Consider the following 269,812-nt stretch of genomic DNA (forward strand, 5'->3'; position numbering starts at 1 on the left):
GATCAGGGCTGACTGAAAAATTCACCCCAAACTGATTAGCTCAGTAAATAGCAGGTGGAGAAGTCCTGTGCTGAGCCTTGTATTGTCAGAGATACACCAGAGCTGGATTTAGATAATTAAATCTCTCATGGATAAATCTGTCTGTTATACCTGTTACCAGGGGAAAAAAAAAAAATAAAAAAAATCTTATGCTTTCTGAACCCGCTGTTTGAGCAAGCAGAGGAGGATATTTTAATAGCTGACAGTCACCCCCTGCTTGGCCCTTCCCTCCCCTGTGATTGCTCTTGGTATCTCTTTCTAGTTCCACGACCTGCAGTCACAGAAGTTTCTCACTCTCTCAGTGAATGCATGGTTGCTTTTCCTTGGGAGCTCCAGCAAGCCAGTGGGTGCCTCTTTGGGATATGTGTTCTTTGGTGTGTGTGTTCCTCTCTACATCACTGCAGTTGGTGCAAGTACTGAAAAGAGGTGTAAATCACTCACCTAGAAGTCATTGTTTTTCACTGGTGGAATGCACAGGCAGAGTATTTTGGAGGAGCACTTCTAAAATTTATTGTGGCTAAATGATCCAGAGGAGTTGGACTTGCTAGTTTAGGTTTCGCAGTTTGCTGGTTTTTAACCTTACACTGAATTATGAAGATTGCTTTGGGTGTAAAGATGCTGGGCTATGAATGGCAGTCATGAGAAATGAGGCAGGAGTCCTCTACTTCTTTCCAATCACTGGGAGGAGAAGACTGCTGCCACTTGCTGGTATGTCCAGCTGAGGGGGTGTTCAGTTGAAGAGGCAGGGATATACTAACAAGACATTGACAGTTTCTGCTAAAAAGCCAGGAACAAGCAAGAAAAAGACAGATGAGGAACTAGAAAAATTCAACAGCCTATAAAATAACTAAATCCCAGTTGATTTTCAGAGTCAGCAACATAGCCACTATCCTTTCTTTTAAAGGAATCATTTGATTGATTCAAAAGTATTTCATCAATTAATGTCAGGACAAAGAAAATGAAAGATGTTCTTGTGTACTAGGTACACAAGATTTGTGTTAGCTGTGCCTGAATGATTGTGGAAATGATTATTGTAATACCTTAGGTAATTGCTTTGTATTATTGCAATAGTAGCTTGCACTTCAGTAAGATGATATCTACAGATTGTTATCTTTGTAATGAAATAGTTCAGTTACACAGGCTATGGATAACAAAAAAAAGGGTGGCAATCACTGCAAAGTCACTGTTTCTGGTGCTTCCCACGGGCTCTCTCAGGATCCGGCAGCCAGTGCTCATCCCACTGCCCCAGACATTGGGCACTCCTGTTTGGCCAATATCCTGCCAAAACTATTTAACTCATATTTTGAAGCATATTACCTGCTTCTAAAAGCTGCATACCTAAAGGGCAGAAGCTCAGATATCATACCTCAGTCAAGTTTTCTCGGTTTGGGTTATCTGAAGTTGGTACAACTCTGGTCCTTCAGCATTCGTGTCAAGGTGTTTTGGCCAGTCTTTTCAAGGTACAAAGCTAAACACAATGATGCTATTAGAGACTATTCATCCTTATTGGAATGAAGGTATTGAAAAATCTGTGGTGTTTAGGAAAGAATGATAAAATGTTGGTCAACATTTAACAACTATCTGTTTAGATATGGAAGTTAAAATGACAGGAGATACTATGGATTGAAAAAACATCTAAGTGCCAAAAGCACTTACTTAAAGAAATTATAAGAATTTTATATTCTGGAATAGCACCAGGAATCTGCTATATGCTCCTGGGATAAGGTTTTATTATGGACAGAAACCTTTATAATGTTACAAAGGAAAACAAATGCCATCAGCAACAACATTCTCAGGTGGCGTTTCCAGTTCCAGAGAGACGCTGCAAAATAAATGTTGCTAATAATGGTAAGGCAGATATTCCTGTATGATGATAAATTGATCTAAGCACCAAGCGTCAATAGCTTGAGAGGCTTTTGGAAAATTTTCTATCCATATCAAGGAGACAGTGGTCTTGTGCTTCGTTCTTCAGGTGTGAGTCCAGACACTCAAGCTGTTGCTGGGTTATGAAGCAGGCTAGTTGGAGTATAATGGACAATAGCACATCTTCCTAAAGTGTTTTTTTTTTAAATAAAAATATATTCGGAAATCTGAACTCAAGTTTGAAAGCAAACTCCAGAAGACAACACACATGCTCACAGTCTCTGTTGTCCAACAATTGTTTTGCTATATTTATCTAAGATTATACTCATATGAAAGAGATGGATCGTGATGCTGTGGAATTTGACTTGTGCCCCCAGCTACAGGACACTGTAGTTCTCAAAACTTCAGTGGGCAGTCTGGAAAGGTTTTTGTTCTCTCATGTTGGGTTCTAAATTAAGTTTTCCCATTCAGAAAAACAAACTGATCTCCAGCACTTTGTAGGTCCAATTAGGAGAAGACAGAACTAATATTTCCTAATGGTGTGTTTCCCAAGACCAATGTGACTAAATACATGTGGATACAGAGTGCTGCAGGGATTCTGAGGCTTTCAGAGCTCCAAGTGATTTAAAATATGTACTTGGGTATTCAAATAGGAGTTAAGTGATTTGAAATTAGCTGTGGATATTATCTCATAATAAAGCTAAAACTGAAACTAAAAGTGTGTAAATTTGAGGGACAAAAACCAAAATATTTTGCTGTTACACTGTATCTCCATTTTATTTACAGAATTAACAGATGCAGCACAGAATTTGAAAACTGTATTGAACTTCATGGTGCCATTATGCCTGGAAAAACACTGAAAATGTTGTTCAGATGTTTATCTCCAACGTGTGAGCTATACAGATTGTCTTGCAATTAAAGCAGAGAAATGTGATGTTTAATTGTTTTCATTTCTCTACATCTCCCTGAATTCTTAAAAAGCAATTTGCCTGTCGTTAAGACTTTTACAATGTCTTGCAAATGACCTATGGGGAAGGAGTGGATCAGGATTTATAATGAAATCCAGGAGTCTGTCCACTGAGGTCCCATCTACTCTAACTAAAAAAAAACATTATAGCCCAGAACCTATAGTTCAGTGGCACTGCCACTGGCACAGTATATTCTGGGGGAAGAAAAGCTTATATTAGTGTTCCTGTTTTTCATTCTGTCTGTTTCAGATTTGGCCAGTTTCCTGAGCCACAATACAGTTTCTGTGACTGCACAACTTTTTACTGGCCATAATTCCTGTCCTCATTAGCAAAAACCAAAAGCCCATACATTTGGTGCACCTGAGCAGCTCCTGGTGTGGGAGGTGAGGAGGCTTCTGAACTTTACTGCATGTTGGAGCATCAGGCAGGAGGCAGTGGCTCCCCAGGGAACAAGAAGCTAGTGGGGACAATGAAGGGATTTGGTGTAGAATGAAGGCAGTGAGGTGAAGAAGATACTGAGGAACTATTGTAGACAAAAGCCTGGGATCCTCTAGCCCTGTCCAGACCTTTTTCTGGTACTTACACTCACAAAGGGGACAGTGTTAGCAGAGCTGGAGGATCTGGCAAGTTCTCAGCTGTGGTGTGTGGCAAGTGTGAAGGGAAGCTATTGCAGAACTGAAAGGGTCAATATTTCTGTCAGTGCAAATGCACAAAATAAAATGCACTAATCACTTTTATTGAAAGCTAAATTTACAGTGCAGAGGAAAATTGTGTTTTCAATGAAGTCACGCTGCATTCCACTACTACATCTCAGATGACAGAACTTGTTCTGGTGTGATATTCAGCCACACTGATTACTCATTTTTCTGCCAGAATGCTGTGGCCAAAATGAAAGAAGACAAGCCCATTTAATTATTGCTAGAGGTAGTACTATTTAATTTAGAAACAAAAAATTGTATTTTAGAGCTGCATTGTTTATATCTACTTAAATGCCTTATGAGGTCATGTTCTTAATTTAGTGTTTTATCTTAAAGATGATGATTAAAAAGTACATTGTCAACAGAACAATGAAAATACGTATCTATTGAAATGTAGCTCATATGACTAGAGAGTCTTGATAGATTGTCATTAAGCTGAAATGTTTATATTACATGTACTGTGGCTTGGCATTAAAAAAAAGATACCAATAAAATGTTGATATTCTTGTACCATAGCAAAGGCCAATACAGGGATTGGTCTTTCCTAGTTTCTTGCTCATGACACAATATTTTTTTCCTCTCCTCCTAAATCTGATTTAACCAAGGAAAAAAATCCTAGAAATAATTTGAAAGTGGAATGCTGAATTTACTGAGGATATTTTAAAGGGAGAACTCTGTATTTCCTTTAGTTTGAAGCTGCTGTCATGGTGTCTTTGCACAGAGATAGTACAGGGTATCGGTATCTGTCTCTGTCTCTCTCCCTCTTCGATGCTATATTTATAGCATCCCCCTGGCCATAAAAGGTCTGGACTGGGGCTCTGACATTCCACTGACTGCAGGCATTATTTTTGTTCTGGACCTTGAAGTCCAGTCCTTACCCCTCGTCCTAACTACCTCTTTCTTTGCTGGCTTCATTGCTGCTGTATTTTTGTGCTATTCATCCACTTGGGAGCTCTTCCATTTGCTGCCATTCATTTGGATCCTGGTAAGTGGTTTTTTTATGCCGGAAGGTTTTATGTGTTCAGTTATTTTTAATCTGAATCTGTAATGCCAAGTTGATAGTAGCTCCCTTTATTCTTCTTAGCTCAGCAGTTGAGGGATTTGGGACGTGAATTGAAGACATCTGAAGATTCAGCTGTGAAAATAGAAGAAAGTAGTGCAGGGGCTCTTTTATTTTCACTCAGGTATCTTTGCATTTTGTCACAGTATTCTCAAATAAAACATGGGTTACTGAGATACAGGAAGAGTTTGTCATGTAATCTGTGGGCTTAGAGAATGTTTAAATAACATAAATAGCTTCTTGTTGCATAGGATGTTATATTTTCTCTGCTTACAAGAGTTTCAATTTCTTAAATCTATTTCACTATATTCATTGATTGATGGAGTAGATCTTTAAAGAATTACACAGACTGATAAACTACACAAGAGGTGATACCAGCAGAATCACTTCCTTTAATGAACTATGGACAAGCACAGAACTGTTTGTCTGCTCAGCAGTAATTTTAAATACTCAGTTCAACAGCTGCTAAAATATAGCTCTAAAAACGGTGAATTCATCTAACTATGGCCACTAATAGTTTTAGGCCAAGTTCAGAAGTGCTACACTGATCTTGAGAGGGAGCGTTGCCCTCACACTGAAGGGGGTTGGTTAGTGCACACAGACTAAGTGGGTGCAGGTGTCATAGATAAAACGTAAGAGATGGGAGCTAATGTGATAATCAGGCAGTGCTCCAGGTAGGAGCAAAGTCCTTGGAAGTTTCTGAGCTACTTGACATCTCTGATAGCATCACACTACTGTATCTGATCAGACTGATGTCACCAACTTATCCTGGCCTGTGAGCAATCCGTGATTTTTCAGAGGAAATACAAAACATGACTCATAGTGTGATTAAGTACCTATGAAAGGGGTTTCCTTTTACATTGTGTGAGTCAGTGGTGGTTTTGATTTGAACCATGAGAGCTGACTTTGTGCTCAGTGCCTGCCTTGCTATCATAGTCCTTACTCCTATCACAGACTTTTACTTCTGAGGACGGTGAGATCCAGACCTTCTGTGTTTGGAAGAAAAATGTTTCCTTTATACATTTTAACTAGTTCTTTTAGTCTGATAAAATGTAAATGAAATGCCTCAAATTTAAGTTCTTAATGGACAACACATGCAGTGATTCATACTTGTGGATCACCTTCCATACTTTGAAGCCTGGAAGGTTGTGGGAATGCCTGAGCTGAATGCCTGTTAGCATTGTGGCTGTTTGAATGATGAAGCCAGCCAACATTTCAAATAAAGCTGGTGAAGACAAACCATAGTAGTCTGCAGAAGGAAAACAGGATGTTCTCACATTCCTTCCCTTTCAGTATGCGAGACAATATTCTTCTGTATGCCTTAACCTTCCTAGGCTGGGATCACGATGATTCAAAAGTCCTAAACCCAGCTCCACAGAGCTGGAAGAGAAAGGCAATGAAGAAATAGGAAGAAAAAAAATCTTCTGAAACTAGGGAAATTAAGAGGAGCTACATACTACCGCTAGCTAACAAAGTGAAATAAGTTACAACACGAAATACTGACAGGTATTAGGATGCTAGACAGAATAATTGCATTCTTTCAGACGGACATTAAACAAATAGCCAGTACCGGGAATAAGAGAGTTAAAAAGGAGCATCAGTTTTTGCCATAGAGAGCAATGGGTTAACATTCTTTCCCATTTCTCCTTCCTCAGATAAAAAATAAAGTAAATGCATTATCTCATGCATTTGAAATCACAGTTTCACTGTGGTCAGGATATCAGCAATTTCTTTCACATAAAATGTTTCTGAAAAAGTTTCTTCCTTGCTGACTTCCTGCAACTAAATGATCAATTCAGTTATCCTACAAAGAACATCCGTTTGTGAGATCCCTAAAATATAAGGGAGTTTTCCTCTTTGTTTTTGGTTTTTGATGCATTTGGGTTTGGTTTGCTGTTTTTTTTTGGAGGGTTTCATAATTTGCCTTGGCTAGGGTGAATACCTCAGCAGTTATCAAAGAGAATAGTTTGAAATTTGTTGACTTGCTATCAGAACCAAATTCTAAAGGAAAAGCCAAGGACTAAAAACTAGGGAGTATAAACACCAGGGAAAAAAATCACAGAAATACAGAATATTCTGAGATGGAAGGGACCCACAAGGATAATCAAAGACCAGCTCCTGACCCTGTGCAGGACAACCCACTTTGGATGTCTAGACTTCCATGAAGTCATGATTGCCCTCCAGTTCTGCAAGTGTATTTTATGTTCAAACATTAAGTAGTTTTTCATTAGTATGAAGAAAACATGAAGCAGAACAATTTTCCTACTCTTGTGATTGATACTAAAAAAACCCCAAAACAATAATAAACACCACTCACCCTTATTTTTGGATCTTCTTTAAATCCTTGTTAACATTTTCTTGCTGTAGCTCATATCTATTATTAATCAGGGACCTTTTCAGGGACAATCCCAGTAGCCATCTGAGCCTAGAAGAAAGAGAAAGAAAGGTTATCATATGGATTACTTGAGGCAAGCTTGCATGTGAAAGTAGAAAAAGTCAGTTTTAACAACAGTGAAATAAAAAAGCAGAATAATGACTGCACTTCTGGTTTTAAAACAAACAAACAAAAAAGGGAAATTCATTCTGCATTTAACTTTCATCCCGTTTTGAGAGGGGAACTACGTCTTACCTGATCAAAATTTGCACTACAAGTGACTACAAGACAATGAACCGATGATGTGCAAACTAAATCTTAAATGGGCCTATCATCTGGAGGAAGGGCCTTGGCAATCTTGAACATGATATTTTAGGTTAAAAGAAAAGGATTTGGATTGAGGAGCATGATATTATTTTACCCATTGCATAGAGAGTGGATCCCTGATTAAACTGTAAAAGTATAATGCACAATAAGCCCTTTTAAATTGAACACTGGTATCACAAAACAATCGCTGTAATGTGCATTTAGAGAAAAATGGATATCCTTCTCAACCATAGTGCTTTCATTCACTGTTGTAATAATAAATGGAACATTAAATTCAATCTGAAAATTGGATTAAAAAGAGAAATGAAATGTTCATATATTTTTGTTTCAGCTTTTATAGCCTTGTTGGATTTGCTCATGCCTTTAAAAATAATTTATTACTTTATCATCTCTATTGTAATTGAACAAAATTATTTGTACTACCTCTGAAGAAGCCAGGCACACAGAGTTTCATTAGTTATAGTTTGCAGTAGCAGGGAGCCAACTACAAATGAATATACACAACAGTGCAAAGGTTTCTGGTCGTGATAGGTGACATGTGAGCATCTTGAAACCTGAATATGAACCTGTCTGAAAGTCTAAATGCCATCATAAAAAGATAACTCTAAATTCATTGCAGTTGATTTTTCAAGTTCAGTGTTTGTTTGTTGGGTGTTATTTGTATGCTAACTCAGTAATTTCCTTGACTGTAGTCCTTATGTTTGGCCTGCTCTTTTTCAGACATCACCCTGTTTATTTACACTCAGAAGAGTGCAGTGAAGCCCAAAATTTGAAGGCACCCATGATGTCTTTACCGTTCTACCAAAGACACCACGAGCACTATGACCGTGCGTACCGCCACAAAGCGCTGTCCTCCACTGTGAGCCAGTACCAAAAGGAGACAAAGAGCAAATCTGCCCTCTACGCCCAAGGATCTGCAGCTTACGCCAGGGGCTCCTCAGCCTATCGCCACTCGTCTGCAGCAGGCTTCAGCCTTGACTCCTCAGCAGCTTACAGCCATGGCTCTTCAGCCTACGACCTCGAGTCGGCAGCCTACAGCTACGGGTCCGCAGCCTACGACCACTCTGCCGCGCAGAGCAAGAGATCTGCTGCCTACAGCCTCGACTCTGAGGCCCTCAGCACCAGCTCAGCTGCCTACAGCCATGCCTCTGAATCCATCAACAAGCTGGCTGCAGCCTACAGGCTGGGATCTGAAGCCTACAGTTTGGGGTAAGTAAGCTCCTCTTCGAAATTGCAGTCTGGTTAGAAAAATGTCCAACCACTTTCCATTGAAAATAATGGCAAAACACTCGTCCTCCCCCACATAAAGTTTCTCTATAACTTGGTGTTAATGTATTTTCCTGGTCTGGTGTTTTCCCTTGTCTTTAGCAATGGGAAGGACTCTGGTCAGCTTAGTTTGTTGGGCTAGTTCATGTGTGAAGGTTGGACTGTCATAAGAATAGCACTGGCTATGCTGGTGTGGCTGAATGGTGACATTATTCACACTCCAAACTGCTTAGGCATGAGCTACCCCTCCTTCCGAGTAGTTTAGCCATATAAATACAGCTGAATTTAATATGAAGAATTGAGATAGCTTTTGGATTGTGGCTGTTTCTTATCTGGCCAGGTTGAAGCAGTAAAAGAACTCAAAGCTCTTCATGCAAATTTGAGTTGATATGTCCATATGTGATTCATTCTTCTTTGGCCTAATAGTTTCACTTTTGTGCTCAGTGATTCAAGAAACTGAAATGTTCACACTGTATATTGGTTGAGGCATACTATTTCCAAAGTAGAAATAACTTGAAGTGTCCATCTTACATGAGAAGAGTAGCTATGCTTAGCTCTCACAGGGATATTTTTTTAAATTTAAGATAATAAATACTGCTCAAGAAATTGCATTAGCAGAATTTTTTTTATAAAATAGCCTCATATTATTTGTATGTATACATCTCAAGAGATTTATAGAAATTAGGGAAGTATTAATGTAAGATTAGAGCAGCTGTTATCAATAGAGGAAATTATCAACAAATTATAGCTCAAAACATCCGCTTGCTGTTACATTTATGTAAAATTAAGAGTAGCATTAGCAGAACTGATCAAAACTTGTCCACCAGAAAATTAAAATTTTGAAAACTGAATATCCTCCCAGGATTGTGAATAATGGTGAAATCTTGGCCAAAACCAATGAGATAAAGACTGCATGTACCACAGTAAACAATACTTTGTGATTTCAGCCTTCACTTGGCTTTCAGGAAGCTCAGGGTCCAATCTGTATTTGCCAGAGCTTGTCCAGGAATTTGAACCTCAGCCTGTTACAGCCCAGGTGAATGGCTTTATTTAACTCCTTACTACAAGAAAGACATTGAGTTGCTGGAACATGTCCAAAGAGGGGCAGCAGAGCTGATGAAGGTTCTGGAGCACAAGTCTTGTGAGGAGCAGCTGAGGGAAATACAGTTATTTAGCCTGGAGAAAGGGACACTCAGGGGAGACCTTACCACTCTTTTCAACTGTCTGAGTGGAACCAGGCAGGGTTTGGTCTCATCTCCCAGGTAATGAGACAGGATGAGAGGAAATGGCCTCAAGCTGCAGTAGGGGAGGTTTAGACTGGATATTAGGAAACATTTCTTCACTGAAAGGATGGTCAAGTATTGGAATAGGCTAACCAGGGAAATGGTGGAATCATCATTCTTGGAAGTGTTCAAAAATGTGTGGCACTTAAGGACATGGTTTAAGGGTGGATGTGGCACTGCTGGGTTACTGGTGATCTTAGAGGTTGTAATGATTTGATGATTCTATAGCTGATTGTCTTAAGTGGGTCATATCCAGGCTTTGCTGTTGAAACAATTTTACTTGTGCAGATAATTTACCACTGAGAAAGCAGTGAGAATCTCATTTATATTCTGCTGGGGAAGGGAAGAAAACTGCAGGTGCTGGGATTGAGGGTTATATTTCCAAAGGGAGCTGGGTAAGTGAAGATATCCTAGATTTCTGCATCAATGCAGCTGTGCCTGCACTCTGTTGCTGACCCTAACCCAAAACTTGCTCCTTCTTAAATAAAATGTTCTCATAAAAAATAGGACTTCAAGCTGTAAAAAATGATTATTAAAAACCCTGTTTCTGAATCCCAGTTACAAGCACTTCAGCTGCCATATCATTTTCTTCTGAAACCTGTATGTTCTCATTAAGAACCCTAATGTCAGCAGTGCAATATTGAAGAAAATGAAATTCCTTGAGAGAGAACTTAAAACATTTCCAGGTTTCCTGAGGTTTTGCTTGAGACAAAAGATTTTGGTTTAAAATAGCATATTTGCATATATAATACTCTGTAGTGCAACACTTGCCAGTAGATTGTTCAGAGATAAGAATGTGTCAGCTGCAACTTCTTTATTTCTGTGATCCTGTCATTGTATTGGAGGTTTGAGAAATTCAGTACTGCGAACTAAAACAAGGACTCTGGAGATTAGATACATGTGATTCCAATCTGTCGTACACAAAACTTAATTAACACAGGAGACAATATTTCTGAATAAAAATCTCAGTAGTTGTCTTGGGTTTATGGTTAATATAGGCTCTATGTTGGTACTTATTTATTTTTTGCAACCCTTATTTCTGTAATTTTCAAGAGGTAAAGTGGAAAAAATGCAATTCTACAGTTAAGTGTAGTTCAAATTTGAAGGAATTCTTGCCAAATTTGTGCTATCTTTCCCAGATAATCCAAAACATTTTAAGGGGTTATGTGGAGACAAAAAGCATTGCTCAAAAAAAATAGAAAGATCAAAGACTTTCTGTTTCAAAGACTTTCACCCATATAAAAAGAATGGTGTAGAAAAAAAAAATCTTCAATTTCTTCCAAGTTTCTAGCAGAAAAGGCTTTGAATTGAAGTGCTGTATGTAAATGACCTCAACAGTAGTGTTTGCTTGAAACCAGAATCCAAATCCAGACAAAATTTTTCAGCTAACAAACGATGATTGCATATCAGTGAATATTACCATCAAATATAGATTTATGCATAATGGATATAGTTTTGCAGATAAACATCATTAAGCCCAACAGGAAAACTCAAACACTAAGTTTTTATTCAGGTCACTTCTTTTTTTAAATAGAAAGTAGCTTTTGTTTAATTTATTGTTCTTGCAAAATTTAAGTCTCATCTTTTTCTGTAGTCACAGTACAGGACAGTGTTCATGAAGCACTGGTGTTGGCATGCAGTTAGTGCTATGTGAGGAATTTATCATGGGGAAAGCAGTGGAGAAGGACTAGGAACTAGGTAACCTGCAAGACCTTGACCTGAACCCAGTTCTGTGACACTGAAGCCTCTCCTGAGCAGAAAACATTCCCAGAGTGTGAACACAGGCAGTTTGAAGAAGCCATGGCTTCATTTCTCAGGAGGACGAAAAATTTTCCATGTGCTAATGGCCTGTCCCTCACACTTCAAGTCTTCTTCACAGCTTGAGGAAGTACAAGGACAGAAATGAAAACTGGCAAAATCAAGAGCAAGTATGGAAGCTTGCAGCTCTGCTGGTTGCAGCTGGCCAGAGGTGCAAACCTCTGGGCTCCCAAAAGAAAGGGCATCTCACCATGGAGAGGTTACCTCTTCTCACCCAGCCCTCCCCACCAGCTCGTGGGGCTGTCTCTAGCCAAACACTTCTACTTTGGCTTCATGAGAGGCAGGAAAAGTGACACATGCTGCTTCCCTTGAGGCTCTGTACAGGTGAGGGATGCACGTCTCCCACAAGCCAATGTTGTGGCCACCAATCTTCTTCCCCATCCAATCCTTGGGGGCTGCCAGCCTGGAAAACCTTCCACAGCAGCACTCACTCCATCCTCTCTGTGCTTCTGAGCAGCTTTGGGTCAGATCTGCCAAAGCTGCTTACAGCACTACAGGGCTGTCGAACAGGACTGCTGGATTAAACTAGTTTAACTCTTTTTGGTTGAAGCTCAGTGATTTCCCTTTGCTCAAACTTTCACTGCTTTTCCATGTGTTATTCTCCTGTCTAGCAGCATCAGATAATCCCATTGTGTCACAGACAGATAATCTGCCACCAGAAGGGCCAGACACCTGTTTAGAGGGAAAACAGAAGTTACTCAGGTAACTGAGGTGTGGCTCAGGCATTTATTTGCATGTATTTTGCAGGTCAGGCAAAACAGCAAAGAAGACAGTGACAAAATTCAGGTGTACCAAGCAAAAAGAGGAGAGAAGCCTTTCTAGTTTGCAATTAATTAGGCTGCTAATGCAGAGCCAATGCTCCTGTAACCAGGATCAGGACAAGGCTGAGTAAATAATGCGCTTCCAGAAACATGAGAAGACCATGATCTTGGCGCTTCTCATCCTTTGGTTTATTATAGGTGAGGGTTAAGAAGGTGGCTTCCAGATGTCCTACCCAAGTGTGGAAATTGTTTTAATAAGACCTGCTCTGTGGAAACAATTCCCCTTCAAATAAAATTGTTGTGGAAGCTGTGTTAGGGAATATTGCCAGCAATGTTGCCTGGGCTTGTGACAAACCTGTCAGCAACTTAAAATTAATATAGTCACCAGAGAGCATTTCTCATTTTTAGAGGCTGAATTTAAAGAGTCCTTTGCTGAAAATAATTTCTTTTCCTCTCCTGTAACTGGGTTTGCCAAGCCACTATCTCTTATTTACAGTAAGTTAAAATATTGCAAATTAGGAAAGAAACAGCTACTGAAAAGAGAGCCTGGGCAAGGCCTTGTGGCTGACAGAGCTTCTCCAGCAGGTACAGCTGTATGGTGTATACCATCATCTCTTTCTGCTTAGGACAAGATACATGATTTTGTAGCGGCGTAACAGAGCTCATATGTGCCTTTTCATACAGGCATGAAATAACTAAACACTAGGATGTTGTGGCCTGCTTCCAGAGCCCATTTCTACATCCACTGGGTGCAGACTCTGTTTAGGCAGTGTGGGAAACCTGTCCCTTCAGGCACAGAAACAGGGGCAGTGCCAACATATCCTCCGTCTGAGAATAAGGCATCAGAACAGAACAAAGCATCTGTTTGGGAGTTGCAGACATCCAGCACAGTGGTTTTTTAGTTCCTTTGTTAGGCTAGAGGGAAAAGTTAGCAGCATCTGGTTTTTACATCTCTGCAGAGCAATGCCTGTGCTTTTTACAACTCAGTGGCTCTAATGAAAAACTAGAAAAATGCTGGCACTGATATTTTAACATGCCGAAAACCACTCTGAGGTAAGGACAGTAGGCTTAGGTCACCAACCTTGATAAGCCAGTACAGATAATATCTGACCTGGAAAAAAAATATACATGTGCTAGCTGGGCATATCAAATGAGGCTGAAAGATGTTAAAAGGTCATGGTACTGTTCCTGCCTATGAAACTAGAGAGCACTGATACCCTGTTCTTGCTCCTCCAGGGAGATTCTGTTCCACATATCAGGTAGAAGGTTGGAACGTTTTAATATAAAAGGGCAAGATTTTAGAATCTGGTTCAAGAAAAAGAGTCCTCCTTTGGGCCACCTAAATAATGGTTTTAGGCAGGATTTTGTTTTTGTGTTGCCCAGGAAGAAATAGTAAGAACACAGGAAAACAAGGAAATAAATCTTGTGATAGAATGGTGTTTAACTTGTTTTCTCAAGCAAAGAGCTCCATTTGAATATGTGTTTCTACTAGCCTTCATTAGCTCTGCCAGAATAGAAGCAAGTGTTAGAATTTAAAAAGGAGAAACATTTTCTGCTGCTTCAAATTTATTCATCTGATCTCTTGGTTTATGCAGTGCAATTCTAAAGAGTATTTTGGAGCAGCTCTAGGTATCCCTCTGAAAACACCAGCTATGTGCTCTGGTATGGTCAGATACTCAAATTCAAACACTTGGAGTGTTTGAGTGAAAAAACAGCCTCCAAACAAACAGAAGATATAGCAATTTATTCTTACCTTTTCAAATAATTTTAGAGAGATATAAATGAAAGATAGGAAAGCCCCACTACCACACAGGATAGATATCAACAAAATGCCTAGCAGGGAGTGATGGGACCTGCTATATATGCTTCCCATTAATTTCCCTGCATGAGTGTGTAATCTGGACCTTAAATCAAAACCAAACTGACTGCAAGGCCAAACTTTCCTTTAGAATTAAGGTGTTGATCTGGATTTAACAGTGCTATAAATGCCTGAGCTGAAATGTTCACTACGTTTCAACTACATTTATGAAAATAGAACCTTCTAGACATTTTAACTTAAGTTCAATTGGTGCTTTGATCCTTCTTGATCTAGAAACAGCCAGGAATCAGATGGCCTCCTAAAAAGTTCAGCCTAAAGCTCTGAGGAAATCTAATGGCTGTCAGAGTCAAAATTCCAGGTTTGACCCATTTTAAAATAGGACAGGAATAAAAGTCACCTGCTAAGTAAAGACCTACAGCTCCTTACAGACTCTAGTTCAATTAAGAAAAATAATGAAAATAGCTTGCCTTTGATATTTCTTATCACTTATTTGTTAAGTTCTCCCAGTGCATTAGCAGCTTGCCATAGTGATTGCTCCACATCATTGTCCAACCCAGGAGTAAGGCCATTGCACACCTGTTTCAATGTGTCTCTTTATTTCACTCTGCCTGGACTGTTCCCGAGTGTTTTCTGCTTGGATTTCTGTCCCTAAAGCTGGATCTGCCTCTCTTGTCCCAGGCTGTCCTGAGCAGTGCCTGGTATCAAAACCCAGAGCCCACAGCATCTCTCTCCTGTAGCTGTGGGGTGTGTCTTGGCTGACCCTGTGGTGCCTGACATGGAAAACCCTCGGCCCCAGCCCTGCAGTGTGTGCCACAGACCCTCACTGGCTGTGCCTTCTTTTGCATGGAAACCAGCTTACAGGGAGAGGAGGAAGGAAGGAGAAGCAGAGCACAGCTGCCGTTACCCCCATACTGAGCATCTCTCGGCAGCAGTGCTGGAGGCTTGGCGATGGTGGCACCTGGGGAGCACAGAGGAATTGCATTACGAAAGACAGCAAGAGAGACAGGAACTGAATGGGGAGAGAATGCAGCCTGGGTGAAGGGATAGACGCGAAGAAATGAAGGAAGCAAAGGTGGGAGAAGGAAAATGCACCTGTGTCATCTCACACACAGTCTCAGTGGATAGATTACTAGTATATATTTTGGAAACTAAGCACTCTTTGTGTGTTGGTGGTGGTACTTTTGCAGGGATACAGCCTAAGGAAAACATTAGTGCAAGGATATGATATTATATTACATTATGCCTGTGTAACATTCCCAGGGGCCCAGTGTTAGCATGGGTTTTGATATATGTATACAGCGTGCTGTGTGGAGACACCAGTGTAAGCTATCCTGGGTGTGGGAAGCAGGTTATCCCTGACAGAGGCACATGTCAGGGCTAACAAGCCTTGCTGAGAAACCATCATCCTGCTCCTGTATCTGCACATGTAAGCAGGGAGCTCATACTGTGTAGACAAAACCCCAGACCAGAAGCAGACTCACCTGTGGTTTTCTGTGGTGATGTTGCAGGACAGGTGAATAGACACTTTGGAGATTTGTAAAAGGCTGACAGATAATTAGCATATTCCATAGATATGGAAATTAGAGATGTGTTGCTTTGGCAAAGGAGGACCAGGTGTTCCGAGCTTTGCTTACCCAATTTGTAAAAATTTTAAAAATTAACCTAAAGTGATTGCCTCAAATATGCTTCATGCTCTTCAGAATCCCTCCCAGGCTGGTGAGGATGGGGGGAAGCTCTTTTTCCTTTTCAGTCATCCTCCATTTATCTGTGCTATGTTAAATGGTGATATTTCACTCAACTCTTCCAATGGATTGGAGTGGTATGGGAGAGCAGTGGGAATGGCAACACTGGTTTCTGAGCAGTGCAGTGTCCTACAATTTCTGTAGAGAGACTTAAATGATCTTCCCAAGTCCCAAACTAAAAGCTATTAAAAGTACATTGCTACCAGGTGTATTGTTTATCTATTTAGATTTAATATCAAGGGGCATAAATGGTATGCTTGTAATGATGAGATTGTCAAAAGCACACATAGTTATGCGTTTAATAACTCTGAAACTATGGCTATTAAAAATTAAAAATTCTTGATTACAAAACAAGACAGCAAAAAATTTTAGTACTTTAATTGTATTTTGAGTGCTTCTTAACAGCTTTCCCCCTGATTTTAACAATATAATTTTTATTTCAGACTGAAAAATTCCAACTTAATGATAGAAGATCAGTCCTATAAGATGAGTCCCAAAGCAAAGAGAGCAAAACAGAGTTTGATATCAGAGGACAAAGAGAACGAAGCCTTAGACTACTCAGTGCCCATATTCACAGGACGGTATGTTCATTTTCATTTTGTTTGGTATCTTATTTCTGACATTTAATTAACAAATTATAAAATAACAAATCCATTAATCTGCCTTTACCCTTGTGGATCTTATGGTGATAGTTTGCACTTCACATGAGTAATAAAAAGATGAAGAGAAGTCAACTGACTGCCAGAAAATTGGACATTGTTCACCTAGAGCCAGGACAAATGAACTGGACGTTGTTTTGAACATATTGTCAGCACCACTCCCTATGAAATGAAAATATAATTAGAACTCTGCCTATTGGGAACCTGACAAGCATGTTGTCTACATTATTTAGCTTATTCTTTTGGTTTGAAGACTTGTTCTGTAATCAAATATCTCTTACCAAGCATTAAACATAGAAACAATAAAACAACGTGCTAATGTCTTGTCCTGGCGCAGAGAAAACCTGGAATACAACCAAATGCTTTCTCAAATCCATTGTATAATGATTCATACTGATCTCACCTATTGGTGGTATTTATTGCATGGTTACTACTGATGTAATACATCTTACTGCAGCAGTGCTCTCAGTAGAGCTGAATGTGAACTTTATGTGGAAGCCAGAACCAACATCAGCAAAGAGGCTCCCCTGCCCTTTTTGGGGTATGGCATAGTGGTTTTAGTAGGAGTCTCCAGCAGTGCCAGCATAGTCAGTTGTTCAGATTAATATATACTGGGGTGTAGTGTGGAACGCTGGTTCCTGGTTAGAGGCCAGGAAAAACTTTTCTTGCCCACCTCCAGTTGAACAGAAGCCTTCCTTCTACTTGTTTTCCCTCTGCAACACAGCATTTTTCAAAGGACACGTCCAAGTTGTTTCTGGGAACCAGTGCTTTTCTTAATCAACACCCAATGACACTTCTGCTTTGTATCTAAACTTGTGGTTTCACGTGAACTGAGTTCCAGCTTGTCAGTGGAGGATGTTACTGCTCTGGCCTTTTGAGCATTTGTGATGCTTTTGTGATGACAACAGTAGTTTTGTTTTTTGTTAACTGCCTCCCACTGTCTCAGAGTACTTTTTCCCATCCCTTGTACATTCCTGTGTTGGTTTCACTGCTCTTTGATCCAACCAACATTAAAAACCACTCCTGCCTTTTTAAAAAATTGCTTTGGAGTTTCATCTGTACCTTCTGCAATAGAAACACATAAAAATGTGACAATCTCATGCAAAACTAAAGATAACATATTTTCAAGGCTTCTCACTACTTTTTGCATCTCAGCCAGTGTTTATACTTATGTAGCAGATTTGCAGCTCACCATCCTCTGTTTCCCATGGTCTCAAGCACAAATATCCTCCCTTTTTATTGGGTCTTGAGTCTGCACAAGTAAAATTTATAGTATTGGGCAATAGTTGAAAAACATGACTGTTGATTAGTACTTAGCTTTTTTACAGGCCTCTGTGATCTTAGCACATCATGTTAACAAATATGAAGAAATAAAAATAATTTCATTTATTTTATTTTTTAATGCATACAGTAATATCTAACTCAATGTGATGGTGTGTAGATTCATTTATTTGTGTATGCAATATATTTTGGGGTCCTATTTGGGAACCTACATTAAAAGGTAGTGTCAGATTCTTACATTGTTTTTTTGTTTTTTTTTGTTTTTTGGGTTTTGGGGGTTTTTTGTTTGTTTGTTTTCTGGGGTTTTTTGGGGTTTTGGGTTTTTTGTCAATCTTACTTTTTGCTTATGGCAATTCAGAAATCTGTGTGGGCTTTTCTGCCACTGAAATGATCCAAAAAGTTTAAATTTTGTTTTGGGATTTAAAAAAAATTTTTTTAATTAGTTAAAAAGAGCATATGATGGCTGTTGAATGTTCAACTTAACATGGCATGAAATGGTATCTGGTTTAGGCTTTTCACTGTTGGCATCATGCTCATGACCATATGCCAAGCCTGGAAGTTGCATGCCACATTCCTCTCAGATATTTATTTTTGTTTGAAAGATAACAGCTGAAGCCCATTGAGGCATGTGCATGCTACATGTCACTCCCAAATTCCCCAGTGAAATTGATGTGTTGGTTCCCATGGGCAGAGAGCTGTTAAAAGGAATAGTTATTTATAAAGGTCATCTCTCTGTGTGTTTGTTGGAGCTGGGTGACCTTCAGCGATGTGTCAACATTTCCATTATTTAGTTCTACTTCAGAACCCTCAGGTTCTGCTGTAGAAAAAATACTCAGATTATTCACCTTGCAGCTGATCCTTTTAAACACCTGGACTAATCCTTGCAAGAGAAGATTGTGCACAGCCAGACAGTATTTTAGACAGTAAAACACCCAGAGGTTGATGTAATGCCATAAGTGCTGAAGTTGCTGAATGTGGCTCACGGAACTATTTGCAATCACTAATGAGCCTATGCCAAAGGACTGTAGATGGCAGATACCCTTAAAATTATATTTAGCCTGTGCCATTTGGGATTGGATCTGGTTGTATCTGTTTGAAAATGATTTTCTACTGAAACCCTAGGAGACCTGTCTGTAAAATCAACTCTTAAATGGTATGGTTTGCTGGTTTAGTGCATTTGTCATTTCGGGGAACATGATTCTCTTTGATCTGGGAAGATTATAACAGGGAGAAATTATTAGAAAATCTAAATATTTAATACTGTTGATCAAAAGCATCTGGGGATTACAACTGCAAATTACTAGGATGAGTTCTATTTTAGTCAGAGGATATTCATCAGCTCCCAAAAGATGCTTAATGCCTTGAGAAACCAGTCCATACTGTGATGTTGCTGAAATTTTAACTGCTGTGGTTAAGGAGGAAATAATATCAGTTTGCCTTTGAAGAAAAATGCCATGAATTCATTTAAAATGAATATAGATTGCTATATTCATATTAATTATAATGATTTTTAAAAATCTCTTCCATATATCTTCAGCTTCAGGTGATATTTGTGGGGGCAGCTGATGTGCCTAAGTGGAGGGAATCCATCGTTCCACTGATTTCTTAAGGATCATCCTCTTAAAGCAGACTGAAACACAGGAAGTTGAATTTGAGGGTGGTCAAAGCTCTATGCTGTTAAGTAAGATTTTTAGTCTTGGCAGTTGTTAAATGTAATTAGGTTGACAGCATATTCCACTGCTTGACTGCCTTGCATCTCACCGAATTGACTTCATAGATAAGGGGCTGGACACTTAATTCTGAGCTTAAATTCAAATCTTTTAAGTATTTACATGTGCCATCAAATGCATAATATTGGCAATCTTAAAGAAAACATTCTTCCTTCTATTTTTTGCTTTGTAGAAGTAGTAGTAAGTTTTTTATGATAAAAGAGAGGCTGTGCTTGAGTGCACTCTAGAAACAGAGGTGATGTTTCTATAGTGCTTAATGAGAACTCAAACAGAATGTGTTTCCACATTCTGTGCTAACTAATGTTCCCTTAAAGTAACTAAATTCAGCAGGAGGATATTAATGCTTCTTCTTAAGGAACTCTCACTGTGTTTGCACCACTACAGCAGCTGTAATGTGCTGACAGTGCCAAAACAGTGTGGTTTTAATGGCAGATCCACATGTGAGTGTGGAAACAGGATTGCACCCATTGAGAGCTCTTTGTGTCTCACCTCTGTATAAAGTCTGAAGAGGAGGCTTCAAGAAAATCCATAGTTATCTTCCTGAAAGCAATATAGGATGGAATTTTCTATGAATGAACTTTTAGTTATCTACATTTTATGGGGAGGGATTATTTATAAATCATGAATGAGGACATTGTTATACAGCTACAATTATCTCTTGCCCCTTTGGCAGTGTTGTTACAAACACTGCAGCTCTAAGTTAATACCTGGAGATCTGTGGTTATGCCTTACACTCATCTTTATAGTTATGGAGGTAAAAAGCCACAGAAGGATAATGTTAAAACTGAAAATGTGTGTGGTACATTTAGAGGGAGAGGCCATGAAAATGGCTGTGACTTTGAACAGTGAAATACTCAGTCTTTCTGCAGAATCCCTTCCATGTTTCTGCTTTAAATACATATGAGAGTGCAGTAGCAGAAGAGTGTTGGCCACTGTAGTGGCTAATTTGGTAGCAAGTAGAAATGGAACATGTTCTCAGCATTTTACAATGGGATTCTGCTTTTTAAAAATTCTTTCAGAGAAGTGAATCTCAGTGGTATCACAGACACTGAAGAAGAGAGAATTAAAGAAAGTGCTGCCTATGTTGCCAAGAGGAACCTTTTTGCCATGGGGGAAGGAGTTAGTGTCAAAAAGGTGGCCAAGAAAACTTCTGAAGAGGAACATCATGAAAAAAAATCAAGGAAAGTGGCAATCCGGGAATCTGCTGAACATGTAGCCATGAAGAAAACGGTAAAAGATTAGAAATTGACACTTAAGCTGGAAAAGAAAATTAGTCTTTTTTTGTTTGGTGTTTGTAAAGTGTCCAGCACACCGGGGGCCTGATTTACTCCATGGGCAATCACAATAATGGTCATAATAAAGCTAAATATTTTCAATGGAAATCTCTTGAATTACTTAAAGGTCTTGTTATCCAGATATGAAATGGAAAAAGAGAAAAGGACAGAGTAGGGCACCAGGGAAGGCTCTTTGGTCATGCCCACACCTGTTTAAATGGCACAGCATCCTTCACCCGGAGGATGAGGCAGCTGCTGGACAGAGAATAAAGGTTGCTATATATATATCTTGCTCATAGGTTGGTGAATGGGTAATTTCTGGACTTTTATGGCCTGAGAACAAGCTTTTTCAAAGTGTTCACCCCAGAGTTTTAATCACTGGGTGTAAATTAGGACAGAATTAGGTGTAAATTAGGGAAGAACATCTGGAACTGATACTCTAATTGTGTGCATTATTGTCCAGCTTTTCAAAAACTAATACTCAGAACAAATAGTTACAAATATGTTGTGACTAGACTGGCAGGGCATGTAAGTGCAAATATGTTTCATTTAGCAAATATATTACTTTATTTCTATTGCTATACTACCTATACTATTACTATTACTATTACTATATTTTATTATTTACTGTTTTGAGAAGAAGAATTGGCAATATGCTTAAAAAATATCCATATGACATAAGGTTGGAAAGGGTGTAAACACCTTCAAGGATGAGGTAAAAAGGTGAAAATCATCTCAAAAATTGAGAAACAGTGAGGGTGAAATTTGATAACCAATGGAAATTACTACACACAGAAGGAAAAGAACAAGTAAATGACAAATGCCTGGCTAAGTAGAATACCTCAGGATCTGAGAGTTATAAAAGTTCACAAATTTAATGTAAGTCAATTTAATGACAGTCATATAAAAACAAACACCAATCTAGAGTATTATCACTGACAGTAAGGGGCAGTTATTTAATTGTGTTGGAGTCTGGCCTATGATAATGAGCAGTCCCTCTTTGATGAATGTTGAGGACAAATAGAATCTGTCCAGGACTGAGAAATTAAGGAAAACTGGTATTGCCCAGTTTATAAAAGTCCTTTTTTAACAATCAGAATACAGGGACCTGTAATTCTCCATATATGTGAAATTTAGGGCAGGAAATAAATAGTTTAGTTTGCAGAAAGCCAGATTTATACCATATTAGGAGTTTTTTCCAGCTCTGTGGATAGTCAAGCAGTTGAACGTGTAACTTTGGGAGGATGAAAGAACCCACCAGGAGGAAAGGTTTGAAAGTAGTTCTGTCAGAGATGATCTAGGCATAGAGAGCCTGGCATTACAGCACAAGTACAGGAGACATCTGAGTTTCAGACCTATTTCACCTTCCACTTTGTATTTAAAATAATATATAAGTAATTAAATGTGGAAAATTATTTACTTAGAATAGTTTTGAGGGGAATAGCCCTGTAAAATCAAATCTAGTGTTTTTGGAAGGAGAACTTCTGGGAAATGAAAACTTTGTTTTCTGTGTCCAGGTGAGATAAATACATTAGGTGTGTATGTCTGGATGTTTCAATGAAAATTGCAGGGGGTTTGCCTTTATTTATTTATTTCTTTATTTTTAAATTTATTTATTTTTTTGTCTTAATTTGCACTGCTAACTGCTGCTATAATTAAGTGTATAATAAAATGTTTCTTTTCCAGCTAGAAGAGACTCAGGCATTCCATAAAAAGTTGAATAAAGATAAACTCTTACATGCTCCTGAGTTCGTCATTGAGCCTCGTTCCCACACTATCTGGGAAAAGGAAAATGTTAGATTTAATTGTTCTGTGGCTGGCTGGCCGGAACCCCGTGTTACATGGTAAGTTTGTATCCCTGGCACTGAAAGTCACCACTTAATCAGAATCTGAAGTCACCTCAGCAAATATAGTCATTTTTCTGGAAAGATATTACTTAATTTTTTTTTCTTAATTATTTAATTTTAAATTATTATTTAAAAGTGCTGATGGCAGGCCTTTCAAACATCTTTCAAGTAACATTGTGCAGAAAAAGAGCAAAATATTAAAATGAAGTAATAATAATAGCAACATAAATAATTATATAATTATTATAGTAAATTAATTAATGTAATAATATTTAAAATATTTGTATAACAGCACTAGGAATATGTAGACTTTTGTTTTTTATTTGGTAGAGACATCACATATATTCCTTCTGTAGATTATTAAGGAAAAATGGCAGTTTGGTCTATCATGCTCTCTTTGATAGTGCTTTCTAAATAGTTGAATTTAGTTCTACAAATGACACTAATGTCCCTGAAGCATTAAAGCAGGCTTTGGTCAAGAGCAAACTTTTTGGCAGCTGAGAAGTTACAGTGCAAAATCTCCATGAAATAGCAATCCATTGATGATGCTGTGAAATCTCATAGCAGACACATCATCAGTGTTTGAAGTCAGTGACTTCAGGTACATCTGGAACCAACCAAATAAGATGAAAGCTTTGGAATTATTGTAAAATTTTACAGACTCACAGAATATGCTGACTTGGAAGGGAAACATCTACTGTATTGTAATGTGCTGTAATAATCATATATTGCAAGTTGCTACTTGAATTGCTTAAGGGACTCTGCATTTATTTATGTCCTAAAAACCTTAATCTCAGGGCTTGTCAAAAATTGCTCTCAAGAGGTATATTAATAGGCCAGAGCTGAGTCCACAAAGTCACTGATCTCTCTCCTGGGACTCTGCATGGACACAGTTTTCCTGTCCTGTAAGGGTTACAAGTGCCCTGTGTTCACATTCCACCTGGAGAGGATTCCAGACAAACCCTTTAGATCTGCTCTCAGCTTGAGATAATCAATGGTCAGCTATGCTCATGGCTGCAATCCAGCTCTGTAACCTGAATCCTACCCAAGAATTCAAGAGCTGGGTCATTTTCACTTCGGTTGAGATTCACCTCATCCCCAGAACCTGACATGGTTAAACTGAGCCTTCAGCTGTCTGTCTTTGCTCTCACTGTGAACCAGCCTTTCATCTAAGTGCTAAATGTGGATGGTGGAAATTAATACATCATTTTACTGTACATCTGAGTTCCAAAGGGATTTCAGTTTGCCACAGGCTACTAATGGGGAAAAAAAAAAAAGAGATCACATCATTTTGAGCAGGTGTCTTTGCTCTAAGATATAGAACAGTGCTGACCTGGATCTGTCAGCTTTCATTCAGCCTTTCTAACAAAATGTCAGTAGAGTATTGCAGTTCTTTGTATAAGCAATTAAGACCTTTTAATGCTGTGCCTGAAAAACTATAAAGCTTTATGAACTTTCTCTAAAGAAAACCTGCCTGAAGCAGCTGTTCTGTCTCCCCTGGAAAAAAAAGCATATGGAAAACCCAGGACATTTGAAACCAGTAGCAGAAAGCATAAACTATCAGTGGCTAATGACAGTGGGAGGTTGCAGTCCCACATTAGCTAATGACTTGGCTGCTCTGGAATTTGCATTTCCAGAAATAACAAGTGGTCCTTCTACCACAAGTCCTATTCTTTCTGTAGATTAATATAAATAAGCAAAAATGGAATAAATTACTTTTTACTAGCCTGATAATGAAGACAAGAGAAGTGAAAGTCTTCTTGCTGCTGGCATGACCCAGTAAAAGCTTGTTTCTGCACAGTACCCAAACATCTTTGCTGCCATAGGATGTAAAGAATGCTGCCATCCAATGTAAAGAGGCTATGGATTTAAGTCCTATTTACAGGATTTCATGTTCCCTGAAAAATATTAAGAATGGATGGCATTATTCTATTTTCTAAAATATTTGACACATTAGATGTAATATAAAGATGCCCTGATGTTCCCAGGCAGTTCAGTCTGGGGAGCACCACCCCATAGATGAGGTGAAGAGTGGTGGTGAATGAATTACTCTTGCTGGGCTCATGTATTACTCTTTGCCTAAGCCAGGATAATAGAATAATGAGGTCAGGCATCTCTGCAAATAATTGATGTGCACATAGAGAGTACTGCCCTGCACTGAGTCCCTTTTCATAGACATTTTGCTGTGAGGGAGATGAGGATAAAAAGCGTTAGGTTTTATAGTCCTTACTGAATTAAAGGCTTGGAAAACTCTCAGTGTATTACTATGCCCAAATATCTGTAGTCAGGGAATTATTCTTTATTGTACAACACTGATGGTGCTGAATACAGTTTTCAGATTTATTGTGGATCTAGCTTCATCTTGACATATATTCAATGGATAATATTCTTGGTGAAAATAAAATCATTAATTACTGATTTGTTTGGTGAAGTGGGGCAAGCCATTGACACCAGACCAGTTCCTTTTCCTTACTGAAAATTATGAAAGGTTTGAAATATAAAATCTGAAATGAAGAAGCAAACTTCTTTTTCTGGTTGCCTGTTGTGAGAAGAAAGATTTATTTAAGCAACATCAGAGTAAAAGATGAAGGTACTTTTATGTGTCATCTTTTATCATTTTACTTTCTTTATATGTATATACCTTATGAAGAACAGGGAAAGCTAGGTAAAATAGGACATTCTCTTAGGAAATATTTTATCTTTATGGACCTCAAATCCATTCCAAATGTACTGAATACAACTCAGAGTGCAATTCATTTATTAGACTTCTACTGCCAGTCTTTTCCGTATTTCCAATGCCTGCTTAAGACAGGATTCAGTCAAACTTTACTTGGTTACACCACGTATTGTCCAGAATGAGCAACATTTTATGCAACAATTGAAGAGGAAGAATTTATCATGTACCACAGTTCTTCCACTATGAGAGTCCCAAGCTGTTTGTATAAAATAAATTAGCAGTACCAGCTCACCACTGATCAGCACTGGTTCATTCATTCCTTCAAACTGGGACAACTGGGAATTTTGAACAGTAAACCTTTCCTACCTGAAGATACACCTGTGCCAGAAAACCCTCACAGTGTATTCCAGATTAACCATGTTAAGTTGCAAGAAAACAAAAAAAGTTAACCTTCTACCTGGCATTTTTTGTGTATATAAAGGTTTTAAAAGTAGGTCAAATATGTAAACCAAACAAAATGTTTATGATAGCTAGCACGTAAGATGTCTACAAGATTTTTATTTGCCATTTACAAAACTCTGAGATGTTGCTCAAGCAAGCCCTCCTTTCTTTTACAAATAGCAACATGAAGTTCGTGGTATTATGAACTGATTTTCATCCCACTCAAGACTATTTTCTTCTTTTAATTTAAGAATAAAATCTACCTGGGCAGGTCAAAGAGAAAAAGAGAAAGGTTACACTTCCAAAAATATGTAATGTCTTCCCAGGGAGTTAGACTACAGTTTATCTAGGAGAAACATGCAGAAGCTGATGTTCTACTTCAAATATCAAGCACTTGACCTTTTAAAGTACAGAATGACTTCTCTTTGTGACATACTGCTTCTTTGCTTTTCCATAGGTACAAGAATAATGTGCCCATTGATGTACAGGCTCACCCTGGCAAGTATATCATTCAAAGTCGATATGGGCTGCACTCTCTGGAGATTACCGAGTAAGGAAGTGTTAAATAATTTAACAAACAGCTTAAGCTGAAATGTTGCTATAGAATGAGACCTGCAAAATGTGAACATACCTCTTGGGGATGTAAGACATATCAAGTCAGGTGATATCAACTGTGGTAAATGCTGTCTACTAAATGTTGAAGCAGTTCTGGTTTACCTCAGTAGAGGACATGCAATTTACCTGAGTTATTTATCTGGATTATTTATCTGAATATTCTATTTATGGCTAAGTCAGAAATGTGGGACATCTATGATTACTTTTTCCATCTGTCTGCTTGATGAGAACAGTTAAAAATGTAAAACTATGTGAGTTAACTGTTTTTCAAATATAGCAAAGTTCACAATTCTTACTGAAATGAGGAACACAACTGAGATGTCCTCACCTTATATACAAGAAAGATCTTCAACAGGACTCATTTTCCAAGTGGAAAATTTTTGCACTCACTTTGCATTAAAAACATTGAAAGCATGAGACCTAATCAACAACAATCTGGATCTGACAATTTTTTTACTGGCAGGTGCCCTCTGAAAATATTTTATGAAACCTACCATTCCTACAAGTTCCATGTTAGGCATCTCTTCATAGAAGACAGTAAATTAGTGATGAATATTATCAGTAGTTTTTGCTACTTGTGCTGTATTCCCAATTTCAAATCTGTAAGTGATATTTGAAAACAGACATTTATTTCAAACTTTGGGGTTTAACACTGAGAAACATTTAATAGCTGCAATCAGTCCAGTGTCCAGTGTGTCTCTCTCCCAGGCATTTACTTTATAGATTTTACCCAGATTTCTGAGGGTCTCCTTAATCTAAAACACCAGAGGAGTTTTAGATTATTAGTATTTAGATTATGGCTATGCCAAGGAGTAAATGGGTGCTCTGCCTAATGATTTCTATAATTTCAGATGTGAATTCGATGACACTGCCCAGTATCATGCCTCTGCCATGAATGTTAAAGGAGAAGTTTCGGTTTATGCTTCCCTCGTGGTAAAGAGTAGGTTGCAAAATATTTCCTTGAAGGATTTTTTTTTTTTTTTTCTTAAGATGCACATTACCAGCCTTTACTTTTTGGAGATAATGACCAGTTTTGTCTTTTTCTGTGTAGGGTACAAAGGAGAAATCGATGCAAGTCTTTTGCATGCTAGAAATCTTTCCCTCTCTCCATGTAAGTTGCAATGTATTTCTTTGACACTTCCATTTGTACTTGTGACATCATGGCACATGACTGAACAGAATATTTAGTAACATTATTTTAAAAAGAAGCAGGTCTGATTTACAAGGGTGTGGATCTCCACAATTCTGGATGGTGTTAGCCTCAATAGTGGGGGGAAATGGCATTGCCTTCTTGGTCTGTTGGCTTATATAAGAAACATCCTGTTAATATTGCATTTCACTATGAAATAGAATCTGTCAAAGAGAGAACCACTTCCTCTTTTGCAATATGTAAAACATGGCATGGGAAGCATATGCCTGCATAGAGTAGGTGACTTAATTGTTGTCTGCTGCTTATGTGGTTTCATAAGCTGTGAAAATGCACAGAAAAGATTCAATATCCAGAACACAATTAGATTATTTTGGGATATATCAAGCTAGAAATTGTGGTTTCTTTTATCTGAGAACCTCACATTTTAACACTATGGCATCCATGCTTCCATGATAATAAGGCAATCTACCCACATATGCCATTTGGGTGAAGGTGCCCTAGGAACCCCATGAAAAGTTTGACAGATAAGACTTCCATGTATTTCCAATAAAATTTGGGATCTATCAGTTTTTTATGGAAAAGAAAGATCACGATTTGCATATATTCATTGATCACAAGAAGAGGGAAAGTTACCTGTGTAGGCTAGTTGAGTAAAAGTAAAATGACCTTAGTTTTTATCAGCTGAGCTGTTTTCAAAACAAACATGGAAGCTCCTCTGCCATATATGTACAGTAAAAGTGAAAGGCACTTAGGATATTCTGTCTGGAAAACCACACCACCTGGGACACACAGCATTCAAAAAGATAAATTCAGGAACAAGACTAGAAACAGGCTACCTGAATGCCTGGAGGATTGGAGAGCCCCTTTTATATTAATAGCAGCCCCCAAAAAGGCTTACTAGGTTACAAAAACAAAGGTTGAGTGGACACATGACTGCTGTGAGATAGAGCAGGGAGTCAAAATGGGGAAAGACAAGAACAATATAAGCTAAAGATACACTTGACCTGAACAAATAATTAATCACAAATAGAAGTCTTTTTAAGTTATAAAACAAACCTTATGATAAAACACGGGATTAGAAATTTTGAAAATTCTGAAATTAAATTCTGCAGAAGCCTCTCCCTGCTAAAATGAACTAGCTGTAAAACTAGAGTTGTATGAATGAAGAAATAGTTGATTCTCACTTGGATTATCCAGCACTGCAATTACCTCTGAAGATGATGACTTAACGTACATATTGTTCCTATTTATACCTTGAACTTTACCTGGGACTGTATTTGTAATCACTGAGTACTTTTTCTTCCTACTCTTGTCACAGAAGGGAAGAAAAACAGATTTTTTTTTTCTCTTTTACAGTTGCTGTTACCCCTCATGGCTATGCTTCCAGGTTTGAAATCAGCTTTGTTGACAAGTTTGATGTGGCCTTTGGGAGAGAAGGCGAGACAATGAGTCTGGGCTGCACAGTTGTCATCAATCCTGATATCAAGCGCTTCAAACCAGACATTGAGTGGTACAGAAATGGTGAGAATGTTCGACAAGAACAAATATAACTTCTTCCATGTAAATCTTTACTTACTTCAGTTTATGTCAACGTTATGATTTGATCATCACTTTCTCAGGTTTTCCAATGAAAATATTTTCTCTTTTTCAACTAGAATTGCTTCATAATTTAGCATTTTGACGTGAAACCACAGAAAACTGACAAAGCACTGTGAAAATGTCTTCTAGGGATTTTTTATTTCTTAAAAAAAATTAAATTAGAAACATTTTTATCAGAGCCAACACCTATGTGGCCCATTTATAGAGCTCATTTACTATTTATTTATTTATTTATACACCAGGATATGTTTTAAGTAGTTGCACAGTGTTCTGTAACAGCTGATAAAGAACTATTGCTTTCTGAAGTAATGCTTTGAAATCAAAGTTGTCATGAGAGTAGAATTAGATGTTATTTATGACTATCTTCAAAGACAGAATGTTGTCAATAAGAGTGGTCTCTCTTGTACTTCTAATCTATCCCAATATATTGTCTGTATTCAGAACCTGTTCCTCAGTAGATCCTGCTGGTTGTCATCATGAACTTCTGTAATTCCTAGGTGTTCTTATTACGCCATCCAAATGGGTCCAGATGCAGTGGAGTGGGGAGAGAGCTTCTTTAACCCTGACTCATGCAAACAAGGAAGATGAAGGTCTGTACACGCTCCGAGTGGCGATGGGAGAGTACTATGAAGAGTACAGTGGTTATGTCTTTGTTCGAGGTAGGATATTGTCTTGTGCACAAAACTCACTAGAGAGCTGAGGAAAATGTGGTGGCAAAATCAGTCCCAGATATTTGAGGTGCTTCCCCGCCTGCCCCACCCCCATAACAATAAAATAATAATTTTGTATTAATAGAATCTAGAAATGTACATTTCAGTTGTTATCTCTGGAAATAATCCATGCATGTGTCAGGCTTTGGTGTCATGAGCCTGAAGACTTCTAAACTCCACTGACATTCTGAGGAGGAAATTTAGGGTATTATAGAGCGCTGAACATCAGTCATAAGGAGGAAAAATCCACATAATAAGTTACAAATGCTTTTTTGTAACCATCCCACTGCTAGCTAAACTGCACTGTTTTTATCAAGATTTTCTGTGCAGTTTGAGGGGTTCTACCACACACTGAAGGAAAAAATACAGTGGACAGAAACACAAAGATCTGTACCTGGAGAAGGATAATCTCCTGCAGCAGAATAGACTGGTGTCTGTCTGGAGAGCTGCTTTTCAGGAAGGATCCTGGTGGACCAGGGTAAACATGTGCCCTTGTCAAAAAGACAGTGGCATCCCAGGCTGCATTAGGAAAAGCACTGCCAGCAGGCTGAGGTGATCCTTGACACCTACTCAGCACTGGTCAGGCTCATCTAGAATGCTAGATCCAGTTCTGGGATCCCACATAAAAAAGAGACACAGGCTCACTGAAGTGAGGCCACTGAAGGGATGTGAAGGTGGCTTACAGCTTGGAGCATCGTTCATATGAGGAAAGGCGGAGAAAGCTGGGACTGTTCAGCCTGGAAAAGAGAGATCATGGGAGGAGTTTATCCATTTGTACCTGATGGAGGGGAGGAATGGAATAGACTGTGGAGTCCTAATCCTTGGAGACACCCAAAACCTGATTTGACATGGCCCTGGGCAACCAGCTCTCACAGACTCTGCTTTGAGCCAAGGGCTAAACTAGGCAATATTTGGAGCTGTCTGCCAATCTCAGCCACCATGTGAATTTTCTGAAGTAATGCAGCGAAGAATAGAATTAAAATGCGTTTTTGTGAGGGTTGTTTGCTTGTACCATCAAAAACTTCATTGAATATCCACTGAGAATTATTTCTTTAAAAGGAGCCATGGCTACCATGTTGTGGGCTGGTTCTATATCTCTCCCAGCTGCTAAAAACAGCTGAAGTGTGTAATCCCAATTCAAAAGGCTCTGGAAATTCTTGGCTCTGAGACCGTGCCCAGAATGGCTCCTTGTTGCCAAGTCCAGCAGAACTGTGTAAGGTAACAACCTGCCGAGAAAATACAGCTGAAGCAGTTTTTATCACCTGAAGAAACAGCCTATTTAAATGATGTGACAAGAAATAGGACTTGTCTTTCTTTATTTTCATTTTTACTTTATTTTCATTTTATTATGCTGCCATATATGTAAGTCATCACCCTCAACCCTATTACATCTTCTGCAACACAGGTGTGACCTGACTGAACCCACCACCCCTAGTATCTTCCTAGTCAATGAGTGTGTTCATCAAATTCTATCTGCATTAATTATATTCTATATTCCTATTTAAATGGTCCCCCACAATCTTGGTTGGCTACTGTATTCCTCATTACTCCTCCTAAACTGTAGCCAAATTTGCTTTAAATGACAGCTCTGGTATTTAAGCTGGAGCAGTTGTCTTTTTGTGAGCAGTTGTCTTTTTGTGTCACACACAGAAATCAGTGTATCAATGTAAGGGAGGCTCATAATGTTACATGTTCAGATGGGTTTGGAGAGCATGCGTGACTCCTCTGCCACGGTTACAGGTCATCATTTGCCAGCAAGCCATCAGGGATGAAATCCTAGCCTCCTGGAGGCTGATCAGCCTCTTTTTTTTTTTTTTTTTTTTTTTTTTTTGGAAAACTACTGTTTTACTTAATGAAACATATTAAATACTCTAATAAGGCATTTTTTCATGAAAGTCAAAATCATGAGAAATTTGGATTACTGTATATTGTAAAACAAAAATCCATAATGCCTCAAAACATTAAACCTTTCTGAGAACTCAGGTTTATATGGAATGTCTGAAGAGTATCTATTAGCAGGTTTTTTTTAATTCGGGTATATACGTCTTAGGTCTTCTTTTGAAGTAGCTCACAATAACATATTGATGTTATTCTTCAGAGAAACAACATTTCTTATTTTAAAGTCTTTCACAGAATCCTCCTGCAAAGGTTATTTTTCTCTACATGAAAATTGCACCATCTCACAAGTCAGACTCTTTGTAAACAATCAAAATTCCCCAGTGCCCAGCACTGTGCTCTATTTTTCAAGGATTTAGATAAGACATGTCCAGAAGCTGATGCAGGAGTCAAGGCCCTTTCACACCAGCATTTGTGGTAAACACTTGAAAGGAACAATACACTTATCTTTATGAAGTTTCTATTCCACAGTGATAATGTATGTGTGGTATAACTAAACTTCAAAAGGTTTTGGTACCTTTGCAGGTCACAGCCAGCCAAAATTAAACCATGAAGGACTGTGAGTGGAGATGAGATATTTATTTTAGTATTATATCCAGTGGGTGAATACTTTTGATTCAACTATTGCCTGGCTTCCCAGTTTTCAGTTCAACAATGTCTCTTGCAGCTCCCTAACCAGAATGTATGGTACTAATTCTGTTTAAAATGTCTAGGTGAATTGCATTTACAGTATGCTGCAACATATGAAACATTTGTAAATGTTGCAAAGAAAAGTCAAAACCTAGAAAAACACTAGCAATATAAAATCAAATACTTTTTTGAAGCTGGTAGGAGCACAATTTTGTCCTTAAAGATTAATAATTGTGAAAGAACTGTGGCTCACATTTGCAAACACATTTCACCATCCTCATAGATGCTGATGCTGAAATCCCTGGAGCCCCTGGTGCACCACTGGATGTGCAGTGCTTAGATGCCAACAAAGATTATGTCATTGTCTCCTGGAAGCAACCTGCTGTCGATGGAGGAAACCCCATCCTTGGGTATTTTATTGACAGGTCAGTGAGTGTTCTGGACTGGAGAATTCGCTTTGCTGCTCATTCCAACTCAAAACACTAAAGGCACATTAATGAGATAAAACAGTAGTTTGTTATTTTTATTTTCACTTTTGTTGCTGGCCAGAAGAAAATTAATTTTTGGTTTTTTTGGTGGGTTTTTTTTTGTTGGGTTTTCGGGGATTTTTTGGGGTTTTTTTTCTTTTTTATTTTTTCTTTGTTTGGATTGGCTTGGCCTGATCTAACTTTCATGGAAATAATCACATCTTGCTTCATTTAATTGCATAGAAAGGATTCTGTGAGATCTGCACAGCTCAGCCCTTGCTTCTTCCTCTAAGGCTTGAGAGCCCTCAGGATTTTGTAAGCTTGGTAGTTCTTGCAGCTGTGGCTCCTTCAGTACCAGGGCTCTCTTGCCTCTCTCCTAATAGTTACTATGTAATTGGATTTCTTTCCCAAATGCTGTTATTCCAGCTCTTACATTCACAAGCTTCAAGGAAAAAAAATTTAAAAATATGAAAACTTTATGTGTTACACACAGTGGCAGGATCCTAGAAGCCTGTGATTTAAGAAATTAAGTCAGTGTTTTGAGACTTGCAGTGATTTTCAGTGCTGGTAATATTTGTTTGATTTCAGTAATAGAATTCATCATATGAGGTTCCTCTGGCCATATTCAAATGCACGTAAAAAACACCCAAACATATATATATATGCCATTATATTATGCCTTTGAATATACATAAAGTATATATCAGTAAAAAAAGGGTATTGATTTGTGAAATAAATCTAACATTCAAATATAACTTTACTGTTTTGATAGCTTTTGAAGACCAGTCACTGCTGTAACTATGTTCTGTTAGTTCTAAGCTATGGCTCTTTAGCATTAACTTAAAAATTCTATACAAAAACAGGACTAGACTCTGAACAATAATATCTCATTTTAAAACTAGGTTATGGAGGTATGTTAGCACTGAGAGTAACTGCATGAGAAATGGCTTTTTGCTTTATCTGTTGTGTTCACCTTGTTTATTCTTCATTTGCTCCCAAAATCAAAGCTGTGTTACTGCTCTCCAGTGTTGGATCCCACCAAAGGTATTTAGGGACCCAAATATTCAGCCAGGCTATCCCCAACTGCCTTGTGGAGTCGAGGGGGTGGCTTGAGCAGGACTGGTCTGTGCTAATGGTAGAAGCAAAGCTTGGGCATCCTTTACCCCAAGCAGACACAAGAACCACAAAACCACCCTGAGTGGGATGGTAACATTTCTCAGGAGAGGTTCTTGCATGGACCAAGAAATCTGGGTAGGAACTGTAACCTTCTCTTTGGCAGACATCTCACCAGATAGTCTCTTCCAAGCTGAAATGCCATGTTGCTGGATACAGGAAAGCCATCACCACAAGCTTCTCTGGCCTCCCTGAGCTGTGGCTGCTGGTCATATCTTCCTTGTGCCATAAACCAGCCTCCTGATATGTGTGAGGCTTCACTGCTGTGGGACCAGCAGCACCACACTGGCTCCTGTCACTGTAGGGACTGCAGCCAGCACACCACAGGCTCCCCTGGGAGGGGTCTGGTCTCTGAAGCAGGGCCTGACTGAGTGCCTGACTTTGACCCCATTCACAGCTCAGAACTCACTGTGGGGGTCCCAGAACCCGCTGTGGGGTCTCTGCACCCCATGAAGCCCAGCATTTTGTGGGATGTCCATTGTGCAGGAACGATGAAGTAGTGTCCTGTCCCTCTGGCGACTGAAAGGGATGGATATTTCCTGTCCCTTCAAGTAAGCTGACACTCCCCAAGCATACTTCGGAGGGTTTAAACAGTGAAGTGAGTCTGCTCTTATCCCTTTTTCAGTTCTGGAAAGAAGGGGTGCAGCTGTGAGGGATTTAGTGCATGCCCAGCTGGTACTTCAGCCTTGGTGCAGCTGCTTTGATGTCACCAGTGCACAATTCTGCCGGGGAAACTGGTGCGGACCAGCCAATGAGCACGGACAGATGGTGAAGCTGCAAAGGCGTGCAGGGGCCCTGAGTTCATGTTTTTCCCTTCCCAGCATTGCTCTTGCTGTTTGTGTTTTTCAGGTGTGAGGTTGGCACCTCCCACTGGACCCAGTGCAATGAGAATCCCGTGAAGTTTGCTCGTTTTCCTGTCACTGGTCTGATTGAAGGCCGTTCCTATATTTTCCGAGTCCGAGCTGTGAACAAAGCTGGTGTCAGCCTGCCATCCCGAGTGTCAGAGCCTGTGGCTGCTCTGGATCCTGCTGACAGAGCCAGGCTTAGAAGTAAGATGTGCTTTTTACAAGGTTGCATGAGAGGTTTAAGAAGTCACAACTCACTTTAAAAAAAAATTTATGACCATCAACTCATAAGCCTTCAAAATCCCACTAGAGGGAGCAATGCAAAACCAAAATATTTTTTGGAGACAGCTTTGCCAAGAAGAAATCATCTCAGTGCTCTTTGCACTAAGTGTTCTATCTGCTGAAATGGCTTTGGCTGACTACAGTGTTATGCTCCAAACTTGCAGGAAGTGGGGAAAAAGGCACAAGAGAGTTTAATTGCCTGGAGAGACTTGCTTTTGTTCAGGCAACAAAACAGCTGAACAGATCCTGTGAATAGTCTCTCTCTGAGCCACAGACAAGGGTGGCTGACTCTGTGCTCATGTGACAATCCAAGCCTTGCAATAACCTCAGAACAGCTCCAGGACAGCCCAACAGATCCCAAGCTCTCTGCTTTAGGGCTAGCATTTTACAAGTCACGGGCGTTTCTGCTGTGGTCTCACAATGGCTCAGACATTTTGCTTCCAAACCCACCTCTCTATGCATATGGCATAATCATATGCATAAAATAAATTTCTACTTCTATTCAAAATCTGTTTCTACATGTTTCTGAAGTTTTACAGTTTGAAGTGGTCCAATGTGAAGGGGTATTGTACTCAAAGCTGCAGTGCTCCCACGGTCCCAGATCGTATGAGCTACTGGGTATAGTGCTGCAGCCAGATGATCTAGGTTTCCATTCAAGATAAAACAAAAGGCTGGAGGAAGGAGATTTGGCACTGCCAAGAAACATTACACTCAGTCAGACATGTGAAATCCTAAGCCTGGGGTCTTCTCAATGGCCAGCATGGGAGCTGTCACAGGACGAGAAGTCTGGGTTTGGTGGCCTATTCCTGGTATGTCTTCCTCCTATCCCTCATAATCTTTTCTTCCCACGTGCTCCCTCTCTTCCTTCTATCATCTGCAAAACAGGTCAGCCAATGTAAGGTGAACAACCTGGAGATGAACACAAAAAATTGTGTCTGAAAGTGCACTGACCTGGTTGAAAGCTTCATAACTCCAATAGTGTGATAACATATTGGTTACTCAGAGAGACACTCAAATTTATCAAGTGGACATGCTGACTCAGGCTGAGCTGTTACTGTTTGTGACTGTGACCCATGATTTAGAAGCTGGTAATATGAGAGAAAGTGGTTAAAAAGAGACAAGATGCAGCCTGCAGGAATTCAGCTGTTCCTTTAATAAGTGAGCTGTTAAACCAAAGGAATAGAGGATGGAAAATAAAGCTGAAACTAATTCTCTGAAAATGATGAGCTGAGTGAACCAAATACCTCTGCTTGTCACCTAGGAGACTTCAGTGACATTTCATGAAGGAATAGATGATTCAGTGGATTAAGTTTTCTAGCTGTGTTAAATGCTGAGCTGCTCTCGATAGTCAAGCTGGTAAGCTTACAACTAGCTTGGGTAACTAGCTTGCTACATGAGCAACAGCCACAACATTAACCAAAAGTGGAGCTCGTGGGGATCTTGCAATTGTTAGTTTTGAGCCATGAAAGAGTCGGTTTTCTCATTGTTCTCATTGTGCTATCTCTGGCATTTGTTTCAGGTCACCCTTCTGCTCCTTGGACTGGACAGATTATTGTGACTGAGGAAGAACCTGCAGGTAAACACAGCCCTTTTGCCTACAAATGTCTAATGTGAAGCTGGTTGAGTAATTAGGAAAACTCTGAGTGAGTTCAGTGGACTTTGGCACACACCCAAAGTTTGTTCTGAGAGTCACTTGACCGTGAATAACTCAACAACTTTTTGAGGAGAAGTTTCATTATTCAGGACCTAATGAAATCTTGCTTAGAATTAAAAGAAGGAAATTAAACCACATTATTTAGAAGACTTTTAATGCTACATTTAAAAAATGAAAAATTATGTGCTGAGGTATATTGATACTTTTATTTTTTAATTGTGATGCTAATTCTGATACAAAAAGGAAGAATTAAATCCAAGTTGCCTTTCCTATTCTTCCCTGTCCTTCAGAGGGTGTTGTTCCTGGTCCTCCCACAGACCTCCAGGTTATTGAGGCCACCAAGAACTATGTTGTGCTTAGCTGGAAACCTCCTGGACAGCGGGGTCATGAGGGTATCATGTACTTTGTGGAAAAGGTAAAATTGGACAACATCAGAATCATGCTGTGGCAATATTTTACATTTGTTTTGTCATCTCTTCTGGACCTCTGGTTACCTTCATTTCTGTCTGAGACTTGCAAATTAGGGCAAGGACTAGAATTTCATCAAGATAACTGATAAACTGGGAATAAAAGAAAAATGGGAAATAGGAAAGTAGATGAAGAATGTGTCATACACAGTAATATTCTTCTTGAATTGTGTCACTGACCTACCCAGAGTAGACAGAACAAAACTCCTTCTATAATGTTAAAGCACAGAGCAGTCACATGCTTACATATATGCATATATATATGATACATGTTTATTTTTATGTATATGCATCTCATATATATAAAAAATATACATATATTTTTATATATATATAGATATGCCATTACATATATATATAATTTGTATAAATGGAGCTTGTCTGGCAGGAGAGATTGTTAATATTTTGGATGGAAGAATTTTGCAAGAGTTTCTTGTCAACAGCACTTTATATTCCAGCTGCCTTTTCATGTTTATCCTCTGCATTAACTTTCTGTTTGCTCTACCAACTCAACAAAGATCACAAAATTTATTTTCTGATCTCCTAGAACAGAATCAGTTTTAATTTCAGTGTTCTGCTTTCCTGAGGTGTTTTTGCATGGCTGCTAGCCTAGAAAATTCTTCACACCATCACTCTTTCTACTTGCATCTCTTGGCTCATAAACTTTCTTATCAATGTTTTTTCCTATCAGTCTACAGGTGTCATCAAAGGAGACATAAATGTCTTCCCATTATGTTTTTTCCATCTCTTATACAAAATCTCATCTAAATAAATGAGTTTCACTTAGCAACAGCCTTAGAGAGGATGAATACATGAATTTTGAGTTTCCATATAAGAAAGCTTTTAAATAACCAATTGCATGCTGAGTACTCAGCACTAATGTCACATAGTAAGATGAGAATTTGAATCCCTCAGAAACAAGAGCCATTTCTTGAAATTATACTTAATGTAAATCAAAGCAAAAAATTAATCACTAGTATTAGTAGTATAAGTGATCATGGTATGTAGAATTTCTAGCCACAGAAGTAAAAACAATTCACAACTTAATTGCAAATGCTATTTTTTTTCTGGAAAATGAGGGTCAAATTCTGAAAGTCATCCTAAAAACACGGAGTGGCACATGAGCATGTAGGAGCAAAGTGGTAATGTTAGGCTTTTGCTCATAGCATAATGCTGAATATCTACAAAACTCATTTTGAAAGTGGTACAGACTGGGTGCAGTTAATAAGGTCACTTCCTTGCAGTGGAGAGGGTTTAGCTCTGTTATATTAAAATCAGTAAACTTTTATGTATGTTCTCTGGAGTAAGTGAACATCTGGCAGATTCATAAGCTTTGAAATAGCTTACTCTGTGGAAGGGTCCAAAGAAGGGATGTGTCTCCCCATCCTCCACAGCAGACATGAATTCAGTGGTCCAGGGAGAAAGCCTTGCTGAGTGGGACCCTCAGCCTTCAGGTTCTTCTGTTCTAAATGTGGTTTTGGGTTTGACTGCAGTGTGTTGCTGGCACAGAGGACTGGCAAAGGGTGAACACCGAGATCCCTGTGAAGTCTCCTCGCTTTGCAGTTTTTGATTTGTCTGAAGGCAAATCCTACTGCTTCCGAGTTCGCTGCTGCAATTCAGCTGGAATTGGTGAACCCTCAGAAGCAACTGAAGCCACTGTAGTGGATGACAAACTTGGTAAGCATGTGGTCCTGTCTGTTAAATTACCTCCACGGTAACTTCTCACTTTGTGATGTAATTGTTTTGTCTGCATGCAGGTAGCTGCCAAAAAAATAATTTAACTATGAAAAGCAGTCAGCAATTTATTCCCTTTAACTAAAATAGTTTTTGTTTGGGTTGTTCAGCCTTTAATGTAGTCAAGTGACAGATGCAAACCAAGGAAATTAAGCTGCAAATAACAATGCCAAGAACTGCAAAGACTGCAAATAGCAAAAGAAAATGAAAACTCAAGGAAGTACAAAAATGTTTTGTTTTACTTAGAGTCTTTATTGAAAATAAGCCCAGACATCAGCAGAGTCTAACCTTCCTTGTTTGCCAAATTAAACAAAAGTGAAGAATATAATACTTACATGGAAGCAGAGACTATTTTCACTGGAAGAGAAGCCAAGATATTCAATACAGTAAGTCGTCAGTAGCTACGCCTACATTACCAATTTGTTTCCAAAGACCAATGCAGATTTCAATCCAATTCCCAAATGATCTCTGTTCACTTCATATTGACTTCTCAGATCATTTGGATGTGCATGAAATACATTTTTTAAGAAGTGTAAAATGTCTCTTCTTCAAAAACCTGGTACTTAACAGAAGCCTTGGTTTCTCGCTTATCCTGTGGACTACACAAGATCTTCAATGTGCACCTAGTGCATTTTCTCTTTTAGAAAGCTCCAAATCACATCTCTGGTGCAAATATTCAGCACGATGGGATAAACTAAATATGATTTTAAAGAAATACACTGAATCTGAGGCAATATAGAAGTGAAGAACCTCACCACCAAAGGCTTGAGCCTACTGATCCTGTCCTGTCCTGACAGATCACTTAATTTAAATCAGAGTAGTTTTTTTAAGTTTAAATCTGTACAAGTCACTCTAGTACAATCAAGAATAGAATTTAATGCTTATTTTATTTGTAAGTTTTAACTGGCAGGCCACTAATTTATTTCTGCTTCTCTCCCATAGATATTCCCAAAGCTCCTGGCCGTATTATGCCAACTAGGAATACAGATACCTCAGTTGTTGTCACTTGGACAGAGCCCCCAGATGCCAAGGAGCTGGTTGGGTACTACATTGAGTCAAGTGTGGAAGGATCTGGTCGTTGGGAACCGTGCAACAACAATCCAGTGAAAGGCACAAGGTGATTAATCTCCAACCATGGCAATTATGGTCACCAATGTCGGATATATTGGATATATGTGCTTTCCAGCCAGTGGTAGTAGTAGAGCTAATCTCTCTGTGCCAGCCAGCAGGCTGGAATCCCTCTTGCATGTGAAGCTCATAAGAAGTTGTAAAAACATATTTCCAACTGTGAGTTATGTCCAAAGAGAAATTATAATCAACATTATATTAGAAACAATTAGTCAGGGGGAAGAAACAGGGACATTGCTAATGAAGAAAAGAGAAGCAGCTTGCTACTTCTAGCTCTTGTACAGCCTATCAGTTTGATGAAAAACAGGGCATTGAGGAATGACTGAAGTTACAAATGTGGAAAATTAAATGGTATAATGTTTGGAAGCAAAGAGCTTTGGTTTGGAAGACTGCTCTAAACATTTCTGAACTGTGTATCTGAACTGTCAGGAGGACATGTGGACTATATCCCACTAAAAATATTACTTTCTGACTGCATATTGTATTGTTTTCTGACCGTAATTATTAAGAAATTAATGAACACTCTTAAATATTGGGTACAAACCCACATTTCTTACCAATATGAAGCTTGGTCTCCAATCAGAAAAAATAATCAAGATTTAAAACTTCCTGAGATAAATCAGATTTAGTTTCATTTGAATAAGTATGTAATCTTCAGAGTCTAAAGGAGAAAGTTCAGAACTTTTTCCTCAAGTGGAATGATGTCAATACAGAAGTAGTCCTCGCTTGTTTTGACTGATTCTGCTTGTTTGTACTTGCTATCTGTGACAGCTCTTACTACAATAATTTAGACTCTGCTAAATACTCCTGGACCAGCTTTGCTGTTTAGAAGGGCATTGTGAATGTTTAGTATATCAGAAGTACCTAAAACCTCACTTGGTTGAACACAGACACAACAATTTCCTTTATGTATTCTCTTGTGCATTTATATTGCATTTATATTTGTGTGTGCCATTATTACATCCTTTTATATCTATTTCTATGAGTTATATTGTAGCTACATTGAAAGTAGGTGAACTTTCATGCTCTTTGCATGTTTTAAAATATGAAATGTGATGTTTCATCACCATAGAAATAAAAATATAGTTCTGAGTTACTATCTGTTGTGATATAAGTACACTGCACAGGTGTTTCTTTCCCTGCATTTTCAGTCAGTGTGATATAATGTATGATGCAGTCAGGCACAGGCAGTGAAGTACAAAAATAATTTAGCTCCTGTACAATACCCTGTAATTTTTCCAAATTTGCAATTTTTCATTTATGATTGGAAGGGATTTATGGGAACCTGTGTTACATGTGTCTTTTACTTGTGTTGTAAAAATATCCCACAAGAAGCAAATATAGACCTTACCTGTGCAGATTGTCACATTTCTCTGTTAGGAAGTATGGATTTTACATACTGGCAGAAGTGAGGTAGACCCTGTGGTAACACAGAAACTTGTGTAGTCTCAAGAAGAAAAGAGTGTTGAAATAGGGCATCTTAAAAGAGATGAGTTTAGACATTTTTGTGTGAATGAGGTGCCCAGATTCTGCATTCTCTGACCTTCATATAAGTAACTGGGGTCATGCTTTGTTGTGTTTTAGAAACCAGAATAAATATCATGGAAGAAATGCTTTCTTTTCCCCCTTAAAACTTTTCTTTTCTCCATAATACTTTCTAAATATTCTTTGACTGGTTTGTTTTAGATTCATTTGCCATGGGCTCAGCAATGGTGAGAAGTACATTTTCAGAGTCAGAGCTGTGAATGCAGCGGGACTCAGTGAATTTTCACAGGAATCAGAGCCTATAGAGGTGAAAGCAGCCATTGGTAAGATATTTTCCATTGCCCCTTTCAATGGTAATTAATTAGGCAAATATGTTCTCAGCAATTATTAGTAATTAATTAATTGTTTTGTTTCACAATGTTGTCTGCAAATAATAGTTTATACATAGATTCTATAGCCTCACAGACACAGTTTCACACTCACTGCACTCTTGCAGACTGTTCACCTTCACCATCCAGTTTTCTTCATGTATTTCTTGTGAACCACTGTATGAGAGCACTGCCAAGTTCACTCAATAGGTATCCTGGAAAATGGGAATGTCATTCTGATTCTATAATCTGGTATATCACCTGTAATGCACACCATCCTATATACAGTCACTTCCTAAGAAATTTGTTTCCATGGCTAAACCTAATAGTGCAATGTGTCATGTGTAAACCTTCTATACCCTGTGTGCTCTCCCTTTGCTGATGGATTGTTTCTGTTTGCCACTGCCTGAACTAATCCATAAAGATTAATGAGATCACTGGACTAGAATAAATTGTATACCTGCACCACCCTCACTCTATTTGTATTGAAGCTGTGTACCTCTCAACCTTAGAGCAGAGATGTGGCCTTGGGCAATTTTGTGAGATTGAATTGACAGGATCAGAAATGTGACCTGGAAGATCTAATACTAAAATAGTTGTAGCAAAGTAAGAATGCTATTAAATTTACATCTTTTGTTTGCTGCTCTGAATACTAGACATTGTTTTTTAAGAAGCATTATTTGTGAGCAGGATGAGAGGTACTCTATGCACTTCAAATTCTCTTGAATTCAAGCTTAACATTTTGTACGTAAACAGTGATTTGTCATACTTCGGCTGTATTGTTCAGTGCATGCATTTCTTAACTCTGTTGCCTAAATGAAGAAAAAAGAATGTGTTCTAAATCCAAATGTCTTTGCTGTTTTCTGGCAATTATAGGGGGAGGATTGCTTCCCGGTGTGTGTCCTGAACTGAGTGGTAAAGCTGCTGGACTAACAGACCGCACTACCAGCTGGGAAGGCATGCATGAGTCCTCCCAGCCTATCTTTGACACTGATGCTTTGCTAAATTGCAATGCTAAATTTAATAGAGAGACACTGCCCAGTAGCTGTGGCAAACTGGGGAGTACAGGAGACAGTAACACGAGAGAAATGGTTAAGGACGCTGTCACATCTGCACCACAAAAAGTTGCTGCTAAGCAGGCAAGTAAGTCTCGACCCAAGGATCTCTTGACAGTGGAAAAAGTTACAAAGAATAAAGATACAGGTGAGAATTAATGAAATAAATAGATTTTGCTGCTTTGGTAGGTCCACTTCAGACTGCTGTACTTCTGTCCAACTGTGCCACAAGTGGACGTGCTCTACAGTGATGCATCTTCTATCAAACCCATTAATTATGTGCTCAACTCTCCATTAAGATCATTATGCATGTAATGGTATTTAGAGATCACTTACAAACTTAGTGGTTAATGAAAGTGAAACATATTAATATGGTTAGTAATTTAATGGCTTGTTTGACTGCATATTAATATATCCAAGGTGATATATAATTTCTAAAACACTTTAGTAATTTATTAGGAATCTGGTTACCTGTTCTCTGGGTTATATGTATGTGTGGGAAGGAAACAAAATCTGATTATGATGGTAAGCATGAAAATCTGTTAGGAAATACAAAGATCCTTTGTGGATTTTAGCCTAAGCTACATCTTACCTGCTGACACACTGTGCTAATGAATGTTGTCTATCTCTGACTAATAGTGATACGTAAGGAAGAAAACCTATCAAGTTACAAGCAAATGCACAAAATCATGTTTTAAATTTCAGTGCCTAAACACCCATTTTGCCTAAGAAATGTTGGCTTGAATTTCATTTAAGTCCTGGTACCTGGCCAGAGAGCTAGGTACCTCTGAAGTGAGACACAAAATGTTGAACAGAAACAAATTAGGAGCATCTGGGCCTAGCTGACACCAATATAAAACATTACACACAAAAGGAAACATATATGATGTGGAATTTCCATCAGGGGCACAAGTAAGGCTTTTCACTGGTATGTTACATATTGGATGTGGGCAAGCATTTTCCTACTAGATACAGAAGAAATATAAGAAAGTGGGTTGGGATGAAGTGCATGATTTCTGTATTGTTTAAAAAAAAATAATCTAAGAAGGAGGATTATGCCACATATTTTTAAATGTAAGTTCCAGTAGCAGACATATTCCATTTCTGGTCATACTGCAGTGCCTATGATCACTCTACCTTCCATTAAGGTAAGATCACATGATGGGTGCAATGATAGAATTTGCACAGTGTATAAATTTAAAAGAAAAAAAGAAACAGATAAAGGCAATTCTTGGGAGGAAAGAATGTGAGACTAATTTTTTTTTTTAAAGTAAACTGCAATGAACATTGTGAAAAGGGGTTTGCTTTCTGCAAAAAAAAAACCAAAAAAACAAAAAACAAAAACTAAATCATTGCATCTCTAATTTTTTTCCTTTTCCTGCAATGTAAGTCTTAGTTCCTCATTTTTCACAGAGTAGAGTGAGTCCTGATCACTTGCATCAGAGCTGCAATTGCAACACATTCTTTTGCTATGTATCAGCCTGCTTTTCAAAAACAGGGGATCCTGAAACTAATTCCTATGTTGTTTGGACTTTGCATTTGGTTTGTGGAAGCTTTTATCCTGCATTTCTTATTCCAGTTCCAGAAACTTCCCTTGAGCACATAAATATTGTCCTAACTAGGAAGCACAGGGTAGGAGCCGCCAGGATACGGTAAGTGAAAGCAAGCCTGAAATCTTGCCTCCTACTTACGTGTTATTCACACTGAAACAGCTGCTCCATCTCCACCTTACGACATCGTGGTGCTCGAGAGTGTTCGTGACTCCATGGTGCTGGGATGGAAACAACCTGAAGCCATTGGTGGAACTGAAATTACCGGCTACTACGTGAACTATAGGGAAGTGATTGATGGAGTTCCTGGGAAGTGGAAGGAGGCCAACATTAAGGCTGTTACTGAGAGGGCATACAGGGTAAGAGGCTAACTCCAGTTATTGCTGGGGGAGCAGGCAGTATTTTCAAATCAAATCTCAAAGATGGGTTGGGATGAGTTATGATTCAGTGTACAGATAACTGTTCAGAGGGTTTTAATTCCATGAGGGTAAATTTAAACTTATTAAACTTCTATTAAACTTCTCTGCAAAATTGTTTGTACACTCATTTGTTAGTCTGGCACTGACTGTCATCTGTAAGTTCATTGACATAGTCTTATATTTTGTAATTTAGGCCCTCACAATAAATGGAATTCCTACTGGCTTGGTGGACATATCCCAGTGCTTGCTGGTGCTGAAACTAGCTCTGTGACAACTGCTTCTTGTGATCAGTTCTTGACCCAATTCAGAGACAGTGCTAGCCACAGCCTTGTTGAGCTGCTTTAGAAATGAAAAGCAATGCCAAGACTGAGTTTCACCCCACTGTGAGGACAACTCTTGCCTTAAGTGAACTTGCTCCGTACCACGAGACAGACTAAGATGATTGTTAAGCAATCCCCTGTTTCCTCCCTGGCTACTAAAGTGTCTATCAATAGGAAAAGGGGGTTGCAATTTGAGCGTGCTAAGACCACTCACATGTGCTCCATCAATGATCAGAGAAAAAGCCAAAATAATTATCACGTTAAGATGCCAATAATGCTTCCCTCTTCAGGCACACTTCAGGCTCATGTTTTCAACAATTGTCATTGTGACTTTCTTCTGAAGTCCTAATCCAAAGTTAACAGGTACCATCTTATTGATCCTGCAGATCCAAGACCTGAAGGAAAACATGGTGTACCAGTTCCAGGTGGCTGCTGCTAACCTGGCAGGGGTTGGAGCACCCTCTAAACCCAGCAAGCCCTTCAAGTGTGAAGAGTGGACCATTGCTGTGCCTGGTAGGATCCTGAGTGGGACACAGCCCAGGGGTGCTCTGGGACTGATTATCTAATGCAGGAATTTTGCAGGGGAGTCAACAGGACACTGAAGTTCATGGCCAGGCTTGAATCATCAGCACTTTGATTTAGTACCATTGCAATGATGCCTTACATAATCCCTGTTTAAGTGAACATTTTACAAGCAGCTTCTTTAGTTTTCTTTATCTTTCCTTCTATGTTTCTCTACAGCGTCTGGCACTTTGCTTTCTAGTTTAAGTGCTAGACATAAATACCTGTCTAAGGTACAAGGCAGAGAAGAATGGGGTCCTGTATCCCTTGTCTAAATCTATCACTACAAGGCCAGATACTTGACCTTTTAACGTTCATTGAAATGAAAGAAAACAACCTCCGCTGACTTCAGTGGACTTTAGACTAGTCCTTGAAGCAGCACATTAGCTTAATAATTAACTTATTTCCCCGAATTTGGGGGTCATCTGTGCATTTAGTAAGCTCATGAATATTTGATCAAGATACCAATCTCAACCAATTAGATTGTGTTTTGGGTTAGTCTTTTTAATTGGCATGGGTTGTGTTTACACTGGGTTTAGGTATGATAGAGAGGATCTAAATGTTACATGAATTCGGTGTACAGTTCTGGGTTCTGTCTGGTTTTGGTTCTGGAGTCTTATGCATTGGTCCGTTTGGGATTTATTTTGACACCACAATCCCAACTTTTACATTTCAGGGCCACCCCATGATGTCAAATGCACAGAAGTTAGGAAGGACTCTCTGGTGTTACTGTGGAAGGAACCAGTTTATTCTGGTCGTAGTCCCATAGTTGGTTATTACGTTGATATGAAGGAAACTGAAGCAAAGGAAGAACACTGGAGAAGTGTCAATGAGAAACCCCTTCAGAAGAAATACTTGAAGGTAAATAATTGAAGATTCAAATACTGGCATAGCAGCAAAACCTTGGGGAAGTCAGACTTTGATAGCATCATCCTGTGCTGATCATGACTCCAGTTAAAGGAACACTCAGTAGGCCATATGATACATAATTTCATGGAATGGATTCTAAATAAGTGATCAGCAGTATCTCAGTTCTGGAGATAAGTCTGAAGTAGGTTGGCTATTTTTATGCTTTTCAGAATATTTGAAAGACAACTCATTTGAAAGTGTGATCCTTTCATATATGCTTTAAAAAGAATATCCCCAGGTGATATAATGTCAGTATAATTCCTCAAATCACTGCAATTAAATCTGTGATATTAAATTCCCTCTTGGTTTCTAAATAGGTGTGGCTGGCACTTATTACCCTGATAATTTAATTTTTTCAAGCCAGCATTTATCTGCAGTAAAAGACTATGATGTTTCAGAGGTCAATGTACACGGGTTAAAAACATCCTGTTCCAAAAACAGTGCTCCTTTTGCTAAGAAATCAATGACAGCAGTGACTCTCCCTGAACATTAACTATGCACACGAGGAAGGAGCAAATCACACAGGTCATGTCATGTCACTCTGGAATTGAATAAAAAAAATAAAAAAAAGAGAACTGGAAAAGAAACAAAACAAGAAATTAAATAGAATTGTCAAATATCCAGACTGATCTTAGTAAGTGTGAAATTAAAATCATTGTTTTGCAACACATCACTACATACATATATTTGGTTCCTCCAGATAGGTGGCCTGACACAAGGTGTGAGCTACGTGTTTCGTGTGCGGGCAACAAACCAGGCTGGCGTTGGGAAACCATCAGATGTCACAGATGCTGTCATAGCAGAAACACGACCAGGTTCGTTAGAAACACTTCCTCTTTGTCGTCATATTTACACAGGTTCTTGTTTGTGCTGTGACCTTACCTGCAGGCAACATGCCAAGAATCTGATCCTTCTCAAGTCAAGCTTTTTTATGAAGCAAGATATGAGTTGAGGGCCATATCTTAATTTCATTGTCTGGTATATTTTAAGGTCAGAACAGATTTTCTTATCATAACTACAGATTCAGGAATATAAAGAAACAATAAAATTGTAAGGTGTGTATGTCTCTACAGGTAGGTGCATAAGTAGAGGACCAGATAAGATCAGCTCAATGAAACAATGTTACAGATGTAAATTTTGTTTTTCCTGTATTAACCAATTGTTAATGAACCAATTGTTCATGCTTTATCATTCTCCTTTTCTTATATAACATGCCTCAGGAAAAGATAAAAGAAACAACATTTTTTCTCTTGGTCTTTAAAAGAAAGGCTTTAAAACCACAGCAAAGTAATTTTGGAGACCACTTTCAGCAGGAATTCAAGTGCAACTCTTTGTTGGAGTCATCCTTGAAGGCTGGCTCCAGTGTATCTGTAGGACCAGCAAGAAACACAGGAACCAGTGCAGAGGCAGCATCTCCATACCTGGAAATTTGGAACTTCACAAAACCCCTGGGGTTTATTTAGCTGTACAAGTAAAATAGGTGACTGCTCAGAGACAGATAACACCTTTTTGTCACCAAGCCCCCAACAGAAAACACAAGCATGGACTTGTGGCTTCCTCATCTACAGACTGTTTTAGAAGTGCAGAGTCCTACAAGGTGCAAAAATGAAATCCCAGATATTTTTTAAAAATTTAGTATAAGGTTAGTATGATGTAAGAAAGTACAGGGGTTCAACTCAACCTTGATCCATCATACATCCTCTTCTCCTCTGACATTTCCTTCCTACACCTGCAAACTTCACTCCCCTGGGATCCTTTCCCAGTTTCTGACCCCCAGGTTCATTTCTACATCCTCCTGTTCAGCTCTCGCAGATGCCCAATTGTTATGACCAGGGCAGCAAAAATTCTAACAAGTATTGAGTTAGACCTCAAGTGAGGCTGTAAGTCAAGAAAGCCTGAAAAAGGAGATCTTAAGCTGGGGGTGTAAGAGAACTGGAAAACTCAGAGTAGGGAGACTGGGGTGACTGCTATTAAGCTGGGATGGGAAAAAGGAACTGGAAGGAGTAGTTGGTCAGTTGAAAGCATGAAAGATTGGGATACAAGGACAAAAAGAAGGTAAGTAATTGTGTGAGTAAGAAGTGTTTGAAACAGGATCTTCGAAAAATACAGGAAACATGATTTCAGAGCTATAAGCTGCTGATGCATCAGGGCTATTTCTATCACCTGCAAGCAGAGTAAGGCAAACCTTAAAAATGTATTCCTGAAAACAGCTATATATAGCAGTCACTTCTAAAAAGATAATTAAGCCACTATTAATACTAAACTTTTGGCTTTGTTAATCTGTTTTAATTGAGGGTTAATATCTGTGTGTCATACTTCTGATAATATGTGACAATAACACTCTTCAGGTGTCCTAAATAAAGGATTGGCCATGTTTCTACAATTGAAGAAAAAAAATATGAACAAACTCTTGTGAAGATGACCAACATGACCAAAACAAATTGTACACTATTTTCAAAACAAATTGTACACTATTTTCAGTGTTCCTTCAAAGGAGGTGAACTTGAGCAGAACATTTGTTTTATGGACCTCATCATTAGAGAAGGGAGGTCCATAGGTATGACGTCTGAGGGATCACCAGAAAGTGAGGATTTAGCCCAGTGAACACTCAGGGAAACTGAAAATTACTTACGTGGACAAATCTACTTGACCCATATTTTGAGCTGAGATCTGCTGATACAGAATCCACCAAACTAAGCTTCTTAAAGGTATTAAGAAAAGACAAAAACTTACTAAAAACAATTCTTTCATAAAACAGCCTCTTGAGCAGGCTTCCACCTTTCTCACTCTAACCACAAAAATGTCAAGAACAATCACCTAGTTTTTAAAAAATTACCACAGATATTTTGGTGCTGCCCAATAAATCATGCCTCCATTACCATCTTGGATAGAGACAAAATATTGTCAGGACTCTCTAGATAGTTCTTGCTGGAATGATACTTTTGATGAATGTGTAAAATTGCAAGACAACGGAGATTTCTGATCAAAGAAAATAAGCAAAATAATATCCTGGATGAAAATACCTGCTTTCATACAGCGGGTACCAGTTGTGTTTATCTAAACAAATGTGTAAATATAATGATTCAATACTTTGTATCCACTTTGTTTTCTTTGAAAACCGTGTTTAATTTGTACAGTTATCTTCCAAAATTAAATGAAAAATCCCAACCATGAAAACAAATACTAATCCAGGCTACTTTTGATCTGTAGCTTTGGCTTTTGACAAAAGCACTTCAGTTTATGTGGATCTTGCAAGAAACAAGAGAAATCTAAGAGCAGACTGCAACTCTTCCACATTGCTGCCCTTAGTCCTTGTTTGTCTTGATACAAAACAAAATTAGATTATGGGCTTGCACCAGCCACTTGAGAAGGGCCTGAACCTCAGAAATTGAGGAAACTCTGTCCCATTCTACTTTTCTGATTGGCTGTATTCAAAATTATGCCATTACTTCTAGTGTGTAGAAGATGTCTGCTTTATGTTCTTTCTTTCAATGCAAAAAAATGCTCAGATAAATGGAGATGTGCTATGGCATCTAAGTATTTTATTTCTTACTGTGACTCTAAGAGAAGCTCTGGATGATATGTTGAAACTACCAAGCTGCCTAGAGGAAGAAAATTAAGACTGCTAGTACTATAGCAGCCTCTTTGGTTCCACTTTGCAGGATAGGTGGAGTGAGGTCTTCAAATGTGGTTGGTAAATAATTTTTTTTTTAAACAATTTTTTTTTACTCATATAAATATTAGAGGTAAATTCCATCATTACTTCTGGAAATAAATGCTATACATCGTTACCATAATGAGAATGCTTTAAAAATGTAAAAGATTCTATTGTTCAAATCACCCTTACAGCTGTAATTCTTTCCATGTCACATAAAGTGCCATCAAAAGATTAATGGACTAATGACCTAGAGGAAACTAAACACTAATGAAATTTCAAGTGATGAATTTTGCATATAATAAATTAAATTATAACAAAAAAATTGCAAATACACTGTTGCCTAGTAAAATATTTGTAGGTCTCAGATTTCATTTATCACATATTGGTAATTAATGTGCTTCTCTTCTGCAAGGGCTGGTACATAACAGTACCAAAATGGGAATATTAATCTCATCTTTCATTAAACGCTTGTGGCAAAGTGTGAAGACTAAGAAAGCTGTGTGTACACAGATTGTCATGACAGGAGCTGCCTGCAGTGCTGGAAAAGACGTGTATAGTATTAGGATGATGAAACACAGAAATCTTCTACTATGCTTGAGAGTCACTAAGAAATATGCTGAAAATAAAACATTTAATCTTAGTGTCAGGAATAAGGCTCTTGTCTTTAAATACAATACTTTGTGGAGCAAGTGTGTCATTAGTATTCTGGGCAGCCCAGAATTGTCTTAGGCCAAGTAATAGGACATGAGTGCCCTATTCAGATGCGAGATCCAGCTCAAAGCAGTTCAGAAAAGAAGGCTGGATGTTCTCCAGCACCTCTCAGTGCACATGCTCTCCCTGACATTCTCAGACAAGTTGTTGAAATGAGCATTAATGCCACAGATGACTAGGTTGCTCAAATCCCAGATGAAATTCCCTCAGCTCCACTGGGGTGTGAGGGAGCAGAACAGAGGCACCTTCATGTTGCTGACCCAGGATTCACCCCCAAGGCCTTTTAAAGGACAAACTGGGTCACCCTATCCAGCTCAACGACTGAAGGTACTGGCAAGACTGGGTGGGTGACTTAAGCAGCTAATTGCAAATATTCACTCCCTTTGTGGGACCAGGATTAATGGTGCAGACGGCAGCAGGGCTGGATGCCAAGCACAGCAATTAAACCAACCTCCCTGAGCAAAGCCAGTGTCACCAAAAATGTGTCTCAGTCACAAATGTGGGCTGCTGGGGCAACCCGACTGTTTCCTCTTCTTCACCTCTTCAAATGCTCACATTTGCATGTTATTCCCTGTATAGCACTTACCCTATTAGAGAATAGGAAATCCATGCTGTATAATGAAAGCTCTAACTACTCCTTACCATTGAAAATATTGCTATTCAATAGCTCAGACATTTAGTGGATTTAGAGTCTCGCTTTTGTTCCTCCTTCAGGCTTTTTCATAGCAAATATTGCAACTCTCATGCATGCTTTGATGCTTAGATTCACACATAAATCAGTTGATTTATGATGTGCTTTAACCTGTGGATTAGAAAAAGAACTGTTCTTGTGAATCAAAGACCAGGGATATCAGTGAGTGCAGCAGTTTATGTTCTAGCTGAGAAAATGGCAAGGATCTGCTTAATCCCCTCTCTGAATGATATCCATAGAAAATTGTTTGCTGACTTCTCTGAGAAACTGAAAATGCCTTGTTCTTGCTCTTTAAGGAACCAAGGAAGTGGTGGTTGATGTAGATGACAATGGAGTAATTTCCTTGAACTTTGAATGTGATCAGATGTCTCCAGATTCTAAGTTCGTTTGGTCCAAGAATTATGAACCAATTCAGGACGATCCTCGACTGAACATTGATACCAAAGGCGGAAAGTAAGACCCTCAGGGGTAGCAATAGTCTCGTGTTTGAGAGATCTAGACTGTCACAGAAATCCATCCTTTTAATGTGTGACCTCAGGAAGAGTTATAACTGCCTTTGTTACTTGATGGTTTCTTCCTGAGAATGCTGTTCTCCAGTAAATCCATACTCAGACCATTTGGAAATTGTAGCTTACACAGAATGAGTCAAACCTCCTCTGTAGGCACTTTAGTGATGTTTAGGCATGGGGAGATAAAATCTGTGCTCTATCACCTTATAACCTGACAAGGCAAATTATTATTGCTATTATTATTATTATTATTATTATTCCTATTCCCATTCCTATTATTTTGGATCTCCAAATAATAAAATGATCTTGCAAAATGCTTTTGCCCCGTTACACAGCTGTAATCTTTGGAACTGCTGCAGTAAGCAAGGTTTTCTCATGACAGCGTCACCATGGCCTGATTTAGTAACTTATATAATGTTTCCAAGCCTACTGTGTTTCTTCAGGCTTTCCCCAGAGGAAGACAAGGTGAATGCACAGGTTCAGCCCATGAAAGGCCTGTGTGCTGTCCTAGTGATAGAAGCCATATAGAAAGAAACAGTGGCCCACCACACTCATGGTGCTGCCAGGGTCATCAAAGACCTGACAACATACCCCTTTCCTTTTGGTGCCATTACCATTTGTACCACACATGGTAGGACTTACTCTGATTTTATAGGTGACAGTTCAGTCAGAACAAAACCTAACACAAGGGTATTTGTATCTGGTATTATAGACAGAAAGGAGGAGTTTGGTTCAGATGGATTTCACCTTTTCATCACAATGCTTTTTTTAATCTTACAGGTCCAAACTTTCCTTTAAGGATCTTGGAGAAGATGATTTGGGAATTTACTCTTGTATTGTTACAGACACCGATGGAGTTTCATCAAGCTACACAATTGATGAGGAAGGTAGACACAATGCCTGCTAAGCATGCCTAGTTTGCTTTCACATCTGTTTTTCCCTGCTGCTGTGTCTCTTAGATCCAAAAGGCATGCACACACCTCATATTACTTCTTTTATGTCTTTTGCAGAAATGAAACGCCTGCTTGCTCTGAGCCATGAACGCCAATTCCCAAGTAAGTGAATCAATCATGTCTGTAGGGGAAAGCTTTGCATGCAGCAGGGTATCACAAGCCTGATCTAGTTGAAGGTGTCCCTGCCTATAGCAGGGGGCTTGGACTAGATGGCCTTTGAAGGTCCCTTGCAACCCAAACCATCCTATGTATTTATGATCACAGAGACCAGGTAAGGAGGTCGCTATAGTAATTTCAAGTGAAAGTGGGTTTGGAATGAAAAATAAAGATCCTTTTTGTTTTCTCTCCCTCTTTCAGTACATTTGTATATTACTGTTGTTCTTCCCAAACTATTGCAGGCTACTGCAATAAGTCTGTGTAACAGCTGGAAAATAAACATCATATTGGCTTTGCTTCTTCTGCAGAACAGGCTTTAATACTTATTCAGCATGCTTGACCTGATTTGAAAATCAGAATTGGAAATTTTTCTCCAACAGAAGTTAACATAAGTTAAATTTAAGGTTAACAAATTTGGCAAGTGTAGTAAATTCAGCTCTAATGATCTATATGTACAGAATTTTCCTGCTGAAATTAATTCTCTCCCTCTTTCTTGGAACATTTGACAAAATTTGAACATGCTTTCTGCTCTTGGGATGATATTTTTGTCAATTCCACAGACATTTATGATGTCATGGTAGTAGCACGATTTGGTTTTTTTTTTTTTTTTTTAATATTACTTGAATAAATGGGGGGAAAATAATATTGGACTACATAATGAATCTTAATGCACACAATGAGACCTAAACCTGGCCTCATCTTCTCCCACTATATTCCCTTCTTTTTCATTCCAGGCACTAAAACTCTTGCCCGCATTCTAAAATCTTCATCTTAGTGCGTGCACTGCTGGCACCTCTTCCAACTCAGCCCACATCACACCTCTCAGCCCAGCCAATCCTTGGCTACAGAAATGGCCTCTCTTTTTGCCTACATCATCTCTCTCATTTCCTTCATTGTCTTTTTCTCATCCACTCTTCTCAACATACTGTGTCACCTCTTGATAGCTTAATGACAGCCCAAATAAGCCCTTGTTTACTCCTGCTCCTCCCAATTATCTCCTCCTAATTATATTTTCACACTAGAAGTCAGTCATCACAAAACCTTGCTGCTGTTGCATGACCTCACTTGCCCTGACCCTTCCATGCTTTGTGTTCACTACCAGCTTCATAAAACAAGCTCCTCAGGACACAGATCATACCAACTTTTTTGCACTGTATTAGGTAAAAGCACACACATAGCTGTGCATGAGCTTCGAGAAGGCACAGGCAGAAAACGGAGATCACTGCAGAAAGTATCCTTAGGGAGGAAACTGTCTCTCATGCTTTGGCCACTCTGGGCCCTTGTGTACGCTTCAAGAAAAATGAATATTACAACTAGGGGTTGATATTCAGCTGTTTGTGCTTCTGAGCCGCAATTAATGGAACTTCTGCTTAGAAACACATGCAGCCAGTAACTCCATGGGCAAACGGATTGCTTGAGTAAGAGCCTTTCAGAACACAACCACCTGTGGGTATACAACAGTGTGTTGGTATGAGGTAAAAAGAAACTCTTCCAACTGCTCAATTTAGCAACTGCCCGAGGACTGCCTGTCAAGTGCTGCCAGTAATTTGTGATGCTATACATACAGGATGTAAAACCACTGGAAAATGCCTAAAATAGCAATTGGTGCTTATGGAACTATTTTAAATAAGACTTTTGCTCATGGCAGACTGTAAGGCAAATTTGTCCAGTTCCTTTAGGCTGAGAAGTGATCAGGCTTTTCTCTAAAAAAGAATCTTCTTGCATCCTTTCAGCCATTTATTTAGCAGCTGCTGAAATACTTTCTTCTCTTCCATGTTAGACTAAGATATTCTTAGTTAATAACAGGCAAGCCAAGTGGGGGTTTAAAATTGCTGTAGAGCTGACAGTGAGACAAAAGCAGTGCAGCCTGATGTCTATTCACACTCCCACTTGCTTCCTGTAGCATTTCAGTTGCTTTGTTTTAAGAAATTATGCAAGCCCTGAGATTCCTTCTGTTTCTTACACCCAAAGTGATGTGCTGGGTGAGGAAGGCTCACATGGACCATTCTCACAGCAGGGACACACTTCCATGTGTCTTTGCCCCACATCCTCATGGCAACGCTGCTCTTCCAGGCTCCAGGCATTTCCCTCTCTGGTTAAGCATGTGCCTTTTCCATAACTCTCTTTGTTTCCCTGTGGCTGTTGCCTCACCTCCCAGGAGCTTTTGTCAGAGGCAGACTCTGTGCCACTCGGTCACTAAAAGCACCCATGTGGGTGTGGGGTGTGGGAGGAAGGATGAGCATGGCAAAAGAAGAGCTGAGGAGTCCTCACCCCCCAGCTCTGTTTGGCAGTGGGGTGGGATGGCAGCTGTGCTCCAGAAGGCACCCCAGTCATTTGGAACAGTGCAAACAGAAAGATGAGAGAAATCAGACACCATGGTCCCAGTTGTCTCCTGCTGCGGCTGAGCTCTGCAGACACCGAGCTAAAGAAGCCAGCCTGCCCTGGGAGGTGTGTCTTTACCACCAGACTATATCATCATGTGTTTTGCAACGTGTTTGTGCACTGTCCTCAGCCATTCCATGCTACACCCTAGCAGGGCAGAGCAGTGCAGACTTTACACTACTGAGAAAGTAGAGCCTGGGGGAGAGTTCACACACAGCAGCACATGTAATGAGAGCATGATTTTCGCTGGGAATCTGCACATCCAATAAGAGATAACATGACAGAAGTCAATGAGATGAGCAATACACCCCAATATCAGAGTCTAACTACTCATGCTTAATGCTGCTGCTTATGGTGTCTTAAAGAAAAGTTGAAGTGAAAGCAAGCTTAGGACTGTTACTAACAGGAACTAATTTAAAAAGAGCTGTATTTAAAAGAGTTATACTATACCTATGGTATAGCACACAATTTTTACAGTCTTTCTTCCCCTGTTGACACATTGAATTGTTTTACATGTGAGGGTTTAGGTTATTTATAGGAAAACAAAATGTACTGGGAAGATTGAGGATATGTTGGGATATTTGGTGAATTCTTGAGATGGAGGTTCCACTCAGCAGAGGATCAGAATATTTTCAAAAATCTCCAAACCTACAGCTCAGCAGCTGACTTTCTGATCTGGATTTGTGCTTGGAGGTTTTTTTTTGTTTGTTTGTTTGTTTTGTTTTGTTTTTTCCCCTCTGAGTCAGTTCACTGTCTTAGAGTAATATTATTAGACAACTAATTAAACATGGGTCTGCAGTATACAGACTCATGTAATGCTGCACAGATACTTGCAGCTTGCATTTGAAATAGCCTTGGTTTAGAACACAGCATAACTCAAATCTTGAACTCTTTCAGTTTGGACAGACCCTGTGATTTAAGGATTAAAAGACTAAATCTCATCTGTCATTCTGTGTATATGTGGGTGGAGAAGCATTCTGTCTGTATGAAAAGCAGTTATGAGCTAGTTACCTTGCATACAGCATTTGAGTATGGAAGGATTAAGTGGCTTTCTGGTTGTAGCAGACCATAGTTGTTGGGGCACAGGCAAAATACATGCATCATTCCTTTCTTTCTTCTTTGTAGCTGTCCCACTTATTTCTGAGTTGGCAGTGGAAATCTTGGAAAAAGGAGAAGTGAGATTCTGGCTGCAAGCTGAAAAACTGTCTGGCAATGCAAAGGCCAACTTTGTATTTAATGATAAGGAGATTTTCAATGGAGAGGTAAGGCTTTTCACTGCTTACATGTGTTTGCATTTTCATGAGTATCAATGAGGATTAGTGTCTCTATCTTCAGTATACTTCCAACCAGTGTTCCACTCTGATGCATTTTCATGAGAAATAGCAAATGTCACAGAAAGCATGATTAGAAAGATTTTATCCATAGTTCTGAGCTCCACATGGATTCTACTGGATGCATTTTATAAAGGGAAGTTATATGCCTTCCTGCCACTTTTGTGAATACCATGTGTTCTATTAACTGTGGTCTTCAAGGAATCACTGCTCCTACTTCCTTCATCCAAAGCCCTAGAATAGCCTTGTTCTCACCTCTCTTTGTGGTTTGAATGAATTTATTACATCACAGAAAAATTCCCAAGTGATTGTTTCCAGCTGCAGAACTTGTTACCCCCAAAGATGGGACATGGTAGGATTTTGTTGCAACACTGGTATCAGATAGAAGGCAGAGCTGGAGCGTTCTAAACACAACCTTGTAAAATATAATCACCCTCAAAGAAAGTATTATTCTGAAGAGATGGAAATCTAAACCTTACTAATGAAAAAGAACATAGTACTCACTGTGCAGCAGGCATGTCATGTGCTTACACAGCATCAGTAAATAAACAGATTTATTTGTTTGGTTGCACATTTGAAGCTGAAGCTAGTGAGTTTAGAATAGGATAGAGATCTGAACAAATGGGAACCTGAAGAAGAAGGAATCCAAATAAAGAAAACAAAATTCTCCTAAAGAGACCATTACAACACTTCACAAATATTTTGTCTCTGACATGCAGTAATTGTTGCTTTACTTTCCACTCCTGCAGAAATATAAAATGAAGGTGGACAAGAATACTGGCCTTGTTGAAATGATTATGGATAAACTTGAGGAAAAGGATGAAGGCACTTACACGTTCCAGCTGCAGGATGGAAAAGCAACCAATCAATCTAGTCTTGTCCTCATTGGTGATGGTAGGCTAATCTATACTATGCAGTGGGCTGAAAAAATTATACCAAGGTTACCTCAGTTGTCATCTTCACTTTTCACTGTTTTCAACACCAATAGACATTCCATGTTTTTTTATGTCACAGTTTTGCCTGCCTCCTACAGACAGGGCATGTGTGTGAACTGAAATTTTTAAAGTGATGGGAGGAAGGGGAATTGTTACAGAAACATCAAATGCTGTAGCATGGTTTGCTTTCCTATGGGTGGAATGAACATTTCCCATATAAAAAGCCCATTCAGCTGGGAACAAGTAGCTGCACCTGTTAGAGCTCAAGCAGCTGCTGACTCTGCTGCCTCCCATTTGCCTTCCTACCAGGAGCTGTATGACTGGGGGTTGCAGATCATCAGACAGGACACATTAAACTCCTGATGACTGCAAGCAGCCCAGAAAGTTGAGTTAGCCATAACCAGCTTCTGACACTCTTGAATATCCGTGAAAACCTGATCCCATGGCCAGATTCTCACTGACATCCAAGGGGCAGAATTAGACCAAACTGTTACAGTGACATTCAGCATTGTACAAATGGTACATGAAGTTTGACCTTGTATTTCTTACTGGTTTTATTTCCTAGTGTTCAAGAAGCTACGGGATGAAGCAGAGTTCCAGAGAAAAGAGTGGCAAAGGAAACAAGGTGATAATATGAATACTTATAAGGATGACATATATGTTGGTCTGTTAAAAGTTGGTTTATATTTTTATATATTAATTTGAAATACATGGGGTTTGTTATGTTACGTGGTTACTTCTGAAGCAGAAACAGGAAAAATAAAACCACATTAAAATATAACAGTATTCCTGTCAAGTAAAACACATCTATCTTTCATTTTGCATCATGAATGCCATTGATGTGACCTTTAAAAATATACCTGTAATTTCAACCAGGTCCTCATTTTGTGGATAAACTGGGATGGGAAGTTACCGATGAGTGTAATGTGCTGTTGAAATGTAAGGTAAGGGGCAAGGAAAACCCTGAGTACAATATTCAGAGTGCACCACACTGGTCTACCACTACCAAGATGGTTGGGAAGGGACTAAAGACCTACCCTTTGCTTGTGTTCTCCCAGCTGCATGTTGGACAGTGACAGAGCCTCTGAAGGTTAATCCTGCTGAGGTGACAGCTCATTGCATGTAACAAAACATGTTGGAAAATAGCTTGGATTTCTTTCTTCTGGCCTGTCAGCCACCCACTCAGAGAAAGGCACCTGAAAAGAAATGGCAAGTCTTTGTAAATCCTGAGGTTTACTGATTTATGGCCTGTTTATGCATGCAGAAATTCCCTGGGCAGGATCAAGTCATTCCCTGGTCGCCTTTTCTCTCTCTTTGCACCCCCTTGTTTTCCCTCTTGCCTCCCTCATTATAAGATGGAGGCGTGCAGTAACTCGCTGCAATCAGGTTGCAAACTTGCTGTTCTTCTGTGAGAGACCTGCACATGCTAACCCATGGAACAAGCTAACCCAAGCTACAACACTGAGTTCCCCTGCTCAGACAAAGTGAATAATTGCCATGTGGTTTTCTTCCATTTTAGGTGGCTAATATTAAGAAGGAAACACACATTGTGTGGTACAAAGATGACAGGGAGATTATGGTAGATGAAGAACATGACTTCAAGGATGGTGTGTGTACTCTGCTGATATCAGAGGTGAGTGACTGTCTTCATTAGCCCTTAGTTGAAATTAGTGTTCAGATGAATTATATGATCTAATCTGGTACTCCAGCAGAACAATTGAAAAAGGAAGTGGGTTTTAAAAATGGAAAAGCTCACAAGGCGTCTGTGTTTTCACTGAAGCAAATGTCTGTCTGTAACTGCTTGTTCAGATTTTCAGGAAATGATGACAGAAGAGATAATAAGCTTGTCACTTCCTTTGCATGTCAATTTAGCAACAGATTGAGACCACATTTCCATTCCGAATAGCATTTGGAAAGTGCTTGTAACTCAGACCTTCAGAGTAACCAGAAGGGTCTGGTTCATACCCAGCCCAGCCTTGCAGCAGATTTGGGGTAGGACAAGGTCCTGCACATCAGGACCTCCTGCCAAAGCCCATCCCAGCAGCCCAGCCAGGAGCAGGGCAGCTGGGGGGCACAGGGGCAGCCCCAGACAGTGGGTACCTGCCTGGGGACGGGGACGGGGTATCAGCTGGGTTCACAAGTAAAATCTAGATTTTTCTACAGTACCTGCTCTGAAAACTGGTTTTATTGTTACAATATTGCAGTTTTCTAAGAAAGATGCTGGCACTTATGAAGTCATACTGAAGGACGACAGAGGAAAGGACACCAGTGAACTAAAGCTCAAGGACACAGGTCAGAGTCTGGCTGTGGTCAGCCACACCAGCAGATACCCTGACTGAAGTGGGTTCAGTCAGTGCACATGTTGCCTTCCTGTGGCTTTGTTCCTCATGCATGCAAGATTATCTGATTAGAAAAACCGAGATTTTATGGTTCAAATACCATTTCTATACAGCTTATTGCATGTGGATACTGTATCATTTTGGGAGCATACATTGATTAACACTAAGCAAAATCATAACAGGTTTCCTCAGGGGGCCATCAATAAGCCTACCAGTACGGAAAAAAATTACAGAACTACATAATTTTAAAATATTTTTATTATGTTTTGCCAATTACTTAGAGGCCTTCCCACTTACTGTGATTACTATATTCTTAACATTTCACTCCTATCCATTAGAATGCATATAGATGGATTAGCATTCCAGCTGAATACTGTCATTTACAAAAAAAAATGTAATATAACATCGTCTTGCCCAGCTGCAGCAGTATTCATTGAGACTGTACTTAAATAAAGTCTGGAGACTGTAAAATGACAGGCTACATTTCTGCACTACTCAGATTTCTAATATGCTTGAAAAGGTAGCTTTTTTCAAAGACTGGTTTTTCAAACCTTCGGGGGAGAATATTTCAGAGCCAGTGCTTGTCCTGCTGTTAACTGTGCTTGAACTGCAGACACAGAGTCTTAGTCTCTGGGTTTTATTTCCACAGCTTTTGCAGATCTGATGAATGAAGTATGCAGAAAGATTGGTAAGTACTTAATTCTTTTTTCGAATGAATGACTCATTGTGGCACTCAATGAATGGCTGTATGGCTGCATAAAACCATGTGCTCTTCTTTCAGCTTTATCTGCAACAGACCTGAAAATCCAGAGCACAGCTGAGGGTATCAGACTGTACTCCTATGTTACTTATTATGTGGAAGATTTGAGAGTAGGCTGGGTGCACAAGTAAGTACACAAGAGCTTTGCAAAACTCAGTTCAATTCTGGTTCCATAGATTCAGAAAGAACCTGGATATGAAAGAAAGATGAGCCCCAGGTTTCCTCTCCTGTTTCACAAGTCCTTATCCCATTTGAGTTGTTTCAGTCAATTAAATTCACAGGAAACCAGCGCAAGAGTCAGATGTGGTGGTTCCAGGCCCTCCTGTTGTTTCTCTCATGAAAGACAGTCCCATGCCACAGGATGCCAGCAGGACTCTGCTGCTTCAGAGCACTTCCCACCTCCCCAGTGGGAGCTGCATCTTTCCCTGACTCACGTTTAAGAAATGATGCAAATGTAACCCGAGAGACCGTCAGGCTTCAAAAGAGGCCAGCACCACGGGGTCAGAGATACCTGCCCTGGAGCTCTGCTTGTCTAGAAGCCACAATTCGGTGGAACTGGGACATATCTCTTAATGCATGGCTTCATTTTTAGGAGGCAAAGCAAATTCCAGCATATGCCCAAGGCAGTAAAATCCAGACAGCCCCTGCTGCAAGCCCTACAAACCTAACCAAGACAGACAGAATAACTGAGATTTAAAAAAGAATTTGAATGCCCAGCTTCCCATAAAATTAATGGGAGTTGCACATCTTAATCTATGAGACAGCTTTGAGTTCTCAGCCAGCACAAACAGCTTGCCCTGGAAAAACCAGAGAAGTAAACAAGAGAAGTTAACAACATAGATGAACTCAAATCCATTAATACTATTCTTGCTGTTTCGCTTCCTGTGGACATGGTAATAAGTCTGTATGATGGAATCTGAATTACTGATCTCTCAATAAGACTCATGTAAATGAGGCACAGAGTACCCAGGATGTGCTGTACCAGGCTTGTTGTAATTATTGACACTGATGTTAACCAGCACCCTGTCAGAGAAATGAAAGTGATTTGAGGCCTTCTTGTTTCTTGGCACCCATTTTGACCCAGTATCATCAAAAGTCCCAAGTATCTCAAATAAGTTCAAGAGAAGATGAAGTATTCTGTGTTTTCTGTGTTTTTTCCCCCTCTCTCTTTCCTTCTTCTCTCCATTTCATTTTTAGAAACTTGTTTCATCTTGAAACATGTCAAATTAATATAGGAAAAAAAAATATTTTTCCCTCCCATGCATTCAAAGTTATCAGTTTAAAGATAGCATGGAAATGTGTAGCTTATTTATTGAGAGAAATATCTTTTGCCTCATCCAGAGAAATTAACTACTTAGCTAGGAAGCTAAGAAATTTATTTTGGGGGGTGGGGGAGGGGAGTGTTGGGTTTTTGGGTTTTTGGTTTTGCTTTCTGTTTTTTTAATGGAAGAGGATATGCTTATGTCAAAATGTGTTTAAAATCCAAACATAGCAGAGGTCAGAAATCATTCAACTGGGCAAACACCATTTCTGACAAAAGTGGGTTTTTTTTGTAGATACAGCCCTGTAAATAGCTCTGTATAGTAAAATAGCCCTGTATACGTTTGTATTACCCAAGCAGAAATAAACCTATGCTAAAAAGAGAACAGCAACATTTGTGGATGCCTGAGCTACCCTTCAGACATCTGGCTTTTAGACTTGTACAGCTTTTTTATGGCTCAGGTTGTAGACTGAGGTGCACAGTTTTTCTGCAAGCTCTGAGGATAACTGGACCTTCCACAGGCAGAGGCTGTCACACCAACTGTGCCCAGCTGGCTCACAGCTCTAGCAGGGATTTGACTTCAAAGATTTCAGAATATGGTGGCATACCATAAATAACTCCAGATGTGCTCAGTGACTCAACATGAGTAAAATCTTTTTAGACGCCAGTAAAAAAAAATGGAACATTGTTTTGTACTTTTCAGTGATAGCCAGATTAAGTTCACAGACCGAATGAGGACTGGTGTCACCGGGGAGCAGATCTGGTTGCAGATCAATGAGCCGACTCCACAGGACAAGGGCAGATACGTAATGGAACTCTTTGATGGCAACACAACACACAAAAAGGCAGTGGATCTTTCTGGGCAAGGTAGGCATTCCCTCTGCTAACATCATCACTATGTGGGCAGTGTGCTGTGGCAGCATCCACAGCAGGATCTTGCTACAGACCTGTCACCCTTTGGGGTCTGTGTGTGCACCCACCAGCCTGGCATTTTTTGTAGGGACTGTGCCAACCAAGCCTGACAGAGTTAAGAAGCATTTTTGGACAATACTGTCAGGCACACAGTGTAACTCTTGAGAATGGTGATGTGCAGGATTGGGAGTTGGACTTGGTGATCCTTATGGGTTCCTTCCAACTCAGCTTACTCTGTGATTCTGTGATCTGTTCTCCCCAACCCATGCCATTTATTTTCCTCAACCTGTGCTCTCAAGTAATAAAATACAAAGTACTTTTTCCTATTCTAAGTATCCACTTACAGTTTGCCTACTGAGATGCCAGCCCAGTTTCTGAGCTATTTTACAAAACCCCTTGTGTTGCTGGCATTGATTGGCAGTTTTAAATATGAGTTGCAGCACTGAATGCCTTCTGTGTGTCTCTCTTCCAAGAAATATTTGGAAGGAGGAAGTGAGGGATGAGTTTGTTCCAATATTTTCCTACTATATTTCTTTGATGAGTGTAATAAAACTCCTTCTTCAGAGATGCCAAGACCTCTCATCAGCATGGAGGAAGGACTGTTAGGGGAACAATTTGGATTGACCAAACTTTGGAAGCTTTTACTCTGAGAAACCTCTCAGGTCCTAGAGAACAGATTAACTCCTTCCAAACTGCTCTTTCCATTCCCAGCTGTTCCCATCCCTAAAGTTTCAGTTTTTGTTTGAAAACTCTGTGGACGGGTGATAACATTTTAATCATTTCCACACTGCAACTTCCGTGGTCTATCTCCGTTTTCTAGGAAAAGACTTTTTTTCTTCCCTTTCAAAGCAGGAGAGGCTGACCTCCCCCATGATGGCAGCTTAGCCTGAATTTACAAAGGAGACAACAATTTTTTGTTCACTTTGCTCGTAGCCATCAGTGTGATGCTTCAAGCAGATGTGAAAAATCCTTGGAAAATCATATCTCTTGTATTCCACAAACCAGTGGTCTCTGAAGTGGGTGTGTGCAAGATGACCCAGTGTGCTTCACTGGGACAGCAGGAAGAATATACCAGAACTTCACTTGAATACATCTACATAAGCTGCAAATAAATATAAATATAGGGAGTGCATGCTCAAAATAATTTTAGACAGGGATGTATAACGTAAAAAGTTTGGAAGGTCACTGTCATAATCTCTCATTTAGGTGATGTATTTTGGATTTCTTCCTCTCTTTTGTGAAATTACTTCAGCTTACTACTTTCTTGCCCTCTATCTTAAAGCCTGACTTCTACAAGAAAAAAGTGTGTTTATGCATTCATGTGTGTATATAATAGCTGTCACATACCAGATGGCTTTTATCAGTTGAACCATTCAGCATTTTAGAGTTTGTACAATGCACATGCATGCATTTTAAATTTTACATTTTAAATTTGTTACATCTACATGTTAAATTTATTTATTAGTTTTAGATTTATTAATTTTAAATTTAAACTTGTGGGATGATTTATCTCTAAACCTACTTTTTTCCTCTTTACAAAGCGTTTGATGAAGCCTTTGCTGAGTTCCAGAGACTAAAGTAAGTATTATGCCATCTAAATACAGTAATAGCAGCCATAAAATAATAACAGTATTTGTTTGTTTTGTGCTGGAGATAAAGTTATCTTATGAAACAAGTCCTAGTCTTACAGAAGCCCGTAGGAGTTTTGCATGTGACTTCTCTGGTGCAACTCTTATATAACAGTCAGGTAGCAAAGAAAAAGCTGTATTGCCAAGCAATGAGAGAGACTTTCCTTAACAGATTAAAGACAGTTAAAAAGATAATCTATTTTTCAATCACTCTAAGTAAACCTTAACTGAAATTGGACTTTCCCTTTGTTTCTTTCAACTCCAGGCAAGCTGCAATTGCAGAGAAAAGTAAGTAGGCCTTCTTTGACAATGGTTGTAATAAAGTGTTGATGAAGCTTTTCTTCCTCTCCAGGAAGGTCGTGGGTTGGGAAAGAGAGGGCATGTAGGCATGTATATATGCATGTGCTCATTCTAAAACTAGTTTGTCCTTACAGCAAGGAGAAGTAAGTGACCCTTTGTTGATTTAACATTGGTGCACTTTGCAGCTAATCATATTATACTTATAGGTTACGTTGATTTTTTTCTCATCTAAACTCCTGTTCTCAATGTCAGTTAGCCTTCTCTAAAACTTAACTTTATTGCTGGGATCTTTCCTGCATGTTCTCTACAAAAACGTCTCTTGGTTTTCAAAGATGGAGAAAATAATTTTGCTACTTTTGAATGCTCTAAAATGTCAAATGGCTCTGCATTACTTACAGAAATCGGTAAGAAAGCTTTTGAATTGCTTAGAATCTCCTCACACTTTTGCCTGTATGTCAATTCCAACAGAGCAACTAAAACAGAAGTATGTATTAACTATTTAAGGAGGAAGTTATTAGACTTCAACTTGAATTATTAAACTCATTCTCCTCCCTACTTACAGAAGCAGCCATGGAAAAACGAATTGTTCCACTGCAAATGACTTTCAGACCTGCATAAAAATGAGGGCAGAACTGGCAGTTGAAAAGCTATTTGTGAAAAATGCTTAGAGACACAGAGCAGGGCTTGGATGTGAACAGTACTCCCCACAGGTCCCAGCTGAGACAGTGCCAGGGGGGTCAGTGATTGCCCTGACCTTTAACTGCTGACCCTGGACTATCTGTAAGGCGCTGGCATGTGAACTGTCATAGCACAGTCCCTTTCCTGCTCTCTGAGGCTGTTATCTCTGTGCTCCAGAGCACGTCTTCTACGGAGCGCACTAGAGGGGAACATTCTGTACAGTCATTTCCTTCCGCTGCCAGGCTCCACCCAGACATGCAATGAACAAAATCCATACTCCAGGATAAGTGCACTAAAGCCTGCATGTGATTGGCTTATTTGAATTTGTCTAAGATTTCTTTGGGACTCTTGAGTTTAAAACTAGATCCATCTCATTTACACACAGATACACACAAGTGGTGGAACTTCACTGTTGCCACTGAGACTGAAGTCTGTCTTTGTATCTAGATTAAAAGCCAATCTCCAGCACTTTACCAGGTGTCACTCATTTCCCTTTGGTCACCCAAAGGTTTAAGTTTACTACAGTAAAAGTTTTGAGTACTAGATCTCAAAAATGTATATATATTTTGTGAACCCAGAATTAAAACTGAATTGATCTCAAAGTCTGCAGGACATGGCAGGTGTACTTTAATTCCTCTTTGTAAGTGATTGACACCAACTATTAACACATCTTTTGCTGTGAATTCAACATTTTTTAAAGTCCAAATGGTGTGCTAAAAATGCTGGATATGCTAGCACACAGACAAGTTGTACATAAATAAGACAAAAGGAAAGAACTAGAAGAGAAACAGAATCCAGCACACAGTTGATTTTTGAGACAATAAAGAAAATTGTTCTTTATTTCCAGATCGTGCACGGGTACTTGGAGGTTTGCCCGATGTTGTCACCATCCAGGAGGGCAAGGTACAGTAAATTAGCTGAAGCTTTACACAGCACCCCAACAGATTGAATGCCTTTTAATGATGGGAAAATATTCACCTTTTTTTTTTTTTTTTTAAGATGCCATCTTTAAAATCTGCTACATTATTTATTCATCCCCTGCCTTCTGTACATAATTCAATGGACTTGCACAGATGGGTTTATGTATTCAGGGCAGTGTCTTTTCTTAAGAATTAGATAAAAGTGAGATGACAATGTGAGTTGGGACTAAAACTCCTTATATAACCAGCTCTTTAAAAATTCATGCACAGGTTTCACAGTTAGATTTTTTTTTTTTTTTTATAACAGGGCATCAGGAAAGTTTAACTCCTTTTTTCACATGGGAGCCAGTCATTCTATGCCTTCTGCAGTTAACTTCCTTGCAATGTGGCATGGTAATCACACCTGTAGAGGCTGGCTTTTAACTGGTGTAAAAAGAGTAAACCACAATAACTCAATTCTCTTCCAGCCAAAAGGAGGAAAAATTCTCTATTTTATCAGGGTGAAGGAGAAAGAAGTCAAAATAAGTAACTGGTGTTATACTGGATTATATTAGGAGAGTCCAGCTGAAAGATTATGGTAAGGCACTCCCAGAGGAACATCGATGCTTGAGCACAGAACAGATGACCCAGAAAGTGAGCTCTCAATCTCACAACATTTTCCCAGCACACTGCTTCTACAATTTGCTGTTTAATAGTACTGAGACCAGGAAGGGCCTGCCCTTCACCTCCTGCTGCTCTGCCACAAGCCAGTTCCCCTTCTCAGTGGTGCAAACAGTGAAATAGGGCATGTGAATGTCATTGAAAACCTGTGATGTGACAGCTACAGTAAGGCAGCTTCCTGGTATTTCTGGCTTTATCTGTCAGTAGGTCAGCTGGGTTAAAAGAATTTGATTACAAGCTCAGCAGAAGTGTTAAGAATCTAAAATCTTATTCTGAAATGCTTAACAACCATGAGATATAGCCAACAAGACAGTAGACTGCAGCAGTTCTGGGAAAATCAAGAATGTTGACATTAAAAAATAAAATTCTTTAACAGATTTGTCAGTTTGAGAAATGCTGTAAAGTAGGAAGCACTCGTGTGAGCATTGCAACAGTAGATGTAAGACATAAAGGAACAGAAAGAATTAGCAGATTCTCAGCTAAGCAGTGCTTGGAGGTGTGATTCTCATAATGCTTTGGCAGGGTGTAAACTTGGGTGTAAACTATTACCTGTTTTAAGCTTTCAGCCAAAAGACAGTTGATATGAACTTGTGTATGAGTTCACTGAAGCAAAATGTGTAGTGTTTATAAAACAAGTTTGTAAAAAATGAGTTGCAAAATCTTACCCAGACACATTGTCTTTGACAGCAAGGACATTTGTAACGTTTGAATACATGGCTGAAATACTCCCAGAACTCGAGACAAATATCCTTGACCTTATGTTTCTTGATTCAGTAGAGGATCGTTTTGAGTAGGACAGAGAGTGATCAGGGAAAACAGAGCTGGTTTGGGTGGTGCTGGCTCATCTGTCTGCTGTTTGCATATATGCTGGAGAGAAGAGAATGCAATTCTCTGTTGTGTAACTCACACAAATTGCACAATCATTGAGGATTTTGTAAAACAGCAAATGAGGTAGTAGAGGTCTGGCAAACTTTGATTGTGAATTCTAGTGCCACCATAACCACAAACTTATATGAACAGATTGGTATTCCGAGACTGAACTTCCAAGCCATATCTCAAATTTAAACTGAACAGTGTGGCTGTGATGCTATTTATTAGCTTTTTACATGTGAGCTGAAGGGTATGGGTGAGAACAAATGAACCTGTGTTTACTGACTGTTAATCAAATAGCATTCCAGATGGCCTAAGAGGCTTCCACTGATAAACATAAATGCTCCTCAGCAGTGTGGTATAATTGGAAAAGGCTAAGTGTCAGTTCACATTAGGGAGGAATCTGACCTGACAGAGAATGCTAGCCTAAGTTTTGTGTCCAGACGACCAACTTAACCTAGGTGGCTGTTTTAATGGAAGTCTGTAAATGAGTGAAGAGGCTTAGGATTCTGACAGGTACTTTCAGACAGAGAAGAAACATGTAACATCCTTCTTCCCACCAACTCACTATTCTACCATTCTGCCAGGGGTGTAGATCCTCACAGATAGGCTGGAGGAAGGGAGCAGATTTCCTTGACAGAGCTGCTTCAATCCACTCACCAAACCATCCACTGTGACTTTGTGTTAATATGAAAGAAGAATGGCAATACTTGAAACAAAATGACACATTTCTCTCTGCCATCTGTACTACCCTACTCATGGTAACCTACAATAAAAAGCAGAAGAGGTAGTGAGGGGCACATGAGGTCTGGACTTGCAGCTGCTGCTTGCTTCAAGTGGACATGCCTCAATGCCCTGGGCCCAGGAGTATAGGGCACACTTTTTTTACCATGATGGTATCAAGTTGAACACATTATATTATTATTATATTCATCATATTATTATTATAATCAAGGATTTCAGTGAGTAATAAATATATACACAAGCAAAGACAATCTCTTGCCCAAAGAACAGAAATCCAAAGCAGATAGGTGCAGTCACAGTGAACAATCATTTCTTCTTGGCTATGGAATTACCTTCCAGAAAACCAAAGATCTCACCATCTACATAGTGAATTATAGAGCACATTTCTGCACATTAGTAGCTGGAAAATAAATAGAAAGAGTTGGGGACATCAAGAGAATCACTCATATCAAACAGGAGCTAGTGATGCAAGGTTAAGGAAAATGTAGCTATTTTAAGGAATGATTTAGAAGAAAAGAATCATCACTGCTGCTTGAATCTCTTTGAATTATGGAGCATGACACCACTTCCAACACCCCATCTTCGAATGACACACCCTACTAATGGAGCTATGTGGACATGGACATCAGCTCATTAGCACTGTGGTGGAGTGGCAGCTGGAGCCACTTGGTGCTGAGCTCTTGCTTGCTAGAGAATCAGAAGACAATAATGAAATGTTGAGCACCTGAAGGGGTCCATACACATTGCTCGGCTAAGGATGAGGGCATGTTTGTATCCAGAGTGAGAAGGAAGAGGGGGGAATGTAAAACCTCTGGTTTCCCACTTGTTTTTCAAAAAGATGAACTGATTTGGCAATTGAAACCACATTCATACCAGTGGGCTACGAGAGAAGGGAGTCAACAGCTCCACGTGGTCGCCAGCTGTAGGTGCTGCAGGAAATCAGACAGAGGCCATTTCCACCATGCCATAACCACCTCTAAATTGCAATCTGCCCTCCTTCAGTACCGAGAATTACGCGTTGCTGATAGAGGAAAGACTTCCTCTTCCCTTTTGCTCTCCTTTTGGTCCTTGGGTTGGGCACGTGGGGATTTTTACTTTGTTCTCAGAGATATCAACACCTTTCACTTTTATAGACATATCAGTTTTTCTGTCCACTCATTTCAACAGCCTTCCAGGCATCCCCCATCTGTTCCATCTTCCACTATCACACTAGCAGATAAGAAGCAGTGAGTTGGAGAGAGGCTTGGAAGAGATACTTGATTCCAGTCAAGTCAAATCTCATCTACTCCTAATTTGTCATTTAGTCCATTCCTAATGAAGCACTGAAGACCACTTTCTTTGCAGTAAAAGTTCTTCAATTTCTAGTGCAGTTAGATTCCCCTTTAAATGGCATTTTAAATTTAAACCAGTGTACTATCCAATATTTACATATAAATAAATTCCTTCCTAAATAAAGCTCCAAAAAAAGGCCTATGTACCACTGAATTGTCATACGAACTTTTTTCACATTTGACTCTCTATGTGATACTCACTTTTGCAAATATTTTTGAGAAGACTGCCATAGCACGGTGGAGGGGATCTTTACATGTATCATTTCATCCCAACATTTAATTTCTTAGCTGGCAAGAAAAAAGAAGGCTTGTACAAAGTGTGCCCAAGAGATTTACCAGCCTGCTGAAGGTAGAAGTTGCCAGTGACCTCTCCAACAATATGATTCTCTAACAGTGAAGATACTTTCTACAGGCTGATGGGACTGAATTCAGTCCTTAGAAGCAGTGCTAACATCAAAGGGAAATACTTACATGAGCACCAAAGAATGAGTAAAGCCTGTATTGATTTCAGTTAAAAATAGTTTTACAGAAGTGTATAAAACTCTTCAAGTCTGTTAGAAGAGCTGTCAGGGCATAGTTTAAAAGGATCCCAAAAGTTATCTAAAAAAGCAAGCACACTTTCTTTCCTTATGGGATATATATATATAAACATATATATATATAGTGAGCTTAATGTGAACAAAACCATCTGACAGTTCATTAAAATCTCATTTCAGGTCTAACACACAAATGCAGGTAATATCTAATTTTATATTAAAAAATACATATTTTTTAGAGGAGAAACCTCTACTAATGATCATGAGAGTAGAGAAGGAGGTCCATAAAATATTGAAAGGTTTTAATGGCATTTTTTAATTGAATTCCTTCTTTTCCTTTATGATAGAGAAGAGTAACATGAATTATTGATTACTGATTATCATCCCTTTACTAAAAGCAGGAAGCTAAATGGGAAGCTGGAATATTTGGAGAGGCAGGCATCAAAAAACACAGCAAATATTTATGGATTCAATATTCCTTTCTGCTTTTTCTACAGGCGCTTAATCTTTCTTGCACTGTCTGGGGAGATCCCACCCCAGAGGTCTCATGGCTGAAGAATGAAAAATCATTTGTATCAGATGCCAATTGCATCCTGAAGTATGAATCTGGAAAAAATGTCAGCTTTTCCATTTCTACTGTGTCCACACAAGACTCTGGGAAATACAGCATTGTGGTGAAGAACAAGTATGGCACAGAGACCAGCGACGTCACTGTAAGTGTGTACATACCTGAGGAAGAGCGAGAGGTTGAGCAAGAGAAAAAGAAGTAGGATAAAATGAAAGCGTGAATTTAAGTCTAGAAGACAGAAATACAGAGATTTTGGATGTTAGGCTGATATAATCCATGTGTGTAAATGGCTTTCTGCTTTAGCAGTCAGCCTTGGATTTTTCCATTCACTTCACATTTGCTTCTAATACATTTATTTATGCCAGGGAAAACAGGGCCTTTCCTAAATGTTTTCTTACTGCTAACTCCACGGAAACTAATTGTAGCATTTTAAGCAAGGCCAAGTACATGCTGTCTGTAAACACATTGCCCACCATTTGACACTCTTCCTGGAGCATCTAGAAGGAAATGGTCAAGAATTGTTTTTAGTGGAAGCAACTAATGAGGTAGATGGAAAGATCAAAAATGATCGGGGCGTATTTAAGCAGCAGTTATGATTTGTTCCAGCTTTGGTAAAGCAGCATAAATGGAATGTGTTAGATCACAGAGAAATAATTGCTGGTTTTTGTCTGTGTTAAGGCCCCTTTGTATTGCTGTGTTAATTTAGTGAGGCCTGAATATGGGTGTCATTTGCAGCCCTAAATATTGTTTAATCAGCCCAAAGAGGGTAACAGTACTGTAACATAAATGAAAATAAGGCTTAGGAGGCCAGGATAATAATATATGTGTGTGTGTCTGTAAAAGTGTATGAACTCTGCTCTATGTTCACAAATAAACCGAATTCACTTCTTTCCTTCCATCACAAGCTTGTTTCACTGTGTCTTGTTTTATTAGTCACAGCTCGTGTAGTTGTGCACAGTATCTTAGTGTCTTAATGCTTTCACCACTGTAATTACCTCCAGCTTCCCTTTAGATCCCTGTTAATCTTCACTTTGCTGTTTACAAGGAAACCACAATGGCATCTCTTCACACGTCTCTATGCAGAACTTCACTGCTTCACATCTTAAGTCAACAAGGTATTTTTGTAAATTCTGTCACGGGAGTAATCCCATGCTTTTCAATGCACCTGGGTATGAATTGTGATATGTAAGTATTTTGTTAGATAGAAAATAACACTGGAGATTCAGAAATAACATATTTTATAAAGACCTCTTAAAGGTACAAGAAGAATATTCACTGTAATACCAAAAAAAAAAAAAAAAAACAAGTGGGTGGGGTTTTTTTGTTACACAAAAATGTTTCAGAGAAAAAAAAAACATTTATCCAGATCTTTGAATGCACTTAACACAGATTAAAAACTCCATGTCTGCTATTTTACAATGCTGCTGATTACACCAGCTGAGGAAAAGGAACAGAACCTGCTGGACATATGTATGATATGTACCTGTGATACTATTTGTATAGGCTAGGATTAGAAGCACTTGTCAGCACAGTTGCTACTTACGAGAGCAATGTCCCATGTCAATAAATGTTTTCATGACTAGTCTCACAACAGCACAATTCTTCACATCAAAATCTAAAGAACTAACATATATATTTTCAGTCTAATTATGATCTGTGTGCACCTTTCACACACTCTCCCTTGTCTTTTCTAGCTCCTGTGACTGCAGAAATAGTGCTGCAGTCCCAGGCACTCACTTTGGTGCAGTACTGGCATTTCTGTGAGGATTCCCCCACTAAGTCTTGCACAGTTAACACTCACTTAAACCCTTCCCACGTGAGGTTTACTGTCAGCTAATGTTAAAGAAGTGGAAGCATGAAGGAATTCTTAATGGTTCAGATAAAAATAGACTCAACATAGTTACCAATGGCAAAAATGCCGATTTTAGCAATTTCTTTTTTTAAAAAATCAGTTTTTATAAAGGGCTAATGATTATTATCTTAATCTTATAAAAATAATCCATATTTAGTTATATTTTATATATATTTAGTCATATCAGTTTAATGAACTACCAAAACACATTGGCACATGCCTAACTTTAGTGTATGTGCTTGCCCTAATAGTATCACTAGTTTCAAGGAACATGTTAAGTTTATCTGGTATAAATCTCTTTTTCTTCCTGAACAGATTTCACATCACAGGGAATTTAAAAATGAAATTATGCAAAAATGATGTGGGTTTGGTGTTTCACATAAACATTATATGTTCACATAGCCTTATCTCCTAAAATATTTAACACTCAAGCATCTAAATTGATGACATTATTGCATTTTTAAGGTGTGTGTAATTATGTCCTTTAATGAATCAACATCTGTCACCGAAAAAAGTTCAGATTATCTAGTCACAGCAACTGAGTAAAATAGACAAAGTAACAAGGCTTAATTTTTAAATTTCAAAATATGATCATGAGAAGATCCATAATTTGAGATAGAGCAAGTTTCCCGAGTTTAAAGGACTAATGCTAAATTATTTTATAATTTTGCTTAGTAGGACGTGAAGCCAATTCACAGATGAGGTGCAGGTCACTCCATCTTTGTCCCGTGACATAAAACATACAGATAACAGAGTCACAGCTCTTCCATCCTCCAGAGCCCAAACAAGACTATGACTTGCTCTTTGCAATAACTGATGTTTATTAATCAGTATTGTTTTTAAAAATGGTTGCATTTTGGCAACAGTTTATTTCTACTACTTTATTTTCCAAAATCTGTCCTCCTGCCTGCCTCCTCTTGGCAGAACAGCCAGGGAATACAATGGGTCACCTCCCAGGTAACAGGCTGGATTCTACTTTGCTTTGCTTTGGCAGATGTACGAGTCCCTGAAAGTTAGAGTAAGAAGTTGTTTCAAAAGGTGTTGCTTGCAGGGATTCAGGTATGGTGATTTCAGGCTGAATTTGTGATGCATCCACATGTCTCGCTTGTGCACATTTTGTTCTTGCTTTGCTTCAGGTGATTGTGATGCCTGTGTCAGGGCAGACTGACACAGCCCAAGGACACAATCAAAATAACAAAACTGTATCTAAAAAGAAAAAAGCAACGACAACAAGCAAACAGAAGGAAGGGGGAAAGAAAGGTAAGAGCATTTTCACTGTTAGAGTCTTCTATTCCAATCAAAAACTGGTTAAATTGTTATGGAGTTAATTGTCTGTGCCAATCAATATTTAATAGGTCCCAATAAATCAAGTTTTACCGTACATATGCTCTTAATCAACAACAGATGCAAAGTATGAATTACAGGTTAGGCCTAAGTGAAAGAGACTTAAATCAATATTTTTAAACCTCCTTTTCTACTTCCACTGTGAGTTGTCACCTTGACTAATCTGGCTGGTGGAAGCTTTTAAAGTCCTAATAAACACTTCTAAATTTCTGAATGAGGAAAGACTTTGTAAGCATGTATACATACATAGATGATGTTATTTTCCAAAGTGAGACTCATTTCAGCAGCTAGATGTTGGATATTTCACCAAAAATAAGGCCTTGCTGAGTCAGGGTCCCTAAATGCCTAAGTCTTTTAGAAAACTCTGACTGTTTAGCCACTTGAGATGAATCAATTATTCTCTCCTAGTTTTGTGTCCATATTGAATGGTAAAGTTGGAGTTATAAGTGACCATTTTTGTCTCATTTACAGGAAGTGCAGAAAAATAAAAATATTACTTGTATATTATTTTAGATTGTTATTTTAAACTCTTACTATAGAATTGCTATTTGGACAATGATTTATTCTTCACAATTACATCTCTCCCATACAGAGCATTTTAGCTCCAAATCGGTCTTAAATTCTGACAATATCAGAACACCTGTTTTACATATTTTTTGTCTAAGTATTTTTTCTTTGTATACAGGATGTAGACATGTAATATAATTTCTGACAGAACATTTTATACTTTGAATTCCCACCCACCCCACCCCCCACTTCTTTTTGCTCCTAAGGCAAGAACAAATATTTTATAGCATTTCCTTCCTCTCTTGCCTTACTGGTATGCTAGACTTTTCTGAGCAATCCTGTAAATTAGGTGACTTTACCTCTTAACCATTTAAATTAGAGACCATAAAGACTTGGGCTTGGCTGTTCCGTAGGAAGTAGTAATGCTATGTGTGAATCTCTTTATATGGGTAGGGAAAGAGGAAAAGAACATGATAAGGTCATAACCAATGTGAAATGTTGCTGAGCACAGTAAATATTGCTACTGAGGATTACTCAGAAATTTTATTACTTCTCCTAAATCAGATTTTATTAAGCCCCACATAGAAGAAATTACTGCTACAGAAGAGACACCTGATCCAAATGAAATACCCCCTGTGGAAACAGAAAAGGGTATAAAAAGCAACCAGCAAGCAGCAAAGAAGACTGCTGGAAAAGCAGGAGCAGCAGAAAAGGTTCCTCAACCCACGGAAAGCTTGGATAGGCAGGCAAAGAAACCACCAGAAAAAGCAGCCTTGGATAAACCCCACTGAACTTCAATGAAGAATGTGGTCCTGTCACAAACAGGATAATAAATTCAACTTGAGATTTCATGAGTGGTATCTTAACCATAATATTTTAACACAGAATTTTATTAATAGGAGGTTTTTTTGTGATATTTATAATATTTCCTAACTTTAAATGCATAGTACATGGGCACTTAAGTCTCAGCACCAGATAACTGCACTACAGGAATTTCTAAGCATCTGAATAATGATACATGTACTGTCAATGTGAATTTAATTACTAAAAAATGTCCATTATAAGCAGAGTTCATTGGAGCAAATCCTGTCCAGAACTGACATATTCACTGCAGTGTAAAGGAATGTCGGTATCAGTTACATGGATGTGTTAATCAATATTTATAGGCCATCACAGCTTGAGGCAGATGCTGCTTACTTTTTCAATTAAATTATATATACAGTCCTCTTCATGCCATGTGGGCTCTACTTTTCCCCATGACCAGTTTGGCCACAGTGGAAGAGCTCTGGAAATAGAACCGTCTCCTATGGATGTGGGAAGGGGGGCATAAGTAGTTTCCATTTGATACAAGTTTCTGTCATGCAAACCTGCTTCATCAGGTGGATCAGGATTGCATCTGGCCATTTCTTATCACCAAGACTCACATGACTGCTTTCCAGTCCTCTCCACTTCATTAATTCCCTTAAAGCCTTTATGAGTTACTGTGGATACAGCATTAACCCATGAAGTATCACCTGCCCCACATCCTGATTTTCCTCCACAATTTTGCCACAGCACTCAGATTTCTGATAAAGCCACTGCTCTTCTTCCTCAGAGGCTCAGCCCAAGACTATCCCTTCTTCCACTCATTATCATCATATCCACTGGTTTCTTATAAGAGTGTAGCTTCATGGCTGTGTAAGTAAGGAATAAATGCAAGGCAAGCATCTCTGCATTAAATCACTGCTCTGCTCATTCACGTTCATTACTGGGTTCATTCACATGTTTATGTACTGAAGATATAGGAAAATATTACTCATTTGCAAATGCTTAGATACCATTGGAAGAAGCAGAGTTCAAGCTGAAAAACAAACCAATAAAAATAAAGGTCAGAATTTATTTTGTTGCTATGCAAACTGAGTTCAACTTTAAAGTGACCAGAAGCTATAAACCATAAGAAATTAAAATAAGATGTTTTAATTACGAGGAGAATATTCATATTGTTTTCAACTCTAAGAAGGCTCAATCACATGGTATTGTCTTTTTCCAGATGGATTATTGATGAAAAGTCACTGAATTTCACTGGTATTTCTAGGTGCTAGATCTATGACTAATGTAGAAATACTGTAAACACAAGGAATACCAGTTTCTAATCCATCCTTATAGAACTGTTAGCATAAGAAAGCAAAGCATCTCAATAGCATGTAAATGTATAGAAGTTAAGATGATGATATCCCAGAGGAGAAGAAATTACAGTACAGTAATTTTACGACCATAAGGTGCACTGGACTATAAGGCGCACCCCCCGGGAGTCGGCAAAATTTGTAACTTTGTAGATCAGATAAGGCGCACTGGACTATAAGGCGCACTTTTTTTTTTGCAGCGAGGCTCCACCCCCAGCTCCCCCCACGCGGTTGCTGGCTGAGGCCCCACCCCAACCCGGCAGCCATGGGCCCCTGGACCCGCCTGTATCCGCCAATTCGTGCAGCGTTCCCAGGGCCGGGGCATGCCTGCCGCCACTCCGTGCGGCATCCTCGGGGCCGGGGAATGCCCACTGCCGCTCCGTGAGGTGTTCCCGGGGCCCTGCTGCTCTGGGAGTTCCCTGGCGCTCCGGGTGCCCCGATGCCAGTGGGCTCGCCCCGCACCACCACTGCCCCGATTCCGGTGGCTTTTCCCACCCCGCGCAGCGGCCGCCCCGATGCCGGCGGGCCCGCCCCATGGAGCCCCTCTCCCCTCACATCCTGACGCTGCTGCGGGGCCATTCCCCACTCACAGCCAGGCAGAGCCCCGCTGCCATTCCCCCCTCACAGGCCAGCCCAGCCCTGCTGTGGGGCCACTCCCCCTTGCGGCTCACACTTCCGGGTTGGCAAATTTTGCCACTTTGTCCATCATACAAGGCGCACCGGACTATAATGTGCACTTCCAGTTTCGGGGGGAAATTTTAGTCAAAAGGGTGCGCCTTACAGCCACACCATTTTGACTAAAATTTTGGTCCGAACCCAGAAGTGTGGCTTATAATCAGGTGCAGTCAATATATTGATGAGGTTTAGAAATTTGCCAACCCGGAAGTGCAAGCCCGCATGGCTCCGAGCCAAACCGGAGCCCACCCTGCCCTGGCGGGGGTGCGGCAGGGCCAATCCGAGTCCACACGGCCCTGGAAGGGGAAAAGCGGGGCCGATCCAAGCCCACCCAGCCCCGATCCGAGCCCACACGGCTCCGGCGGGGGGGTGGTGGGGCCAATGCAAGCCTGCAGGGCCCCAGCAGGGGAAAAGCAGGGCCAATCCGAGCCGCATAGCCCCAAGTTGAGCCAGTAAACTCTGCAATCCCGCAATTCTGTTACTAATTGGCAACTTTGTGAAAGTTGTGCAAGCATCCTCGCTGCGAACGAAAGTGAGGCTTATAATCAGGTGCGGCTTATAATTGTGAAATTACTGTAATTTCCTTCTAGTAGAATTCCAACAGGATTCTATTCAACTCTTTTTAAAACCAACAGAAATTTTCTGGCTGGATGAAATACTGGATAGAACACTTATATGTAGGCAAGTAGAGTAATAATGTTTCTGCAAACAGTGTAAAGGGTTTAAACAACTTGGATAGTCCATAGTGAGTGACAGAAGGATGTAGGATGAAACAGAGGAAAAATTGTAGAAATCAAAATACTGACTTCTACACAAAATGTGTAGGGAGAAACTTAAATGCAGACTGAGCCACAACTAAAATCATCCAACTACACTTACGTACTGTTTGACATCGAGCTTGACTCAGTTCTCCACCACATCTTTTTCTAAATCTATGTATTACAGCCCAGCAGCGAAGGACATAAACAGTAAGGAGCATTTCCATTTGCATGTAATTTCTCATCCAATTATTACAGAAAATGACAAATACCTAGAGATGTGCAATTCTGTCACTCTGTCAGAGTTACAGAGAGTGGCCCCTCAAAAGCAGTGCAAAGCTGCAGGCTGTTTCACACACCTCTCCCTTGCCATGACAATTATTTCAAGCTGCCTTACATCTGTAAAGATGCATCACCTCTCACAGCTCCTTCGGGCTGGGAGTCTGTCTGCCACGAACACCAACGGCAGTGAGTAAGATATTTATAGAACAGACTGTACCACTGAGAGCCTGATCCAATTCCTGCAAAATGCCGTGGGGGTCTTTTCATTAGCTTTAATAGAAATCAAGCTAGATCTCAGAAGAATGTTCTAAAAATACCCCAAATCTCAGATTGCAAAGCCCATTTTTCTCACCCTGAAGCCAACAGCAGATCTCTCTTTCGTGTCATTGTAGCAGAATCAGCTTTTAGCTTTTTGCTGCAAGAAAAAGCACTATTTTCCTGATATTTCAATTAAAACCTACTGGAAATAGCTTTAAATTTTTAAACTAAAATGCACTAGAGTTTGGAGATTTTTTTGTTAAATTTGAATGGTTCCTCATAAAGCTGGAAATGGAGTCAAATCATTCTACAGGAATACATTTGCTATCCAGAAGAATAATGTCATTATGCACAGTAACGAGATACACATATCAAAGATTACCCTCCCTTTTTTGATTACTGAAGCTTTGGTGTTTAACAGACATGTAACAAAACATTCAAAGTTAATATTAAGAGAATTGTTGAGTATACTAAAGCTTATCTATTACTGTGGTTGAATAATTTCTTTCTTGCATTTTAAATATATTAATTATATTCTATTCTCCATTATATGTATGAAAAATTGTTTCAATTTCTGTGCATTACATAACGATAGAATGCAAATTATTTCTGTAGCAACAGGATCTCCTATCAAACACACAATCATTTGACTACATTTAAACTCAGGCACTGGATGCAATGTTTATCTGAAGTGCACTTCTCTTTATTTTCTAATTTCTCACCTACATGTTTCCTTTCAGCACAATTCAAATTTATAACTCTTCTAGAAATTCACGTTCTTGTGGTTTAATAACTGTACTTAACAACAAGGGAAAGTGTTGCAATAAGCTATATCATCCAGTCACCTTCTAAAACCACAAAGGATGATTTTTGAAGATGAAAAAGGATGAGAAAAATAGGCTTTGACTTCCACTGCAGTAAAGGCACTGTGATTCCAGCTGTCCTTGAATTCTTCTGGATTTGTTAGCCAATGATTAAGGAAGATCTGTTTGTGCTCTGAGACTGACAGACATAATTTGGTAATATATTAAGCTATAATCTTTGAAGTAGCTAGTTGCAAACTGAGATCATCCTTCAACTAGCATAGAGCACTTCTGCTCTTTGCCCTTGAACAACAACTATAAGGTAAACGCATAAATGACATCCCATTTAATCTGCACTTATACAGGAGAGACACCTACAACAAGTTCTTCCCCACCATTTTTTGTTTGTTTGTTTGTGTGTTTTTTCTTGCTAAAAGGACATTGAGTTTTAAGAATTGAACCAAAATGTTTTCCAGGGAAAAGTGCCACAAAAGCTGTAAAGAGAAAAACGTTAGAAACAGCTCTGTTTCACAAGGGCTTCTAGAGATAAAGGTACTGTGAGAGAGAGAATAAGGGGCTGATGGAGAGGAAGGAAGGCCCCAGATTTGGATGCAATCTTCTGCTGACTTTTGCCCTTGTGTCACTTCCCATTTCATTATGTGAGAGCTCTTTCCTGCAATCTTCTTCTGCAAATTTTCCAAAGAAACACCTTTCCTTCCTTCTTTCCCAATCTTGCATCTTCTATCATCCAGTTTAGCACAGTTATTTCCATTTGCCATTTCATCACTTGTCCTAACAGGACAAGAATAAAACCTCCTGCTTAATTAGGCCGTGATTTTGGCAATGATAAGGAACTTCTTAACAGGAGGCCTGAAATCCAGTCATATCTATTATCAGAAAATTGTTTGTGAAACACCTGCTAATGGTTGACAAAGAATGGAGAAAAATTGCTGATATGAGACTTGATCTGAGTCCATTGGCTTAACCAAATATGTTAACTCTACACACAAGTCCATCAATTTTTGGGACTATTGGTGTGTTTAAAAATTTTGGTGGATCAGGTTACAGTTCCTTATAGCCCTGAATTCTTGAATTCTTGCTATTAACTTCTTTTCTTTTTCCTTCTTTTTTTTTCTTTTTTTTTTTTTTTTTACTCTTAAATGGAATTAAAAAGATAAACTAAACTTAACCAAATCATCATGTCCTGTCATAATGTCATTTTGATCTGAGAGACATTATGGAAAATGCTTCTGAGGGACATATGTTGGTCAAGACTAAGAGGCAGAGATAAGGAGTCTCATAGGTTTGCAGGGTAAGATACAATCCTGTCTGCTGGAGTATAAACAGGGGTGATGGCGTGTATAATAATAAATAATAAATGACTGCTCCAGACAGCGGGTTTTTTCCAAGTGTCGTATGTGTACAAACAGGCAAAATGACATAACAATATCTCATCAATAATGTCAGCTCTTTTTCTGCCTTATGTGCAGGTAGCCCTAAGCAGGCTCTCTCACACTGCTGCTGCCAGACATGATCCTTAGTTGAAGAGCCACTGATTTACATATGGCACTGGGTAACACTTTCAAATTCACCAAAATAACCACACCAGTAAGCAGCTGCTCTCATCACACCCTCCCCTCACCCTGATGGGGGAAACAATAGTGACATTTGTGGTGAAAAGGCAAAATTAACATAGAGGAGGTAGCAGGTTACCTGTGCCCTGGAGGCCCTGGATTAACCAACAGTGAGTAGTGGTTCAACAAGGACCTCAAATGGTGCATCGATGTAGAGAGCTCCTGGCTACACCACTCCACACACTCACAACAGAAACCAATCCCACCTGATAGATACAGCTGTGGAAAATGCAAGCCATTTTACAGCTTGCCTGGAAACTTCTATGTGTAAGTGCAAAAGAGTAAAGAATATGAAAGGAGAATAATGAGGGATGTCTACTTCAGTAGTCCTGATCATGTAGAGGTGGTAATTTTGGAATGGTAAATGTTACCTAAAGGGAAGACACTGTGTTTTCAAATAAATGCTCTTTACTCAGAAGCACCTATTCCAGGTTTGAAACAGAAAAGTACGATCTACCAATTTGTTAGTGCTTTTCAAGTAAGGATTTTTCTGGCTTATTTTTATAATAGGATTTAGCTTAATGTCAATATTTGAGGACATATGACAGATTTAGCCCCTGCCTCTTATCTCCCTGTGAACAGGGCTGGCTGGTGTTGAAAAGGAGAATCCCCTCCACTAAAAAAATTTCTCATTGCAACCAGCAAGGATAAGATCACAGAAACACAAATGAAGATACTCTGTTCGAGCAATTGCTGAATAGGTTACCCGCACAAACTGTGAGACTAAGATGCCAAATAAGGAACTCGGCAAAGCAGGGAAATGATCTGCAGACTGTGTGTTTGTGACAGATGTTATGCTAATGTGGCTAGGTAATTATTATTGCAACACTATACTCAAACAGGAGGCCTCTTCAGAAAACTGCTGCAGCTGAAAAATGGTTGCGCTGAAGGGTGGCAAATTGTTCCATTACTCTTTGTTGCTTCCATGTATCCTGAGTCCTGGAAAGTGTTCCAAGATTGACTCAGAATTCCTGACATGACAATAACATCATCACAATGGACAGCCGTGAAATCTGACCTTCCTTTTTACAAATGCATAATACAGTCACCCTACCCATGTAATTCTGTGTTTGTGCCTTCTTCCATTAACCACTTTCCTTGAAAACCCAGCCTGCATGTTATGCAGGAATAAGATTTGTTTTAGTTCCATGTTCAAATGGATTTAAATATATTATCTGCAAATAAGCAAACTCACTGGCTATAATCTTTTAGGCAGCTTGTCCCAGGAGGTACAGATGAATAAACAGATCTTATCTCTTTGTAGGACTGGTAGAAAAAAGATTGACAAGCATCTTTGAAGAGATACATGGACTATCACAATAAATTTTGTCTATATATTATTTTGCATGCTAGCATGTCTTTTTGTCAGTTTCCCTGAATACTCTGCTGACCAGCCTGATTTCTCATTATGTGACAACCACATGACTACTATGTGAAAAACTAAAATGGGTCTAACACCAAGTGGAGTAAAGCCAGCTGTTAACACAACTTTTGTCAACAGATTGGTGGATGAAAAAGTAGTTGGTAGACAAATAGAAGTACAATAAAATAAAGAAGCAACATGGGTAGTGATTAAACAATTCACATTTGTGAAACCCGAATTGTATTTCGTTATGCCGCTTCCCCTCTACTTTTCCGTATTTTATGGTGCAAATCGTTTGAAGGGAGAATACTACCGTGGTTTAGTACATATCATGTCACAGTATCATCTGGGGCCTGTGGGCAATAGTGTGACTCAGGTAAATAATAACACATCACCAAACCACCTTCAGCAAGCAGGGGTGTGAATCATAACAGCAATGGGCAAATGAAGCTGCTGTCCTGAAATGCAGACACAGCCTGCTGGACACGTTCTGATTTGGCAATTCTACACTTTCATGACAAAATAGATATATATATATATATATAAATAAGAATGACTGAATTAATTATGTTGGAAAAGACGTCCAAGATCATCAAGTACAACCTATGGCCAAACATCATCGTGTCAACCAGAGCATGGGTGGAACTGAGTGCCACTGCTCAACACCTCCAGGGAGGGTGACTCCACCTCCTCCTTGGGCATCCCATTTCAATGTCTAATCACCCTTTCTGTGAAAAAATCCCTCTAACGTCCAGCTGAAACCTCCCCTGGCAGCTTGAGACTATGGAACATAGATACAGAAAGACTACGGCACTTATATAACATGTATATCTATGTACGTATGCAGATGTGTATCAATAAAAGGTATTTCCCCCCTCCTGTGGGTGCGCCGGTAACTTTCAGAAGCAGGATGCAGTGACAGACGTAGGAAGTGGCGAGCGCCGCGAAGGCAGCCGGCGCGAGGGGCTACTGCCGAGCCCCGGCTCAGATCACGGCTGTGACCGGCTGCTCCCAGGGCCGGCTGGGCCCCGAGGGCCGCGCGGGCTCCCGGCGGGAGGCTCCGGGAAGCGGTACGTGCCGCCGGGGCCGCGCCCGCCGCTCCCGCGCCGCGCGCACGCGCGCCGGCTTCCCTTCCCCCTCCTCGCCGGCGCCGCTCCAAGGTCACGTGGCGCCCCGGGCCAGGCGCGCCCCCGCCGCCAGCGGGAGCGCGCGCGGGCGTGCACGCGCTGCAGCAACGGCCGCCGCTTGGCGCAGTTCGCACCCGCCCGGGCGCGGCTCCCCCGGCTCCCCGCTCCCGTCCCTCCATCCCTCCCTACAGCCACCGTCCGTCCCGCCTCGGCTGGCGCCGGCTCCCGCCGGGCCCCGCTCGAGGTAAGCGGGAAGGGGCCGCTGTCGCCGGCTCGGCTCGGCTCGGCGCGAGGTGTCCCTGCCTGCGTGCGGGGGGCGAGCCCGGGCGACCACCGGGCAGGGAGGGAAGGGGAGCGAGCGGGAGGAAGGCAGGGCGGCGCAGAGAGCCGTGAGAACCTCCCCGGAACCGCCGCTGCGAAGCGGGGCCGCGCTGCCGGCGCCCCGGACGCTGCCCGCGGCTCCCCGCAGCCCAGGCCGGCGGAGCGAAGGGGAAGCTGCCCTGCCGTGCCCCGGCTCCGCGCTGTGCGGCGGGGCAGAGCGGCGCTGGGGGCGGCGGCCGGCGCTGCCGCCACACGGGGCTGGCGGGAGCGGCGGTGCTGCCGGCGCGCTCGGTGCCGCTCGGGCACTCCGCGGTATTCGGCTCGGCTCGGCTCGGCTCGCCCTACTGCCCGCGCCTTGCCCTCCAACTCGGGCACTGAACTCCGGCGGGGCGCTCCGCCTCTGCCTGCCGTGTTTGTCCCTCTGCCCTGTCTGAGGACTCTGAGGTGGAGCTGCGCTGCCCGAGGTTTTTTGTGTGCATCTCGTTGGGGTCTTGGCGAGCGTGCGTCTGGTCTAATTTGTGTGAGCTACGTTTTTCTTCTCCTGGAGTGGTTACTGAGTACATACAGGAGGCATCAGGGCAGTGTAAACGTGTGCAGTTCCGTCCAGAAAAATGATGTCATAAATATACCTGTGTTGTGGCTGCACTCTGTACGTGCCTATCATCTGGTTACCTTTTTGCCCTCCCCAAACGAAATTCCACTGTTGTTCCAAGAAAGTGTTTGTTAGCCGTATACCATAGTGGTATGTGGTATTATTTAGGGCGCTGTCAGAGAAGATGACACACAATCTTATAAAATTTACACCTTAGAGTCATAGAATAACCCAGGTTGTAAGGAATCCTCAAACATCACAGAAATACTTGGGGTCTATTCTGGTTTTCTTTGGTTTCAGTTGGGGTTTTTTGTACTTCACAAGCATTTCTGGGGACAGTTTTGCGTATTGACCACTTAATGCTTGCAAAATAGGAAAAATTGTAACATTGTGTACATTTTAAGAATGTACAGGTATTCATTAGTTGTAATGAAAAGTCATGAAATGCCTTCTCGGTTTTTTTTTTTAAAGTGTGGGTATGTCTGTCACTTTGTGAATACATAACCAATTTTTTTTTGTATACATACTAGGCAGCTAGCTCCAGCCAGGGCCAAAAGTTGTGCCTTCTCTCCTAACCCCTGCTCTAGTTCCTTTGCATCCCAGAACATACAAGAATGTAGAGTTTTACCATCCCTTATAAAAATCAAGGAAGATCTCTTTACTTGAGTGGTGTAAAGTGAGGTGCTTTGTAAAACTATGTTACTGTTATATAATGGACTATTAAACTGATACGCTAAAGTCAAAAGGTTTCTCAGTGATCCCAGGATGTCAGGAACTTTGACTGAAATGCCGTATTATCTGTTATTTTTCTTAGTTGCAGTAGGAATAACCAGGACAGTGTTGAATGACTCTCGTCAGCAATATTGATTTTTAAGCTTGTATCATAACTTTTCAGTTAAGCATATCAGAAAGTTTGACTTTTTTTTTTTAGTGACCTGTAAAAGAGATGGTGTTTGAACTTGGTATGTAATATTTCTTCTTGGAACTTAATGTTTTCGGTTGTTGCAAAAGTAAGTGTAATTCTTTGTTATTGTTTACTTGAAAGACCTCCACATAAAGTGTTTCAGTGTAGTGAACTTCATACCCCTTCTCTCTACTCTAGCATTTCCTTCCACTGGTGTAAAGCCTTGATCAGTTAAGGGGAGATCCAAACTGCACTTAGGGCACTTGACACCTCCTTATGTACCTTGAGGCCCCGAGCAGCCCTTTTTTGCATTGCATGCTTTATGACTTGGTCTCTGCCTCCGAGAATTTGCAACCTAGATCAGATAGAGGTGAAAGGATTTTGATCAAAGCCACTTTGGGAACCTTTGTCAAAACCAGAGGTTAAATTAGTTGCAGTTATTGCTTCTCTTCCTGGGAAATGGTCACTGGGGTTACTAGTCTAGATCACAATTTTTTATTTTCCATATGCATTTAAGGCGGGATCACAGCATACAGGAAAACAGTTTCTCACAGTCTGTGTGAACACAGAATCTGCGCTTAAGTTAGAATTTCTACCAAATTGGATTTTTTTTAATAGCTTTGGATTATATATGAAATAATTTTGAATCATTGGTTATATAATGATTTAGCAATATGTTCTATGTAACTGAAAAGGGATGAAAGGACACTTTTTGTTCTGAGATTCGGTGCTGTATCTTACAGATATCCACAGTGAAGAAGTTTTCAGACTTACACGGAACAGTGTGTGATATGTTTGTGATCAAATACAAGTCTAAAGTGTGTGTATTAGATGTCTTCATCCCCTACTGGGCACATTCTGAGAAAATAGCATAGGAGTGAACTATATCCCAGTGATTTTTGTATCTGGAGAATGTTCTTTAGGATCTTGTTGAAGTTACAGTTTAAGGTTCTGCAGTAATACAAAGATGTCCTCTCTGGACAGATCTTGTTACATAGGTAAGCAGAGGGTTGGGTTTTTTTAAAAATTATAAATGGAATTATCCACTTCAAGCATAGTAAAAAATGTTGCTGCTTTTGCAGAGAATATGGCACTTAAAAATTAATTTAATCTGCCTAGCTGTTCTCTCATCTTACTTGTTACTTTAGTGCTTGCATTTCAGTTCGGGCAGGCAGACTGATTTAATATGAAACTGTCATATTAAGTCAAATCAGATTGTCTTTCTGCTTGAGGACAAAGCTTAAGCACACTTTTTGGAGTTTTTTTTTTTTCTTCTTCTATTTACGTTTCAAGAGAATTCTCAAAGAAAGGATGCTATCTTCCCTTTCCTAGCTAGATCAGTTTATTTCAGATTTGCACTAACATAATTTGACATTAGTTGTCAGAAGTTGTCCTGAGTCACTCATTTTCCCAAGACTAAGGGACACTTCCTCATTGCTTCTGTATGCACTGAGTGAACAGATGAGATTTTTAGCTGGTGAATGGGCCCATTTCTTTATCCAAACTGCTGAAGTTCAATACCAGAAACATAAATATGCTAAGTAATAATAGAAAACTCTGCAGTGTGCTGGGTGACATATTTCTGTTAGTGTATGTGGCTGAAGCCAGCTAAGCTGGTCTTAGGCTGTGTCTCTAGGTTTACTTGTCTTTTTTTAGACTGCATAACTGTCTCCTCAGGAAATACACTTCTTCTGAATTGATGGTTATGAAAAGCCTTTTAAAGGAAACGTGTAAAGGATTCTTTTCAAAATTCTTTCAAATAAGTGCTTCGGATAATGAATTGAAGCTGCAATTCCATTAGAAATGGAAGTAATTGACTCTCCCTCGGCTAACTAGAATTTAGTTTGTGATGTGAACTGAAATACAGTGATTGAAAGAAGAAAAGTACTTAGTGGTGACTTAAAACCATTCATTCCCTGAAGGAAAAAGTATGCCTGTTGACAGAAACAAGAAATCTGTGAGGCCAGTTCAGAGGTGTGTTGTGTCCTGTGTAGACGGTGCAGACACGCTGCTGTGTGCCAGGGGCAAGCAGATCCCTCAGCCAGATGTGACCCTGTGGTCATTACAACTCAGTAATGCTGTGGATTGGCTTTGCTGAAAGAGTAAGCATATGCCACTTTGCTCAGCTCTATCTAATTTTTCTCTTCCCAGCATCTCATGTAAATACCTCTGTGTGGGAATTCTGTAAGACTAACATTTTAATGCAACTTGTTGGTAATATAGCCAAGCCTTATATGCAAATTAAATTCAGGGATATTGCTTTGTTTGGTATATGTTCGTGGGTTTAGCAATGTGGAAAATCTTATCAAGTATCTTATCAAGTGGGAAAAAAGGTATCTTATTTATATACGCAGTATTTAGAGCTCTTTAAGTATTTCATGTATGTATTTTTCAGAATAAGTATTATTGCTGCTCTTGTCATCCTGAAGGTTTGTACTAGTCTCAAATCTTTGTGTATCCATTCTAAATGTAGCCAAATTATTTACCACTGATAGATTAGATATAGATAGATTGCATGTGTGCACACATGACTCTGTTTTTTCTGCTTAGACTTCTTGGGAGGTTGCAAGAAAATTTAAATACACCTGGGGCAAAACAGCGCCTGGAAAGAAACATTTTTAAAAGGAGAAAACAAAGATAAGGGATTGCTGGATTGCTTATTAAGGAAATGCTTAGTGCTTTCTAGAAACATACAGGAAAAACTTCATCTGCTTTCTCTCACCTCATCCAAAAATGAGATGGATAGAATTTCTGTTCAGAAACATTGGTTTCTGTGTTATGTGTCTGGAAATAAGTTCAGCCAAGGATGATGTGGCCTTACAAGAGTCTGTGTTGCTGGAAATATGTTCAGTGTGGCAGGAGGTGTGGTGTGGGATATGCCCATGCAGATTCCAAAGGGCTGCACTCTTGGATTAGCCAGTTACTTTTTCCAGTACCTTGAAAGAAGTTAAGGTCTTCATGTGCATAAGAACATTTTGAATATGTGTAACCTAAATGTTTGATTGAACTGTTCATTTTGTCAGTAAAACTCAATTTATGAACTCTTAAAGTATTGTTTATCCTCACTGACATTCCTTTGTAAACAGAAAAAAAAGGATAACTTAAAAAAAAATAAACCTCAAATTAATACAAGAACAGATACTGTAACACTGAAATGAGATGATTCATAGCAGATCATACAGATAAAACTGTTGACACAATTATGAAAGCACTAATTCCAAATAGACTGTGGATTTCCTTTCTTACTATTTTTTTTCACCAGTGGTAAAAAAGTAGTTAAGTTGTGCTGCAAAATGTTTTGATTTGAATGGCTCTTGATTCCGCCTGACAGGAGATCTTGAAGGCATGGAATTTACCATGTTGCATCATAGGTGCAAAACTAATTTGGCTTTAATGTTTAACCACCAGTTTAGTGGGCAATACATTACTTTTGTATCATAGTGTTTCTCTAACTTCTATTAATTGCTTGAATTTTTGTACTTGGTGTTATTGTGATAGAGATTTTGTATTTTTTTTTTTTGGACAGCTGGAAATTGCAGGTAAAAACAGGTAGTACTGCCTAGTAGAATTTTTCAACATTGTTGAATAGAAGTTCCTTTTTAGTTGCATGTAATTTGCTAAAATGGAAAATTTTAATTCCGTGTTATATTTTAGGTACTTTCAGCTTTTGTGTGGAAAATCCTAGCAAGTATATCATTTTTTTTTAAATAAGAAGTGGCACTCGATGATATTTTTCCACTCTGCTAGAGGAAAAACTCTAGCTATTTTCTTTTAGAAAATTTGGATGTCCCTTTCAGGAGGCATCTGAGGCAGATAATCGTCATTCAGTGTGTTTTCTGTTAGTCCTGTCAAAGTTTATTTTATTTTAGCGAAGTTAATAACCTTAGAATTAAGTTTAAACATTCATATAGAGAGTAGATAGACTTTTACACTTAGTGTCAGAGATATTCTGCTGAATGTGTTTCAGCACAATCTGGAATGAGCAGAGCTGTATTTCCAGTCTCAGTAAGCAGATGCTTCAGGCCAGGGCTGGGACCAAGAACTTGGGCACAAGAGAGTGTTTTCAGCCTCAGTCTGATTTTTGTGATCTGTGTAGGACAACTGGCAACTCCTCCACTTTTTTTTTGCACCTAATAAGCAAAGTGTGAAAGTGTGTGAAAATCGAGAAGTGTTGGAGTTTTGAAACTGGAGTTGAGCCTTGTGGAGAAAGGACCTTTTCCAGTGTCAGGATAGCGTGCCACACCCCATCCTGACGTTGAGAACTCTAGTGTTTCAATCTTGGTTGATAGTAAGTAAAATTACGTGTGACAAGGAGGGGTGAAAGAGATAATTGGAACATGAACAAAGGTTGTCTTGTACTTGCTGTATCTATTAGGGTATGTTAATTGGAGAAGGATTTGGTCCATTCATTTGTCTTGGCGTATTTATTCTGATCTCTGAGTGAATTGGGACTGTATGCTGATAGAAGCTATAGGATTTTTGCTTCCTTCCTTCCAGAACTCATAATGGTATGCACTGATGAAAGTTGGGGAAATGTCCCGTAGCTGTTTTCTGGTGGCTTTTGTTCTACAGTTCCTATAGAGTACAATCAAATAATCACTTAAATGTCATTTTCACAGGCAGTCAGACTTTTACATATCCCAGATGGTCATTAAAAGGCAATCTGATTTGCAGCTGCAAATGTAGCTTGTTGAGGCTATGTGCGAAGAGGTAAAAGAAAGAGGGAAAATCTGAAAAATCAAGTTCTAAATATGCTAAACCCCTCTGCACGTTTAATTCCTAATCTATCCTGGATTTTTCCAGGTGAAAAAAATACTGCATCTCTGAGATGCGGTTAAACTAAATGAAATACTATCAAGTATGTTATGACAATTGCTGCAGAAAACTAGGTATTAAAAATGGAATCATACTTCCCATCAGGGATTTTGCCTAATGAGGAACAGAATAAAATGTGTGGACCCACAAAGAGCAGGTCAGCGAAAGAACACAGGATGGTGAATGATCTTTGTCAGCATTATTAACTTGAGTGAGTCTAGGGAAAAAACTCCTAAGTCCTTTTTGAGACTACACCACAGGAAAACCTACCTACACCCAAGATCTTCATTAAGGTTGCATGTAAAACATTGCTTCTAAGACTTCCAAATTTGAGGTACCTGCTTTTCTAAGCAAAAGCTAATTTTCCTACACAACTTGCAAGTACATAACATTGTGCTTAAACTTACTGAGCAGGAATTGTGTTTTTTACTTATTAATATTGAGAGATAAAAGACAGGAGGGCTAACAAAATGTACAAAGCTTATTGTCTGCCTAAATCTTACCTAACTGCAGTGACACAGTTTTATCTGTATTCTAGAAATGCTGTCGTCTAAAACACTTTTATAAGCTTTGAAGAAAATCATGTCCCTCTGAAATAGTAAATGATACTGAAATAGTATAGATATCACAGAAAAAAAACCAGCATAAAATGAAGACAGTAGTGTCTGAAAAGAGCCACTGGCTTAAGAATTTTGCTTCCATTTTGCTCATAACTATATGTTTTATTCTGTATTTTAATGGAATGTACAGGATAAAGGAATGATGAAAGAAGAAATTGAGTGTGTCTAGTAATTCTTAATATTCTGTGAAAATACTTGCCATGTTTGCTAAAAACCCATTAGTTTTTCCTGTAAGAGCCAGATGAAATATGAACTTATTCAATGTATAGAAAAGGGCTCAGAGATAGCAGCAGTTTATTGCAACCTTACTGCAGACATAGCAATCCCAACACTCAAGTTAGGATTTTGTCATGGACACTTACACAGTTTTGGACTTGAGTGTAGTTCATTAATTATTTTGGAAACCTACAGGCTATTTGGCTGCATCCTATAATGTGGTTCACTGTTCTTGCATCAAAGTCTTTGGCATGTATTTACAAAGCTTAGAGGAGCAATAGTAGTATGGTCCTGGATAAACTTTTTTTTTTAGGATTGTAATTCAAGAAGCAATCCTTCATGGTCTTCTGAGCAGACACACAGTAACCCCGTGAGGTTGGGAAGGCGGTGCATGGGTTTGGGGTAGTGAGAACTTGTCTTCACTGAGGGAATATTGATGGTCCTCAGACAGTTTCTCTCGCATTTTGGGACATAATTTTGGTTCCTTATACTACATCTCTTCTTCAAGTTATTTTACCTATCCATTATTTTATTTAGATAAGGAATGACATTTCAGAATTCCTCAGATGAAAAATCAATTCTTATTCTGAGTCATTGAGCTAGTTATTTTAAAAGTTTGTATCCTTTGTCCACACACTCACGTTATACTGCATTATAATTATGTTTGAAGAAAACAAGAAAATTTCCACAGGAAAACAAATGTTCACCTAGTTGTGCGTTGGTTTTGTATGGTTTGATATAAACTTGACCCCAGGTCAGTTGTCTCTTTACTATTATTATGTAATTTAAATTTCAAGAAAGAGGGAGGAGAGTTTGCAAATAGCAGACCCTGAAATGTTGTGAAATTTGCTGTATCAAACATGCCTGGCTGCCCCAGTGACGCCATCGGCAGAGGGAGCAGCACATGGAGTGTCAACAGGCAGTCTTGACATGGGCTGAGCCAGGACTTTGAGTGCTGCTGCCAGTGGTGGAGTTGCAACAGTGGGTGAAAAGTCTCCAAGTGAGCTAATGTAGACTTTGGTTAAGAATCATTAACTAAATCCCTGTTTTCGTGGGAGCTTCAGCTGCGGTCACGTGACGTGATGCAAACCAAGATCATCACCTATCAGTGCAAACATATGGCAAAGTCAGCCCATGTTGTTACTTATCTGGGAGAGTGCAAGGGGGCTGGGACATCTCAAGCAAAGCCTATTGGTGAGGGAGTTTCTGTGTGAGCTTTCTTAAAGAAGCACTTCCTTTTTACTCATAATTCTGCGTGGGAATGTATACCAAGCAGTTTCCTCTAAGAGACCAGATGGTTTACATACTACTTCTACTTCCATGAGAAGAGAAGAAATGCTGCTACAACATCTTCTTATGGCTGTAATATTTTCATTTACCTGTGTTGTGGAAAGTTAGATTTCTGTTTTCTGAGATGCGTAACTCAGAAAAGGATGTTGTTGAAGATGACTCAAGTAGAAGTAATGTTGCTGCCCATGAAAAGGTTCCTTCTGGAATCTTGGTGAGTTTGACAGATTTATTGCTAAATATGGGTATATAATTTCCTATAACACAGTTAAAATGTATAAAAATCGACTGCCTGTATTTAATAGTATGTGAAAGACTTTAATTAGGCATTCATCTCTTACTTTGTTTCCCGTTTTTGTTCCAGAACTGCTCTGTACAGTACTAGCAGCAGTCCTAAACCCCCAGTTGAAATCTTTACTTGGGAACAAAGATGTTTTGTTGAGTAGATCTGGTGCTGCAGTGGTCCTGTTTTACACGGTCATTTTTCCCCCCCAATTTTTCCAGGGTACAAAATAGAAACTAGTAAAACACTTGCTAAAGATTTTTCCCTGCTTAAGGAAAGCTTCTGCCTCATAAATTTATATGTATGCAAATACAGGGAAAATGAGATAAACTGAGGTAAACCACTGCTCTGCATGTTTTTTATTTTGTTCTATCTAATCTCTTGAAACAAATACATCTTTGCTGTTTACATCATGTGGTATTAGATGTATTTTAACCCTCTAAATCTCTTTCAAAATAAATGGAATGTATGAATATCTACTCTCCTGGAAGCTAAGATCTGCTTCTGAGTAACTTTTTTTTACAGTGAAAGCTAATATTCATGCCCTCTAAAGTTGTAGCTCTCTAGAGCAATCTGATATCTTACCTTTGAGCAACTTGCACTCTTCTTTTTCTCTTGTTGAACTAGGCATTTGCATAAAAGGTGATGGCTTTAAGAACCAAAAAAAATGCAGTTTTACTATTAGTAAAGCTGTTCTCCATATTTACAGGAAACACCTATTGTGGACAGACTTTTGATTATATCCTGCACCTCTATATGGCTATTACTCAATAACACTAAAAAAAAAAAAGCTAAATAAAACATACTGGTCTAGTGGCAGCTAAAATAGCATCTTTGTTAATGGTAGAGAGATATAATTCCTGCCCACAAAACCTCCTGCTCAGGTTATGCTAATATAAGCATTTCCTGGTAATGAGTTTTGAAAATTTGTCTTGTCTGTTGTGTCAAGTATATCAGATACTCTGAGGTGGAGTACTGTTTATTTATTATTTCTGAGAGCCATTGCTGTAACATGAGGAAGTCAAACAGCATTTTCAGGGTTAATTTTAGTTGTACTGATTTGAGTATTTTATAAGTGGAGGCGCAGCATTTTATTTATTGACCTTCTGAGGTAGACATTTTTTCTTATTTTGTATTTACTTTTGTGCTCTGTGAGAAAAAGTTAAAAAACCAAAGCAGTTTCAGTTTCTGCTTTTGGTAGTGCAATGGCTTCTTGCCAGAAAAATATTATTTTCATGATATGACATAGAGATTCTTTCCCCTATTCCAAATTCAGTTGCACTTAGCTTAGTGGTATTAATATTATTCAGCTGTAAGAATTTTTGCAATAGGTAGTATTGCATAAATATTCAAAAATCAGTCTCTGGAGTCTCAGAAGTCAAAAATGTTTCTGCTTTGATACCTCAGGTATTCATAGCCTTTTAATTTTCTGTCTGAGGAGAGTAAGTAGTACTGAGCTGCATTAAACTCAGTTTTTACGCAGAGTTCTGGAATTCACTGCATCGGGCAATGTATAGATTCTGGATATCAAAAGAAATACAACTTAAAAGCTAAACAGTACTGTGAAGTAATACTGCCTTGCCTTTCTTAGTTGGTCTTTTCCATCAAGTTTTTATCCTGAATTTCCAAACAGGCAATCAGCATGCTTTTTAGGCTCTTATAGGAGGACAGGAAGGGGTACTGCTCTCTGCTTTCGAGGCAATGACATTTAAGAAATGTTTACTAAGCATGAAATAGAGAGTATTATTGAGGAAATACTTTGTCTCACTGGTTATGCCATGATCGGGATATTTCTATTGCATTTGCAAAAATTAACACAATAATATTTTATACTGTTCCTTTTTCACCGTGTTCTGAATCTATACTGTTCACCACAAGTTTTCCAACAATATACAATAACATTTAAGGAAAACAAACAAACCCAAACAAAACTGTAACCAAATCCTAAACCCCAACATTTAAAATCTCCCAGCTGGGCTTTTACCTGACATTTGAGGTAAAATGACCTGTTTCTCAGGTATGTAGTGACACTGCATTTCTATTTGATCATTTTCTTGCTTCAGTTTGAACCTTCTTATATAATGTGTTTATCTTGCAAAGTGCACCATTATGTTAAAAGCTGAATTGCAGTCTGGTAAGCAATAATGTGCATTAGTTTATTACCTTTATCTAGTTTGGTTTACTTGCAATGCAGGAAACAACGTTTGCATAAAGATTTGGATCGTAAAAAGCTGCTGTCCTTACAAGCAATGTTTTTAATACTCAGTAGGTACAAAAGTTCATAACTCTTTCATGTGAAAGAGTGAACCAGCAATGAACTTCAAAATATTAAAGAGGTCGATTGGTGTATGTTTGTTCATAAAAGTGGCTGTGCTGTGAGCTACAGAAATGAAACTGATACCTGTAGGAGAGATTACATTGCTACAGGATATTGCTGCTACAGAAAAGCAAGAATGTATGTAAAATAGGTGAATGCTTTGGTCTTGTGTGGGTTGTGTGGTGAATGTCTATGGTTAAGTTAGCATGTGAGAAAAACTAGGTATTTATCATCTGAACTCAGTACTTAGCAGAAGGTGTGAAATTTTGGTCTTTTAAGAAGTCACTGCTTAAATCGTAGAAAATTTCTTGCTAATGCCCAATTCTCAAATCCTGTTCACTGAAATGAAGTATATGGGATGGAGACCCTATTAAAGACTTTTATTCCTGATCGTGTCAAACATTTCTTTTAACAAATGCAGTCTCCTTGGTGACACAAAATCAACTTTTCTTTCTAAGCTGATACTGTGGGCAGCTCTTGGAAGTGGCCAAGGTTGAGCCATGAATGGGGATGATTATGCAGTAAAGATTTTTTTTTTCATGAGATTGAGTTTAAACATGGCTGTTATATTAGGTATATTACTGTATCCTCTCTGTCTTGAGTTACAGTGCCGTGAGATGAAGCAAATATCTCACTTGTCAAAGAGATCTTCAGTTCCCTGCCTCTTTTTATTTTTTTTTCCGCCTAGCTCTCTGTTGCTGCTCAGCACCTCCTGACTCAGGTGTTTGTCATGTTCTGCTTAATGAGCTAATCCAACTTACTAACAACCCACTGAAACAAACAACAACAACAAAAAGGTAGACTTTTGCCAGCTGTGTCAGGGAGCTAAATCAGCTCCTTAAGAGGGTCAGATGAGGAAAGGTTGGAGTGAGACCTTCCCTCTTTAGCAGGAATGAGTTATTACTTCAGTATCAAGCAATCAGTTTTATAGTTGTATGTGAAACTACTTACAGATGAAATTGAATTAATGACTAATGTTGATAGAGAGTCCATCCTCCTAATCTCATTACTCACTCAATGACAGTCTGTTCTTTTTGTCTTCATCAACAGGCTACAGGAAGAAAATTCTCTAGCATATTACCTAGCATAGTAATTCTGTGGATAATTTCAAGACAGTTTTAAATCAGTGTAGGAAACCCTCCACCTTCTTTTGTAAGTCTTGTGAAGAAGAAGGAATTATTTTTAAAAAATGTAAATATGATTTGGTACTGTATGAGAAGCCTGAGATGGAGAAAAATGTTTCCATAGCTGCTATAAATGTGAAAGTAGTTTTAGATTTCTTGCCTGTTTACAATTATATCAGTATATAGATGCCACAAAAGTGGTCACTTTTGGGTGAGTGTGAGATACCCTCTGTTACTGTAAGGAGGACTTTTGAGGCTCAAAAGAGAAATAACTGATTAATTGTGCAGACAATAAAGCAGTATCAGTAGGAAGAACTGTTGTAATGCAGTACAGTTTTATTTAGAGGTATTAAGAAAAATCCTAAACCTTGATCAATGACTAATACAAATAGAAATGCAAATAGAAAAATTGTGGATTTTTGTCTAGAAATAATATCCCAAAATAGATTTTAAAAAAAATAATTTAGGCTCTCTTATGTGATCAGTGTTGTGGGTTCTGCTTGTTGGCAGTGGTTCTTTGTTCTCCTAGATATCCTTAACTTCAGTGACTGCAATTTCTTGGGTGCTTTTGAAATGAACTTGTAGCAGGCTTTTGGGTGGGAGGCAGGAGATGGTAGAATGAGGAAAGATTGCTCTTAGGTTTGTATCAGAACATATTCACAGTTTTCCCTCCTTTTTCTGTCAAAGTTCAGATGTTCTGAGAAATCCTTGGACTTTCATTTCTTATTGGCAGTCATAGTTCAAATTGTGTTTTTAGTCTGAAAGACTTGCAGTCATTCAGAATTCATTCACTTACCAAAGTATTTTTGATGGATTAGGCAGAATTTCCAAAAACTGATTCTGTGCTCTTTATCCTGTTTGACAATAGCATAATCTTCTTAATGCGTGTATCTTTTTTCTCCCATTACATACTTTGATAATTTCTCTGAGATGACTCAGCCATTTTTGAAGTACAGAGCTGTAAAGGAAGAGTTACATGCAGTATGTTTTACATGCAATTTCCCAACTTGAAAGACTATTTTTTTTTTTTTGCATCCTTATGTACAATTATCTCCTTTTTCAATATAGGATCGGTTGTATTAAATAGGCAGTCCTCAGGAGAATGAATTTTTCTTTCTAGCTTATCTGAGTTATTAAGCATCACTTAAGTTAGGCTTTGAGATCTAAAAATTATATTCTTCACGATTTTCTTTGAAGCATTTAATTAGTCATAGATTCAAGTTGATAAAGCATTAGGAATAGGTTTTATAACTCAGGGTACTTTCAGTAATACAAGGATTGCCTCAAAGTTCTGTTGATTCTTGAAAGCATTTGTGTAAAACTTGTTACAGTAGAGTAATTGACAAATGACATGGCACATCTATTTAAATGTTTTTTAAAAATTAGTTTCAAAAAATTTATTGTTTTTTAAATTTACTTAGAAGTTTTTTTTTGTCTTTCTTTCTCTCCCTTAGTTTCAGACTATGAACTACGTGGGGCAACTTGCAGGACAAGTCCTGGTTACTGTGAAGGAGCTGTATAAAGGCATTAATCAGGCAACCCTTTCGGGATGCATCGATGTCATTGTGGTCCGGCAGCAGGATGGGACGTACCAGTGTTCTCCTTTCCATGTCCGATTTGGGAAGCTTGGTGTATTGCGCTCTAAAGAAAAAGTGGTGAGTTCAGAAAGTGGGTCCAAGCAATGTTTTGAGTACTAGTGCATTCCTTTTTTCCTTTTTCCTTCCCTTCTCTTCCTCAGCTCCCCACATTCCCAGTTAGCAGACCGGTTTAGTCCAGAGCAGTTGCTCATAAATGCTGTACACGGTGGTAGTTGTGGAATGCAAAGCAGAACTTCTTGTGGTAATCTAAGGACTCTGTAAAAATGCTGTAAAAGAAAAACTCTGACAGCTCTGGGCCTATGCAAAAAGACAAATGTTAATGTACAGGCTTCACACTTTGAAAATGTTTACGTGGGGCTATTTATTTACTTATCCAAGAATGCTGAGAAAGAAATGCTTAATGCTATTTAACATCTCTGGTGTAAGCGACTCTTTTTGGAATGTCTGAAGGACAAACAGAGCACGTGTTGAGTGTTGGTGACCTATTATAAATATTGTTCCTTGTTAGCTATGTATCCACAAGCAATTGAAAACTGAGACTGAAGCTTCATTCCTGTGTGGGCGTGTTTGAAAGAGAACCTGGTACAATTTCCTGTGCAGCCATTCTGAGAAGGTGGTGCTACCCAAGCAGATTGTCCTTCCATCCCCTTCCCATAGGCTTTGTTAATCATGCCAAGAGAGTGAGTTGGATTGAGCTGGCTGGAAAATTGAGCTATTGTAGGGGGACTTCACTGTCCGTAAAGTATAGCATGTGGGTGTGCTACCAAAATACAAATTGATTTAAACAGGACATAAACCCCCAGGATTATATTCTGCTTTTTTAAGAAGTAAATGGTTATTGCAGGAAGCTACTCCTGTCTTTTTATATTTTGGTTGTAAAAAGAGAGTAAAGTGAAACTGAAGGAGCAGTTAGGTCAGGGCATGTTTTTGTTAAATGTCAGTTGTTAGAGTTACATGCATTAAAGTTGTATGTTTGTCATGGTAAGACAGGTGAGTAGCAGGTTTTTTGTTTATTTTTTAGTTTCTCATTTGTTGGTGTTTATTTTAGCAAGCTTGCTGATAACAAAGAATTTATTCACCTTAACGATTTTGTAACAGATTGCATTACAGTTTTCAACAGGGTGCAAAAGAGGAGGTATAGCTGTACTTTTTCTGATATCTAGGCAAGCGAGATATGCTTACAACAGAAATGGTCTGAAATTCGAATTTGTTGAATGTCTTTACACACTTCTGAGTAGCTAAACCAAATTTGAGAGGTTTTCAGCTTCTGGGTATCTCTAAAAAGCTGTTGAATAGTAGAAGCATCTACTCTTGTAGTACCTGTTGTACTAGACTGTCAGTATAATTCTCAACTTTTGCTTGTGTAGATTACTGCTGCTTCTTGTTTCCTGCTTCCTGGGAGTTACTGTTCACACAGTTGTCTCAATTGTCAGTGTTTGTTACTGCATTGTGGGTGCATTTTTCTCTGGCATGTTATGAGGCCAACATCAATTTGTAGTACCAAGATGTGTGGGAACACAAAGTATGTGTATCTGTGCTTCAACTTTGGGTACATGAAGAGGTCTCCAGAAACCAATGTGAGATATAGGTACTAAATTTAGAGATATTTGTATGTCTAAACCAACATAAAAAAAAGGTGAGGTTTTTTTAAACTCATGTTGCTGAATTGGAATACAAGAATATATTTTAAAAATAAACAGTAGTGAAATATATATGATTTTCAGATCATATATCAAATCAGTTTGTTATTGTCGGGAAGAAGAAAAGTGGTTATCTTAAGGATTTGGATATAGTTCTTATGCATGTTTGGTTATTTACCTAATTTTTCATCTCTTGTGACTGGGTTTTCTTGGCTAAAAAGTACCTTTTTAGCACAATAAAAGCATTTTTCTCTGACAAAAACACTGTCGTTTCAGAAGGGTTGTGGTCCTGTGTCATACCCCCATGAACTCATGAGCAGGAAAATCTGAAACACTAACTTGAGTTGCAGAAATAATTGTAGCAAATCTCTTATCACTTTCAGACAAAGCCTGCCTCCAGGAGGCTTCCAGGTGGAACTTCTGGTGTTCAGAATTCGGATTCATACCAGGCCCCAATTCAGATTGAGATTTAAGTGTCTCAACAGTCTCAGTCATTCATCCATGAAATAAAGACAACATCAATAATTGTTTGAACAAGATCCAGTCTTTATAGAAAGGTTTTTTTTTTCTTGTTATGGGCGTTAGGCTTTCTGCCAAGAGCATGATGTGTTTTGCAGGTGAACAAACTAAAGACCATTATGCCAGACTTGTGTCAGAAAGAGAGGAGAAAGGGACACAATTATACGTTGAAACAAAATTTAACTCTCAGAGCTAAGTGGGCAATGAGGTCAGCACTTTCCCCATGGTGAATTATTTACCATTAATTGTCTCTTTCCACAGATTGATATAGAAATTAATGGTGATGCTGTTGATCTTCATATGAAATTGGGTGACAATGGAGAAGCTTTCTTTGTGCAAGAAACCGAGGAGGAAAATGTAAGGACTTTGTGCTTTTTGATGGATGCAATGTAGTAATGACACAGTAGTGGGTTAGAAGTGCTTCATACAGTGTTGTCAATATACTCACCTCTGTGAAAGCGAGATTTTCTGTAATTGAACCTTAACATCTCTTTCATGTGCTGCCAAGATGCTTGATGCTTTGTACAATTTTGCTGCTGGTAATAATAAAGTAACTAATTATTTTCATTAATTAGAGCATTATTTGGAAGATGTGCTGAAGTATTTGTTCATTTAATTAATTCCTTTTGACTGCAGTTATACTAAGATTGCAGTCTTACAATAGTTTTTGCTATAAGTTATTACAGCTCTACTAATAAAGTTAGTCTATTTTTTGGGCATTTTTTCATTTGCCTTACAAATTTTAGTTTTTCACAATTTTATTTATGCAACTTTTACCACATAACAGTAACTTCTTTGACTTGAGAATATATTTCCCAAGAATCTTTTGCAACTGGAAGCTAGTGAGCCTCTGAAGAACAGGAATAATTACTCATTTTTGCCCTGATTTTCTAAGGATGTGGGAGCTATGTGATCATGCTGTTAGTCAGTCCTGAACATTGTTTTTGATTGCTTTTGAGTCTGTGGGCATATTTCAGCAAGTCTGAAGGAAAGAAGTTCTAAATACAAGGGTCCAGAAGGTTTAATGAAAAACAGTCAGAAGAGGGAGGAAAAAAAATTGTCAGAGAAGTAAAAGATAGTGTTAATTTCTTCTTGTTATTACAATCAGTCTTTCAAGGAAATGAGACTGATCCAGTTTTTAGTTTAGGGTGCTGCTTCTTTCCTGTGAGGGATCAGAGGAAGCTGTCTTGTTGAAAGGAGTTAAATACAATCTAAAGTGGAAGGAGAAAAAAAGCATTAAGACCCCAAAGGACAGCTTGGGATTCATAACACCTAAGCAAAAGGAAGGTTGGGTTCTGTGTTTTAATACACTGTGATTAAAATAAAAACTGAAAGCAGCTTCTTACAGATCTAGGCTGTGTCAGACATTGATGGGAACTGATCAGTCTCATGACTTTCAGAAAGCAAGGGTGTTAACCACTGCCTTTGTCTCCAGTACAGTGTTTTAAAAGAGCTATTGCACTTGCATAGTACATTTTGATTTACAACAAGAGTGCCTTATCTGTGTGTAATGTGTTCTTGAAAACTGGTAGTTCATGCTGAGTATATAGATCAAGTTTGCTACAAATCAAAACTGAGTTATTTTTACTACTTTTAGGCATTTTTTTCCCTACAACTGGTCAACATCTTTGTTGGCCTCTTAAAGCTATGCTTAAGGGATAAATCATAAACCTGTCATTGATTTTTTTTTTTTAAATTTCTTTTCCTTTGGAGGCGATTCAGAAAGGTACTTTAAGGGCTCAGTCTTTATATTTTTCACATCTTGACATTCAGAAGTAACATCACTCACCTCAATCGCTGTAAATCAGGACAATTTTCCAGCCAGTTTTCTTTTTGCTTTTCCTGGGTATTTAATTTATTTATTTTGTTATTCTTGATTGTTTATCGCTGATTGTGGAGAATATTTAGTTTAGGTGCTAACGTTTTATTTCAAGGTTTTTCACAGTGCAAAATCTGTGTGTCGTCGGAGTTGTATAAAGCTGTATTTTGTTCTCCTTTCTCTACTTCACTCTACAGCCAGTGGAACAAAGTTTGTTCTGTAATTCTTAATTCAATGAAAATTTGAATTTAGTATTAAGTAGCAGACAAGACTTTGAGCACAACAAAAGTAGTATCAGTGCTCTGCCTGTATCTCATCAGTGTTCCTGACTAACCTTCTGCACAAGAGTCCAGTAAAATAACAGATATCTTGTAACTACTTCTCTTCGCTACCATGAAATTGAGTTCCATAACTTTTTCTCTTTGCAATAAAAATTCCATTCTCTTCTGCTTTTCTTCCACCTTGTCTTTGTCCCTTCACAGTGTGTTTCTTTGACTAGGTGTCCATGTCATTTCAGGTTGTTACAATGTAAATAAACCTCAGGCAGTCCATAGGGAAAGCTTTTTCATCAAAGAGCAGTGGTAGTTGAGGGTTGGTTGGTTGTAAGTTGGTGATAAGGTGAACAAATTATAGTTGACTTTTTTCTTTTTGAAAGATACTGTACATAAATAATGTCTGACATGTATGACATGACTGAAGGCACCGTCACCAATTGTGTGGGTGACACTGAACTGAGAGAAGTAGACAGGTCAGAGAAAGAGCCACCACAAAGATCCAGCTTGGCAGGTCGGGAGACTGGACCAACAAGATTCGCACTGAGGTTTAACCAAGATGCATGGACAGTCTCACATAAGGGTTGGAAGTGCAGGCTGGCACGCACGGCAGGGATCTGAGTGGATGAAGTGCAGCCCTGCATCACCTGACCAGCAGCGTGCCCTGGCTGCACTGAAGGCAAATGTGTCCCAGGTAGCATCAGCAATAGCACAGCAGCTGGTGAAGGGATGTGGGGTTGTTCTGCTCAGCCTAGTGTATGTTAGATTAAACCTGGAACACAGTTCTGATGAGACATGGAAAATTGGAGAGAGCCCAGTGGAGGGCTGGAGAAATTGAAATGGAAAAAAAGTTGCTGGGACTTGTTCTGTTGAGCCTAGAGAGGATTCAGGGGAGTCTAACCACTGTCTTGCAGTACCTACAAGATAGTTACAGAACAGACAGAGACACTTTCTTCACAAGGCTGTCTAGTCATAAGGTGGGGCAAAAGGCACAGGGAAAATACTGTCTAGATAAAAGGAAAATCCTTCTGTACAAAAGCAGTATAACACAGGAACAGGCTGCTTAGAGAAGTGATAGACTCCCTCTGTCACTGGAAATGCTCAACCTTTGGCTTGACAAGGCCCTGGATAACCTAACCTGAGACCCTGCTTGTGACAGAAGATTGGACCAGATGGTGTCCAGATGTCCCTTTCAACCTATACCTTCCCATGAATCTGTTTAAAAATAAACAGTGGTGGATTTTATTAGCCTTTTTTAAATTAACACATTTAACAAGCATGGAACTGGCATGCTCAGGGCAGACAACTTCAAAAACATTCCACTGACTATTTGCTTTGCTGACAAAATCAGTTGTTTCTGTCTGAAAACTGTAAAAATACTAACATGCATTTTTCTGAACTTCTTGTAATCACTCTTGGGTGAACTTGGTTCCTTTCTAGATATCAGCTTCATACCATTGGGCATCTGTGTCTAAATATAGGTACAAGGATTAATCTGTAGCTGACAACTACCCTGTCTGGACAAAACAAAGTGGAAAAAAATACCTTTTTTTTTTTCCCCTAGGAAAAAGTTCCTGCTTATTTGGCAACATCTCCAATACCCACTGAAGATCAGTTTTTTAAAGACACTGACAATCATTTGAAATCAGGTGAAAATGAGAGGACATGTGCAAACTCAGAAATTCCGCACTCTGGAGAAACAGAGACTGTATTCACCCCAGGTTCTGTGAAAAAGAAAAAAAGAAGAAGGAAGAAATATAAACAAGATAGCAGGAAAGAAGATCAGATCTCTTCTGCTGGGACTGAAGACATTTTTGAAATGGAAATAAGCTCAGATGATGAAAAAAGTGTACAGCCCCTAAGGTAAACTCTTAGATGGTTGCTGTTTCCACGGTTATCACTGAACATTTAAAACGTGACTTTTTCATTTCCTCCATGCAACTATTGCACAAGTTTTGGTAGGCTCTGCCTAGGCCTTTCCTCAAACAAACTAACAAAACTCCAAGCAGGTATCTTCCAAATCTTCACAGATTCACCTTAAAGTTGGGCCATTTTTTAATGAGTATGATATGCAGTTAAGCCCATTCTGGTGGAGAAGTGTTATGATCTGCTGTGTGATTGATGAGAAAGTTTCAGTAATTTCTCTGAGACAGTGATCTTCTGGTGTGTTTGGTAGCCTCTAGATAGACTGCAGTGTGGAATGCCTATAGCACACCACATCTGAATTTGGCTTCTCTACAACCTGGAATTTGGCAACTGAAGTGTATAGAAATGAATGTCCCTTCATGTTAGTATAGAGAATTCTTTATACATGTGTGAAGGTGGGGGTGGGGGGGGAAGGCAGGGGAAAAAAATCAATCTTGTATTTTGAAGTGGATAAACTCTTAGTAAAGTGGAGCTTGTGCTAAAGTGGCAGCACATGCTAATAAACTGAAGAGGTCTATAGGCAGCAGGGAAGATTAAGGTTATAGGTGAAAGCTATCAAGCATATAAATGCTTCAAATCCAGGAAAAGCCTAATAATAGGACTTGGCTTTCAAAGAAAGCTAGGTGTTTTTCACCTAGCATTGTTGTTAAATGTCATACTGACTGAATAAATTCAAGGTCAGGTCTGGGAATTGCAAGAATGTTTTGGTGTAAGAGAATAAAATATAACTGAAAAAACTCCTTCAGTATGCATTTTCAAAGGAGTCTCAAATTTAGTAAGTACCGGATAAAAAGGTTAGTGCAACAGAAAAACAGGAATCTGTTATTACACCTATGACTAGTAAAACACAGCAAACAAAATCGGAATTTTAAAGTCTTTTATTAGACTGTGGCTTTTTTAGTTAATTTGCCTTATTTTATTAGTGTCATATTTATGTCACTGAATTGTTATTTCACTGCTCCGTATAAGTCTATAAGTCATGGCATTTTGTTTGGTTTGAAATTTTTATCCTTTTTTTTTAGTTTGACAAAAGACCTTTGCTCAGTCTTTAGCATGGAGTTATTAAGACATCAAACTTGTCATAGTAAAACCATAAAAAATAAAAATAACTGTCAAGTACAGGAAGAGAGGAAAAATAAGCCAATAATTGCTTATTCTTTATTTAATGTGCCATTACAAATAAATGAAGTATTTAGGAGTGTCATGTTAATAATGGCTGTTTTTATCCAGTGTTTATGATTCAAATTGCTATTCTAGCAATTATCTTACTTTGACTAGAGATGAATAAAAATTGGTGTGTTTGATCAGAATGTTGACTGTTTAGTCATAGCTGAACAGACCATGGTGTTTTCATCAAGTTTACTCTGGTTTTGTTTTTTTGTCCCCTTTAGAATGAAATTTTGGCAAGGCTTTTTATTTCTAAACTTGTTTTTAAACGTGTGTAAGCAAAAACAGCAGTAGAAATACATTATCAGACAGGGTGTTATAAAGTGAAAAAGATGATTTTATAAAAGAATGGTGTTTTCTTGTGAAGAGCAAGTAAATGCAGGACTGAAACAAAAAAGCATTGTAATGGTGAAGGCCCAAACACAACAGGTTTGTGGCTCTATGTCAGTTTTTAGTCAAGTTTATATACACACATTTCAGTGGGCTACCAGGGTAGGAAATAAAATGCCTTGCAATAGGCATGCAGTAGGCATTGTTTTCTTCCCAGCTAAAAATACAGTTGTGAAAAAGCATTTGCAAGTTTTCTTTTCAAACCCTCTGGGGAATGTAAGGTGGAATCAGTAGATTTGTGTTTGAGAATGTGGTGTTTTGCTTGCTTGCTTTCTTTCTGGTTTTTTTGTTGGTTTTTTTTTGAGTTACAGATGTGTGACTCTGAAAAGAAAGAAAGATAAGAAATGAGAAACTTGACTGTTGTTAGGTATAGCTTCAGATTTCAAAGTGAAACTAGGAAAAGAAAAGGGAGTCTGATGTTTTAACAGGAAGGTCAAAAATTCAGTCACAGGTGCCAGTATGTAATATCTTATCTCTTTGGTTTTTTATAAAGCAGAAAACAAGATGTTTCCTCTTTCTTGGGAAAGTCTGAGTGTTTATCAACTTTTTTCAAAATATGTCCTTTGTCTTCTCCAACTATGATTTAGGTATGCTAGTGGTGCTAGATTTACATAAAGTAATACCAGGAAGACTGAGATTACGGTATGTGCAACTCAGAAATAGAGGGTGTTATTTCTCCAGTGCTAAGGGTGTTAAAGGGTTAAAGTGGTTATCTGTCTCTGAAATATTTTATATTTAGTATTTAGACTATATGTGAAGTGGACAAGAATGACACAAAGTGGCAGTGCTACTTATAAACGTTGCAAATAGTTAGAGTAGATACTGCAGCTTTCCCCCTTGTATTTTCAGTAATCTTAGACTTGTTTGGATTTTTAACTTTTGTGTTCATCCACTTATCAGTTAAATCTAACTTTTTGCATCCTTTGTATGAACCCTTTTTGTTGCTAATTTCCAATTACTCAGTATCACCCATGTGTCATCCTGCCTCCCTCCCCACTGAAGATACTGAGGACCTCTTCAATATTTTTCTTGTGTTTACTTAGTTGTTCAATCATACTTTTTTCCTCCACCAGAGATACTTAGTACTTCAGCAATGATAGTATGAAACATATTTTAGTCACACTTAGCTTAGTTTGTGAATACAAAGGATGTACAGTCTCAGTAGTTCTCAAGTCAGGCATCATCATCAGGTTTCGTAAGAATACAACTGCAGAATAGAAGTGGAGTTGAAAAGACATTTTTAGATTTCAGCATTTACCATAACCTAGACTGTCTTCTGAATGAAAGGCTTGTGCAAATGAGGTAGATGACTGTAACTGCTTAGTGTCTACTTGAGTAGGCATGCAAATTCTAAATGTTTACACATTTGATAATAGCAAAATATTTTCTTTCCTCCATCCATAAGAGAAATGAGCATTAGCATTCCAAAACAAATCCAGTGCAACTGTGCACTGGAATAAAAATAGTTTTTTCTTTCATAATAATGGCTTGAAATAATTTCTATTGCTTTTTGCACTGAGATTCCTGACATGTCTTCCTTGTATTCTTATCTGCTGTACAGGCATGATGCCCTTGATCTAACCTCAAACGAGTTATTTTTATCCTGAGAATAGATATTTATTCGGTTAAATTCAAAAAGCTGTAAAAAGATCTGAAGTACTTTATGATTGTAATATTTCAAGGGGACTTCTGTGTAAAATAGGGTGTATGCCTGTTCAGTGGGTCTTACTGTTTGCAAAACAAACCCCACTGCTGAGTAAAGTGCATTATTTTATCTCCTTTTTGTAGCTGATGTTAATCTGTAAGCTCTTGGGTAAATCGTGATGCTGGTACCTACCTCTGGTTTCTTATTATTTTAGTTGTCAAATGTATATGGCCAAAATTACCTTCCTAGCTCAACTTGTCCAGTGATTGTAGAATTCATGTAGTAATTTTTACTGTGTAAAAATTTATGTTAATCTTTGTGTTTTGTTAATATTATGTATTATGTGTAGAGTAAATGCACTAACTGTTACTCACGTAGAGTAGTATCATTGTGCTGTTGTGATTTCTTCAGTATTAACTGCCAGGAGTGTAGATTTTCAAATTTGCAGTATTTTCAAGTATTAATAATAGTTTTTAAATACTTTTAAAGTTACATGAGGGTATCTTGCAAACAACCAATCCTTTAAGCTATACACTGCTTACTTTTGCTCTTAGATTTTTTTGATAACATCTGTGTAATTTCTTTTGCTGAATTAGTAACACTGATTTCTTATAGCTGACTTAATGTCTTGTGTGCCTCCACAGAGGATCCTCAAATTCATCACCAAAGGGTGAAGAACAAAAAGAATCTTTGATTTATCATTCGAAGGACCATTACCCCTTATCTGATGGAGACTGGTCTCCTCTGGAGAAGTAAGTCACTTTGTAATGTCATCATTTGTGTAATGATGAGTAATAACAAAAAGTTACCTTTTTATTCATTTTTCCCCTGATCTGTAAAATTGTCAGACTTGCCCAGCTTCTGTGATATCAAATGCAACACTTGATACTAATTTGAAACGTTGGGAATTTTACAAAACATATTATTTCACTGTTAAAGAGAGGAAATACAGTTAATAATATTCCCTCAAGCTGAGAAGGGTGTGGAAAACTAGTATGTTCCCTATGATTCACCCTAGCAGAAGTAATACTTGATCTACCAGAACGCAAAAGTGATGAGCATGTTCAGGTACATTTTATTGTGTGAAGTAATCCAAATTGTTCAAGGTAAAGCTAGATCATAAAGATGAATCATATTCCACTTCAGAACAGGAGATTTGCTGGAGTTCTGGTATCTTTCTTTGTCCAAAGATAACGAAATCATCATCAGTTGACTCTGGATTGTTAAAAATGGCATGATACAACTTGCCAGTCAGTTTTCAGTGACCAGGGAACTTCTGTATGTGCATTCAAATACGTTTTTCAATTTCTGATGTTCATACTATTCCTCTTGCTTTCACTTGGTAGATTTTCTTGAAGGCTCACACTTTGGATTTCACTGCTAATTTAACCTTGATCTCTATATGCATAAGAAAGCATTTTGTGCATGCGTGGTAGTATTTGAGGTAAATTTGGTAATTTCTCTGAACCTTGGACATACAGGAGAGGACATATATGTCTCATATAGCATATTAAGTAGTATCTTGATTCATCTGAACTCTTTGGCAAGTGTCTAGTTCTACTGCTTTTCAGTTTGATGGAGAAATCTGCCTCATGGCAGGTACATTCACAAGGTCAGTGAGGATTACTGATCAGTCTTCCACGATGGCCATTGTTACTTGTTACCTGCTCAGTACACAGGTACCTCTTCTTCTGCATCAGTAGGTAATGCAGAAGGGAAGAGTTCAACCTTCAGCCAATATTTTTTGAAGCATGTGATAACCTCTCTGCTTCAGGTGTTTGCAGGGCTGTGGCCCCAGTGGAGTCAGAATGCACCCACACCATGCTTGGTGCCTGCTAATTCCTCCAGTGCATAGCTTGTTAATGAACAGAAGCAGTTGGACAGGAAATCCCATTATCATTCCTTTTTATGTTTTGGGCTCACAACCACATCCTCAGTTGCACATAATGAGGTGTAGTCTTCAAATGTTCCCCAAAGGTTTGTGGTTTGTGACTGAAAAGCAGTCACAGTGTTTGACTCTAAGGACTGACACGTTGCTGTATGGATTGTATCACCTAGATGACTGTAGCATGGAGGTTGATACTCATTTTCGCTTTTATAAAACTCTGAGCTAACATAGACTAGCAGGTTATATCTGGGAGAGATAATTCATGTATCTCTTCTCATTTATGTATTATGAGGCCTGTCTGCTGTAATAACTTTGTTCCTCATGTGAGGTACCTAGACTTTTCACAGTTCTGGGGTTGTTTTTTAACAAAAAGCTACCCAGATTGCAGTTCAACAGAGAAATTGGCAATTTTTCTTTTTGTCTTTGGGGAGGACATACGGTCAGGGATTCTCTGACATGTGGGAGAAGAGAAATTTTGCTTTAAATTACTTCTCCTAAGTCATCAAAGAAAGATTTTATCATGTAGCTATTGTACAGAGGAAGAGAAATGGGAGGTTTTATTAACCTGCTTTTTGGAGATCTGAACATGCTGACTAACTTGTACTTCAGTTGGTTGTCTTGCTCTTCAGAACCCTTGCAGGGAGCTCAGGGAAGAAAATAGCACAAATCCTTTTCATGAGGACACTTCTGTTTGTCCTACTCAGTATAACAAGATGGAAAGCATAACCATGAACTATTTAATACCTGATGCCATCAGTATTCTTCCTGTTGTAACAGGTGATGTTGGCATAACTAGGTCACTATTACAAGCAGGGGCCTTTTGGCTAAACGCTTCTGCCTGAGAGTGATAGTAAAAAACATACCTTGAGGGAGATAGACTTAGGGTCCCAAAGCCCTGAAATATTCAGTCTTTTGCAGGAACTACTGAGTATTAAGAATTAGACTTAGAAACAGGTTAATATTGTGTATGGCTTCCAGCTGACTTGTGGTCTAAGTGGAATAAATTATTTGACATAAAGGGAAAGTTAGTTCATATTCTTCCTGAAAAACAAAGGTGTACGTTTATTTTCATCAGTGTGTCACTTCAAACAAGCCGTTCCTACAGTAGAGAAAATGTCATTTCTGTATGATATTGTTAATGGAGAACTGAGGGGGAAAATACCAGTTTTCTTTTTGTGTCCATGGGTGATGAAGGCTGAAAGTCAACTGAGATGACAACTCACCATTGTAGAGATGTTTAAATGTACTGATATTTTGGATTTTTGAGGTGTCCTCTCAAAGCAAAGGGAGGGATTCTTAACATCTGGATTGTGATCTGTGTGATGTCTGTTTTTGCAGTCTGAATTGTGATCACAGTTTAGTCCTGTATGATATTACAAAACCTGAAATTCTCAAACCTTCAGAAAGTTTAATATATGGTACTGAATTAGGTAACTAATCTTTGCAGGAATTTTGTACGGAAAAAAAAAATCCATACATTAAATACCTGTAGAGAGTTTAAAATTTTCAGTACTAAATCATTGAACAGCCCAAATTGGAAGTGACCTCAAAAGTTCATCTGGCCCAACCTTTTATGGGAGAGGGAGCCTCAAAGAGATTGTCTAGCACCTGGACCACTCACAAATAGCAAGTGCAACACAAGTGTGCAATCCTGTACTAGGAAGACACAACCAAAAAGCCCAGCACAAACTGGGATCTGTGTGGTTGGGAGCAGCCTTGCTGACCTGGGGGACAACAAGCTGAGCATGAGTCAGCAGAACACGGCTGCAGCAGCAAAGGCAGACTGGAGCCTGGGCTGCAGCCACAGGGCATTAGTGGCAGAGACAGAGATGAGATTATCCCTCTCCTCTTAGTGCTGGTCAGGCCACACGTGGAGGGCTGTGTCCGGTTCTGGTCCCTGTAGTTTAAATTCAAATACTGAGGATTGTTTATATAAACCCAAACCATAATAAGTTATGAGTGTCAAAGTGTAAAAAGGGCAGCATTTCTGTAATATGTAATATAATTACTCTATTCAAGGAAGGGTAGACAAAACTTTGTGTTTCCTTTCATCTCTAAGATCCTAAGTGCAAAATAATTTTGAAATCGCTCCTTTCTAGCATTTTGTAGGGTGTTTTTCTGGATTAAAAATAATCTTGACTGAAGTAAATTTCAGAAGTCAGTTTCTGATTTATGGATAAAACCACTGTAGGAAAAATAGGATGGATTTTAAAGGTCATGTAGTCCAAACACATCTGAAGGAAGTTTTCAAGTAGTCTTCTTTTCCTCTCCTAAATTATCTTCTGAATGTTTTTTTCCCTGCATTGGGGACTGAGGTTGTTTTTTGTATTTGTGATTTATGTTTGCAAGACTTTTATTACTCAAGTTTCTGCATAGCAATGCAATGAAATGCTGCATTTTTACAGAGGTAAGGATCTTAGAACTATTTTCTGTCTTACTTTTCGTGAAACTTCTTAGGTTTGTTCTTGTTTTGCTTGAAAAATGGAACATGGGCCAAGGGGAGAGCTATTCCTGCACTGCAGATGCAGTGAAGGAATCTGTTCAGTGTGATCACTATGTAAGTCCTTTAATGTGATTTTGGTTTTAACCTAATTTCTCACCGTTTGAAAACCCTGCTGGGCTTCTTGCCATGTTGCCAAATAATTGAAGCTCTGTTAAGCTGTTGAAAACTCTACCAACAGTTGCTGCACAACAAATGCATTAATGCATTTTAAACACTGGCTTTTTTTTTTTCTTATTGATTTGGTAGCCCTTTCTCTGAGCAAGTCTGCCCTAAAAGCGATTCAGAACTAGAAGTTAAGCCTGCTGAGAGCTTGCTCAGATCTGAATCTCACATGGAATGGACATGGGGAGGATTCCCAGAATCTACCAAGGTAAACATCTTTTTTGTCTCTAACTTTGTAACTGAGTTTTGGCGTATTTAAGACTGTCCTAGGAGAGGATTGGAAATCTGCTGCTGTTGTTCAGATACAGCTGAAATGGGGAAGTAGCAGCCCCTTGTGGCAGGCAGAGAGAGTCAGCTTTGTAAAGTTCAGGAGCTGCTCAGCAAAGTAATCCCAGAAAACCTCGCAGTGAAAGTCTGAAATTTTTGAGTTTTTAGTTAGAACCTGAAGGAAACAACTTAAGATTCTTTGTTGTAGAGTAAGTTATATTGCAAAGGAGCTAACTGTAGCCTTGATAAGAGTAAATTTGGTATGTAACAGAGGCCCTGATAAATACACTTTTTCCTTGCTGTGTTTTGTCAAGTCAGTACTTCCTCTATGCCAGTTTCTTTACTGAACTTGTAAATAAGCTTCTATGAATATACTTTTGCAGGGAACTTAACTAATATGGTGAGACATGTTGTATATTGCTACAATTATTGTTATTTTCTGGTTTCCTCGTGTTATAAGAATTTGTACCATGAGTACAAATTTAATGTTTAGAACAGAATAAAATGAACAGGTGAGGTGAAAGAATTGACTAGACTTCTGTTTTTCAGATAAGTAAGAAAGAAAAACTGGAACACTGCAGAACAGCCACCATTACTCCATCAGAGAAGACTCATTTTAGGGTCATCCTCAGCTCTGATGAAGTTGAAGACGATGATGATGTGAAAGATTCTGTCTGTACAGTACTGAAACCTGAGCCAAGAACTCATCCTCTCCTTAAGCAGATGGATGTTAAAGACTCTGTTGCTTCTGCAGTTGTAGAACCACAAGTTCCATTGCCATTGGATGGTGATCATCATTCTAGAATATTGATGGATCCTTTACCAGAAACAAAACCAACAGCAAAAACTGACTCTCCTTCCAAAAAGAAAGGTGTGGAATAAAGCTCTTGATTCTTACCCTCAAGAGTGATCTACCCAACTTGAGATTGTAGTGGAAAAAATATAAATGTGCCTTTGCAGTTTTTCCTATTTAAAATTTTGTCTGACTAAAATTATAATTAAACTCTGGAACTTAAAAATAATGCAAATAAGTCTGACTCTTCCATGATTATGTTTGTATTTAACATGTCTGGGTAGCTTCATCTTAGTAATATGAATTGTTAAAATTAACAGGGGTGCACAAGCGAAGTCATCATCAAGGCCCTGATGATATTTACTTGGATGACCTAAAGGCTTTGGAACCTGAAGTTGCAGCGCTCTACTTTCCCAAAAGGTAATTTTGAAGTAAAATGCTGTAAATCTTGGGTAATTGTAGTTTCATTACCTGAGTCATTACTTGTATTATTTATGTGCCAGTTCTGATAAAAAGGGTTGGACTTTAGGTTTTTAGGCTTTTGTGAAGTATTTGGTACTTATCTCCTTGTGAAAATTCTAATTTGACCAGAAGTGCATTCAAAGATCACATGGGAGGTGGCTACTGGGAGTTCCCCCCTTTGTGGAACCTATATGTTCTGCAGACATAGAGTGGAATAAGTTTAAATTGCTTTTGTACCAGTGCTCTTGTTCAGCTATATTGTAAACTTTTCAGTGGATCAAACTAGTGACTCCAACCTTAAATGACAATGTGATTTTTAATGTCATTTTTCTTTTCTATTGTACTTTTTGCAACAGTGTTGTAAAAACACTAAAAGCAGTGCCCTGTTTTCCTTTTTCTTACTTTACAACTTTCTGGTAAAGATTGAGAAGCACAGTATCATTCTGCAGAAGTAGAACATAGAGGATTTGAATTTTTAAAAATATTTAAATCCATTTTAGGCCAGAAATGCAATTACAGTAATTTCATGATTATAAGCTGCACTTTTGACTAAAATTTTGGTCCGAACCCGAAGAGTGGCTTATAATCAGGTGCGGCCAATATATGGATGAAGTTCAGAAATTTGCTAACCGGGAAGTACGAGCCTGCATGGTCCTGAGCCAATCCAAGCCCGCACAACCTCAGCAGGGGAAAAGCAGGGCCGATCCGAGCCCGCGCGGCCCCGAGCCAAGCCAGTAAACCCCGTGATCACGCGATTCTGTTACTATTTGGCAACTTTGTGAAAGTTGCACGCGGATCCTCACTGCGAATGAAAGTGCGGCGTATAATCCGGTGTGGCTTATTTATGGAGGAAAAACGAAACGTTGCTGACAGCCCGGAAGTGCGGCTTATAATCGGTGTGGCTTGTAATCGTGAAATTACTGTATTTCCTAATTTAGGGGAATGTTACAAGAACTGGAAACAGTGTGCCATTATTATGAAGGGTTGGTGTGTGTGTCTGGGTTTTTTGTTAGGTTGGTTTTAAATTTATGTTGTGAAATGATATAAAAATGTAAAAGCAAGGGTTTTTTAGGTGGAGTAATCATGTAGTGTGTTCTGTAACCTAAGATCTGTAAATTTTTTTTTCAAGTAAAATACTTTTCACTTTCCTTTAGTGATTCTGATCCTGGCTTCAGGCAGTGGACAGAGTCAGATACCCTTTCTGGTTCCCAGTCACCCCAGTCAGTGGGAAGTGCTGCTGCTGATAGTGGTACAGAGTGCATGTCTGATTCTGCTATGGACTTGCCTGATGTTACACTTTCACTTTGTGGAGGTCTCAATGAAAATGGAGAGATTTCTAAAGGTATGTGTAAGACAAAAGCATAAACAGGAATAGAGCTCAGGCAGCTAAACAAATAAAGTGGCTTGAGTGCTCTAATTTCCTCCTTACAAAACTTTGGCTTATTACTATGCTCCCATTGAGAAAATGGGATAGAAAATCTTTTGTTTTTCTAAAATTCTCAAGCATTTGGTAAGCAGAGATAGCAGAATTGAACCTTATATTAATCAAGAACACTTGATGTCTTGAAACCTTCTGTCTCCTTTTTTGTCCTATAGATTATTTATCTGACCAACTACATCGATTTCTGGTTGCCAGTCCTTGCTTAGTCCTATGAAAATGTTAACAATTCATCTTTCCAATTACCTGATAATTTTTATTCTTTTTTCTTTTTTTTTTTCAAATGATAAAAAATCCCTTTGTGTTGGACTGTGTTTTCTGTTCTACTTCTGTCCTAAATGATTGTTCATTTCTAGATTTTTACTAGCTGATTTTTCTCTTAATGCTTTAGTCTATTTACTGTTGAGGTTGTATGTATTTTTGGAGGAGCTTTTAGGAGCATAAAATCTTCATGGACATGTACTGCAGTATTTTAATAATACTTTTAAAAATGGTCATCCAACCTATAATAGATTAAGTGAAATTTAGGTGCTTATTAATAAAGACTCAGGACTGTTCTTTTGGTAGCATGGTAGTAGTACTGGATTTGATGGGAAAAAAGGATGTCTTGATTGCAGGGGTCTTACTCTAAATCATGGATTTCTGCAAACATACGTAGAAACTAGTTGTGAAAATGCTAGTTAGTGATAGTAGTAGTTTTTCAAACCTGAAAAGCTTTTATCATGCTTCCCCCTCTTCTTCTAGTGCAGTATGTAGGCCCCGTCCCCACCATCATAATTTTTGAAAAAACCTTGCCTAGACAGGCATGGCTTTCTTATTCCAGCCTTTGAACTGATTTACTTCCTCCTTATCCTTCCTGTTCTAATTTCTTAATGCTCTTTACTGTGACTGTTGAAGTGGTCCAAGGCTTTTTCTGTAACGGTGGAGGCAGTCACAGGAACCTTGACAGGTAAGTCTCAATTAGCACATCTTCAGTGATGCTGCAAGGTCAGCAGAGACTCTGAAATGACAGAAAGAGTTTCCTTAGATGTAAACTAATCAGACATCTTGGGATTTTATATTACTACTTTCTAATTAGTATCTCTTTCTATTGCAGAAAAATTCATGGAACATATTATTACTTATCATGAATTTGCTGAAAACCCTGGACTCATAGACAATCCTAATTTAGTAATACGGATTTATAACAGGTAAATTCTTTGTATCATGTAATTAAGTAATAGAAAATCTCATTTCAAATCTACTCTCTGAAGTGAGCATACTTCTCAGCTTCCATTGCAGTTTGTGTGTGAATCTGTTTGAAACCAAGATTTGCATTAAATTTAACTTTAGCTTAAGTGAGATTATTTCCTGTAATTTTCACTGATGTTGAATTGTGTATAATAAAATGATTCTGCTTGCAGAAGGTATTAGTGTTAGTTGTTGGCAGCAAATATGTATTTTCATCAACACAAGGGCAAGTTTTCTATTCTGATACTTACTGATCTGTAGACAGATTATGTAATATTCTTACCAATAACATGTTTTAAAACAGGTATTATAACTGGGCATTGGCTGCTCCTATGATTCTGAGTTTGCAGGTGTTTCAGAAGAGTTTGCCTAAGGTAAAGAGATAAATGCATACTTTCTTTGAAAATGTTGCATGTAGTAACACCTGATTATCTCTGTTTTTCTATACTAATTAAAAACTACCTAATTTTTCAGGCTACTGTTGAGTCTTGGGTCAAAGAAAAGATGCCAAAGAAGTCTGGAAGGTGGTGGTTCTGGCGCAAGAAAGAAAGCATGACTAAGCAGGTGTCTGAGACCTCTTGTGATTTTTTTTTTTCTATTAGGTGTTAAAAGATAAAAAATTCTTATTTATCAGAAGTACCTCAAAACACTGCTCATATAGCTCTGTGTCACTGATGGCAGGCTGATGGTAGCATCTGTTTATTTAGCCTTGAATACTGCATAATTAGTTAGTGCTATTAGTTGCATCAGCAAAATTTTTTGTATCTACCTTAAAATTCTTCTGATCCATAAGTAGTTACCAGAGCTATTCTTCAGTCACTGCAGTATGTTTTACGAATATACAGTAGTTTCACGAATACAAGCCGCACGGATTATAAGCCGCACCCCCGGTGCCTCGACAATGTTGCTGTCTTTGTCAATAGATAAGCCGCACCCCGAATATTAGCCGCACTTTCGTTCGTCGCGAGAATCCGTGCGCAGCTTTCACAAATTGGCCAATTAGTAACAGGATCGCGGCATAGCGGGCTTTACTGGCTCGGGGCGGGGCCAGGAAGGCTTGGCCCGCTCATGGTTGCCGACGGGGCCGGGTGGCCCAGCTCAGCGCCACGGCTCGGCGGGGCTGGCCGGGTGGTGCTGCCGCCGCCGCTGGGCTCGCTGGCCCCCCTCTCCCGTCAGCACCGCCCCGCTGCCGCGTTCGCTCGCCCGGCTGGCAGGGCTGCCGCCGCCGGGCTCGCCACCCGCCCCGCTGCCGCTTTCGCTCGCCCCGCTGCCGCTTTCGCTCGCCCCGCTGCCGCTTTCGCTCGCCCCGCTGCCGCTTTCGCTCGCCCCGCTGCCGCTTTCGCTCGCCCCGCTGCTGCTTTCGCTCGCCCTGCGCCGCGCCCGCGCCGCGCCCGCGCCGCGCCCGCGCCGCGCCCGCCCCGCCCCGCTTTCGCGAGCGCCGCTTTCGCGAGCGCCGCTTTCGCGAGCGCCGCTTTCGCTCGCCCCGCCGGCAGGGCTGCCGCCGCCGCCACCAGGCTCGCCGGCCGCCCCCTCCCGTCTGCACCGCCGCCGCGTTTCCTCGCCCTGGCCGGCACTGCAGGCCCCCGCACCGCCGGGCTCCCCCACGCTGCTGGCCCCGATTATGCTGGGCTTCCCCCGCTGCCAGGCAGCCCCACCCGCCGGCCTTCCTGCTTCTGCCATGCTCCCCTGCACTGCTAGCCCCAGTTCTCCCGGGCTCCCCCGCCCTGCTGGCTCAGGCTCTGCCGCCCTGCCTGCCCCGCCCTGCTGGCTCAGGCTCTGCCGCCCGCCCCCCACACTGCTGGCCCCGCCTCTGCCAGGCTTTCCCACCTCTGCCGGGGCCGGCCGGGCTCCAGCTTGGCTTGGGGCTGCCGCGGGCTCTCACTTCCGTGTTGGCAGCTTTTAGAATTTTGTTAATAGATTAGCCGCCCCGGAATATTAGCCGCACTTCCGGGTTTCCACCAAAATTTTGGTCAAATTGGTGCGGCTTGTATTCGTGAAATTACTGTACACACAAATGAATTAAGGAGGTGCTGCACTGCATAATAGTTAAGCTGAGACACCTCATTTTAGACTAAATTAAGCTTTCTAAACCTTGGGCCCTAAACTTACTTCCCCACAAAAAAGTGATTTATAAGCTTAAAGGTTGACAGCTCTTTTTAATGCTAAAATAATCATGTTCCCAGTTTCTGACACACACAGTTTTGCTTCCTGAAATAAGAAAAAGCTTTAATATGAAATTTCTTCATAAGCATCCCTTTGTTAAATAATTTTTAGAAATTATTATGTTGAATGGTGATTCTGAGACTTAATATAGTTTATTTTATGTACTACTTTGGTAACTGTTTTTAACTTTGATTTGTTTAAATTGTTTAAAATGCCTAAAATGTCAATATGTTCTTTATCATCATGTTGCTTTAGATCCCAGAGGCAAAAGAGGGGAAAACTGAGACGCAAAGTGCAAATGAACTGCCAGCAACTATAAAAGAGCAAGTTAATAGTAGGTGTGTTCCTGTCTGAAGACTTATCTGTGGACTGGATAGTGCCTTTTTTCCTTTTTTTCCCCATTTTTCTTATGAAGAATTCAGTAGTAATGTACTGTGGGAAGAAATATTTTCCTGTAAAATACTGCAGAGGGACCAGATGTGTATAGCAAACGATTCAACAAAATAATGTGGCAGCAAACATTGTAGGAACTACAAATATACTACAGTTATTTCCTAAATGCTGTAGTGTTTATTTCCTAAATCATAACAGAACTGACAGAACAAACACATACATGGTATCCTTTATCAATAGGCCACTGCTCTGTAAATATAGTGATACTGTTTGATACACTTTGTAATACTTTTTTTTTCTTTTGTGAAGGCCTAATATTGTATTAATAATTTAAACCATGTGGAATCTTTTGTAACATTAAATAATTGAAACAATAAAGTAGTGTTAATCACAGTGCACATGTTGCCCAAGTTGTGGTAGACAGCTATCAGTGCTTAGCACAAAACTCTCCCATTATAGGGTGTTCATTATGCATATGCATATTCTTGCATGATTTTGCAAAAGTACTTGTAAATGTTGGTGTCTTAAAGATTTAAAGAACTAAATATATTGTGATTTAATACTTCAGAGAAACTAAATGCTGCTTTTAATCTTGAAATCTCTAATGAGCAGGAAAGTAAGTCTGTGAATAACCTTAAAAGGTGAGCTACTGCACTTATACCCACAGTTTAAATGCCATAGTAACTGAGGCAGCTTTTTTAAAAACAAAGCACAGCTTTGTGTGTCATTCAGTGTCCCTTTTCATCTGCAGTTTACCTTATTCATCAACACAGTATTAGTGACCACCTGACACTGTCTTTACTAAACCCATTATGTGTAGAACCAGCTGGGAATAGTCATATTTAGAGCTCCACCAGTACTGACATTCCAAGTCTTAGTTGCTTACTGGCATGTACTGGCTTTGTCTGGGCATTCACTCGACCGTGGGCTTCCTTAATCTGTGCTATCAGGTAGCAGCAAATCCTCAGCATAAGCAGAAATTACTCTGGCATAAGCCTCTTACTCGGTTAAAGAAGTGTTTTATGTAGCTTACGTTTATTCTGGTTGATGTCGTGTTAGGCCTCCAGAGGATGATTCTTCTAGTGATGAAGCATCGCAGGAGGTAAAGGAATCCCTGAAAATGGATTCTGCCCCAGCAGAGCATCCACCCCATGGGAACGTTACATCTTATAAGAAGTCACTTAGATTGTCTTCGGACCAAATAGTAAGTGACATGCCTGTCTTGTGTCTAGGATGCTTCATAATCCTAAAAAAAATTCTTTAAAAAGAAATTTAATGTGTATTCCTGTGCAAGGGTAGGCAGCTGCAGGGAGTTTCTGATAAATTTTTTCTCTGTTGTGTTTTTTTTAAAAATCTGTTTGGATTAAGAAACAGTAATTTTCTATGACGTTCCATAATCAAACTTCTGTATTAAGAGGTTACCAGAAAAGTGGCATTGTTTGCTTCTGCAGTTTGGATATCCTGGGATCTTCACATCTGTGTAACAGCATACATTTAAATTGGTGTGCAGTTTATTCACTGTGGTCCAATTTACAAGTTAGTTCTGCTACTGTCTAAATATATGATTTTCATCAGGGAAGAATTTTGAGGAAGGCATCCATTAAGTAGAAAATGCTGTTGTATCCAAACTGGGAGTTCAGTTTGATAGTGCTGGGAGTAGCAAGGATTAAAGTGGCACAGAGTGAAATATCTGCTACTGTAGGAGATGCGGACATACACATGTACCCAGGCTGCAACAGACTTGCACAGCAAAACCATTGTGCTGGTGTTAAACCATGGCTCACTTTTGGATGAGTTAATTGAAATAAACAAGGAAGGCATATGAGCCATTTTGTGCAGCTTGTTTATGATTCTAGAACATGAAAATTTTAGAGGGAGGGCAACTTAACATTTTTCAATTATTTGTATTCTACAGGCAAAGTTGAAGCTCAGAGATGGCCCCAATGATGTTGTGTTTAGTATTACAACCCAGTATCAAGGGACTTGCCGTTGTGCAGGAACAATATACCTCTGGAACTGGAATGATAAAATCATAATATCAGACATTGATGGAACAATAACCAAGTAAATATCTTGGGGATTTTCCTTTGTTTTTTGTTTTTTTGGGTTTTTTTAAAATCTTGTTTTATTGATTCTATCCTGCTTTTCAAAACAAGGTAAAGAAACTTTATTTAAGACAACTATCAAAGGATGTTCATTAATAATGTTGCTTTGGTTTTAATTTGTACTTGCCTTTGAAGCAAACTAGAAAATGTATTTTAAAAGAATAATGCCAAGATGATAGCATTTACCATGTAATTGTTCCCTCTTCAGGGAACTTCTCCAGGTTTTGCAGCCACAAGTTAACTTGGAAATTGACTTGTATTGTATGACCCCACTAATTGTTCTGTTTGGAATACTTGGTAATTCTCTTTTTAAATAGTTAGGACCTTCTGCAGAAAGATTTCTGTAAATATTCTTTGCGAATTATATTTTCATTAGTGGTTGTCTTTTACAAAACTCATATACCACGTGTCAGGTACCTTTGATTCTTCTTTTAGGTCTGATGCTTTGGGACATATCCTCCCTCAGTTTGGCAAGGACTGGACTCATCAAGGCATTGCAAAACTCTATCATTCCATAAATGAGTGAGTAGGCAATCTATGAAACAATTAGGATTTTCTGGAATATGGGAATTAATGTATAGGTAATTGGGTAGTTGTTAAAAATTGCGCAGTTCATTAAAATGTACTGGTCACAATGCTGGGAAATGAGCAAGTTTTGTCATGCACAAATGAAACCAAGTTCTTTCCACAGGTGTATACTTTTACAGGAATGCAAGCCACCAGTTTTACTAGTTCCCTTCTCAGACATTTTGTTCTGCATTTTAGCTTTTAAAAACTTTTGTCATATTTTCATGAACACAAAAGAAAGCAATGATAGAAATAATTTCTCAGACATGCATGTCTGTTTTCCACCAACTCAGGTTTGTCACTAAGCCTTTCAGATATATCATTTTGCATAAATTTTGGACTAAATGGTGTCCTTCTAATGCATAAGTGTTTTCTGGTTTAATGGGTTTGCTTCCAAAGCCAGGCACATGCTCCATAGATTTGGTTTTATGTTCTGGAACAACATTTTTCAAAAACACAGTGATGCCAGAAATAAAACTTGCTAACTGAGGATGATCAACAGTTAGAAACTTCAAAATTAAAATAATCAACTTTTATCTTTTCTTTTTTAGTAGTCTTTCTTTCCATAAAATTATTTGGGGTCTTAGAATCTATTGTTGGCCTTCACGTGGCCCCTTGTGATTCATGGGAGATGACATGAATGTTGCTGTTTAGTTGGGTTTTGTTTGGGTGGCTTGGGGTAGGTTTTTTTGTTTATTCAGTGCATAACAGAAGAGCAGGTTTGGAATTATTTGCCAAATTGAATCAAGTCTTTGAAAATGCACATAAACACTCAAGCCTTTTGTGCATGCAGTAACTGTATACAAATCTGTGTAACAGATGATCATACAAAGTCTGCAGGAAGAATTTAGGGGCTTAATGAATGCTTGTTGTTCGTTACCCATCGTTCCCTCTGCACTGCAAATTCTGCCAACAACCTGGAAAAGACAGATCTGGCACCCATTATTTTGTGATGCAGATAATTTAAATAATTGCTGTCATCCTACAGCTGGGCTGAAAGAAGCTGAATAAAACCAATGTGGCACTTATTTAAACACAGTCTAGTTCATCTAATTGTGTCCTCCGAGTTTATCATCCCTATTCTGTTTGCACTTCCTGTTTCTCAGTTTGATTGTCATGTATTTAAACTACTACATGCCTTGCAGATTCTTCTTACAATAGAAAAGTCTTTTCCTTGTGTGTGTGCAGAGCTCTGCAGCAGTTCAGTACTAAACTGGTGACTCTGGACATTGCTATAACTGTGTACTTACCTTTCCAAAGAAACTTCAGCAGGAATATGAACTAAGTTGGTAATTTATTTTCTAGAAATGGCTACAAGTTCCTGTACTGTTCCGCCCGTGCCATTGGGATGGCAGATATCACCAGAGGATACCTGCACTGGGTGAATGACAAAGGAACAATTCTGCCCAGGGGCCCTCTCATGTTGTCCCCCAGCAGTTTGTTTTCTGCCTTTCATAGGTAAGCATGTGGGATTTCTTGTATCAGTTCCCTCCCCATTTCAGAGAAAGAGTAGATTAAAAATACTTGGCATTGCAACTGTAATGAAACGTTCCACTCTGGACTATATTTGCTGCTAAGACTTGATGTCCCTCTAGTGATCATTTAAAATCTATTTTGTCTGTTTCTATTTTGCATACTTCTGTTCCTGTGAGCATGTTAGAAGTGGCTACAAAACACAAGAATTCAGTCCAAGAGGAACTCATTTTCCGTTCTCTTTAGTCATCTAGTCCATGACTGATGACTCTTAGGGTCTGTTTATATCAGTACGGTTTTGTATTTTTCAAGCATATCTTCAGGGTTTGCAGTGCAGTACTATTGCTCAAGGTAGAGAGAAAAGAAAAAAAAAACCTGGCAAGTATAGACTGTCATGTGAAATGATCTTGTGGTGTTGGGATTGCTTCATATACAGCTACTTAAAAGAAAGTATGGAGTTTAGGTATGGTTCAACTCAACTGATCTTTTGGACCAACCGTAGTCTACCTGTTCTTCATGGGAGAAGCTAATAATGGAGAAGTGTTTGGGGTGGGTTGGTTGATTGCTTGTGGGGTTTTTTTTTAATGTTTGTTAGGGCTTTTTTTTGTTTTGTCACAGATGGAATTGACAGCAACTTCAGTTAGTCATAGGCCTTAGGCACTTTTGTCAGAGACAGGAGCTGTAACAAGCACACTTAAGTGTACTTGATGAGATCTTCTGATTCAGATAGTCAGCTACAAAAAAGCGGTTCACAGCTGGGTCTTCCATTCACATTTATACTTAGCCTGTGCACAGTATTCTCTTGGTTTTTTTTACTGTAGGTGTTGAAAAAGAGGGAATGTTTGATTATTTCTTGTATTGTTCTTGGAGAACTACTTAGTGCTGTCTATTAAATTACCAGTGCTAGCAACAGGAAGCAATAAGACTATAAATACCAGATAAATGGGGAAAGGAGAATACCTTCTATCAAATCATAATTTAGAATTTGACTGTTGAAATTTTATTTTAGGGAAGTCATCGAAAAGAAGCCTGAGAAGTTTAAAATTGAATGTTTGAATGATATCAAGAATTTGTTTGCTCCCAGTAAACAACCTTTCTATGCTGCTTTTGGAAACAGACCCAATGTAAGTGCCCCTTTCTAACTGAAGGGTTAAAATGCATCTACTTGAGAAGCAAAGCAAAAAGACTTCTTTTTTGTGTTTATGAAAATTTGAGTATGGAAATGGGACACTGCTACTTTTATGGTTTTGATCAGAAAAGCTACATTCAGATACTTTGAATAAAAATTGCTAAAACTGCTTATATGAGAAAGGTTGCAAAGATGCATTAGTATTCTCAGAATTTTATTAAATATGTGCTACCTTTCCAAATTGTTTTAAAGTATTGTTGAGTGCTTTGTGACCTAAGGGCATTAATTCAGTGCTTTACAGTCTTGAATCCCTTTTCTGGGTGTACGGTTCCTGTATTTTCTCTGCAACTCAGTGCTTCTGTAACTGAATGAGAGAAAGGGGGAGTACTGTAAGAATATTGTCACAGGGGGTGGTGTTGTGTGATGTGCACTTTGTGTTTGTGGTCCTAGGCTTGGGCACAGGCATTAAGTGTTCAGGGGCAGGGGTGTGCATGTGTATGTTTTGGGGATGGGTTTTTTTACTGTTGTTCAGGGACTTTTTTTTTTAATGGGCAGTTTTACTGTAACCTTTTGGATCAGCTTTTCTCATTCTTTTGATAAATTGCTTGTTATCACATTAAGGAAATACTGAAGCATGTACTTATGTTGGTGCTTTTGCAGGATGTATATGCCTACATGCAAGTGGGAGTTCCAGACTGCAGAATATTTACTGTAAATCCAAAGGGTGAACTGATTCAAGAACAGACTAAGGGAAACAAATCTTCGTAAGACCATTTTTGTTATTTCAGCTAAAGAAAGTGTTTAGAAATGGGTTTATAAAATAATTGTATTTGTGACTGTGATCTCCTTTTACATATGACTTGGGCAAAACCTTATTTGCCGGGCACTTACAGCTTTCTATACTTGACTGAAACTTTTCAGAATGAAAATTGGCAAAATAAAATTGAAAATTGCTGCTGTGCTAGTGGGCCTTTTTGTTTGACTAGAACTTTCTGGACTAGACTTCTAAAGCTGCTTTTGGCTACAACTGAACAGTAGACTGTTAAATAATTCTTTCTTCTTCTTTAATTACAGGTATTACAGACTAAGTGAGCTTGTGGAATATGTGTTCCCATTGATTAATAAAGAACAGAATTCTGCATTTCCGTGCCCAGAGTTCAGTTCTTTTTGCTACTGGAGAGAGCCTCTTCCTGACCTTAACATGGATGACCTGGCGTGAAAAGGACTTTTCACCAGGAGATGGAATTTCATATTGAGCTACTCAACTTCAGTTTAAATGTGAAGAACTTTCTTAATGAGGATGCTAATTTATATATTGGTACCGTAAGTCTTACTAAAGAAATCACTTTAATTTCATTGGTTCAAAACAAAGAAAATGCAAAGCTACTGTCTGGTTTTTTTTGTGGGAGGGTGTGCAGATTTTTGTGTTTGTTTGTTTATTGCTTGTTATTATATACCTGTTCTAAGGCACTTGAGATTGGCCTGTCATTGATGGTCATGGTACCCAAGTGCTTCAGGGCAACTAAATGCTGAGGTAAAATATGACTTTGCATTTTCATCAATACAAACCTTATTGTAACCATAGATTATTCTTTTTAAGTTGTCTTAAAGATATTTTCTAAAACTAAGCCAAAAAGTGTATGGAAACTGCCAAATAGAATGTCAGATCTATCAGTGAAGAGCATGGTTTAATGTTCAGATGGGCATTTAGGCCATTTTTGAAAGGAGCCAGAGTGTAAGACCACTGTGCTCTTTCTCAGCTAGAATACAGAAAATGTACAGACCTTACTAGCCTGACAGATTCTGAAGACATAAAATTACTCTCTAAATGTAAATATGCCTTTTGTTACATATATAAGACTGGGCTTGTACAAATCACGCTCAAACTAACTCTGCTTATTACTTTTTTTTTTTTTTACAACAATGTTTAAACAATTTCATGAGCTTGTTAAAATGAAAGTTGTCTTCAGACACTTGTATGGCTTTTGTTGTTTTCAGGCTGTGCTGTGTCATTGTAAATTTTCATCAAGAAAAATCTTGGAACATTTCTGTAAGATTTGGGGAACTGGCATTTTTATTTCCTTTTTCAGCACAGAGATAATGTGTATGTGTGTGTATGCTGTGTAGGCCAGTAAAATGTATGTATAGATTATATTCAGGGAATTGTAATACTAAAAAAAATTATGTATTTAATTTTTTAATGTCTACTGCAGGTCTTTCTGGAGTTCTGTATTGCAGGTTTTCAGTAGCTGGAAGAAAATGCAACTCAGTAGTGAGGTTCCAGCTGTGAGAATGGTTAAATGCTGCAGAGCAGAATAAAACCTTTTTTTTCCTTTTTTTTCTTTTTTTTTTTTTTTTTTCTTTTTTTTTAAGTTTTGGATTATTCACAAACATCATGCTGGTCATTCCTCATTCCTTAGGCTCCAGTCAGTTAGAGCCTGAACAAATTACATTCCAGTTCTGGTGTTTATCAGCTATAAAAGCAGCTAATTGTTCTTTCTCCAAAAGTACTTGAAGGCAAAGGTGGCTGCTTTTTAAATTGAATTAGTGCGTTTAACTTCTTTTGGACAAAACTATGGTGAGACTGTATCATTACACCAGCCCAAAGGGCTTAAAGACTACAGTCATTTAAACATCATTTAAACACCAGATCACTCGGTTTTCCTACCTGCAAAAGCATACATTCAGAGGGTTTTTTACCCCTCCAGGAGTATTTTTTCTCCATTGTCAGACTGTCTTTACCCACAGTTCTGATGTAACACCAGCTAACTCTGGACAATTGGTGAACTGCTTCTGGGGGAGCATTTTTAAATCACTATACAAAAAAAATCACTTTTTTCCCCCATTATAAAATTCTAGTGTATTCCTATATTTATAAAACACTGGATAAAGAGTGGAGGCAAGCAAAATCAACCTGGAATCTCTTTCAGAGCAGGAGAAGGAGAGTGGGATAAAAAGAAGATACTTAGCTGTCACGGTGTGTTATGCATGTCAGTGAATTGAAAGGCATCCTCATTTTTTGTACTGTGAGAAGAATAATTTCTGTGGTTCTTGGTCACCAATCTACTCAGTTTAAGTAGATTTCAGAAGATTCAACTCAAAGGATATTTTACTGCTTTTTTTCTTGCTTTTTGTTTTAATGTTGAAAGCTTGCTAACATCATTCCTTGTATTTTTTTTCCTTATTTTTATCTTTTATCCCATAGATTTAATTAGAAACTTAAATTTTCATGATCACCAAGTGCTTTGAATATCAATGTGATTTGAGCTTTTAAGTCACTTAAATACTTTAAAATTAATAAGTAAGAATCCAACATAATGAAATATTTTAATTACAAGATTAAATATTCTATCTAAATACTCTATTTTGCATAAAGAGAGTGAAGCAGCCTTTCCTAAAACAGTCTTTTTTTGGGATGTCAAAATTTGTTTTACCATGCTTAAGTCTACTCTCGGTAGCCCTGGTATTACACAGCTTTTCTAGAAATAAAAGCACTTCAAGAAACCATGATGAGTTCCCAAATGGGACAGATTGTTACCATGGTTTGGCTATGTCTTATATGGTTAATACTCTTCTTTTGCTTGTTTGTTTGTTTGTTTTCCTTCAATTCCCTTCAATTTTTCAGTCTGTCATAGAGATAAGCTGTGGATTTCAAGGTGGGGACTTGAGTAAATGAGAAGCATGGAAAAATAGTATCAGGTATATCTCCAAATACACGTACTTTCAGCTGGTATGAAAATGGGTGTTGTGTGAGTTGTGTTGAGAGCTCCTCATTCTGCTAACAAGTCACTTTGCAATGTAGGAGTGTCCAAAAGGTTGCTTAATTTAAAAATTTGATATGTTTTTTCCTCTGTGACAGCTACAGCTTGATATTTGTTTTTTGATAAAAGTAAATGTTGTTGAGCCTTTCTGATATGAGTAGGGCAGGGGGTTTGGTTTTTCTAATTCTGGCTTGTATTTGAAGCTTTTCAGATTGTTTGTTAACCCTGTTTAGGGACAGAATATGGGGCCTGTCGTTGCATACCTGTGTTCTTGGGGCTGCTGGGCACTTTACTGACTCTAGAGCAGACATCTCGTTGCTATCAAACTGTGGGCTTGTGCTGCAATATCCAAGTGGTGGGGGGTAAATGAGAATTATGCATTAGCCTGTCCTTTGTTACCTTAGTGGAGAGAAGTGGCCTGAAACTAACGTTCGAGAACAAGTTGTGCTATATACTGGTGTAAAATTAGCGCAAGCTACATCATTCTTTCTGTGAAAGAGGAACTTATGTGTGCCTGGATGTGGGCACACACACACCCCTGTTAAGACTGTGTTGTTGAAGATGCAGATCCTCTTAGCGTTGGAACCCCTCAAAGGCTGAGTCAATGACACCTGTCTGGGAGTAAATAAGGAGCATTGCAATTCAAAACTTGTTAGTGACTTGGACATTACCCATTTCTATAATGATTTAAAGGGTGTGCATTTCTGGATTTAATTTTTTTTATTTTTTATTTACTGTACCAAGCATGTTTGTACTTCAAAAGATTGGGCTTTCATTCCCAACAGTATACAAGTGCATGTGGAATCCTGGCTCATGTCTTCTTAACTTTGTCATCAGTATATGCCTTCCAAAACCCATTTTTTTTTCTTTTCAACTGGAAAATTTTAACACTTGTGTCAACTCCATTATGGAACTTCTGAAGCAAACTCTGAATCCATTTATGGTAAACACAAAAGAGATGAGATTTCATGTTAATATTTCATGCAAGTCTTCTAGAAAATGCTGTCATATGAATGAGTTGTTTCAATGACTGTAATGCAAATTCCTAATGAAGCATCACAGAGAATTTGAGATGCCTTTAAAGTGTCACTTTTGCCTGAAGAAATTGTAGTTTCCAGAGTTAAAATTTGCTAAATAAAAAGGAATTGTTTGGGACTTTTTTACAGTGTTAATTACTTCCAGGTGAAAGTTAAAATGTTGGTTTAATTTGAGGGTGAGAAAACTCTCTTCAGTCATTTGTTTAATTTTTAACTTGAAGATGTGGAATACTTGATTGTTAAGCAACACAATCACTAATAAGATAGTATGTTTAAAATGTCAAATCTGTGATCATACCAATACTGTGGTTTTTGTTAAGACTGTCTTGGGTACAGCAACCCACACTTCAGTGCAATGTTTATTGGTGTTTGGAACAATGTTATCACAATAAAAACAGACTTAAAGTGAAATTTCTCTTTACTTTGTGTTTGGTAATTCCTTTATTGTACTGCTGAATGACTAAACGTGAAGCTATTAAAATTGTGTTCATGTTTAACATAGAATTCAAGTTGGTCTTTTCAGGACTACATTACATTTGCTTTCCTTCATGCTTGATTTACTTTTTTTCAGTATATTTATACAGCTGATAAAAAATTGCTGTCATCAAGCTTAACTTCTGTGCCAGTACCAATACTGGGTTAGAGCTATAATGAAAAGCAAATATGCATTTGGTATTATAAAATATCAGGTAACAGAGGCATGACTTGGAAATGTACAAGCTACCTTGGAGAAAATGTTGTAACTGCATTTTGAGCTCTTGTAAATCTGCCCTAATTTGGAGTTTTATCCTATTTCCATCAAAGTTAACTTCCCTTTCAGGGCAAAGAGTATTGTCTTCCACAGCAGTTGCTACATGGTTTGAGGCAAATATTGTGAGGCTGGCTTGGAAAAGGGGCCTCAAGCTTTTAGGAGGAATTGATTTTCCTGGTCTCCTGCTGCTCTTGGTAAATGCAGCCACCTAGCAGCCATAGAAAACCTGACTGTTCAATCAATTATGATGGATCTGCATTAAAAGGTCAGTGATGCTGTGCCTTTTGGTCCTTCTGTGGTGGCACTGGTGTTACTGCTGGCATTTTATCACCTCCTGTGTTCCTGCCAGATTTCCCCCATGACTGCTGCCATGCTGCAGTCATTCCTCACACCACAGTCTGCTCACTGCCCATCTTTCACGCCTGGGTCCCACTGCATCCTTGGTGCTGCAGTGAGTGATTCTGCCGGTGCAAGCAATAAAGGGTGGTGTGTCCTATGTATGCCACATGTTTGGATCTGTTGCAAAAACTTTCCTGAGGTGGCATTGTTTCTTCTGTGTCCATCTTACTCTAATGCACTCGTACTAGGGTGGTCTTGTTCTTGGTGGATGGATTTTTGTCTTGGAGTGACTGGCTTCAGTCAGTGATTCAGAACAGAATCACTGTTTCCAGGAACAGACACGTTCTTTGTGCAGGACATTGTGCCTGAAGTTATGTCATGGAGTTGGTGCACTGAGGTCCTGCAGCCCTGCACCATTGTGATGGGAGGTATGTGTATGCTCCCACTTGAGAGCTGAGCTCAGCTGGGTTTTCTGGGCAGATGTCCCAGGTGCTGTGTGCACTCAGAGCTTCAGAGGTTTCACTGTTGGGCACAGCAAGGGTTTGTCAGGATCTTTTGCCTGGTAGGGGTGGCCACTTCTCTGCAATCTGTTTCCTAAGCAGTCCCTTGCTGCTTTTCCTCCTTTCCCTTGCTTTAAATGAATCAATTAATTTACAGGCACACAGAACTAGAGATCACAGGCTGAGATACGAACAATTTACTAGAAACAGCAGTGAAATAAGGAGCAGTAACAACAGCGCTAGGAATGGCAGAGAGTACAATTCACATCCAATTGTCTCCACTGCTGCAAAAGTTAACCCTGTGCCAGCCAGAACCAGGACAAATACAAAGGTCAGTGATTGGTAAAAATTAACAAAGAAACAAAAATCCAGACAACTACCAACCACCCCAAATCCCCAAACACAGTGTTTATGGAATCTCTTGTGTGTAAGGCAGCCAAGTGCACTCCCCATGTGGATCGGACATTTCCCTGGAAGCCACTGTGGATTCCCCATGCTCTTGCACTTCAAGCTGCTTTGATACACCACAAGGAAGAGTGTCTTGCCAGGGCCATGGGAATGGCTGACTGCCCGCTCTCAGTCACTGGGATACGCTCCTCGTGCAGCAGGATGGGTGGAGGGGAATGCAGCCCGGAGTGATCCGTGCAGCTGCTCAGCACCCCCGGGCATGGACAGCCCTTGCTCCATCTGCTTGTGGAGCAGGCATGGACTCGCTGATGCCAGATCCTGGCTCTGCCCCTGCTGTGCTGTGGGAGTGGGGGGGGGACCATCTCAGGATCCCCAAGCCTGCCAGTGTTTAAGAGACATTTGGACAATGCCCTTGACAATACACTTTAGCTTTGGTCCAGCCCTGAACTGGTCAGGCGCTTGGAGTAAGTGATTGTTGTAGCTCCCTTGCAGCTGAAATACCACCTTTGCCAGGAATCAGGGCAGTGATTGAGCAACTAAGATGGACAAGAGCTGTGTTGGCAGAACTTCTGTGTACTACAGAGCCTATGTAACAGTGCTTGACACTGAATAATCATTTCAAATATACATGCAAGCTTGACTGAGAAGCCAGAAACTGCAGTTCTAAAGGCAGTAGAGAAGAGAGCAAAGATTTTGGCTTACAGCACTGCTGTATTCCCTGGAAAGCAAAAAAGCATCGAGGCATTACACAAGAGGTAGGCTTTATTTGGACATATCTGCAGTTGTTTTCTGTCACACGGTTTCTTCACGTTCCAGGATATTTCTCTCCCCCTTTTAGATTATTTTTATATATGCATGAATATATGTATAGACATGCACACCTAAAGCATACTTTGAAATGCACAGTTCTTTTTGCTGAAAAATGTTAGTAATGTTCTTTTTTCCACAATCAGGACAGCAAAATAAATGCCAAAACCTGCCTATGCAGTAACATGTTACAAGGTGTTGTTTGAAGTCTCCCATATACAAAAAGTTGGCAGAACTGCCATTCACCATCCCAAGTCTGCAGGGTACATTGCAAAAAGGTTGTGTTGGCTGGAGCACGAGTCTGTCTCGTGATGACAGGAGACTGCCCCCAGGTATTCCTGGTAGCTGGATGATTTGAACACTGTGCCATTATCCAGAAGCAAGCAGCAGCTGACCTGTACCTGCTGAGAAAGTCTCAGTGGAGTTGCCTATTCCTCCCATCTCCAAGCTGAGCCCATAAATGTGTTTCTAGTTTCAGTGAAAGAGACCCATAACCACTACTGGGCTGCAATACAAGGACTTAGCTAACCAGCAATCACTTCCAAATGCATGCTGTATTCTCAGGAAAGAGTTCAATCCTGGTTTGAATGTCATTATTGCAATTGAGGAGCCCTTTACCTTGCAGTCTCAGCACATTTTAAAGCTGCATAGGGTGGTGATGGGCATGGTGTGTCAAATTGCTTTCTTTCTACAGCTTGCTTGATGATTTGTAATTTTTCTTATGGGGCCAGTTGGCTCCATCAAACCAACTAGAGTCTCAGTGACACTGCACAAAGTTGCTGCAACTAACCTGGGGTACACTGAAAGGAAATGTGATAGAGTGCCACAGGAAGTCCTCAATGCTTTAAGTGTTCTCCAAGTGTAAAGACAGTAGACAAATGTCTTCGCTGTCTCCAGAAATCTTAATAGCAAATTAAAATAATGAGGTAGAATTTTTTTACACTTTTTGCAGTGAAAATTGGCATTCCTGCTTTGCTGCAGTCTTTCCTGGGGATATGACTGATTTATGTCACATTGGGGTTTTAGGATATGCTTGCCACGTTTGGCCAGAGCCAAATCTCTGGCTGTCATCATGCTGGCTTAGCTTCAGATGTTTTGCTGCTAAAGCCCTGCCTCTGGGAACTCACCTGTCTCACAAGTGATGCTGCCCTGGGGACTCATCTGGTTTGGATATTTTCAGTGCAGGCCTTTCCATGTGCTGCTGATAATTCTCACCAAAGATGTAAATGCTCTGTCAGCAGCATCAAGGTATTCTGGAGCAGGGCTCTTGCTCCTTCCTTTGAAGCTGGACTGCTCTGTGTGGAGCCAACCCTTGTCAGGTGTCAGGCCTATGAATGCATTTGTGCCTGAGTCTCTTCCAGCTGTTACATTATTAATATTTAATCCAAGCACTGACTGGAGCAGAGACAAACTCAGGTTCCATCCTCCCTTTCCCTACTGATGGGCTACATCCCTGTGGTCATCCCAGGTGGGTGAATATTCCACCTTGTAAACTCCAGGAAAATAAACTAATCAGGAGGAACTGTGACACCCATCCTGATTACAGCAATTACCAAGGAAGTGCAAATTAAGGGTCAAGTCCCCTTCAACAAAGGCAGGAATCTTAGAGGTCATGGCTTTACCCACCCACACAGCGAGAGATGAATGAGAAGCTGTCCCTGCAAGGTCTAAAGGAGTCCTCAAAATAAGGGATTGCACCCTGCTGTGACACAGTTTAGGGAATGCTCTACAGCAGCGTACAAATACCAGCTATGCTGCATTATGAGGGATTAAACCATCCCAGCACAGGCAGCAGCAGATCCTAAAGGGAAACTTTCTGGTAGAAGACAGCACTGTCCCATTAGCAGAACTGGGCTTGTGAAGATTTGTGGGTTGGATTTAGGAATCTCCTGGAGCAGTTAGGTAATAATTAAATAATTGATTTGCAACTCTTAGCACTAAACTTGCACTGCTGATTCTTAAAAATTTCTCACTTGGAGGGAGGTGGAACAAAAAGGTTGTGTTTGCCAGCTAGGTCTCCCTAAGCTCTCAGCTCATTTTGTTTGTTTCTATGAGTCATTTTTAGAACAGGCAACAATAATCTTGAGTCACACATAGTCTGGAGCCAGCTTCTTAGAGAACACAGTTTTCTTGAGGAGAGTGAAAAATATCCTGAAAGGAAAAGTGCTTCTCTGGCTTTTGTAACAAGAAACTATGTTTTTAAAACAAACAAAAAAAAAAAAGTATGATATGCTTGGCTTTTGAAAACACAGAAAACAACCCTTCCTGTCTGTCCCTATCATTCTGAGACCTAGAAAGGCATGGGACAGAAAGGACAAAAGGAAGTTCAGCCCCCCTTGAACAAGTGTGAGGTTGCTGACTGCATGATAATGCTCAGGTCCAGCAACACATGCAGTGCAATTCACTGTACATCTTTGGCTACTAACAGCTGCTCTGTCAGAAGCAGCCTTCCTCCTATGAACACAGCCAGCCCTACCTCTGCATATCTCCAGCACCATCATTTCTGGAAATCAGGTGCCAAGAGATCTTCCCAAATCAGGTGCTTTAAAACTCCACTCAGAGTTTCCTCCCTGTGCTCACAACTCCCCCAGTGCAACCCTAGCTGCACTAGGGCTGACTCAGAGGTCCTCTGTGGACAGAAAGGGTTTTTTTGCCTGCATTTCTCAAAGCAATTCAGCTTCCAGGATGTGATAGTTTGTTATGGGAAGGCCCCATCTCATTGCCTGGAAACACAGTTATTAGGGAGTATCTGTTCCAAAACTAAAAGTAACAAAAGCACAAGTCTTCATCTGATCTCCTCAGAGGGCAAGGGCTTCAGCTAAATATAATGCGCTGCTTTACAGCGCTGGGAGTTCTTCCCTCACCTAAAAAAATTGTTTGTTCTGAGGCTACAAACAGCTGTTCTGCATTTGTAATAAGTAAAATACACTGCACAAACCACTATGATAAATACAGCTCTATGTGGCATGGACAGACTACTAAAAAGGTCACTTGATATAAAAAATGTACAGGTGACAAATGTATGTACATGTGAAAAATGAATATACAGTCCTGCTCTCAGTTAAACATGGCTAGATTTCTTTTCAGCCACAAAAGTGATCAAAATGCTAAGTCCTAAGAGCCAAAACATTGTTTTTATTACCGCCACTGAGAAGTGGCTAGTGTGCAAAATAAAATATTTCTGCCTCAAATGTGTTTATCTGTTTAAGCTAAGAAAGCTGCTTTATCCATATAAACAGATGCTGCGTGTTAAAACAAACCTCACTCAAAAGCCCCAATGCAGGAGGCTGTAACAACTGTGCCAGAAGGTTGGTTTGTCCATTGACAATATTGACTAATAACACTGCTTTCCTTTATCAACCATTTTTTCTCTGATTTGTCTTCTACAATGCACCAAAGACAAAAACTTCCCTTCTAACACAAATACTGCTGGACTGCCAGAAACAAACCCTGTAATTTTTTTAAACTTTTCAAAATCACTGTTTTTCTAACTAAGCAATGTTGATTGTGATTTTTCTGACCTGTTTTAGTAATTTCCAGCAGTAATCTTTAATCTCAAGAGCATTGTGAATAACCAATCATTTTTTTACTCCATAAATAAACAATAACCATTCTAAATCTTTCAGGAGTAGCAACTGCACCTTGTGTTCACATCTGCCCAGTGGAAAGCTGAGGCAAGTTTCTCCCTGTGCTGCTGCTCCCACCTGAGTCACTCACCTTGTTTCCTAGCACTGTGTTTGGCCCTTAAAAAGAAAACTGATGCAGGTGAATATCATTTTGGTTTGCACCACCACAGTTTGCAATTGCACTGAACAAATTGATTATGCCAACACACATCACTAAATAATACAAGGAGTAAAAAGTCATCAACCATATCCACTGCAATTTCACTTTCTTGGCTCTGCTTTACTGAAAACATGAAAATAGCTGACCACAACTGTAAACTTAAGCGAAGATGTAAACTTTGATACACAAGGGACAATTTGAAAAACTAGGGAAAAGATTCCAAAGGCAATTGAATAGGGAATAATAACAGGAGCACAGTGGAGAAGCATCTATTGAGAACACACTTGTTGTTTAAACAGTTGTTCTGCTTGTACAGGTAACCAAGGGCTTGGGAAGGAGCTCATTTAGCTACAGTTCATTTAGTCTTTTGTAGCTACCTCTGGAAACAAGGGACAAGGAAAACGTTTCCGTATAGACTATATATAAACCCATCACTGAAATCAAATATATAAACTGAATATATTAAAGCTTTGAATTTTATTACACTTAATTTCTTCTGAATATCTTCCCCTTCTCCCCTGTTCAAGGTAAACCTAAACATGAGAAATGGAAGGATAAAGGAGAACTCCACTAAACGTGGAGTACATTTCATCAGAGTCTGTGTAGGCCAGTTTGCCTCCCGTTACAACAACGTTTACTTCGTCTCCAGCTTTGAGGTGAAGAACGAGGTGGAACGTCCCAGGCCCACCACAGGTCTGTTTCCCCGAGTAGGGTTTGTGGTACTCCAGCAGTTCCCTCCTGTAGCCAGCAGTGTGGAGCTGGGCCACGCTGGCGTTGGAGACGGACAGCACCGCTTCCACGTACTCATCCCGCTCCGGGGCCAGCACGGCCGTGATCAGGTAGCGCCCTTCGTACGGCGATGTGAAAATGCCTGCAAGAGAGAGACAGGCTGGGCTGGCCACAGCCACGCACACGGGGACACCTGACTGCCCTAAGCACCACAAACATAAACCCACATGGGCCACCCACTGCTTCATACAGGTGAGTGCAACACGGTCAGCCTGGGCAGGTGACCAGCGATGGAAATCATCAAGGCAAAGGCATTCCTAACGCCTCAGTGTTTGAGAAGGAGGCAGCCCCCAGCCAGGGCCCTTGGGGAGGCAATATGAGAACTCTCCTCTCCCTCTCCCTCTCCCTTCCCCCAGCTCATGTGGGCTGAGGAGCACAAGCAGCTGTGCTGGCAGGGCAGATGTACAGGTGAGCTGGGCAGTCATGGAAAACCAGCCATGAACCAGTGTGCCTGTCCACACCCACAGGAAGCTTCTACCCCCATGTGTCTGGTTTACATGGACTTAATTTGTTCAAGGTACCAGCAAGACCTGAGGTAACATGGAACACTGGTAACCCATGCTCCTGCCTGTCTAGCCTGTCTGTGGGTGCATTCCTTGGCTGTTACCTGTATTGGGGTTATAATAGTCCCCATCATTCACAAGCACTTTATTGAAGTGAACCACGCCGACATCACTGGAGAAAGGCTTCTGTGTAAGCCCAGCAGAAAATGACACCAGAGAGGGCACAGCAGCAGAGGCAGGTCCTGAAATGGATAACAACATGAGTCAGTCACATCAGGATGACAACACAACCTTTTCCTTATGATGCTTTATAATCCACTGCCTCTGTTCCTGCACATACTCCAACTGGATTAATCCTGCCAGCTGCAGGATGCCAGAATTAGCAGAATACTAGTTAGTGTTGCTGGCCCAGGCCCCAGGTGTCTCACCATAAAATTTACTGAGCACCATAAAGTTCCTGCCTTGGCCACAGGTGGTTTTGGGTTTTTTTTTCCCCTTCTATAGAAACAGTATATGGTTTGTAAATGCTGGCAGTGGAAATCTTACCACCCTTCAACTCAACAATGCTTCTGCCAAAGACCTTCCTCAAGACAGAGGCTGCCTTTCAGTATCTGCACTCTCCATCACTATCACAATGGCCATAGGAATGCTAAAGATTATAGCTCGTGTCAGCTTTCCTTGTCATGTTGAGAAGCTGTGCACAGCTTGGATCTCCCACTTCCTCTGCCAAAGTGTAGTGAAAATGGCTACAAGAATATGTAACACTTCAGTATTAATGCAAAGAGAACCTTTTGTCTCCCTCCAGCACTTCTCTTTTGGGGGACTTCTCACTTTACAATTTTTCATTTTTTTCTCAGCAGATCAAACACACACTTAGGTATTTTATAGTGGCATCTGGCTACTAGATGAACACTGTTGTTAGACTGAGTTGAATGAAATATAATTTGGACAATTAAGATGAATTTTTACTTTTAACAGACTGACTTAATAGCAAGTATTCAGTGCTCAGGCACTTATTAGTCCTATTCCAGTTACCTTCCCTTTAAACATTTCCCTTAAGGCAGTACATGCTCCTAGAAATAGTCAATTCTTGCTGCTTTGTCTGGGCAAGTAACTAAACAATAAATGCCCTTAAGCTGTCCACAGCTGCTGTTTCACCCTGCTCCTTCTGCCTTCCTTAAAATTAATGTTTGGCTTCTCCCTCTCAATCAGAGATGCCCATCAGCAACAAATATTAAATTAATCAAGTCCTGAATTGAAAGGGACCCACAAGGACCATCAAAGTCCAACTCCTGGCCCTGCACAGGACTCCCCAACAATCACACCGTGTGCCTGAGAGCACTCTCCAAACACTTCTTGAACTCTGTCAAGTTTGGTGCTGTGACCACGTCCCTGGGGAGCCTGTTCCAGTGCCCAGCCACCCTCTGGGTAAAAACACTTCTCCTAAAATGGAATCTAATTCAGATGATGTTGCCTCAAAATTGAAGTTTAAAAAGTCACATAACTTAATCTAAAATGTGGGTACACAAATGTTCTGCTCTCCACTGTTTTTCTGAATAACTCAGCCTGTGGAGGGGGATGGGGAGGAGAAGACAAAGGGGAAGACATGCCTGCAACTTCAAAACTGGCAGATAACTACGCTGATTTCCCTCAGGGGCTGGTAACCAGCTGCCTCACGTATCTTTGGAAATCTTCTATTCAGCATTTTGTCTCAAGCTCAGAAGATAGACAGAAGCTCTTTTTCATCACTCCTACCTGCCAGTGTGCCTGCAGGTGCTCCTGCAAGCAAAGATAAGGTTATTTGAAAGGATCAAAATTAATTGCAAGAAGTCTACTTCAACACCTTCTGTAAAAGCTCCATCACCTTAACACTAGTGACACAAAAAGCTACTCTCAGCTTACCTTGAGACTCACACTAACTGAAAACACACCTCAGACTGTCGGCTCACTCAAAAGGTTTCTATCCCCTGCAGTCACACTGCACAAAGGGAACAAACCATGTGTTGCCTGCCCAGAAGCACTGCCAGCTTTGGAGCAGCTACAGTCCTGTTTGGGTTGGTGTCATCTGAATAAAGGAGTCACTCCTGCCCTGGTTCTCCACAGCTTCCTTCAAGATTTTCCTTCACTAATTGCTAGAACAGTTATTAGAATTAACTACTTGTTGCTATGCTGACTAAATTGCTTCAGATCTGCAGCCTAGTTTAGCACATCATATGTATCTATTCAAAGAAGAAATCTTAAACCTGTCTAAACATCCTGTAGATCAGTTCAGGGGTTGATGTAAGGAGACACAGTAAAGATATAGTGTGTCTGCACTCTCTTCCCCTCTTCCCACCTTCTAGATGGAGTTGTGCCTGAAGTTTTCACAATTCCTACCTACAGCTCAGCAGTGCTTTTGGAGAACTTTACAGAGAGCTGCACCACTTTTTCCCCCATGTCCCCTCTTGCAAACACTTTTTTTCATGCAAAGATCAAAGTTCAGCTTCTCGAAGGAAGGTCCAGACTTGGACTCTACTTTTATTTAAGCAGTCAATATTATGGAAGTATAAACACTAGGAAAAAAAAATTAAAGCATTTTAAAGCTGTGAACCATAGGCACAGCTCTGATGAAGAAACTGCTAGGCAAACAAAACGTTTTATATTATATATACAGGTAAGTAGGGGCAGGTAAGTCTGTTCTTGACAATCTACACTACTGTAATGCCTTCTGGACAGGCAAAAAACCACAAAAGATGCATGGGTGGCCCTTGTTAGGTTACATCTACTTCCACCCACATTCTAGTTGTGTTTCTGGTTCTCCACCTCTCTTTTTACTTACAAGCTGAGTTTGTGCCTCCCACAAAGCCCAAGGGCCAGAAGGAAAGAAAAGAAAAAATTAAGCAAAACAAAACAGCACACAGCATAGGCATTTGCTATCAAGACGAAAGTGTGATAGTGCTGCTGACAACTGCTCAGCAACTGGAATGACGATTCTTCAAGAACTGACACAGAAGAGAGACTGTAAGTATGTACAGTAATTTCATGACTATAAGGACACCCTTTTGACTAACATTTTCCCCCGAACCTGGAAGTGCGCCTTATAGTCTGGTGCGCCTTATCTGATGGACAAAGTTCGGAAATTTGCGAACCCAGAAGTGCGAGCTGTGAGCTCAGCTGGGACCCGTGGGAGCTGCGGCCGTGCGGGGGGAGTCAAGAACCGCGGAAGCGGCGGACGCCGGCCGGAGGAAACCGGGAATTGGCGCGGCCGCCAGCCAGAGAGAAGCGGGGGGAAGAGGCGCAGCTGCGGGGAAGCGCCAAGAAGCGGCGAGAAAGCATCCCGGGAAAGCGCTGAAAAGCGGCGAAAAAGTGCCACGGAAAACGGTGAAAAAGCGGCGAAAAAGAGCCACAGGAAAGCACTGAAAAGTGGTGAAAAAGTGCTGTGGAAAAATGGTGAAAACATGCCATGGGACAGCGCCAAAAAGCAGTGAAAAAGCATCGTGAACCGTGCCTGCCGGCGCCGGGGGAGGGCGGGAATGCCGGGGCCCGCTGCACGGGCAGGGCGCCTGAAGCTGTGTTTAAAGGCTACACCAATCTTTGAAAAATGTTTGCAAATTGAGCACCTGCCAGTAATTCGTTACTTTGTTGCACACGGCGTGGCTCCTCGCTGCAAAAAAATAGTGTGCCTTATAGTCTGGTGCGCCTTATGGTCATGAAATTACTGTAATTCATATGTCAGTAGGCACTTACAGTAATTTCATGACTATAAGGCGCATCCTTTTGACTAAAATTTTTCCCCAAACCCAGAAGGGTACCTTATAGTCCGGTGCGCCTTATATGATCTACAAAGTTGCGACATTTGCCACCCCAGAAGTGAGAGCCGCGAGGGGGGGTGGCGCCACGGGAGCACCGAGTAGCAATGTGGGGGCAGCCGCGGGCAGCCCCAGGCACAGGGAGCAGCGCAGGCAGGAAGGCGTTACTACTTCATTACTTCGTTGTGCACAGCGGCCTGAGCCGAGGGGCCACAGCCGATAGGGGCCAGTGGGGCCATGGTGCTGGGGGCAGTGAGGCCACAGCTGATAGGGGCAGGCGCAGCCAGCGGGGCTGCGGCCAGCATGGGCCAGCGGGGCCACAGCTGATAGGGAGAGGCGGGGTCACGATACACCAAGCTGAGCAAGGGACGGGCGGCAGGGCTGCTCCGCGGAGCCGCGAGGGGGAACAGAATGGCAGCACAACGGAGCCGCAAGGGGGAACGGCATGGCAGGAGCACCGAGTCGAGCGAGGGATGGGCGGCATGACGGCGGTGCCAAGCCCAATGAGGGACAGGCAGCACGGCAGGAGCGCCGAGCCGAGCGAGGGAACGGCACAGTGGCTCCGCGGAGCCGCAAGGGGGAACAGCACCGTGGCAGAACGGAGCCGCAAGGGGGAGGTAGCTCCGCGGCTGCGCCGAGCCGCACCAGTCAGCACCGGGGGTGGGTGGGAGTGCCAGGGCCCACTGCATGGGGAGGGCACCTGGGGCTGCCTTTGAAAGCCTACACCAATCTGTGAAAAATGTTTCCAAATTGAGCCCCTGCCAGTAAACGCCACGATTGCGGGTTTCTGTTACTAATTCATTACTTTGTTGCGCGCAGCATGGATCTTCACAGCAAAAAAAAAGTGCGCCTTATATGATCTACAAAGTTGCGAAGTTTGCTGACTCCCAGGGGTGAGCCTTATAGTCCAGTGCACCTTATGGTCGTGAAATTACTGTATGATTCCCTTGGATACAGCAGGAATAAGGAGGATTTGTCAAGACTTCCTCTCACAAATGGTCAATACTCCTAAATCTAAATGAGGGCAAAGTGTGTATTTTCAGTCCGAGCAAATGGGACAAAAATGCAAGCAATTTATCACTTCCCCGCCTTTTTTTTTTTTTTTAACTCTCCAATTTGACCTTAGCATCTCATTTTCAGAAACATTCCTCCTGCCTATGGGTTGTCCATGCAGCACCAGCACTGATGTGAACACTGATTCCCACGAGTCAGTGCTCAAGGAAGCTGCTCTGCTAAGTCACAGTGATTCTGAAGTGGATGATATCTTAGTGTATTATGAACACACACACACACACACACTTTCCTCCTGAGTCTGTTAGTAACATCTGTCTGCTCTTGTAACTCCATCCTTCCACACTGCAGCAAGAGAATATTGCTCTAGCACTTACCTACTGTTCCTTATACAAATATCCTACTCTTCCTGTATAAAAAGGCTTAGTGGATGAGCTCAGGTCCTGACACTTAACTCATCTTTGTTGTAAACTCCTTGCCTATATGAGCTACTATGTAATATTATATCTTGTACTCTCATTAATACACGTAAAGTTCTTTAAGATCTTTGCCTACAACTTTATATTGTAGGAGACATCCAGATAGCTAAGGAAAACAAAAATCAAGAAATGCTCTGGTACTGAAAATATGCAAATCATGCCTCAGCATTCAAGAAAAGCATGGAAGTGGGCTACTTTAGTCCCAGGAGACAGAAATGGAGCCCTCAACTTCTTCCTGAGCAGTGCTTTTATGTAACAGAAGCTATTCAGAAACAGAAATGAAAGAGAGCAGTCAGAAGAGCATTTCAATAGTACAAGCTTGTTATATTAGGTATTATAGTACAAGAAGGTCTGGTCATCTTTCAAATTTGAATTTGAGTACCACAAAATGTACTGGGTAAAGACTGACAAAGACATCATAAATGGTTGTCTAGAATTAATTAGACAGTAAGGATTCCTTGATGCCTTATTCACACAATAAGTCCCTCCTCCGATATGCCATAAATTTTCTCTTCCTCAGTTATTAATTTCCACAGCAGTGTTAACTGCTGAATTCTGTCCCAGAATGCTCCCTTCATCAGACACTGACAATTAGAATCATAGAATCACAGACTCAGTTTGACTGGAAAAGACCTCTGAGATCATCAAGTCTACCCTATGACCAAACCACCACCATGTCAACCAGGGCACTGAGTGCCACATTCAGTCTTTCCTTAAACACCTCCAGGGATGGTGAGTCCACCACTCCCTGGGCAGTGTATTCCAGTGTCTAATCACCCTTTCTCTGAAGAAACTCTTCCTAATGTCCAATCTAAACCTCCCCCAGCACAGCTTAAGGCCGTGCCCTCTGGTCCTGTTGCTTGTTGCCTGGGAGAAGAGGCCGAGCCCCAGCTGTCTGCAGCCTCCTCTCAGGAGGTTCCAGAGGGATAAGGTTACCCCTGAGCCTCCTTTTCTCCAGGCTAAACAACCCTAATTCACACAGCTGTTCCTCACAGGACTTTTCTCCAGACCCTTCCCGAGCTCTGTTGCCCTTCTCTGGACACACTCCAGCCCCTCAATGTCCTTCCTGAACTGAGGGGCCCAGAACAGAACACAGCATTTGAGGTGCCAAGTACAGGGGAAGAAACACTTCCCTGCTCCTGCTGGCCACACAACTTGTGAGAGAGGCCAGGATGCCACTGGCGTTCTTGGCCACCTGGGCACACACTGCCTCCTGTTCAGCCGCTGTTGACCCCAAGGTCCTTTTCCTCTGGGCACTCTGCCCCCAGCCTGACACACTGCAGCAGCTTATTGTGGCCAAAGTGCAGCACCTTGGTCCTGTTGAACCTCATCCAACTGTCCTCAGCCCATAAATCCAACCCATCCAGATTAGGGACAGCGGATGTAAATGCTCCAACTCCACAGAAGTATTAACAGCTTTTGGTACCATCCTTCTCCATTTCCTATCTGACATTGAGGCCTGCAAAGCACACTGTGGGAATTTTAAGGACAGATCAACGGGAATATCTTGTATTTAGATAGGCATTCAGTGGCAAGGATCAGGAAAATGAACTCGTTGGTCAAGCCCACCTCCCTCTGGATCCCAGGGTGGTTACTGTTCCACCAACAAATTCCACCAAGCAGCGGATGGGCGCAATCCTGCCTTACCCTGCCTTCTCAACACTTCTAACATCCACCTACGGTTTCACACAGTTTTACATAAACTTATTAAAATACTGCTATCTATAAATTGCAACGGGAAGAAAACCCCCAGGAAATCCATTTATCACAATAATCTAGACACCTATATTGGCTTTGCTGGCATCAAGATAAATGAATGTTTCTTTATTTCTTATCCTCTTCCAGAAACCTCATCTATCGCTGCCTGTTCTTACTACCACAATCCTCAAATGCAAAAAGATTGCTTTTAGGCTATGATGGAATTTTAATTAGCAGGTATAAATATCACAATGAGAGCATGAACTCTTTACAATTCTTTTTTTGTCAGTCCCCAGACCATTCTACATGAAGTCTACTTGTGATTTTGTTATGGCCATCAAACTAAGTCCTGGGGCAATAGGTTTTTGGATTCCATAAAGCCCTAATGCTTTACTTCCATCTATCGCCCATATTTCCTCAAACACATTTAGATGAAATAACTTTTTTTGTAAGAGGATGTGGAAATACTTTGATCAAGGATACCGTTCTCCAGGGTTTGATAATATCTTGAGTATGAAGCTGCAGGGATGGCAGCACCCAATCAACATATCTATCTAGGCCAACTAGCATGTTCCACATAAATTTTATACCTGTTCATCATACAAATTAATAAATAAATTGTGATATTAACAATTATAAAAAAGCACCCCAGCAAACCAAGAAAACTACATTGTGAATCATCTGTTTTCACTGAAGTCAGGAACTCAAGCCCTGGTGACTATAACAAAACCAGAAACTCTCCCAAGAGAACAACCTCATGCACTAGGCTAAGACACCAACAGTTATTCAAGATCTTAGTCCTTGGCCTTTTTCATGTTTTATTAAAGAAATAATAAAGCCATAGTAAATATCTATTTATTTTTTAATTCAGAAGGCAAGTAAAAAGGTCCATGCTGACATTAACTAGAAAATATAAACTCTCTGTATTTAAAAAACACACAGTGAAGTAAGTAGCAAGAACCCAAAATGGTTTTTCAGAACCTAACTCCTCTCCCCACCTCCATGTTTTCAAAAGATACAGATTATATTTTTAATGCTTAGGTCTAGCCAAAATTGATCAGATTTTCCTCAATGCTAAACTTAATACTAAAAATTAACACTTTTTTTTCTCTCAGCCATGACCTTCCAGGGACTGAAATAAATGTTAAGAACCCATTTGAAAAATTTATAGGAAACAACTGCCTCACCTTGTGAATCCGTGGGAGAAGGAGATGGCTTTGGATATCCTACAAAGGAAAAGTAGTATATGCAAATAAGTATACAGCAGAGTACATTATGACCAAACATCACTGCAGTCCTCTAAAAAGCATCCCTGATAACTGAACAGCAACCTACCAAAACAGCTGCTAAACAGTGTCGCCTACGTAGCTCAATTATTGTTAAACTGGGGTGGTCATGGCAAAGAGAACCAAGTTATTACTCCAGTGTACTAAATCCACTAATTAGGGAAAGAGAAAAAAAATTTAGTTTTCTTAATGGCAAAGACTGCTATAGTTACCAGGGGTTTTACATCATCTCTGTTGACCTCATGCTTTGTGCATCCTTGGAAAGGCAGTAAAACTGGCACTGAATGTGTTTCCCCTCCTTCTGCAGCCAGCTGCAGAGGCCCATTCACAAATCACCTCTGCTGTAAGCCCATTCCCACCAGCAGCAGCAGCCTCAGTGGGTTTCCAGGAGAGGCCAAAAGGGGGCTGGTAAAGCACAGCAGATCTCAGAGCCACTTCTCCAGCAGGACCTGACACGTCCTTTGTGCTCAGTCAGCAGTGATGCACTGCCACTTTGGCTCTCTCACCTGGTGCTCCAGCATACCCTTCAGCAATGGGCATGGCACTGTGGCCAGCCTGGCCATCTGCACTTCTGAGACGCCCTCTCCCAGACATCAGCACCGTGCCGGGTGGCCCTGCCTCCCCCGTCTCCAGGATGATGCCGGCTGTTCCAGGCAGCAGTGGCACAACTGCGGAGCCTGGCAGGGCTGGGCGTGGAGGAGGTCTCAGCTGTGGTGGCAGGAGGGGGATCCTCGGCCGTGGGGGCTGTATCCTGGGCCTTGATGGCAGCAGGGATATGCCAGGCTGGGGCTGCACGGGTGGCCACGGTGGCGATGGCTGCTGCGGTACTTCTGGTCGCCCTTAGACAGGATGGAAGAGGAGGAAAAATACAAAATTATTTGCCTAGAATAGAACATAAGTTTGCATAGCTTTGCATAATAAATACTTCAAGATAAAACAGGACTCAGTTGGAGGCCACCTGTTCCCCCAGAGTGCACTGGCTGAACGCCGTTCCACTCCTGAAGCACTACAGACTCCACTCTTCACAGCCTGTGGGACACAGGGAAAGGAATGAAGACAGCCTGGAGACAGGACAAGTAGCAGTCAAGTAACCTATGTACATTCATGCAATTGCTACACCAGCTTGGCCCTTCTGCACCAAGCAGGCTGAGTATCACACTTATTCCCACCAGTACCTTCATTCCAGAGCGTGCTCTCTCTCTCTACTCTCACTTCAGTTCTCAACCCCTCACACCCACTGTGCTTGCTTTCAACTCTGTACTCACACAACTCTTAGCACAAGGCTGTCCCTTTAGCACTAACATAATGAAAATTATCCACATCAGTAAATGAACATGATTGAAGAGTTTTTTCCCCTTACTTTAAAAAGCAACAAACTTAAATGTTCAACTACTTCCATTACTATCATTTTCTGACAATGAAGGCAGAACTGAAGGATACAATTTACTAGAAAATTCTTTATTGTTTAAACAGAAGAGACACCATTGAAAAACTTTTCCACTGAGGCAGCCAACCCATATGACATCAGGGTTGAACAGCACTGACATGGTTTCCACTTGTGTATCTGGTCAAATTCTAAGCCCTTTATAGGAATTCTGGTTTATTCATAAAAACAAAGTCCTAGATGACACTTAAGGATGCAATGCCCTCCCAAGAGGAAAGCTCAATTACATTTACACTAAAAAGAGAAACTTACAAACATGTAGATTCTAGCAGATGCAGCTTTTACACACAATAAACAGAATTTCAAGATAAATTAAACTTCAGCCTAAGTTACTTTAGTTGTATTTTAAGACCAAAACATCTTTAGGTGCGGGGATGGATGTGAGTTTCTGTGGAAATGGGCAAACATTCTGTTTCAAATTTATCTGATACAACTCATCACACACCAGAGATGCTTGCCAAGGTCCCCAGCAGAGACCACTTCTCTGAGAGGCGCTCACAATGAAGCACTTCAATTCAGTACAGTCCCAAATCAGCCTAGGTAAGTTCACCAGGGGCTAGGGCTAAGCCATCTGGCTGTGCCAAGAAGCAGATGTGGTGTGAGGCTTTCCCTGTCACTGCTGTGTGTCTGGGGACCCCAGGAGAGCCTTACACTGCACCTTTGGGGAAGAACTTATAGCAAAGTTGTGCAGGTATTGTCCCCAACGCGTGGCTGGGGTGCAGACAGCATCACTGGCAACCCACTGCTGCTTTGTGACTACTCAACACCTGCATTTTACCCCAGTGAATTTCATTTCTTGTTTTCAGTCTCATGAAAGCCTGAAAAGCCCCCATAAGCCTTCAGGAGTACTGGGGGCTGTCTGAAGTCACAGTCTCACACCACCTGCATTAATTTGCTAGATATGGCTGCTAGAAAAAAAGAGCTTTGCTGGCTGACTTTTAACCATCAGGAGAATTGAAACTCATACAAAGATGCACCACAAAGCTGGGCTAAGCTCACTCAGTTATTCTGTCCACAAGGCAGAGTCGTAAACAGTGAAACATCAGCTTTACACAGATTAAAACTATTTTAATAAAAACTATAAAATTTTTAAAATCTTCTAAAAATTAAAAAAAAAAAAGGTGAACGAATCAAAGTGAATTTTAAAACAGAATTATTGACTTTGTAAGACAACTTCTGTCCACAGAGGTATTGATTTAAACCCTCCACTAAAGTCTTCAGATTAATCTCATTGATAATACAAATTGACAGATTACTTTACCTTGGAATGCATGTACTTGTCATTTCTTGAGTTAATTATGCTAAGCTTCATTAAGACAAGTATTTGGGATGACATGGGAAAGTGAATACATTTCTCTGCTTGCTTTTCTAGACCTTTAAATGACAATCAACTGCTGAAGCCCCATATCCTGAGCAAACTACTTCCTTGCATGCAACATCAATATTCAGAATTGTCCCACCTCCATAACACTAAATCCAGAATCACTTGCCTAAAGCTCAGCTTCAAGTGGAAGCAATCAGATACATGTGAGTAGAGACCTGCTTTAACCTTGCTGAGCAGGCCATGAACACAATCTTCCCATCATCTTCCCATCTATCTGGGAAGGCAAAGACTTGAGCTGAGATCATTGCACAGCTAGAAACAGTAACACTGCTCTCAGCAGCAGCATCCTTGCTTCTCTGCTTGTCATCACTGTTGTGAGTGGCAATGTGGTTACCACATCACATACCAGTGTCTTCTCATGCTCTCCTCAGCTCCCAAAACACACAGAAACAAACTGCATAAAGCTAACTAGAGAGTAAAGGAATCTGTGACTGCTTTCACAAGAAGCCAAAAAGACCTCACGTGAATTTTGTTACAGACTCCAAGGGGATTTTACAATTCTGTTAGAATGGAGCATCGTGCACAAGCTCACAGGGAGCCTAGAGGAACTGCCTGTATGACTACTCACACTACAGCATTAAAAATTTTATGTTGCATTTTATCCATGCTGTAATGCAGAGCACACATTTGGTTTCTTAGGCCACAACTTCATCAGACAACATTCTGCTGCTGGTTTCAAAACCCTGCTACACAGACAACTACCATAGGAATTGCAGGTCAGGTCAAACAACTGTAACCAAAGCAAACTCCACTCCCAGCATGGTATCTGGCTGCAAGACCACACTTTTGATTCCTGGAAAACTTCCTGGCTATACATATAAATTAACAGGCAGTAAGTTAAGAGACAACACCAAATTCAACATAGCTTTCAGTTTTGTGCCATGTGAAGAGCAAACATACCCACAGAGAAGAACAGAGTGCAGTGAGAACAATTTAGACTGCGAGACACGGAGCTGGTGGATGGCATCATCTATTGTGGATGGAAAGCTGCTGGATCATTTTACCTTGGAGAGAACATTGCCCATGGTTCCCTAAAAGGTTAGAGTAGACCACTGTTTGCTGTCACCACTGCCTTGTGTCCTGCAGGACATTTCATTACCTTTGCCATGAATTACAACAAATTAAATACATTTCTGGTCTCTGGGTTTGTATCTGATGCAGAGTCATTGCTAAGTTGGCTTGTTAGTTTGGATTGAGGCATTTGAAACCCCTGAATAAAAAATATGGAAGAAAATACATTTTTAAGATGAGGGTCATTTGAATTTGCTGGGCTTACACTGCTTGGTAAGACTTTATGTTTTATTTCTTGCAACACATCCTTGCCTTACTTGCCCTCAAAAACTTTATTAGTAACAACTTGTTTCTGTTTCGGCCCCTCTGAAGTCAAATGACATCATTTGAATGCTACGATATGCTGGCAAATTGTGCATAAGAAACTCTCCACTGATCCAAGTCCAGGTCTTCCTGTCAAATAATGTTGGTATGGGAGACAATGCTGTAGATCACAGATGCAAAAATAGTTAAAGCCATACCCCAACTCACGTAGCAGGACTCCCAAAATCACTTCCAAAAAAGGTTCTTCTGCCAAAATCTTTCTGCAGCTCCTGCCATCAAAACTTACTTAGGCTGCTGTGCCAGACAGTGTTATTGTAATTGGAAACATTTGGGAACTGCAGTGTGCTTCACAAATCTTTTAGAGGCCAGAGGCACCCCAGAGCAGCAAGGGATGCTCAGAGTGCCTGAACCCCAGGCCCAGCAGCAGCATCCTTCTGCAGGCTTTTAATACCCAGCAGTGGATAGAGGGATCTGCCCTGACAAGGTGTTATTTTATGGAAACCCAGGTGTGCTTCTATTAATTTAATTAATATTTTAATTACAGATGTTTACATTGTAACAGGGGCTGATAAATGCAACCCATGAGGTTGCTTGAACACCTGCTTCAAATTGCAGAAGAAAGATTACTATTTGTATGTATCTTGGACCTTTCTCCAATGTTCTCCCTAGTGCTAGTTAATTTTGGGCAAGATGGATGAGAAACAGGATTACCCAGATACATTGTGTTCCATTTTAATGGAGACTGGGATGCTTCTGCAAGATCGAGGAATAAAGGTCCTAACCCTGTTGAATTTAAGTCAAAACCACAGCAAAAGAATTATCTGAAATTTACAGTCCCTCTTCACTCTACTTCCTCCAAGTTAAGAGAAACTTTTTTTTAAATTTTATACAAAAAGGTCGTACTTCATAATGATTTTTATGTCAAGTACTGCTATATATTTGGTTTTAAACAATTAAACAAAAGAAACACATCAATCACAGGTTTTCAAGTCCCTGCCTTGGGGTGAGAAGGATATTCTTCCCTTCATGAGGCACAACTTGTCCATTCAAGAAAGAACACTCAAGAGTCTCACATTTGATCTCTCCCATCAGCTGCAACAACTTACAGGCTCCTCCCTCAGCACCTCTTCTAATTTTACGCCAGTCACAGAAATTGGCCTCCTATTTATCTCATACGTGCACAGAATTAAAACCAGAAGCATCAACCAACTGAAGAGTGCAGTTTCAGAACAGTCTCCAAATGTTATGATTTTGCATCATGCTAACAGAAACAGGAAAACAGGAACTCAGTTTCCTTCTGTAAACTTCAGCTCTCAGAAAAACAACCCATTGCTGAAATTTGGAGCAAGAACTGCAGAGGAAACTGAGTGGTATTTGGCAAGGTCTCTAAACTTCATGGCAAGGCTCACCAGCATGTTGAGATTACCATTTCCCAGCATTCTGAGCCAAAGGGAATGTGCCCCCGCTTCTCTGCTGCTCTAACGCAAACTTTAAACAAAGTGGAGGTAGATGTGCACCAACATGTTGGACTGTTAACAGAGTTGGCTGAGGTGCTAAAATATTGCCAGCTGGAATGTGCCAAGTACTGCCAAGGACCTTGTGGGAATGCAAGCTTCTGGGAGAGCTAAGAAGCAGAAGTCTTATATTGCCATGCCAAGATATGCCAGAGCTCATTCGTGAAACTTCTAGATCAAAGAGTCAGTGCTGAATTATAATCATTAACTCATGCTAAGAACATAACTTAGAGGAAATCTTTCTTATCACAAATTTGAATTCACTTGACTTCAGTTTTCTCTATTTGCTGTTCAATTTTCCCTGAGGAATTCAATAACAAAATTAAACAAAACAAAGAAATAAAATAAACTGGAACCATAAAGAAAATTATTAGTTAAAACTCACTTTAAAATCACTGTTCAAAATCACTGCTTTTCCCACTCTCTTATTCTAGCTCGAAGTAAACATAAAAAACATGTAAGACTTTTTTTGGAGGAGGAGGAGGAGGAGGAGGAGGAGGAGGAGGAGGAGGATACTTTTAAAAGCACTCAAAGTACTCTGTGGTGTTCTGGAGCAAAGAGCCAAAGTAAGAGTCACTGCAAAAACAAAGCAGGAATTGTGTAATATTAAGTTTTTTCTTCCTTGTTTAGTTCTTTTTTAAGCGTTTCAGAAAGGAAAGCCAGTCAAAAAACAAACAAACAAAAAGTAAAAAAATAAGCAAGAAACTTACTTGTGTCAGGCTGAGATTTCAGCACGCCTTCAATGTCTGTGGTGATTTTGGAAACCTGACTGTGAAACTGTTGGACAGAGTTTTTGAGGCCAGCAATATCAGTGGAATGGGATGCTATTGTTCCATTCATTTCACGGATGCAGTTCCATAAGCTGCTCACGTGCTTATTCAGACCTTCTTTTATATTCTGCAAGCTATTTGAAACAGAGTCCAGCTTGCCACAGACTTTTTCAACATGTGAGACTCTGCTCTCAACATCTGAAACACCCTCCTGGACACCCTGGGTCTTTTCTTTGCACTTGCTAAGATCATTCAGCATATGGTCATTCAATTGTTCTAGTCTCTCTTTCACTTCACCACAGCAATTATCACTGGAATGAGCAGTTTGATTTGCAAATGTCCTCTGCATTTGATCAATTTTTCGGAAGACACCTCTTTGTGTTTTTCTGCATGTTGAATTGACACCCAGAAGCTGCTCCCTGCAGCTGCTCAGGCCATCTTGGAGATTTTTCATATCTTTATCAATGGCATTTAGATTGTATCGGAATACACGTACGTCTCTCTGCATTTTCTGGATGTCGCGTTGGTTACCCTTGATTGAGTTGAGTTTCTCATTAAAAGAGCTATTTAGAGACTGCAGGAGAACAGAATTATTCTCTGTTTTCAAAAGCAAGTGGTTGAACTTGTCGTTACAGTTTTCCAGCTTTTTCTGAAGGTCCTCTGTACCTCGCGGTGCAGACTGACATTTCTGCCCACAGAGCTGCTCAAGCGACAGCAGTTTGTCCTTCACGAAATTCATCTCTGCTGAAAACTGCTCATTTGCAAACCCTGCATCACTAGGCAGGATAGGCCCAGGATTAACAAACATTCCATCCGGGTCCGTGGTGTTGGCAATCTCCAAAATAGTCCCGCCTAGCCTGACCTCCAGTGCCTGCAGCTTCTGGTTGAACAAGTCTCTCAGTTCATCCACCTCAGCAGCGATAGTTCCACGGAGTGTCTCCTCAACGTAAAAGCAGTGCTCTTCAGCATTGCGTTCTGTAATATTCATCCTTGCATCCAGCTCCTCCAGCCTCTCCCCCAACACATCTTCTAGATCTGGAGTCGACAATCGAATTATTTCATTGTCTATTCTGACATTTAAGATCCTCTGTGCTTCCATAATTCTCTCAATCTTTGTACCTAAATCTTCCAACTGTTGGTCAAAGTCATTTCCCTCACCCTTCTTGCAACAGCTGGAGTTGTTTGATGGAATCTGAGTGCGGAGAGCATTTATTTCTTTCCTCAAGTCATTCTCTTTTCCTCTTATAACATCGATTATCCCTGCACAGTTATTTTCACTGCCATCACGCTGTGGCTGAGTATCCTCTAGTTTGTATTCACAGGAGTTCTTCAGATCTGCCATTCTCTTTTCAAATCTTTCCATTATTTCTTGCCTGAGGGACTCGAATTTTGAGTCTATATAGTCCTGATATATATTGTCACGGGGCATTGTTATTGTAGGTCCTTGTGCTGCCTCCTGCAGTTGTTTTAATTGTCCTTCATAGCCTTTTACTTTTCCATTCAGTTCCTCCAGCTCATCATTCCTCATCTTCAAGGCTTCTTTGACCTCAGCTAGCTCAGCTTTTATATCTTCCATTTCAAAATCAATAAAAGGGTCTTTTTGATCTTTATTGTTGAGGAGTCCTGGCAGCTGAATAGTGTCTGTTTCACCACCAACTGCACTGTCAGGCTCTGGGCGGTCATAAAGGTTGTTCAGCCAAGTGACCAACATCTTGCTAGCATCCTCTTGTACAGTCAGCTTCAGGTTTTCATTCACACCTGCCACGGAGGACTGAAGCTCAATCACGGATCGTGTAAGTCTAAACAATTCGTCCTCAAGAAACTGCATTCTCTTCTCATATGGTGGAGGCTCTGGCGCTTGTGTTGGTTCTGCATCTGTTTCCCAGAAATAACAAAATGTGGATGTAAATATTCCCAGTGGTATCTGTTTCAATCAGCTACAGTTAACTTCACTTTTCTTTAAAATGAAATAATTATTTAAACTGCTCAATGCTTGTTGCCTTTTCTGTTCTTATTTTCAGTCGTTTATAACTAATACGTTATCAAAACCCTCAGAGCTAAAAGTTTTAGCACAGTTTTAAAACTGGCAATCACCCCTCCTGTTCAGCAATAGAGCTAAGCTACAGCATAAATAACAAACCAATAGAGACCCATACACATCACAGCACAACCACCTTAGAACCTCTGCATCTCCTATAGCAATAATTTGCCCCTGAATTCCCACTGAAAACTTCAATGGCAGTCATTTATGTGCCTGAAGCGGGTTTGTGCTTCTGTGTTTTACTGAACTGGGGTCCAAATACATGTCCCATAAATAACATGGGGTTCTACAAGATATTTCAGTTATCACAGTTGCTTCACAAATACCTAATTATTGTTCATATACTTAAGTAGGTAGTAAAAACGTGCAAAAGCATAAAATTAACACATTCAAAACTGTTAGATTAAAATAACTTATCCTCATAGAGTGAAAATTAGAGAAGACTTTTACCTGCAATCTTTTTACCTATCGTAAATCGATTAATGGATCTGGACCTTGTAATTAGTAGGACCTCATTTACAAATCTATGTACAAGTCTGGATGCTCAGTTTCATGCAAAATGTGTAACGATTGCAGAAAATACAGGAAAAAACCCAGAAAACCAACATTATCAGAGGTCAAGAAAGGATAAAATCAAGGAAAAGTAAAAAGTAATTTTTAATTTTGTCTAGAAGAGAGAAGAAGGATGTGGATATCACCATGTTTTATTATCATCTTTTGGAATTAATAATTTTAGATCAGCTAACAAAATACTTAAAAAGCTTGTTTTTAAAGCAGGTATATAAACTATGGGACTAGCTTGAAACCATGTATTCAGTCACCCACCACACAGAAAACACATGTGGAAATCTGAATAAGTGCTATATGTGACACTAATCTCCAATTATGCTGGAAAAAGTTCTTCAGGAGGACACATCTGTTTATCATTTTTTCTTAATGGAGAAAAGGCATATATGGCAGTAACAACATTCCTTCTTGCCCTTTCAGGAGACAGTATCTTACACAAACAAACATCATTCATTCTTTAAGATATTTTTTTCAAAAGCTGAGGCTTATCCATACTTATTCCCTTACTCCTCATTATTAAGGCACATAGTCTAATGTGAATGTTTAAAATCTTCACAATCTCAAAAAAAAAGCCACTGTGAAACTGCTAGGAATCCTATATATCATTAAAATTAATATTTGGGAGGGGTTTTTTGTTTGTTTTACTAACAGTCTCACTCTTTTTTTTTTTCTTTTTTTCCTGACAATTGGAGAAACCATAAAAAAACCCAACCCTGTAAAGTCTTACAAAACCCACAGTCTTAACCCAAAGATTTTCTGGAACCATGAGTAGCCAGCTGGCATTTCCAGCCAGTGTTCTACAGCCCGTTCCTCTGTTATTCTCCAGGAAATTCTCTGTATCAGGACTGCTATTGCCTGGATGTTATTTTCCCACCACACTGAGTCTTCCACATGCCTTTTGTACCTGCCAGTAGTTGAGTTCAATAGAAACCATAATGATTCTTATCCTTTGAAGACAAAACAAGAAACCAGACGTGACTGTGCATACCAAAATTCGAACAGAAAGTTACCTGTGCCTTTCTTCACAACAGCTCTCCCTGGCGTTGCGGGACGACGAGCAGTGTTTGGCTTTTCTGCTGGTCCTTCCCTGCAGTCCTCCCCCTTGTAGCCAGGACAACATCTCCACTCCAGCTCTGTCACTGTCTTATATGCAACTGTGTACCGAGGTCTGAAACTCGTTCGGTATCTGCCAAAACAGAAAGCATTTTAAACAATCCATTACCTAAGCTGCTATTTAGATTAAAGGTAAAATTAAATTCGTTTTGGGGGTTTTTATAATGAAAATCAAATACTTGCAGCTATTACTCATTTTCTGCTTTAGACATCAAACAATATAATGTTTCTGTCTAGGTTTTAAAGTTGCCTCCACTCAACATGGTCATGATAGGCAGCCGTGGAATAGGGGCTTTTCATGGATGAGCAGAGGGATAAAATGTTGTGGGAAGTGAAGATACAACTCATCAGACACCACTGAGAGCAACAGTGACCACCAGCGTCCTACTCTCTATATTCAAAATATTTTTTCTCCAACTTTCCCCCCAGGGCTCTTTTGAACATCAAAAAATGCTTCTGCCTGCTTTGCCCCATTTGTATTTCCACAGTCTCCACTTAAACCATTCCTCAGAACCCATATGTACAGCACAGTCAAGGCTGGGAGGGATATTCTGGAGAAGGACAAAATGCTGAAAGTGTGAGTCGGATGAGGACATGAAAGAAGGAATCAGAAGAAACACTACAACCAACAAAGAAGTCAACTCTTTCCTACTTCATCAGTTAAGTTGAAGAGGGTCTGGCAGACAAACCTATGCACACATTATTTATGTACATACAACCTTAAGCCTCCCGATTAATCACTCAAAAGTTAATAAATTACAAACTGATCCTGGTTGTGCAACTTTCTTTAACCATAGACTTCTTCCATAGCTTCCCTTCAAACACATCGCATATGCTCAGCTGTGGTCAGACACTGCGGTATCCACCAGATCACTAACAGAGTCTGTGCCATTGGATAAAAACTAAATTAAAGGTACAGCTCATTTTGGGTTGAGAGATGAGGAAAATTAATAACACGGGCATTTGTCACCTGAACTCTATAAAATGGTATTCTTGGAACACACAGAAACAAAAAAGTCATCCCAATTTCTCATGTGAACTCCTTTCTCTCACTTAAACTAGCATCATGCTACTAATTCCTCTAAGGTTTTTTCAGATCTATTTGCCTTAAGATTATTTCAGACCAGAACAGTTTGCAACCATTAATGAATGACAGGCTTATTTCAGAGCTGAGGTGTCCCTAAACAGTAATACCAGCAGAATAAATGCAGGACAGCCACAAAGGAATCTGCAGGAGCTCTGTAATAGATTTCAGCCTGGCTGGGCTCACAGGGAGTGTATCCTGGGACAGAGAGAACTCAGTACAGAACAGCACCAGAAGCAGTAATGCTATCACACAAAAATCACCTATTTCACTGAACATGGTCATGTATAAAATATGCAAAACTCCTTACTAGTAAAAAAATTTAAAAATTTTAAAATTCAGTCATCAGCTACCAAATGAAAAGAAGTAAATTCTACACAACTGTGAAACATTTCCTATTGAAAGTCAGAGAGTGGGAGTTAGCTTACTGTTACCCTTCAGAGCCTCTCCTGCCATGCGTGTAAATAGTGGATGAAATAATTCTAACCTTTTTATTCAGCATATTTCAGCTACACAATTTTAATATAATGTTCCCCATCTGACAGCCATTTGCTGTCCCTTTTTGGTAAGCTGGTTAACAAACTTGCAGTGGTGTGCTTAAAACATTGACTACTAATTATGAATTTGTTTCTTTTCCAAATGCATCCTTCCCAAGTCTGCCACAATATAGTCTAATTTCTGAGTATTGGGAAACAGTGTTCTTTTGCATTATCACTTTGTCCCAGACTTCTCATTTAAGGGGGAAAAGCTATTTTCACTACAGACAATCACAGTTTTTCCAACTATTTCTGGGCCAAGAGTAGTTAATAAGCCTCTCTGGATTCTGCTTTTCTGTGGATCTGCATGGGAAGGCAGGGTCAGGCTGCGCTGTATCTCTGTCCATGAGCTGTTCGTAACTGCAGTGGTTTGCTGCGGCTGTCAGCTTTTCAAACTCTGACTTGGAGCACGTAAACTCAGAGAGGGTTTCCAATCCTTTTATACCTTCTGAACACCATATATGAAACAGCTGCAGACTGCACTCCAGCTCATCATTTCTTCTACAGTTTTCACTTAAACATCTGCTGAATCCTGTTTACAAAGCACAGAAATCCCCACGGTCAAGTGCTTTAAAAATTAAATAGAGGAGTGCAATGTAGAGGGCACCACTGGGAAGAACAATATCCCGGCCACCCAGGAACTTCCTTTTCTTTCTGCCTTATCTTGTGTAGATAATTTGGGTTTGAATCCTTTCCTTCCAGCTAGCTGCCAGAGTCTGGAGCAACAGGATTAGCTAGATGCTTTAGTGTTTTGAAGTGGTTTTGGGAGTCATTACAACCTCTCTCACAACCACCACATTACTGAAATGCAAACTTTGAACTTCCAGATCAGTTTTCCCATGCCGGAAATGGTTGTACATATTTCTGTATGATTTCCATAAAACACTTAACTGTTCCTAACTTTGTGTGTGTTCCTCTTTTTAATTCAAGGCCAAACTCCTTCCTGAAAAATATAATATTTTGGTTATTTTCAAACGCCAAATTTCTCTTTTTTTCACAACGAAGTTTTAAGAATATAGCTGAAACTAATTTTATAAAATTAATAAGAACTACTCATATGCAAACTGTGTGCTTCTTTGCTTAAATTACAGAACAAGGATTTTCCACCATATTTCTGACAACTTTCTCGTTGAACAACTTCTCAGTAGTCATATTCATCAATACACACACTTTCAGAGACTTCAAGAGTTGGAAAAATCATAATACACAACCAAATACAAAAGAAGAATATAAAAAAAAAAATAAATCAAGTTAATATTTTTCCAATGTTGAAAATTTATAATTTTTCCAAACTCCATCTTAAAAATAAAACAACAGGCCTGTTTGACATTTTCACTCTTCTTTGTTTTATAGTTTCTGGATCCTAATAGGCATTAAATCCTTAAATACAATTTAATAATTAAAAAAAAAAATTGAAAATCAGTTCACTTCTTAAAAATTCTTTCTAATTTGAAACAACAGTACCAATTGGATTTGTTTTGCTTTCAGATATGGTATATCAAACACAGATTAACCTGAATCCTAAATCAATTCTCCTAGAGCCAAAATAAGCTAAATTTCAAAATCTGGACCTAGAACAGCTTTCATAATCACTCTTTGAACTATGGTAACAAGACAGCTATAACTCATGGATGCCTCAAAAATTCAATTGGGATTTACTTACCAAGAACTACTTCTCTATACTGCCAGCCCAGCTGAATGAATCACGCAGCTACTCCCATTTCCTCCAGGAAGGCTAGCCATGTAAGGCTGGGAAACAGGAACTTGCACTAGCACTTCTCCAATTTCAATCCAGTCACATAAAAATGTCTTAAAAACCACAGCTCCACTGCTACAGCTTCTCTGCCAATGACATTCCTCAAGCACAAGACATGACATTCTTCTGCTGTGCAAGCTGCCCACGTGAGGAATGGTGTCCCTGTGGCAGCACCGTCCAGCTGCACTGGGGACAAGTGACAGCCATCAGCATCAATCCAGCCCCAGGGATATTCTCAATCAGACAAGGTGCTTTCTGAAGTCAGAACTTTGCTCCCTCAGTGAATTTCAGTGGAGGAGCTGGAGACTTCCAGGGTTTTGTTAGAATATAGCAGCCTAACAGAACACAATTATGTTGTTGGTTACAGCTCTAACAAAACAAACCATAAATTTCTGCTAGGGATCACATCCTGAGAATAATTCATGATTCCATGTATGTAAAAGACATAAGGCTGGGAATTACCAAACGGTATAAATTAGACATGTCTTTATTTAAATCTGCAGTATTTTGAATCCAATTACTCATTCACAGTAAGAGTAAACTTAAAATATGCAATCACAAACATACAAAACACAGAAAATGCACTCAGGGTAGCCAGAGAGACAAAATGTTCCTTCTCAATGAAGCTGGATAAAGATACATGGTTGGAATGAAATATCAAGTTTCATATTGTTTATCTGGCAGGTGTGAATCTTTACAGAGTTATTGAGTGAGGCAATTTTGTCAAAAGGGTCCACAAAAAGGGTCTTGAAATTAAGGTTCCACTTTTGTACCTGTATATGCTGTGATGTAATTAAAAAACAGTAAAACATCAAATCTTCCTCTGGTTGACTCGGATTTCTGCTATTCAAATAAGTGTTAATAAACACAATTATTTTTACAAGTATATTTCAAAACTATTTTTAAAAATAGTAATTTCTTATGTGTTTAGAAGTTGCATATAACACACCAGCATTTACTGTGCCTAGTCACTCCATTCTCTTGAGGATTTCAAGTCCAAGATGATGGTCACAACCTCTTGACAAATTGAGCTAAATATGGAAATCATTCTTTTATAAAGCATGAATAAGGTTAATATCAACTATCTGTAATATTTCATTGTAAGAGAGAACATCAGAATAGTTGTTTTGGAGGAGTTTTTCCACAACAGGCTTGTAACTACCCACGCCTACTACCTTCACCATGAACTCAACACGCTGATGAAATGAGAAAACACACCCAGAATGCTAATACAAACCTCCTCTTTTGGTATCTTAAGTGTTTCACAGCTGAAATGAAGTTGTACAGGGTGACAATAGCACTCAAATATTCCTCTTCTTTGAGAAAGAAGTACTTCTACAGGAAAATGCTTAATTAAAAATTCATGCTTGCTGCAAATGCTGGACATTTTGACTAGGGAATGAGCTACAGTATTCTCACGGTGCTAAAGCACAGAAGGAAACAGTTAACACTGATATTTGGAATGTCACCTAATAGCGATAAAACAAATCAGAAACATTTGGACTAAATTGGTGGGAAAACATATGGCTCAGCTCTGTAACTGGATATTAACATTCAACCTTTGGGGAAACGCAATGAGATAAGTGCCACCACATCCTCACTGCAAGGAAGAGACCACAGAATCAGCATGTTTCTACATAAGCAGCGTATAAAATGTTTACTCTGAGCACAAAGCTTCAAGGTTGGTCCAAAATTGTGTAGTGATTGGAACAAATCCCATGACTTCAGCAGCCTGCAAATTTCTGTCTCTATGAAATAGAAGATATCAAATCTATACTAGTTAACATTTTATTGCATGTAGACACATTCTTTGTAAATTGCATCATCTGGTAGTTATATCTATACAGTTATATTATAGTTCTATAGTCCCAGTCATCCAAATCTCCAATATATGGCAATGGGAGCACAGAAGTGGCATATAGACACCACCCAAAAACACTACCTAGAAGACGTAATTAAATGCAATCATATTTGGACCAAACACATTTTATTTTGTAGGCTGAAACACCTTTTATTGGCTGTTTATACTACACAAATACTGAACTAGAACCAGTTGATCCTATGTTTTCTGCTTCCCAAATGTGCAGGCCTATTTGTATGCCCTACAAATGGTGGCAGAATTCCTAGTTCCACCGAAATCTTTGGAGATTGTAGCAGTTGTCTTCCACAGGGAGTTTCAGCACACCTGGATATCAGGTGTGTAGGTAAGGATAGGTTTCAGTTGTCTGTATTTCCATGAGGGCCAACAGCAATAGACCAAAAACAAAAAAACTGTTACTGACTGAAAGGATTAACAGGGAAGAAGCTGAAGGAAAGCAAGGGAATGAGTCAAAGCAGTCTGCATCCACAGGAACATAGTTGCCTGCTCTGTACACACCCAAGAAATCACCCATCCAGTTCACTGCAAAGAGTGCTTTAGTATCTGACTATGAAAGCACTGCAATTTTACTGAATGTTTCATAAAATAGGAATGAGCAGTCAGAGACTCAGTACTTTTTTCCATTGGTTATTTTTGCTTGGTGTCTTCACACTACCTGGAAAGCATGATGCAAGAGGGTGCCCTTCCATCTGGAAGAAATTGTGAAGTGGGCAGAGATCTGGCACAGGTGATTGCATTATTCCTTCGTACAAGGAAGGAAAAAGTTGTATTTGTCTATCCCTAAATTAAACTGTCATCTCATCTAGTGGCACCAGGGAAGAAGCAGAGAACCATGCTGCCCCAGTCAGCTCACTACAGCCTGGTCTCTGGTGCTTTGATGCCTTCAACACTGAACACTGCTTCAATGCAACTGAGAGAATCTGGCTGAAATTTACTGCAGAGTTCGTGCTTTGTTCAGTAAGAAGAACAGAAGATTACAGGAACTGGTAAAAGACAAAAACATTCAACTATTCTCAAGCAACACCACATGGTTTCATTTCAAAGTGCCATTGTTTATTACTTATACAGTGGATTTTATGCCACTCAGCTGGAATTCCTCTATCAAAAAAAGATGAGATTCAATCTAAAATTTTTCTCTCTTGGGAGAGAAAATGTTTCTTTGTGGGAAGAAAGAACCAAGGGACTGCATACTCTAAAATCTGACCTCGCATCTCATCCTAGTGATTTCTTCTTGTTGCTTATCTACCTTCACACACACAAATACAAACACCTACCTATCTGTTTAACTCTCTCTTGGCTGCCAAGGATTTTATTTGCAAAAATCTGACTACTAAAGTCCAGTAGGAAATGTCCAGAAGCTTAAAATGTTAATACTCTTAATGTTCATAAATTATCTCTAGGTAGGCATCCTTTTCTTAGGAGCAGCAAACCAAGGACACAGGATGCATTTAAGTAACTTAGAGCTACAGACAGCCTGCGACAAGGCTCAAAGCAGAGCTTCAGTCTTGGGATTTACAATATTGAATGTCAGTCAAACATACGGTAACAGACCAACAGCAAGTTATAAAAATCCCACTTAAACAGGATGGGATTGGAGAATCCAGAAAATACATCCCTTCCAAAGGGATTGCAGGGAAGTTTTGTAACGCAGCAGTGTGATGTACTCAGTGATGGAACAGGAACAACTTTGTAACAGGTTATATGTTTACAGCATCACCACCTGCCTCTCCCAGCAGCAGGGACCAAGTTTCTCACCTTACATGAGTGGAGAGATGAAGTGAAGATGCAAAGCACTGATGCTGATAAAGCTGCCTGAAAAACTGAGCTCCCTTCTGCTTCTCTGCCCAGGAAATAAGCTGCTTTCCAGAATGCTCTAGAAAGAGTTGCTGCTGAGAGATGATTTGAAAATATACCCAGATGAAACAATAACTAATACTTTCAGGAAGACAAGTGCTAACCTGTGGGATTAAGTGGGACCCCAACTTTGAGAATAAAATGGAGCATTGTTTGGAGAGCTGTTACTTTTCAAAATACCAAGTTAAAAGTGAACCACAAGGGAAAGGAAATGCAAATGCAAAAATGAAGTCATATAGGAGTCGTAATATCCCCAATGTGTAAAACTGGCACTGCCTGCTGTCTAATGGTACAAATGTTCCTTGATTATTTGGGTGATTTATTGTAAAATACACCTAAATGGGACAGCAGCAACCTGCAAATAAAAATTTATTGCTTTGGCAAGTTTGGTGCTTAACAGAAGAGGCCCCAGACCTCCAGGTCACACATTTCTCAAACCAGAAAAGCATGAAACTTTCGGTATTTACATTAATGTGAAGTGAGGAGCAGCATGGGATTTTCTTTTTTTATTTTTTTTAAAACATTACTGCAGCAAATTCAAATGATGTGTGAAATGAAAATTCCCTGTCCAGTTTACAGAGAAGACTCTGCTGTGTTCAGTGCATGGAGGCAGAGATGCACAACTTCAGACTTGGGGAGACAGCCAGGAAAACTTACCACACCCAGCAGGATCTCAAAGATTTTCAAACAGGCACTCCAGGAGACTGAAGTTTTTTAAGTTTCCTTACTGTTTTCAATGCACAAGCCCCTAGGCTAACCTCCCTATGTAGTCAGCTAGCTGGAGCCTGTACAAAGAAATTCTGCTTCGTGCAAAATACACAAAGTTGGAAAGAAAGTCCTGAAGACCTTTATAGATACTTGGAGGGGAAACATTAAACAGCTCTCGCTTTCCCTTCAAGTTTTTGTGCATCCTGAAAGTTTTTCTTATGAGATATGTATTGCTGGAGGTCAGTGGCAAGCACAGGCTCAATCTGTGCTGACTTGTACATCTGAGGTTTGATCCTGCCTGGTGCTGAGCACTCTGACACTGATCTGCAAGCCTGATTTCTAGCAACAGAACAGTCTCAGAGAAAACTACACTAGGACTGTTAGAAAGTTGAAGACTACATGGGGATTTCCTAGATGTTCCTAGGCTGGGGCTGATGTGCTCCACCCAGGTCGTTCTGGGGCTGCCAGATGGATGAAGCCATTCAACTTGAACTGGATGTCTCATGTGAGGGCTTTCAGTTATAAAATTTCCACTTTTACCCAGCAATATATTGTTAATAAATGGGGAATACTGTTTATTAAAAGCAGTGTTTTACTCATAAGTAGTAATCTGTTGTTTATGAATACAGAAAACTCATTGTAACATTCTCTAAAGTCATTTCAATCTCGTGCTTTGAATCTTCTGGGCTATAAATAAAATCATTACTAGTTTGGCGCTGGGCTTATTTATGATCATTTGAAAGTATAAAATGACAAGTAGTTGGAAAATATTGCTCAGTGAGAGATTTGGAGAGACTTGCTAATTTAGCTATTGATTCATTCATCATTTTCTGGGTCGTTTTCTAAATGAAATAATGGGTTTGCTTAGTATACATGTATCATTAGTGTTAAGATGAGAAGCTTACACTAAGTCATGAAATTCACTCCTCACAAGCTGAAGACAGACGATCTGACTTGAACACACAAATATCTTTACTCACTTGAGCACAATTAATGGGGGTTGGTACATGAATTACGAGATCTGATAAAACATCCTTTCTTCAAGTCCCTGAGCAACCTTATATAAGTTTGAAGCTGGTTCTGCTGTTAGCTGGGGCCTATGAGGGGATGGAATGGTCTGCAGAGGTTCTTACCAAGCTGAATTTTTTCTATTTGATTTACTACCTCGTAGGGGGAAGTCCTGTTTGCAGTTCTGTAGCAAAGACATAAACATCCCAGAAAACACTCAACCACTTCACTTCAGACTTTAAAATCAAAACCTTGCTAGTGAAAGCAGCTTTTCCCAAAAGCCATAAACTGGTGCACCTCTGGTACAGCCAGGTGCACCCACACACTCTACAGAACAAGAGGCAAAACAAACAACTGTTGTGACAACACCCTACCCTGAACCAGCTATAGTGACCAGAGGATGTCCCAAACAAGACACAAGAGTGTGCAGGATCTAACCAGAAAGGCAACATGTCTTTTCTTTTAGAAATAGATAATGCTACTAGTTTCAAATTGCTATTTTTGCAAATTAAGTTGCCAAACCATTCATAAGAAATAGGAATGGAAATTCATGACAAAAGAAGCCATAAGGAGCCCATTATTTATGAAGCAATATTAAATTTCAAAACATCCAAGTTCTTTTTAGTGAGTATAAACACTAATATTTTTGTACCTTTCAGCCCAATGACCCACTAATAACAAAGTTTCTCCTTCATTTACTAGTCACAGTTTTAAGAAAAATAAATCAGGAGCCCCTCACACTTCAAAGGGAACATACTTCAAAGGGCATTTCGGCTCTTTCTTTTTTTCTGCTCTCTCCTCCTATCTCTTAAGCAGGCCACACTTCAACTCTCATCCATGACACCTTAATCAGCCAAAGCATTCACCAACTTTTCAGCAAGGAAATGCACTATTGAGCCCAAGTACCTATAAAACAGTTAAACAATGAAGTGTAATGATTTCCTGAATTTCAACTTAATCTTGCAGGAAATACACCCTGCAGCCAAAATGAATTTACAGTTAACAATCATGGAAATGTAGTAATTCCAACAGGGGGCTTTAGGGTTTTTGTCTTCAGACAAATTATATTTTAATGGGCCTAAAGGGTAGATTAAAAGGGTTCATGCATGCATATGATTTTAGGCTTAATCACCAGAGCTTTCTATTTCTTAAAAGATAAAACAACTCAAAGGTAAATCAGGGCTGACGATAATCCATATCTGCAATCCACACTCTCTTGTCTGTAAAGAACACACGGAATTCAGGAACACACTGCAAGTTTAAAGCAGTGAAACGCTCCCCTATATATTGCAATCTAAGTAACTGTTATGCTTAACCTAGACTGTACCTAAACACTAGAAGGACTCTTTAAGCCTCGTCTTAAAGTAATATAAACCAACAGTAAATCCACTGACTGATTAAAAAATAGACCTAATAGTACTCAAGTACTAATAAAACACACACATCCATGATACAGTTAAGGAACTCTTTGTTTGGTTTGGATCTCACTGTCCCCACTGTCTGCAGCTGAATGAGCCCTTAGAAAAACCATGGGTATCGAGAGGAGACTACACAGGGACTGTACTCTATTCCCATGAATATCTGCTACTTAGTTCATTTTAAGTTCCCTGTTAAAGTGTATAAAGGAGGAAAAAAGAGAATAATATCCACAAAGTCCTCACAGTCATTTCTTTGTTGTTTTATAGCTGTCCTATTTTTGTGAACATTAGCTAGCAAATGTATATAAACACATTTTGTTATTCAGACCGCTGCTCCTTCTTAATTAAACAATATTTTTAACAGGAATCAAGTTAGGGATTTGCAGGAGACACATATTTCAAATTTTTTGGATTAGCACCTTTCTCACGCTGCCACTAAGTGAACATATATGCAATAGACACAAAAATAAAATGACAACCTATAAACAGTTTTGAACACAATAAAACTTCACTATTTTGATATTCTACCTTCTCTTGGTGTCAATCAGCTGCTGCTGTGACAGGAGAAAAATGTTTTATGTAAGAATAAGGAATATTTTATGTTAAGAACAAGGAATTGTTTTGCAGTTGCCATTATGGTTATGAAGAAAACAACAGTGATGTTCACCAAAGAAAGTCAGAGGAAACAAAGTCTTACGATAAGCAGCTAACTCCATTCTCAAAAGAACAAAAAAACCCCATGAGACTGGACACAGCTGGTGAGACCAAATGTCTGTTCAGCCCCATATTCTCTCTCTGACAGCAGCCAACTCCAGATGTTTAGAAGCACAAGGACAGACAATGCCATTTCAGAGAACCACACAGAGATCTGGAAGGGATGGGACTTCTGGAGGTCATGCAGTCCAGCCCCCTGCTCAAGCTGGGCTTCCCCTTGTTACTCCTGCCAACAATCTCACACTCTCAGAGCAGGAATCTCCTGAGCTAGAAGCAATGCCTTTGCACTTTCTTCACTATCTACTAGCAGATAACCCATGAAAGCCCTAATTTACCGCCTCTGAAATTCCTTATCTTAATGCTTGGTGATTTATGTGTTTAAAGAGCTCAGTTTCAACCCCTCCTCATGCCTCTGTAGCTCCACTACAGAGATTTCTCGGGATAGAGGGCACACCCCATTACACATCCATAAAATCAGTCAGAAGTCCAAAACAGCCAGTACAAGACACCAAAGAGAAACAAGGGAAGTTACACAAGACAATGTTACTCAGCTGTCTGCTGTCTTTGTTTTTTCCTCTCAAATTCTACTGTTTATGTAGAGAAAAGGTGGGTTTTTAAAGAAAATAACAACCCAAACAAACAGAAAGCAGTGCATTTGACTCCCAAACACCCAGCACCTATTGTCACTGGCCCCAGGGGGGCAGCGTCATCAGTGTCTGAAGTTCTATTTCAGCAGTACCCAGGATCTGTCTCATCATCACTGTTTCATGTCAAAATAAAAACTAGCTACTGTAGCCTTATTGTAAAAACACTCTTCATCATCACCTCAGCCCAAGTCTAAGCCTATGAAAATCTATGGGTGTCTTTCCAGTGACTTTCTGGGGATGCTATAATGGTTTCACAGAGAATCCTCCAGAACTTTCAAACAGAAATGTGTAAATATTAATGCTTTTTAAGTGGAAAAATGAGGAAAGGAGATTTGCTTGCGACTAGCCAGAGACCCCTCTGTTCCCTGATGCCTGCTGTACCTGCTGCACCACACCTTGCCGCAGGTGGCCACTCCACAGATTCCCAGGTGGTCACACGCACGGAGATTAAAAACCAAACAAGTAACTTTACATAGCCCCCGTAAAATCTGCACTGGCCGCTCCCCTTGCTGGATCAGACAAGGATACACAGACTGTAAAGGTGCTGGCTCACGTTCCTGGCTCTCCCTTTACCAATCCAGCACACGGAGCGAGCACAAACCGGTTCTGAGCGCGGCTGAGCGCCGGCAGCCCTGGCCCAGGTGCGCTCCCGGCAGCGCAGAGGTGCGGTCCCGCTCCCGCCGCCCACGGAGCGCATCCCGCGTGCTTTCCGCCCGCCTGCACGCCGCTCCAAGCCGACGAGGGTGCCAGCGCAGCTCCCTCCCGGCAGCGCGGAGCAGCGACTCAATCTGGCTCTAATTAGCCCGATGTCCGCAGCGAGCGAGCGCTTTGTTCGGGCGCGCTGTGCCCGGGGCGCTCCGCACGCCCCGCCGCAGCCCTGCGCCTTTCGGGGCCCCGGGAGCCTCCGAGCGCCCCGGGCTGGGCAGTGCGGGGCCAGCGCCCTCCCTGCCGAGCTCGCCCCGTGCGCTACTTACACCAGGGTGGGCTCGCAGGGGAACTGGTTCCAGGCGCACTTGTACTGGGCCTGGACGTAGCTCTCCGTCCCGTCCAGCACCGAGCAGCTCACGTTCTTGTTCACGATGTAGGCGCACCAGTTCCTGGGGGAGAAGGACAGCGTCGGTCAGGCACGGTTCGGTCCGGCCCGGTTCGGCCCGGCTCATCCCGCGGGGCGGGCGGTACTCACTTGCTGCGGGAGCCCGGCCGGGAGTAGGGCAGGTGCGGGGTGCCGTGGCTGAGCCCGGCGGCGCCCAGGGCCAGGAGCAGCGGCAGCGCCCACCCCGAGGGCGGCGCGGGCCCCGGGCACAGCTCCATGGGGCACGGGGCGGGCGAGCGCAGCGGGCCGGTGCCTCTCCGCGGGCTGCCTCCGTCCGTCTGTGCCTCCGTCCGCCTGTCCCTCCGTCCGTCCCGCCCGCTCTCAGCTCCCTCACTGACGCAAATCCCCCCACCCCGTTTCCGCCCTCCACGGCGGCTCCGCACCCCCCTCCGGCCAAGGCGCCGCTCCCCGGCCCCCGCCCGCTCCAGCCCCCGGCCGGCCCGGAGCGCTGGGGCAGCCCCGGCCCCGAGTGGCGCCCGGCTGCTGTCAGCAGCTCCCCCGGGACATCCCCGCTCCCCGGCCCCAGCCCCCGAACCAGTTTTTCCCCCTGGAAAGCTGATGGGGGAGAGGGTCGGGCCGCTGGATAAGAGCCCCCGGTGCCGGGGAGCCGGGCTGCTGGGGCAGAGAGTAGCCGCGGACCGCGGGGAAGGGGCACTGTGCTCCTCAGGTGCGGCTGGTGCAGGCGTGGGCAGCTCCCGGGGCACGCTGAGGCTGGGCTGGTGCTTTGTGGCAGCCCTGTGGTCCTGAGCCACACCAGTGCCTTGAGTGGTCGGCGTTCCCTTCATAGCCCGATGTCGGCTCATATCACCCACTCTCATGGGAACGGTGCTGGCGGCTACCTCAGCGAGGGATGTACAATAAACCTTTATTTGTAAGGAGAGGTGTCCATTGGGCAGGGAGAGAAATGGGCATTCAGCTTCATCTGGCTGTTAAAATCCAGCTCAAGCACCTTGACTGAGTGGCCTGCCCAAGTGAGGCCATCCCACCGAGGGCAGGACCACGGGGAAGTCCCTCTAGCCCCCCAAGCTCCTTCTCTTTTTAAGTTGGATTTTTGGGCTGAAGCGACGCTGAACAAAGCGTCGAGGCTGGCCAGGGCAGGCTGCTCCCACCAGTGGGAAGGGACAAGAGAGATGGGGGAAGGGAGAGAGCGATGTTTGGGTGGAGAATAGTTTGGGTGGGAGATTTGGGAACAGTGTGGGCTGCTCCTGCTGAGCCTGACCAGCCCCAACCCTGCTCACACAGTCCCATGGCCAGCAGCAGCTGGTCAGGCTTTCCTAGCTCTCACATGCAGGGCAGGGCTCTTCCTTCTGCTGACTTCACCATTTGCCCTGACTGCTGAAACAGGCAAATTTCATCTGCCAGTCTTACTGTGAGTCTCACCCAACAGCTTCACTCTGCCTCCAAGTCTGCAGGGAAATAAGTTTTAGATGCTGAGGTCAAAATGATGGTTTTTAGAAACTGTTTCATTGGAAATATACACTAAAGCTTCCTGTCCCCTAGAGAAATGAGTGCCGTTACAGATGCATAGGAACACTTCACTGGCAATAAATAGCAATAACAGCAATGGAAAAAAAAATGAGATGTTGCTTCAATCTGCCCCATTTCACTTCTAATGCTCTGTAGATGCTTCAAGGAGGCTAACTTCTCACTGTCTTAAGAAACTATGCTTTAACCTTCTCAAGGCTTAAACAATTTCCTGTGCCACTGTTTGCATTCACAGAAGCATGTCATTCAGGTTGACAGAAATTATCTGGTGTTTCCCAAGCCTGTAGAGAGCAAGACTAGAGTTTAGTCCCTAAAAAGCAATGAAGAAGGCTTTTTCTTCCTTTCCCTCTATGTCACTCAGCCAAAGAACTCATTAAATTGGTCCTTTTCCAAGAGTGATGAGCAACATGGAAGAGCTGTACGTTGTCCCACAAAGGGAAAGTATCAAATAATGAAAGACTGAGGTCATGCCTGTCTTGAGAATGACTGCATAGTACAAAAATTAATAGACTGATTTAAACAAAATGAGCATGAAGCAACAGTATATTTCCATATCCTAAACACTGAGCTTATATTTTAGTGAAGGAAGACAAAGCAAATGTAACCTGATTGGCCATGAGGGCACCCAACTTACCTGTGAACCCCAAAGTGAATTGCCCGACCAAACATAACATGGGGAATACCTTTAGAAGGAGTTGTTAGAGCCCATGCTTACCCCATGGATATGATAGATAATAAGTCAGGAGCTTCCTGCAACTTCTGGTAATGTTTGTTCATTCAAGAACTGTGCAAGAAAATCTCTCCTGATTTTTGATCCCTTTACTGTCTGGATCAACTACTGTGTAAATATTATGAAAAAAAGGCTTTGAACAGCGTTTGCTACCATTTCTTTAAAAGGCTATGTAAGACTTCTTCTACTGCAAAGCACAGTGCATTTTGGAGTTTGTTTCATTTAGAATAAACCATAAAAATTAAAAACAAAATCTGCAGGAACAGCCCCATCTTCTCCGTGAAACTAGAGCTCTGTGGGAACTTGAATACAAGTGCTGCTGCAGAGAGTGAAGTTTTAGAGTACATGATGGCTCAGTAAGGAGTATCAGCAGAGGATGACTTGTGCTGGAAATGTCGAGCTGAATAGAAATGGATGAACTTGGGTGGGTGCATAGAGCTGACCTCAGCTCTTCTCATATTCACACTGGGCCTATCACTGTGATATCAGCTGATTCAACAGTAACCAGTACAGAAACTGGGCTTTGCCTGGAGAATCTTCAGCTCAGGTGCATGCTGAAGATGTGGTCCAAGCTGTGCTCATGGCTGCATTTTTTCTGTGGGTGTAACTAGTTTTATTTCACAGTGCAAGTATGAGGGTTAATCGCGTTCTCAAGGAGACAGAAATGTTCACATTTTGTATTTCTGTGCTATGTCCTCTCATCTCCAAAATTCACAGTAATCCCAAGACAGATGATCCTTACAGGACATGGAAAGCATCCCTCCACCCCTCCCTACAAATGGAGCCTGTAGTCTGTGAGTGCTCTGAGGAGAGCTTCAGTGCCTGGCGAGCTCAGTACACACATCCGTGGGAGACAGAGTTCAGCAATGTGAGTCCATAAATCCTTTGAAATGTTTTAAAGTTCTTGTTTCTTTACTAAGCAGTCTAGCTGTGTTCCTAGCACCAAGATTAACCATACTTCCATACTTTATAACAGGATAATGATGGGGAAACAACAAGAGCCGTGTGCAAGGGCCTGCCAGAGAGAGAAAAGTGCACAGAGCAGGTGGGCAGAATAATTTGCAAAAACATTACCAGACCATGTACAGCAGAACTTCACGAAAGAAATGTGTCTGTAATGGTGTGGTGCATGGGGTAGAAATGGTGTTTTCCCTGCAATTTACCTCCCTTATCCATCAGCTTTTTTTCTTTTTTTTCCTGTAGATTTCAGCAGCAAATTGCTTTGTGACTTTTGGGTTCTTTTACTTCAGGTTCACTGCCTCAAAACACTGCCAAAATAACCTGAGGTGAATGGTTTTTCAGAGAGGTGTTTGTACCGCCTTGATGCTTCTTTTTAATTTAAAAAAAAAAAAAAAAAAAAAAAAAAAAAAAAAAAGAAATGTTGTCTGTGGTGCAGAAGGTCTTTCAGGTACTTTTCACCAGCCATCAGATGTGAGGAACCAACCTACAGCTGTGAGTAGTCTGGGTTTACATTTGGTGCTGTGTAAACTTGGTCCATGAGTCAAAGTAGGTCACAGTGTCCCTCTGTAAAGATGAAACTGGTATTAGGGAACAAAGAAAAGTTTGAAAGGAAGCTGTTGGAAAGTCCGGGCTAAAAGAGGAAAGCTTGGATGGAGGTGTATGACACATGCTGGCTTGGATATACCAGGAAAAATACTCTATGGGGAAGGAGGGGTTTGAATAATGTTTTGCAGAGACGTGATACAGCCCTGTCCCATTCACTTGGCCTATATGTCTTTACATAATCATCTTAACATGAACATAAAAATTCTAATTTGAATCTAGGATGGGTATTTTCCAACTTTTCCACTCTTGGATTGGAGTGTGAACTTTGTTTGCAATTTCTTCAAAAAAATTTTTTTACCCATCACAAGAAGCGATGGGTTTCAATATTTAAATTTTTATGTGTAATTACCTCACTAAAGTCTACCAGACAATTATTTAGCTGTGAATGCTTAATGAAAATTAATGATTGAATGAAAAGTAAATAACAGATGTTAATAAAATCACTATTTATAAACACTTTAACTTAGATTAAAATCTGAGCAGCACTAGTCAGGGATAAATCAATAAATAAATGCGAGAAGGGAGACGGGAGTATTTTGGATTTCTCTTAACTGTAGAACCACCTTGGAGAGCCATAACAGTTACACAAACACAAGGATTTTATTCACTCCACAACAAAAGCTCTGTAGCAGAGACCCTTCTAGGAGCTCTGGAGCATTCAGAGAAATAGCCCATGTGGCTCCAGCCAGTACTTGGCCACATCTCCTTACTGAAGTGCCGTATTTGCACTGGCAGTGTGGTGTTGGGGATGTTTCAGTGTGTGGGTGGGCAACCTGGCAACTCCAGCCTGACTTCCCTGGTGTTATTTCCTTTTTGGGGAAAAACATTTGTGCTAATTTTATTTATTTAAACAGACAAACAAATTGGTGTATTACAAAGAGCCCAAACTTTGCCTAGTTGAAGCACACATCAAGTGTGTGTGTCGAAACTGATGCTCTTTATTGCCACGGGTGTGGTTTTGGCTGGAGAACTGAAGAAACAAAGGCTATATCCTGGGAGCAGCTCTCAGCACACCATTCCATCTGTTCAAGGCCTCAAGGTGGGACAGGAGAGATCAAACTACATTATTCACCTGGAAGAATGACCTGAGCATGGTAAACCACAAGTATACCACACTTGTGGAACAGCCTATCTGCTTCATACTGAATGGTTGTGACACCTACAGAGTGAGATTAAGGTCTACACTCATCCCATGCAAAAGATAAGTGCTCTCTTACATTAGCTATTATATAATGTGAAAGGACTGACTGACATATCACCCACTGTTACCATGGTTTTCTGAGCACAGCAAGTCTGGACAGCCAATATGGGATGACAGTCAGAAGAAAACATTTTATTGCTCCACAAGATCTTTCAGTGAAGAGCCCGAGGCTGGCCGACACATGTGTGAGGGGCAAAGAAGTTAATGAGTACTGGAATAAAATCAGAGGAGATTGGCATTTCTTGGCAGATGGGAGGGTAGAGGAGGTAGAGGGAAGAGACCTCTTTTATGTCAGCTTATCTTTGATTTGGTGAAATTACCAGGTGACTTCAAGGGAGAAGATGCACAATGTTCTTTTGTTCTTTCCAGAGCAACTGCTTCCCTAAGCAGCACATACAGTAGGACAAAGCTGGTTTGTGTAAAACTACAGTTGTTACCTGTGCACAGGCCCTTCAAAACCTTCAGGCAAATTGCTGAAATGTATTTAAAAGGCTGAGCCTTAAACTGTGCACTGTTTACCCTTGCTATGAAGAGTTTATTTGAATCTTGCTTCCTATGAAAGAAATGAAGAGTTGTCATAGTTACTTTGATATTTCACTTTTGATGGTAGTGCAATATTTCAGAATGAAGAATAAAACTGAGGGTATTAATTATGGTGCAGTCCTTTCCTCCTGCTGCACAGGGCAGCTTCCAGAGTTTCACAGCATGCACTGCCCTTCTCAACATGCTGCTCTCTGATTCAAAGTGACAGATTTCAGCTTTCATGATACTTTAAAGATGAGCCGGAATGGAGAGCAAGGGAGTGGCACATGGCTTTGCAGTGTTTGGGACAAAGTTGTCAGCAGATTTTTAAACAATTACATTGCTCTTGATAGAAAGTCACATGATTCTGAAGCTTGAATTCCTTGTTCATCAGTTTATGCAGTCAGTCTCTTGCTGAAGTTACTGGAGTTTGAACTAAGCAAGAAAATTGTGGGAGTCTACAACAGGGGCAAGTTTCTAAGCAGACATTATAATCTCATTTTAGGAATAATAGATGTTGGTTTCTTTAAAGAAATTGATTAAAAATGCAATCAGTCCACTTAAAATCAAAATAAGAAGATCTTCCTGGAAACAAGAGACAGAAATTCTTTATGTTGGTAAGACCTAATACTGTGATTCACAGCATCTGTCTTGCTTCCTTGGAAAAAATAACTCCTGGCTTAATTATTTCCCAATTTAAAAAATGAAGGAAATTTTCTCCACATTTTTTCTGATTCTTATCTATTTTACATTTAAAAATTTACTTAATAATTTCCTTTGTTTATTCTACAGATTTTCCAAGAAATTCTTCTTGATGAATGTTTTGCATTGTATCCTAATTGTGTGTCCAACTGTGTATTAATCAGACTGCAAAACATGTGTTGGATTTCTCAGGGCTGCAAATAAATTAACTGGTGATAGCAGTGCTCTGGTTTGATCAGTTAAGAAATCTAAATGAGCCGAGGGCAACACACTTGAGGTAGGTAAGTACTTCACTCCCACCAATGTCGATGGGAATCAACAGCCCTCATCTCTGTGAAAACTAGGAATTAAGCACCCAAGATTTGTTTCAGTAAAACCTCTGTTAGATAATATCACTGGATACCATCTCTATGCATTTTCTGCCTCATTCTGGCACCTCATCTTGAAAATCAATAGCTTATTTAAAAACACCAGATATCCTGTTTTCAGACATGCTGGTTTAAAGTAATTCCAGTACTTGGGCAGCAAAGTCTGTGAAGTAGAGGGAAGTGCAGAAATGTTTTCCACAGACAATGGCCTTGTTGATTTTTTTCTTTCTAGTACTGGGAGAAAATGGGTAGGTTTAAATACATGCCTCCTAATGAGCAGTAGCCATGTAGTTAATTACAATTAGTAGACAGTGAGGAGTATTTAAATATGTATTTAAATTCCTCCATGTATTTAAACTCACTATGACATTTCCATTCTGTATAATATCCTTCAGTTAACTGAGTGTTTATGTAAATTGATAAACATTTAGAATTTAGAACATCTCATAGGTTTCAGCAGTATCCTTAAGTTGTCTATGAGATGAGTTCAGATTAGCCTTGAATTTCTTTTTTCCCACCTGAGATCAAAGCCTCCTGGTGAGGATGGTGACACCATTTCCTCTGATTCTTTTAGACACATCTTACAGCTCAGCATCCTTCCTGCTGCAAACTGAACAGATGAGTGTTCTTGATCAACCATGGACTTGTATCCTCTTTAATTTGTCTTTTATTGTTAAAAGGAAGTATCTGTTGCCAAAAGAGGGTGTGGTTTTATATCGTCTTGGAAGAGCAGTGGCTACAGGGATGATGGTTGGAGGAGAAGTTAAAGATGAACATTGCTGGTGTGCTCCCTGTGTGGGGGACTGAGAACTGGTGGATCAAATGACAGTAATACTTCCACTGGACAAGACTGTATGCAGCAGTGGTAAAATGAACTCATGGTTTTAGAATTTACTTCAGTGAACATAAGATATGAAGAATTTATGTATAGGAGCATATGTTTAAGAATGAACTCAGTCATGGACTCAGTTCAGGGCATCTGGCATTATTTACAGCATTTGCTTTTACTTTAACAAGCACAGAATTTCAGGCTTGTAGAATGTTATTTAAAATATATTTTTTTTATTACAGTTAAAATTAAAACTAAAGTTCAGGATGAACTCTGTCGGGAATTGTTGGTACTCTGCTTCTGTTGGTGTTGGGCTTTCTCTTTCTTCCCTTTAGCCATTTACAGAAGAAAATGCTGGAGTCATTACTGCTCTAGGATGAGAAATGATTAAGGAAGGAATCCTGTTGTTTTATAGGTACCTTTCAGTGATGCTAGAGAATATGAACAAAATCAGAGCTCTGTTGTCTTCAGTGTTACAGTCTCAAGTTTTGTACTGAGGCCTGATCTCTACAGGGAATTTTGCCACTCCAATTACACAAACAGTGTTAAAGCCAGAAAAAGGTCTGTAGATACAGGTTATCATGCATATGCTGAGATAGCCTATTTTAATTTGGGAAGTGGTTAAACTGTGCCAGATGAAAATCCTTGTATTCCAGTAATAACCGCACCCACACTGTGTTGTAGAGCAGCTGAGGTTGGGATGGAGGGGGAAGGAGTGGGAAGAAAGCAGAAAAGGATGGGGGGATTTTTGGTCTGATCTTTCACTTTGTGTTTCTCTTTCAGAAAGAAATGAAAAGCTTATACTTGTCATTACTGCTTAGAAATACTTTGGCTACTAGTTTCCTCATTTTAGTTTTGATTTTGGAGAAATAGGACAATCTATAAGAAGCTGCCTTGCTTCTTGTCAGTCTACACTTTCAGTTTGAACAGTTTTCCAGTGTTACCAACAACAGGCCACTTGAAGGCAAACATTCAATTAGTAAATCTCACCAGTTCATTCCTACTTCCCTGAAGCTTGTCATTGATAGAGAAATAGTATCACAGAATCTGTGACTTAGCCATATTTTTAAACTAGGGGAAAATAAATTGTCTGAAGCACAGTAGGACATTTCCTAATTGGAGGTCAGGGAAGCCACTGCAAATGATTGCACTGTAATTTCACTGCAAATAGTGTACTGCTGAAGATTAACACAAATTATGGGGACAGTTCTCCTTCACAGAGAAGACATCCATATCCAAAGCAGAAACATTAAGCCAAATGTCTAGAAATACCAGCTGTGTATAACTGGAGAGGTTTAGATAACTCACAAAGAGTCACTTCACTGAGTGTATCCTGAGACGGCCAAAACTTCACTGCCTCATGCATGAGTTATCCGTTTTCCCTTGAAAAAAATGGGAATGCTCCCAAGACCTTTATTCCTAGAGAGGTCTGCTGAGTTCAATGGACTTTACAAGTTACAACAGTGAAATCTCAATGGAGAAGGAATGACTTATCATTGTTAGATTACGGGATGTATTTTGCTACATCGGTGCTCTCTTTAAAAACTGAGACGGAAAAAATAATTTCTCTACCTACTGTGCTTCATTTGTCCTTACATTTTTTTTCAGTATTGCAGCATCTACATTTTGCTTTTTCATTTAAGTTCCAGTTCCTGGAATTCCAGCGTGATACACTTCAGATTGTATTGCAAGAGAAAGTTAGTTCTGGCATTCCTTTGCAGAGAGCAATTTGAAAATTTGACTCAAACCCATCCTACAGACTCAGAAACAAAAAGAAAAGTACAAATAATGGCATCATTTTCAAATCTGACTTTTAAACCAGTCTCCTGATTTTTAAAAAAATTGTTGTTATTACTTAGAACTTTGCAGTAATTCACTGTCTCTGTCCAACTACTTCTGACTTTCAGCAGTCCTCTGGAGTTGCTGTCTGGAACTGGCAACACAGATTACCTTAAAGCACTATTTGCTATGTGGCATATTGGAAGGCAACAATTACTTTAATTTATTTATTTTTAGATTCTTTATCCAGTTATGGAATCAGAGTTCTTCACTCTTTTATCAACCTTGCTTTACAATTGCTTTATTTCGTTTTCCCTATGTGTAAGCTTTCTCTGGTAAGGGTCATATATCTGGATTGAGTTACTGGTGTGAGACTCTTTCCATCTTTCTCCACAATTCTGTCTGTGGTAACAGGGTATTTGCATTTCAGCTGGCCCCTGAGCCTACAGACAGCACTTCATGCCTGACTCATTTCTTGGTGACTTGCAAAACTCTTCTGAGAATGTAAGTGTCGATAATGTTTTCCAGGCTATAGAGATTTAAATGAGAAGAGGTAGCTTAAAATTCAAGCCTAGATTTTTTGTGAGGATATGCTCTTTTGTTTTCAGGCAGTTAATAACAAAAAAAAAAGGCAGCAGAAGTCCACAGCCAAACATTGCAACACAGGTTGGACACGCATCCAGGGGTGGGAACAAGACAATCCTTTTCTACAGACTGTCTCTAGGGTCTGGTCCTGTTTTTCAATTGGCAAAAAGTGGTTACAAAACATTTTACACTGACAGCAAAACCTCACTGCTGTTAAGGACAAGGCTGGCTTGGGCCTTTTGAAGGTGCAGGGCCTCTGCAGATTCCTGCTGCTGCTGCAAACACAGATGTTTGAAGCAGTCAAAATTGCACATATTTAAATGAATGATGGCTTCTGCCTATGAATAAGTGTAGTAGAGGATCAGACTGTTAAAAAAGGTAAGACCCATATGCAGCTGCTCTCTAATCATTATTGGAACCTTGTATCTTTTTCTGATATATTAAACTAATGGAGAAAGCATTTGGTTATCAAAACTTAACTTTGAGTGCCGGTTATTAAATGAAAGTTATGCCATCCAAAGCAGTCAGAATTTGCTGCTCTAACAGTCAGTGATGAGGAGATCAAATTTACTTGCCATCATCATCACTTAAACCAATGGATACTGAAAGAGCCACCATGTTGTGTTCTGAGGATGGAAATCCAATGGCTTCATGTCCAGCACTACAAAATAGCCAGCAGCTCACACAGAAGTCTACTGCTTCTCTGCCTACAGCATTGGATCCTATTTAATAATTTTCATTGCACATCCTAGAAAAATTTATACCAGCTGACTTAACCTGAATTTTAGGAAGGAAGGAAAAAATCTTATGAAGTGAGATCCAGCATTTCATCTTCAAAGAGTTTCAGATCCTTTGGCAAAGACAATCTGATCACTCTTTTTTTTTTCATACTACAGAGTCTGGTTTTCCTTTTTCTTTTGAGAAGAAGCTTACATTTACTACTCATCTTTCTCAATCTTTTGATTTGATGTATTATATGAATTATATATTATATGATTATATGTATGCATATGTGAAATACATGTATTATATATAGAAGATAGGTTGTTTTTGAAAAGGTCAGCTGACAGGGAAAATTACACAGATGGAAGTTCTATCTATATGTTACAGATTCTGAGATGGAATTATTTATTTTTCACCTAAGGGAAAATTTGAACAGGATTTGACTACTTCTGTATCTCTCTGTATAGTTGCTTTGTCAAAGTGTTCCAAGAGCAATAACTGGCATGGCCTAAAACCTGAGGAATGTTCTCACAAATTTCCCTCTTTCCCAGGAATCAGAAGAACTGGAAAGAGTGGAGAGTGGAGATACACAGTTAATGTCCGTAAAAAACTGTGGCAAATACATTCCAAAGACAGAGGAGACTTAAAAGTGATAGCTGTGATTTTGAAACATCAGAAAACTGAGAGAGAACCAGGTAACAATTATTAAACTTTCTGATTCCCAAAGGTCAAGCTGTATTATAAATGCATTGCAAAAAACATTTTTTTATGCAGAACACTGAATGCTTTGTGCTTTTCCAACTCAGGAAGACGAGCCCAAATTTCTTTCCAGTTCTTGCCCTGTCTCCTTCATCCCACCTCCTACCCTGTCCCCCCACCCCCAAAGATGGCATATTTGTCACTATTTTTTGCATACAATCTCCACACATGCAGAAGAGTTTTTTGACAAATGAAAGGCTCCCATTTGAAGTGGTGTTATGGAAAATGTTCCATATCATCAGGTCCTTGACACACCACACTGATGTGTCAGCATGTCTTTATAAGGATCTGAGCAGTCAGTCTTGGCAACAGAGCTAACCAGCAAACTCTTTGACCCCAAATTCCTCTATTTTGATAATGCTATCATGCATTTGACACAGGGTCATTATTACCCTCCTACATACAGGAAACCTTCATAAGAGAAACTGAGTAACTCCTATTAAAGAGAAATCTAGTTTGAACTGATAAGCAGGAATCTGAATAAACCATGCTAATTCCAGATAATTCTATTTGCCAAAATTCTAACAAAAGCATCCATATTCAGCTCTTTCTCCAAGCCTGGCAGAGATCAGATCCTCAGAGAATGCAAGAGTTCAAAAGTTCACTTGTTATTTACACTTCAACACATTTGGTTAAAATAATGTTTCCAATCTTTCTTAACACCAGAAGTGGTATATATTACAATTTTAAGATAAGAGAAAGAGCAGTTCAGGAAAAACATTCAACACAAACATTGAAAATGTATTTTTGGCATTTAAGAATCAGAGTTTCAATACATTAGGAGTGACTATTCTCCAGAATACTTGGCATTTTATATGTAAAGCTCGTGAAGTATATCTGTGTATATCCAAGCCTGCTTATTTTTCTAGAAAATACTAATACTTAAGAAATACTAAAATAAAAAATGACTCAGGCCTGCATAGCCTAGAAGACACGTTCCCACACTGTGATTCAGTGGGTGGTTGAGTAACTGGGAATTAGATGGCTCTGGGAGCCACAAAATACCTCGCAAGGATGATACAAAATCTAAAAAATTCGGAGTGCTTTCTTACCCGGAAGAAAATAGTTTATTTTACCACTTTTTTTTTTTTTTTCCCCCAAGGTAATTCTGTTTTTGTGACCTTTCACCAACGCAGGGAAGTTAACTGATCACAATGGTGAGGAAAAGTGACCCATAAAATCTTTTGGAATAGGTATTTGGCGTAAGTTTCAAGTCCACTGTGAAGATATTTTGTAATGTATATTCACTGGAATCCTGAATCCATGCCTATCTGTCAGCGTGGAAACAGAAATAGGCTTTAGAGGTGTCCTGGTAAGACTATCCATAAATCTCTCCTTCTTATGTTGATAGAGGTGTTCATCTCTCCTGATAGACAGGTCAGCTCTCCTAATACTCCTTGCATACTTACCTGGCATTCTTATTGTTGGGAACTCCAGCAGTTTCTGTTTTCTGCTCATCTTCCCTGTGCCATCAGTATCCAATTGCTTGGAACTCATCACATTTCTGAGTCTCCTAGGGGCTGTCAAGTCATGTGCCAGTAGCCTCCATGCCTCATGCCTAATACCAAACTGCTTCAGTCTTGGAAGCATCCAACAACACAGGCCTAACAAACTTTAAGGTCTCCTTTTGGGAGATGTGAAACTCCAGACCCAAATTTCAAAGCCAAAGATGTCTGATTCCTTATGCTCCTATTGCTGCTACATTTTTCCCCTTCACTACCCCACACTCTTCCATTTGGACTTTTCTGGGGACTCTTGTTTATCTTTGAATCATGTTTATCTTGGCACAGGAGGGTGCCAAAGATTAGTAAGGTAGAGAGAATCTACCAGCATCACAAGCTTATTCCAGGAACAGCTGAGAGGAAGAAGTGAAGACCCATTTGGCTTTGAACAGTGTGAGACAAGTACAGAACTCTGCCAGCACTGTCGCTGGCCTCCCAGTGTTTTGTTTCCAGAGAAAGAAGGACAAGAATGGTCAGATCTTGTACAGTTCAGATGCTCCAACATGGACTTCTGGAGGGGCTCGGTTCTAGAGACAGATATAATCTCCATCCAGAGACCAACTCTAAAAGTCAGTCTTGGTCTGACCACCCACTTTCAGAGGGACTTTTCCCTTTCAAGCTCTGCATGACTACAAACTGCCTTTGGCATCCAAACGCTCTCACTTGGAATGTACTTAGAAACTTCAAAACCGTGGTTAAAATGCCAGTGAAGGACATGATTAGTTGCAAGCTTGCACATGTCTGTGCAATACCACAGTGCAACAGCAACACACCGTAACTCACTGACTGATCTCACCGATCCCCATTTTTACTGTGCTGCTGCAGCAGTTTGACTCCACCAGCTGTTCATGCCTCAGGTCAAATCAGGTATGAATGATGTAAGATGAAGTTGCTACACTTAAGGCAGCTCTCTATAAGCTATTTATCTGCCAAAATTACCACTGGTAACAGAAGCAGGTTCAATTTCAGCATGTGAGGCCTCTCATGTGTGACTCTGCCCTGGGTGCCTCCACTTCAGCAGCTCTGCTTTGACTTCCCATCACTGCTGAGCTAGCTCTGGTATGCATTACTAAATCTACTCTCATGACTGCTTCTGCCAGAAGTCCTCAATATTAAGAGGACTTCCAAACATCCCTTCTCACTTTTCACAGCACAGTCTCTGTCCTAGAATTGCCCCAGGACTCTGCTGAAGAAAAGAAACTCTTGAGCAACTTGTAGAATGGCCTTCTCCATTGTTTCAGAAGAATTATTTTCACTGCATTCCTCAGGCTATCATGAATCTTCCTCTTGCTCAACCAGCTCTTCCAGTTTGAGCAGAGCTGGACCTTCGATCTGTATCTTCTGAATGAGTTCCTTTAGGTTAATATTATACCACCATACAGGAGCATGCACATGCTAGGAGACCCTTAGTTACAAGGATAGGCTTTTGGAAGTAAGGGCAGGAACATGACAGTCCACCTCTCCCTTTTCTTGTAAGACAGTCTTTAGCTACTAATTTTATGACATTGCCATTTCATTTCTCTACTATATTTTGTTCATAAGAACATGCTAAAGGCAGGAGCTGTATTTAATATGAAACATTTGTTTTCACTAGCTGTTTACTGGGGAAAGTTTTTTTTTTGGGATCATTCCCATTTTCCATTAAACAAAGTAGCAGCAACTTCTAATTCAATAGCTCATTTTTTATTCACTAACTTTTTAATCTACCATTTTTTTTTTGGTGAAAAATGATGAATCAGAGATTGCTGCAGTTAGTTGGTTCATCATCATTCATCAACACTTAAAGTAATTTTTCTATTCTTGAAATTGGCTTTGACTGCAGTATTTGCTGCATGATATGGTTTAATTGATTTACTAAAGTTACAGGATGAAGGATAAAGAGGGACTGAATAATAAGAAATAAGAGCCCACTAAATGTCATTTAAATAATAGAAAGTAACATTCATTTTCTAAAAAGGGTGAATACTATGAAACTGTGAAAGAAAATTCTTCATAATTTGTTCCTAGGTAAGACTGTGTAACACATAGTTCTGCTGTTGTATAAAATATTTTCAGTTTTTGGAAGGAAGGTCTTAGGGGACCATTTCTCTTGTGAAGTTTACCTGTGCTTGATGGCATGCATACAAACGGGCCCTAAATAGTGGAGTCATAAAGAGCAAGGCTACTGTAAAATAATAACCCTCAAAGTAATGAGTGGGGATTTCTTTAGAGCCCTCATAAATACTGAGTCCTAAAAAACCTAGCAAGAGTTGTAAGAATCCATTAACATATACTGTAAAATTTGTGGAATTTATGTATTTACAAATTGAAAGTGCTATTTTCTTTTGCCTCTACTAACAGAACATTTTCCCTAGTTTTATATATAGGCTGGTTTAAAATAAAATTACGTCCAATTAGTTTACATAGACTCCTTTTTTAAAGTCAGTTTTCTTTGCTAAAGCTAGGGCTGCTCTGCTCTTAGAACCATTTCACAGCAGAGAAGACATGCCACAGAGGCAGAGATAGGGGATAGGAGCAGCTAAAGAGCATCCAGTCAACACAGTAGCTCTCTTGGAATTTTTCCACAGTCACAGTGGGTGTGGAAGAGCTTGCCTATGGAGATATAGAATAGGGGAACTGTATGTACATATGTACATATGTAACTTGGTGTGTGCATGCACATACACATGTCCACTTTTTATGAACCTGAAATGATGTCTGTTCCTGTGGGGAGATGATCTGGTGCGCCAGGACTGTCAAAATCCCTGGACACACCCAGTCCAGTCACAGGCAGAAAGGGAGGCAAACAGCTGCTTTTTACTGATACTGGTACTGCTACCACCAGTAAGACATGTTCTAATTCCTAGATAATAAGCAAACTGACTTTTAAAAAAGAAAATATTAAAAGTGATTTGGGCTTCTCCTATGGTGTACTGCATTCTGGCAGGTGAAGAGGAATTTGCTGCACATCTGGTCTGTCATGGTTGCCTATCCTTGCTGTGTTACCATGAAATGCAACTTTAATGGGTTTCCTAAATACAAAAAAAACCCAAAAACCCCTAAATTCAACAATTTGGGACCAGAATCTATTGGGAGAAAATGTTAGTGCATGAAGGCAGATAACATTTTAATGACAGTTACTTAATAATGTTTTATTAAATATCCATAAAATGACACTACCACAACCTCAGCAATGTACTATCACCATCAAAGTCTTCAGAACAGCTGACATCTTTGCTGTTACAACACAAGTGACTTACCTCTCTCTTTTCCCATTATGACCAACTGAAGTATGAACCATTCACCAAAGGTGACTGTCAATCTCTTTAAAGGCTTAACTGAAATGGAGTTCAGAATAGCAAAAAAATAAAGCTAACTAAATCAAATATGCACCTATTCTGGAGGCTTCAGCAGAAAACTTCCAATAATTACACTGCTCCAACAGTCTCACAATGTCTCAATGGACATTTGGAATGTGTGTGTTTTTCATCCAGGCTACTGCTGTAGCAGTAACATAGCAACATTCTGCAGTGGTCCCCGGCCTCCATTTTGCTGCCCTAGGCATCAGCCTTTCCTCCTTCCCTCTCACAGCTCTTTACCTCAACTGCAGCTCTGGCTGACAAGGGGACTCTGGCCCTAGAGGAGGCAGAGGAAGTCCCAGATGAGATACATGGAGAAGATACAAGAGAAGTATTGGTGATACTGGGATTGTAGAGATGTAGAGTCGGGGCCATGATACTGACCATGATACTGTAACACTGCAAGTGTGGTTTAGCAGAAAGGACTTGTCATCCAACCTGCTCTCTGGGTTACATGGGGTATCCATCCCCACTCGCCTGACAGGCAGTCTCTGCATCCCTGGGTGCAAGTCAAAAAGCAGGCCCAGATCAAAACCCCAACCCCTTTCTCCCAGGTTCTGCATGGATTCAGTGAGGACAACACACAGTGCCCAGCATGGCTGGGCTCCCTGCTCTGCTCTGTTACAGACTGAAGAGTGGGTAAAGGAAAAAAACTGACACTTACCTTCAGAGCTCCAATTCGTTGTCACGACCAAATCAGTTGCCCTCAACAGCTTTGCAAAGCAGTAACTTGCACTGTAATAACTTGCCATCACTGCTGGAAAATCCTGAAAGTTCCCTGGTGAAATTTCCTGAAATCTCTGATAGCTATTGCACAATGCTGGAAACCATCCTTAAATTTCTATTTGCCTCTCCCATGAGGGAGATATGACGCTAGTAGAGTGCCTACACTGACTACCAAAGGCAAGAGGTGAATTCCAAAAGGAAACATTTCTGTTGGAATACATATTTAATCCAAATTCAAGGTTATCCAGAGGCTGGAGGCTGAGGCTAGGCAGATGTCAGAATTTTTAAAAATGCATTCAAAAGAAGTACTATCAAATAACTTGGTATGGTGGGACAAATTATTACGTGGCAAACCCTTCATGATGGCTGCCTGATTCAAGTCTTGATGTCTAAATTAGAGAGAAAAAACAGGAAAAAAGGTTCAGGTAGGGCTATCTTGGTTTCCTGCTGGTCTTACATGTTATCCTTCAATACATTTATTTCCTTTGAGAGTGGGACAATTTGATATTTAAGCTGTCTTTAAAACATGAAGCTCTGGAAAACCTTCAACCACAAATTACACTGCTTTATTTCTCCTTAATTTGGAGAAATTTCCTTTTATTAGAACTGTCACAGAAATGTGCAGCAGTGATCATGGTTCTTCTAGCAAACTTCTAGCAGGTCACCATGTCTTTTTAAGTTTAAAGTCCTTTTTCAGAAAAGGAGCATGTATTTAAAATGTACTTTGCTGAGAGTACATCAGTATATCTGGTGTCAACATTCACACTGAGGCAGAAATTCTTTGAGGCAGATGTGAACCCCCACATCCATAGCCCTGAACACAGTCGCCTATGTTATTCACAGGGCTTTAATTAGTAATTATCTTTAATCATGTCTGGTCCTTTTCATCACTAAAATCTTTGTGATGCAGATCACTAAAGGTGACCTTTGAGTATCTTCCTCAAGACAGCTTGGGATGCTTTTTAAATTAAAATCTCATTTCACGACACAATCTATTAAACAGAAGTGACTGTACTGTTGGTGCTTTGTACTGAAGCATTTTTATTGAAAAGATTTTTTTTCATAAATAAAAAAGAATATATTTTAAACTTTTTTTCACGCACAAACATAAAAACTCTGAAAGCTTTTAGAAATGAAAATTAACTATACAAAAATTAGGCTATCAATGTTAAACACTTAAGCTTTTGTTCCTACTAACTGAAATACATTTATATCTTCTATCCGTATAAAAATCTTCGGAGTAATGGTAATACCACATGAGTATTTCCTTTAACTGAATGTATTCACATTTTCAATACACAGCTTTTCCCATCAAGTCTGATCAGTCTATGCCTTTCTTTTTCGTGGAGTTCCATTAAGTTCTGTAGGGGCCATTTGCAGCGCTGGCTGTTGCTGCTGTTTTACAGGAGAGGAGATCCAATCTTCTGCGCTAAACAAAACATAGCACAGTGGTTTATAAACTTTTCTTTTCTTTTACATATATATAATACATATATAGCATAGAGCTCCCAGAAGTATAAACAATATAAATCCCATATTTGTATACAGCTTCTTGTTACTGTATTTATTTTGTTAAAATGAAGACTAGCATCAGGCTAATATTAGGTAGTTTAACTATATAACCCCTTTAGTTCTATATGTAGATAAAAATTAAAATACTAACAAGTATAAAAAATAAAGAGACATAGTAATTTAGTGCATTATATATATAGTGTAATATATATATTATATACATTATATAGTAATATATTGTTCTGAGATTCACAGAACACTACTTGGTAAGATTTAAATGGTCTCAGAAAAATGACTATCGTTCAGCAAAGACAATGATGTAGTCATGCAGAGAGGCATGAGAAATGGCAAAGTCAGTTTCATGTCACTTTAAAGATACAGACATACAGATTTTCCAAATTTTTGTGTATGTGTATGTTCAAATGCTCATCAGCACACAGGGAATGAGAACAGATACCATGGGTATCTGTGTTAAACACTTTACCACCAGCTCACATCTATCCAGTATGTGACAACAGACCTTAAAAGAGTTTACAGACCAAGCCATATCAAATAGTTCTGGGTATAACAGTGTGGAATATATCAGAAAACATGGGGAATGTGATGCACAAAGATGCCAATCAATCAGTCAGCTCATAAAGAGAACCAGAATTAGAATTAGTAAGTAAATCTTTATATCAGACTTAAATAGCAGCAGAAACTTTAAAGAAATTAAAAATTATCTTGAAAATTAGCTGTATGCAAACTCCATTGTTGCTTATTGGATACAAATATGAATTAAAAAGTATGCAGAATAAACTAATTTTTGCTTTGAATTCAGATTATGGGAAAATAAGGATTAGATTTGGAAAATACTTACCTGTACACTTTTCTCACTGTGTCTCTTCGCATTCTTTTGGGAGGAATGGGGCTGTCTATCTCCAACGTGGCAGGCTGAAGTAATGATTCAGCACCTTTATCTGATAAAGCAGGAGTCATACCTATGAAAAAGTTGCAAGTAAGAACAAAAAAATTTAACCTGCTGGTTATAAATGGGCCCTATAACAATAGAGTTAAACGTTTGAAGTAAGACTTTAGAAATGCCTTACTTCATAAATTTTATGGTTACCTTATATCTGAAACAGAGTTCAAAGATGACAGTTAAAACTATTTGCTTTATTTATAACTGTTGCAGAGTAAATGTTGATCTTTTGTAAATATTATTTGAGTTGATGTTAAAAAATTTGTAACTCAGATAATTCTCTCAGACTTCGGGGTATTTCTTTTTATAGCACAATGTTTTGATTGTGTTTCCTTAGCAAAAGCAATTCAGCTCTTTACTACACAGCCATTTCAAAAAGCATGCCAATGTTCTGTAGCATGGGGCCAGCCACACTAACAGTTATATAATCTCTTGTTAGTGAGATCATAGTTCCATGTTCACAAGACACAAACTGACCACATTCTTATTATCTGAACACAATACAGGGCAGTGCTGCTCTAGGCACTATCCACAGCATCATAATACTACATGCAATTTTTCTATTCTTTCCTTAAAATGTGACATCTCTAAGCTATTAATGTTAACAATTTTCATTCATAGTTTGAACTTTGTAGTTTGTAAGAGCAGAATACATTTGGTTGCAGTTAACTGTTCTCCTCCTATAGGACACCCACAATTATAATACAATAACCTACCCAATTTTTGTTTTACTATCTTGAGGTTTTTCTCTTGTTCAGCAAGTTCCTGTTTTTTCCTTTGCATTTCTGGAGTGTTCAGTGACTGTAAGTGTAAATCAAGGTCTTTATTCACACTATCAAGTTTAATCACTGCTGCACGGTACTGCTGAAGAAGATCTAAATGAGGAATAAAACAATAAGCCACAAAACAATAAGTAAATGACCATTTTGATTTAGAATGCTACCAATACAACCTAGGCAATGTACAAATCTACAAGAAAACATATATTTCAAAAACACTACTTAAAAAAATCCAAACTTATAGTGGATTGGTGGCTGTTCTTAAAATAACTTAAAAAAACCCAAACAATATTTTGACTCCTCTTTTTGATGATATCTTAGATGACAGTGAAGTACCTGCAAGCTCTGAAAATGATGTGGGAAACTGGTATCACTGTACACATCTTGTTGCCTGTGTGCTCCAAGTGAAATTCCCCACCTCTGATGGTATTAAGTGCCCATAGCATATTGCATTTTCACTGCTACAAAGCACAGGCTTGTATTACTGACTTGAATTGTATTCCACCTTGTGGACCAAGTGAACATTTACAGAGTTTCACTCTGTCCCACTAAGGAAATCTAACCAAGTAGACTCAGATACACAAAGGCATATGTTGTTGACAATCCTTTTTCCTCTTTAAGCATATAAGACAAAAATTTTTTCGCATCCAGGCATTGAATAAATACACCAAGTAATAAAGGAAGAGTTCAAGCACATTAGCCTAGGCTCATTCATTTTACTTTGAGGTGAGTACGAGGTTATCTTGCACAAAGCTTAACTGAACACTAAATGACCTTAAGTTTGCCATGGAGTGAAAGCTCTCAAACAGAGAGCTGCTGCAGACTGACAAAAGGCACTGCAAACTCTTAGTACAGCTTATTTTACAAATACCTTGCCAGTGTAATAATAGAATAAACAACTTTTATCCTACAAACATCGAAAAACAGCATGCCAGAACTAATGCTAAGTGTAAAATTAAGTTCAAAACAAGCCCTATGTAATGATATGCTGTCCTTTAAATGGAATTTTACCATGATTTTTTCCTTTACATGTCTAGTATTTAGATAAATGAAATTAAAACATGCCCTTTTCTTCTACCATGATTGCTCCAGTACTAAATTATAGAAAATTCCAGTTTCATTTGTACTGGGTAATAACCGAGTTCAACAATTGAAAACATGCTGATAGACAAAGTGTGCTAAATCCAGTGTATTTTAGTCTGTGACTGACATATTTACTGTATTTTTCCTACACATAATATTTTTACTAAAATGCCAAGGAAAGATCTTTTTAGTCCTTATTTTTTTTCCTACTCAACTGGTCAGTGCTAAGTAGTTTGCTCATATATATGGCTACTTTAATAGGTACATGTGTTCTCTCCCTACACCTCTCCAATGCACTGTCATGGATAAACTTCACATCCTTTCTTTTTAAAATTAAGTGTTTAAGAACAATCTTGTTTGTAAGTAAGACTTTTCAGTGTTTTATCCATCTGTCAGGTCAGTTGTTACATGTCAGAAACTGCATCTTCTAACTTACTTTCTAATCTTTGTTCTGAAATGAAGAATCCAAGCACATAAAGAAATGGAAGTGATCCCACAGGAAATAGGGTAGCTTATGAGATTCTCTTTTGAGAACAGGAATTTTCTACCACTGTTTCATACAGCTCACTTGCACATAAGAAATTCTAAATTGATTATGGTGCTTCCAGAATAGAAAGATCTAAAACTTGTTTTTCAGCGATGTTGGAATTCAATCAGCTCAAGTTTTCATGCCGATTGTTTGAATTATTATTACTGCTTATACTCCTTTATTAAGACTAAGAAAAAAGGGATTCTCTCATTATTATTTTTTATTTCAGGAACTGTATTAGCTATAAGCTTGTAAGAAAAAGCAAATTTATAAACAGAACTCTGTACAGCTCCTACTTCTAAAAATAACTTTTTGCTAAACTGAAGTTTTCCTTTCTCTATTACATCAGAGACTCAAAAAACATAGACAATCAATATAATTTTTTAAGTTTTGTATTTTTATGACTTCATTAACCCACCTATTTGTTCAGAGAAAGTATAGTAAAGTTTTGGCATTGGTGCTCCAAATACCATTCCTCTGAGTTTGTCCATTGGAGGAGCTTTATTCTGCAGGCCTCCAAATTTTCCATTGCTGCGAATCCTGTCTCCTTCCCTTGTCAGCAAAGTAGGGCAGTGTGTAATTTTTACAACCTGCACAGGTATAAAAATTGATAATAAATTAGTAACGCCACACAAAAATCTAAGTTTTCAGCAATGCTGTTATGAACCTTTGTATTTTTCAACTGCAATGCACCTTTGTTCCCTAATGAAAACAGTTTATGAAATTATGCCATGACTTCACTTTCAAGCAATAGAATGCATATATTAAAACCAAGCAGTATTGCCAATAATTACAAAGACCAGTTTTTTTGGGTTTGTGCTCTCACATTTTACCACAATTCTTAAGGCAGATTTTAGATCAATACCCAGAAAAAGCTGGTTATCAACACAGATTAAGAAGCAGTGGCAATCAGTACAGTTCTACATTCTTAGGCTCAATCAACATTTTGATTCTAGCAAGCTCATAAGCTAAAAGGAAAAGTGGCCAGTGTCAGGACTTCCTCAGAGAGACTCTTGCCTGCTAAAACATGCACCATTAAACTTAAATAAAATGGGTCTCAAAGAGATCTAGCAAGTTTTACATCAAGTTTTTAGTCAAGTGGACCTGAAATTTCATCATGTGCTTTAAACTCCTGTGTTTTATTACACATTAAGTGACTAGGAAAGTAAAGAAGAACTTGTGTTTAACACTAATAGCAAAACTGAAGATGCTCATCTTTGGAAATGGTCCCCTGCACCATGGAAACATTCACATAATGGAATTTGTTGAATGGAGGTAATTTTGTCAGTGCCAATAATAGAGATTTCATTCACTGTTAAGTGCTTTGAGACCCACAGACAGTAAGCACACTGACAGCTAACACAGCATTAAACTTGGCAATTACTTAAGTTTTCAGTATATTAAATATATAGCTGTACAACATATCCATATCATAAAATTTAAAGAAATTTTGAAACATACCTCTTTTCTGTAGTGGTTGGCAGCATCCAAATTATCTATAATGATAGTATCACCCAAAAGCATACCAAACACTGAAAAACATAAATTTTTGAACTATGAAATTTCTCCAGAGCAAGATAACTTCAGTTTTGAAAAGTCAACTCTGAGACATCATTATTACATCTGCTAAGATAAATCCAAGGGAAATAGGATGTAAATAATTTTTGTTTCAACAAAATTCTCTTGAAGTTGAGATCAATATGCAATCTTCTGCTTTCATCAGAGAATTCATAAAGAAAGAGTACATTAAATTGCCTTTTGGCATAATTGAGTGTATTTTCCAATGAAATACTCTCTTGATACTTTACATTTATCAAGACACACATAATAAAATCCCAAGTTTCATCAAATTATACAAATGATAACTTTCTAAAAATCTTCCTGGAATGTTGAATTTTGTTCTCAGTTTCTTAATATGTTTATTCATATTCAATGGTTTATCAAAGAAAAAGACATTCACAGGCCAATGATCTAACTGAGCTTAAGAATCTCCTGCTAATACAAGTCTGTTCCATACAAAAATCTAACAATGTAGTCATGCATGAGATATGTCAAGCAATGTGGTTTTTCAATTCACCCAAGGGGCATAAAGAAGAACTTATAGTTAAAAGTCTGTCAGTATTTAATTATCTGAAAATGTACAGGACTAAAAATTGGTCTTTATTAACAGTAGAGAGGAATACTTCAATAGTAGGAGGTTGTGAAAAAAATGCAAAACTTTCTGAACTAACTACAGACTCCAACTCTCCACATAAAGGAGCAGGTCTACTTACTTTAAAAAAAAAGTGTAAGAAAAGGTAGGGATTGCTATGTTGTTAGAAAGAGCACAAAGACGATAATTTCCTAAACTGAAATCTAAGAAAAAGATTTCTTATAACTATTAAACTGTTTAAGCATAACATACACAGTCATGTACAGTTCAGTCTGCTAGTACTTAAATTTATGCATTACATATTTCTGAGAGGAACAGAACTGGAAACAAAGCCTAACAAAAGGAGTAACTTCTGCAATATGAGATTATAAAATTAAACTTGTGATGGTCAGCTGTGATGCCAGCTCCTGCTTTAAAGAGCCTGGGAATAAGATAATGCTGCAGGAATTTAAACAAGAAAAATCTAAGTAGAGAAAATGAAACTAAGACAACAAGCAGAAGAAAGTGGTCATTGTTGAAATTTTCACAACTTTTGTTTAAAAATAATTAAGGGTAATGCCCTTCTATTTCTACCAACAGAATTCAGGAGGAATGTATGCTGGTATTTGCAAATGTATCAGTGAAGATTATTGAATGGATTATAGTTTGTTATGTATTTAACTTATTAAAAAAAGTACGTAATTACTTCTTTCTTATCATTTACCTGTTTGACAATACTCTGTGTTATCTGGAAATGTTAACAGATCTCTGGCAAACACAGGATTTCCAATAGGTCTGAAGACGGTTCTTCCATTTTTCAAGTGAGGTAAAGGTCTGGTTAAAGAAAGGGGAGAATGAGGAAGAAGTAAAGAAGAAAGCAATTTGTCCTCATTCTAGGCAGGAATCTCAAACTGAATTGAATGCATCTTAACACTTCCACATTAGGTAAATGATCCCACCACTATCTGAAATGCCAGTTATATAAAAGATTTTTTTTTTAATGAAACACTAATTTGTTATGAGATGTTATTTCCAACAAATTCATATGACTAATTTATGGACAAGTTTTAGTAAGAATTTGAACCTTTATAAATACATTTATACATCAGCTCTTTACTAAAGGGCATTCTAATTATATTAGCAGTCATTGTCATAATCAAATTATTTTCAGGAGCAGAAATACTGTCTTTTTCCTTATTTTTCAGGCAACTGAAATAGCAAAATTAATTTCTACTACTACAAATGATTTTATGAATGTATTCTGAAATTTTTGAAAGTTATCATCTGATTAGAAGCACTATATTTAAAATTAATTCCTGTTCTAGAAAACATGGAGACAAAGAAAAAAATGTCTTATTTAATAGGAACACCTTATTACATAAAGAACATCATACACCAGTTAAAGACTTAACACTGACATTTCAGCTAACACTTCAAGTGACATTACTTCAAATCTTTACTTGAAGTTTAAAAATCAAATTAGACAAGAAAAAAAGAGTTGAAGAAGTACACAACACAAATGCAGAACTTCCATTGTTTTTTCTCTACCTGTTCCAATCTGGAAGTGTCTTCTTGTAAATAGAGTCAAGGGGTAAGACTTGTTGTCGACCTTGAGTTTCATCAAAGATAGAACGAGCAGCTTCGGTGCTCAGTGTGACTACACAGTCCATGTCACTTGCCAGGTGCCAAGAAATAACTTTTGCTGCTTCGTTATCCTCGATTTGAGCTAGATGTGCAATCTGTACCACAGAAGTTACAACAGTCAGAACAGAAACGAAGACCACGTCCCCTTTTCATAGTAATTACAATAATCCTGCAACTTCAGACAGACATTTAATTCCCCTGCTGATGGCTCTGCTAGGGGAGCTAATTTTTCATCACTACTGTTTTCTGGAAACAACAGAATTCATTAGAAGCTCCCTGTGAGAAAACTCACCTTGCCTAGAATATCCTGGTTGCCTTTTGGATAGTTTGGGAGGGTACAAGCTCTCCTTGGCTGCTTCATTACTGCTTCTTGTTCCAACATCTTTTTTTTAATAAGAGAATCCACATACTGAAGCTGAGAATGAAAATTTAAAATCAGCAAGCATGTAGCAGTGGACTGAGCAGCAGAAGTAAAGAGCAAATGGAAAGCTCACTGCAATTGTGAGCAAACCTTTTCATTACTCTTTTTTTTTTAATTTTTAAGAACTTCAAGGAGCAATTCACAAAGAAGTAACAGTGCTTGATTAGAGACAAAAGTGAAGCAAGTTTAAAACAGCAGGAAGAGACAATAATGAATGTACAAAAAGTAACCATTTCAGGAAACTATGTTCAAACTAGAAAAATTTAGCCAGCAGGGGGAACTTAAGTACTAATACTGCAATTTAATTCTACTGATTTGTGATTAATAACTATAACTTGATCTTATTTGATCCAATGATAATTGTTTACATAGGTGTTTTTCCCCCCAAATGTTAGTAGTTTGAAAATCTTCAAAAAGTTTCCTTAAAATATAATTGGATCTTCAAAGGAAATTAGCAATATGTACATTGCCCTGAATATTTCCAAATTTATTTTTACATGAACTTTGGTGGCAACATATGCAATTCTCTGATTCTCTGAAAAAAAGTGTTTTCTTTTGGCTTACTTATGCCAAAATACATCCTATATATTCATCAGCCTCATCAGCCTCCAAAAACCCATTTTAACGTCTAGCAGCACCAGTAACACTGGTAACCTTATGAGAAACATGAACAGCAGAAAAACAAGACTAGGCTATAAAATAGAAGGTTTTTGTTAGTTCTTTTGCAGTTTTTCAAAAGATCCTCACACTAACAGAGCAATAATAAAAAAAAAATCTTAAGTTTGACATCAATCCTCAAATATTCCTACAGTTTAGATTTTCATTGTTTTTGTAACAGGTGTGATTCAGCAAAATTAGTACGGATAAATTATTGATATCGATTTTAGAGATGTTAATGGAGTTTAGTAAGAAATAAGTCATACTGTGTTCGTCTGTGATAATTCAATTTGGTGCTTTTTCAGTTCATTCTTCAGGAGAGCTTCTCTTGTTTCAGCTTCTTTAACCTGACCTGAAACAAAATCCAAAGGGAGTGAGGAAATGATAGAAAGCAATGGAACACTTACAGAATTTCTTACAACTTTTCAGAATTATGCCAGCTGCAACTGACCCTATTCACTTCTTAATTTCAGCACAGAATATCAGAATCTTTCCACAAAGATCTTGGAATTTTGTCCAGTTTCTAAACAATTTCCGCAGACACCTTCAGCATCAAGAAGCATAGGGACCTAGACCTTATATCAGTCTGAGAATGTCAGCTGGTTTTTAGTTTTCCTCCTCAATTATGATTGTAAATGGTTCTCCAACAGGTGAAAAGGCAAGACAGAAGAGAGGAATGGGGGCTGCCACTACCTTCTTTTGTCTGTTATATGGGACACCACTTTCTGGACACTATTTCCTCAGCTCTCATATCTGAACTAACTTAAAAAACAAATGAGTAAACAGGTGAGTTGCTTTCTATCCTCTATTCAAATATTTGAAAATGTTACTTAAGCATAAAGTCTAATGCTGTACTCTAACTTGCTCTCTTACAGATGTGCACATATGAAACAAAAATTGTATGCCTTTCTCACTGGAATTCAGGATTTTCCATTCATAATAGAAACATACAGTATTAAAATTACAAGAAACAGCAGCATCTTCTGTGCCAGTCTGCTTTATTTATACTTGGTGATTATTTAAAATAAAAATTCAAAATGCAATTATTAAAACAAACCTTTTAATAAACAGGCAGGATGATTCAAGCAAAAACAAAAGTGAAGAAAAAATTTCCTTCATTTTTCTCATTCCCATAAAGCAGTGCCCTCACACTACTCTGCAGTTTAACAGAACTTCATAAAGGATTACATTTGCTAAAGAACACAAACAATGACAACACTTCTGAATAATGTCAAATGAGAGGGGGAAAAGCAACATTTTGAAAACATAAAACTAACTTTTTAAAAGAGGATTATCGATAGTTCATTCTCTTCAAATTGTTTTTAGGCTACTATTGAATTTCCAGATGTATGAGCATGCAAAGATGGGAATAAAAGGCAGTCATGGATAAAAAGAACACCAACTTCAATGTTTCTTTTCTCCTTTTGATAATTCTGACATAAGACATTCTACTTCAAATCAAGACCCTTTTATAGGTATATAGGTACATCCAAGTAATTAGATGCTTCCCTGCAAGATATGCACCCCTTCCTGCTACCCTCTAATTACTATCTCATGATTTCAATATTGATTTTTCTCCCCTTCTCTATATTCTCAAAACCATTATAAGAGAGAAATTTAATTCACAGAAAAATTATTTACATATTTGATTGAACTTACATTTCATTTCAGCTACAAGCTGATTTGTGGTATCAAACATCTTTCTGTAAAGATCTATGGATTTCGATAATTGGTCTTTCTCCCTGGTCAGTGTCGCCATCAGCTGTTGCTTCTTGAAATCTACAGAAATAAGCATAAAAACTTTTAGAACACACAGTAACATACTTAAGCTATGACATAGTTCTGAAAACATATTATAGATCTAAAAATAGCTGATTCTAAGGAAAAGCAAGTATTTTAGAGTACTTTAAACATACCATTATAAAACATAAATGAGAGACAATATGGTTCCAAAGGCTTTTTCAAAGCTGGCAGATGTGGCTCAAAGACAAGAATATATTCAGTGCTATCTCTTCCAGGACTGTCTTCAGCCAGCACTAAATTCTATGAAAATAAACAAACAAATTTATAACCATGCTTGAGGTTACACACAAAACATTGTTTAGCTACTAAATCTTTAATGTTGCATAACATATAATGTCTATACAGTATTACTACAGTTTTAAGTATGGGCTTGGAAAAGCCTTTTATAACAATTAAACAGAAGTAAAATACAAAGACATAGCTATTTTATTATTTAAGAATTAAGATTGTCATTTTACCTGTTTAAAAAGATCTTATTATTTTTGGCTATATATTTATTTCAGAGACACATGCTCAGAAAAAAAATCCTCTGTGCTGTCTCACAAGCAAGATATCCTCAGGTGTACTTCATTCAGTATGAAATGCAAGTATGTCAATGCAAAATTAAAATGGAAGACCCAATGCAGAGAAGGAAAAACAAACTATTCCCAGAGCTTAACTAAAGCTACTGCTGTTACCATGGAAGTAGACAGCAGATCCCAAATGAATTAACAATATATGTCCAAAACACTATCATAAACATTTAACTTCTTATCAATTCCTTATTGAAAAGATATACTAAATCGTTTGCCTTTCTTTATAAACATGAGAAATATTATAAAATCATAAAGGTAAACAGAAATAAAACTAGTAAAGGTAGTATCTAAATGCACTGTTACTTTGGGAAAGGTATCATGCATAAAATGAATAATGCTTATAATAAAACTCATACTGTTTCCACCTTTAACATGTAGAAATTGCTACTCAACTGGCCAAATCAAGAGAGAGGTGGTTGCAGCCTAAAAGAAGAGATAGATATATAACCTCCAAATATAGTCTTTATGGCTTTCAAAAATATTGCAGCTACAAATTTTATCAGGGGAAGTCTGTAGTGGAAATATTTTTCCCTTGGAAAATATATGCTAACAAAAAATCAAAACATTTTTCTTCATTAAACAAGTTTAGTATTCCTGAACTTGTGACTAAGGGTAAACGTGTCAGATTATCACTTTAATTATTTCTGCTAATTGTACATAACTGTCTTTATAAACAAGACAGAACAATTTCAAAATACTTTTAAGAACACAAGTATCTCTTCCCCTCCCCATTACAAGTCATATGAAAAGGACAGTGCATCACAACCAACAAATCCTTTCCACATGGGCTTAGTGAGTAGTCTGAAGTCAGTGAACTCAGTATAAACCAGATGCCTGAAAACTGCCTGAAGAGGGGAAGAGATACTGGGTTCACTGAAATGCAGTTAGTCCCCATGGATGACTGAGGAAAACAAGTTACTGTTAAAAGCAGCAGGATCTCTTTAGATCATAGTAATAAAAAGGAAGAAGCATGCAAGACCCCCAACCTCCCATCAAACAGGAATAGCTAAGTGGAAAGAAATCTTCATCAGCTTCCAAAAAAAAAAAAAATAAAGAATAAAAGCGGGGGAGAACAAAGCAAGCTAAACAAAAAACAACGCCCCAAAAACCATGAAACTCAGCACACTCCCCTTCCATTACATAGGTTATCTTTGTCACTGATGCAAGACTGCAGAATTTAGGTCACAATTATGCAACAACAGGTTACTACTACATGAACAAAAAAAAAATTATTTCTGCATTAGCAAGGAGTCTTAGAAATGATCCAGTAATTTTACCTGAACTGTCACAGGTTGTATATGGGGTTATTATTACCCATTTAAAGGTGTTCAATTTATACCTTGTTACCACAGGTGTAAATGCAAGATTTGCAGAGTGGTTTGATAGACCAGTGGTTTCAGCTGATCCTTTAGCTATACTTTTGCACCTTTTCTTAACCCTACCTGCCTGGGGAAAAATGTGTTCACAAACCAGATAATTTATCACTCCTGAACCATGGTAGGGAAGCCAGAGAAACTCAAGAGTATAACATAAATCAATCAGTATATTAATTTTATCTGATACCTCTATTCAGTCCCTGCATTTTATTTTACTAGGTTGTTTTTCATACATATGTTGTCACTTTTCTGTGTGGATTACAGTAGACCAGAATTTGGCAGATTAATAACATTTGGCCATGTTAACTAGATGTTTCTGTCCTTAACTGCTATTGACAAAGAATAACTTATGCTGTGTCATTCAGTTTCAGATATGTAAGTCCATAAAAGCAGTCAATGTACTGAATAAAATACATTATGAAGAAGTTTCTATGTAGGATCTGTAGATTTTTGGATTCCACTAGGGTCTTATGGTGGTAATTTCCAAGATGTATTTGGAGAATTTGTGTTGACTGCTATGCAGTGTCTGTCTCCACTTGGCAGACACTGATGCTGGTCATAAAGCTGCTTCCAAAGAGCAAGCTAGAAAAAGTGGCTGAGAAAATGTCCTTAAAAAGCTGGATCTTCTACCTGTCTGAAGACTTCTGTAGACATCAGACAGACTTTTAAAATATGTGACAACCAAATGGAGTAGGGGTATAATTCTGCTCTGCCATTCTTACAGGATATTTCAAGTTGAAAACAAAACATCACTATACAACTGTTTCACCACAGGATTACTATTGACTCAAGTTCTGTGTAGGCTTTGAAAAGAGAGATTATGACCATTCCACTTAGAAGAAACTCCACATTCAGCTGGATTTTCTTTGGTGTGTTTCGAACAGTTCCTGTTTTTGTGCATGTACATATTTTACATTGTATCTTTGTATCATATTTTATAGCAACTGTGACAGATGGAGCTTCAGGTTTTAAAAATTCAATCTGCATTTGTTGAAGAAAAAGTGTTTGCAATGATGTGACTACAATATGCAGTACTTTCAGAGTATGCATGATGCCAAACCAAAATAAGGAAAGGATTTTTAACAGCCAAGTGCATTAATGAGTGAAACAAAGCATACAGAGAAATGGTAGTTTTAGCTTCAAATGAGGGTAGGATGCCTTTCCACAGAGTATATACAGGCTCACAACTTAGACAAGATGTAAAGAGACCCTGGCAAAATTTAATTATAAATAAATGAAGAAGTTATTTTAAATGATCTTAAGATATTACAGTCCAAGAGTATTATAAATAGAAAAGTAAAATACCAGTAATGTTAATGGTTTAACTACAAATTCGTTAAGTGTTATTCACATGTAAAATTCAAACAAAGAAAATATTTTTCCTGGATCTTCCTGAATGTCCTCATCACTAACTGAAAGTTCCTGTACACTTTCCTCACTTGGCAAGGATAAACAGTTTAAAGAATGTCCTTCCTTCAGGTTTTCTGAAAATCAGCAACTAAACAGAGAAGAAATAATTTATCTACTTATTTCTAAGGGAAAGCTACATTATAAACTAAAACTCCACAGAACAAAATAAGGTGTAAGATAACTTTAAAACTGCAGGAAAATAAGCCTTGTTAGACACACTGTTCATGGAGCTGTTTATTTCAGTCACACTTACAATTTCAGCTGATCCATTCTGCAATGGAAACTCTTCTGTACTGACTTTCCCCTGAAACTGTGGGATCTCTATATCTTGTTCATTGGGGCTTTTAATTTTTGCTATTACTCTGCCAGCTAGATCAAGTCCAGTGTGATTATTGTATTCATCCTGTAAATAAAAAAAAAAAAAAAAAGTTAGTTTGGGATTTTATTAAATAATGCATTTCTGTACTGCCCTAGATTTATATTGCAAGGTGCTAGCAGTCTCTGCAGAGGGAGCTGCAGAGGCAGCCTCTGTGAGGAGAGGCTGGACATGGCCAGTGCTCAAACTGATGAACTGCAGGGACAGCTGAGCACCTCAGCCAAAATGGTGTTTCTTTACATTTAAGAATGGGCAAAAATGCACAGGCAGGTGAGAATGGGAAAAAAAAGAAAAGGAGAAAACACCAGAGGGTGAGAGAAGAAACTGCAGGAGGAGGTGCTCCAGGCACCAGAACAGAAATTCCCCTGCAGCTCACAGGGAAACTACACTGTAGCCCATGAAGGACCACGGTGGAGCAAAGACCTGCAGAGCCCACGGAGGACCCCATGCTAAACCAGGTTGATAATTCCGACTGCAGCTTGTGGGAAGGGGTCACACTGGAGCAGTTGGTGACAGACTGTGGCCCACAAATGGACCCATACTAGAACAGGAAAGCTGTGAGGGAAAAGGACTGCCAGGAAAGAGCTGAGGAGCTGTTATGGGTTGACTGTGACCTCCATTTCCCATCCTGCATTGCCTGGGTAAGGGTACAGGGATCTGGAACAAAGCTGAGCCTAGGAAAGGGTGGGGAAGAAAGTGTTGCTTTAGCTTTTTGGTCTTTGTTTCTTATTACACTAATCTTTTTTAACTGGTGATTAAATTATTTTTCCAGAAGCTGAGTCTGCTTTGCTATTGTGGTAGCTGGCAAATTATTTCCTTTTATGCCTGTGAACACTCAAATTCCAGAAACCCTATTTTTTGTAATATATGATTTCTAAGAGAAAATGTCCCTGGGAAGAAAAATCATGGTGAGAAACAACTTTATTTTCCCACTAGAATCTATTCTTGGAACAATTTTTCCGTGTGGCAACAAGACACAGATTTCAATTGAGATATCTGACAGTAAGGACCAAGTATTTCTGTTTTGGTCATCTATATGTAAATGAAACAAGATGGGCCTGTCATGTTGAAAAAACACTGATTAGCATCTTTTTTAATGAAGTGAATCTACAAAGAAACAGTAGCAATATCTTACAGCAAAAGTCAACATAATTTTAGCAGTCTTCTGTATTTCCCAAATCATGATTTTGTATGGAAGTACAGTTACCATTAAATGGAGGTATAAATCCTTCACCAGTGTACGGCTGGTAAGAGCTCGAACATTGGAAACTGTTGGAGTAGCTGGTAAAGAATCAGGTAACAAGCGTACAGGGTCATTAGGGACAACTTCAACTATGATCTAGCAAGAAAAAGGAGGAAAAATAAAACAAAACAAAATAAAATACTGACATAATTAACTGCAAATCACATGTACACTTGGGTTGCTCAAAAAACACTGAACCAAATCTATGTGAACTTATGGACAAACCTGAAATAACTTAGCACAACCATAAAGCAGTTCTGCTAGGTTGCAAATTATGCACCTCTATTATACTGTCAAATTGTTGGTTATAGAAATTAATGAAAACATATTTTGATAACAGTTTGAAATCAATATAAAAAAATAAAACTATATTTTTTTTCAAAACTTGTGGGTGAAAGTATTTGCATTCTGAATCTACAAAGTATTGGAACACTTCACCCAGATGATTCTGTATTATGTATTCTTGGCTACCTGCAATTAATTATAGATACAAACCTGTTCACTGTTGAGCATATTTGTCTTATCCATTGCAAAGGTAAACTCGATAATGTAAGTGCCCACTCTCTCCGGAACCACTTTATCCCTAAAAAAACCAAAACCAAAACCCAAACAAACATGAGTCAATACTGAAGTCATAAGTATGTAAGTACACAAGCAATTTAAACTCTGAGTAGTCCTCCAAACTAGTTAGAAAGCCCTACTAAGGCATAATGCTCCTCAGTCAGCAAGAAGGCCATCAAAGTTCCTTGAGAATGAGAGTAAGGCTTTTAGAAGCTTGAGTGAGGAAAGTCTCATCCAAGAGTTTGTCTCTTCTAGATGACAGGAAATTTTTCATGGCCCTATTGTTCAGAAATCTGCAAGTCTACATAATTTTATTTCCTATTCAGAATCGTCATAAAGCCACCGGAACAAAATATAGACATATCTAGACCTGGAACAACAAGCATTTCTCTCGAAATTTAATAAAATTTTCATAAAATCAGAGTAGCTAATTCCTTCCTTAGATTGTACAAAGCTAGGTAACTGGGACCACAGGTCAAGTTTGAGTATAGTGAGAGAAAAAAAAAAAAAAAAGAGTTTTCATTCTACCTTACAGCATTCCAAAGTGTAGACTACTGGCACAGTATCCCACCATCAAAACACAAAGAAAAGCCCAGACACCTGAGGTTCTGCTACTATAATTTCACCCAGCAAGAAAGGCCACATTCCATCCACATTATCTCTGCAGTGTTTAGCAAGGGATAGCAGTGACTTGCAAATGCTTACAAACTTCTCAAGAGATGCAAACAGCCAAGACTCAAGTATTTCTCCAAGGATGACATGTGGAACTCTTGAACTGATTAATGCAATTCTTGTTTCAACACACAGCATTTTAACTGTATTGTCAACATTAAGTAGTTTATTTCCTCTGATTTTATTTGGGAAGGAGTAATACGCAAGATTCTCCAGAATGCTTCACTTGAAAAAAACAAAATCCTAATATTTCTAGAACAGGCCATGACTTTTCCTTTTTCAGATTTCACATACAGGAAAACCTGAGAGAAAGTCACTTGGTAGACAGTGATGCCACAGACACTGCCAGCAACAAGTGAAACATACTTTTCTACAAGGGCTGCTAATGGACAGTGTCTACTCTCCTTTCAAATTTTTCAGTAAGATTGGGAGTTTTAATTCTAGACATTTGTGGACAACTACTAAACTACAGGCACCTGTGTAAAAAAGCCTACTCCCAGAAGGCAAAAACTTGAATCAACAGCCAGTACCATAACTATTTAGCTAATCCCATAGATAGTCTACTAGAAATAGATGTAGAAAGAATGTGGCAGTCAGGCACCAGCTTATGATGGGCTCTCGTTCGAAGACTACAAGTAGCCCCAGGAATGATTACTAAACTGACAGGATCAATGTCATGGTTCAGGATTGATGCACAGCTACAGAAGGTAGAAAAAAAAGAGTTATGTCTGCTTTGTTCAGCCTGCAAGTCTACAGTAGTTGAAGCAATACTGAAAAGAATTAAAGAATGCTACCATATAAATTATAAACTGATGATGTGGTTCCCTCACTGCTAACATTTCTCAGAATGTATTCTAATACATTACCTTAGACTCTTCCTTTCTACTCTCAGATTATAAAAATGTCAAAAGTATCGGAAAGAATTCAATCTTCATCTCAAAGCATCTTGCTAGTATCTTTCACCTTTTCTGTATCATACTAATTCTGTGATGGACTGTTATTATCAAACCATAAAACTCTTCCTTCTATTTCAAACTATGTATTTTGTATAGTAAGTTTCATGAGTAACTGTAGAACAAATATTTTTATACCTGAAGTAGAAGAAGCTGTCTTCCTTGTCATCCTTCACTTTACTACAGCTAAACGTTGTAACCTGTAAAAAAATAAGCAAAACATTTAATGCAATATACTGAAAGTACTTAACTTGCAATATGCTACCAAGACATAATGATACTGATAGCCCAGAGTGAGTCAATGAGACTGACTATATTTTAGACTCTAATTTCATGTTCTTAATTCTTATAGTCTTTTCTCTCCAAAATTCAATGTGGCTACTTCCAATACTCTCCCTGCTATGAGTTGGCTTTGGTAGAACAGCAACATTTTTGTCATTACTGTAGTACTGATGCTTGACCAGTCTGACATCTTGTGATAGAACAGACACCAATAAACACATAGGGCTGATCTGCAATATTTGTTATTTAAAATCTAGAACAGGATGTAAATCTAAGTCAAATAAAAGACAGCTTCTATGTTTGTCCTATGCTGGCATTTTCATACCCATTTTGAAAATGCATTTTGATGACTTACATCAGTCGGTGTCCTAACCCGGTTGCTCTGTGCTTTCCACATTTTCATAGAAATCCGTGCTGGATTAATATTTTTAATAATGGTGTCATCTTCAGAAACGACACTAACCATAAAATCTGTAGACAAAAAACATGTTTTGAAGATTATTTTTATTCAGAATTAAGAAGTTCAAACTTCATGAATTTCTGTGCCTACCTCACAAAAAAGCATTTCCCTCCCTGAAAAAAAGCACTTCAAAAAGAGCCAAAACCACTACGAATTTCAAACCAGATATGAAAAACCTTCTCTCCTTATCCCTGTAATTAGACCAGGTAACAAATTAGACTTAGGGAAAAACCAAACATTTACTTTATCCAATGACAGCTTTAAAATTCTAAAATTTCAAGTCTGCCTTTCTCAAATTATCATTCTTATCAAAACAGCACACCAGGCTGCTCCTTGCTCTCAGGGATGAGTACCACTAGCCAGTTATGTACATGATTCCTTCCTTCGAGGACAGAAATCCAATTCTCCCTCTTCCTTCACAAGTGCTTTAGCCACTGAACTATAGAGTAGAAAGGCACAGAAGCTGTAAAACAACTGGACCAACATCACAATCATTTTCCCAAGGGATCTAAAGGTGAATTTGGCTGCTTCTTGCAGACTACAATCACACAATTGTATCTGTCAGAAATAGGCTATATAGAGCTATTGCACTCTGTTGACTGGTTCTGTAGTCAAAATACCAGCCATTTTATATCCCAATATGAAAAATTTCATTTTTCCTGTATGTCCCACAGAAAGTGCAGTGACCTGAAGTAAATGGAATCCAAAACTAGAACAAAGCTACCCTTCTTCTAGTTAAAAAAAAAAACATATGAACAAAGCATATGGATTTACAGTAAATTCACGAATACAAGCCGTACTGAGTATAAGCCGCATCTCTGGGTGTTGGCAAATATTTCGTTTTTTGTCCATAAATAAGCCGCACCCGAGTATAAGCCGCTCTGTCATTCGCAGCGAGGACCTGTGTGCAACAAAGTTGCCAAACAGTAACAGAATCACGGCAGGGCGGGGTTTACTGGCTCGGCTCGGGCTGTGCAGGCTTGGCCCGCTCGGGGCTGCCGACAGGGCCAGGTGGCCCAGCCCGGCACTGCTGCTCGGCGGGGCCACTCGGGGCCAGCCGCTGCTGCCACTGGGCTCAGTCACCACGGCCCAGCGCTGCCCCGTGGTGGCAGGCAGGGACGGTGCCCTCCCCCGCTCCCGCGGCGGCAGTGGCGGGCGGGGACAGAGCACCCCACCTCCTCCCCGAACCGCGGCAATGGCGGCGCAGGGCCCCTCCGTCTCTCCCCCGGGTTGCGGCAGAGGAGGGAAGGAGAGAGCTCTCCTGCCTCTCTCCCCACCCCCCGTGCTGCCTGCAGGCAGCCAGGCTCCACCCGCGGTGCAACAGAGTAACAATTTGTAACAATCACGAAATGCCGGCTTTGCAGCTGCTCGCCTCGGTACTCTGGCTGGCACTTCTGAGGTTGTAAATGTCAGAAAATTATTCACATATTAGCCGCTCCTGAGTATTAGCCGCATTTCCGGTTTGGGAGAAAAATCTTAGTCAAAATGGTGCGGCTTGTATTCATGAAATTACTGTAATGCATGTAAATGAACTTGCACTGCTCACGCAGGACTAAATTTTGCACTTTAAGGAAGGACTACACTTCGATGTGCATGAAAAATTCAGCATGACCCCCTCCAAGATTACAGTGCCTGCCTTCGCATATACCTGAGATCACCAATAAATCAAATAATTAGGATGTTAAAGTATTTTATTTATTTAATAGTAGGAGGCTGTTGATACAGAATTTATTATCTAATTTTACTTAAAAATTTAATGCCATATATACTATATGTATTATATTGTCCTGAAGAAGCAGTTTAATTCTCCTCTTAACTCAAAAACTAGCTGATTTACACTACACACCACATTTGAAAAAGGTCTGTTTGGCAGGGGGGTTGGAAGATGATCTTTACAGGTCCTTCCAACCTGAACCATTCTGTCATTCTATGAGTCCTCTAGGCAAAACTAAAATACCTTCTGAATTTAATCAAGGTCATAACACTGTATGGAGTATTTTAAAAACAAAAACCTCTTGTCATAAAAATGTTGGCTGATCAAGTTATGACAGCCAAGAAACAAACCCTTTTGTGAGAGAATATACCAGGACACAAGAATATTTTGTGTTGTCCTCCTGCTGATTACTTTTTGGTTTGTCTTGGCTCACAGTTGGCCTAGAATTTCATAGCTACTTCCTTTGTTACTATTCCACAGAAAGAGATGAAAAAAAACATCCATGAACTAGCTCAGATCATATTTTAGTAAGACAGAAAAGAGATTTTGTAGTTTTGCCATTTATAGATGGATAAAAGGAGCAATTTGGAACAAATAAATAAGAGGTCTTTTGAAATGCCTTCCAAAGATGACCTACAGATCTCTTCTGTCCAAGTGTTACATCTCAGACATAGCTATTAGAAAACAACTGAGAAAACAGACCAGAAAAAGCAAAGAATACCGTAGGAAATCACTAGAACAGTTTTTCACAGGTTTTCAAAGCTCTTGAGTGATTGGTTTCCACCAAAGATCCATATACTTACCAGGGAAGGTACCTCCTGCTGGAAAAGAAGGACTTTTTTCATATTTAACATTCAAGCAGACAGGTTTCTCAGGATCAGGAAGGACATTTATTGTGATTACAAGACAATCTAAGACAGTCTTGTTGTGTGAGGCTTTAATTTGCAAAATGTGCTCTCCCCTGCAATATACAGAAATCATAAAAATGGATGTAAAATGTCTTCTGAAAAGACAATTTTCAACAGACTTCAAGTCTGAATAACGTACATGAAAGCACACTAAACAGTATCTAGTAATGTAGTGGGAAAGAGAAGAAAAAACTTAATGCAATGTTAGACAAAGTTACAAGTTTAAGTTATTCTTAAGATATTAACTTACTAAATTTATTTTTTTTGTTAATATTTAATTATTTTGATCCTGTTTCATTGCCTGTAAGACACTAGCAACTACAACTTCAAGTAGCAGAAGACAGTAAAGCAGAAAGCAATTAAAATGGTGAGGAGCATTCCGCTTTGATGAAAGTTTCCAAAGAGTGAATCCATGTCCATTCACATCTAGCAAAGTACACTGAAAGTATATAATAGTTTCAATGCTATCAAATAACTAATTTTCTTTACAGTACTAAAAACTTGTAATTTAAGTTTTCAAACATAACTGGGAATATAGTATTTAACTGTATAGAGGCTATACTTCCCAGAGAGTTTTAATTATGCTGTAAACAGCATGATGTCACACTTGTTTCCAACCTCCAGTAGTGAACTGATAACTAATATTCATCATCCTTCTACCAAGTCACAGGCATTATAAACACTGAGCACCATCAACAGCATGTAGAACAATTTTCTTCCAAATGCAAGTGTATTATGGGTCCAATCCTCCATATTTGAATACAAAGAAATAAAAAAGAAAGTGAAGAACAAGCCCTTATTGCTAGTTTCAAAATAACCTAAAGCCAAACCAGTCTTGCTCAGGAAACTCAGGGATACAGGGTGTGAGTTGCAGGACTGTGAATATGAGGATATAGAAATGATGAATTTGAAAAGCCGTATGGGACATCAGTGTGTAAGAGAAGCTGTACATGAAGTGAGCATGAAGAAGCACAACATGAAGAAGCAGGAGCCACAGGACACACATCTGCCGGAAATGCGACTTCAGCAGTTCAATTGCAAATAGGAAAAATGAAATATATATATATTTAAAATTCCTTTGGACACTTTACTAATCCTTTTAAAAAATGCCAGAGACACACAGAGAAAGTGGGATTTAAACTCTCTTAGAATGTGTTCCTACTTTAAAAGGATTATGTCTGGAACTGGCCACTTAAAAGACTGTACATTTCAAAATCTCATAGTGGTTTACATTACCACTTGCACTTGGTGCAGGTTGACAATAATAAGATGAGGTCTACCATCACCAGAAAAAAACAAGATTCAGAAAATTACAGCAGCAGCTTCTCAGTAGATCAAAAGAGGCAGCTACTGATTTTATTTATTTAAGAACTTACTATCTGGCCATCCACCTGCATATGAAAAATAAATGTTTGATCTCAGCTCTAGATTAATGCTTGGTAGTACTTTATGAAATCCATCTGTTTTTCACTACTTACCTAGGTGCGTGAATAGTAAAAACTCCCAGGTTAGCCCTACCAGTGTCATCTGTTTTATGTTGCTGGTTTGAAGGAACAAGCTGTCAAAAAAAAAAGAAAAATCTTTCAATGACACAGAAATAGTATCAAGTCTTCGGATAAAATGTTATCTCATTTACCTGTATACTGTTTATTGATATGAGCTGTAGCTAAATTTTTGCACTGCAAATTAGGGAAAGATACACTGTTATTAAGATAATATTGAAAAAGAGTTTTCAAATTCCCTACCAGTTTTTAAAAGCAATCACTTCATCTGAATTAGGATATTTTTCTTCATTAATACGTTCCAATATTTTATAAATTTCATTTTTTAAATTGCTACTGATGCTTTCATATCATCTATAACAGATGTTAATCTGAATGTATTTTCAGATCCAGAACCTCCTACAAACTATTTAGTGCCTGTTACAGTGCTCCTCCAGTTCTCCTTTAGTTTAGGATCCGTAAGATAAAGGAGTAGAGGAAATGCATGCTGTAACTGCATAGCATCAGGCTTTGGAGACTTAGAGGGTGGAATATAGAGAACGTCTTATTTCAGAATTTCAGTTCCCAAAACCTTCTCATTTCTTTTGGGAGACTGTGCATACAACCTAAATGTGCATACAACCAAAAGCCAAGGCAGAGCATGCTGTAATAAACTTATTATAACAATGATCCATCTTGACTTTCAGAACACTTTCTCCTGGACACATCCTACCAACATAACGAACATAAAGACTAAGACATGCTGCTGGTACTGCCTGGAAGAAGGCATAAAATCTGAAAAGACAAAGCAGGCCACCACAACACCTCTTTGACCATGGAGCACAACCATGCAGAACTACTGCCAAGGTTGTGTCTTCTCTCAAGAACAACATAACTAGAACCCACAGTGAGTTTCAGCTGACACCACAGAAAGATGTTCAAGATATCAAGAAATCTATTGCAAAATATCCAATAATAAAAAGTAATAATAGCATGGTTAAATTGGGCAAAAGCTAAGGTTGTGGCACAGCTCTGGAGGAGTGAGTAAAAGAAGGTTCTTGGCTGTTGTGTACTCTGAGAAAACTGAGGAACACAAATGCATGGCAAGCAGCAACAAAAAGGTAACAGGACCAGCTCGAATGAAGAAATGTTATGTCCAGAGGGGGATGAATATATCCTGTGCTGATAATATATATATTCAATGTAAAATTCTCTGTACTGACAGGTAGGAATATTTGACAGCTTGACTTTCCTCTTTTTTTGTTCAAAAACAGGAATAAAAATTTCAATGAATGGAGTATGTAGTCAAAGTCCTTCCTTTGTACAGACCAATGTGAAAACCATCTGATAGTCATACATCACTTATGGAATAGACAGTAACCACTTAAATTTGGGCTAGATTTGCATCCTTATTGTTTCAATTTCATTTATCCTGCCAATGCTTTTTACAGGATAATCAAGTAGGGCCCAAACCTGCTGACCGGCTTTACATACAGACCAGTAAGTCATACATTCAGGAATCAAAATCAAAGAAGCACCACATAAAAATCGTTTGGTTGCTAGCTGAGACTGTATCATCATCATCATTCAGTAAATTACCTCTGATAACATGGGGAATGTGGTGGTCTGATGTGCGTGAAAATTTTGGAAAGAGGTTCCGTAGAAGATTTGGAATGTATTCAATTTATACTCAGACACTGTCCTATAGCAATTTTTTTATATTTGTGGTTGTTGTCCTGGGACCTGTTTGCAATTTGTTTCCACTGTTCTTACAGATTAATTATTCTTTTGCGCTCTTACAATAGATTATTAACATTTCCAAAAATGCCCTGAAAATTAAGATACCGCAGACATGACAACAAAACTTGTGTTAAACAAAGTTCACTTAATGCTTACCTTTAAGTTGTTACTCTTTATAAGGCTGATTTTGACATTAGGTTCAGGAGTTGGATTTCCCCACTGATCACACAACTGAATAATAATGGGCCTCCGCAATTCTCTACCATTAATCACTGCAACAGGCTGGAAGAGATACAAATGCACAATACTATTCAATTCTACATATCTTGGACATTCATGGCAGTTCAGGAATCCCCAGAACAACAGTGTTCACTTTTTCCACACTATTTGTCTCCCACAACAGCTAGACCACGACTGAATGGTATGCAGGAATGTATTTCTAGAGTTTATACTCTCTTGTTACAATAAAATGCACTACTTGAATTACATGGTATGGGTTACTCATGTTGATGTAACTACAAAAAGGAAGGACATGATTCTGAAGGGCCTTATCCACATCTTTGTTGTATAAAGAGCTATGGCCTAAAACTTTTATTTTCTGATATACATAAACTGCTGCCTAGAGAACAAAAATAGTGATGTGACTCCCTTTTGTTTAATTTTCCTTCTCTATTCTCCCAAAACACCAACCTTTATTCCCGTCCTCTATTCAGAGATACAATTTTCTTTTTTCTGCTTTCAATTTTCTGTTCTGGCTTCTGCAGCAAGTTAAGCACTATTATCTGCATAGCCAGAGTAAACACTGAAAACTGACTTTAAAATCCCTAGGCGTATAGATATACCAAAAATCTCCAGCCATTTCCTTTAGGTGTTTATTTTCTGACAGTAAACACTTGTAAGCTGAAGTAAATTTGGGACTGCCATTCTACATCCCGAACATCAAAAAACCCCAGCAAGAGATGAGTTGTCAGCCACTACTACCACTAAGGGTTGTATCTTTGGAAAACAGCACTGAAAGATAGGTGTCAGGATCCAGCCCACAGTAAAATTACTGCACCAAAGAAAAGTTACACTATCTGTAAAAAGGCAAATGGGGCACTATAAAGTGAACAATATTTAAGGTTGAGAACATACACATATGAGTTAGATTACTCCAAAATAAATTCACTTTTAAAAGCTTAATGTAGTTAACTATTGTACAAAAAATGGAATTAAAATACCTGACTAGAGACCACATTGCCTTTTTTCAAAGTAAAATTGTTCAAATTACCTTTTCTAACTCTGGCCAATCCACAAACTTCAATTTAGCTGGGGATCCTGCTACTAAATTCACTCTGATAAAGTCAGAAAATTCACGCCAAGCGAAGCACAGTTCTTTGTTTCCAAGTAAACAGGGCTTATATCGAATACCTTTTACTTTTATCGTTTGAGTACTTTCCTGTTGAGAAACAAAGAGAAGATTTTATCAAGAACAAATAAGCCAAGTAAAATTTATTGGTATTTTTTCAACAGAGCATTTAGCATTTATGCCATAAATACTATTTGGTGTTTTTACTGTTGAGACAGTGGACCAGTGGACTAAAAATTGAACTGCAAGTTCTATTATTTCTGTTAAATTTAAATGAACTTCATGAGTAAGAAGTGACCCACTTCAAACTCAAGAATTTCACAGAAACTTGTTTTTCAGATTATATCCAGCATATTTTAAAAGGTATAGATACTAATCCACTCTACAAGGTTCTTCAAAAGATCTTAGAATCAACTGTACCAACATAAAAAAACCACAGGAAAAAAAGACTAAAAGCAAGATAGAAGAAAACATATAAACAATGAACTAGGAACAAAGCAAACCAACTAACTCAAGCACAAAGTGAACTGGCCTCCACATTGTCTAGCTGCAGCAGTGATAAGGTTTTTAACAGATGCAGCTGCGCTCCTTAGAACAGGATCATACCATTTTAATGCTTTAAGCGACTAACTAGTGTGTAATTTGACTGCCTTTCCACAATTTTGGCTCAGTTCTGCGTAACAGAATTAAGAAAATTACCACACAAATGCACAAAAAGATAAACTGTATGACATCATATAAATACCTGCCAAGTTATTTTCAGATTTGACTTATCAAGTCCAGGCCCAGAAACTCCGAGGGAATTTACACATGCAGATGTCAATGTCTGAACCTGATTTCCAAACTGATCAGTAAGCATTACATCTGTTAAAAAAGATGATGATGATGATGAAAATGATTATTAGGATGACTACCTCAGCAGTTGTCTTAATGAAACATTATACAACATATGGAATATAAATATACACAACACAGACACAATATAGAAAAAAATTGAGTATCACAGACTGGCTGAGGTTGGACAGTATTTCTGGATGTCAACTGGTTCAAATCCCCTGCTCAGGTAGGGTGACCTTGAGCCAGCTGCAGATAGGCAGCTTCAGAGTATCTCCAAGGAGGGAGACTCCACAAACTCTGGTCAATCTGTGTCAGTGCTCAGTCATCCTCACAGTGAAAAAGTGTTTCCTGATGTTCAGGGGGCACATCTTGTGCTTCGCTTGGCGCCCACTGTGCCTCTCTTTTACTGTCTCTGAACACATCTAGGAAAGGCCCAGCTCCAACTTTTTTGCATTCTCTTCAAGTTTTTATATACAGTGATAAGAACCTCCAGTCTTGTGGGTATAAACCAAATGTATGTAGATAGTTACAGTAATTTCACAACCATAAGGCGCACCGGACTATAAGGCGCACCCCCCGGGAGTCGGCAAAATTCGCAACTTTGTAAATCAGATAAGGCGCACCAGACTATAGGGCGCACTTTTTTTTTGCAGCGAGGCTCCGCCCCCAGCTCCCCCCATGCAGTCGCTGGCCAAGGCTCCGCCTCAACCCGGTTGCCGTGGCACTGCCGGCTCCCCCCACGGCTCACGGCTCACACTTTCGGGGTGGCAAATGTTGCAACTTTGTACATCATATAAGGTGCACTGGACTATAAGGCGCACTTCTGGGTTCGGGGAAAACTTTAGTCAAAAGGGTGCTCCTTATAGTCGTGAAATTACTGTACATTCCATATTTGTGCTTCCCACTTTTTTTGAATAAAAAGATTATTTCTTACCAAAATGTTAAAAAAACCCCTGCAAAACTGAAAGCTGTTTTTCAACCTTTTAGTTTGTTCTATGTGCTTTCTTCATTCACACACAAGCTTTTAATGTTCAAAAATAGTATAAGAATTTTTAATTTCTCCCCAAGTCATGTGGCAATTGCATAAAGAAACCAAAGGAGAATGAGAAGACTGATCCCTAACATGCCTTCCTCTTAGGTTACAGTTAAACTTAAAATGTGTCACTTTGAAGTCAATGCCTTAGCAATAGTCTGAATACTGTTATGGCCTTTCAGACTTTAGAATATATGAACTAAACAAAAACTTATGAACAATTTGAACTAAATGTGATGATGATAAAGTCAGAGGCAAATTCTATCAGTAACTCCAGAATTATAAAATGGCAATTCACAAGACTGATAATTTTTCTGTGAATGAGAATGCAAACCTTTTTTTTATATTAAAGTAGTTGAAGGTAATTTACTCTTGATGACAGCTGTATGTATAACAGTCTTACACTACCAAGAAAAAGAAATTATCTTGGAAGAAAATGAAGAATATGCAAACACTCACCGATTTCACTCTGCAGTTCTTCACCCACCTGCAGTGTGTTTGAGCCTTGTAGTTTACATTTAATGTGTCTGGGTTCATCAGGAAGTGGTCTAAGCACATGAAAATGGATTTATTTCTCTCATCAAGGTAAATATAACATAATAGCAGGCACAATAAATATCTTAGAGAATTTTAATGCTTGGTCATTTGCGTATTTTATTTTTGTACTGCTGATCTGTGAAACTAGTAATTGTTGCAAATTTACCCTGGCATCAGAGTGCTATGAATTAATTAGTTAATTTTAACCTACTAAAATCACATGACATACACTAAACTACTATAGAATCAGATGCCTCTTAATAAACTTCATAAGATACAAGTCTTAAACTAAGAGAGATAAACAGGTAATATTTAAGTTCAATTTACAGCCTGTCAGTTTTGACTGAGAAACCAGATGAGAACTAACTTTGCAATAATACTTCTTTCTCCTAACTTTTCAGTGAAACTAGTTATTCTGTGAGCTAATGTTTACTGCAAGTTTACAAAAACATCAGTAATGCATACACTCACTGTATGTATACTTACACAAGTGATTACAAGGCTGGATGCAAGCCAGTAATCACAATGGAGTCTTTCACGTAGATCTTTCACAATGTTCTCACATGTAATAATTTACACAAATCTTCCCACTTCCCAAGCTTACATTCTCCTTTTAATTTGCTAACCACTTTCATTATATAAGCTTCTCTAGAAAGACTTTTGTTCTACCCCAAAGTAATGAGACCTACAATGCTATGACAATCACATGATTACAGTAATTTCACGATTACAAGCCACACGAACTATAAGCTGCATCTCCGGGTGTTGGCAACACTTCGTTCTTTGTCCATACATAAGCCGCACTTGATTATAAGCCGCTCTGTCGTTTGCAGCGAGGACCCACGTGCAACAAAGTTGCCAAGTAGTAACAGAATCGCGAGATCGCGGGGTTTACTGGCTCGGCTCGGGCTGTGCAGGCTCGGCCTGCTCGGGGCTGCCAACGGGGCCAGGTGGCCCAGCTCGCCGGGGCCACTCGGGGCGGGCCACCGCTGCCGCTGGGCTTGCTCACCCCGGCCCGGCATTGCCCCACGGCGGCAGGCGGGGATGGAGCCCTCCGGCACCTGCAGCGGCAGGAGGGGAAGGAGTGCCCCCGCTCCCGCAGCGGCGGTGGCAGGTGGGGAAGGAGCCCTCCTGCTTCCCCCCCGGACCGTGGGGATGGCAGCACAGAGCTCCCCGCCTCCCTCCCCCGCCACGCTGCCAGCACTAAGCCCGCCTCCACCCACCGCGCAACAGAGTAACCAATTTGCAACAATCGCGCAATCCCAGGTTTTACTGGCAGGTGCTGGGCTCGGCACCTCGGCTGCACTTCCGGTGTTGGAAATTTCAGAAAATTTTTCATATATTAGCCACTCCTGAGTGTAAGCTGCATTTCCGGGGCGGGAGAAAAATTTTAGTCAAAATGGTGCAGCTTATAATCGTGAAATCACTGTAGTAAAGAAAAATATCAAAGGAACAAACCTGACTGTGAATGCACTCTCCAAAGACACGTGCTCATCAAGGTAAGTAATTAGACAGTAACGTACATCTTTTACTGAAGTTGGTACTTTTATATCAGGTAATAATCCCTGCATCAACAGTTCTCTGTCAATTTTTGGTGTCCAGTTAACCTAAAATTGAAATTTTATAAATTACTCAAAAGCTAAATTATAAATGACTAGCTATATAGTACATCTTGTAGTCATTCTAAATATGCTAAATATAACACACAGACAACAACAGTTTTCAATGGAAAGTCTGGACATTTCCCAGCAGTAACCAATGCTATCTGCTGAAATACAGTCAATCACTTGGAAAAAAACCCCAAGCAGATCAAAATATTCATTAGGTTTCACTCACTGAACTTGAGTTAGGAAAGATACAAGTGTGATATATTTAGTGAAGCTCTACGTATGTCTTAGGTTCCAGATAAGGACATTGACAGGGGGATAAGATAGGAAGCAAGCCTTCATGGGGAACATGCCTATTCTAAGTTCCTAAACGTTGGGAAGGCCCTGGATCTCAGGAGTCATAACTATGCCGTAATTATTTTATGTGTTTAGAAGAAGCACTGGAAATATTAACTTGCTTTTCATAATATCACTCTGAAGCATTACTTAACATTTAATTAATTAAAATATTTTAAAAATATAATTAAGAGGAGAGTTAAGTTTCCATGTTTATTAACACACTTTTAGGAATATTATTTCATAGTCCGGCATTTATGGATTTTAAGGGTATCATCTATACTATGTTGCTGTTTACTCAAAAGTACTTGCCTTGATTTTTTCTGCAGCAGTTGTAGTTATGGGTATTTCCCTTTCTGCTTCATCATACATCTGAAATATAAGTTTGTTCATGACGTGGCCAGCAACACAAGTGATTTCATCTTGATGTTTAATCTGAATAGCTTTTTGTCCATTCATACTTAAGACCTGTAGTCTTGCAACATGACTGCTAGGAAGAAGTTTTATAATCTTTTCCACTGGTGGCACATCTTTGCAATTCTATTCATAGGTGAAAAAAAAAAGGAGAACACATAATTAAGATATTAAATTTAGATATGCATACACAATGCCATAACAGCCTATGGCTCTACTTGGGAATACCAGGTATGACCAGGTGTCCAAACATAAAATCGGCTTGACTTGTCAAAAGTAAAACAAAAAGATATGCCAATATAATTACAACTTTAACAGATACTAGAATTGATGCTAGCTATTTAGATTTTTTTCTATTCCAAAAGTAGTAGGTAATAAAATTAACAAACCACTTTTTAAAGCAAAATCCTAAGAATCCTTTAATACAATTCATATTGCCACATTAGTATTTATTCACACATTTTTCCAGGGTAAAACACACAAGGGGTCTTATTTTCTCCAGCAATGTGACTCTCCTGACCACCAAATAACTGGAATGTTCAATAGCATTTTAAAAAATTCATACTTTGTGAGCTTTGAAACAGAAATGCTACAAAAAACTATTTATTGCCATACCTATTCTTACACTAAATGCTTATGCAATGAGAGCAATTTGCCAAAATAATCCAGGAATCAGAAGGGGGAACAAAAATCTCAGAAAACATGCATATTTCTGAAACACCTCAGGGATTTAATAAATAGAGTAAGAAATGAAGAAAAAAACCGGAAAAAACTCTTTGCCATTTTATGATTTTCTGGCAATAAAAAGCATAACCACCTGATTATGAGGTTTATAATACCTAAACCAGTAACTCTGGGGGAATTAAGTTTATTCATAAAAAATACAGCCAAGACAGCACAATAAACTTTTCAATCTTTTGTTAATCCAAACATTCCAACCAATACTTACAAGTACTTCAAACCTTGCTTTCAGCATCTGGTCTTTCTTGATATTCTGTACATGTATAACTGGACCAGTTAACATGTTTGTTCCTCCATTACTGCAGTCCACAGAATACACAGGAAGGTCTGAAGCACCTAAAAACTATTTAAAAGATAAGATTAAATATCAGGTTTCTTTTATGGCACTACCATGATTATTTCAGAAATTATTATTTCCACAAGTCCAAATATATGTATATAATTATATACAGAAAAATTAATATATTTCAATTTTCCAACAACTGTAAGACCAACACCTGTATTTTTCTGCAGGTGATAAGAGATGTGTGGGAAAAAGAGGTAAGTTAAGAAATAAAATATATATCTATTCATTTGCTTTAATAACACACAGTAATTAGACTCTTCTGCCATTATGTAATATATTCAATTAACTTGTGAAGTAAACTTCTATTTCATTAATTTACTGAACATGACACATTAAAGGAATTTAAACATCATGTTTGACACATCATCATATTACTGCAGACTCAAACTACAGGAATTTTTACATATATATACATATATAAAGTGCAAATGGAATGTAGACTATATTGCAGTAGAAAAACACTTTTATATATCCTTGTTGGATTTCACTAGAATTAGGAAAGTCACTTTCTTGAGTCAAAAAAGAGGACCAAAGGGGGAAGTATTTTACTTCCTAAAGTCAGAGCAAGATATGCATTCCTTTCTGAGCTTGCATCAGTGCTTATGATAATAGTCTTACGTAATATTATTTTTAGGCACTAGACTTGAATTTTCAACTTAAAAAAATACCAAAAGTAAGCTTTCTGAAGTTATTTTTCTGAATAAATTTTAGCATTGTCAATGATAAATATGGCCTAAAATACCTTAAAATTGAACCTATTATCCTCATATAATTTTTTCTTCCATTTCTAAGGCCAGGTTCCCCTGATTCTAAAACTTACTGAATGGTTCATAATAGATAAGAGGTAAGAAAGGCATAATTATGGCTAGCAAGCTGTAGAAACTTCAAAAGCATGGTTAAAGATATGAAATTCTACAGATTCCAAAACAGATTCTTTTTCCAGCCCTTTAAAAAGTAAGAATCAAAATCCTTATGGCACACTATGAAATGCATTTTACCTTACAGTGAACAATCAATTCTGGTTGTGCTGTTATATTTCCTGATTCATCCAGTACTTCAACCTGAAAGGGAAAAGCTGTACCGTTTTCAATCTTTAGAATTTCCGAATCTGGTTTTACTTTCAATTGATGAGGAGGGCCTGTAAAAAATGCACAATTGCAGAATAGTTACATTTTAGATAACTTGTGAGACACCGAATTTCAGTTTTTGCTATCTTAAAGAGCCTTTAAAGCCAAACTACCAAGATGTATGTGGTAACAAACCATTTCAAACAATTAATGTATATATATTGGCTTGCACTGAAAAGTTCTAGACACTTTCTGCCCTTCAATACATACCATCTTTGAATTATTTTAGTAGGGAACACTTAGACAAACAAGATGAAATTCAGAACATATAAGGTGTAAACACATGATATAGCTCTCTTTACATACTACATGGGTTCACATTCATGAAAAAAGAAACTTGGAGCCTTCTTCTGACATGATAAACCCAAAAATATTAATGCTGAGATATTCAATTAATTGCCGAAGTTACCACAGCTACAATCTGCATGCAAAGAAATGCAAAAGAAAATTTTGTTGTCGTTACTTAGATAATAAAGTGAAACTATTCAAATAAGTCTATCTCCTTAGAAAGAGGAGGAAATAATAGATTACTCTTAAAAGACAGGTTCTGAAGGAACAAAGATGGCAATTTTTCAGAAGCATCCTTTATGCATGATTTATTAAAACTTCTATGTCAAACTAACTGGTTGAAGAATGAGACTGAAATAGTTTTTATTATTCCCACCTCTAAAAACAGCTTACAAAAGCCAAGGATATAACTCAAGTGAGAAGAATGAGGTAGTGAAGCATCTCTACAATGCAAAAGCAAAATGAAGGATGAAGCTGCCTTCAGTCCAAGGTAAACAACAGCAATATACAATACAGTCTGTCTCAACTCCAATCATTTCATTGTTTTCTACATAAACCTTTAACTCCTCAAAAGATAATGGACTAAATTGTGCATTGTTCATCTTACAAAGTAGTACACAATATCTCTGCAAAATGAGCTGGACTAGACTGAAGTCTGGTAATCTGGGAGGCCAAAAGTTAGCTTTCATATTATAACACATATCCCAAACCCAGGTAACAAGAGATAACTGATCTCATGCAAGGGAATCCTCAGAATCAAAGACATCCATAAAACATAAAATTCTGGGAAGGGCAGTGTTGTTACAGACCTCTATGTTCCTGTCTTGCATTATGATAAATTCAACATGTAACATTAAATTTCAGACACAATTCAATTGTCAAAACATCCCCCTTTGCTGGGGTAAGTAACTGAATGAGCATTTATTAAGTCATAAGATGTTTTCTGCAGGGAGAACAGGTCAATGCAGATTCGTACAGGTTAAAAGTCTTAATGTTAAAGAAAAACAAGATAAATTCATTCATTCAATGGTGCTAGATTAGGAAAAGATTTAAACTAATTAAAACAGACAAATGTGCCTCAAATAAGCAGACAAAAATTCCAGCTCCTAGAATAGTAGATAAGTTTGGGCTGTGAGTACAATGATATTCCTGCCAAGAATGACATGCTCTTGGCTTTATTTCCTTTCTAGTCATCACCTGGATTCTTTCTTATGTCTTACTAAATATTTTACCTTCTTGGAAGAAACTTTTGTTTATAGTGTCAAAATAAAATTTAACAGAATTTCACTAAATATTTTAAGGATACTTACCAGGCAGCAATCTTATTTTAACGACTTGTGTATCTTCTTTCAAACCAGGAAGAGTAATCTTCAGACTAAAGTTCTAATGAAAAGAATATTTTAATTATTAGCTTTAAACAAAATCATATAATAATCTCACACAATCATGTCAATTTGTATATACATGTTAATTTCACAAGTCCCTAGAAATTGTCTTGCAGTGCCACAAAAAATAAAGATATTTTTTCCCCTGTACTAAAATCTGTATTTTCCACGTTATTATAACCAGAGACATTCAAGTCAGGATTTGTATGTTAAACAACACGATTCTGAAACTATGAAAAGCAGCTATCATAACTTTTGGGTTCCTGCTTAGAGGCTGTTTTAATGGGGAAAAATATAGCAGTTAAAAAACAAAAGTAGTTTTTCAAGAGAGGGTCTGCAAGTTCCATGTTTGTTACTCCTTAGCAAGGCACCACTACCATCATCCATCTCATCTTTAGGATGTAAGAAAAATAACTGTCGTAAACTGCATCACTAAAAAAACCCTTCACATTAAAATCAGAGAATGAAAAATAATAACAAAAAAGTAACACCCTTTGTTTTTTAATTATCATGTGATATTATTTCTGTACTGCAAGTTCCTTGAATTACTCTTGGTCTTGTCCCTTACCAAATTTATCTCTTGCTAAGGTCTGGCACATTTGCTCCTATACACTTTATTTCTCATAATCTACTCCATTCTTATGTCGTCGTTCCTGCCCTTCATCTTAAATTCTGAATTTGCCTACAAAATTTACTACACTGAACACCTTTTAATTTTCAGTAAGCAGTATACGCTCCTTCTCCTCTTTAAATCTTTCCACCAGCAACACTATTTGCTATTTTCTAAGCAACAATATCAACAGTACAATGGCATACCTCATCTCTTAGCTTTGTCTTTACTATGCTAGGTTATGAGACTACATGAAAGGACAGGGACCTGGCTAAAATACTGTGTAAATATGCCTTATCGATAATATAAAAATTATTTTAAAAAAAAAATCTTTAAATCTGTATTTATCAAAAGCATTAAGACCTGTTTTATTAAAAAAAAAAATCTTTTTAGCATGCAATGTATGTTTTGGGTTTTACAGTAAAGTAGAAGTTTGACAAGGTGCTGAGACTCCATCAGTAACAGGCGGGATTTGGATACATACCCTGTGGAAGTGCAACCGGAATAGTGGACACATTTAAAGATGCTTGAGCAGACATCCTGCATATTAGCTATTACTACTCATCATCTCAACTAAGAATGGAAGATTTAATCTCTTCAGCTCCCTATCATCTTTCAGTGAAGAAGTCACAAGGATGATTTGGCTTAAACCAATCTCAGCACCCGTTTAAACTAAGCTGATTTTGGTACTCTCCACCACATACTCATGTGTTGCTCAGCCCCTCCAGCTCCAGTCTCCTCAGCCAAAGAGTGCAGCTATGGGAAATACAAATTGCTCCACGTAGAGCTCTAAGAGATAATTTGAAAATATCCCAAGAAATACGTGCAGTCATTAGTGTAGTCCAAACTTCAACTAACACTGTGCGACAATTCAATTTACACAAAAAATATTTTCTCGGTTTCTTTTTTTTTTTTTTAATATGCTACTTCAAGTTTAAATTTATTAGCCTACCTTGCCCTGGCAACTATTTACACAGCCTTTAGCAATAACACTCTTAATGACACACTTTGATGTCACAGGTATGTCTTCATGCTTCAATGTTAATCCACTAGAAAAATATATAGAAAACACAAGAAAATCAATTTAAAAACAATTTAATATACAAGATACTTTCAGATATTCGTATGAAAATAAAAGCAAAAATATCAGTTAATTTATGTGAGAAATTGCCAGTATGTCATTCAGATAAACCCTAAAGTATTATTATATTATTGTCACATGAAGAAAAGGAAAAAAAAAAGATTAATTACCTAGCTTCCAGAACTGGTCTAATACGATTTGTCAAGCGTGTTGCATGACCAAATTCATCCTGCAATTCCAAAGGAATACTAAAAGGTACTCCAATTCGAAAAGGAAGCTCCAAGAGACCCACCAAAAATTTCTCTGGTTTGCCCTCTAAGAGAAAAGAATTATACATTTTTAGAAATAATTATGTGCTCTCCTTGGCTTTTTCTTGATTAAGGTTGCAATTAAGTCATGTGGTTTTCAGATGCAAAGTAAACAGGCTCTTCAGAGCCTGTTATAACCAAAGTTATGTTTCTTAATTTATGCTCTTTTTTATAACTTACACTAAAATAAAAACAATAGTTATAATATAACAACAGGAGACTACAGTATAAGAAACATAACAGGATAGTCAAAATTCCCAAATATTCAAGACATCAATACAGCCCCTGAAAGCGAACAAGATCTGTGGACAGTTTTTCCTAAATATTTAATTGCTTTAATTCTGGTAAAATAAATCATTCATGTAACACAACATTTTTGTTCTACTACTGCCCCAAATCTGAGAGATAAAGATATGTAATGATGAAGATTAGAAAAAGAAATGCGACTATCTTTCCTGTGAAACCTGGCCCCATTAGACTGCCTCCAATTAGGCACTAACAAACAAGACCGAACAGTGGTAACAAGTGGAGTGTGTGTCAAGTGGAGCATGTAAATCAAGAATCATATTCTGTGTAAACAAAATGTCTTGACCAAGTGGCCTTTGAAAAAGAAGCAATGCATGCTGAGCTAAATGGTAAATTAATATCCTACCAAACAATTTTGAACTCAAATTAACAACTATCTTCAAAACCTAGGGGTATCCATTTTCAGGGAGCTTCCTTCACAAGAGATGATCGATATCTTGTATTGGCCAAAATTAGTTACTGGTTATAACAAGAAAAAGACCTCAACCTTACCGTGTCCACAATTTTATTTATCATTACGAGTGAATGATTAAACTGTTAACTGATAAAATGCTAAAACTGATTTCAGAAAGTAACAGTAGAAAAAGTCTGCAACATTAAAGTGAGTAACTACCAAAAGAACATGTCTGAAATAAAACCACAAACCTTGTAGATTGACTTAGGAATCTCAGTTTTAACCAGCATTTTTGGTGATTTTTTAGCTTATCAAGAACAACTATAAACACTCAGTGACAACCTGCTTTTAGAGAAATAAAATCATTTGTTTCTCAGCCAAAAATGCTTTTTCAGTCTAGACTGTTCTTTTCTGGATTTTTGGAATCTACATAATAAATGGTAATGTTTGTTAACATCAATGTTAATATTTTGGAATAGCACATATGAAAGCTTTACGGCTGACTGAGAAAACACAAAACACAATTGCAAAAATAAAGACTTGAAATATTTACCTTTAAAAACTGACAATGTTAAAAATGTTGAATTATCATCTGATTAAATAAGAAAGTAGTAATAGATAGCTAAAGCTGATTTTAGAATCCCTTGCGTTAAAAGTACCATATTATTAGCTAAATAGATTATTCAAATTTGTATTCCTTTCCAATGAGATTTGTTAATTTCAGTTGTTATAGCTGAAGGAATCTTTAATTGAATGCTGCCATACTGGGGGAAGCCACACTACCACTGGAAAGCAATACAATTCTCTCTTCACTTTGATAAAGAGATAAAAGAGGAGACAGCGTTCATTTTTGTTCAGAGAAAATTTTTTTTTCTTTTCTTGCAAGTTCACAGAAATGTCTTGAGCTTCCAATGCCAAGTTTTCAGACACGTGTTTAAACAACTACTCTTTTCAAGTAATGCCAAACTTTTCCTTTTTTATCATACAAGAATACCTCTTTCTACTCTGCCAATAAGCAGATGCTTCTAGAAGAACATACTGCATACAAAGAACTCTTTTCTGCCTCAAGAATTTGCATTCAAAGCCTCTCATTTTTGGAAGAAATAGTAGGCTACAGAAAACATTGATTTTTTTTCCCCCCTTGATCTTCTGAAAACAGATGTTAGCTGTACCTCCCAAAATTTTGACAAAAATTATCAATTTTAATATTAAATGCAGAGACATCAGCATTTTTTTACTTTTCCTCTTCCCATCCTCCTTTTAGATAAAAGTTCACAGAATGGTTGAGGTGGCTCAAGTGGGACCAGCTAGAATCAGTTGCACAGGAACATGTTTGGAGAACTCTTGATATCCCCCAAGAAAGGAAACTCCACAACTTCTTGGGTAACTTGTGCCAGCACTGTGTCACCTTTATAGTGAAAAAAAACCGGTTTCCTGATGTTTTGGAGAGAACCTCCTGTGTTTCAGTGTGTGCCCATTGGCTCTGGTCCCATTACTGGGTACCACTGGAAAGAGCATGGGTCAGCTTTCTTTCTACTTCCTTCAGTTTTTTATAGACATTGGTAAAATCCCCGACAGTCTTCTTTTCCACAGGCAGAGCAGTCACTCTTCCCCCAGACTTTCTTCAGGTAAGACATCATGGAATCATAGAATAGTTTGAGTTGGAAAGGATCTTAAACATCATCCAGTTCCAAACCCCCTGCCGTAGACAGGGATACCTTCCACTAGACAAGGTTGCTCAGAGTTCCATCCTACCTGGCACTGAACATTTCCAGGGATGGGGTAACCACAACTTCTCTGTGCAAACTGTTTCACTGCCTCAGCACCCTCCAGTCCCTTCACCATCTTCACAGGCCTGTGCTATACTCTCTTCAGTATGTCCACTTCTCTGTGTTGTAATGCAATGTGTCCAGTTGTGGGCACAGTACTCCAGCTAGCCTCATCAATTCTGAGCAGAGAGAAAGGATCAACTCCCTTGACCTGCTTCTAATACAGCCCAAGAGGTTGTTGCTGCTTGTTGTGAGGGCATATTGCTGGCCTGTGCTCACCTGCTGCCCACCAGGATTTCCAGGTCCTTTCCTGCAAAGCTGCTTTCCAGATACGTGGGTGGCAGGTTGGGGGGTGTTCTGCAGGTGCATGCTGAATTGCATAAGGTTCCTGACAGCCAGTTTCTGCAGCTGGTTAAGGCCCCTCTGGATGGTGGCAAACTCTCAGACGTATCAGCCACTTTTCTCAGTTTTATGTTATCAGGAAAACTTGCTGAAGGTAAGTGCATTCTGTCTTGTTATCCGGATCATCAATGAAGACATTGAGCATGATGAAACCCTGTACTGACCTCTGGAGCAACCCCTACTCGTTGCCCTCCAACTAGACTTAGAGCCACAGAGCACCACTCTCTGGTCTCAGCTGTTCATTAATTCACCTTGGTCTGCTCATCCAGTCCAAACCTCATGAGCTTCTCTGTGAGGATCTTATGGGATCTTACTGATCAGAACTCTGCTGAAGTCTAGGTAGATATCATCCACAAAGTTAGTCCTTTCATCATCCATGCTAACTACTCCTGATGATCTTGTCCTTCACGCACCTGGAAATGGTTTTTAGGATTAGTTGCTCCATCACCTTCCCACAAATTAAGATGAAGTTGACTGGCTTGTAGCTCTGTGTGTCCTTCTGCTTTCTGTAGATGGGAGTGATGTTTTCCTCAAAACATCAGGCAGTTCTCAAAATTGCCATGATTATTCAATTACTGTGAGTGGCCTCACAAGGATATCAGCCAGGATATCTCTCTGGCTCATGCTCTCTCTCTCATGCTCTCTCCCACCATGGCCCATAGACTTAGTATCACCAGTTTGCTTAGGTATTCCCTGGCCTGAGCATCTCCCACCAAGGGTGTACCTTCCTTGCCCCAGACCTTCTGTCATTCTTTGGGGCCTAGGATTCCTGAGGTCTGCCTTACTAGTAAATACTAAAGCTGACTATTTCAGTATCTCAGCCTTTTCCACATCCTGTGCATGTAAAGAAGCCTATCTTGTTAACTTTGATATCACTTGCTAGTGATTCCATTCTCAATTCCAATTGGACTTCGGCTTTCCTAAACTCCTTCCCTGCATGCTTGGATAGTGTCTCTGTATCCCTCTCTGGTTCTCTGTTCCCATTTCCACCTTCTGTATGTTTCCCTGTGTTGAATTTTGCCAGTAGCTCCTTGTTCATCCATGCAGGCCTCCAGGAAATTCTGTCTGGCTTCCTATTCATTGGGATGAACGAGACTTGAGCTTGTAGGTGATCTGTGAATTTTAACAAACTTGCTTGAGGATTCAGTCTGTTCAAGGCCTCTTTCATAGAGCTCTACCAGGCAGATCTTTGAAGAGGCCAGAGTCTTCACATGAAGTCCAGGCTGTGAGCTTCCTTTTTGCTCTTCTTCCTCCAGCCTTTCTGGATTTCTCTGCCCTTCAGAACTACTTCCCAAGGGACTCTTTCAACACTCACCTAAACAGGCCAAATTCCACCCTCTGGAAGTCCAAGGCTAAGTCCAAATTCAAGTTCTGCTACCCCTTCTTCTTACTTCAAGAACAGCAAATACAGTAAACTTTCATTTTGTGATTGATATGCTCAATTCAGCCTCCAAATACCCACCAGTCCTTCCCTGCTCACAAAGTCACAAAGGAGATGAGGCTCCCTCACTTGAGTCAGCAAGTTCTCTTCAACACACTCCAGGAACCTCCTAGACCATTTCCTCTCTGCTATGTTGTATTTCCAGCAGACATCTGGTAAGGTGAAGTTCCCCACAAGAACAAGGGCTAGTGATTGTGACACTTCTCCCAGCCCTTATGTATTTAATCTGCCTCTGCATCCTGTCTGGGTAGTCTGTAACAGACTCCCACCACAGTATCTGCCTTGCTGGCCTTCCCCACTCTTAGTCAGACACTGAACATTAATTGTCACCATCATCACGCTCCAGAAAGTCAAAACACTCTAGTCTAAAGGCTACCCCACCACCTCTCCTTTCACGTATATCCTTTCTGAAGTGAATATGCTAGTAAGCATTGTAGTAAGAATTTTATGATCATAAATCCAAAGAGACATATCCGTTACAACCAAATGATAATTTCATTCCACATAAGATCCTTCCTTCATTAATTAATTAAAAAAAATTTAATCTCAACATGTTTATTTTAAATGTTTAACTTGTTTTTTAATGAGTTTCTGTGGTTTATGCATGGAAGCCGGTCTAACAAATACTAGTTTTATGAAAGAATATTTATGTCAATGGCATGAGGGAAAAGGGTGATTCTAATGAAGTTTATTTTTTTAAGTACATTTGGGAAAGTTCACATCAGGGAGCTTTAGATTCCATTAAAACTTTATTTTTTAGGAAAAACTGCCTGCCACAGAGCCTACAAATTACATGGGAGATCAAAACCTGCAACAAGAAAACATTTTTTCCTGGAAATGCTTCAATATTTTTTATACAAATGCTACTTTCCAGTGCTAAAAACCACCTCTCAACTAGAACATAACAAATTTTGATATACTATGAATCAAACAGAAACACTAAAGATAACAAAAAAGACTGGAATTCTTACCTATGATAGTAAATTTAAATACTTTGGATGGCAGAGGCCTTCCCGCGTAAGTGTCTGCATTACTTTCGTTCAATACTACTTGCAGTTTCAAAGAGTAGTTACCAAGTTTCTGAAGATTTTCTAAACCGATATAAAAGTACAATTAGAAAGAAAAAAAATTCAAAGATATAAATAAAAATAAATAAACAGAAGATATTGAATATGCAAACTTACCCATTTTTTTAAACCAGTATGGCCACTTGCCTCCATGCTGACTGATATGGGAAATTATTTCTTTATTCTCAGTAGGTGCTGCAAAAGAAACACTTCACTATATGTATTTAAATTTTACACCATAATTCTTAACTTTTTCAAGCATTGGTATAACTTACTAAGTATTACTATCACTTCTGCATCTAATAAACATCAATTCAGCTTTACAACTAAACACATTGATGAGACCTTAAAAAAGAAAAAAAAAAAAAAGTTCCCGGTCTAATCCCATTTTAATTAACACTTGCTATGCTACCCTCAGGCATACTGCAGGTTTGTAAAGCTGAATTTTATTAGCTCTTTGATTGCATGTTCCCTGTTAAGTATGAGTACTCTGCACTCCATCCTGGCAATGGATCAACCTGACAAATGACTGCAGCAAAACTGCTTAAATGGGAGCAGTGATAAAAATGTGCAGTTGACAGAACATACAACTGAAAAAATGAACATTCCTGTTTTGCTCCAAATTGTTTTATTTGTCTTTATAAACCTCTGCAGAATTAAGGCATGTACAAAACAGAACACACAAACTCTGAGGCAGCTTTAGTGACTGGTTCCATAACCTAAGATAGCTACAGAAGATTTACTGGTGGAAGTGTCAAAAGGCATTAATACTTTTTTTTTTCTCAAAATACACTTCAGAATATAGAATGTAACTGTAATAAGTCTAAAAATAATAAAAAGAAATGCAGTAAAAAATAAAATTGTTTTATAGTTAAGCAAAACTGTTTCAAGACCCTGTTCTTGAAATGCACTAAATGGCATAGATAAAACAAAGTAAGAGCTGTCAACTAGACTATCATTCACTTAACCCTAATTAAAATCCTAATTTTGAATCTAATCTTGTTACATAAGACTCCCCAGTAATTGGCCAGGTTTCTCATAGCTCAGCTCTCTTGGTAGTCCACAGTACAGTCTGCCAAGTATTCCACTCTTCAAAAGAGAGGAGAAACTTTTTGCACATTATATTTACTCTTGGCCTTTGTAGGGGTGTAACCACATTTCTGTCATTTATACAATTAGGGGTTTAAGTTTGACAGGTATGCCATGCCCACATCACTTATAGGACTTATTCCTTGTTCTGGTGAAAAACATGAAGATTATGCTACTGATTCTTCAACTGAGTAGAGAAAAAAGTTAACACAGGAAGCAGCAGAAATAATTAAAAATACAAATTTCCATCAATGAATGGGTCAGGAGACATGAAAGGTCCGAAGGCAGACTTTTCAGTGATCCTAGGAACAACCCTGACAAAACAGAACAATAGAAACACCAGGTCTCTCTCAAGCCCATCCTTCTTGACATCAGGATGCCGTACCTTATTAAGCTTGCAAAACACTGTTTTGCCATGCGTACTGATAGAAACAATTTGATAAGCTATATTAAATGAACACCTTTTGTTTAATTCCAACCTCTTTATGCCCCAGCACATTCTGCTGGACAATGGTCATACACAGCAGCCAGCTCCCATAAATGAGTGCCATTGAAATACCTTGTGTAGTCTCATGACACGCATACTAAATTGTAGCTAAGGTATTCCATTTGGTTTCCTTGACAAGTATCACTACAATAACCTCAGTGCTTCAGAAAGGTATTTTTACAACTCCTAACAGGTGAAGGAACTGGATTTACCTATTGTGTATGGAAAAAAACAAGACTCTAGGTTTCTACAAGTTTCAAATATATTTGACATGAGCAAAATTAGAGTTTTCAGCGAATTCAGTGTTCTAATTCTGTGTTCAAAACAAAACTCAATGATTTCAGCTGCCTTGGACAGAATGCAATTCTTAACAATGCAATGTGAGAACATGAAGTGAAGCACCAACAAAATGGAAAACACAACAGTAAATCAAAAGAAACTTGATTTTATAAAAATTCTCAAGTGAATTTATGTTAGATACTAAACAAGTCTAATTCCTACTTTCACGCAGCTCATCCAAATTGCTATGCTAATTACAGAAACATTATCCATTTTACCCATGTTCTTACGCATGTTAAGTAGACAGGCTGGAATCGATGGGCCCTCCTTATTGTGACAGAAGGTAATCAAAATATAGATCAAACTAAGACACGAAATATATGGCATTGAGGCAGTTGTCATTTCATGAAAAGTGGCTTTGAAATGCTACAAGCACTGATGAACTATTGTCAAACTATCACATCCATTTATCAAAATCTAACACATGTTTTAGATATAAACACACATTATACAATGAAATATCTTATTATTCATTAGGTACTTTAAAAATAATAAAGATATAAATAAATATAATGAAATACTCACAATGCAAAATAACCTTGAGTTCAACAAGAAGTTTCTTTGAACCTCCATGGCTTGTACCTGGAAGTTTTTGCATTGGTTCTCCTTTTTTATTTAAAATTTCTATTCTTAACGCTCCTGAATTTAAAATGAAAAATGACAGACTTTTAAAATATGTTGTGCATTAGAAGTGATCAGAGATTTCTGTATGCTTGTCTTTTCAACAAGGATGCATGATCTATTTTTAAATTGGTGTGTTTAATGTTTTAGTATTTGGAAGGAAAGAACATACCTATTGGTGTACCAGCAAATCTTGTATCATTTGGTAACAACTCATCTCCTTCAGGCCATGTTACTGATAATTTGTCAGGAAGTCTAATAAAAAAAAAAAGGTGAACATTTTTTAAGTTAGTTAAAATAAAGGACAATTTATCTTTAGTTAAATAGACATGAAGCTATTTTTGAGGAAAGGAAAGAAAAACCAAATCCCAAGCTATTTCTTCTTGGTTTATATTTTCTTTTTGCCTCTACTGAAACAGTTGACTGCTTTCCCATTTGGGAATAAAACTGGACTTGGTTTGATTCCTGATTAAATACAAAAACTGTAATTAGAAACTCCACAATTATGTAATTATTACTTAATGCTTACCTTGCCATTTCATCCTCGATGTATTTTTTAACAACTTTGTCAGATACTGTTCTATCAAGTTTTGAGATTGGAATGATTTTCGTTTCAGCATACAATGCCTGTGGTTCCTGAAACAAAAATTCAGTGCAGTCATAAATGACCAAACTTTATAATATGTCAGACAAGAAAAACCTCCCAATCAAGGGACTAGTCAGGTCAACACACATAATGCAATATGCTAACAAATACTACTTGGTGAAACCACAACAATCCGTTTAAAAATTTGCTGAAATCACAAGGGTTACAAATAGATGCACAACATACTAATGATGCTAACTGTGATACTTTATTTCATACGCAAATCTTAATAAATCAGACTGTTCATAATGAATAATAATTTTAATATATTCATATTAAAGCTAAAGTTGAGTATTTCTACACTGCTGGCTGTAAAAAATTACATAAATTTTCAACTGCTATTTAAACAATTTAATTAGGTTGGAAAAGGGATTATGTTTAAATATTTAATACCCACACTAGCTGTGTGAATCCTTTCTTTATTTGTTCTTACCAAAGAAATTTGAACCTCTCCCCCAGTGGCAAATATATCACCATCATGGTCTCCATACAAGTAAAATTTCTCAATGCTTCCATAGAGTATTGGATGAGTCTTAAGAGTTTTCACCTATAAGCAGAAGACATCAATTAATACATTACTCCTCCATCAAATGCACAGTATCTGCCTTTTATAGGGTTCAACTAACTTACCAGCTGCCCAGTTTTGTAAATTTTTCCATCCCACTCTATTGCAGCATACATTGTCCAAGGGCTCTGCATTCTTTTGGATGGTATATCAGGACGTACAGTTACTCCTTTAAAGACTGTGAATTTTATCTGTTTGTCATATTTTTCATGACAGTCTTTGAGCCACAGAGCAAATTCCCTGTCAATTTTCATTCGCTGTTCCTATTACAAACAAATGATTAAAAAATAAGTACATTTTAACAATGTATTATAAAATTTGAATCTAACCCCATCAGAAGCCTGAACAACTCTAAGAGTACAGAGATACTGTATGCAAACAAAAAGAAATGAAATGCAAAAAGACACATGCAAAAAACCCCAAAAGAACAAATAGAAAAGAAAAAGAAACAAAGAAACAGAAACAAAGACACAAAGAAAAAAAGGATTCTTTGGCTTGAAAACATTACAAAATTCTAGGAAAGCTACACTTTAAGTAAAAAACAAGTGCTTCTCCCAACAGCCATCTTCCTCTAGGAAGAAGGTCTTTCCACAACAACTGTCATATAACAACTAAATTAAGTAATTGTTTAAGTAAATAAAAGGAGAAACAGTGAGTCTCAATTTTTCAGATTTAAAGATTCAGCTTTACTACTCACTAAACTAGAGAGACACGAACAAATAACCAGTGAGCAAAGGTTTCTGTATTACATGCATTGAATTTCACCAAGAAGAAACACTTCCCAGAAAGCAGTAATTACTTGTCCATTGAAGATTCTTGTGAACAGAGTATTCTTATCCTTCAGCTTCAGCTCCAGATCCATGAAAGTGAGTTTGTTTGTGCTGACCTGGAATTTATCATTGGTAAACAACGCACCAGAAATTCTGTTGTAGCACTCCATTGGGGCTAATCCTCTCTTCTTTGGAGGAGCGCACCAGTCAAAACTTAAAAAGAGAAAGTAATTAAAATTCATTTTTTATATAGAGAGGTTTACATTCTAGAAAGAGACTGTACAAACAGATTACCACTTACTCTTCCACAGTTGTGTATGGTATTAATCTTCCATTCCAAAAACATTCAAAAATAGGCCTTTTTCCTCTGGCACCTTTTTCTACTATAAAGCAGTCATCATCATCATCATCATTCAATCCTTGATTTAAAAAAAAAAAAAGAAAAAAAAAAAGAGAGTCTCCTTGAATAGAATTCCTTAAAAAATAATATAATATCAAATCCCATAGCAATCTTAATTAAGAAGTACTGTTGCTATTAAGTTCAGAACAGCACCAATGATATAATATCAAACTCATTATATACAATATTAGGGTTTTTTCCTGTTTTAGAAATACCAAGCAGAAAAAACTACGAAAGGTAAAGAAAAATTTTAAATGGAAGTTAAATATTACCAAATCTACCAAATTTGAAAATTTCAAATTTGAGCATTATTTTTTCCTTAGTTTCAACCGATGTTCTTCTAGTATAATAAAGTCTTGTCCCAATTAACTCAGGATTTGTTTTGTCAAGAGAAAAAATGGGGGGCGAAAAAAAGATGACTATCAGCATGAAGTATTTTAAAACCCCCAGCAATTGAAAACTTACAACAACTGAGTGAAACAAATTTTAAATTAAAGACTTCAGACTACATGTTGTCCTTTGCAGTATTTTGATACTAGAATCTCTTGAATCTAACTGCTCATATTTTATTACTTTGCTAGGGCAAAGATGCAGTCAGGAATGTGTGAAGTTTCAATTCCATTAAGAGTTTATAACTTGAAATCAAACGGTGTTATGCCAAAGATCAGGTTTATAGAAATGAGTTACCACAACAGCCAATTTATTCACAGGATATGTTCATCCATAAGAATGCAAACTTTTCTGTTCTGACACTGAAATCAGATAATAATTTGCACTTCAACTTAAAATTGTTCTTTATTTCATTAAGGTATTTAGAGTAGTAGGACTGTCTATGACACGACTGAGAAGCAGCAAAACACTTCACTTACTTGATGGAAAAGATGGATCATCAGGGTATGTTTCTTTATCGTAAAGGAAGGGATGGTATCGGATGATGCCTTCAACTATACCTTCTTCTTCAACATGTGCCTTAAATTCAAAACTATCAGCTGCAGTATTTATATACAATGTCTGCATGTCATCTTTGATCTCCCTCAGGTTGACAATCTTTGGTACTTTTCCCTTTTCAAACATTGAAATCTGGAAAAAAGGAAAACAAGTTGATTTTCCTTAGAGCAAAAGACAGTAATAAGCACTTTGACAACTGACTGTTAGCAAAGGAATTAGTTCCTACACTGCAATGATAAATAGAATTAGTCAAAAAATTAAACCACATGCACATCTTGAATGCTGTATTTTAAAATATAAGATTTCAGAGAAACAGGCACACAATGAAACAAGGTGTTATCTAAGAGGACTTTTGTCTAACACGTATAAAATCTCTTACCTGAATGTCGATGTTGTTGAAAGGGCTTATTTCTTTTGTTACAGAATTAGTTTCATTTCCTTTTGGTCCATGAATATAATAGTGATAGATATGTCTGAAATACATTTCAGGAAAAAAAATTAAAAATTTAAAAATTTCACATCAGAATTTTAAAAATTTCCAAATAAGCTTTAATTTTTAAAAAATGTTTATTTGTTGCACTGTTATAAATCAACTCCTTGACAACATATCTGGTACAAAAGATTTACTAAAGGGAGTGACTTCCTTTCACTCCTTTCATCTATCATGCACAATCACATGAGGACCAATTTTTGGGTAAAATAATTGGAAACAAATTTGAAGAAACATGCATAAGTGAAAAAAAATTGTTACACAGCTACAGGTGCTTTACATCAAGGGGTAAACTAAGAAAACTACTGCAAATTGTTCTGCACTCTGGAAATCAAAGAACAATAGCCACAAATCTTTACACATTGTGTCTGTGATACCAGTTTTATATCAGTCATCTAACAGTAATAGAAACATGTAACGACCAATCACTATCTTTACATTATTTACAAAAATTTGAATATCGGTAGGAGTCATGGATGTAATCTGCGTAATAGAAGTTTTCTGTTGTACAACTTGCTTTCTAATTGGCATTTTTTGTCATTTATGAAATTTCAAAAAATCCACATGGTGAGATATTTTAAATAACTTCATGGAGATACGCAATCTGAGAAAACTGAGGACCTTAACTTCATTTACTTCAATTTTTCAGCAAGCTAGCTAGTTCTTCCAACTTCAAAGACTGAACCCTTAAACCTCTGGAGGATGGTTTGGAAAAAAATGGGTTTGTACTATCAAGGCGACTGATTGCATGACAAAAGTCAAATGCACCTGCAAGTTTATAACTGTTTTGCTTTTGATATCCACTGCACTAAATGTCCCCCAAAGAAAAATCCTGCTTCCCAGAAAAAAACACTCCTCATGGTCTCATCGCTCAGGACTTTATGGTATATCCAAATTGCTTAGTATTTTGTCTGCATTTCTTCCAGACTTCAAAAGGCAGTCTCCTGGCCTTAAGACTCCTGGTTATTTTAGGGGTTCATCTCCACTTCAAAGCATCCAAAATAATGAGGGCTGTGCTGCAGCGCATTAAAGCAGAATGAAACTGGTATTGTGCACACGTGGCAAAAGGCACGGCAGCAGAGAATGGCAAGGTGTTCAAGGAGAAAAGGGCCATTACAGCTGAAACAGTGACACAGGACTGGAAGGCTAAATGATTGGTTTTACTTTAACAACTACAGGGCATATATTTCAATAATTGCACCTGGGTTCCATCTCAAATAGAGGCAGCTCTTTCACTTCAAGAAATGATTGGAAAGAACTAACACACACTTAAGCTTGAGTGCTCACTTGACAAGCATGTGGAAGCTAATGAGGGACCTAAGTTACTCTCTGCATATAGATGCACCCTATATTTTCCTGAGGTTAAAAATGGTTTCAGCAACAAGGTGTTTTGTGCAACACTGAATAGTATTTCCCATAGTAAGGCAGAATTTAATTTTTAAGTTAATCCTCTTAAGTATATCTACTATCAGATGATAGTATCACAAATATAAAATCATAGATTGAAAAAAAAGTTCTATAGTTTGCCAGATTTCAAAATTGGTCTATGACTTTGTATTTCAGTTTACATTCACAGATGGATCCATCATTTCATCAGGTAAGCCCAAACTATTCACAGGTATCTCCAGGCTCTGTGGGCCAACTGATGACATTATTACAGTACATAGTAGACAGTTTCATATATCCTTCTCCCTCTTAAACTGGGATGTAGCAGCAGTACTTTCTTTTACTGTTGTTTTAAAAAAAAAAAAAAAAATGAACAAACCAAAAGATCCCCTAAAACTGTAAATACAAAGCTAGGTACCAAGATTAGGAGCCCAGCTGTGAAACAAAGTAGCTGATGAAATTATTAAAAATTAGATGAGCAACCTATTAATTAGTAATACACCATTAAATTGAATAGGTTACTAAAAATTAGAGTGGATAAATACTAACTAAAAAGACTAACTGCAGTATCAACAGCCTTAACAGGAATAAGGCCAATGTCAAAGCCCAAAAAGGAAGCAGTTCATAATTATCTGAATTCAATATTAGCCCACTTTGAAATCAAATCTTTCAAATCACCAACTTACGCCAGCTGCCTTGTCCAAAGATGAAAGTTGTTTTTCAAGTACTGCATGTGATCTGGTTGTACACCTGTAATGACAACTGCTGTGAAACTCTCTTTATCCCTTTCTTCTAATATTAGATTATGAAGAAATCTTTCATCATCACTTGTGATGTGAGTAGAATCAGATGGCTACAAAAAAAGTAAAATAATAAGAGCAGGGATGTAAACGGAACTTCTGAACTGCCATAAACTTGAAAGGAATTAAAAAACATAACAGAAAAGTAATACAGAACACATGATGCTAAGTATCACAAAGGATTAAAGCTTAAAATAAAAGCTTCCAAATTAACGTCAACAAGCTGAGAATGTGACATCACTGATACAGTTCATTTTCAACTCACTTTCATCACAGCACTTGAAGTGTGCAGTCTAGAAATACATTTAAATCATGTTTAATGTAGCACTGTGTGATATGCATTTTCTCATCCATCAAGTGGAAGCATTAAGTGTGCAAGACGTTAAGTCCTCTTTAAGAAAACAAAGCCAAAAAAAGATTGTCTTTTAAAGGGATAGGCTGCTTGCTGCAACAGAAACTCAAATGTATCTCAACAGAGAGCAAGATTCCAGATTCCAGAAACTACCGATTGTTTTTTCCTGAATGGATGAACTTTACGCTTTTGACAGATTTCTAAACTGCAGAGAGACACAGTGGTTGACGCCATCCTTCACACTGGACCAGTGAGAAATCCCTTATATTTGGTACATCCAGAAAAAGAGTTATTTTTAAAACAAAGATTAAGATCTTTCTAGTGAATGCAAACAACTGCTACAACTGAGAAGATGTGTTGTAGTACAAGCAGCTACATGCCTTATTTTGGAAGAAAGCGGGCAAATCCTACATCACTAAGGCATGAAAAGAGACATGTCCTACCTAACCATAGTTAGGTGAAATAGTTGATCAAGGGTGTTCTGTTAAGACTCACTTTCCCCAGGGAATCAAAGAGTTCCCCTTAACCAAAAGGATAATTTAACCAATCGTGAGACCTTTCATCAAAGAAGACTTCATCTCTCTTTCCTGATCACAGCATAGCCTCTTTTAAACATAACAGTCTTGCTGATTTAATGCAAACAAGGGGCTATTCTATGCCAGTGATAACATTGGTGATAATAAAGAAAAGCCAGAGCGGCTTGGACCTCATGTCCATGTGATCTGACAAACTGCACACTGATGCTGAACAAGTGCCACTTTGTACAGCATGGAAGAAATTTACAGTGTCAAAGATCCTCCAAAATCATCACTCCCAAATTCTCTGGCTGCCTTCCCAGATGACAAACTATGCATGGCACCTTGCCCTACATTCCTAGTATCTATCTAAACTAGAAAAATACTATTTACTACTTTACAATATTAAATGGTCCAGAGAAGCAACTGCAGTGGACATAGGTGCCTATTATACATCAAGGAAAGATGACCAGTAGGAACACCATTGATGCCGTTTCTCTTCAGTGTTACGGCCTTGTCCTATAGTACCTTTTATTTCATATTAATTACATATTGATTTCTTTGCAAAAGTAACTTCTTTCACCAACTGAATGGCTCAAAGGCTCAATTATTCTTCTCATACTAGCAATCCATTTACAACTTCTACTTCTGCCACAACATTCTCTTGCTGATGTGTGGACCATGCAGACCATTTTTCAAGTCATTAACAAGATGAATTCACACATTTTATTTCACACTAATATAATGAACTGGTCTAGGTGTTTCAGCGATTTGCAAAAAAAATCCTAAACCTGAGTTATTTCTCTATTATCTTCACACTTCACTTCTATTACTTGAGTTTTTCACATCATCTCTTCCCTCTTGGATAGTTACAAGTTATCTTTTAACTCTAATAGAACTTTACTTGCATTTTTTAATAGCGTCAGTTAAACTTTAATCTTACATTATTAAAACAACTTCTCAAACAGGTGATTGCACTACCTTTCTGAACACTTTACTAGTATCTATGCATCGCATTCAGCTACTTTCCTCCAACTTAAGCTTGCCAGTTTGTCTTCTACTTTACATCATCCACTTCTTCAATGTCAAACAGGGAGGGGAAAGCATTTATACCCTTTACAATAAAGCAGATTTTGTCTGCATTTATTTCCAGTTTCTATTTTTGTGAGTCTACTTTCCTAACAATATTGTACAGAGAATAAAAACAAAACTCTGGCAATTCATTTTTTGTTGCAACTCACTGACCAAGATTGGCATAATAAAAATCTAGTTTACCTCCTGCTCCTTTCTCATCCATACAAAACACCAAGAACACTGCTATCACCCACTAGTTATGGGCTCAAGGTATGACTACCTTGTCATACACACCATCCATTTTTCCACCCATCCACACCCTTAGCTACAAATTTGCCTTTCCTTCCTAGCCCAAAAAAGTCCAAATAACAGCTCTTTTCAGTCTTCCTCCTTATCTTAAAGCTTTTTTACTGACGCTCTTTTTCTTCATGAAAAGCATCAGAACTGTTGAGTTTAGTTTTCAGCTAAACAGTTCATTTATTTTACAAAATGGAGGAATATTTGTAAAACCAATGGGCTTTTTTGGTCTGGTTGGACTTTTCTCCCACATGCAGCTTACTCTTACATATTTCTAACCAAGTACAATTTGGTTCCCTAATTTGTTCCTTACTGCTTCAGAGAAAATTCATTTCTGTTTCACACACAACAAAAAACTTTGCTGTGCTTAGACAAGTATTTTTAAATATTTTTCTTAACCTGACATATAAAACTGTAAAGCATTTCTGTCATTTAAACTTAACTGAAAAGAGGAAAAAGCATCACATAAAATCAGGCATTATGATAGTGTCTTCAAGTTCTCAGTTACTCCCTTTTACACTCCAGGGTGCAAATGATTCAATAAGATACCCCCATTACAAGAATAAGATAAGCATTACAAGAATATTACACAGTTAAATCACATTAACCTGGGAAAGGCTTTTATTTATAAATGAGAGAATCTTAAGGCTATTTACCTTTCTGTTTTGAATGAATCCAGTATATATTGCTTCTTTGTTTTTCTCCTTCTTTTCAAAATCCTCTTTAGAAAGGACAAGTTCATGAACATCCTGAGATTTTGCAGGTTTGCTTATCATCTAATTTTATTAAAGAAACAGTATTTAAAATCAAAATAAGACTTAAAATTAACATCATAAAATACTTTGATGCTGTGATTAAAAGTTAGGAAGTAATGAGCCGATTGTGTGTAAACGTTCTAAAATAAAATTAAAGTCTGACATTGACTTACTCTGGCAGACTGTCCCACGAAGAACACTGCTTGCTTGCCTCCAACTCCAAAATATGAGATATCACTATTTAAACTACGAGGCACTGGCAAAGGGCGTACATATCCTGAATGATCACTAAGAATAAAAGTGTCTTTAATAATTTTTTTCAAGACAAAAGTAATTAAAAAACAAAAGATATTTCTGATCTAGAGCTTTTATTAAGTTCTTCCTCCTGGCATTGTGTTAAAAAATCCTTCACTTTATACCTTTTAAAACTGCAACATTAAAATATATGTGCCTGAAATTCTTGACGTACTCTTTTTAAAAGAATGATGACAGAGTAAGTATTTTCCTAAGTCATCTTATAAAACATTTCTGCCCCTTCTTGCAAGCCAAATCTTAATCAAATGACAATGGCTTCCAAAGCAAGCCTGATCTTCCTGACATCATCCTTTCATAAAAACACTCTTCAGTCAAAGTGGGAAATAATGCCAACCAATTACTAAACGCAGACTTGGAGGAGAGATGACATAACCTATCAGTAGTGAAATTTCATGTCTTAAGTCACCTTGAACAGTCTTACCTAGTTGAGGACAAACATTTATTTTTTAAATCACAGCAGTCCCAAATGAAAATAAGGAGTAGATGGTATCCTGCTACAATTTACACCTATGCTCCCATTAAGCAGTAGTAATCCACAGTTTAAATCTGCATTTTAGGAATATTATGCACTTCTCTTACTAACTCGCCTACAGTTATTTCAAAAAGTAGTGAATTTCATTACAAATGACCCAGAATCACTTTTTATGCATTTATCTCCAGATGTTTAAAAGACATTGACTGTCTATCTGGAGATGCTGCCAATGCAAAAAACCATCCCCCAGTTATACTACCACTCCCCACAGCCCCATTACTTTTTACACTACCTGCTCATATGACAAATTAGTTATGACCGAGGCTGTCATCTTCACATTTACAATGTTAGGCTTAAGGTATTTAAAATGTGACTGAAGCTCAAAAACTGTACATAACTAATTCTGTGGAATTTTGTACACTAGGATTAAGCCTGGCTGTGGAGGTGGAACATCTCTTGAGAACAGCTTCAAAACCGGAGCGTTAATTCATATAAGTAGCAAAAACCACCATAAAACATCCACTTTTTTCTTTAATGCAAAACATTTCATGCGCGTAGCCTGCATCAAAAAGTAGATATCTTCAGATATAATTTGTAATACATTATACAGAATTAAGATTTAAAAAAAAAAAAGAAAACTTGAACTAAAACCATATATCTGTTTATATGTTATTCCAGTAGCTTAAGAGATAGTGAATGCATTATTTAATGCACTACTACTGAAGGATTTCAGGTAAGAGATAAACACAGTACAAAAATCCTCTGCAGGACATAGCATGCCCCCTAACTCTACAAAGGCAAGCAAAAGACAGTTTAGAAAAGGTCCCAAGGACAAAAAAGTATTCAGTGTATCATAATAATAGAAGAGCAATTTTGTGTTACGAAGCTTCTCTATTTCCTACCTAGAAAAAGTATGGGTCTATTTACATAATCATAAAATGGCAGGGTTTAGTGTTGGCATGTAGATGTCTTAAAAGCGTATTTTGAGGACCTTCACAAAGCTTGCTAATTGTTGTAGAAATATTTAGAACTTGCTAACCTTTCAACGTCACCTTGTCTTGTAAACTTTGACAATCTATACACAGCCCAGTTGTTAAGCTGTTTAGAAGTCATTCCACTTCCATTATCAATCACAGCAACAGCTGGTTTTCCTTGGGAATCATCAAACAACTGTTTGGGGAAAGACAAACAAACAGCACAAATCAACAAGGAGCAACAGGAAAAAATGGATAATGGAAACTACATCTGAAAAAATTAAAGTATTTCTATCTTACCAATTTTATCTGTATACTCCGAATACCAGTATTTTGAGATGTAGCTGACAGAGAATTGTCAATCAATTCAGCAAGGGCAAATGCTAAAGAAATTGAAGAAAAATAACCCTATTAGAGCTCAGAAAACAGACATCTACTTACAGTAGTTTCTTCCAAGCAATTAGGATAACACATAACCTAAATACAGACAAAACCTAAGTCCTGTCAGAACAATCAAAATCACGTAACATCTTGTTCAAAAAATAAAATCGCTTTTGTACATATACTTTATGACTTGTTTCATCACTAAATCTCTCACATCTCTTAGTGGTAAAGAACACCTTTTAGTGAAAAGAACAATGATAAACTAACTGTCTCCTTACCACAAGACAGATTTGTTCTTTTCACAATTAAGAACTAATTTTTACGATTAATATGAAAGTACGTAAAAAGTGCGTAAAAAATGGACTTTGACTTGTTAAAATATTGAGGGAAGAATTAATTAAATGAAAAAACCTGAATTGTAATTCTGTGAAATGTCTAAACCAATGTTAAATGTTTATAAAAAACAAAGAAAATTGTAGAAGTGGTTGAAAGATTTCAGTAAATGGTAAATACAACCAATGTTTCATCAGATCCATGGCAATACACAGCAGAAATAGTCAGGCAAACTGCTTGCACAAACTTGATGTTTCTAACCATTAATATTTGGAGTCCTTACCTAATTAAAGTAAAATTACCTAAGCTTACTGGAAAATTGCATTTAATCTAAAAAAAATTCATCAAGTTCAGATTAGTTCAATCTGACTGACCAGCTTCCGTGAATAGCCATTTCCATTCAGTCTCTCTAAAACGCAAACCTTATTTCCTACAATTTGTAGAGTTCTTCAGAATGCTACAGTGCAATTTACACTCTCTACACACTTCAGACATGTAAAAGAAAACCCCTGAATATTAGTGTAACACAGCAACATTGAAGTATTTGGCTTTTTTCCCCCAAGTTGTTATCAAAGTATAAAAACAGTTGTGCACTTTTTTGCAACTTTCTTCATTGCAGACAGAGTAGTTGAGAATCAGTTATGTGATCCATATTTAGTATCTGATACCAAAGAACAATGGTCCTTCATCAACACTCAGTTAGGCATTGCCTTTAGAGATGTTGTATATAAGAAGCATCACCTGCATTACACTTACACAGGCTCAAAGCAGCAATTTCCTGCCAGTGAAAACTTAGGGAAAAAAACTTGTTTAATACTTCAGTCTTCTCCATGTCAGCTGCCACTAGACACTCTCACGTTTCATTTATTTAAGGTGAAACTTCTTTTGTCATCCTTTTCTAATGTAGCTGTAGAAACCCTTATTACTCCTCCTCACATCCCTTGAAAAATTTGCTCCAGCTGTGCCTTAGCATTCCTGATCTCATTCATACATTCCCAGGCAACATCCCTATATTATTCTCAGTATTTGTGCCCCTGCTTCCACCATCTATGCAATTCCCTCTTGTGTTTTAGTTTGACCAGGAGGTCTTTACTCAGCCAGGTTATTCTCCTGCTTTCTACTCCAAATTTCTTCCACATAAAAATCAATAGCTCTTGTGCTCTAAAAGGTCATTTAAATAACTGCAAGCACTCTTCTACTCCTTTATCCCCAAGGGTGCTGCCCACTGTGTTTGATACACCCTTATACAACTGAAATGTCTTTCCCTAATGTTTAGAGCCCTTACAATAATTTACACTTTGCCTGTTTAATCAAATTCCACCAGGTTGTGGTCACAATAGACCAGGTCCAGCTTGGCCTTTCCAGTCAGTTCCCGTGTGTTGGAAAGCAACAGGTTCACTAATAGCTGCTGGCAGGAATAAAGGACAGATCTCCACAGAATGCTCTGTGTGGCCTCACACAACAACTCCTGTGCACAGGGACAGATACAACACTGACTCAACTACTACCGCACTTTGAGCACAGTACCACCAAATCCAAACCAAAACAGCGCCTTTGCTGGGGCACAGAACAAAAAGTGTGCACAAAGAGGAAAGGGGAAAGATTGGTCCTTAAAAATACAGCTGCTATTTATAGACATTTTTGATATTGCTTTAAAACAATGGGAATGGCATCGTGCTTTTTTTTTTTTTTTTTGTATTTTTTTCTGTGCAATTTTGAACCTGCTGTACCTAAGAAGTACATAGTACTGAAAAGGTAATCACAACCACAGACACAATTTTCAGAGAAAATAAACAAAAAGTAATTTATTCCATAAAACAATACAAGATGCTGGTTACATATTTCATGCACCACTTAGATAAAAACTAATTAAAGCAGCATCTTTTGAAAGAAAAAATACTTGCTCTTGTTGGTAAGTTAAGCCCTGTAGCATCCCAGATGGGAGGGCACACAATTCTATAGCAGCTCACACAAAAACTGTTCATGAAATTCAAACACAAAGTCTACAGTTTAGTACAGGAGACAAAAACCTGCTAACACAAATGCTGACCTGTCTGAATGACATGCACAAGATTATTCAGGCTAAAGTTATTTTGTTTCTAAAATACTCAAAGTTTTTGAACAAGTATTTGAGAAGGTACCTCTATAAATCTGGAGTCTTAGGTGGCTACTTTCAGTAATTTTTAAAAGAAAAAATTGTATGAAGAACATAGTTAATTTTTCTTTCACAGTTAAGACTAATTTTAGCAGCTATAATTGTAAGTTGAATTGCTCATAACCACATTATATTAATATAAACATCATTTACATGAGACTACTTTTGCAGGTACTTACGCAAAGGATTTTGGCCCTCGCTGGCATAGTACTCGTACATGCCACTTTTGACAAGTGTATCATAGTGGGGAAGAAAGTCAATTCGTTCCTTGGTTGCCAAAAGCAACATTTGATCAACTGACTGTAGCACATATAAAGTAACTCCATCCTGAACAAGCTCCCCTGCAGTGAAGATGAAACACAAAGTACATTGAAGAGCACTGCATCAGGCGACTTCTGCTCTCAAGTACAGGTTTAGTCGCAGGTAATCTCTGTATTTTCCTAGGCATTGCCTGTTCAGCATTTAACAACATTTCAATTAATATCTTTTCACATTTCCAAGCTTAATAATGCAAGTTTTCTCAGGCGACAGCCATGTACATATCATTTTTTCATATCATTTACAGAATCTGTGATGGATGATACTCAGTATAACTGTCATCACACCAACCGGTCAAAATCATGTTTGTGAAATAATTTTTAAAATAATTTTTGGCAAATTATTACAAGATTTGTACTTTCAGTTAATTATTGCATATCAAAGCACAAACAATTATCATGTGACCTTCATGATCAATATAAGAAATAGCTGTAATTATTTTGCCATCTAAGATACTTACTGAAGTTATCTTCTGTAATTTCCTTCCTATTTGTTGTCGTGATAACAAAGGTTTCATCAGAAGATATGTCAAATGCCTACAAAAATTGAAGGTTATAAAAAAAATATTCAGCTTCATTAAAAAAAAAAAGTGCAGTCTATTTACTTTGTCACAAGCTACTGATAAGTAATCACAATCTATTAAAACACATTTGAATTTAGGATCACTTGTTTTCCCAATTTAGCCAAATCTGTTCAGACTAGGGTAGTTTATTTTTTTACCTGCATAAAATAAAAATACACCCTAGTGAGCAACTGGAATTTTAAGGAGGAAGAACTGTCTTACAGATAATCCCCTTGAGGGCAGAAGAAAGAGACTGAACAGCTCTACTTCTGACTGTGAAACTACAATAGCAATAGTTATGATCTAGAATGTGTCCCCTATTTAACTGCACTCCTGAGACACCAAACCAATCTCATATTTATCAACGCTGGATATTAAAGTCTTTGTTCTTCAATTATGTCATACATCTACAAAAATAATAAAGATTTTTCAAAAAAACTTTTTACTGTTAAAACACTGAAGTTTATTCTTCTGAACCTAAACAATCTTTGCCACTTTGATGCCTTCTTTTGAATGTGCTTACTGTAGCTTTGGAGTTTTTATCCTGCTTTCTACGTGCACTTAAATGCCTTTACTTTTGCCCTCATTTTTACAACGTGACATCCAACACTAATCACTTTCCCAAAATAATAAAATAAATATCTGTATTTTCTCCTGCCTTTCCAGGTCTCTCAAACTCAAGTAAAAGTCAACCCCAGTCAGTCTTGCAGTGACAGTTCAGATAGGTTCTTTATGCACTTTTAACCAGATTCTTCCCTGAAGGAAGCTCTAGCATTCTCTGCAGCAGCTTGCCCTCATTTCCCACATCTCTTTCCATCCCTATTACTCAGACTCATGAAAATACTTTTAAACACTACTTATAATTTCATTAGGAACCTACTTTCCATATTTCAGTTACTTTCTCCCTGTGACCACATTAAAGGTATAGTTACTATCCATCAGTAAAATCAGAAAAATTGTTGAATTTCTCATAGTACTTGGTGCAAGTGAAACAAATGCAGATGACCCAGAGACTGATATTCTGACTTAAGAACCTGAAGTAATACTTTTTAACTCTTCTACATTCAGATCAATTTTACTTCTCACATTACACATTTTCCACACAGCAAATCTGTGCAGGAAAAACTATAAAATTGCTCAGAGCAAGAAAAGTAGGCATTAAAATATATGGATTTTAGAAAGCTAACATCCTACTGGGTCATTTGAGGTCAGTGGTTAATGTAGAGTAACTGTAGTTTCACATTTGAAAGCACAGATAAGCATCTTTCCCTCCAGCTCTAACCACAGCTTCCCTGTTTTCTCAATCTGCCAAAAGCTCTTCTATTCTCAAACCCTAACAAAGAGTGCAGTATTTACTTTAAGGCAGCAAGAAGTTAGGATCAGCTGGTGCAAGTACAAGACAGCAGTGTGCTATGGGAGCAGGGACAGCCTCATCCTTCTGGTCCTCTCCCCCATTCCACAAGTGAGCCTCAACTAAACCAACCCCAACAGCCTGGCATGATATACTTTTCCTGGGTGAACCCAGCATTTCTGTCTCTACTGGCAGCAGGTCCTTGCTACTTCACAAGCTACTAGGCAGGTACACCAAGCTTGGCAACGTGAATTGCAGCCAACTGCTTTTTCTTGTCCATGCCAGGGTTTAACAAGCCATATCCTTGGTAAACTTTGGGGATTATTCAGTTTGAATGCTTCACTTCTATGTAAGACTTACTTTACTTGCTCCCTCCCTCCATCCTGCATTCTTGGTTATCCTAGTCCCCGTCTCTTCCCACTATGCCAGGTAGCAATGACAGGGCTGCACAGCTGTGCCAGTATGTGGATGTGACTTTCAGAACAAGAAGCTGCTAGTCATTTCTGAATTAAAATGAACTTACTGGGCAAATTACTTGTACAGTTGGTGATTTTCATTTACAGTAATTTCACAAATACAAGCTGCACCGTTTTGACTAAAATTCTGCTCCCACACCGGAAATGCGGCTTACACTCAGGAGCGGCTAATCTGTGAATAATTTTCTGACATTTCCAACCCCGGAAGTGCCAGCTAGGGTGCCGAGCCAAGCACCAGCCAGTAAAACCCAGGATTTCGCAATTGTTACAAATTGGTTACTCTGTTGCACGGCGGGTGGGGCCATCTCAGTGCCGGCAGCGGGGGGAGGGGGAGGGAGGCAGGGGACCTCCCTCCTTCAGGCGGGGGAGAGGCGGGGGCTCTGTGCTGACATCCCCATGGCTCAGGGAGGAGGCGGGGGCTCCGTGTGGCCATCCCCGCGGCCCGTGGGGTAAGCGGGGGGTTCCTGTCCCCACCTGCCACGGCAGGAGCATGCAGGCTCCGCGCCCGCCTGCCGCCGCTGCGGCGGGAGCGCTCCTTGCCCTCCTGCCGCCACCGCTGCGGGAGCGGGGGGGCTCCGTCCCCGCCCACCACTGCAGGAGCGGGGAGGCTCCGTCCCCGCCTGCAGCTGCCGGCGGGCTCCATCCCTGCCACCCACCACGGGGCAGCGCCGGGCCGGGATGAGCGAGCCCAGCGGCAGCGGCGGGCAGCCCCGAGCGGCCCTGCCAAGCGGCCCCACTGAGCTGGGCCACCTGGCCCCGTCAGCAGCCCCAAGCAGGCCGAGCCTGCACAGCCTTAGCTGAGCCAGTAAACCCCGCCATGCCGCGGTTCAGTTACTAATTGGCAACTTTGTTGCATGTGGGTCCTCGCTGCGAATGACAGAGCGGCTTATAATCAGGTGCAGCTTATTTATGGACAAAGAACGAAATGTTTGCCACCACTCGGAGATGCGGCTTATAGTCCGTGCGGCTTGTATTCGTGAAATTACTGTAATTCTGACAGACAATGTTTGGTCAAATGTTTCATTTCTCAGTAAGATTTGGACATGTGAGAGATATGATATCTTTTGTTGATAAGAAGTTCAGGTTTCACTGTCATGTCTTTTTCAGCCCAGCATGGTACCCTTTTCCAAGTAAATACTGAAGATGCACACAACTCAATGTGTTAAGATTCATGAGACAGCCCAGAAACACATTTATGTAAATCTTGAGTTATTCTATGATAATCCAGACACACAACCATGATGAAGCTTGTCATGTCATCAAAGTCTTCAAGAGTACAATCATCACTCAGTGATGCTCAGAAATTCCTCTGCACATTCATAGTGAAAGCATGTTTGGAGATTATGGTGTTCAACAACTAAATAGAAAGTTTTTATCTTCCTGCATACAAAAGAAGAGATGTTGGGGGAAAAAACCAGAGACAAGTTCCAAATAACTCCACAAGCTAGAAAACGCAGATGAGAAAAGGCAAGGATCCCTAAACAGCTGGTCACATATTATTGCTACATGCAAATGCAAGAGATAAAATGGTACAAAGATGAACAGTTACGTACATAGAGAAGATAAAAATGACACCTAGAGCTGGAAAAGTTTAGATTATGTCAACAAACAAAATTTTTAATATTCTGGTAAAGCACCCATAGCTTTGGATTTGACTGAAAATCAAATCAGTTGCTAAACCACACTTGGAAGCATGCTGAATGTACGCTGCCAGGCTTTGATGTCAGAGAGCTGTAGGGATGACCAGTGTGAGAAGAGGCAATCAGTTGCCCTGAGACAGCAACAGCCAGCTCCAGATAGCTCTGAAATCCATGAAACAACTCACTCTTCACCCAGATTTCCACCAGAAGGGTGCATGGTCCTTTTGCTCAAAATTATCACGGAAGAAACAGAAGAGACAAATGAGAAGCAACAGAGGAGATGCATTAGGAGATGCTGTCAGGGACAGACACATTCTGTGTGAAAGGACGTTCTCCACACCATTCTATGTGAGGGCAGAGAATTTCCTCTCTGTCCTCCTATCCCTATGGAGCTGGGACGTATGGCAAATTCATCATAGCAGGAAAAAAAACCCAGTAAGAGTAGCAGAATAAAATCCTGTACATGCCCTGACATCTCACACCACCTGTTTCCCTAGCCAAAGGAATTGGGATTGACCACATGGTGTGCATTGGGAGAACAAGGATAAATTAGATTAGGAACAGGAAAAGAATGGTGCATGACAGAAGATGAGTTTGGAAAAGGGGAAGGAACGGCATTTCTCTAAGTGATTAATTTCCCCCTCAATCAGTCAGAAGTTCATGTTACCAGGCAATAAGCTAAATTAAGAAAACCAAAAACCCTGAGTTGAGCCCATTTTGCACGCAGCAGGGTATATCAGTCCTTAATTCCACAGAATGATACAGAAGCAAAAAAACCGTACAAACAAGAGAAAAGCCCTCTTTATAAGCCGGAGGATCAGTATGGAGCACCACCACCTATGCTTCATTATAAACAAGGTTAATAGCTCTCCATTTGCTGGTAGATGTTTGTGACACGAAATTAATATAATGCTAAAGGAGTTTGAGACAATGTCACGTGCCCAAGAAGCTTTCAGCAGAGTACTTTACAGATATGACACGTGAAAGTGTGCATGAACTGTGTTATCTTTAACCTTTAAATCGGAATCAAGAAGCAAGGTTCAGTTTATGTACTAGATTCAGTCACAGGTTTTCCTTATAAACTAAAAAACACCACAAATCTCAAAACAAAACACAACTCCGTCAAATCACAGATAACTCCTCAGCAGCTTACACTCCTTTAAACAGGTCTCTGTTTCCTTTCTCTTTCATAAATCAGCACAAAAGCTCAAAAGTTTTACTGCTACTTGATCTGCACATGCACAACAAGGTTTAGCTGGCAACTGAGCCAACTAAAACAGCATGAAGTCAACATACATTTTGCCTCTGGATTTACTATCTGTCTTGGATAAGGTGCTCAACAAGCAAATATTTATTTGACTTTGTGTGTGCACCACCACAGCTTGTGGTCACGTGAATAGGTTGAAGTGGTAAGTCAAGGGGAAGTACAGTAATTTCACGATTACAAGCCACACCGTTTTGACTAAAATTTTGCTCCCACACCGGAAACGCGGTTTACACTCAGGAGCGGCTAATATGTGAATAATTTTCTGACATTTCCAATCCTGGAAGTGCAAACTGAAGGGCCGAGTCGAGCAACCTGCCCATAAAACCTAGCATTTCGCGATTGTTACAAATTGGTTATTCTGTTGCACCGTGGGTGGAGCTGGGCTCTGCACAGGTAGCGCGGGGGGGAAGGCGAGGGACTCCCTCCTTCAGGCAGCACAGCCCGGGGGAGAGACGGGGGGTTCCCTCCTGCTGGCCCCGCGGCTCAGGGGGAGGCGGGGGGCTCCCGTCCCTGCCTGCTGCCACCGTGGGTGCCAGCGGGCTCCATCCCTGCCTCTCACCACCACTGCGGGTGCCGGCAGGCTCCTTGCTCCCCTGCGACCGCGGCGCAGCGCCGGGCCAGGGCGAGCGAGCTCGGCGGCAGTGGTGGCCGGCCCTGAGCGGCCTCGCCGAGCGGCAGCGCCGAGCTGGGCCACCTGGCCCCGTCGGCAGCCCCGAGCCCTCACAGCCCAAGGCGAGCCAGTAAACCCCGCCATGCCGCGACTCTGTTACTATTTGGTAACTTTGTTGCGCGCAGGTCCTCGCTGCGAATGACAGAGCGGTTTATAATTGGGTGCGGCTTGTGTATGGACAAAGAACGAAATGTTTGCCAACACCCAGCGATGCAGCTTATAGTCAGTGCAGTTTGTAATCGTGAAATTACTGTAATACACTGTAAGGACAGAGTCATTGGTTTGCTTCCTCTGGTCCGTCAGTCTACTACAATAAAATAAGAACTTCTGGTGGTGACTTCTAAAACTGAAGGAATGAAACACCCTCCAATATGACAGGTAGAACACTGAAGCCAAAACTACATTATCTTTAGAAAAGACATTTAACCCCTTGGAATCCAAACCTTTCCAAACAGTTATTCCCAACAACATGGAACTTCTGTACCCTTAAAATACTGTATCCTACTGCAATCAATCCAAGCTGACAGTGCATGAGAATGATGAGAATAAATGGCCTCAGAACTTGGTGATTCAGCCAAAGGATAACAGATATAACATCCATGGAGCTACCTTCCACAGTCAGAAGTATTTTTTTCTGTGTACTAGAAATGTATTGTCAATGGAAACCTCTAAAGGGGAACCTGAACTTTATCAGTTAAATGCACAGAAACCTGATAATGCCATTTTCAATGCTGTCCTTCATAGTTATTTACTTAGCTATCCAACATAGCAAAAACCAAAATAGCTTTTTCAGTATTTCAAACTGATCCAGCAGCTCCTTTACAAAAACTTGTCCAGGAATCTGAAAAAAAATGAAGCAGAGAGCCACATCCAAACACTGAGAAGCCTGTAGCCTTCTGTAATTTTGCATGTGATCAATTGAATATTGCATGCTACTTAACAAATTACTCCCTGAAAGACATGCATTTATCAGTTAGCTATCCCACTTAATGAAAAATTATCAGTCCAAATTGAGAGAAATCTCTCACATCAATGAAAATTATATGAGATTAAACGATAGTACACGTTTAAGGGAAACTATTTCATTCTCAAATCAGATTTTGAAGCCAAGAACTGCCTTTTGTATTATCTCTCTCAATTATTCATACAACTATATAATATTAAGGTAATTAATAAAAGTAGAAAACACAAAAACTAAAATATAAAAAGATTAAGTGGACCTTGCCAGAAGTAAACGAGAACAACTGTATGTGATTCGTAAGACTGTTAATCAAACTCTTCCAATCCACTGTTAGGACAGTTCTCAACATGATGATAACTTGCTGAGGATCTCTTAGTGAGGACTTGGGACTAAGCACTCATGGTAGGGCAAGTATGATAACAGTCATCTCTAATCATAATCCAAATGAGCTTCACTAATATCAGAACACAAACTTATATACAACATCTTTGAACACCAACAGGAAGAGGAATCCAAAAATCTCTAGAAAAGTAGCTGAAATTAAAAAAAAAAAAAAAAAAAGCTAGAAATTATTTCTAAGCATTTCTTGGAGTTCAAGGTAAAAATTTATATATTACAGTAATACAGGAATACACAGGAGCCCATATCTTCTGGTCAAATGGTTTTTAGAGACTACAAACTATCAGCTAGAAACTAGCAGTGAACACTTATGTTCTAAAATATTTTACAACCATCCTTTTTGACAGCACCATCTCCATCAAAAGGACAAATTACAGATGATAACATTTGCAGAACTTGAAGGTCCTTGTCCTCTGTCGTAGTTAAAGGCTTCACTACTTTCAGAAGTTCAGTTGGTACACTTCTTAATACTTACTTCTAAATATTTGATGAAAAAACAGAGAGAAAGAGAGGCAAACTGCATAACACAAGATCTCTACAGAAGTCACAAGGGTATTTGTCCAGAATGATGTGTTAACTCAGACATCCTTTCAAGATTTGCAACTTTTAGCAAGCAGAAAGAACCTTGGGACCCCACAATTTCTACAAAGAGCATGCTGTCATTACCAGACAGTAAACTCCATAAGACCTTCACAAACCACCATGTCTAAGATCACAATTGCTAATACCCAGTGCAGCGATCAGCCAAAATTTTAACATTAACTTTGTGCCAACTTCTCCTACCAAAAAGCTCTGTATAGCACCCTTGTTAAAGGAACAAGAATTGAGAAAGCACTCTTCAAAACAAAAAAATATTTAGTCACATCTAACAACTGCACCTGGATAACTAATCCTAGAGATTGCAGATACTCTGCATCTAACTGTCGCCAACACTCAGATTTGACCAGGAACCTACAAGCCACTCAGCTCTCCAAATCAACTGACACACCATAACGCTGTACCTAAGTGCACAAAGGTATGCAAACTGCATCCTTCTCCCCACCAAAACATCAGTAACAAAGATGCACTACACAAGATTTTCAATGAAGCCTTAAATACCATGTGATAGTTTTAGAAAAATCTTAAAGCATTGGTCCATCTTGCACAGATCTTACTGTACTCCCAACAGTGTCTTTAAAAATCAAGGAGAAACTTGTTTTGCATATGCATAGCACGTTTAAAATCTCTTTTCAGTTTCTGGTTACACAGAATTGCTAAACAAACATTAAAACACAAAAATACAATTATTGCAAGAGGAACTGATTTCATCAAAAATGCAAGCATCTCTGTTGAGCATTTATCAGAATGATGTTTGGTGATACAAACTTGCAGAAGTCCCTAACATTTCTGACTTAATTCTTTGACTGCAGATAATTTAATTATATTTTATTTCTTAGGCATTAAGAAATAAATATTAAGAAAATATTCAACAAAAAATTCACTTATTTCTTGTCTTTATTAGATACTACACTTATGCTTACTTTCCACACACCATCTTAATGAACATCCTTTTCTGCCTTTTGGCTCATTCAGACACTGGAATTTATATGGGCGGACTGGCAAAATAATCTATTTAAATAGTAAGTAGGCATATTTGGATACAATGGCAAGCTCAACAAAAGATGTAACAAAAGATTAAAAGCAAAAAACTTTGTTTTATTGTCATTCTTGTTTTTTGAGTATTTATGTTTGCTTTTTATACATATTACAGATGTATGCTTTTTCTTCCCTTTTGCTACACAAGGAGATCACAACAATGAGGAGAAGTTTCAGAAGAACTAAGGAAGGATTTACCAATGAGTTTGGTTCTTACACTAGTAGTAACTAGTAGTAACACTAGTAAGTTCACCTCAAAAATCCCTTTCACACATGGCAAAACTGCAGTTTTCAGCACACTTTTCTGTCTTAAAAGAAGTGTGACCTCTCTAAGTGCCTGAAGGATTTCTGCCATCTCAGCAACAAACTCCAGCGTTCCAGCTCCACTGTGTAACTTGATAATGTAAGGAATCTCAGATTGGCTGTCAACAGTTTAGCTCCATTCTGCTTATTGCCACTAGGTGTTTTTGAATTCTACTCTAGACATCAGGACAAGCAGTGGGGCATAGACTTAACAGAAGACAACAGTAAGGTGCACAAGAAACAGAACTGCCAAGAAGGAGCAAAACACAGTATTTAACCCACTTATTCACCTTAAAATGTCATGGTTCTGTAGACTGAAATTATATGATTGCTCCACAGCACACAAATGGAATACTCAAGCTAGTATTATTCTTAATTAAGAGGTTCCTGGTTTAGAATTTATCACTACAAGGATGAAGAATGAAGACCATATATGCTTCACCATCTTTAAAAGATTTTTTCCCTAAATCTTCCCTCCTGCAACACTTTTATAAAAATGAAAGACTAATTTATCAGTACATAAAGCCACTTCCAACTACACAGACATGCATTAACTGCCATAGGGACAGTAAAAAAAGAAATATTTACTTTAAAAAACCCCAGAATTTCAAAACTTAATTAAGAATATTTCAGTAATAATATAGGAATATTTTATATGACAACAGACACGACATGCATCAGTTCCTAAATCTAACTGTGAAGTGGCTGAATCAGTTATTTTGCTACAGAAACAAGAAAATACATTTTCTCTGCATTACGGAAAAAAAAACCACCTCCAAGTCTCAAAAGTACCAGCCTAAGACCATGCCTTCAGGTACTCATTATTTTCAACTCAGGATCATCACATACTGCAATTAGGTTTAATTTCATAATTTTCTGCAGGATTTGACTCCTACACATCCAGTTCCATCCAAAAGAATTATCTTGTGCCATAGGAAGATGTTCCCAGCATAAATATTTCCAACAGCTTAATTTTTCTGGCAGCCTTTTCAGCCATGACCACGTGGGAGTGCCTTCGCTGCTGCAGTAACATCACTCAGCTGCATGACAAATTGCCAGTGAAAGTCCTTTGAACGCTGAGACTGTACTGAGGCTGAGGCACTGGACAGGAGACCCATAGAAACAACATTGCTGCATACTCGATACTTGCCCAATCAAGCAGTCTGACAGTGCCTAACAGCTTTAATTGTGGAAAAGTGAATACAACATTCCACTGCACCTTAGTCTGAGCCAACTCAAAATCTGCTTAATGAAAGCAGAGAATCGTTCTTCCTCAGCTTCCATCACTTCCCTGCTGCGTTTTCAGCACCAGGAAGCTAGGAAAGTGTGTCCCGAGCTAGTGAACCCATTCATCACATTCTTCTGAAAGTAATTAGTTGCAACTTTCAAGATGCCAGGAAATGACAATTTTGGAGCACAACACTCAGAGAAACACAAAATTCACAAAGCTGTTGGAGCACTGAGATGACAGAATGCTCTTCCAGAAGTCCTAGAACTTCTATACTGATGGTGTGGGAGATGCAAGATAGCAAACATCCCAACCCTCTGCCCACCCAGTTTTCACTGAGCCAACATTTACAGGTCATGCCAATCCACCTGTCTCAGCATCCTTTCAGGATCAGATGTCCCACATGTCAGATGATGAAAGCTCCAAAGGGCAGAGTCATCACACTGAAAACTAGCAGTGACAGAGGTATCTCTGACTGTTCTCACAGATGTCAACACATTATCGGAGAAGGTCTTTCTCTGAGGGAATGATTAGCTCAGGATCCTGCTGCATAAGTTTGTAAGACCACAGACCCTATTATCCTTAGCACCCAGAAAATCACCAGGACTGGTGGTAAGGCTAGTGACATTAAACATACAAAAAAACCCTACAGTAATTTCACGGTGTACCTTAAAGCTTAAAATTTTGGTCCAAACCCGGCAGTGCGCCTTATAATCCAGAGTGCCTTATATATGGACAATGTTTGGAAATTTGCCAACCCAGAAGTGCGAGCAGCGAGCAGAGCCGCGCGGGGCCGCGTGGCTCGGCTTGGCAGGGCTTGGGGGGGGGGGTGCCACACGGCTTGGACAGGGCAGGGCCGTGTGGCATGGCAGGGCTTGCGCAATTCCATTTCTTATTGGTTACTTTGTTGTGCAGGGATCCTCACTGCTAAAAAAGGGTGTGCCTTATAATCCAGTGCGCCTTATAGTTGTGAAATTACTGTACATTTTGAAATTTTACTTTCACAAGGACCACATTCAAACACAGCAAGCAAGGTCTACTTTGCAGCACCAGGCTTCTCAAACACTCCGCTGCCCATGCAAGAAGTCTGACTAACAGCATTAAGGTACTGACTTCAAAAGGCCAATACATTTCTCAGGGAAAAAAAAATCCCCAAAGCTCTTCGTAACCGAGATTTGTCACAGCGGTGATGATGGCTTAGTTCTTAATAAAACTGCAAATATGCCAAAAGTTCTGAGAATTACTGAACACCATGAGGATGCATGGAAACATTAAGTCACCAGAGGGTGCAATATTATAAAGAAAAAACAAATGGAAAAGACAGACTCCATTTTAGAATAAATTGTAAATTAGTGCTAAACTCAGCCCATCAATTAATTACAAAATCTAAGAGAAAAGAGAGGTGGGTTCATCATGCACATATTTACCTTGACTACTGAAAATATTTAGTATTCTTGCAACTTATCTGCTAGGTACAGCTGTAATGGGATACATTAAAACAATTAATGGATAAAATCATACAACACTCAAATTTTTCATAGGAGACACAAACCCTTGGAAGGTCAGGAACCCACCCCACTGTCTAGCTTCTCAGAATGTTACACGGTAGTGTACTCATTTCTTTATTCCATTTGTTACATGTTTCTTCCAGTCTGATCAACTTTAGGGGCACTGATCAGACCAAGGGATGTGCTAATACTCCATAACCCCCTTATTTATGAGTACAGAATCACAGAATCAAAAAGGCTGGAGAAGACTTCCAAGTCCAACCTTGAATGAATAACACCACACTCTCTAAACCATATCACAAAGTGCCACCTCTACTTCTTTTGTGGACACTTCTAGGGAAGATGACTCCACCTTAAGATTCAGTGCCCCTACTGGATGACAGCTATGCCATTTTGGACACAGAAACAGAAATGTGCAAGGAGGAGGCAATCACAGGTGACACCTGTCCCTGTTGACATTGCAACTCAAAGCTTCCATCGCAGTAGGAAGCCATTACATTAAACACTGTCCAGACATAGAACAATTTATATACTATTTATTTATTTTCTCCTCAATATTTTGCCTATATCTTATATATGCACTTATTTATTATCACATATAATAATATTAATTATATATTTCCCCATGACATAGTTACATTACATATAAAAGTGACACTCAGTAGTATTTATATCGTTCATAAATAATAGATAAATTTTACAAAATTTAGAAGTAATTCTATTTATTCAAATGTAAAACAGGCATTTATTATACCCGGTCTGTAAGTAAAACAAAGCTAGAAAAGTAAGTGCAGATGATACTGGCTAAAGAAATTAAAATCAATTTTTTTATCAGACTAAATTAGTACAGAAATTTAGATCTGATCTTCCTGCGCATTTCGCATGGTAAAATACGCAGGCAGCTAACAGGTTTGTGGCATTTATCACTCGCTCAGGAAACGAAACCGCAACGGAAACGGGCAATGCCTACTGGTAGAGCCAGCAAACTGCAGCAAACAGCCCGTACGCGGGAAACAATCTCCACCTCCCCGAGCTCTGAAGACCGAATGAGCTCCGTTTCGCGTCACGACTGGGAAACAGAACCGAAAGGACACGCGACAGGGCAAACGCGCCGCCAGATATGGTATTTAAATGGCAGCCACCGCTGCGGACAGGAAACGGCGCTCATCACCAACACCCTGGACAGCAGACACAGAGCCACAGCGCCACTGAGGTTGGAAGACACCTCAGAGCCCCCTGAGCCGGCGCTGAGACCGGACACCAACAATCGCCTCGACCACGAGCAGCCTGCAGAGCGCGGCACCGCGCCCGCCGCCGCTCCCCGCGCGGGGGCGCTCGGGGCTGCTCCCGCCGCCTTCCCGCCCGCCGCCAGGGGCTGCTCCCGCCGCCTTCCCGCCCGCCGCCAGGGGCTGCTCCAGCCACCGCCGCCCCGCACCGGCCTTTCGGCGTGCGGGAGAAAGGCGAGACCAACGGGGCGCAGCGGTCCATCCTCCATGGCCGCCCACCTGTCCCGCAACAAAGTTGGCGAGCAGGCGGCGGGCGCGGCGGCCCCCGAGCACGCTGTGACACCCCCGCGCCGGCCCGGCCGCCCCACAGCCGCAGCGCCGCAGGCACGGACCCTCACTCGGGGAACACGGCCACCGCCGCGCTCGCCCTGCCGCCTACCTGGCAGACGGCGCTGCGGAAAGCGCGGTAGCTGTCCTTGGCGTAGCTGAGCACTTTCTCGCCCGGGTCCGCCTGCTCCCGGCGCCGGTCGAAGAGGAACACGGTGCGGTCCCCGTTGCCGCGAGGGGTCAGCAGCCCCGGCTTGCGAGGCGTGCGGCCGCCCCCCGCCGCTGCTGCCATGTTGGGGAGATGAGAAGACAGAAACCGTCCCGCAGCGATGGCGCCAGCGACGGCTCCTTTACCGTGCCCGCCGGCGCCCCCGCGCGGCAGCACACGTCCCGGCCGGAGAAGGAGGAGGCGGAGCCAGCCCGGAAGCCGAGGAAGGAGGCGCCGTGGGGGCCCGGAAGAAGAGGATGGGAGGGAAGGAAGGAAGGGGCGGCGGCGGTTCTAGTGCCTGCTGCTGTTCTGGTGCCGGTGGGGGGCGGCGCTGGGCGGGCGGGTGGAAAAGGCCTGGAAGCCAAAGCGCCGCTCGGGCGCTGCGACCTCGGAATGAGTTGGAGCGCTCCGCTTGGCGCCACTTCCGCCGCCGGGTGGGGATGGAGATGGGGATCGGGATGGCCGCAGGAGGCGCAGGCGGGCTGGCGTTGGGAGCGCGCGCGGCGCCTGTGGCCGCCGGCCGATGCGCGCGGCGCGAGCGGGACCCGCGGGCGCGTCCCCGCCACAGCGCGGGCAGCGGCCTGGCAGGGACACAGGTGTGAAGTCCCGCTTCGTCTGCCCTAAAGAAAGCGGTCAGTTCACATCCCAGCACTGTTGTTTCACACAATCACAGAATCTCAGAAACAGTCAGGTTGGAAGGGACCGCGGTTGGTCGCCTGATCAAATCTCTGCTCAAACAGGGTTGTGCCAGAGCAAAGAATTGTGCCTGGATGGTTCTTGAGTGTCTCCAGTGGGGGAGACTCTACACCCTCTCTGGACAATCTATTCCAGCGCACAGTGAAGTTCTTCCTCCTTCAGGGGGAACTTCCTGTATGTCATTTCCTGCCCATTGCTTCCTATTGCTTGGAACCACCGAGGAGAGCCTGGCTCCATGCTCCTGGCACTCCTCTTTAGATATGTGCACAGATCGATGGGGTCGTCTCTTATTTGTCTCTTCATGAGGCTGAACAGTCCCAAATATCTCATCCTGTCCTCATAAGAGAGGTGCTTCAGTCCCTTAGTCAGCTTTGTTGCCATTCACTATATCCTGTGCAGGAGCACCCTATATTCTCCTGAGGAGCCCAGAGCTGGACATAGAATGTGAATTGTACCCCATTAGGGCTGAGCAGAGGGGCAGGATCACCTTCTTGACCTATAAGTTATGCTGTTTTCCTAATGTACCCCAGGACACCCTTGGCCTTCTTGGCCACAAGGGCACTGCTGGCTCATGGGCAGCTTGCTGTCTGCCAGGATCACCGGGCCCTTCTCTGCAGAGCTGCTTTCCAACAGGTCGACCCCCCAGTTTATGCTGGCACAGGGGGTTATTCTTCCTGTGCCACAGCCTGTGTATACCTTGTTTGAATTTCAGAAGGTTCTTTGTCCATCTCTGTGCCCTGCACAGCCCTCTGGGGTATCAGCCACTCCTCCCAGCTTAACTTGCTGAGGAGGCCTCTCTCCCTTCATCCAAGTTATTGATGAACAAGTTAAACAGTACTGGACCACTATAGAGTTTTGTGGAACAACACTAATGACAGGCCTCCAGCTAAACCCTGTGCCACTGACCATGACCTTCTGGGATCTACCGGTCGTCCAGTTCCCAATTCACCCCACTGTCCACTCATCCACACGAAAGTTTAGCTGCTTGTTTTAAGGAGTCTTGATTTTGAGGATTATGATGGCATGCAGGGGAAGTTTGTAAAACAGTAGAGGTGACAAATGAATAGCAAAAAAGTCTTCACATACCCTTTGAACACTTCCAAGGACTTCTTCCAATGCTTAACCACCCCTTCAGTGAAGAAAGTCTTCCTGATGTCCAGTCTGAACATGTCCTCGCACAGCTTGAGGCTATGTCCTCTTGTCCTACCACTTGTTTCCTGGGAGAAGGGACTGACCATCACCTGGCTACAGTCTCCTTTCAGGTGGTTGTTGAGAGAAAGAAGACCTCCCTTGAGCCTCCTTTTCTCCAGGCTAAACAACCCCAACACCCTCAGCTGCTCCTAATAAGACTTTTGCACCACATCGTCCACCAGCTCCAATGCCCTTCTCTGGACCTCAATGTCCTTGTAGTGAGGGACCCAAAACTGAACACAGGATTTGAGGTGTGGCCTCACCACTGCCCAGTACAGGGTAGATTGTACTACTGATCCAGGCCAGGATGCCATTGGCCTTCTTGGCCACTTGGGCACACCTTGGCTCATGTTCAAATCACTGCTACCAGCATCCTCACGTCCTTTTCCTCTGGGGAACTTTCCAGTGACTCTTCCCCAAGCCTGTAGCACTGCCTGGGTTGTTGTGGCCCAAGGGCAGGATCCAGTACTTGGCCTTGTTGACCCTTAGACCACTGAGCTCAGCCCAGCCTGTTCAGATCTCTCTTCAGAGTCTTCTTCCCCTCCAGCAGATGAACACTTCTGCACATCTTGGTGCAAAGTGACTGAGGGTTCACTTGGCCACCTGGGCTGCCCATGAAGATATTGAACAGGACAGGCCCCAGCACGGAGCCCTGCAGAACATTGCTTGTGACTGGTCATCATCTGGACGCAACTCCACCATTCTCTGGGCTCAGTAAGACTACAAGAAAGCAAATTGCACAGTGGAACTGAGCAGTGTGGAGTTTTATGAGAATAAAGAGCATTTGTACTAACCAGTTAAGAGAGGAAGCGTCTCTTGAGAGTTTTTATATAGGCTATGACTCTGAGCCTCTCTAAATGATGACTTGATGAAATTTGGAATACTGTATGAAACCTTGTTACTTTATGAGTTCATCAAACAAAATTTTGTTTTACGGTGTACTTGTGTTTCGAGCCTTGAGACAGCACTTCCATTTTAGAATGCTAAATGTTATGGAAAAAAAACTTGATGAACTATTTAATCTACTTTCAAAATTAATATTTCAAGGAGAAAGGGATGGTTCTACCTGAAATTCAGGCACTTAATTTACACGAAAATAAGTTCCTCACCCTTCAGCCTATCTCCAAGCTCGTTTAAAGAGCACCTGCAGTTGCAAAGTTTTCATTTTGCAGTATGGAGTACTTTGTTCTTGAACAATTGAATAATCATTTTCATCCTTGTGAAAAAGAATTTATTTTCTGGAAAAAGGAATTTATATTCATCTACTGTATTTTAAAGTCAGATATCATGGTATTTTTAAAAATCAATAGTAACAGTAGAGTAACCAATGATTTGTTCATCTTGCCATTTGATATTTCAGATGATGCTCAGAAAAGTGTTTTTTGTGTTTGTGTGTGTGCAAGGATGTATTTATTGTTATATCCTGTGTGTATTTAATTTTTGTCATTCAAGGAATAAGTTAAATATCTGATTTCTTTTTTTATTGACGGCAAATATTAACTCAGTTCCAGCGCTGGACATTTTTAGATAGTGAATGTTTTGTATACACATAATGAAAATTGCTGTCTTCACTAGAAGAAAGTGCACAGCCTCTCTAGTAGCTTGTTGCAGTGGCACAGTGAGTGATACTGGATGCTACTGCCTACCTGTGCGTTGCAGGTGCAACACTACCAACTCCAGATAATCCGAGAAAAAGTGCTGTTCCTTCTTAAGGTAACAAAGATTTTATATTCAAGAACAGGTGGCATCTTGGATTTAGAACTCCATAGACCTTTCACCCGGCCTATTAGAAAAAGTATCTTAGTGAGAGCCCCTGAGGTATGGAACAAAAGAACCATCATTACTTGAGCCACTGAGGTGTGAAACAATAGCATCAATATTCAGAAAACCAAGCCATCTGAGAGACAGAAACCAAATCATAGAATTAAACAATGAATTATCATCATAACTTGAAAACTAAGGTAGATATGAAGAAGTATCTTAGTGAAATGCTATCTAGTAATTTTTTTTATTTGCTTCTCAATAACTTGGCAAAAATTAGTGAGCATATAAAGTGACAAAATTTGTGACAACTCACTTAGTCAAGTTGAGAGATCTGTAAACACAGTCCATGGTTCTGAAATACCTGACTGATGTTATAAGAAATTAAACTAAATTTTAAAAATTGAAGGCAACTGAGAGAGAGATGATGAAGAAGGGGAAGGGACAACAAACCATTAGTTCAACCTCCAGTGGTCCAAATCAACTCTGTCAGCTGGGCTTTGTTAGTAAAACTCATGTAAATTCTCACTGTTCATTGTGTTCTTTGTTAACATAAATACAAAGTGACATGCTCATTAAAATCCAGTAGAAATAAAGGCTCTGATGACTACAGATAGGCTATAAATAGTTGTGGAAAGCATGCCTAAAATGACTGAGATTTTCAAACTAAGAAAGTATTATAGTTAAAAGTATAAAAATAGGGAAGATAATCAGGACCTTCTAGTATATATCACAAAGCAAGAAGGAACATGGAGTTATATTAAGAAACATGCAGAACAGACAGAAAGACCTACTTTCCATAAGACATTTGATTGAACTATGAAATACGTAATGAAAATGGTTCATTTAGTGAGGTATAAAACAATTTTTTCTTCATATGAATAGGAAAGAGATAAAGGACTAGAAAAATTAAGAACGAAATTATTCCCAGGAGACATACAAATCGTATAATTTGGTCTTACAAAAAATATCCAAATATTACTGAATAGGAAGAGTTTAAGTTGGAAAACAAGTTATTCCATATCTGATCTTTGCAGTTTTTTGCACTGTTTTCCAAAGCTGTATTTGGAAGGAGGACACTAAACTGGGTGGATATTTGTAGATTTAGCCTGTCAGGTCTCCTAGGATTGTCATGGAACTATTTATGGGAAACCATGGCAATAGCAGGGAACTTCTCTGAGAAGGGAACCAGCAAGAAGCTCTTGTCATTCACCTTTGACAAGGACAGATGAATGCAACCAAATATTCAGTGATCATGAAGTAAGTTTGATGGCAATTCGCTGCACCTTGTGAGTCACAGAGTCAACTCTCTCACGGGAAATTAATAACAATGTACCAAACCTTAAAAATTTTATTCCTCTGTAGACAAAGAAACATGAATGATTCTTGAACAAATAGATGAAAACATGTATCTGGTAAATGCACACTGGGAGAAAACAGTTTTTAATTTGTGGAAAGGCTACAGAGTATAAGATTTGTCTTCATGCATTATGATCCTCTGCTTCTCAATTCAAATTGCTTTTGCTGCTCTGTGGTCTTAGTTGAGTGTCTTCCAGGCTTTTTGTCGCTGAGCATTGCTAGTATTTCTTTTTTTTTTTTTTTTTTCCCCAGAAGGCTGCTTCCTCCCTTTTCCTATTGCCTTGCTTTTAATGTTTGATACTCTTTTTTACATTCTTCTTTTTACCCTTTCCCATTCCCCTGACTGCTTTCTCCTGAACCTTCAAGGAGTGATTTTATCACCAGCTCCGGTAGCAGTGGCACCATGGACTCCAAGCAAGCCCTGGCAAGCCCAGTTGACTACTTTATTTGTGATACGTCTCTGCATGGCATTGCCTCATACTCTGGATTTTGGGATGGTGACGCAGTAACCATTGCCCTACCTTTGTCACTATAGGCATGTTTTGCCATGCAGAGATTCTTCAAGCATGTATCACATAGTTTTTGTGTAGCACTGTGGTGGATTGATGCTGGCCAGATGCCAGGCATCCACCAAAGCCAGTCTCTCATTCACATCTGCAGCTGGGCAGGGGAGAGAAAATGCAATAAATTCATAGGTGGGGCTAAGGACCAAGAGAGATCACTCACCAAATACCATCACAGGCAAAACACACTCGAATTAGGGATATTAATTGAATTTATTACTAACAGAATCAGAGCAGGTAAGAAGTAAAATGAGAAATGAAATTAATCTTAAGAACAACTTCCCCCCATGCTTCTTCCTAGCTCTACCTCCTCCCCTCCATGGCACAGGGAGACAAGGAATGGGGGTTACAGTAGTTCATCACACATTATTCCTGATGCTGATCAGCAAGCTGAATCCTTCCCCTGCTCCAGCGTAGGGTCAATTCCACAGGAAGCAGTTTTCTGCAAACTGCTGGAATGTGGGTCACCTTTTGACAGTGTGCAATCCTTCAGGCACAACCTGTGGATGATACAATTCCTCCAAAGCCATCTTCTCCTGGCCCCTGGAATTTGCTATAATAGATAAGGTATCCTAGATACCAAGGTTGAGCCAAATTCCTTAAGAATTTGGTCACACTCTAACACTTTGGAAGATAACTGGTTAGAAGTTAGTTTGTGTAATTGGTCAGTTTACCTTTAGAACTTCTCACTTAGATTGGATGCTGTTCTTTGTATAAACTTTTATTGGCTGTAGTTTGAATCCCCCCTGAACTTATAAATATGGCTGTCTGCCCTTTATTCAGAGAGAATCCCTGCTTGACCACCCTTTGCATGAAATAAAGGTTTTTGTGGAACTCGTCAAGTAAGGCCTCCGGTCTTTCTCTGCTGGCTAATGTAAGCCTCTGAGAGATGGCTGATCGATATTAGTGCTCTCAGGTCCTGGTAAAACAATTACCAGGGACCAAAAAGAAAGTTTACAACAACCTATTCCAGTGTAGGCCCCCTCCAGCCCCAGGGTCACTAGTTATACCAGGAAACCTGATGCAATGTGGGCTCCTCTCTCCACAGGCTCCTGGCAGAAGCCTGTTCCAGCATGGATTTCCCATGGGTTCACAGCCTTGTCTTGGGCATCTACCTGTTCTGGTATTGGTATCTTCCATGGGCTGCAGGTGGATCTCAGCATCCCCATGGACCTCCATGGGCTGCAGGAGGACAGCCTGCTTCACCATGGTTGTCAGCATGGGCTGCAGAGGAATGTCAGACCTGCAGCACCTCCTTCCCCTCCTTTTCCATTGACCTTGGTGTTAACAGAGTTGTTCCTCTCCCCTATTCTCACTCTGCTCTTTTCTGGCTACAATTTCAGTAGCCAATAACCTTTATTATTTTTCTTCTTAAATATTCTCTCATGGAAGCATTGCCACCATTTCTGATTGGCCCAGCCTTGGTCAGCAGCACGTCCATCTCCGAGCCGCCTGGCATTGGTTCTGCCGGACATGGAGGAATCCTCCAGCAGTTTCTCACAGAAGCCACCCCTGTAGTCCCTCTGCTGCCAAATCTGACCATGCAAACCCAAGATAAGCACACACAAAAGACAAACGGTATTAAGGAGTTTTTTGGCTACAGTAATTTCACAACCATAAGGCGCACCGGACTATAAGGCGCACCCCCCAGGAGTTGGTAACTTTTGCAACTTTGTAGATCATATAAGGCACACCGGACTATAAGGCACACTATTTTTTTGCAGCGAGGAGCTGCATGGTGCGCAACAAAGTAACGAATTACTGGCAGGTGCTCAATTTGCAAACATTTTTCAAAGATCGGTGTAGCCTTTAAACGCAGCCCCAGGCGCCCTCCCCATGCAGTGGGCCCCAGCACTCCAGCCCACCTCTGGCAGGCACGGCTCATGGCTCCTGGCTCCCACTGCCCGGCGTCCTGGCTTCCCCTCGGCCGGCGGCGGTGGCGCTTCTCAGCGCTTTCCCGCGGTGCTTTTTTGCTGCTTTTCTGCAGTGCTTTTTTGCTGCTTTTTTGCCACTTTTCCGCGGCGCTGTTTCGCCACTTTTTCGCTGCTTTTCCGCGGTACTTTTTTGCCACTTTTCCATGGCGCTTTTTCACCGCTTTCCCGGGGTGCTTTCTTGCAACTTCTTGGCGCTTCCTCACTTCTCCCTGGCTGGCGGCCACGCTGGTTCCTCGCTTCTCCCCGGCTGGCGGCCGCGGCTCCCACGGTTCCCGACTCCCCCCACACGGCCGCAGCTCCTGCGGGTCCCGGCTCAGCTCGCAGCTGGTATTTCCGTGTTCTGTTTCTGAACTTTGTACATCAGATAAGGCACACTGGACTATAAGGCGCACTTCTGGGTTCGGGGGGAAATTTTAGTCAAAAGGGTGCGCCTTATAGTCGTGAAATTACTGTAAGTATTTGTGTTTTCAGCACCTATAATAAAACACCTGAGAAGTAGCTCTGAGGAATCAAACCATCCCACAGTTGTTGGGAGAGATCCTCGTTAATGCTGAATTGTCATTCCTTGATTTCTTGTCTATACCTTGAAAATTCTGCATCTTTCAAGTTAGTGGTTTTCCTCTAAAAATACTAAATGTGTCTGAACTGTGCAACCTCTGACTGTTTTTTCTTGGCTTGTGTGATTCAACTCTGCAGCTTTCCTTATGACCTTGTAACAAGTGATGGCCTAACCCTTGGGAGGGGGGAAGAGGATGTTAAGTCGCTACCCAGCAGTAGTCAGGCAGACCCCATTATTTGGTGTCCACTCTGCATTTCAAATGTAATGTAATTTCCATTGCTAATCAAGATCTTCCAGATAATTAGAACTAGTAACTCCAGATGCTCTTTTCTAGACAGAATAGTGAACGCCTTTCAGCTGAGCATGCCAGATGTCATGCATGACTGTGCTAGTGTTTGGTGTTCTCAGAACTACATGACTTCTACTGATACAAAGGCATTCACTATTCTGAATCCTTGTAGGAAAAGTGAAATAAAATTACATACATCTTGCTTGTTTCAAAATATTTGTGCACATTTCATCACCACCTGTCTTTCTTTCTGCTTTGGAGTCTTGCCAGACTGATAAATGTTTCTTTAGAGTGAAATTAGAGTAACATACAATGTTATATGCCTTTTAAATCTTTTCCTTTTGCAAAGGGTTCTTGAGACTAGAATGCTTATCAGGTCACTGCCAATAAAAACTGTGGTCTCATGCATGAAGTGCTAGGGAAAACAACAGACAGGCCACACATCACAAAGGCTCCTTGTTATCATGAAGCTGTTGATAAGAACTTTTGTTAATGGAGGGACAGTACAGTCAATCGTCCTGTAGACAGACATGTGATCTTGTCAACCTCAGGTCCAGTCCAGCAGGCAGTAGTGGACAACAGACCTGCCATCTGTCTAGAAAAATCCTGTTAACAGATCATGTTCCACAAAAAAAAAAAAAAAAAAAAAAAAAAAAAAGCCTGAAAAATTAAGTTTCCTCAGGCTGCTCTCTGCCAATCTCCTGATACAGGACTGAAGATGTCGGTGCATCAGTGCACATTCCCTTAGATATGACCTTGGCTAGGGCATTGATAGTCCCTCATCCAGTGGGAGACACTGAGGCCTTTGTGTCTTCTGTGCTTCTTCCATTTCTTAAAAAGGAACAAATACCATCAAAACTTCCAACAACCACCTAAAATGTAAAATCCCAATGAAGATTCAATAGTCCTATATGGTGGAGAACTTTGCAAGCAAAAAAGTCTCAATGATATATTATTTAATCATACCAAGATACCATTTCATAGCCAAAAATCTGTAGACAGGAAGTGTTAAAAAAACAGGTAAATCCCCTGTCCTGTACTACTGCCAGAAGAGGAAGGCTAACTGGCTCTAAAGGACACATAATGGAAAGGTTAAATATATATAGTCTTTTCAGATTGTTTGCAGTGCTCAAAATACTTGCATACCAAATAACCTGTAGATTAGGAATTACACAAAATCTCCATTGCTTTACAGCATGAGAGACCAGTCTTCCCTTTTTACTAGAGCATTGCACTGAGACAGTTGCCTTTTAGTGAAAAGGGAATGTCTTCAGCTATTGGCTTTTCTTACCTTTCAAAAAAAGAAGATAAAAAATATAGGTAGCTTTTTATTTCTACCACAGAAGTTGGAGCAGGGATGAGAACTCCCATAAAAGGCCAGAGCAGGCAAACTATTGGAAGTATTACAGAGCACAAATTGTTACCCAGTTCATAACTAAAGGCTTGCATAGGCATGTCATGCTTTACATTGGCAAAACCAATGAAGAGCATTTCAGAAGCCTCATACAAGTGAGCTGAACAGACACTGCAAAGTTGAAGCCTTAGCAGGCACAGGTTGCAGCAGGGGAGGCTTAAATTGGCTATTAGGAAAAATTTCTTCACAGCAGGAGCTGTCAAGTGTTGGAACAGGCTGCTCAAGGAAGTGGTTGAATCACCAGCCCTGGAGGCATTTATAAGTCATGAGGATGTAACACTCAGGGACATGGTTGAGTGGTGAACTGGGCAGTGTTGGGTTAACAGTTGGACTCAATGAAATTAGAAGCCCTTTCCAACCTGAATGAATCTACATGATGCACTCAGGAAATACCGCAAAAAAAGAACTAGCACATTCTTGATGGTGATGAGAGCTTCTGACAACAAAATATGAAAAAAACAACATACCCTAGGTAAAAGAAACCTACAGACAGAGTTGCAGCCATGCTTCCATAGCATCAATTAGTACTTTTTACAGCTAAATAATAATAATAAAAAAGCAGATTCAAGAGTGGTCATGTAAAAGAAATACTTATATAATATTAAGATAGCAAAAAGTTGGTTGGTGAGATTAATGCCAAAAGGACACCACATAAATCATTGTCAAAGCAGCTTGGCCCTATGTTCCTAAGAATTTTTAAAAAGCCATCTATTTTTAAACAGGTTAAAGCAATTTTTATTCCTCTAAAACTTACATGAAGATGTTTCTGTATTTTATTTTTTCTCTACAGAATGCATGTTGAACAGCAAGAAGAGCCAGGGAATTAGTATCTGCTAAAATGATTATCTAGTTCCTCGAGGAAAATCAGGTTAATTGGGATTTTGTCATATTTCTACACTTGTGGTAAGAATCAGTCCTTTATAGAAACTGGCATAAGAAATTTTATTGAGTAGAAGAACACAAAAGTTTGGCACATGAAACTATATAAAAGATACACTAGGATTAAATGAGGCAACTGTATTCTTACAAAAGCCAAAATTTACAAATGACTCACACTACTGAAATGTACAGGTGACGTGGTACTTTCTCATTAAGACTATATTCTGATAAAGAAACAAAACCAAAACCAAAACTGAGAGCAGTAATTAGTCAGTTCTACTGACTATTGCCTGAATTTAAGCCATATTCCAGAATACAAATCAAAAATAACTACCTGACTTCCAATGTCACAGAGGAGACATGTTCAACAAGGATTAAAAAATTCCATTTTTAAATTGTGAAGACATAGTACCTGGTAAATGTTGTTTGATGTTGAGCTGTTAGATTACAGAAAGCAGCCCCATTGTATTTCATGGAAGCTAGATCCAAATTTAAGGTGGTTCTAGTCAGTTTAGCTTAACTGACATACAGACCAATAACAAAAACACATTGCCAATGGATTTTTAAAATTATTTGGACTACTGTAATTTCAGAATATTACACTGGCCAGTGCATTAAGTGAAGGCATTGTGATTTTCATTCTTTGACCCATGCTTAGTAGTATTAATATAAAGTCCTTGGAAATGTAATTTACTTTGCTTTTATTTAATTACAGTAATTTCACGATTACAAGCCGCACTGAGTATAAGCTGCACTTCCGGGGTATCGGCAACATTTTGTTTTTCCTCCATAAATAAGCCGCACCGGATTGTAAGCCGCACTTTCGTTCGTAGTGAGGATCTGTGTGCAACTTTCACAGAGTTGCCAAATAGTAACAGAATCGCGGGATTGCGGGGTTTACTGGCTTGGGTTGGGGCCGGGTGGGCTGGGCCTGCTCGGGGCTGCCAATGAGGCCGGATGGCCCAGCTCGGCGCTACCGCTCAGCGGGGCCACTCAGGGCCAGCTGCCGCTGCCGGCGCTGCCGGGCTCGCTTGCCCCTGCCTGACGCCTGCACTGCCGCCACTACGTTTGCTTGCCCTG

At 39.3% G+C, this 269,812-nt stretch overlaps 4 protein-coding genes across 9 annotated transcripts; 2 read left to right on the forward strand and 2 right to left on the reverse strand.

The window, feature by feature from the left end:
* The first annotated feature begins 8,091 nt into the window (after positions 1-8,091).
* MYOM1 (myomesin 1) lies at positions 8,092-76,340 on the forward strand. 3 transcript variants are annotated; one of them, XM_033080539.1, is made up of 39 exons: positions 8,092-8,538; positions 16,462-16,599; positions 20,708-20,918; positions 22,649-22,806; positions 26,385-26,477; positions 27,394-27,482; positions 27,594-27,653; positions 29,049-29,213; positions 29,789-29,950; positions 32,811-32,952; positions 35,017-35,216; positions 36,814-36,870; positions 37,239-37,363; positions 38,909-39,092; positions 40,092-40,266; positions 41,964-42,085; positions 43,007-43,333; positions 44,898-45,094; positions 45,861-45,987; positions 46,712-46,896; positions 47,645-47,759; positions 52,301-52,457; positions 53,294-53,400; positions 53,524-53,568; positions 57,130-57,266; positions 58,085-58,229; positions 58,836-58,895; positions 59,147-59,214; positions 59,790-59,903; positions 60,475-60,562; positions 61,259-61,297; positions 61,391-61,496; positions 63,334-63,497; positions 65,084-65,120; positions 65,436-65,458; positions 66,996-67,051; positions 71,707-71,922; positions 74,766-74,889; positions 76,045-76,340. In XM_033080539.1, the coding sequence occupies exons 1-39, from the start codon at positions 8,111-8,113 to the stop codon at positions 76,269-76,271; spliced, it is 5,373 nt and encodes a 1,790-aa protein (XP_032936430.1). In that variant the 5' UTR covers positions 8,092-8,110; the 3' UTR covers positions 76,272-76,340. The 3 variants fall into 3 exon arrangements, with proteins under 3 accessions (XP_032936430.1, XP_032936412.1, XP_032936420.1); XM_033080521.1 differs by lacking the exons at positions 74,766-74,889; positions 76,045-76,340 and having other exon boundaries at positions 71,707-72,673; XM_033080529.1 differs by lacking the exons at positions 43,007-43,333; positions 74,766-74,889; positions 76,045-76,340 and having other exon boundaries at positions 71,707-72,673.
* An 8,282-nt stretch (positions 76,341-84,622) lies between these two features.
* On the forward strand, positions 84,623-126,399 carry LPIN2 (lipin 2). 2 transcript variants are annotated; one of them, XM_033063624.1, is made up of 20 exons: positions 84,623-84,786; positions 98,476-98,676; positions 101,040-101,135; positions 104,434-104,732; positions 108,642-108,749; positions 112,635-112,758; positions 113,367-113,688; positions 113,931-114,030; positions 115,227-115,414; positions 116,607-116,700; positions 117,045-117,114; positions 117,215-117,304; positions 119,159-119,241; positions 120,356-120,500; positions 121,212-121,360; positions 121,837-121,923; positions 123,274-123,426; positions 124,451-124,565; positions 125,231-125,334; positions 125,645-126,399. In XM_033063624.1, exons 2-20 carry the CDS (start codon positions 98,485-98,487, stop codon positions 125,787-125,789), a joined length of 2,664 nt encoding a protein of 887 aa, XP_032919515.1. In that variant the 5' UTR covers positions 84,623-84,786; positions 98,476-98,484; the 3' UTR covers positions 125,790-126,399. The 2 variants fall into 2 exon arrangements, with proteins under 2 accessions (XP_032919515.1, XP_032919509.1); XM_033063618.2 differs by lacking the exon at positions 84,623-84,786 and adding an exon at positions 93,292-93,511.
* A 5,711-nt stretch (positions 126,400-132,110) lies between these two features.
* Positions 132,111-168,596, reverse strand: EMILIN2 (elastin microfibril interfacer 2). The gene is made up of 8 exons (XM_033075352.1): positions 168,469-168,596; positions 168,260-168,382; positions 155,579-155,754; positions 151,901-153,835; positions 146,020-146,352; positions 145,415-145,453; positions 137,356-137,493; positions 132,111-136,830 (listed from the first exon to the last, which is right to left on the reverse strand). Exons 1-8 carry the CDS (start codon positions 168,594-168,596, stop codon positions 136,493-136,495), a joined length of 3,210 nt encoding a protein of 1,069 aa, XP_032931243.1. The 3' UTR covers positions 132,111-136,492.
* A 17,635-nt stretch (positions 168,597-186,231) lies between these two features.
* SMCHD1 (structural maintenance of chromosomes flexible hinge domain containing 1) lies at positions 186,232-258,333 on the reverse strand. Of its 3 annotated transcripts, none has more exons than XM_033068926.2 (48): positions 257,992-258,333; positions 244,787-244,862; positions 244,188-244,349; positions 241,437-241,519; positions 241,202-241,332; positions 239,549-239,663; positions 239,277-239,396; positions 236,269-236,435; positions 234,086-234,179; positions 233,628-233,838; positions 232,660-232,777; positions 232,388-232,571; positions 231,654-231,851; positions 231,457-231,570; positions 230,907-231,013; positions 230,550-230,632; positions 230,282-230,395; positions 227,959-228,036; positions 227,746-227,865; positions 222,325-222,469; positions 222,026-222,122; positions 220,389-220,461; positions 218,662-218,801; positions 217,526-217,660; positions 216,475-216,702; positions 215,678-215,826; positions 214,142-214,230; positions 212,558-212,676; positions 211,735-211,902; positions 210,621-210,746; positions 208,722-208,801; positions 207,139-207,296; positions 204,517-204,632; positions 204,018-204,079; positions 202,189-202,276; positions 201,658-201,789; positions 200,328-200,477; positions 196,827-196,953; positions 196,570-196,689; positions 195,177-195,262; positions 194,125-194,247; positions 193,737-193,927; positions 192,913-193,022; positions 191,519-191,589; positions 190,476-190,647; positions 188,383-188,541; positions 187,565-187,685; positions 186,232-186,617 (listed from the first exon to the last, which is right to left on the reverse strand). In XM_033068926.2, exons 1-48 carry the CDS (start codon positions 258,169-258,171, stop codon positions 186,548-186,550), a joined length of 6,060 nt encoding a protein of 2,019 aa, XP_032924817.1. In that variant the 5' UTR covers positions 258,172-258,333; the 3' UTR covers positions 186,232-186,547. The 3 variants fall into 3 exon arrangements, with proteins under 3 accessions (XP_032924817.1, XP_032924808.1, XP_032924825.1); XM_033068917.2 differs by having other exon boundaries at positions 186,232-186,622; positions 257,992-258,332; XM_033068934.1 differs by lacking the exons at positions 239,549-239,663; positions 241,202-241,332; positions 241,437-241,519; ... (1 more) ...; positions 244,787-244,862; positions 257,992-258,333 and having other exon boundaries at positions 186,232-186,622; positions 236,269-236,332; positions 239,277-239,346.
* Positions 258,334-269,812: the final 11,479 nt, after the last annotated feature.

This window comes from Catharus ustulatus, chromosome 1 (genome assembly GCF_009819885.2).
Source record: "Catharus ustulatus isolate bCatUst1 chromosome 1, bCatUst1.pri.v2, whole genome shotgun sequence".
NCBI classification, from domain to species: Eukaryota; Metazoa; Chordata; class Aves; order Passeriformes; family Turdidae; genus Catharus; species Catharus ustulatus.

Bases quoted from the DNA above. Each gene is read 5' to 3' on its own strand.
- LPIN2 (XM_033063618.2), top strand. From the start codon at position 93,425: ATGCGTAACTCAGAAAAGGATGTTGTTGAAGATGACTCAAGTAGAAGT. The intron at 108,750-112,634 runs GTAAGTCACTTT...TTGATTTGGTAG, and splicing joins GACTGGTCTCCTCTGGAGAA to CCCTTTCTCTGAGCAAGTCT. The intron at 117,115-117,214 runs GTAAAGAGATAA...CTAATTTTTCAG, and splicing joins TTCAGAAGAGTTTGCCTAAG to GCTACTGTTGAGTCTTGGGT.
- MYOM1 (XM_033080539.1), top strand. From the start codon at position 8,111: ATGATGTCTTTACCGTTCTACCAAAGACACCACGAGCACTATGACCGT. The intron at 67,052-71,706 runs GTACAGTAAATT...CTTTTTCTACAG, and splicing joins TCACCATCCAGGAGGGCAAG to GCGCTTAATCTTTCTTGCAC. The intron at 74,890-76,044 runs GTAAGAGCATTT...CTCCTAAATCAG, and splicing joins GAAGGAAGGGGGAAAGAAAG to ATTTTATTAAGCCCCACATA.
- SMCHD1 (XM_033068917.2), bottom strand. From the start codon at position 258,171: ATGGCAGCAGCGGCGGGGGGCGGCCGCACGCCTCGCAAGCCGGGGCTG. The intron at 230,633-230,906 runs GTAAGCATTAAG...TTTTTTTATTAG, and splicing joins ATCGAGGATGAAATGGCAAG to ACTTCCTGACAAATTATCAG. The intron at 212,677-214,141 runs GTGAGTGTTTGC...CTTTTTTAACAG, and splicing joins AGAACTGCAGAGTGAAATCG to ATGTAATGCTTACTGATCAG.
- EMILIN2 (XM_033075352.1), bottom strand. From the start codon at position 168,596: ATGGAGCTGTGCCCGGGGCCCGCGCCGCCCTCGGGGTGGGCGCTGCCG. The intron at 155,755-168,259 runs GTAAGTAGCGCA...CTGTTTTGGCAG, and splicing joins CCCTGCGAGCCCACCCTGGT to ATACCGAACGAGTTTCAGAC. The intron at 137,494-145,414 runs GTGAGGCAGTTG...TATCCATTTCAG, and splicing joins TTCTCCCACGGATTCACAAG to GACCTGCCTCTGCTGCTGTG.